The sequence below is a fragment of the Diadema antillarum genome, unplaced genomic scaffold (assembly GCF_040938485.1).
Source record: "Diadema antillarum isolate AM-2024a unplaced genomic scaffold, OU_Dant_1.0 seq00000960_RagTag, whole genome shotgun sequence".
NCBI lineage: Eukaryota > Metazoa > Echinodermata > Echinoidea > Diadematoida > Diadematidae > Diadema > Diadema antillarum.
In genome coordinates, this window is record NW_027271807.1 from 1 (window position 1) to 207500 (window position 207500).

Here is a 207500-nt window from a genome sequence, read left to right on the forward strand (position 1 = left end):
GTGCACATTGGCACAAACTACCTTTCTTTTCTGTTCTTTTCTCTATTGGTTAGGCACGTCACTAATGCATAAGCCTTCCCAGCGTAGCAATTTATTTCTGTCACTGAGATGTATAATTTGACATTGTCGAAAAAAGGAAATAAACTTGAACTTGAACCTAAACTTGAACATGAATTCATAAAATTCATGTTCAAACAATAGTGACGTTAAAGAAAGGAAAGGATAGTAATGATAATAACGCTGATAATAGTGATTAAACTGATTTGATAATTACAATACTGATCTGCTCGTGATGACTACTAACATCAAAAAATAGGCAGGAGGAAAACGATGGTAGGAGCGACATTAACTGATGATCCACCTGTTGGGGTAAATCTCTCAAAATGGGCGACACTCCTTTGTAGGTCGAGCTTGACCTCCAAAACACCCTCGACAAATGAACTCGTGATTGTAACATCAATGTTTTATTGTTTCATATTTCATTTCCACTCACCGCCCTTTACCCTCATCGAGTCATCCACCCTAAACCGCCACCACCACCAACACCACCACCACCATCATCATCATCATCATCATCATCGCCATCTCTGTGAACTTTGTCTTCAACCAAACACGTTCCGTGTAAACATCACCACCACTCCGCTCCAAAAATATGAAGATTAAAAAAGAAAAAAGTCATGAGCACTTAGGAGAGGGAAAACAAGCTCGCTCATAATATGACCTTCTTTGTGGGTTGCCAAGTTGATGGGTGTAGCAGGTCCGTTTTCGTCTCATCGTCCGGCGCAATGCGGGCAATAATAGCCGGCCGACTGCCCGGGGAGATGTCAATCGAGGCGGACGTGGCTAGCAATAAAGAGCATTCCTACCTCATAATGTCCACTAACACATCATCAATAGCTGCATCCCCTTCCACCGAGCACTGTGTTCTGACCGCTTTAAGTGGATAGCCTGAATAATGATGGAAACCTATTGTGATCGCTCTGAGCTTATTAAGTTTGTCTTTTTTTCTTATTTTCCTTCGTTATTCTTTCCTTTCTTCATTACTTTCATCACTTTATCTTTACCTTCTTTTCTTCTTCCTCCACCTCCTCCAGCCTCTCTTTCATCTTTTTTCTTTTTCTAATGTTATCATCTCTATTTTTTCTCCTTCTCCTTTACTTCTTCTTTGTCTAAACTGCTTAACTTCCTCTTCTTCTTAACTTATCATCTCCTTTTTTCTTTTCCTTCTTTTTTTTTGGTCTCCCTATCATTGATGCAAAATTATTAATGTCATCTTTCTCCCCAAGTCATCTTTTCCATCCTCCTTAATTTTCCCCAATTCAATCATGATTTTCGCCTCCATCATGTTGTGTATTTCGTCAAACGCTCGAGATTAACCTACTGTCGATTATGTGTATCTCATCACATTTTTGAATTTATGTCAGTCTTGATCTACATGACAACAATTTAAATTATTTACTCTTCATTTTCTTCTCCTTCCTTCCCCATCTCATTCTCCTCCTTCTTCTCATTCCTCTTCGTCTTCTTCTTTTTCATCATCTTTTTTTTCCTTCTTCTTTGATATAAATATCATACAAGCATTATGTAAACAAAGTTACACTTTGAAAAGTCAAACAGTGGTCTTCTTCTTCTCCTTCTTCTTCTTTTTCTTCTTCATCATCTTACTGTTATTATTCTTATTCTCCTCCTCCCCCTCCTTCTTCTTTTTCATCTTCTTCTTTATCTTGTTGTTCTCTTGAGTTTTGGAAGAATTTGCCAGTTCGAGTGATCTTGATACGTGTGGAGAGGACATGATAATAACGACTATTATAGAAAGAAAGAAAGGAGTAGGAGGAGGAGGACGACGATGAATAAGAGAAGGAAGAGAAAGAGGAGGAGGAGTAAGACAGGAGGAGGAGAAGGAGGAGGAGGGGATTGTGGTAGTGGAGGAGGAAGAGGGGGAGCTGGTGGAAGAGGAGATGGAGGGGTAAAGGAAAAAAATGATGATGATGATGATGATGATGATGATGATGATGATGAAGATGAAGATGAAGGTGATGAAGATGAAGATGAAGATGATGATGGTGATGATGATGATGATGATGATGATGATGGTGATGATGATGGTGGTGGTGGTGGTGGTGATGATGATGATGATTATGATGGTGACGACGATCTATAATGGTCATTGTGATGATTCTGAAAGGAGTAAGATAATAATAGATATTGACAAGACGCCGAAGAGGAAGTTGGTGGTAAAACTGGAGGAGGGCTTGTATAAAAGGAGAGAGGAAAGAAATTGAGCGAGAAGAAAAAAAAGATACTCAGTTAAGCAAGAAAAAGTTTGTCTCTATCATCAGGATAGAAATGAACGATGGTTGTTGTCCAAGAGATGCTGGAAAGTTACGGTAGGAGCAAAACGTTGGAGATTCAAGCAGGTAAAACTGCTGGAAGCCCGGTTAATTCGGGACGTGAGCATCACTAGTGAGGATGACCGCTCCGTCTGCCGAATCCTGAGTTGAAGCAGGAGGGTGTTTTGTTAAGTCGAACTTGAAACTTAAGATTGACTTAAAGTTAGGGTATGCCGTTGTTTTCTCTTTTCAGTTTTATCTGGTGTTTTCAGAATCCACTTTGAATTGTTATCAAAATTTACAGAAACAAATCCTTTGTCCCTTACTTTATTTTGTTGATTAATACGTGTATGAAAAAGTTTTCAAAATTGTCATTCTTATATGAAAGTTAGAATATCATTGAAGTCCCTCACAGCCTACCATAATTTTAAGGTTAATTTCAACTTTTTAAGTTCGACTTAAATTCTTCGTGAAACACCCCCGGAGCTCAAATCTTCGTCTAAGATCATGCCTGAGTACATTTCTTGGGATCTACTTGGGTTCGAGACAAAGTTCACCCATTATTTTTGGAAGGAACGAGAAAACGATTTTGTTCGTCTTAAGTTTTGCAACCACGGAGCATCAAGTCCGATTTACCTTTATGTCATTCAAAATCGACTTGTTTTACTCGAGTTGGGTTTTTGACAATGTGATGGGAAAGAAACGGAAAGAATAAAAAAAGACACAGAAATAGAGCAAAAACACAAGAAAAAAATGGTTACAAGTTACAAAAGAAGAAAAATGATAAGAAGAAGAATAAGAGTAAGCACAACAAGAAAGGTTGGTGACTAGCTGATTCCATTTGTTGTATTGGGGCTGAAGCAGACATGACAGTTTATTAGCCGCTCACGTACACACACATAAAAATACACACACGCACGTGACTGCCATCAGTTGTCGCTATCACCACAAGTCTTCAAAACAAAGATGCAATTAATCGGAGGGATTCCGTGCGCCCCAAGTTAGAAAAATGCAAAATACTCACTTAAACCCCACCACCCCTTTTGTATATAATCTGACACATCGGATATCCCGTTTTCTCTCTTTTCATCCATTTCTCGTTTCGATTTTTTTTCCACTTCAGACTGCTTAAAGTGATTGATTGGATATTATTTATGATGTATCAACGTGGAATTGCGGGTGAAATGTATTAGGAAAATAGAGCAGGGTGACACAATGAGGACTGAGAGATTAGGGCGATTATTTTGCGTGGATTAGGATCAACAATTCGAATGGGACGAGTGGGGATGGGGGGGGGGCAAAGATGGGGACGCGTTCGTTCGGGATTACAATGATTCATCCCTGTATAGATCATAGCAATCAGATCTGAACAAAAGTCAAACTGTGAAAAGCATGGGCAAGCGAGAAAGACAGTGATATCGCAAAGGAGAGAGAGAGAGACCGGAAAATCTAAAAACACATAGATTTATCGACCTGATGATCAGTACTAATAAAGCTTACCTCTTTTCCCCGACCCTCCCTTCTTCCCGCCATCTTACCCGTGCAGCAAAACATTAAATATTCATAGCAAGATTAGTGTGAAGAATACAGAGATAAGAAATGTCAAAAAAGACGGGACAAAATATGTTCACTGAGGAAACATGATATACATTAAAGCGCTTCTACACACACGTGGAAAAACTTAAGTTTTTGCTTTTCCTCGTCTTATACACAAGAAGTGTGCTTTTCATATTCTTTATAGTTGTTTGTTTGATAGACTTTATTTTGGTGAGTAGCTTCATTTTTATTTCATTTAATTCATTTATTAAATTTCCGAGAAAAATGCAATTGCAAGCAAACGTTTGAGTGTACATATGATTACACAAAATCAATACATCACTGTGATGAAAACAGAATGAAAGGCAATAAATGTTATTGTCTTTTAAGTTAGGTTGGAACTGCACTGCTGCTGTTTTCATTGTTTTTTTTCCGATTTACATCTTAATGGGAAATATCTTTGATTGCCATGTTGTAGCAGTAAGGCTGATCTTGTCTTTATATAGTCCCCCCCCCCCCCTCCAAAAAAAAAGAAAAAAAAAGAAAAATGGTGACCTCAATTTAGAAAATAGTGTATAAGAACACAGATTCGTCTTGTAAATCCAAATTGTTTGAATTTCATAAAAATGTATCAAAACAATAAGACAGTCAGCGGAGAAGCACCAAAAAATTGACCTTAGAAGGCATAGCATAGAAGGCAAGGGATATTTTTGGACATTACGTAAGTAGACTTATAGATCTGAGATGCTCAGAAGACACGAAGTTACACAATCAGAGACTGTGATGTTAACAATTTCAGAATAGCAAACAAGACGAAAAATCATATAGGTAATTTTATTTTACTGCCTTGGTATTCCTGTGACGAGTATCGATGTTCCTTATGAATTATGATATATCTTAAAAGTATGTCGCATATACACAGTTCACAGAGACTATACTTCCATGATGAAAAGGACTTGTCTTTAAGTATGATATCGATAGTAGCGAGCTGTAGTTGTCGTTTTTTGTATAGAAGTGTTTGGAGGGAGAAAAACTAGTGTTGTACATGATATGCACGTCATACGAAGATACAGAACTCATAATACCTGCCAATTTGACGAAAATGCCTGACCCTACACTAAAACTTGCCGTAAAGAATCCAGCGGCTATTGCGTCAGCAGCAGGAGAACAAGGCGGTAAAGAATTTAGCGAGGAGCGAGCAGCCGACACACAATGAAACTACCTTTGGCGCCTTTTTCTAATCATGTTTCATTACTCACGACTGAACTGAATACAAATAGATATAATTCATACAAGCAAATATATATATATTATTCAGATGCTCACAAACATCTTTCTCTCTTTCATAATATTCCCATCATGTTCTTAAAGAATATAATTTAAGCAAAAATTCATTTTCCGCTTACATTGAGAAAGAGAACGAGGAGTCGATAATCCTATAAAGCAAATGACAGATGATGAATAATACGGACGACTTGCTCTAATGCAATGGATTCTCTTAAACATTGTCAATAACGTTGGGGCAAGAGGATTTCGTGAACATCATCCTCAATAGAAATGAAGAAACTGGGAAGGTGGGGAACTGGTTAAGACAAGAAGATAGAATTAAAAGAGAGATATAGATAGAAAGTATAATGTGAGAGAAAGAGATAGAAAAAGGAATATATAGAAAGAGAGAGAGAGAGGGAGAGGGAGAGAGAGAGAGAGAGAGGGGGGGGGAGGGGGAGTTGATGGTTGAAAACTACATAGACAAGTAGTATATACCAGCGCGGGAAAGGTTATCCTAAAGAATTAAAAAGGAAAAATGTTGTAAATAGGTGAGCTCGCACATCGCCATGGAAACGCTTATCCTCCAGTATTGTCCAATGCGCCTCACGCATCATCTCCTAACATTTATCGTATCATGAGACTATTGATAAATATCAAAAGAAAATGGCTATTATACCATTACACAATACAAGGGAGCTCTCCCTAAGCACGATGAATATGGCAAAAGGGGACTAAGAAATAGATACGCGGGGAATGATTTATAGATATAATATGATATATAATAATCAAAAGAAGAGTCAGCTAAGGCATTCGTTATTACTTTTTTTGCAATTAATTACTTTACTTCTAACATCCTACATATCCAAAATTTATCAAAGTATTGTTAGCTGTCATGATAAAAACATATTGTCAACAGTACTTAAGTGGGGAAAGAAAAAAAATTGAGATAAGATATCAATAACAACATTGCGACGCAGACGTCCCTTGACTGAAAGAGATTGCATTTTCCGGTCAGGTATATCTACTTGATGAAATCTGCGAACGTATTTCAGGATTTGGTAATTTGGAATATTTGATGGAAAGATAAACTCATCTTCACCTCTACATCATCTTTCTCCTCCTCCTCATCATCATCATCTTCCTCATCCTCCTTTATTTCTCCCTTCCCCCTCCTCTTTCCTCTTCATCTCCCTCTATCTTTTCCTAATCTTCTTCCGATTTACCCCTGTCTTTCTCCTCCTCCGCCTTCTCCTCCATTTTCATATTTTTCCTCCTCACTTCTGTATAGTGTCCTCCTCCTCCTCCTCCTCCTCCTCCTCCTCCTCCTCCTCCTCCTCCTCCTCCTCCTCCTCCCCTCTCTCCATTTTCATCTCGTCACTGCTGTCCTCCAGCTGTCCTCCTTCTTCTCCTCATTTATCCTCCTTTGTTCATCATTTCACTCCCCAAGTCTACAATTTTTGGAATTCGTTCTCCTGTTCATTCTTTAGGAACGTCTAATATCTCAAGTACGTTAGGTGATAAGTACATTGAAAAAAAAAATAGTTGACCCACTGGAATATAAGAAAGATAACATCAACGCCACAAAAGATTGCAAAAAAAAAAATTAGAAGATTACAAGATTTATGTTTGTCTGTTTATGCAAGACCTTTTAAAAATGTTTTACCTACATTAGCAAACCATTTCAAATTCAAGCCATATGCCATTTGACTTTATTGCTGCTGTTGCTAAAGGAATTCATTTTTATGAGATTATGTTATAGGATGTCAATCCGTCGGTCAAAGACTCACCTTTCCTCTTTTTCTTCTTCTTGATATTTTCAAATCGATGTAGACACAACAGAAAGTAACCTTGACAGATGCATTTTATTCTTTACCAGGTAAACATACTTGCATTAGTCGTTGATCATCATCTGTACTCTCGGTAGAGCCAATTGTCATTTCCGTGTGCGAATGCTTTCATTTTCCATGCACTTTTAAGAAGTTTGTGTAATATCTGAAGCATAAGAATTGGTATAGCATGGTTCGGCAAGGATGTTTATCAGTGGCAGGAACAATGGATACATTAAGGTTATTACTATATAGAATGGGGCATGAGACAGTCAGCTGTAATGTACGACTGTTTCGTCTATGAAATGTAGCAGTTGTATAATAGTAATGATAACGATAAATATGATGATGATGGAGATGAGGAGGAGGAGGAAGAAGAAGAGGAGGAGCAGGAGGAGAAGGAGCAGGAGGAAGAAGAGGAAGAGGAGGAGGATGGTGATGATGATGATGATGATGATGATGATGGTGTTGGTGGTGGTGGTGGTGATGATGATGATGATGGTGATAACATTAGTGGTGGTGGTGGTGGTGGTAAATATCGCAGGTGATATAAATAAAATTTGTTTGTGATGACTATTATGGAGAAGATCAAAAGTAAGGACGATAATGGTAATGGCATTCATTATGTTACTGTGATATGAGAAAAGCCTCATTTGACCACGCAGTCGATGAACATAATTGTATCTAAAACGAGAAATGAAACAAAGAATCGTATTGAAATCGCTTAAAGAATCGCTGAAAGATAATTTTGGGTCAAAGAGCGTGGTTTCAATGGAACACGCATCTTTACGATAATAGATTGCTTCTCCTCAGGTTTTCTTAAACCCCACAACTGACAAATTACGTCAATTTTCGTTTAGCTGACTAGAACAGAGCTGAGAATAGCAAAAATAGATAGAAAAAGATGTTTCATTGTTTTTCTCTCGAGAAAATAGAAACTCGTGTTAGTCGTCAGAAACACACGTGAATGACGACGAGAAAGTAACAGCCTAAACACGTTTGCGATTCAATACTACAAAGATGTTATGATGATATTACCCGCGTGTTGTGGCATGATGTTTACATCCAGACTCTTAAAAGTTCAACTCGCATCTGAAAAGACTCTGAATAGGAGGAATGAAGTATCACGTCTTTAGGGATGGTGATAATAGGAAGATCGCATCTTTGCATCTAACGCGTTGTCATGGCGACAGTGAATAGGCCGCTAGAATGCTCTATGCCCGTCTCACATCACATCATGGCTCGTGTTTTGTGCGACATTCTGCTTCTCAACTGCAGCATGAAATCGGTATGGAAGTAGCTGATTGTGAGTCGAGTTTGCATCGCTGCCCAAATTTCTCCTAAGCTGGTCGTTTACTGCTTCAAAAGGCGATAAAAAGGCGAATGATGCTGATAATGATAACGCTACTGTTTGTGATGATGACGGCTACAAAGTTATTGCAATACTATTGAGGACTTTACTATAGTAATGGCATCAGTGTCCACAAAGTAACATTAACCCATTCCCTTCGAGATTCTGAAATCTCCGTAGACATTGTACAGAATAGACCAAGTTGGCTTCATCGCAAGGCATTTGGGTGAAAAGAAATGTTGGCAATGATGTAAGTGACACGAATAAATCGTCTTGATCATGTTGATGAAGAAAATGTCGATGATGATGAAGATGATGATGATGATGATGATGCTGATGGTGATGGTGATGGTGATGATGATAAAGATGATGGTGATGATGATGATGCTGATGATGATGCTGATGGTGATGGTGATGATGATAAAGATGATGATGATGACGATGGTGATGGTGATGGTGATGGTGATGATGATAAAGATGATAAAGATGATGATGATGATGATGATGATGGTGATGATGAGATGGTGATGATGATGATGATGATGATGATGGTGACGATGAGATGATGATGATGATGATGATGATGATGATGATGATGATGATGATGATGATGATGATGATGATGACCATGAGGATGAGGATGATGATGATGGTGATAAAATGATGACGATGATGATTATGGTGCTGATGATGAGAAAGACGATGATGAAGAACTAGAGAATGACAATGATATTCCGGATGGCGATGAAATGAAAATGACGAAAGTGATTACAAAGAATGAGAGTAGCACGAGTAAAGAGGATACAAGAGAGGAAGTGATGATGACGAAAATAACGCTGATGTTGCATTTGATGATAATGATGATAATAGGGAGGAAAGGTAAAAATCGTAGGAGGATGAGTGGGAGGATGATTATATATAATAATCGTCTCATAATGGCAATGACAAATATCTGGGAACAAGTAAATTTTAGACTTCATAGTAACATTCGTATAGCCCAGTATTGACAGTGCTATTTCAACGAAGAGGAAGGGAATGAAAAGAACAAAAACTGGGGGGGGGGGGGGACAATCTTAGTCACTCCGAAAAAGAATTCTTTTCGAGTCTTTATCTTTGTTTCTCGAATCCAGGAAAGCTATCTAAAACCTAATCAGTCGAGTTCACGGTCGACTAAGTAGTTTCCCTGATAAAAATCTGTAGATTATCTAAAGTGGAACGATTAGGAAATCATTCAATTGTCTATAAATTATGGTCAGTTTAATTTCTGCACGGATAATGGTTATTCGTGCATTATTCAACTTTCGAACAGATATCTAATTGGCAAGGGTGGGCGGGGGAGGGGCACAGTGCTACTTGATGTTGTTTGTGGCGATGGAAATATCATATTAATATTGTATGATTCAAATAAATAATCTTATCATATCACTTTGACAAACGGTTTCATAGTTATCACAAGTGCAAATATTCGATAGCTGCTTCTTCTTATCATTCGTCACCCTTAACAACTTAACTTGCTATTTAGATTCATTGTAGATCTGCTAAATTCTGCAAACACGACAAATATCGGGCAGCGAATCATGCTTACATAACACACTGGCCGTCTTAGACTGTGCATGCAATTGTAAGTGAAAATGTAAATGAAATGTAACTCGTGAAGACATGTCAAAAGTAGTTACGTTGTTCATGTCCATCTAATCCAATTCAATTCAATTCAATTCAGTTCAATTCATATATTTTCATTCTTTTTTTCCATAAAACATAATCAGGAATGATATCATAAGCATACATTCCACTGGGAAAGGGATAAATGATAGTTAACAAATAAAGATGTTATACATGCATACCGGCAACATACAAATTGAATGAAAGCATCCAATATACCCCAGTGGATCTATGATGATGAGGTTTATTGCATTGAATCATGAGTATTTTGACAAAAGTAACAACAAAACGCATAATCTTCAATTTATTTCAGAGCTGATTTCATTGAAGAAAGCAAAAGTTTGAATAAACGGAGACATGCAAACCTAATTTCGATCATTACCATAAGATCCAGCTTTATTGATAAAGAGAGCCTATTGTTCTCTGATGTAATGACATTATGAAATTGATTTTAATTGCATAATAGTATTAGATGTAGTAAATCCGCTGTCCCCCCCTTAGCAGCCGTTTTCCGGTAAGGGGAGAGTTCAAGCGATTGATAAACGAGTAAATCCCGGCGCCATTATCGCAGCCAACACCCCGACCCGCCACGTACGCGTATGATGTATGACCCTGCCGCGAGGCGCCATTGCAATCCATGTTACTGCCTACCCTTACTTTCCCCCTTCCAATGTCTATAAGCAACATCTAGGTCAGCCGATAGGATTCCTTGCCAAGATTTGCAACTGAGTGGCTAATACAGGTGGATTACTTGACTGGCATTGAGCATGACGTCATAACACTGATGTAGCAGACGTTTGAGAGTGAAGAGGGAGAAAGAGAGAGAGAGAGAGAGAGAGAGAGAGAGAGAGTGAGAAATGCTAAAAGTAATGACGAATGTGAAGATGGGCTTTCAGTATGTGATGCCGCCCTCTGTAAAGAATACTACTCGACCTTTAACTATATCTCGGAACTCTCTCTCTCTCTTCACCGTTGTTGATGCTGCGTATCATACATCCAGGTTGCATAATAATCTATGGTGATAATAACAAGGTTTGTGTATGCCAGGGCTGGGTGGTCACGTGGTCAAAGCCCTGGACTCTTAACCCGTTGTGTACTTTGAGAGCCAATTTGACACACACACACACACACACACACACACACACACACACACACACACACACACACACACAAAAGAACAACAACAACAACATAGCGTTGTATGCACTGTCAAACGGAAAGGGTTAAGGAAAATATCCAGTACCTGTGAATGTGAGCCAACGATACGCGAGGGTCGGTCAAATATTTTACCTACTATTGTCCATCTTGACCTTGGGTCAGTAAACTACCTGGCAGCGCTGTAAAGGGTAGTAATTATGCTATAGCTTCCCAAGTAAACAGTACTCGAACTTACATGGAAAGTTACTCCAAACATATCTATATTATGTGGATTCGGTAAATGCAAAAATATTTTCAGGTTCTTTTTATTTGAAGGTTCAGCGACATTTATTTCCAGCAAATATAAACATACATAAGTACAAGACTAGTAATATATAATAAGATCAATTTGAAAATGCTGGGGACACTTCTCCAGCAGTACAAAAACTTAAAGTGACGAGTGTGCCCTTTACATAAATGAGTATAACATTTCCTAATATGCAGTATCATAGTAAATATAGAAGTACAAAACCGAGGTAAGGACAAGAACAAAGACATAGATAGAAACATAAGCAGACACAAAAACAGAAACAAAGACAGGGACATACATACGGACGTTAGCATTTACAGTGACATCAACTTTGACTTTTATAACAATGATAATAGGGACATGGGATTCAACAAACGTTTAATACAGGGGGGTTGTCGGACTATGTAGAGAATGCTTAGAAATACACTTTGATTTGATTTGATTTGATTTGATTTGATTTGATTTGATTTGATTTGATTTGATTTGATTTGATTTGATTTGATTTGATTTGATTTGATTTGATTTGATTTGATTTGATTTGATCTGATCTGATTTGATTTGATTTGATTTGATTTGATTTGATTTATTTCCGCATGCAATCAAATACAAATTGAATACAAATTTCAATAGCACAAAGACAAAGAATAATAAGTGCAGTGATATAGGCCTAAAACGATAATATAACAGTACACAAATAGATACACATAAGCAAATGCATTGAGCAGTATGCATACACAGATGCATATTAATGAAATATACAGTGTTTTTCAGTAAATAACAGAGATAATTGAATGCAGGAGACCGCCATCGTGAGCGATTAAGCTTGAAATGGATGGGGCCTTCACTTCAATTAAAGTTTCAAAATATCATCGAATAGTCAAAAGTTATGAATTGTTACAGATTTGGTCAAATCCATGTGATGTCATCGCTGGATGAGAAGACTACAACAAGTCGTGACGTCACAGTGGGGTAAGGAGACAGACTGACAGAGAAAATATAGAGAGATAGAAAGATGCATAAAGAAATATATTCTTTACCGTAGTGAAGGAGCACTTGACTACCTATTTCAGAAGACAGAGAGAATAACATACCCTGAACAGTCGTATGTCAGTAAGAAATCGAATGAATGTATATAATATATGCATTTCGATGAAAAAAAAAAAGATATTTTGTAGGATCTCTGTATAGTTTTACTAGGAATAGAGGCAGAAGTAGTAGTTGTGGAGGTACCATGTGTCTCGTAGTTATAGTAGTAGTAGACATTTGTGAACACACTTCTTTTGAACTCAACAAAAAATACCGACATGAAATCAAGCGTCTTATGATGGCGACTCTTGAATCAATGTTATGTCGACTTTTAATAAAAATAGATAATAATAAATGACATTTATATTGCGCAGCTACCATAATAATATACTCTACTGCGCATTACAAAGTGATAATCATGACATACATAATTCAAACATTTAAAAAATGCATTGTTCAAAAGATGAGTTTTTCACCTGGGCCCCGTTTTATCAAAAGATATAATCGATTATAAATTTCCTTACCACAAAGCCTGCAATAGACTTGCCATACAAATCAACTATAGATTTAACTATAGCTCTTTATAAAACAGGGTTGTGGTCTTACACTCATTAAGATCACGACGAAGGTATTATCGAACGTTTGAGAGAAATTAATATATAAGCGAGGAATACAGATTTCTGTTCCTTCTTACCATTACGTCACCCAGTAAAAAGAATAATCTTTGGCATATACTACAAGTGACTATAAAAAAAAGTCATCTCATGAGATATACTTCGGATTCTCAAACAGTCATGTTGCTTTCCGGTCAGAACAAGGAAAGGGTAAAAATCGTGACCATTAAAGCGATAGCATAAGTTTAGAACTTTAAGAAAAGTATCACTAGATCTTTCAGGTTTCTTAGTTTGCATTATTAGTAAAATGTAATTCGAAGACAAGGGTAAACCAATCTATAGTCTTTGTTGTGAGCTACTATGTTCTTCCACCGTCTTTCGTCTCTGAATTTTGGACCTGCAGGGGTGCGAATTTGCACCCTCAGTTTTGTGCTAATCAAGGGTGCAAACATGCACCATAAACATTAATACATTGTGAATTTAACATTTGGACCACGAGTACCAGGGTTTTACTCGTAAGATCAAACTTACACTCTAATGGATATGTCCGCATCTTTGTAGGTAGGAATATAGATATTAAGATATTTAATTTTCTACTTGTATAATAAAAGGTAAAAATGTGCACCCCCAGGGTGCTGGTATAGGGACAAATAGGGTGCAAATTTGAACCTTTATCTTTTAGTGTGTATCTTCAAAAAGTAGATGACGAATCATGCACATGCTGAGAGTGTAAGAGACGAACATCTAAGCCATTGACAACTATGTTACTTCCCCTCAACACGTTAAGATGAAAGATTATTCCCCTTTTTTATTGCATCGAAGAATACTTTTGTTTTCCTATGTATCAGAATAATCTCCGTGTCGAAATAACGTTTGCAAAGCTGATGTTTCCTGTGGGTCAACACGGTCATCAGTGTTTGACGTTTAAGACTTAAGTTGTTCGTTTAGTTGCCTGTGTTTGTCTCAAGTCTGAGTATATCCCACTGAGTGTACAGCCATGTACAGTGGCGATCGTCTATAACCATGCAACAGCAGACAAAACATGCGCGGAAGCTCGACAAGCGTCGTCACATTCCCGGCTGGCTTTGGGGCGCAGTTTTCAAAGAAGGTACAATGGGGTAACACAATGGGGGTAAAAAGAAATCTTTCTCTCTCTCTCTCTCTCTCTCTCTTTTTTTTCTCAGAGAGACTGACTGTGAAACCAGGGTGGCATCTCTCGTTGGTTATATAATGTTCAGATTCTTTTCCGTCTTTTCGCACTGTCTATCTATCTATCTATCTATCTATCTATCTATCTACCTATTTTACTTTCAATCCGTCTCCCTTCCCTCTTTCCCTTCATCCTGTCCGCCTCCGTCCAGAGTTGCATTTCCCGCTTCTCATAAGACTGTCACTTCTTATTCAGACAGCTTCTCATATCGCTTAATAAACCCATTATGACGAGGTGTTTATGATTTCTAAAATGCCCGAAACGTTCCTTTCTCTATTTTTTTGCTCTCTCTTTTTTTTTCATAGGGTCGACTGCACTAGCTTCAAAGCATACCTCCTCGCTCTCCCACCCACCCTTTATTTCTCCCTTCTATTCACTATTCACGGGCCATACTGCTCTGTGTACTGTATTCCAGTTTCCCCATTCTCTTGGCGTCTTTAGAAGGCGATTATTTGCGGAGTCTTTCATTCAGAGTCGCGACAATAGCCACACTTCGTTGCTGCCTAACTCTTTTCCTTAGTGCTTATTTGGGCCTATTTGCACTGGCCAAGGCCGCTCTTTTCAGCCCCTCAATACGCCCCAAGTGAAACATATTCACATAGAAATCGGATGGTATTAGGCACCATTGTGTAGCGCTGAAAGGGTCTTTCAATAGAAACGCCCTCTTGCGCTCGCATTTATTTATTTATGTCATACGCACCCCGGCCATTCAGCGCGTTCATGTATTTTTTATTGTGTTGTTATTTTTCCGTTCGCAGAGCTCCACGCACGGGCCTTTTATATAATTAATACGCTGAACAAGCCCGGACAATAGCATTGTAAGGGGCTTAGTGCTTGCGAAGTTGGAGCTATTCAAATTGGTTTGCAATGGCTTTTGTTCGCGCACAATGGAAACACAGGACCGCACACAATACGACCTGGAGATGAATGGAGCGTCAGAAAAGGGAAAGAATTCGAAAGCCATGATCTTTATTCAGGAAATACAAAATAGAAGAAAGCATTGATAAAGGCGTATGCCTGGCCTTTTGTCGACAGCGAAGGTATAGCCAGCCACGGAAGAGAACTAGCAAGACAAGAAGTAGAAAAGAGAGCGAATGGAAAAGAACAGAGTAGGGGGAAATTGACGGCAGCAGCTTCTTTTGAGAAATTGTAGCAAAAAGTACATGAAGGTCAGACATCTCAAAGCAGCGTACAGGGAAATGGTTTCCCAAGTAGCAGGATATGAGTGCTTACGACAGCCTCTCCCTTTCGAGGAAAGACTTAACAGTAAAAAGAAAAATCACCTGTGGTAAAAGTAACTGTAAAGGTCTTCTCCAAGACAAACTCAGAAAATACTAGCAGATTAGTTGAATAAAGTGTTTCGACACGCCAAGGGCTGAGACTCCAAACAGGGGTCATATAATTTGTAATGATTGCAGACTGAAGACACATTATACATTTCATTTTCAGTTTACCTCATTCATCATAAGAATACATTAGAATATGTAGAAACGTGCAGCTGCAATAGGGGATTCAACAAAAAGAACTAAAATACTCACGACACATTGACCCCGGAAGTACAAAAATATCATATTAAGAACATCAGACATGAACACAACCATTAACAATCAGAGACAGCAGACAGCATTGATTGCAAACACACACACACACACACACACACACACACACACACACACACACACACACACACATATTTGTACAAAATCAGTTCAAATTGTACAAAAGTCAGAATCAAATTGTACAAATCCCGGAAGGAGGAAAGGATGAAGTAATTTATGTGCGTTTGAAACCCTGAAACGAATGTACACGGTATACCAAAGCCCGGCAGAACTCACTCTTCTGGTACAGGTGTGTTATGATTTCCAGATACCGTGTCGCCTTATGCAACAAATCTCAACCTATTGCAACTGATAGACAAATTGCCCTACATCGACGTAATTAAGCACTGAATCAATCCGTGTTTTAGTAGTAGCCATAACAAAAGAAATCATGGGCGTACTATACATGCATATACTAGAGCAGGATTCGAACCTACGACCTCCTGATCACCGGACAGGCGTCATCTCCACTACACCATCGAGCTTCCGCCCAACAGCCAATGCTGGTTCTAATCCTTATAGCACGCAGCGGGTACTGCTTCATTATTCAAATAGATGAAATCAACTCTATTTATGTCGATGTATAGACGGCAATTTGTCAATCAGTTGCAATTTACAAAAGAAAAAAAAAACTCGATGCAAGAATTTCATCAATTTGAAACTTCAATTTGTCATCTCCCAACAACAACTCCACCCAACATCAAATCTCACCTCATCCCCTCCTCCCTGACACTGAATCAAGGCTCCATCTCATCTTCAAGAGTGGTCACCTACACGAATCAAAGTGAAGAGTTGTTTTGGTTGAATATTTGTTGAATTGCTTACCGGGTATATATATTTCTATCTCTTCCTTGTTCTTCAACTTTCATACGTACATCTATACAATGTATATGTCATTCTCTATTATATATCCCTATGCGCCTCAGAATACGCCAGTAGATTGATGGCGCATTACAAATGCTGTACTTATTATCATTATTATTATTATTATTATTATTATTATTATTAGTATCATTATTATCATTATTATCATTACTACTACTACTACTACTACTACTACTACTACTACTACTACTACTACTACTACTACTACTACTACTACTACTACTATCAGTATTATAAGAGTATAGTAATACAGTTCATTTCCATTTCATTGCTTATCTTTACTTTCATTTCAAAACAATATACTTTATCTTACCAACGACGAAATATAAGTGTCCATTCCATGTAACATAATCAAGATTGTAATACAAATACATCTTGTTTCATAGAAGACCGGATGAAAATGGAGGGGCTGCTAAAACAGATTGGTATGATGCAGCCCCCTAGACTGCAGCGCATTACTATACGAGTGAATAACTTACAAAAGTAAGTTAACATAAAGCAAATAAGTGTAATACAAAAATACACTTATTATTATATCTCTGATAACATGACGCACACACACACATACACACACACACGCACACACACACACACAAACATAAACACACACCCACACACACAAACACACACTTACCAGCACAGAAAAAAATGAAAATGAAAATTGATAATCATCTTTATACCTGACTCCAGATTATATGGTTTCTCTATTCTGCGCTTTTATACGAAGATTGACGGGATATGCTTCAAAAGAATTGGTGCAAGGACACTCTCCAGATATCGGCAATGAGCAAAGGCATGCTGTTGTTCATGTTGTTATGCATTTTACCAGTAACAATGTGATCCACTTTTCATTTTGATTGTGATCCACTTTTTATTTTGATTGTGAAAGTATGTATATACATATGCAATATATTTTTGATCATATATGTATAATATATATACATATATTATATATTTACATTGGTATATGGAGAGAAAGAGATAGATAGATGGATGGATGGATACCTAGCTAGATAACTGTAGCTAGCTAGCTAGATAGATAGATAGATCGATTGATTGACAGATAGAGAGATAGATAGATAGATAGATAGATAGATAGATAGATAGATTGATAGATAGATAGAAAGAAAGAAAGATAGATAGATAGATAGATAGATAGATAGATAGATAGATAGAAAGATAGATATATAGATAGGTAGGTAGGTAGATAGCTAAAGAGGTATATAGATAGATATTCCTTATTAACTTTCTTTTTATGCGTTATCCTGCTTCTGCACTATCTGCAAATCAAATCTCTTTGACAGACTGATAAACACAAATAAGTGCTGCATTTATCCGTGTGGGCCTAATAATCTAATGGAGAAAGATAAGATTATAGCATCATACAACTTCAATGGCAAAAAGTTATAACTGTACGATGCAGAGCTTGTACCACAATGATCCCATTGGATAAGAAGAAAATATAGAACTGCGATTGATATTCTTATTTCCATCGGAATCTCGTGTTACTGTCGAAGAAGATGATTACATTTGTCAATCAGTCAAAACAAATTAACGATTTTGTTTTGCTTTTGCTATCGATTTCCTTTTACAAAGCTTGTTCCTCATAATTTATTGACACCCTCCTTACTAACATCCCGTGCGCACACACATTTTGATCATAACCCAGATGTTCTGGCAGTGAAGTACGAGTACACTCCAATCGAAGTACGCGCGCGCTTAAGTTATTCAAACAAAGGATCGTTGCTCGTTTCTCGTCGGCAAACAATGCGATTGATAATTAAGACATTATGATATGAGTAAAGAACGTGTGTGTATGTATGTGTGTGTGTGTGTTGTAGTTCTGGCTATCCCTCTCTCTCTCTCTCTCTTCCAGCTAAATAGCCTTATTAACCATCTCCTCTGCCATTGTCGCTGTGGTGGCCAGAAGCGATACCGATCAGTCTGAATAACTCGAACGAGACAGTTTCCATTCTTGCTCACGCCCTTCCCCTATTGTTCGCCAGTTTTGCATTCATTCTGCGTTAGTCCAAGCCGGGGGTAACACTCATACATTCACATATTTACACTCACACAAGGGTACGCACACACACATACACACACTCACACATGCACTCACACAACGAAGGAGAAATCATATTCTTGGCAAATAGCCTTATTGATAATTTGTATGACGACATTTTTTTTTCCTTTTTAAGTGATCCTTCTGCCTCGATTTCTCTCTTTCCTGCGCCATGTGCGCGCGAGATTGTGTGTCAATATATCGGCGTAGTGCTCTCGCGGCTATTGCAGGGGCAGGTTGTTTTCAAACGCCGCCTGTGACTAAGATTGATACCGGGCCCTCTAGCTGGCTGATATTTCTTTGGTTGCTGCCTCGAACCTTGGGCGGGGATGATGTCGACATTCCCGAAGTACGAATTGATAATTCTGATTAATCTCGCGCGGGGCATTAGTGCTCCTAATATCACCGCAAAAAAATAGCAAAATCATCCCCGGCGACGATCCTGAACAATAAATCCCCACGTGGTCTCCAGCAACGTCCGACGGATTGTGCCCGCGCGAGAGCCGGGTCTCGCCGCCATCTGATTTGAGATCGTTCCGTCGCATAACCATATGTATGTGGGTTTAACTCAAAATTCAAAGTATACTAACGAAACAACAAATTTTCCATACATGTCCACTGTAATAACACAAAACTTTTTTTTTTGGAATATAATTATAAAGAAGCAAAGATTACTATGTGCATAAACATAATTATACATATTGAGTGTCTTATGCTTTAAAGTAAAATCCATCAAATTCTTTGTAACGGCATTCATTTCTTGCTAGACATATGTTGCCTGCCCATCAATTAAAGACATCATCAATAAGCAACCGAAAACTTCGTGAAGCTAAGGCTACTCTTCAGAGAAGTGGATAGAAATGGACTTCCAAGACTCTAGTTTGTTTGCACTTTTGTTTCCTACACTTTCATTTATAGGGTATACAAGACGATATGTGACTAGTTTCACCAATAACAGCCAGCGTCACTAATCGCAAGTCATTATTTTTGTATATTTCCTTTGTAATTTGCGGTGTTTATCCTCAACATCCTCAAACAATGGCACTAGCAAAATACCAAATGAATGTTTACCCATGCAAAGTTTGCGTTGAAGACTCGTCGCATACAAAAACTTAGGAGTATACAAGTATAATTGAAGGTGAATTTTAACATTTCTTCTGTAGTATAGGTGGTGTGGTAATGTCATTTTTTGAGTGAGTAGCATAGCAACCACTACTGCTGGTGAGTAGAAGTTTTGGTACAAATTATAATATAACACCCAATACAGGGTTTAGGAGGTAATTACAAAATAATGCTAGGATTGAATTTCGTATCCACATATCCGACGTTCTTGACTTGTCACCTCATCAAAAGTTCACTTCATGTCATTTGCCTTTTTTTAAAACTTATTCATACAACTTTCGACTGAATAAACATCAACAACAAACTTAAAGTGTCACCTTCATCGACATGGCCAACAGTGGTGTCATCGCTGAACATCATATGTCAATCATCATCGTAAACATCAATATTATTGTAATTATCTGAGTCATATCACCTTCATCATCATCCGCATATTGTTACTGTCATTATGCTCATCAATTCCAGAATTGGCAGTACAGGCGTGAATCATCATTGTTCATCGTCATCTCCAGATCACTATACCACTATCACCATCATCATCATCATCATCACTATAATTTTCATCATCATCATCATCATCACTATTATAATCACCATCATTATCATCATCGTCGTCGTCGTCGTCATCATCATCATCATCATCATCATCATTGTCATTTCCATAGAAACGTCATCTTATCCCATCTCCATTTTCACATCATCATCTTGAATAATAGAAACAATATAATAGGAAACTACCATTTACCAGCTTTCTTCAATCAACATGCGACATCACTTTTGACTCTGAAAGATTTTGATTACCTCTGTTCGCATTGCGAACTTATCGCCTTGTAGGAAGTCAGCTTTTAATAGAATAAAATTAGAACAATCAAAACTAAAAATTAAAAGTTGGAAAGGCAGAGACGCCATCAAAAATATTGCACTGTTTTCGGAGAAATACTATGAAGAACCCGGGAGAGGGATACTCCTGTTGTGTTTTAATGCACATTCTGCAATTAGTCCTATACATACTACCACATCATCGATGTCCTAATGTTGAAAGAAACACACAAAATGATACATGCATTAAGGTTTGGAGTTGGAGGTATGGGAGTAGGATCGAATTTACTAGGAGAGAAGAAGATATAGTAATTTTTTTGAAGGACATTTTTGACGGCGTTCATTTTCTCACTTCTTCATTGTCAGTTTCCAGCAGAAAATCCTTTTTGATATTGAGAATATGTCATTACGTCATCCGTGTGGTGACATCAACGTCATTTTCATCACTTTTTATCAAAGCTATCCTGCTATCACAATTATCATCACCGCCGTCCTGATCATCAGCATCATTATCATCATCCGCATCATAATCTTTATTTTCACCGTCAAGGTCTTCAAACTATGTATCGTGAGCGCAACACAGTGACCGCATTTTTGTTAATTTCGTCACTCCAACTGCCAATGTGACATCGTCATCATACCATGAACAGAGTCAACAATTACAACTGGGTTGCATTTTTAGAACGTTCATACTTATAAGAGCCACAAGTGTGTGTGTGGGGGGGGGGGGTCGTATAGCCCTCCACCCCAATTCCCGCCCCCCCCCCCTCTCGTTCAGCGGCGCATGATTATGCTGTCATTATCAAACAAATTTGAACGCGCCAAACCCCAAAGGTCTCACGTCTTTCTTTTTCAGGTGGGGTGGTTCCATCATGTCTTCCCCTCTCTCATTGCCATCCTCATCACCACCTCTATCATCATCAGCACCTGAAAAAAAAAAACCAACCAAGCGAACAAAAAAACAAAACAAAAACAAAACAAAACAAACACATCAGAATTTGGCCGTGACGTTAGATGGTGTCACTGATTTTACCTTTAGCGATGCAATCACTGACATTAGCAAAGTCTTCATCATTATCACAATCACCGTCATTTCTATCGACAACCCGATCAATAGATCAAGCCCGTTCCCTTCGCTAGTTTATCACTTGCATCATTAGCATCACCGCCATTTTCTTCATCGTAAGCATAACTCAGTCTGCATTATTTCTGTCTAATTCTCCTTCTTATCATCATCATCATCATCGTCATCATCATCATCATCATCATCACCACCACCACCGCCATCTGAATCGCGCCATTATTCTTGTCTTCGAGGCTGGTCCTCTTGCAATGATCACACTCATTGTCAATATCATCTACTGTCCCACCATTCTTTCTCTGGTCACCATAGCAACATTCTGCACAGTCATCCTCATTCTCATCATCATTATCATCAGCTCATTCTTCTTCATCTTATCCTCTACATCGTCATCATCATCATCATCATCATCATCATCATTATCATCGTCCTCATCCCCGTAATGGGTATCGACAAAGTCCTCTGGGACTATTACGTTAGTCACTGACCTAGCATTATCAATACCATCAACTCTGTCATCATTGTCTCAATCGTCACCAAAACAATATCCTCAAAATCCCCATAATTTTCATCATCGTCGTCATCAACCTCCTTCTCAACATCATAATCACTGGCATCATCTCCATCGTCATCGCCATCATCTGCATCATATTGATCAGTAATGACCACATCAGCCTCAACCTGACTGATCCTTTCAACACCATTGTCACTTTCTCGTTGTAACTGACTGTAGCTGCAAGTGCATTTCATTCGCTTCGAAAGTCTTCATCCATCAAGATTCAAAATGAAATCAATTCCTTCATCGTGATTTAATGTCCTTTACCAGTTGATACATCCCGTCGTCATGGCAACGCTCTCAGTGTCTTCCTCCGGGTCGTTGCTGTCATCCATCTTGTCAAATCCATCATCACTGTCATCATTCTCGTCATCTCCTCAGCGGCTAGTTTCAGTATGTCCATCAACCACATTTTGCTTGCAGTGACACGATCTCAGCAAAAAGAACCGCGCGGGTTTTTTTTCCTCGATTCTGTAACTTTGCGTCACTAACATAAACTTTCTTATCACAATTATGTGTTCAGTATTATGTTTGAGTGCGTGTGTATGTGTGCATGTACGTATCAACACCTGCACAGGTAGAAATACTGTGATAGTGATTCTTATACCAGCTATTATGTGACGGGTGTCTTTTCTTAAAACAGATTTATCTTGGTGTTACAGTAGTAGCTGTTTAACACGTTTGTCTGAAAACATTAATTCTACGCTCATGAATAGTCTTGAAAGAGTAATCTAAAGGGGCATTCCAGACGATTTTCATAATTTCACATCATGTAGTACATAAATCGACAGCTCCGTGTGTAGATTTGTGGAATTTATTGTGGTCCTTGAGCAGAGAAACAATACCTAGAAAAACCTTAAACGAATTACACTGAACAATGATGATGACATGGGAGGCTCACATATTTCAGAAATGTAGCAGTGCATTTCCATTACAATACTGCTTGCTTGCAAGTTCACCTGTGTATATTCTATACATACCTTCTTCTTTTGTTCTGCTTCCTTGAGCTCCAACTCATACATTATTATTATTATTATACCTTGTCCATTGCAATTTGTTATATATTTTGAAAACATTCTCATTCTTCATCCTAATCATTATAAATCCTGAAACTCTGTACTCAGCTTAACTAATTCATAGTTGTTCAATGTAAAAATCTGAAAATCATCCGGAGGTTTCCTTTAACGCTCATCAATGTAGCCAGGAAGAGATATAGAGAAAACAACAACAACAACAACAACAAAACAGACAGAAGAGATGTAGAGACGTATATAGAGAAATATTCGTAGATGTAGGGAGTGTGTTTCTGTGTTTTTATAGCGTACACTAATCTGACACAGAGAGAGATAGAGAGAGAGAGAAAAACAAAAGAAAGAGGGAGAGAGAAAGAAAGGACTCATTATCTTCCATTGTGGTTGTGGTTTGTTTCCTAACAACACGCGTGAGCGATCGTTATCAGATTACTCATTGTCGGGGGAAAATATTTACAGTTTCATTTCTCTCCGTATGAATGTAAAGAGTCGATCCATACTAGAGCATTTTGTTCTGCTATGGTATTGCTCACGAATGTTTGTCAAGCGGAAATGCGGCGTTTCAGTTATACCTCTTCATCGCCAGGTGGGTAAGGTATGTCGATTGAATGCGTCTTTTTGTACGGATTTACTGGGTTTGGATGAGTGGCATGAGATCAACGCAAGACTACACATTGCTATACGGGATAAAGAAATGGTGTCGTGTAGTCACTGTAGGTATGGGGCTGCTACAAGGTAGAAAAGGCCACTCAGGATAGATCGATTGCAAATATGCTGTAGATGTCTTTTGTTGTTGTGGTGTTTTCTTTTTCTTGCTTGACCACGTTATTCTGTAATGTGTCATAACCTTGAAAGCGTCCTTCTGTATACTCACAGTTGTCATGTGTATATACTTTACAAACAATGAAGAGCGGAAATTTTGAATCCATTTTATCTCTTGCGCTCTATACTCCATGGGGTGTATATATTTGCATACGATGATAACGTAGGTTGTAATCCGAAGGGGCAAAGTTCGAAATGTATATATATGTACATCATATTCATACGTATACTGTATGAGTATATGTGCATAAGAAGACCTTTTGATAAGAAGAAAAGGTGTTCTAAAGTAGGGTATGGGAAAATTCCTTGAGAGTCGTGTAAATGCTTCTACACATGTAAGCAAATACCCGTACGCAATGATACAATCAGCTTTGCGGCTTCGGGGAACTATCTCGTTATGCTGAAACTCAACTGTATGACTTCATTTCATTTTCATCAATTTCAAGCACATTTGAAAATTAGGTTATTTGCGATCCTTGTCAAACATTATCAATGACAATCTAGCTGAATTAAAGGGATCGTATAGTTTTGGGAGAGACCTAACTTCAGGTTTCTGTCATTTTTCGGTGAGATAATTCAGTAACCTCCAACAAAATAATCATGAAAAGCATGTAATTTCAAGAGGATTTCAGTGTTTATTTGATGAAAATCTGTGATGAAATGGCTGAGTTATCCAAAACAGAGTAATCAGACTAAAAGGTGGAACCCACCTTTCATGAGGACCACTTTGTTTTACTTTGTTTTTGGATATCTCAGCCATTCCAAAACCGATTTCCATCAAATAAACTTTGAAGTCCTCTTAGAATGGCATGTTCTATGCTGTTTTATAAGTGGTTTCTTGGTATCTCATAAAAAGTTCAAAGCCCAATCCTCATCCCCACCATTACTATACCATCCCTTTAAACCGTCGACATACAAAGATACTGATTTTGAGAATGTATAGATCGTCAGCCCTTTTTGTCTGAGCTTGATTTATTATGATGATGATTATTTCAGTATAACAAAGTATAACTTAGCATCACAATTACATGACTCTGGGATTTTTTTTATGTTCTCCCGTTTATCATGTAGAGATTACGATAATCTAATGTATAATGATATCTATGTCTTTAACATTAATGTTTACTTTGTAATCGATCTAGTATGTCATGTCACCGATGAACCCCCAACAGAAACATACTCCCCTATGTTTACAACTGTAGTTACATACGCACATTCAAAATCGAGCTAAATCATTCACAGAAGCACACACACACACACACACACACACACACACACACACACACGCACACTTTGCATACCACTGTCAGACACCCTAATCCAGGCAGGTGCATTTGGGCCCTCCATTGAAAAGATGGTAGTATAGCACACATACCGAATTAACAATTTCCCCCGCGCAAACAAACTATATGCAAAGAATCCGAACTGTACAATGCATCAATTAAAGTCTCAAGCCTTTGTTTGTATACGTGACAACGTGTGTGTATTTATTACCATTCACAGACAGCTAGGACAGGACGTTCGAGAGTCCGCGACGTCCCATTCTTGTATCCAAACATAATCAATATTTCAATAAGAAACAAAAAGAAAAAAGGTCACATCTTCATTTTTGTACACTTTAACATCGATTTTTCTTCTATCAGTTTTCCCCCTTTCCATTTTGCAACATCACGGAAAACAGAAATTAGAATAAAATTGAGAGAAATTTAGCGCTTCATATCTCTTGCGAGCGACAAAAATGAAACGAATGAACTGAAAACTTAGGCGTTCACTTGTTCTATTATTTCGTTTTGATCGTGAGAGATATGCGTCGAAGTCATCGATTTAGCTGCATTATTTAGAAAAATGCGTAGTATTCGATGCTATCCAAAGCTTGCAAGAAGAAAACAATACAATATGTAAATATTCGCAGTTCGCCAGTTAATTAATAATTGCAAGAAATGATAAACAAAGATAAGCGACCAGAAGTGAAGAAGTGAAATCCTTCTTACTAAAACGAGATGCAACATGGTTTGCCCGTAATTAGAGCTTGGGGATTAGTAATGGGATTTTGCGCCGATCTAATACTTCCGGCGTGTCACAAACACAAATCGATATAAATAATTTCTTCCCCGTCAGTATAACGTAATAATCTCGAAGTTCAAACACCCAGGTATATCTCTCGCACGTTTGGCGAAAACGTCATTGAAATATAATAGTACTCTTTTTACAAAAGACTTTACAAAATATACATTCCGCGTTGTTGCCATAGGTCACATTGTTTCCACTTTTTTCCTTCCATAGTTAGCTTTGCATAAGAATGTTAGTGAACACTTTACGATGTATATGCGTTAATTAAGTACTGACACCCGAAAAGGGGGGAGTAATCAGAACAGATCCAGAATAGTTTCATCATCGTCTTGTGATCACAACTCGAATATCATTTGTTTCTTGAGCCGGCGTTAATTCACGCCTGGTTGTATTCCCTTTGTAGTACATAGATGGTTATGAGGTAATTAGCATGAAATGTCGACAAACGAAAAGAAAATATAACAGTACATTCAGATATCGCTATAAACAATCTTTCGTTTTGAAAGCAAATATACGAGTACGATTATTTCAGATGATATAAATCTGTTACTAAGCTCCTTTGCACAAATTTAAGATGCGCCATGGTCGGGGGGGGGGGGAACAAAACAAAAACAAAACAATGCTGAAGTGGGTTACGTAATAGTTATACGAACCACTGGGAATGATTGCAACAAGTTGTGCCGATGTTTCCGACACGTATCCTCTTCAAACAATAAGCACACCATTAATTGGCTTTGAAGTTTCAAGCGAGTACTAATGATAAACATGACTTCCAGGCAAGGTAGAACTGTTTTTCCAATTAACTGTTAGCGAGTTTCATTCTGTTTCGAAACTTTTCTCGCAGTTTTCACAGACTGTACGCTGTTCGGGTCTCTGAAAAAGAATAGGCAGACAATAATACCAAAGTGACGTAAGATTACGCAAACATTTAACATACATAAAGATCTAGTTTTGAATCACAGAGATATCAAACATATACGTCCATATACTGACAAAGTTTTATGAATTAAATCAATCTTGTTATAACTTGCACATGTTATTTCTCTTCACAGAGTATATGAGAGATCGAGACAGATAACCCCGTCTCGTTCCTGTCCTCCTGAAGTCTTCGTTGTTCTCCGAGACTTCATATACCCGTTTCCTTGTGAATACAAAATTCGTTTAGTTCAAAATAGAGAGAACATACGAATAAGGCTCTACGTTGTTCCCCAACATAACTTTTCTTATCTATAAACCTTAACTATTTTCTTTACGCACATTTCCTTATTATGATATGATTTTCAAATCGTGATAATCCAATCTGAATAAAAAGAACGCACTCAAATAAGAGAAAGGTAAATGAGTACCGAGAGTTTTCAGGGTCACAAAATCTATTCCGATTTTCTCATTTTAGGCCTATAACTGAGCACATTGATATTTCAAATCGTCACAAGAGATATATTCATGAATGAATCAAGTCCAATCAAACGTCGTTTTGAGAAGATAAGATATTTTAAAGTACTGCTCGAGAAACTCAACCAGAATAAAGATCATTTACTAGCGGCTTGCTTGCCTTGATAATAATAGCATGTTCACTCTGTGGACATTAATAGGACAGATATGTGCAGGGAAATATCCACACGCAACACATGAGTCATGAGAATAGTTTTGAATCTCTTCAACAAAATGAAAACCACTACAGAAAGAGCATAATACACACGGATGAATTCCCTGCATGAATGACCATACCATTCCGTCTCAAGACCAAACTGAGAGGTAAAAATTGATCTTGTTGTCACAAATAAAAGCATGTTCGTTAAATTAGCATGAAAATCGAGGTCGTCAAAGTAAAAATAAGAGAGACAAAGTTTTCAAAGAAAATACACAAAAAAAAATCACCGGATGAAAAAGGTATACAACTTCTCACCGGGTCGTTTGGCTCTGTGCTTTGTTGTAGTATGCCATTATAAATACAAGCACCATTCGAAAAAAAAAAAAAGGAGAAATGTCTCGTTAGTGTTCAAATTTATGGCAAAGACAGTTTTCATGCAGCACAGAAACATGTCCTTTGAAGAAATGAGCGGCATTAGAGCGCCGTTGCTGCGGTGGGTCTTGTCGGCAGCGGTACGGTCGGCCTGATGGCTGGGTGCGCGGCTCCGTACGGCTCCATGTCGGGTTTCACTAGGATGTACGCTACGGGTCGCTGTACGCCGTCCTGCCCTGGCCACGCCGGGTAGGGCATCATGTACGGTTGCGTGTGAAGACCAGCGGCTGCTGCAGCCGCCGCACCGCCGGGTAGCTTACCGAACGCACTGCCGGGAACTGCGGCGGCCGAGGTAGGGTACATGTGCGGTGGTGGGTACAGGGCTCCATGTGGGAAATCTCGCAGTGCAGTAGAGGATTCCAGTTTTTGGGCCTGCTCGAGTACTGAATATTGACTAGCCACTGCTGCTGCTGCCGCCGCGGCATGGGCGTGATGAGGAGGGAGGTACGACCGACTTTTCTCCGCCGAGCTGAAGTTCATGATATCCGTTGCCGACGTCGTGACCGGGTACGGAGACGATGTCGGGATACAGGGAATAGGGAAGGCGTACTTGTCACGCTTCATCAGCGACTTGGGTTTGCGTCGTGGTCGGTACTTGTAGTCGGGGTGTTCCTTCATGTGCAGAGCCCGGAGACGCTTGGCTTCGTCGATAAACGGCCGCTTATCGTCCTCGGAAAGCAATTTCCACTCCGCTCCTAGCCTTTTACTAATCTCAGAATTGTGCATCTTCGGGTTTTCCTGGGCAAGTTTTCTTCGCTGTCCTCGCGACCACACCATGAACGCATTCATCGGCCGTTTGACATGGTCCGAGTTCTTTCCCATAGCAGAGTCCATCATGATTGCTAGAAAAGTTCTCCGGAGCGATAAAAATCAGAAAAGTGGAATCTGTTGTAGACGCCAAAAAATGTCGAACTGGACGCTGGCCGAGAATGAAGTTAGAATGCGCCAAAGTCGAAGCGGCAATGGAGAGAAAAGAGAAGTTGAAAGGCCGTTGTGATATCCTTGTTAGCGGCTGCTTCGGTTAAATACTGTTTATGAGCATACTATCTCACAACAAATGTAATGTGAACACCGCGAACAGACGGTAATAGAAGATGCGCTAAGTTCAAATACTTCTGCACATGGAGCTAACTACACAGCACATTGTACCAACCCGTTGTAATAACATGAATAATATACTCGTAAAAGCATAATGAGACTACAGCTCCACCAATGGCAATCCAGCGTTACTCATGCATGTAATAAATATACGTCCGGACACCAATGATTGGAGAAGAATGTAAACGCTCGGCAGGTGCTGAATAATTCATATGCAAATCCGCGGGCTGTCTCATAGGCTCCGCCCACACCGTGCGTGCGGCCTGCCTACCTGTTGAAAACATAACAGCTGATTGGTTCAAACGTAGCCAGACGACAAAATGGCTTCATTGTTCTCTTTCGATATCGGCAGGTGATGATAGTGCTAACTCTGATTGTTTACGAGGTATTGTCCGGGTTTCTGTCATTATGACATTATTTAGGATAAAGCTCGGAGTAAAACTATACTTGGCATGTGTGTTTGGCCGTGTGACAGTCTCTTGCAAAGATTTTTCGGCCACAGAGAAAAGTTATCGAGATGCAGATGGTCCAATGTGAACAGTCCCACATACTCTGCAATATGTTAGTTGAATAAAGACATCACATCAGGAACGGGGAGAGTGTAGAAATTACTATCAATTATACTGTAAGAAGGGCAATTATGTAACAGTTTTGCTTGTGACCTTTGTGACTGCATCTGTAAGCTTGAACCTACGGTCGTAATGAACTGTGTCTCAGACTTGCATTGAGCAAAGTTAAATCACTCGATCACGAATTGATGTACGACATGGTAGACCAGTAGTGCAGTGCGTGTGCCGTGTAGCTGGGCCGTGGTATCCTGCATCTTGCAAGATAGACCAAAAGCCTAATTCAAGGCATGCCTTTGCAGTCGTTTAGCTTTGTTTTTGATGGGGGTGGCTTTCAATCAGTGACATGGCATGGGATTTGTAACCATGGCAACTTTATTCATGATTAGACCTAGATCTAGTCGTATTTCAGGAAGGTAGATATATATTTGATATTACTAGGATATTTTTTTCCCCAGTTCCTCTATTCTATGCTCCAACCCATGATTCTGATGCCATTATATTTATCTCTCTCTCTCCCCCTCTCACTGTATTCCTTTCGCATGGCAGTTGCTCGGTTTTTCACCACAACACATGAGCAGTATGGCTTCAGGCATGCTGCTTACCTACACGATAAATTATGATGCGAAGAAGAGCAGCAAATTGATGCAGAGACAGCAGCAGCCAACGTCAACCGGACCAGTTTGGGTGGGTCAAATCGATAAAAATTTTACATCCAGTGCAAGTTAACAAGGTGATGAACATGACAGCAATGCTCATGCATAGTAACTGTCTTCACATTTAAACAGATATTTGATGTATGTGATTAACTAACTAGTACTGATTTTTGTGTGTATCTGGTCTGGATGTCAAGAAAAGGAACTGTCCCATATACTTTAGGACTGTAGGAGCTTGGCTGGTGCCGGGATGATGATGATGGTGATGATGGTGATGATGCAGAAGAAGACAAAGAATAAGAGGAACAGGATGGTGAGGATTAAGAGGGTGAGGAGGCTGATGGTAAAAAGTTGATGGTAACAATAATTATAGTACTAAGTGCAGGGATGCCAAGTTCAAAAAATTGTTATGAGTGAGATTTTCATGACTCAGCATCGCTCGGCATCTCGGCGCGCGAATGTGCCAGCGAGCGAGGGTGTGGGAGGGGTTTTTCCCCCCTGTGGCCTCCCACGGTAGGGAGCTTTTTCAATTTTTAACTCTTAATGGTGCGATCAGGTGCATACTTAGCCTTAGGTGACCATTTTCTACTTATTTTGAAAGACAAAAGGGAAATGTACCTTCAATTGCAACTATCACTTTAATCTTTTGAGCTATGCTCATTATTATAGGTCAAAGTTGCAGACTTCACCCGATGCGTGAGAAAAATGGGTGCCATGCGTGAGATCGTGAGACGGCCCCTAAATGCTTGAGTCTCACGCAGAATGCGTGAGACTTGGTAGCTCTGTAAGTGTTAGTTATAATATAGTAGTAAAATGTAGTGTTGATAATAGTAATCATAACCATTTCTGTTTTGCTGTGCATTAATATTACAAAGCACATTTAGAGATAAACTAGCATGGATGTTACTGCATCATTACAATATGGGCCATCTTTATTCTAGTAGCAATTGGACATTAAGTGTGCATCATTATAGTATGTCATGTTTCTCTGTGCTTGGTGACAGAACCAGGCCCTTATCAGAGGTAGAGTTTAAAGTTTTAAATTTTTTTTTTTTTTTTTAGCTATTCACCTGCAGACTTCATATCAAAGAAATTAGGCTATAAACAACATTTTGTAAGGCAAGAGAGATACGTTTGGTCCCCAGTGATGTGTTATAATCATCAGTGGAAATTTTTTATACCCACTAACAAAATAATTACAAAAAGTGTAAGGATGAAGATTCCAGGCATTGTATTTCAATTGAAATGAAGTAATAATTGTGATATAGTAGGTAGTTTGATTTGAATCACCATGTTATGGTGCCTTTGGAGAATCTCAATATTTCCTGCAAATAATGGAGATAACAGCTATCACATTAGATGAATCATTATCTACTTCCATCGTTCCAGTGCAGTTCTTGGAGACTGAAAGTAGAGAGAGAGACTGAAATGGTAATAAATTCTAATTTAAAGAAGAGATGAGTATTCAAAATATTTAAAAAAAAAGTCCTGGTAGGCTATGCAGTCATTTGAGTAAAATGAAAGAAGCTGAACAGTGTATGCATCCATCCTGATAATTTTGTGACAATCTAATGAATTCATCAACCTAGTTCTAGAACACAAGCAAAGAAAAAGATGCATGATTGGAGATAATTGTGCCTCGGGATACTTCATAAAGACCTGTGCATTCTGTCCGTGGATGATATATTTTTAGCCTCATGAATAGCAATGCAGGCAGACATATAGCCCCAGAGAGCGTATGACCATTTTTCTTCTTTGAAACTGCCTGCATCGGGCCAGCTAAATTAGATTATCATTTTACATTGTTGTACTTCTTAATTTACCCCTCTCTGTGCGGAACCCCTGAAACAGATTACGATTCTGCTTGAAGGGTGGAGAGTCACAGTGCATCATATACATTTTTATCCTAGCAACAAGCAGCCAACACAATTGCTCTAAGAGTCTAAAGCCCATAATAGACACCATAATGAAGTTGACACACTTCTCAAGGCCATGCCCAATTGGTACTTTGTCAGGGGTATCAATTATTCACAGTCCTTTTCTCCACAGCTAAGGACTGTGGATACCCCGCTGACAGGCAGATGTTAAGAAACAAAAGGTTCCAAATACAGGGTCCCCCCCCCCCCCCTCTTGTCCTACAGACAGAAAATAAAAGAGTACCTGAAGCTTGGAACGAGCTCTCAATAGCCCCTGTGTCATTCAATGGCACCCCCTCTCAGAAATAATACACTCAATACCAGTCGATTGTTTGACTCTCCTCACAAATTGAAACGAATTAGACCATGGACAAGGAGTGAAACATGCACTGGGTTTGTCCTTAAGTTACTATTCTCTCTCTCTTTCTTTTTTTCGTGTGGGTGACAATAAAATCACAAAGAATAGCCTAATCCTATTTTCTAGGAGGCAGATGAGATAATAAATGAGTGGGAGAAATAAAAGCTTTCAGTCCCCCCCCCCCCCCCCCCCCATTCTGCTTGCTTGGTTGTGTGGCGTAAGGTAAGAGGTAGTGGCGGGCGTGTCAATCTCGTAATGAATTGGTATGAGGTCTCTATTTATTTGGCCTTTTGTCTGACTCCTAACAACTGGGGTACGGGGCAGTATTGCTCGACAATCGCTGAATTAGCTGATGAATTGCGTCCTTGTTGTGGGAGGGTTGTCATTATTTTCACCGTTTTGTGATTCAAATGAGTATTTACATGTTGTCATTGTGCAGAGGCGGAACACATTAATTATGGAATCATTAGCGATTGGTATTGGGGTGTATGATTTTATGTGGGGATGTGACTGTGTAGCATTGTGTGTGTGTGTGTGTCTATGACATATTGAGAGTGAAAAATGAGTTGTAACACCAATGGCAATTCTTGAGTATGTGGTCAGTTTCAGTGCTTTGTACCTCTTGCGTGCACCAAAAGCAAAAAGAATGCTTTTCAGGTGTACAGATATGATTATTGGAAGCTATTTATTGCAGAGATGATGCTTTTATTTTCAAGGTCATCATGAAATAGGTTGTAGAGGATGATGTTTTTTAGAATGAGTGATGCCTGTTGGAAATAATTGTATATCTATGTCTTCCACCTATTAGAATGTCACTCTTCTCTCTCCAATGACAGTAATTGTGGGTTTTTTTTCTGTCAACAAGCAACTCTTTATTATTGTGTGAATGGACATTCTTTGTTTCCTCTATCTCTCTATACCTGCTGTCATTCATCTAACATTCATGGAAATGAATCTTGTACTTTTTAGTTGCTGTTGCATGCTGAGTCTATTTCCTTACCACCACTGTCTTCCTTCTTTCCACCGACAATGATTTGCGTCCAGATAGTTTTCAAATTCACGTAAACTACGTCTAAAGACCTTTTCACAAACAATGCATTTCTGTTGAAAGCTGAGCTTGTCAAAAAATGCAATCTCTCTTTATTTCAGGCGTGACTCTTAGAGCTTTAAGCTTCGAGAGAACTATTCAGGAATTGTCTGGAAAAACAACAACTGTGAATGTATTTGCGTTAAACCTGTCTATGTCTATCAAGATCTATTCAATTCTCAGCATAAAGGTTATCTTCATAAATTGCAAATTGCAGATTGTTAAAGTGTTCCATTTTGTAAGTTCTGAGTTAATCTTTGCCCTCTTTTTCTTGTTAGGGCCTCTTTTTGCCAAAAATAGGAAACCTTGCTATTTACAGAAAGATTTTTATATGTTTTTTGTTTTGTTTTATTGAATTCATTTTTTTTTCTTCTGGTTTACTGCATTGATCATAAATTGTAACTTGCACAAGGACTATTGCCGTTTTTTCCCCATGGCATTTTTTCCATAATAACCCAAAAGGAGATATTCATCTGTTTTACTGTACACTTGAGTCTCCTGTAATAATGCTGATTGTGCCTGGAAGATACAGTGGATGGGGAAAGTGATGGAATCGTTTCCTGTCAGTGTCCATGATCAAGTGATAGTGTCGATTGGGAAATCAAGAGCATCACAAACTTGAGCGATATCAAATCGCATCCACCGGCAGGACAAGTCGTAATGACCAGTGCTAAATTCACTGAATATTCTTATTTCTTATTATCAGTGTCAGAGAACAGTCTCTGTGAAACTAAAAGGGTAGGGAAACTCACATATAGAAATTGTCAGTGACCGAGTTTCAAAGTTTCTGTTGAGAAGGATGACAAAGATAACGAGACCCCACACTCCTTGAGGCTATTCAATTCATTGAACTCAAGTAACTCTTTTCATACATCCTAAGACAATACGTGCTTACAAAATAAAGGTTTCAGATTTGTTTTCAGTGCAAACAAGTTTATACACAGATCTTTCAGCCATTGACTGTGGGTGACAGCTGGTGCTACTTCAATAGACCGATTCACAAAACACATTCAAATTTATGGATGTTTCTTCCATACTGATAAAAGCCATGTTCAGACGTATTTCTAGTCGGGGTAAAAATTTATGGCACGGCAATTAAAATTCAAATTAATGCATATCTTACCACGACCCTTGTGTCCACACGACGGTCGTGGGAAGAAACTCCGACCAATTTATGTGCGAGGGTCGGTGTAACTTCCGGAAGTGGTAGCGCGGCGCACGTCGACCATGCAATTGTTTTTTTACCAGTGGCATTTGTCTTCTCCATTCTTGTTGATGGAAATTTCTGCATGAGCGCTAGCTTCTTCGTCGTGATCGACTAAGTTAGAATTGCACTACACGCGCACGTGTACTCGCAAAATGTCAACATTGCGATTTGACCCGGGAAGTTTTACCTAGGTCGTAAGGTATGTAAGTTCATAGATACTCCGAGGGCTTGTCCGCACGGGCAATTTACTCCGACCGGCTAGTCGTAGTAGCGAGATACTCCTGAGAAAACTCAGGAGTATCTCGTTCGGAGGAAGAGGTCGTGGTAAGTTCCTCCGATCGGAGGAAGTTACAACGACCTTGTTCAGACGGGCACTACTCCGACCTATCCTCCGAAGTTACTCCGACCAAGCTTCCTCCGACCCTTCCTCCAAAGTTACTCCGACCAAAACTGCCTCCGTCTGAGCACAGCTCTAGTAACGAGCTATTCTATTAACCTGTACCTCAAAAACAATTTTCAATACTTGGAATCTAGTTTGCATTCATAGCGATTGCTATGTCAGGCAAACCTTGTGCAAGCTTTCAGGTTGTCAAGAAGAACCATTATCAGAAAAGGCATGCATAAAATTTGAATATGTTAGTAAACAGGTCTATTATCAATATTCAACAGCTAGATTCATCTTTTAACTATCATTATTGTTGTATAATGTAACCAGATGTAGTATGCCCTTGGCAACGGCACTATATGGTACGCGCATGTACACCACCGTAACCAGGGCCATGAGTTCCGTACCAATAAAGCTTCAAGCCAGCAAGATGTACCTCTAGTACCGTCTCCGAATCAAACCTTATTTCTGCGTCTCTCTTTACTTTTGTGTTATGAAACTGCCACAAAGTCCTACCCCATAACACAACAATTATCGGTCACTGGTGTTCGTCCCTTCATCTCCTGCATGACCCTGGTTGAAGTTACTTTGTGTTCTGAGTAAGTCATCGCAAGTCTATTAAAGCACTTGGGGTCTCTTTCACGTAGAACTGAAATCATTCCCAAGTTCCATGCAACTGATCTTGAAAAAAAGAAAGAAAATTGGGATCAATCAGTCCTCAGAAGTTAGAAAACTAAACCATTATAGGAACATCATCTTGTGCCCACCTTGCCACTCTCTAGAATACATCTTCTACAAGTATCTGTCCCAGTGAGATCTGATCTCAATCTGTCCCAACTCTGGGTTCATTGCTTTGTTCGATATAGTTCCCATGTTATTGAAACAGGGCCCTAGACTCCAGCTTCTATTGATAGTATCCATGAGCATCTCCATTTCTCTACACACCAGCTTCGTGTTACGTCTAATTAAGGAAGAAAAACATGGAGACTTTAAATATCAAACACAGATGTATCCATCGTTGTCAGTTTGAGGTATCTGAATTTAAATCTACTGAAAAAACAACAACAAAAGAGATTAAAGTGCATTGTACATTTGTGATGATTTTTATGTCAGTATCTTAAAGGACAAGGTCACCTTCATAGACATGTGGATTGAGTGAATGCAGCAATATTAATAGAAGACATCAGTAAGAGTTTGAGGAAAATCGGACAATCCGTTTAAAAGTTATGAATTTTTGAAGTTTCTGCTTAGTCACTGCTGGATGAGAAGACTACTAAGCTTGTGATGGAATATGTGTACAACGATATAAAGAAAATATAAAGAAAATTCAAGATATTTTCACTTTTCTCGCATAATAGAAGAACATTTGACTTCCCTCTTTTAGAAGGCAAGGGGAATAATATCAGTGACGAGTCGAGGCAATGTGCACCTTTTTTTTTTTCAAAAAGTAAAATTTTGAGGAATTCTTCTTTATATTTTCCTTATATCGTTGGTGTGACATCATACACTGTAGTAGTCTTCTCATCCAGCAGTGACTTTGCAGATACTTTTAAAAATTCATAACTTTTGAACGGATTGTCCGATTTTCCCCAAACTCTCACTGATGTGTTCTAATAAATACTGTTGCATTCACTCAATCCACATGTATATGAAGGTGAACTTGTCCTTTAACAATTATTTCTTGTTAGGAGTAAATAAGAGCAGTATCATTAAAAATATTTCATTTTTCTCTATTTGATGGTGACCTACAACTTAAAAAAGTTTGAAAATGGCATTTATCTGTATTTGCACTGCTCAAACTCTTAATATGTAGTGTCGTGATTGTTGCATAGTTATGATTCTGTTTGTTTATCTAAACTTGTCCATACATACAGTGGCATGGCACACTTAAAGGTCCTGTTTACCTTTGGGAGGAGTGAGTTAAAAAATGTTAAAGATATCACTTTTGATGCATGTGTGTAGGTCAGTTGTATCACAAAACATGCTGCCATATAAGATTTTTGCAATGAAGCCTAAAATATTCCAAGATATCAATGTTTTTCTCATTAAACCCTAACTGTAGACGGGTTAGTCTGAAAACATTTTTATTATAACTATTGTTCACGTTGTGTATATCTAACAATACTTAACATTGATTATACTGGTTCAAATTCTTACATTGGTTGTTTTTATCCCTAACTCATATTTTAGAACCATTTTGAAGCACTAATGCTGGGCTTTTGTTTCATCTGCAAATGGTAAATTATGCCTTTGAAATGATTAAAATGATTTTTGACTGGATAATGGAAGTTCCAACTACTCTCCATTCGCTGGACAACTATCCCCCATTCCTAGAAATCATAGATGGCTTGCCTCCTCCAATATGATGTCACGCCTCCTTGACCTGGGCTGACCTGTTGGCCTTTAACCAATAAAGACACTTACCTCATTCAGTTTTCGTGCTTGAGATGTTTAGTGATGTCACAATGTTTCATTGACTCATTGTGATCATGCTTCTTTTTTTTCCAGTGTTTCTGAGATTTACTGACTTTGTTTTTCCCCAAGTCCTTAAGAAATTTACCACTAAAGTCCTTGTTTGTGTCTTTACAGTGGCAATTCCAAGTAAGCCGTGCAGCCAAAGTTAGCATTCCTCAAGACATTGAAAGCAACTGAGTGGATCTCTGTCCAGTTTTGATATGCTGTGTACGAGCAGTTTATAACAATGATCCTTTTTAACCTGTTCCTCATGGGAACCTGGTGGCCTGCATATTAAGTCTATGGACATTTCAGAATTCATGGAACAGGTTAAAATGTTTCCAGTGATAGATATTAGCCATAAATCAACCTGTGGAAATCTTCATCTATGCAGACATACAGGGAACAGTTTTCCCAAATTTTACATGTGGGTTCAGTAAATGCAGAAATGTCCATGGGATGTATCAGTGAAAATTGAGGAAAATTTAACAATCTGGTCAGAAGTTATTGATTTGTACATTTTTGGTTAAATCCATGACTGGAAAAGAAGGTAAATAATAAACTCTCTGTGAAACAGAGCAAATGGTTTTCGGTTCAAGAACCAATAATTGGGTTTGGAAGGAATTAAAAAAAGAAGCGTTTATAAACAGAGAAGTCAAGACACATTAACAATTTTAGTTTGTTTGTTTGTTTGTTTTTAAATGAAAGGAAGAGAATCAGGAGATGGATAGAAGTAGCAGGTAAGAGAGCTTTGGGGGTTGGGATGATGCAAAGCCTACAAATACCAGCTGGTGGTTTGAGGGGGGGGGGGGTCACCGGGGCAACGGGCAACAAATTGCTTCCTATTCAGTAGCCAAAATGGCCTGAAGAAAGAGAAGGCAAAGGAAACAAAGAGAGATAGGGAGAGATAGAGAGAAAATGAGAGAGACAGACATATGGATGGACAGATAGAAAGAGAAGGAGAAAGGGAAAGAACAGGAGAGTTTGAGGAAGAAAGAGAGAAGAAAAGGAAGTGGAGAGGGAGAGGGAGAGAGAGTGGACACCAGTACCAGGGGCGGATATCGCAATCTACACACCATTCTGTATCATTGAATTTCTGCCCCAGTATCGAATTTACAAAACGATACCCACGAGAAGAGGAGAGGGGGGCGAGGGAGAGGAAAGGAGAAGTAAAAAGAAATATAGCCAGCTGGGAACATAAGAGAGGGAGAGGGAATGGGGGGAAAATGGACTGTTCAGATGAGTTTCACTAATGAAATCAAGTTTATTGGATGAGTCCCGGGCAATTTTATTATCATCGATAAAAAGAGGGGATGATCGGGAGGCAGTCTGAAAGAAAATACGGGCAAGGGCTCTGGGAGCGGTGGAGGAGGGGGGAAGGAAGAAGGAAGAAAGAGAGCATCATTTCCATGTCTTAGATTCATCAGAACCGCCTTTTAGAATAATGATGATATTTATAAAAAAAAAAGAGAAGAAAAAAAGATCCCTTCACCGCACCCAGCCCCCTTGCTCTGTTGTTTTTCTTCGCCGCGGCAACATGCTCGTAATTCAATCTGGTCCGGGACACGGATTGGGACGAGGGGTTCTGGCAAACTCAATCATGATGTTACAACTTGCCAAGAGCATCATCTTTGCTGATTACTGTGTAAACCACCCACCCATTTAAATACGACTGCGTTGGACCACGTACACAACAAAATGTCTCCATGATTATTAGGATTGGGGGTGGGGGGGGGGGGGAGAGAGAGAGGAAAAAAATCTAACATTTTTGCACATAATATGTCATTGAGCCGCATTGAAGGTGAGGTTTAGGGAATTTGAAGTGTACTTAAATATCAGTCGCACTTATCTTTGTTGGTAACTGTCATTCATAATAAGGCAACTCTGCAAACATAATTGTTGTTAATAATATATCTTGTTATCTTTATAAACCCCCTCCCATACTATTACACCTCAAGGGCCTAATGTGACCAGTGTTATTGAAAAATATCAGATTCTTTAAAAGTAAAAGCATCTAGATCATATGATCTGTTCCTTTTCTAAGTCTGGAGAAGATGGTGAAAATTAATGGTTTCATGACATTTGCTCCTGCGACAGTTGCCCCCATAAAATATCTGCACGCTATGTAAGCCAAATATAAAACCTACCCACAAACATAACCCTAACCCTAATCCTAATCCTCACACCAAACTACACCTAAAACCCTATCACAACCCTAAACCTAACCTGAAGTCCTTGGAGAAAATAAGACCAGAGCAATTGTCATGTCACCAAATTTATATATTTTCATTTAATCCTTTGATTGATACAGCTTTGATTTTACTAAAACCCTATCACAACCCTAAACCTAACCTGAAGTCCTTGGAGAAAATAAGACCAGAGCAATTGTCATGTCACCAAATTTATATATTTTCATTTAATCCTTTGATTGATACAGCTTTGATTTTACTCCTATGAATTTGCATTACAAAACATTCTTGATCCTCATGTCTTCCAACTAAATCAGCTTTTTTTGATTACGTAAGAAATTAATATAGTTTTAATTATTTGAAGGACATAACAGTAACATTCTGTAAACATCTGCTGGTTAATTAGAATTACACATTGAATTTAAGAATCACTTTGTCGTCACTGTAGTGAATATTTGCGTTGCGATCCTGTTCGCAATCCAAAATAATGTGTCCTTTTGAAGGCAATGAGAATGGCACTTTAAATGTAATTCATGTAATCCTTAAAAATGGGCTTGCCAGTATATCTACCTGATGGCAAGTCAGGTATTTGTCAGTAGCAATAGAAAAGGTTTGTTATTTCTTTTAAATGCATGCTATGCAAAACATTGAAATGGATGCTTGTCATACGTTGATTGATGGACCATTCTTACCACCTGGTCTTCTTAAATTCATTCTTTGTCTGAACATGAATTCCATAAATTGTCACATCAAAAAGGGCAAGCTCATGCATAATGTCACATTAACAACTTAGACCCCATTTACAGTGCGGGGCTGGGCCGAGCCGCGGCCGAGCCCAGCCTCAATTGCGAGGCCGGGCCCCGCAATTTCGTCCGTTTACACTGCCGGGCTCGGCCGCGCTTTTGATTCAAACTTTTCAATATTTTGTCGTAGTGGCGCTCTGCTTGTAAACAAACGCAATTTGGTATTGTCTGGTTTTCAGACCCTTTGCCAAATGAATTCTGTGGCGACGGGCAAAGGCCTTTGCCGAAGCAAAAAATCCTTTGCAGGACAAAACCACCTTAAACTATACTAGTTTTCGACGTTGAAGGGGTTAATGTCCTGAATAGCGAAAGATACAGGCAGAGGGTTTGGAAGCCAGACTAAAATTGGCTGCGCATTTGGCCCAGTTTGCGTTTACACTGAGAAAAGGCCGGGCTCGGCCGCGGCTCGGCCGCGGCCGAGACCACCTCCAGAGCGAGGCCAAATGTGAGGCCAATTTTGGCCTCGCATTTGGCCTTTTGCGCGTTTACACTGAAATGAACGTGGGCTGGGCCGCGGCCGAGCCTCGCACTGTAAACGGGGTCCAAGAGTGAAGTGCCTATAAACTAGCTGAGAAAAAAAGAAAGGTCATTTGTACCCATTTGCACATGAGCCTTGTCTGAACTGGTGTATTATAGTTGCAGGAAATAGGAACCTAACTAATAGTTTTATATGACATGTGATAGTGTGTCATCATGATCATTGATAGTGTCTTTATGTGACTCATTAGACTCTGGAGCTCAGTTTTTCTATTAAAATGTTCAGAATAAATTTCTTCTCATTAGAGATAGCATACAAAGGCCCTCTATTTCCCATAATCCTCTGACTTTGGTTGGAGTGTTTGCCAAAGTACACTGATTGCATTATATATCTTTGGTTTTATTCCGTTTTGTTATACAAATTCTTGAGAAACTTTTCTCTTTTATTTTGAAATCCATAAATCACATGTTTTATGTATTTGTAGAGCCCTGTTTAACAGGACCTCATGAAAGATCACCTTTAACTAGTGAATTGGTTACCCTGTTCAAATGATGAAACCAGATAAATGAATGAGAAACATTTGGGTGTGCACAGATATGCCCTAACATTTTTTAGGCATTTATTAATTTAGCAAATATCATCATTTATCAAACCTTAAAAACTGCCCCAAACGTCGTAGACTTGTTTGACGTCATTGCGGTATTAGGAAGGTCAGAGATTCAGTCATGATTCAGCAAACTTTATAGAAAGAGCTTAAAATAAGGAGTTCATCCATAGGGGCTGGTATGGCTTCTTAACATGGATAAGGAAATAAATTAAACTTCATAAAAAGAACTGAAAATGATTGGTGCATCTAGAGAAACGGACCTATGGCTTCTTGTCATGGACTAGGAAAGTAATAACATGTTTGAAATGGCTTCCTTAAAGGACAAGTCCACCTTCATATATACATAAGGATGAAATTGAGAGAATGCAGCAATATTAATAGAACACATCAGTGAAAGTTTGAGGAAAATTGGACAATCCATTCAAAAGTTATGAATTTTTGAAGTTTCAGTGCCACCATTGCTGGATGAGAAGACTACTACAACTTGTGATATCACATACATAGAACGATATAAGGATATTAAAGAAAATTCAACATATTTCCACTTTTCTAGCATAATAATAGAGCACTTCACTCGCCTCTTTCAGAAGGCAGGGGGAATAATATTACCCTTAACATAAATGTCAGTAGTGAGTCGAGGGAACATGTACTTTTTGCAGAAAATGAAATTTTGTGGAATTCTCTTTATATTTTCCTTATATCGTTCTATGCATGTGACATCATACACTGTAGTACTAGTCTTCTCATCTCGCAGCAGTGACTGTGCAGAAACTTTAAAAATTCATAACTTTTGTCCGATTTTATTAAAACTTTCATATATATGTGTTCTACTAATATTGCTGCATTCTCTCAATCCATATGTTAATGAAGGTGGACTTTGATTGGCATCTTGGCCATGGAAGTCAAAATATTTGATTTAATGAAAATCTATGTATCTATGTGTTCTACTAATATTGCTGCATTCTCTCAATCCATTTGTTAATGAAGGTGGACTTGTCCTATAATATTTGATTGGCATCTTGGCCATGGAAGCCGATATATTTAAGATAATGAAAATCTATGTACCCAGGCTGTAATTTGCCATGCTTAATTGCGACAGCGTTCACTTTAATCATCCGAAGCTGACCTGTTGTAAAAGTTAGTCAAACCTTTCAAGTAGGACAATTGATATGTGAAGTGGTTGTTTGTTGGCTAGGAAAGCCATAGGAAAGCCATAGGAAACCCTTTGCAATCCTTTATGTTGTCATGGAAACATCTAAAAGCAAAGGAAGGAATGTCTACAGTGGGCAAAGCTTAATAATTAAGCATCTGTTCATTTGTTTGGTTTTTTTTACTTGCACAACTCCAGACCAGTTAAAAGTTAGTGTAAAAAAGAAAGGATATAAAATTTCATAAGCAGAACATTGAAAATATGATCGAAATCAGATTGAAATTAAAGAAATTATGAATAATTATGAATTATGAAATTATAAATAATGCTCATAAACATTTCATAAATGGTCAATATGAATATGCAAATGAGTGAGTTGATAATGTAATTGATGCCAAAGAGTATTACATAAAATTTTGAGATTTCCAATGGTTTTGTTCAAATGCAATTATTCCCTTTTCTCAAGTAATAATATTCATATCTGAGTGATTATGATTTCAAAGTTATTCAGCCTGGAATAACCTAATGACATGTTTATAGCAGAAGAATTGAGTTTTCCTTAGGCTTGTGTTTTTGATTCACGGAAAATTATGTGGTTATGACATCATCTGCTCACTCATTTGGATTTTCTTTTTTGTTTACATGAGCAATGTCTTGTAAAAATTAGCAACCTTTAAATTTTCTTAACTTCCAAAGTCTTCATCCGAATTTGATAAAATTGTCTTTTTTTATGCCTCCGCAACGAAGTGGCCAGAGGCATTATGTTTTCGGGTCGTCCGTCCGTCTGTCCGTCCGTCCCGTTTTGTTTTTGTCGATATCTCAAGAACCGTGTGGTGGTTTTACATCAAACTTGGTATGAGGGTATATCCTTGGGGGATGATACTTTGTGTGGATTTTAGGGTCACAAGGTCAAAGGTCAAAGGTCACAGGTCATTTTGTGAAAAAAAATTGAAATTTCATGTTTTTCTCCATATCTCGCAAATGGTTCAAGGTATCTTCATGGAACTTAGTATATATGCTTGTACCGATGGGCAGTGATTATCTAGGGAAGTTGGGGGTCATGGGTCAATGGTCAGGGGGTCAAAGGTCGAGGTCAACTCCTCAAAATATCACTACTTTCCTTAAAATGCAATATGTCTAAAGGTTTTTTTTTTTTTTAAACTTGATGTATGGCATGTATTACCCAATATATATTTTTGGGGAAGTTTCTTGCCCAAAGGTCAAAAGGTAAAAGGTCAAGTGAAAGTGCTAAATTGCACTTTTTCCTCCATATCTCGAAAGTAACTCAAGGTATCATCATGAAACTTACATATTTATGCATGTTCAACCTAACAGTGATTCTCTTTGGAACCGTGAGGTCAAAGGTCAAAGACCAGGTTTAGATAATGCTATTTTCCCATTTGATACTGAAATTATACTTTTTCTCAATACCTTGAAAATTACTCAATGCATAAACTTATAAAAGGGTCAAAAGTCAAGTAAAAATTATCAATTCCCCAAATACCTGCACTCTTACATTTTAATCATTCATCCAATTGAACCTAGTTCTAGGAAAGTGAACATTCAGCACATTTGTGTCAAACCTGTCATTTTAATATTTTGCCAATTGTGTGAAACTGTCATCGCACATTGTCAAGACATTGTACTATAGACCTATTAGGAGAACCATGCATTATGGCGGAGGCATATCAGTAGCCGTAGCGATATATCTAGTTTTAATTATGTAATTTTTTGTCCAGTTTTGTCCCCGTGAGCTCTCATAAAGGGATAGTTCTGTAAATATTTGTATGACAAAAGATCACGGAAGGCAAAGAAAATAAAGCAGAGAAAAACAAACACTAACCAGCTCATTATGTGGACATCTAGTCTTTTTCAGCATTTAAGTTAAAAAAAAATAATATCAAAAGATTGATATAGTTTTCACCACAACTGTCAAAACGTGGATGGTAGGAGGCAGTGAGACAATTGAAAAGCATAGTTGGATGGAATTAATTTTCTGGACTGGGTAGTCTTGATGATTTTGTTAAAGGGATCGTATAGTTTTGGTTGAGACCTAATTTCAGGTTTCTAACATTTTTTGGTGAGATAATGAGAAACCTCTTATGAAATATGAAAGAGCATGTAATTCCATGAAGAATTCAATGTTTATATGATGAAAATTGGTTCTGAAATGGCTGAGATATCCAAAACAGAGCGATTCGATAAAGTGTGGGACCCACCTTTTATTACTATTGCTTTGTTTACTTTCTTTTTGGATGTTTCAGTCATTCCAAACCTGATTTTCATCAAATAAACTTTCAATTCCTCTTAAAATGGTATGCGCTGTACTATTTCATGAGTGTTTTCTTGGCATCTCACAAAAAGTTAAAAGCCCAATTCTCATCTCCACCAATACTGTACTATCCCTTCAACATTATAATCTGTGGGTCCAAGATCGCCTTTGTGCCAGTGGTGTCCTATAGATCAAGATGCAAAATGTGTAACAAAACTATGGAAACTATCAAAGCTGGGACAATATAGGCGGCAGCAACATTTCATATTTCATCAGAATATGTTTAAGATATTTTACATGTTTGTTTTCATGAAACAAAAAATTACCTCAGAAGTGAATGATTGTATCATCATAGCCATCGGCATGAGATGTACAGAATCGGTACTGTAATGTAGACAAAGATATAGTATTAGATGTAGATACAGATATATTAATAGACAGAAATATCGATATATAGATACATGTACATTGTATAGATATAGATATAGATGTAGATATGAAGAGTTTGTTTGCAAAAACCGATAAGTCCATATTTGCCAAATGGAGATATTTGCAATTAAAGGTCAAGAAAAATAAAGAGAATAATAAGAAAATTTTTGCTTCTTTTGACCATAACTTCAAAAATATACCTTTATATGTAGTGACCAATATATTATTTGAAAAGTATTATTTTGTACTTTATGACAGAGACCATACTTCAAAATCCTCAAAAATGGACTTATTGGTTTTTGCGAACAAACTCTTCATAAAGATATAGATATAGATATAGATATAGATGTAGGTATATATATATATATATATATATATATATATATATATCAATAAGATACAAATGTAGATATAGATATAGATATGAAAATAGATATGGATATAGATGTCTATGAATAGTGATATATATAGAGGGGTCTATATATTTTCAGCTGCCAACAAATTGTTTATGGTGCATTTGATTTAAGCCCCATGTGGGTGATTTCAGTTTTCTGGCATTATGCATTAAGATAGTCATTCACAGTTGTCATGTCACTTCCTGATATCAGCGTCAAGAGAAATCTGATCTCACTGTTGACATGATACACTCTTTCCTGATACCACGTACTCCGTTCAGAGGCAATTTAAGTACAACTTGAAGAGGCGAGGGCGTCTACCTCTCAAATGGCGTTCGATTGTTGAGAAGATCGAGGGGGGAAAACAATGTAAATCCTTAAAAACAGAAGAGACGAAGACATCTAGGCACAGACAGACATTCTCAATGTGATTAGACTGGAAGTCCTCCCGGGCAGGACTTTGGGCAACGGGGGAAGGGTAGCGGAGGAGACATCCAATCAAGCTGTGTTCGCCCTGTCACATGACCTGATGTGACCTTGGCAAGCTCTCGGAAAGTAGGAGAGAAGAGATGTGAGAAGGGGATAGACGATAGGAGAGAGATATCTGAAGGGAACAGAGTTTATGTGTGTGTATGTGCTTTGTATTTTGAAAGAGTTTGCTCACAAAATGGACTAAGTGTCATCTTTAAACATTTTCAAGGAAGTTTTTTCGATGAGATAGAGCAGAATGAAACCTTTGCAGTGATACCTCACTTGTTACATAACAAGGAATATTCTTGAAATTATGATTAAAAGTATCCCACATTTTCTTTGTTTTTCAGTAGCTTTAATTGCCAATATCTCCAGTTTTCCAAGAATGGAATTAAAGTGATGGAACAGTATTGGTGGAGATGAGAATTGGGCTTTTAACTTTTTGCGAGACACCAAGAAAACACTTATGAAATACTACAGAGCAAACCATTTTGATAGGAATTCAAGGTTTGTTTGATGAAAATCAGGTTTGGAATGACTGAAACATCCAAAAACAAAGTAAAACAAAGCGATCGTAATACAAGGTGGGTCCCACACTTTATCAGAATCACTCTGTTTTGGATATCTCAGCCATTTCAAAATGAATTTTCATCAAATAAACGTTGAATTCCTCATGGAATTACATGCTCTTTCATATTTCATAAGAGGTTTCTCATTTTCTCACAAAAAAAAAATGTTAGAAACCTGAAATTAGGTCTCAACCAGAACTATACATTCCCTTTAACTTGTTTTGCGATCAAACTCTTTTTCATAAAATACATATACGCATATACACCGTGTGTATACGTATACATTCATATACATATGTACACATACACACACACACACACACGCACATACACACACACATACACATACACATACACATACACATACACATACACATACACATACACATACACATACTGTACATATACATAGATACCTATTCAACATATACATATACATAGATATACATATATCGAGAGAAAGAGAGAGATGGGGAGAGCTTTACAGACACACATAAACAGGCAGAGAGGAAGGGGGAGAAAGGAAAAGAGAGAGAAAGAAGGGAAAATGGCTTGATCGACAAACTTCCAGCCTGCGCAAGGATGGATATACATGATTTTAAAACAAAACAAGAAACAGAAAAGGGAGGGGGGTTAGAAGTTACTGTGCTGCTGAGTTGGGTATTCAATCCCTCAGTGGGCTAGCAGCATGGTATCTTTATTCTGGCAAGCGGACAGGGGCAATGAACTGAGGCTCATGGAGAGAGCGAGCGAGGGGCTTGCGTAAGCGAAGCACCAGCGCTAGCCATCACATCTTGAGTGATTGTGCGGCAATTCCAGGTATTTGGGAGCACGTTCACACTCTTGCACCCCTAGTTGGTGGTACACAAGTTTGTGAATTCCTACTGTAAGTTTTCCCTTACATTACGAGTCGGTCTTTGATGGCGACTAACAAAACATTTGTTCACAAGTTACAAAATTTCTCAGTGTGGGTCATGTTCTTTCCGTCTTCATTCATTGAACTTTTTTTTCGAGCATGTGTTTTTGACCTTCAGTAGGACATAAAGTAAAGTGCACCCGGAGGAGAAAAATGATATTTCTATAGATCACATGGATCAAAGGCAACAATGGAATAGAAATTGAGTGAAATCTGGCATTATCCCCACCAATAATGAAAGAATAATAATAATAATAATAAGTACAGCATTTGTAATGCGCCTTTGATCTAGTATCCTATTCTGAGGTGCAGAGGGACGTAATTATGAAAAGAATAGCATACATCATAGTCATAATTGTACATAAGAAGGTTGAAAAAGAAGAAGAAAGGTTGAAAAAGAATGCACCATTAACAGAATTGCAGTTGTGCACATGTTCACGAACGTTGGTGCATTTTACATTTGTACATTCAATACAATCACAATTGCCATCTGTGTGTCTATCCTGTGACTGGTGCCATCTACATATGTGTTGTGACTGACAGATTTTGTTAAAAATTATCAAATTGATACTGACATCATTTTCTATCCTCTAATTGTCTTTCCTTATTCATATAAATGAAAAAGACTTTATTCTACTCTCACATTACCAGTCAAGTTTTCATAATATTCTAGACACTTTCCAATTCTCTTCAAGCTATCACTGATCATTTCTCTAATTTTTTGCATTCATGCTTAAGACTTGACAGTTTTTTTTGATCAAGTTATAGACACTGGTTCTTCAAAATCTTTACTTTCGGGTGTGAGTGAATGGGCCTAGTGTAATGGTATGCATTACTGCAGTTTGGAGATCTATATCACCTTTTTACTTTAAAGGTGAACACCTACTTTGTTCCTTGAAATGCACGATGAGTGCACACCTGATCTGTAAGACTTGCCCACAAATGCTGGTACTGGTCATCTGAGAAAAGTGCACTTCATCTTAACTGTTCCTTGGCAGCTTTAACCCATTGAGGACGAGTCCCGAGTATACTTGGGCAGGTATCTATTGGAAATATGTGTTGTAGCAAAATCAAATCATCCTCAGCAGGTTAAAGGGACTGTACAGTACTGGTTGAGGTAGGGATTCATGTTTTGAACATTCCTAAGTGAGATAATGAAAAGCCTCTTATGAAATATGAAAGAGCATGTAATTTTAAGAAGGATTCAATGTTTATTTGATGAAAATTGGTTTTCAAATGGCTGAGATATAAAAAAGTGCTAATTATAAAAGGCGACATGCCACAACTTTATTAGGATCTCTTTGTTTCACCTTGTTTTTGGATATCTCAGCCATTTCAAAACCGATTTTCATCGAATAAACTTTTGATACCCCTTAGAACTACATGCTCTTTGACATCTCATAGAGTGGTTTCTAAATATCTCGCAAAACGTTAAAAGCTAAATCTTCACCTCGACCAGAACTGTACACACCCTTTAAAGACAATGTTGAGATATGATGAGATAGGAGATTAAAGGAGAAAGCAACACAAAGTGTATTAATGGGGTACATGCTACATAGTACCCCATCTTAGCCATTCGTATCTTTTAATTCCTTGTATGCCACATTATTCTGAGATCGCAGAGCATTATGAGCATGTTTTTTTAAAAACCCTGTTTTCAACGCCATGTAACTTTCTTTGTAGGAAAGCATTTGTGCTAGACATGCAGTGGGCAAAGTTGTAGAGAAAATTCAAAGATTTGCTGCGATTTAAATTGTATGACAAAGCTATGATTGATTGTAAATGGCCAATACCTGTATGTTATTGTCCTGATCTTGGAGGCATAACTTTGGCTGGCGCAACCACGACAGAAAATCACAATTTACTCAAAAAACTCCAGGCTGTGAAGCAACACTATCCCCATTCCATCACTGCAGATTGCAAGATATCTGTGTGAGGAATGGAATCACGGTTGAAGCTTTCAGTGTACTGCACATTTGGAAATTTATCGATCAGTTTGGGCGAGGTTGTGCATCATTTTGAGCAGAATATGTGAACCTGGCAAGCCGTTAAGTAAGCCGGGCATGCGAACATGGCTCATAAAGAGTTGAAAACTTTTGATTTTGTGTAAACAAATGAAGCCCATACTCCTTTGATACATTACTTGATGATACGATGATCATACTACAAGTTGGTTTAGTGCTGTGTATTTCTGCTTTGTTCAAAATTTGTGATGTGGCTGGATTTTCCATTTTCAGACAATTGACTTTTCTTTCAGATGATTGACTTTTTTTTCCCAGTATATTTGCAGACAAAGAAAGCAGTATTGTTCGCAAAATCATATAGAAGTACACTCTTTGTATTATTGATGAAAGAGTGACAAAGAATAGTGTAGTTGGTGAGGTCAAGTGTGCAAAAAGTCTCCCAAGTATATCATTTTCCATGACAAAGTATAGTATGAAAGAAGGACACAATACTGTATGCAGTTATATGAGAGTTTGTGGAAACTACATCCCACACTCACACACACACACACACGCACACACACAAATGAAATGCTAATTTTCTCTTTTATACTTTGCATTTGTATAGGAGGCATTACAAAGACACAACCTCGACCAAAAAAAAAATAAAAAAATCAGAATTTATAAGAAAAATGCCTATGGAACACCACTAAATCCATCTTTACAACCCATGAGCTGTATGTCTAAGGATTTGAATTGCCCTTGATGCATTCAATGTATGTGAGATATTGCAATTCATTGATCAGTTTGTGTCCAGTTGTGTGTTTGAGCAAATATAAGCACTATGCAAAGTTGGCAAGCCATCGAGTGAGTCCGATGTGTGACTATGGTGCACAAAGAGCCATTCCTACTCAAAAGTTCATCGTCCTGTGTCCATACCCATTAAAAAACTTAAAACTTACCTGTGCTGTCATTGTGGAGCATAAAGCATTACGTCATAAAAAAAAGAAAAGTTAATCCTGCTCAAGGTATATCATCCCGTGTCCATACCCATCAAAAAATCTTTAAACTTACCTGTCTTATTATTACAGAGCATAAAGCACCCGTATACATCATCAAACAATAAAAAAAATTTAATCCTACTCAAAGTACATCGTCCCGTGTCCATACCCATCAAAAAATCTTCAAACTTACCTGTCCTGTTATTGTTGAGCATAGAGCTATTACATCATCAAACAATAAAAAAAAAGAAGTTACCAGACCATAATAATCTCAAATGACAATGGCTTGATGTGTATCGTTTTACACTTTGTAGCCATTGTTAGCCACTGTGGAAGTGCATTGTAAAGTTCAGACAAATTTGCTCAGTACTTTGAAAACACACAAGAAAGATGAATAGTGCATTCTTGAGTGCAATATAACCTCAATTTCAAGAGCAGGGCTTTAAGTGTTTTGTCTTTTGACCAGCATTTATTATAATCTATTACATAATGGTATTTGTGTGCCTGTGCCAGTATTATTTTGATCTCTTACGGGTTCATTGTACACCTTTTTATGCCTCTAAACTCCTTTTGATAAGTGGAGAGGGTTTTTGTACTTTTCTGGTCCATCTGTGATGGTCACTTCTGTTTAATGTACTTTTATTTGGACAATACCAGCATTGTTAAACAATTTAGCCATAGACATTTAATAGTAATATCATGCAGCAAGACAGCTAGTAGTTTAGTAAAGGGGCAGTTTTAGTGAGCAAAGCAGAAGGGTAGAAGGTCAAATGTCATTGAACCTATAGATGTGGAAAATGACTTTGTAATTGACATCTGTCTGTTGCTAGGAACGCATGATGGCAATATAATTTGGTAAGACGGTTTACAAATGAGTTAAACAATGCCTAATGTAGGATAAATGGGGGTGAGAGTTCAAGTTCAAAGGAGATGAACTCTGGTTCTTAGCGCATAATCATATTCCCAACTTCTGGTGAGCAGTTGTAATGTGTGTTCATTTGTGTGAGCTAGCTGGGGAGGGAGTCCACACCTTTTACCCCGCTTTTAAATAACTAATACTGTACGAGCTGAAATTTTCGCGGCAGTTTTATTTTCGTGAATTTCGCGAATCGCCTTTGAACTGCGAAAATAACAACACGCGAAAATAACAATGCGTGAATCACTAAGTTCAGTTAGACCCTCGCAACCGCGAAATTAACAACATGCGAAAATGTTCTCCAAGTAGCAATTCGCAAAAATATCTGTACGCGAAAATTTCAGCTCGTACAGTACCCCTTTCACAGTTAGCAGATTTCACCTCAGGTGCACCTGGGTGAGCCTGGGGTATTGCTCCTGTATGAACGGTCTCGAGGTTGAAACTCCGGGTAAAATGCTGGATGACTTTTCAGAGATTTTACCCATGAACCATCCCTGGTTTAAAACTCGATCCAGAGTGTCCCCGAGAACTCCAGGGTGATGCTGTAGTATGAGAGGCATCATGGCTAAACTCCTGGGGGAATAGCAAAGGACAGTGCATGCCAACACTGTCCTGTGTGCCATTTTGTGCATGCAACACAATATGTACTTCTACTGCAGAAGAAATGACGAGAAATTCAAGGAGGAGCTCATTCGCTAGTTTGAAAGAAGCTTTTCACAGATGTTCCATTTTTTTATTTCCTGTTGAATCTCCCAGGTAATGCCCCTAGTGACTAGCATGAAAAGAATATAAGGCAAAAAAAACAACAACTGAAAACATACCTATCGTAATTTGCACAACCCTAGAAAATATCCCTGACCTTACTTTATTTAAATAATGATATTGCATATAGACATTGTGATGCTTTTGCAATCAAATTTGTTGTGCAGAAAACCTGAGAGTGTTGTAGACAGTTTCATACCTTAAAATAAGTGTTTCAAGCAGTTTGAAATTTCTCTTTTTTTCATGAGAAAGCCCAATGCTGCTTGTTTGGGCAATATCTACATGTGTACACACATATTGCTGCACATCTCACTCTGTGCAACCTATGCACAATACATTCATGCTCTAATGGAGTAAAAAAAGAGCAAAAATCATCCAAGCTGCCCTATTTTTCAGTAACCTGTTCACAGTACATTTTTTTGTTGTTGTTGAGGGAAAAAAGTTATGAATTGTGTGTGTTTGTTTGTGTGTGTGTGTGTGTTACTAAAAAACAAAATTGTACATTTTCCTTCTATTCTGAGAGATAAGTTAATTGAGCTTTGTCTGTGTATGTGTTTTTGTGTCTACAGAAGAATGCTAATAGCCACTCATCTCCTGGCGGCAAGATAATAAACATGATCTTTGTGTCCTGATAATGTTAAGATACGATTAGATGACAATTACCGTACTTCGAGTGCTGCAATTTGCGTTGTGTAATGAGATAATTCTTGCCACTGTACAGTCAACTACCAGCAGCATTTAATCAGAAATTTATTTAACCATTGTGTTTTGAGTGAGTACAACCCTCATTTTCTCTTCTTTCTGTATTATTGTCATCTATGTGCACTTTGTGTTTCGATATTGTAATGGCTGATAGTGTCGATAAGGCTCAGTTGAAAAGGTTAATATTTATTTTATAGTTAAGTGTAAGGTCTCGTGCAGATTTTGTTATTTTTTTCATAGCCATCCAACACCACAAAGAAACAGTTACACTGCCTACAGTGACGTTTAAACCCATGTACAGTAGTTTAAAGTTGCTGTCATTAGGAGAAGTGGGATACTTCTTGAATAAAGTTATGAAAAATGTGAACACCGCAAAAATTTTGTGAGCTTGGTAGCTTCGTAAAAGTGTTTCTCACTTTAACAATCCTTCCTATCATATCAACTGGATGACGCATACTGCATTCATTTGTAGTACTGGTATGGTTGCCTAATTTTTGGATTCACATATTGTTTAGATCTCGATTGAGTATAATACTGTATACGCTATAATTTTCGTGTACATAAATTTTCGCGAATTGCCGCTGTCACACATTTTCGCGAGTGGTTAAATTCGCGATTGGGGGACCAGAGAAAATATGAAGTGGCAAAGAAAGTGTGAATTTTCAACTTACTAGCAAATAAGAATGATACTAGTTATACACTGCATGAAAAAAACTTACCAAACTCTGCGAACTAGTAAGTTAGAATTCAACATTTTTGAAGTGGTTAAGTCCATCGCGCTAGATTTCTGACGAGTGGTCCCCTTGCGATAATGGATTGGCTCTCTACAGTATTCGTAAGTAAACGTGGACGTGCGTAAACAAGCTTAGCCAGTATGGTCTGTTCGGTAAGCCGTGACATGGTATACTAGTACTGAAATGTTCGTATCATCAACGCAAGGGATTCATTGTGGAAGGTAATATTTTCGGGTGTTGTTAATTTCGCGAATAGCTCCCGACTCGCGGAATTCGCAAAAATAAAACCCACGCGAAATATATAGCGTATACAGTACACTGATAAGTCAGTATTTTGTATCTGTATCACAGCATTATATACTTTCCTTTCTTTTCAGGCTTCTTGCTTCATTTTTGGTCAAAGGGGTTGACTTGGCAACATGAACAGAGAATCCTAATGAGGTATGTTCCCCCCCCCCCCCAACTCATCGGCTCATTCTTTCTTTGCAGAACTTTTTAGTTTGGTATAGAGCTTAGTGACCAGAATAGACACACTAACTTTGGATTCATCTCCGGGAGACATTTTTTTTTCTGCTTAACAAATGAAGATAACTCCACCTCTCCATCATGGTGGCTAATTTCAATCTCATATGAAAGATACAGTGTACAAAACTTGTGAACATGTAACACTTAGATTTTCATAGTGAGTTCCTCTGACCTTGCTGATCTGTTTTCATTCTTTTAACTCCCTATCCTTCTGAACTTTCTGCTATGTTTTGTTGCCGTTAAAACTTCTTGCAAAGAGAAATGAGAGTGAAAACTGTATTTGATCAGCCGCTCAAATGTTTTATAAATGAGGGGCAGCAGATGTTATGATGTCAATGCAATAGATGTGATAAAGTGTCTGGGAAGCAAATAGCCTTTCAGAACTTACAACTTGTCGAGTGCCACGAACTTCCTTTAAAACTGGGTTGGGACATGAGAATTTCACATTTCAAGATATAACCAGTTCCACAAACAAATTGTGCTGCATCACAAAAACAAACGCAACTTGAGGTAGGAAATCATTCTTTTTCAAATGTATAAAATGAAGCAGGCCTCAGGATACAATTTAATTCATACACACCAAATCTATGATAAGTAATGGTGGGGAAGGACATACGGGTTCTAGTAGTCTGTGAAATTATGGTGAAACTACAATTTCAATTTTTATTGTATTCCGTGTAATGGTTGTACTTTGTTTTTTTAATGCATCAGAGGGTCCTCTAAGCCCAGAGTTTCAAAAATTTCTTTTAGATAGTTCGCCCGCCGAAAAACAATACATTGTATTTGCCACGTTACATGTCGCAGGGCTAGTGCTCGAGAAGGGCTCCATCACGTTTGAGAGTTGATTTTCGATTCCGCCCTGCGGCCCTCTCAATGCGAATCACCCATTGGCAGAAATTGACCCGCATTCTGTTGAACTCTCACCAGGCTTCGGAACTATTTAGGATGTGTCCCGCCTTTTGCATTTTTTTATCCTCGCTGGCATTCAGATGGAAAGTGGAAAGAAAAAAAGAAAAAGGGTGGGGGGGGGGACATGACTGAATATTGCTGAATGAACTCCAGATCAGTCTCTTCATTGACTTTTGGCACCGGTCGCGTAAATGCGTGCTCGAGGATTCACGTGGGGAAGGGGGGGGGGGGGGGGAGGAGAGGAGAGTCCACACAGCAATTACGAGACCAGAGAATGTGAGCCAGTATGAGAAAAAGTGCACTATACCACTGAGTGGTAGTCTTGCCATTTTAAACATCTAAACATTACACTTGTTTTGGAATCGGGGTATGCCAGCTCTTGTTCCTCGATGCTGCAGCTACTTTTTTGTCTGTAATGATACCATCATGGTAAACTTCTATAAACAATATGTGGCAAAAAATTTGCATGATAAGAGCTCCCATGTACGATGTCTCCGCTTGACGAAGGAATGCTGCAGACCTTTGATACGTGATCACACCGTGCATTCGCTGTTTGCTGGATCTAACATGCCCGGGTCTGCTGGCATAGACTAAAGTTAGTGCACAGAGTGTGTCAGTCCATGTGTGTGCGTGTGTGTGTGTGTGTGTGTGTGTGTGTGTGTGTGTGTGTGTGGCAGGCCATTGACCTTCTGAAAATGCCTGCAGTTTAAGAGAGACGTCCAATTTTCTTATGTATGTACCATGTGCGAGGTTCTGGCTTGTTGAGAGCCAACACAAGAAACTCTCTCCATAAGCCTGAATTACTTTCTTTTATTTTTTTTTCCAGGGGGGGGGGATTATAATATTATGAGAATGCTTACCATTGAGTATTCAATGATGAATCCACATTCACATGAATTGGTGTATCACAAAGCTACAGAGTTGTAAGGTGTGATGGGCAGAAAAGATTGTACATAAAGGTAAAGAAATTGTTTTGAAGTTTCAAGACACAGAAACATTCTTGGTTTGTTGTATATTGCATTTTTTTCTTCGTTCTGAGCAGGGATGAATTTAAAGGGACCACTGAACCAATGAAGACTGTTGTTTATTCATTTGTTCTTTCCAACTCATGCCGGTTAGATATTTTGTATTGCATGGAAATTTTTTCTTAAAAGAAAGGACCAAGAAATAATGATGTCATTTATGTGTGCATATTAGCCAATAAGCTACTTCGCAGTTCGCTTCCAGCTATACACTGTATGTGCACATCAGTACGAATGACCTTTTGTTGTTTTTGGTTAGGTACTTCACTCATTTTCAAAGTGACATAATGCATTAAAAGCTTGCCTGATCTGACAATATTTAGAATTCATGTTCAAACAAAAAACAAACTTGTTAAGACCAGATGACCATAATTGTCCGTCAGTCAACATCTGGGAAGCATATATTTCCTTTCATTACATTGAATGCATTAAAAACAACAATGCAAGGATACTTGCAATTCTTGAGTCGCTGAAGAGACTGCTGTCTATTGTGTGAGATGTTTTCACTCAATGAAAGAAAATCACTGCTTTACCTGATATTGATAAGGCCCCTGTCACACTTTGCTGGATAGGCCCACCGTACAAGAATATTTTGCTCCTCCGTTGTTCAGATCGTCAGTTCGGTGGACAAAGTGTAAAGTTTCCGTTTTAGAGGAGCGTACATGCACTGTCTATGGACCGAACAAAATGCACCTGGGGTGATTGTATACAGGACAATGGAACGTGCGCAAAGGCATGAGAAACGAATATGAACCGCATGCCCAAATGGCAAAGTGCATAAGGAACAAATTGGTGACGCATGAGACGTACATCTAACGTCAGAGAACCATGCATCCTAGGCGTTTGATGTGCTATACATAGCCGTTCCATTCGTTGCATCTCTTGCAGCAACAGGCTCTATACTATAGGATGCCTAGCGGATGGAAACGCATGGAAAATGACAAAGTACAGTACAAATACACAAGAAAATGCGAAGACTATCGGGCAGGGATCGGATTGTGCTATCGGCTGTTTTGGGCAAGAAAAAACTTTGTGAATGCACACAGTTCTCTGGCCGCTCTGACGGAAATCACTGGAAGACAAGCGTCCATCCAAAGGATAAATGCGACATGAAACACATTTTAACAGATCAATGGATGCCAAAAATTGACATTCGTTTCTCATGCGTTTGCCTTATCTGGCAGAGTGTGACAGGGGCATTACGTTAGCAGCGTATAACAGTCAGTGCCTTCCTGTAAGTGGGAGATTGTTATTTTGTATACCTTGGTGGTGACAGGTAAAGCTACGGTCACAAAGGTTCGTACAAACGATGCGTTCGTACAAATGTCACTGTTCGTACAAATTTTTAAGTTCGTGCAGCCGCCTTACGAAGAGAGGGTTTGGTACGAAGTTAAAAAAATCTTGGGTAAGACCATCGACCAGGCTATGAACGGTCTATGAATGGTCTAAGAACGCTGGTTTCGTACGGCCTGCTTAAGAAGATCTTACGAAATTGTCTAAAAATCTTTCGTACGGCGTTCGTAACAGTTCTTAAAGGGTGTGTACAGTTCTGGTTGAGGTGAGGATTTAGCTTTTAACATTTTGCGAGATATTCAGAAACCACTCTATGAGATGTCAAAGAGCATGCAATTCGAAGGGGTATCAAAAGTTTATTTGATGAAAATCGGTTTTGAAATGGCTGAGATATCCAAAAACAAGGTGAAACAAAGCGATCCTAATAAAAGGCGTGGCCTGTCGCCTTTTATTATTATCATTTTTTTTTAATATCTCAGCCATTTGAAAACCAATTTTCATCAAATGTTGAATCCTTCTTAAAATTGCATGCTCTTTCATATTTCATAAGAGGTTTCTCATCATCTCACTTAGGAATATTATGAACCTGAATCCCCAACCTCAACCAGTACTGTACAGTCCCTTTAATGGTATTTGTGACCGAGCCATTAGGCTGCGTTCACATAGAAGTATACTATTCGGGTATTCGGGCTCGTTTTTCGAGGGCACGCGAATAGCTTGAATCGAACGATAGGATTTCCTCACACCGGTTCACATAGGAGGGCACTATTCGAAAGTACCGAATAGCTGCGAAAAGTATAGCAAAGTGGGAATCGAACTTGTTCGATTTTCTTGCAGCGTATACCGTCTCTCGTTTATGAAATAATGACACTTTTGGTCTGGATTTGCCCTTTAGCAAAAATAAGCATGTAGACTGACATTCTGATGCAGTTTAGAAATTGGTAATAAGATTTGCTGGGATGTAGGAGGAAGAAATCCTCACTGCATGGGATGGTGAGTTGACGGTGCGGGTGATGGTGTATTCGGTGCCCGAATAGCGAATAGCGAATAGCGAATACCGAATACCGAATACTTCTATGTGAACGCAGCCTTAGTGGGAGATTGTTATTTTGTATACCTTGGTGGTGATAGGTTAGGCAAGCCACTGCCAAACAATTTTTGCTGTTCCTTACATACTCTTGGTGAGAAAAGATGACTTTCTCCTGGTTTTTTCTTAGGCTGTGCCTGTATATGAACAGTAATTTGCATGACAAAAACAACTCTGTGGAAAATGCTGTGTTTTTGAACACCTGTTTTCAGACTGCTGTCTTTGCCACTTGCTTGGTAAAGACTGGAGACAACAGCAGCGGTCACACTGGAAAAAGATCGCAAAGTTTAACTTTGAGGAGTTTAAGATCTGGAAGTTTTGCTAGTGTGACCACAAACTTCCTGAAAACTTCTTGTGAAACTTCTTGCGAAACTTTCCTCTCAAACTCGAGAAATGTTAATGTTTACTACCGAAACTTTGTGAAGTTCGTCATGTGATCAGTCCACCACCTGTTTGCGGCATCGATCAATAATTTGCGGGTTGTGCCTGATTGAGATGCACCTGTGTACATTGTGACATTACAATCATTAGCTGTCAGACGGCACGCTCTTTCTTCTATGCTACTCATGCGCTCCAGTGGCCTTAGCTTTGAGAACTGAAATATCAAGAATTTGGCTGCCAGTGTAGACAGACGAGCAAACTTTCTGAAAACTTCTCGAAGTTAAACTTCGCAAAGACTTCTCAAAGTTTGATTTCTCAAAGTTAAACTTTTTTCTTATTTTTTTTAAAACTTCACTATCTTTTGCCAATGTGACCATGGCTAAAGAAATAAACACAGTCAGTGTTCTTCAACAAGATTCTTTTCAGTGTGAATGCTTTTCATTTGTCTGTGCTCTCAGTCAATGCTAGGAATGTGATGCTTTTGTTCTGAGCAAGCACATTTCCTTTTGTTCTAACATGAAAAAAAAAACATTACCCAACAATTCTATTCAATATAGCAGAGCTTGTGCATATCTTTTATTGTAAGGCATGCAGTGCTATTTAAGTTATTTGATCGCTTTTGTCAAGGACTATGTATACAGGATTCATGGAAGTGTTTCGACTCCAACTGTTGAAATAAACACACACATACAAAGAATAGACAAAGGCATAGATGTAGCCTGTATATCACAGCAGGTAATAATCTGCAGTTTCATGGTTGTCAAGTTAAGGCCATTTTCACATGGATATTGAGAGTGTGTGCTTTGAATCATGATTCTAGTGATACAATGCATCACTATAATTGTGATTCAGACGACACATTTTGGCCATATTATGTATGCCAACTGGAATCACGAGTGCTAATTTGAATCGCTATTCACATGATGGTACGGAGGTGTTACTATTTGTAAAAGTCCATTGATATCACGTACAGACCAGTTGCTAATTCTAGTGACAGTTTTTTTAATTTGATGCGGCACTATCCTGGCAAAATGGTTAGTCTATAGCCCTGTTTTAACAGACCTTTCAAAGTACATTGTAGAGTTAAACGGCCCCCACACAATGCTGCTCAGACATTGTCGCAGTAACTTCTGCCGAATTTTACCTTCACCAGCTAGTGTAATTGCCATGACACTACCACGACATTACCCCGACAACCTTCTATTAGAATTTAACCGCGGAAACATTCCTTTGATGTGCCCACTCTAAAACAATACGTGATGCCCGCGTAAAGTCTGTTAAAACAGGGCTTCATTCAGAATTTAAAGGTAGGGAATCCCATTTGCATGCCTCAAATGAAGAGTTGTATAAATACAGTGGTATGTTGAAGAGAGTATCATTTTAGAAACTCCCATAAAGTATTGAAAGTGGAAGGTAACATTTAGTACATTTTTATTGACCGTTAGATTTTGAATTGAATTTTTTTTCGGGGCTCACCGTAAATTCCAGTACATTACTAGGCTACCTTTGCAGACCCATGCACTGCATGTGTGTCCATCATGTATATTTTGTGAAGAAAGTTCATCAAAACTTACAAACATTTCTATATACATTCTTGCCACACACTCTATATGTTATAACATCAGCTCTTATACTTTTAGATTTGTGTTTATAGATTAAAAAAATACAGAAGACTGCAACAAAAAGGCTTAAGTGTGGCTGACACACAGAACTACTGAGTAGTTGAGTTTTGTGCATTATTCAAATTGTAGATAACTGTTGACTTCCAAATTTCTCAGCAGTGGCCTAAACAAGTCCCCTGAGGTTCAAATTGCTGCATTTTTGGAGGTCTGTAAAAGGTATCCCCTACCTTTAATGTAAAGTCTGAAGGCTAAAGAACAAGATTTTAGAAAAAAAGATGCTCTGATTGCTCTGATGTGCTTTGTTTGAAGCAGTGGTCAAAATTTTGGCCAATGTCTCATTATTAACTCTTTATATGCCATGGTTGAAACCCCCTCTGTGCCACATTATTTTGAGACAACAAAGTAGTCATGCTGTGAGGAAACATTCTGTTTTTCAAATCTATGTAACTTCTATACAAAATTCTGTTCAGCTGGACATGTAGTGAGCAGAGTTGTAGAGAAACTGAGAAGCTTTGCTTTGATGAAAATTGTATGACAAATCGATGATTGTTTTTCTTTGAAATGACCAGTAGAGTTTTACATTACTATACAGGCATGACTTTTGCGCACAAAACAGTGACAGAAAATTAGAATTTGCATGCAAATCTATGAGGGAACACCGCTTGATAGTCAATCACCACATAAAACGCAAGCTACATGTGAGACGAGCGGAAGCGCGAGAAAAGCTTTCATTGTACTGCGGCATTTGGTGATTTATCGATCGGTTTGGGCGGGTTTGTGGGTTTGAGCAGAATATGTGAAGTTGGCATGCCGTTGACTGAGTCTGACGTGCGAACGTGGCACATAAAGAGTTACCACTCAACTGCTGATTCTGATAAAATGGTCAGATCCCTGAATGTTGTCAGGGGGAAAAAAATGTTGTGAAAGTAATTATACAAGCGGGGACCTCCTTTTTCATAATGGTCCAAGCTGCTTGAAATCACTTGAAATGCACATACCATACTCCTAGAATATTAGCCATGTACTCAAAATACAGGAGAAAATTTGTCATTATATTGGACAAAAAGAAAGAAAAGGGAAGAAGAAGAGGGAATTTTGTATCAACACAAGAAAAAGGTGGGGGACAAGCACTCATCCTCTGAGAATCTTGATACTTATGGATTGTAATTTGGCGGTAGTCTTTAGTGTCACTCAACAAGTGCGCTCTCGGCCAGCTAGGAGGTTCTCTTCGTGGCATTGTTTCTGTCGTTGTGATGGCAGTCAAAAGAAAGCCGCTAAGAGTGCCTGTGAGGGAACAAAAAAAAAAAAAAGAAAGAGAAAAATACCCATTGAAAAGTCATCTCTCAATGAAAGGGCAATAGAGCATCACCTTTTACAATAGCGTGACAAAAAAGGGGAGGAATATATGGGGATATTTTGTAACAATTGTCTCTTCTTTTATTATATCCTCTCTGACTGTCCTTCCTTTCTGTATTATGTGCGTCATACACTGCGGTTTCCATTTGCCTCAAAAGAAGTTAATTACACCACGTCCTTTCACGGAACGATCAATTCTTAGAAATTGTGCGTGCGTATCATGGAGAAAGAAAAGGGAAAAGGAGTGTGAACAAGCATTTATAGCAATCATTGTTTTATTTGTATCCATAGGAGTGCTGTCAGTAAGAAAAAATAAGACACTCGAAATCCTGCACAAAAATGGATTCCCCCCTTTTCCCCCACCCTCCAAAATTTTTCATGGGCATAGCGTGAAATGTGTTCCTTGCATGAGACTAACATGCCCTGATCGTGCAGGTGGGGATTTCTTTGAACTGATTTTCCGGAATGTTTCTTTTTCTCTTCTGCGATAGTTTGAAATGCGCAATGTTTGCATTGTTTGATGTTATTGCCCCCATGCACTGTGTTTCAATAAGTTCCATACCATGCAAGGATAATATATAGATCAAGTGTGTTAAAGCATTATTGTGGCTACATCTTTTAATTCCGGTCTCTTTTTTCTTTTCTTTTCTTTTCTTTTCCTCACACAGACACTTGGCTCACAACAAAGATCTTTTCATTTGTCGGAACTGAAAACAAAAGCACAACAGTGACAAAGTGAAGGTATTGTTGCCCTTGTTTATCAATCATAACAGGGTTTTAAACAGAGTTTATGACTCTTGTCATTCCTGTTGCCATGGTGTACAGTTTGTACACAGTGGACACAAAGTTGTGGCAACATTTCGTCAGTAGGGGCAACATGCTGTATTACATAAGGGATTACAACTGGATGTTGCCTTAAGTTTTTGAGAAATGAAAGGATCATGTCTTCTCAGTAGTTTATTTTCATTGTTTCATTTTGATGAATAAATGTCTTCAATTTTTGGGTTGTTTGTGCTTAAGTGTGAGAAGCCCTGTTTTAACAGACCTTACTGCAACAGTGTTGCGACAACGTTCAGAGAACAAAATTCCTCTAAAATTCCAATAAAACTGTAGGAGAGAGCGAGGGGAACCGTGTTGACAGATACACACCGAAAAACCTTATGCGGGTAGGTTTCTACGAAGGGGGTGTGTCCACTGATGCTACTACCCCACCCACCGGCCAGCGCCGCGTGTCGATAAACAAAACGTGGTTACAATCACTGATCTCAAATAAATAGAGATTATTGGTTGCAATCCTTGCACATGATTAGCGCGCAGTGTGTCAATTATTCTCTGTCTGCAATGTTGCGCATGCATGTTGAGTGTATTGAGGGAATGTTACCGCAGTTGCGTTCTTATAGGAGAGTTGCCAGGGTAGTGTCGTGGCAATTACACTCCCTGGATAGGATAGAAGTTGGCAAAAGTTACCACGGCAACGTCCGAACAACATTTTGAGGGAACCGTTTTAACAGGCAGGGTGAAAAAAGAGAAAGCTTACCCTGATGTTACATGGACGTTGCCGTGGTAAATCTAGTTTGACCAAAAGGCTCTGTTTAAATGGGGCTTAAGAAAGCATTCCATTTCTTCGTTTGGAGACAGGCATTTTGGTTGTTTTTTTTCAGTTTGTTGAATTTCTAGGAAGGTAGTGGTAGTGATGTTTTAAAGAGAATGTCTTCTTATCGGTGACATCTTATCGGTGACAATTCTTTTAGTCATTGTACAACCAGAAAGCATCCAGGATTGATGGTAAATACTTAGGAAGCAAAAGAGACAGCTAGTGCCCAATAAGAGCCTGTCATATACTATCATGTCTGTCTGTTTCATTTACATTCTTTCCAATAAAAGGTCGATTGTTACAAAGAAATGTACAATCAAAACAGCCAGACAGACACATAAACACACACATAAATACACAAACATATGCACATATATACACACCTTCAGGAGCTGAAGGGTTGAAATATATTGGTCTTGGAGTGTGGGCTTCCAGATAATTGTGTGGTGATACTTCAGAAAATCATCTAAAAATCAAAATGAACCCGGTCATGTGGCATTCTCAATCAGCAATTCCTCGTCCTTGGGCTTTTTTCCCCCTGGCATAAATCTTTAGAATTTTTTTTGGAAATAGAGACCTTTTCAAGCTCTATTCTATTGGAGAAATAGAATTCATTTATACCAACATAACACTTAATATCATGTTGAAATAAGACAATTTAATGAAAGACTTTAATGTTATCAATTTGATCTTTCATACATTTTTTTACTAAACATTGATATTTGTCACTATTTTTTAGAATGTATTCAATGAAGATAAGGTGATGAATTCTTTCAAGCAAATCCCCATGAGATTGCCTGTTTGAAAATGATTCAACAGGTAACTATGATTAATAATGTTAGTGATATCTGTGTCACATAAGTGATGGTACTAGGAGAGGTATCGGACTACATTCACGTTTTACAATCGAAAAGTCCTCGCTGTGTGCTGAAAACATGCAGAAATTAGAAAATACCACAACTTTTTTCCGCTTTTTGTTTGATTATAATGAATTGTGCTCTTCTGTTTGACCATGCTCTTTTGATCAGACTTTAACATGGAAGGGAGGTTTCCTTTATGTGTGCCTGCATTTAAGTTCTCTTTGATGCGCTGATTCACGTCCATGTACCTGATAAATATGTGAGAAAGAAATAGTGGGAATATTGACTGAAGCTATCATTGCAGGCTGTTGTTTGTCAGTAACAATGGTTTAGGGAGAACTGTTTTTGGATGGAATAGTTACTTTCCATGTAACAATAGTCATAATAGAACTTTTTTTGTGAGTGTATAAAGACAGAACATTGTAGTACGCAACACGCAATGTGTTCTCATGACCAACAAAGGTTTTTAGTCGAAGGAGTGCAATAAACTCCATTAAATGCGATGTACAATGATGCCGATTCAATGGTCTGTTAGCGGTTGAAAAATCCGAAGGAATGCAGACTGTTTTTAGAAATGAGGCATTCGGAAGGAAGAGGAACAAGCAGAGAAATGAACGAACAAAATGGAGAGCATCAATTCATGTGCTTGAATCCATCAAGTGCATTCGGCTGGGTGCTTCTGTGAAGGCGTAGAATGTTTTCTAATAATGGGCTACCACACATTCAGAATGGGCCACTCCCTGACTATGGTCTTTTCCACAATAGGTCGATGCCTAAATCAGGTGTTTCTTTGCACCTGTTGTAATGTTAGACTATTGATGTGCAACCCCTTCACCCTATTTATCCATTTATTTCTCTTTAAGCGAAAATTTGGTGTATTATGTTTACAAAAGCCATGGTCATATTGGTAAAACTTCACAAAGTTTTACTTCTCGAAGCTTGAACTTCTCTGTAAAAGCCCTGCCTTTAACAGACCTTACCCCGACAATGTTGGGGCAACGTCCAGAGAACAAACTTCCTTGCCTCGGGCAGTAAAACTGCAGGAGAGAGCAAGGGGTACCGTGTTAACAGACACACACCGAAAACCTTTTCCTGGTAGGTTTCCATAACAACCTACCAGTTCATGCACAAAGGGGGTGTGGTTACAATCAATGCACATGATCATCAAGCAGAATGTCATTCTGTTTGGACTATTGCGCATGCATGTTGATTGTATCCAAGGAATGTTACCGTGGGAGGGGTCTAATAGATGGGATGTCGGGGTAATTACCGTAGCTGGCTAGGGTAGAATTAGGCAAAAGTTACTGAGACATCCAAGCAACAATTTACAGGGACCATTTTAACAGGCAGGATAAAAGAGATTGCCCGGACGTTGTTGCGGTAACTCTGGTTTGAAACGCTCTCTTAAAACAGGGCTTAAGTTTAACCAGCTTCCCAAAAGCTTCGCACAATCTTCTCAAGAAACTTCCCACTGAAACTAGAGAAATTTCCTGAGCCCCTGCAAATCTTCACAAAGTTTGGGCAGTGTGAATGCATGTAGCTGAAACTTCACAAAATTTGTCACTTGAGCACTCCAATTCCTGTTTTCCATGGTGCCCTCATAGCATACTCTTAGTGGGATGTACTACATGTATGCATTGTTTATGTAACAGTCATCAGCTGTCAGATGGTACATGCCTTTTTTTCTTTGCACATGTGCACCAGTGACCCAAAATTCTGCAACTGAAACTTCGAGAAGTTTGGCCGCAAGTGTGAACGGACAAGTAAGCTTGGCTGTGTGTTCACGAAGTTAACCTTAATAGACATTTTGCCAGTGTGACCATGGCTATAGATTACTGTAAAACGAGAAATGTTCGGGTGCACTTTAATTTCACGAATTTCGCAAGAGCCAAGGTTCGCAAAATTAAAATGCATGTGAAAGTTCTTGTCTACACTATATGCATTGAATGTTAGAGGCAACTCACGAGAATTTAATTCCACAGAAAAGGCCATCTGCTCCACTTCACAAAAATTTCATGCCGCGAAAATATCGTGTTTTCAGTATAAACATTAGGTTGAAATCAGACCACATCACAGAGGTTTCATCAGAATTGAAGACACAATGGGAAAGCTGCAGAATTGATAGTTTCTTTAGATTTTATGATATTCTACTATAAGCTTACGTAGTAATTTTACCTCACAACTCTTCCGCTGGTTTGTCATAAAGATACCACTCCCTTCCCTGAATCATGATTTTACTATTAAAGATATTTAAACTGTACAATAATTTGATGTGGTAGATATGCTTTATTTTTTGTTATTTCATGTCAGTTTTGACTAGAAATCTACTGAAGATTTGTATGTACATAGGTCAGTGCGCAATGTGTGAAGCGATGGCATCAATTCAATGTACATACAGATTTGACCAGTATCATAGTATGATACTGTATATATACATGCAACAATTAATGGGGCAAATCTTGTGTGAGAATTTTGGTCACCGGTAGACACAAAAACGGATGCATTAATTGCTACACCTTGAGAGTGGACATTATTTCCTGGTTAAAGTTTATTTGGAACTTGTTCAAATGGCCATGTGAAAGTTGTGGTTACAGATTATGCCAACTTTTTTTTGTTATTGAGTATGTACAATGTGTGCATGTATATGTGTGGTGTATTGAAAGTCTGTTTTCACTTTCTGGTTTGCTACCGCTACTCTCGAATGAATAGTTTTTTTGTTACCAAGGATAATATCAAACTTATGTGCTGCCAAGAGTCCATTGTGTATACCATAACCAAAATACAAAGGCGCATCATCAACCCACTCAAAGCCATTTTACAATTGACCCTTCTCTACCAGTATCCTCTTTCTGATTCCTCTTGCCATTCATGCCATTTGAGGCATAACAATTTGAATGGGCCCTCAGACAAAGCATTCAGAGGGAGCAAACTTTATTCTCGTTGCTATTTTCAGGTGGGTGTTACATGTGATCACTGCTAATTGCAGATGACTATTATGAAAACACCTGCCCTCTTTGCATATAGTGTGTAGTAATGTTTGTGATGTGATGTAAGTAGGGTCCGCTTTTCATTAGGCCCATTCACACGTACAGTAAAATGTTGCAGTATTACGTGCAGTATTTCGTCATGTGAATGCAAATTCACCATGAAAAGCCTCATGAAATATCCTGCTACTGTAAAAGTGTATATTTTCGCGTGAGCAATTTTCACGCTCAGCTTGGTAAGTTGAGTTTTGTATGTTTTTAATTCTGCAGAATCAAAACATCAACTACACAATCATAATGACATGCAAAAATATTCGCGTGTATTTATTTTCATGCTAGTTTCTGGTTGCACGAAATGCGCAAAAATTTCAACACCACGAAAATTTCCAGTTTTACAGTGTAATATAGGGTGGTAATTCTAACTTCATGCAAAATAATGCATGCGAGCTTATGAGTGTGAATCATGTCACAAAATACCACCCACCACACTGCGGCGTACTTCTCAAGCAAGCTGACATACTTTCAGTCTTTCCCCCATAGGAAATAAAATGCGTATATGAGCAGCGCTTACCTCAAAGAGGTGTATTACTTTCTGACCAGAAATACCTCAGCATTTCCTGTGTGAGAGTGGAACCAACTGAATCACTACAGTACTGTTATTTCGTCAAAGCATGGACCTAATACACATGGACTGTTCACTGCAGTCTTTCTTTGATGTAATGATCGTCGCCGACACCTGATTATGTACATCTTAATGAGTACATTCAGGTGTCTGGACAATAACGATTGTGTGATCACGTATCGTCACTAACAAAAGAATCTTTTCTCTCATTCCAGTCTTGTTTCGCTGATGTGCCTTTTTCAGACGGAAATGTCTTTGAATAAATACAGATGATGAGGAGCAGCAAACCTGAGATCATGACAAATTTTGTGTCAAAAGATGGGTAATTGCTGATTCGCACATTTTCGCACACGCATAAGACCTTGCCTGATGGCAAGATGTACCTATTCTATACCAATACCGTCCATTTTTGCTCTGGAATAAGCTGGAGAAAAGTGAAATATTGAGATCACAAATGACAATCATTCTGCCAAAATGTTAGCTTTCTTTTAAAAACTGCCTGCTTCTCCCAAGCGAAATTGTTTGAGGTATGATTTCCTAACATACACCACAACTGCACATTTACTTTACTTGATTTTTGTGAGTTATTTTCTTCTGCGCATCTAATATAGTTTTAGATTTCTCGAATCTCCATCTTGTTCTTCTCCCGGCTAGCTGGCGGTGACGATCACGGGATCAAAGCAGTGAAGCATGCTAAAAATGTCTTTGTGGCGCTTTTGAGATGTACGGGTGCATGAATTAATTAACGATACGATGAATGTCCATGTGTATTAGGTCCATGGTCAAAGAGAACCGTGAGAACAAATTACCATGCTATTCAATACAAAGTACCATGCTATTCAATACAAATTACCATGGTATTCAATACAAATTACCATGGTAGTCCATACAAATTAACAAGGTATTCAATACCATGGTCATTTCAATGTGAATGCACCTATTATTACATACCCTTTTCAAGTTTCACAATATTGTAATCAGCAATGGCCTAGCAACAACAACAAAAACAACATCTCAGTTGTGTCATATCATTCTCCCAGCTACTGGTGTAGATGCACCAGCTGCATTGTAACTTTGAACATCCCTACTTGTGATGCATCTGGTTACTGGCTTCAACTTATTAAGGAAACATTGTTGTGTTTCCATTTATTGTCAACTTCAGCCATTCATCATCATTTTAGGAATGTCCACTCTGCCATTGTACATTTCACTGTGCACAAGGCATTGATGCCAGAAACAATGTGGTTGTGAATGCAATGTTGTCACAAAGAAAAAAAAATAGTGTGTAATGAGAAGAATGGCTAGTATTAAAAGAATGTTGCCTTTGTGAAAACAAAGATGACAACAATGAAATGATGCATTATTCTCTATTTTACAGACCTGTGGAATTTGAGCACTGTTTTTTATGTTAATGTCTATTTCACTCATAATGGGGGGGGGGGGGGGGTTCAATTACCTTAACAATAGTTGATTTATGCACTTACATAACAATGTACCTGACTCAATGCATCGGTAAACCCATTGAATCATCTTTTTATATCCATATCTTGGAAGCTTCCCAGCCAAAGTAATGAAGAATAGACCAGATGTTATGGCATACCTGATTTTGGCATTCCCCCCCCCCCCCCCCCCCCCCGACTCTGAATACCACTCATTGAAGATATGCCTACCAAATGTTTTAATTGTTTAAAATGCACCTTTTTATAAAGCATTCATTGTTTCTGTGTTTGGTGTGTGTTGGATGAACATCTTTTAGGAATATTTGAACATAGGCTGACTGTTTAAATTATGTGGCGGATAGCTAGGATTAACAGGATCTGGAAGTACCTCGACGCTTCTGCCACAGAAAAGCTTATCCGTGCATTCGTGTCATCTCACCTTGATTATTGTAACAGTCTCCGAGACGGTATACCCCAATCCCATATTGCACCCCTTCAACGCATCCAGAACACCGCCGCCAGAGTAGTCACACGTTCCAAGAAGTTTGGACACATTACCCCAATCATCCAGTCACTTCATTGGTTGCCAATATAAGGAACGTGTTATCTTCAAAGTTCTCCTCCTTGTCTACAAAGCTATCCATAACCAAGCCCCTTCATACCTACACAATCTAATCTCTCTCCGATCCTCATCAACTTCTTCTGCATCTAGACGTCTGCGCTCCCATGCTACTGCCCATCTTCAACTGTTACCCGGATCTCGCACTAAGACACGCTACGGAGAACGCTCATTCGCGGTTATTGCACCCAAGCTTTGGAACAATCTACCCATTCATATACGACAAGCCCCATTAGTAGAATCATTTGAGGCACTTCTTGAAACTCATCTTTTCCCATATTGATGGCTTCCTTAAGTTAATGTGCTGAGTGTAATTCAATTACTGTATGTGTTTAATGACTGGTACACATTGATTTATGTCATGTTATTCTTACTTGTGTTTTGACCTGTCTGTTTTCCCTCATTTTTCATCTTTCCTTTCGTCTTTTCCCTGTGCGCTTAGAAACATTGTATTAAGCGCATTACAAATGTAATGTATTATTATTATTATTATTATTTTCACAAGTTTGTACTCCACTGGAATCACATTCCTGTCAAATGCACAATAACTGTAGGCTATAGTTTTCCACCAACAGAAATATACTTTCAAATGAGCTCAGAAAGGCACAGAAATGTATAATCACTTGCCCCTAAGAGATGCTAAAACCAAGCACTAGGCACATTAGTTTCGTTATCATGACTTTCATGAACTTGAAGATTAGCATGGAGTTTCACTCTTTGATGATTAGCTGGTACTTTAGTCCTGTGTAGATTATGCAATTGAAAGTAAGCTGTTTTGAAGATTAGTTGATGATTACAATCAAAAGATATCTTTGGGTTTGCAATGCGCTCTCTCCACGAGCCACGGGTGTGGGATTCCCATTCAAAGTGTAGTTTTGTGTGGAAACGATAATCAAACTCAAAATTTAGCATGACCCCTCCAGGAACCGTATTCCCCATCAGCTTCCGGGTCAAGCTCCAGTGCATGTACGATGTTGCGCACTGCTCTGTCATTGCACATTATTGGAGTAATCGCTAGTGCTGCATGTATGTAATTCTTCTGGTTCATTGGATTTACCATCGAGTGGCATTCTTGCTTGAAAATGTGAAAGTAAAGGTGTTATGTGGACACGCATTTTAGTTTTAAACTATACAAGCTACTCATCAATGTTTATGACTTCAAAGATTATAAATGATGAACATAAAGTATGTTTGGATAACTAATGTGTTCAGAGTCAGAAAGGAATCTGAGAGTACAAAGAAAATTGGGATTGAAATGGGTTAGCATTAGATGTGTATAGATGATACTGGGAGGATAAGAGAGTGTTGTTATGCAGATTAAGTAATACATAAAGAGTGCCGAGTCTACAGGGAAACCATACCGACACTCAGTCTAAAATCTAGATGCTTTGAGACGTACACAATACAAATGAAACTTTCAGATGAATGAACTTTCAGGTTGAGATATAATAGTGAAAGATGCTTTGAGTTTAATGGCATTGAAGCTTTCACAATAAGTGTCTCAGTAATGGAGAAAACATGTGGCTGGATTCATTGTGAAGTATTCAGCAGTGATTGAAACCTAAGGGTAGATTCATTGTATTATATATAATACTCTCCAATTGATTCTCAGTGCATACAATATGACTGCATGCCCCAAGTACATCTTTTCATCAAGCAAAACCCAGATTAAATTACAAAACAAAACAAAATTGAACAAATATCTGACAGTTCGCCCTCAAAATGGATAGCAGATTCATTGAATTATAAAGATTCAATTCTGAAAGTTTGATCCGAGAAGGATAAGGTGTTACAATCCAAATGTCTTAAATGGGTTATCAGCTCTGTCTGGCAGATATTAAATGGCATTTGAATAGGTGTAATTCCAGTTTGCAAACTAAAAGGTTGTCCACATCTTTCAAATATCAATTGACAGTTTGACTCTGTGTACAGTAAAATCAGAAATTTTCATGTGCATGAAATTTTTGCAAATTTTGCAAGGATCCAAGATTCAAATTAACCCGTTGAGGACGAGTCATAACTATACTCGAGCAGGTGTCTACGGGAAATGCGTGTTGTAGCAAAATCAGTCCGTCCTTTATGGGTTAAGAATTAAAGTGCATGCAGAAGTTCTTTTCTGTGCTATTCATATGCATTGAGTGCCAATAGCAATTTGCCAAAATTTCATGCTGTGAGAAAAGGCTTGTGGCTCTGATTTGTGAATATTTCATGCCATGAATATTTCTGGTTTTACAGTTTCTACTGAAAGGAAATGCAAAGACTTCAGAAAAGAAAGCTGAATATCATCATACCTTTCACGGTGTGGACATGGTTAAAGGGATAGTATAGTTTTGGTGGAGATGAGGATTTGGCTGTTAACTTTTTGCTAGATATCAAGAAACCACTTATGAAATAATACAGAGCATACCATTCCAAGAGGAATTCAAAGTTCATTAGATGAAAATCGGTTTTGGAATAGCTAAGACATCTTAAAACAAAGTTAAACAATGCAATCCTGATAAAAGGTGGGTCCCACCTTTTATTAGGATTGCTCTGTTTTGAATATCTCAGCCATTTCAAAACCAATTTTCATCAAATAAACGTTGAATCCCTTTCGTAATTACAAGCTCTTTCATATTTCATAAGAGGTTTTCCATTATCTCCACAAAAAAATGTTAGAAACCTGAAGTTACGTCTCAACCAAAACTGTACGATTCCTGTAAATGATCAAAATGCATCAGTTTTAGAGGGGGGAAAAGTATGATCCACATGTGATCAAGATTGTTGGTCTCCACTTTCTGTTCAGGATAGATCGAGAAAGAGACAAAAGCAAAACCAAGGCTTTGAAGAGTTAGGAGAGGGGGTGAAAGATTTAAAAAAAAAAAAAAAAAAATCATTTTTACAGCCGCAAGATATCTCGGTCTGGCATTCCCTTCCATATAACAGTTTCCATGGAAACCATGTGTGCTTCCCATTTCTATTTCGTAAACAAGTTTATTTGTCCTCCCGTACCACTTCTACTCTTGTCTGTCTCCCCTTCAACCCCCTCCCGCCTCTCTTCTCCCCCCCCCCCAAAAAAAAAGAAAGTAATAATACAAAAAAGATTGAAAAGGAAAACATGTCAAAAGAAAATGACCGAGACAGACTCTTTGTGGCTTCTGTCTTTGGAATTGTTTTTAGGATCGATGTCTGAGAAAGGGAAATTGGCATCCAAACAAGGGAGTTTGTTTTAGGTTGTCATGGCTAGTAGCAGTGGCCAGTGGGCATTCTTGGGTCCCCCCCCCCCCCAAGAAAATTAGGCTCTTGTAAGTTCACGAACTTACGACAAGCGGTCACTGTTAACAGTGACCTCTGTTGCATGACCACACAAGGGTGCTTGGAGTCTCCTGTTCTTTTTACTGAATACTCCATCCACAATGGTCACAATGACTAATTACACTGAAATGTGAGCAGCAGGGGGACCAAAGGAAGGGGTGGGGTGGGGGGGGGGGGGGAGGATATAGGAGGATTTCAAGGAATTCCACACACAACCAAAGATCCGACCTCATTCTGAATGGAGACATCACTGTTATGCTTGTTGAATGTGAAACAATCATATCACTCATTGTGACTAGCAATTTCCGTACCTAGTAAGCTGCTAGCAGTAAAAAAAGAAAAGAAAAGAAAGAAAGACAACTTAAATACGATATTTCATGCAGTCAGTGTTGTTGACTGTTGTTTAGTACCACCTTTAAGCTGCCAGAGGTAATAAAAAAGGAAAAGATTATGATATTTCGTGTAATCATCGTTGCTGAGGTTATAAAGTAGGGTATGTTTTGAACAGCAGCATTAAAGAAGATCATATGAATGATATAAGAAGTCTCAGATGAAGTTTCCAATGTCAAACGAAGACCGATATGCAAATTACTATTTTAGAGAAAGGGCATTATCATCAAACACAATTCTTTATCCATTGTTTGTGGTTTGTCTTACTGGTATTCAAGCATTGATTACTATAGAGGCCAATTACTAGTCCACCACAGATATTTGACCTATAATCTTGACCTGTTTGTATTCGCACAATTTGCTGTAAACTGACTTAGGCGATACTAATGTCACGTCTAATTAAGCTCATCAAAGTGTTCTGTGCATAATTCTGGAACATTAGAAAATGTTGGCAGAAGGATGCTTGTGTAGTGGAAAGGAATGTGAAAATTGGTTTTATGCAGTATATGCAAATATCCATACATGATTATGTCAGACAATTCATAAAACAACTGCAGTAACTGGAAGAAGAAAAAAAATTCCCACACTTCTGAGAAATGAGTTAAGAAGTGTATTATTGTCTAAATATGGAACCAGTGTAAGGAAAGTAAGAGGTAGTTTTTACATTTCAACAATATGTGTAGGAGAATATTTCCATCATGTGCCAAAGTGGTCAAAGTGAAGATATGAAGTGCAGAACTGGTAGAGTTAAGGTTCAGACTGTAGATTTATGGAAATTGCTTAAATAATTTAACCCATTGAGGACGGTTTGATTTTGCTACAGCACGCATTTCCCATAGACGCTTGCCCGAGTATACTCGGGACTCGTCCTCAACGGGTTAAAATAAACCAAAGAAGTGCAGAATTAGTGGTGGTTCACATTATTGCAAATTGCATTGCAATTACCGCTACCTCCTATTTTAAAAGTGAAAGTTGATGACAAAAATGAATTGTAAACAATCAGAACAAGTGGAGGAACTTTTATAAGAGGATTCTTTTTTTTACTACATAATAAGCATATAGGTATACTGTATACGCCATTATTTTCGCGAGGGTTTAATTTTCGCGAATTTCACGAATTGCAGTTGGATCGCGAATTTAACAACACGCGAAATTGTCTCCTTGCGCTTTGTTGATAGAGCATTAACGTAAGCGTCAGCGTCAATTCGCGAAAACATTACCTCGCGAAAATGTCTATGACCTCGTCATTCATTAAAATATCTGTACGCGAAAATAACGGCGTATACAATATTTTAAAGTGTTGTTACTATATCTTTACATACAATATCCTAAAGGCGAAGTCTGTATTAAGGCACTGATCGTTGTGATCTTCCATTACTTGTATGTGTGGTACTACTTTCTATTATGGTTCTCATTACTACTCAGGATACTTCCGTTGTTGCTATTATCATTACAACAGCCACTACTACTGTTACCATATCTCCCTCTCATACGAGTCTAGAAGTTTATTATTTATTTACCATTAGCAGTACTGGATAGATATAGTATGAGCATACTTAGGCATAGATTATGATTGCGGTAAATGATTTTCAAAAGGACAGAAAACCTACTAATAGAAATTCTGCTGCTACTTCTAACTCTGCAACAACAACAGAAACAACTACAACTACAACTACAACTACAACAACAGCAACAACAGCAACAACTGCAACTACAACTACAACTTCAACTACAACTACAACTACAACTACAACTAACTACAATTACAACTACAACTACAACTACAACCACTACCACTACTAAAACAACTACTTTCCCTACCACTTTAGATTAGAAGTATTTCCTCTTCCACTAAAGATACAAATACTACTATGGCTACAACTTCTACTACCACATCCACTGCAACTACCGAGTGCAACTACATTTGTATGGGTATCATTACCACAAAGGCCAGTATCCCAGGGATGGTATTCTGAAATCCATCCTAGGAAGAAATTTCTTCCTAAGTCAGGATTTTTTGCTAAGTGGTATTCTGAAAATCTTCCTAAGTTTCTTCTAAGTGTCTTTCTAACTTTTTTTTTTCTAAACTTAAGAAGAAACTAAGGAAGATATGCAAATGAGGATGAGATATGCACATTTCTGACTAAGGAAGACGTTGGTATTCTAGAATTCACTTAGGAAAGAATTTTAGGAAGATATAGGAAAGCCCCACCCCTGTCCTAAGTACATTGATAGCATGCTGCAAAACATCATAATAGGCGCTTGTCATTCACTGTGCGCAACATGTACTTTATTGCTCGAAATGGACGTGAGAAAGGGAATATGCCGCGCGCATGTGTATTTAACTGTACATCATCATAATATGGGATTGTCATTGGTTGGTTCCTTATGGTACGGCATTTCATATTGGCTTAAGAAAGGACGTGGGTGGGGATAAGGATGGCCTAATTTGCATTGAGGAGTTCCTAGGAAGAAATTTCAGAATACCAATTCTGTCTTTCCCAGGCACTTCCTAAGTTTGTGACTTAGGACGAACTTAGGAAGAAACTTGAGAAGAAGATTTTCAGAATACCGCCCCTGTACTCTCAGCCAGCACTGGCTACAATTATGCAACCATCAAGTGCTGTTGATGCTACTAAACTCCTGATATCCTGTTGCTGATACTGCTATTGTTTTAACTACCACTCCCCTATCCATTGACTTCTTGTCTTTTTGTGAACAATTTGGTCTGTTAACTCTGCGATACCAGTATTTACTCAAACACGCTAACGAAAAGCAAAATCCATGCAGAGTTACACAACGTGTCTTATCCATGTACATTCCTCGGTTGTTTGTTTGCGGCCAAAAATCTAAACTCTCTCACAATAGATCGGTCAATAGTCGTGTTTTTTTTCCCCCGCGCTTTGTTTTCTGGCGAGTTTCAAAAGACCGACTTGGCCCTGACTTGTGTTTGCAGTAAATATCAATGAGCTCGGTAAAACCAGAGTTTGAAACCAAACACTTCTTTGTCACATATGAATTAGTAGCTATGTTTGGTCTTTTTCTCTCTCTCTTTTCCCCCTATCCTGAATAGATATACTGATAATCACTAGGTAGTATAGGTGACTTACGGTAAATTGATGATATAACTGTTCATGTTTGATGGTCAGTCAGATAGTAGCCGCATTCACACAGAGGAGTTATTGTTTCTTGTGTCGTGATGCAAAATTTGGTTTTATTTGCTACCATTTACGTACACCGTGCAGGGCCAATCATCATGAGAGTTAAAAAAAACAATAAGCTGGAATTTAAAAAAGAGAAAAATCTCTTGGTTGCAAATGAAGCACTTTGAATATCCAGACTGCTTCCATACCTGAACAAATAACCGGAATGGGACCCCACATTATGGGAATTAAAAAAAAAGTGAGGTTGTCTTGCATGCCGTTCACATACACTGCACAGGGCATATTATCACAATTGTTTTTTTTTAAAAAAATATTCAAGTGGGACTGTTTTTTTGGTATTGTGATGCATATCACGAGAGTTAAGTATTTCTTTGTGTCCATGCACAAAGATTAACGGTTTTCACATGAAAATGCAAAATTTAGGCCAAAATATTCTCAAGATTATTCATGATAAATCCAGGGCCTGGCTTGCACTGAGTTGCAGGCCAGTGTTTACATTTGATCTTTCTTTCTTTTTTTTTAAGTACATAGTCAAATTTTTACATACCTGTGGAATATACAAATGGACACCATGTCCCTCCTGAGGCCCTTAAAGATCCCCACCCCCCACCAAGTTTGTTATGTTCTGAGGTAATTATGCTCATGAATGCATGGAAGGTGAACTTGCGATACTCAGGTGAGCGTGAGACCCCTGGTTCTCTTGAATGATTGGGTTTTTTTGTCATAAATGTTGTCCTTTATCTCTGTTTACGTATGTCCTATCACTGTTTATGTCTCATTTTATCTGATTGTCCCTTGTCCTATCCTCAATTTGTTGTCTATTGGTAATGGCTGCATCTATATATGTAAATCTATTCCTCATCCATATAAGTGGAATTTCTTTGACATTACACAGTCTGTCTTTTTTAGTTTAGCCCTCCATTATTTGCTGAGCCTGATTCAAAGTAACCTTTCATATTTTGGCAAACATATTTGTTTTAAATTTGGATATGATATGGTCCTCTGAAAGTTTACTTTGCTTGCTTTGTACATACTTTCTTTCCCCAATTTCAACCATGACATGTTTTGTTTTGTTTCGCTGCAGAATATGTTTGTTTGTTTTTGTAATGTGTGTGTGTGAGTCAGCGCGGCTTTTGGTCTGCAGATGCCGGCAAACTGGAGAGTGGAATACACACAAAAGAAAACTTGTGTTTGAAACTTGTATCGATAAACGTCCTCATGGCATATAAAGAAAATTTCACCTAATTCCCCTTTCTGAGATTATGCATCTCTTGTAAAAATGTTCTTTCTTTCTTCTCCTTGGTATTGACCGAATTCAGACCTGCTTTACAGATGCTTTAGTGAAGTCAAAAGTGCACTCGATGCTCCCGCCACCGCCGTGGCCTTTTCGCAGTGCATTCCTCGTTTATGGGCAAACATTGCAATTTACGACGCCGTTGTTACACACCTCCATTCCTAGGGTTATGCGTATAATAAAAAGAATGTATTTGCATTGTAAAATTGTGTGGCTGTGACATCGGGGGATTTCATTACGGTCAACAATAGATGTTATCAGAACCAAGTCTTCCCTCTTATTCTTGTTTGTCAATTTTCTTTTATAGTCTGGCGATCCAATTTTTCTCTCTCTCTTTTTGTGTTCAATTTCTGTTCAAGTATTTCCATTGTTCCTGAGCGTCTTTTATGAGCTTGCCTTTGTCTTGGTGAATAGGCCGTGCCCGCTTCTTTTGTTGCGTTTCTCATTCCTCAAACAAGAAACATATTTGTTCGACAAAGGCAAATCATAAAAGGGAAGCAAACACGGCACAGTCGAGCTCTTAGCCTTTCGAGCCTTTGCCTGTTGAAGTGCCACCTTTATCCGCCGTGTTTACCCCAAATCAATAAGCCCTAAACCCCCCCCCCCCAAAAAAAAAAAAAAGATATTCTCGGAACAATTATGCCTGGTTTCTCCTCAAACTGTTGGTGCTTTTAAGGAAGTAAGTTGTCTTTTCTAGGTCTCTTTTTCCATCTACTACAAATGTATAGAGTGCATTGTCTTGCTGGCCATATGTACATAAATGTTTAATATATATTATATATATATATATATATATATATATATATATATATATATGGGTGAGAATTTTGAACGATGTACAATTGCCCATTTTCGCACCTTATGACATTCTTTCCCTTAGAACACGCCAGGATCATCTAAGAAACCAGATTTTTTCATGTAATCTCAAAGATTGGTAAATTTCCTTTCAGGAAATATATGGTTTGGTTGACTTTTGCCTGATATTTTTCATTTCACAAGGACTTAAAGCGTAAAAATACGGTAAAAACGCTATTTTCACAATAATTTTTGTTTTTCAAAGTAATGATGTGCATATTTAAGCATACGTGGCATCTAATATCTGACCATGTTCTGGATCTGACATATCATGGGTATGAACCACAACATTATAAGAACTATATGAGCACGTATGAAATCACAGAGAACAATTGAAATATCAAAGTCCTAAACAGGCGAACGTCCGTGGTGCTTTTATTTCTATCGCTGCTGCAAATTCTACTTTGTTGTCCCAACTGTAATGTATACGAAAATTTGGTGTTCCACCTAATGAACATATCCTGCAAAAATTGTACGTCTGCTGGCTGTACATGGGACGTAATATTCTTTTATGCAAAATTATACTCAGTTTTCGTCACGGACGTGCTTCCGCTATTTTCTAATAAAGATCGTATCCCATTAAACGCTATTGGTGATATTGTTCTGAGTCGTAATCACCTAAGATCTAGCCACACGATAATATGTTTGTTTTGAGTTTCTGTCCATCCTTTGTCAAATAGGAGCCGAAATTGTATTTTTAGACGAACCTCCGAGAAAAAAAGAACGTCCGTGATGATTAAAACGTTTTCGAGTGGGACACCATCTTGCTTTGATGACGAAGGTGCATTTTACCTTTGGCTCTCTAGCCGAGGAGCTGTATGTTATTTTTGGAGCGGACTGAGGCTTGTCCGCAGTTTTTGGACCATGCAATTCACCGAAAACCAAGCAAATAATGAGTATTTTCTCTGAAAATTCACCTCCTGATCCCCCACTGAGATATACATATGTTGTAAGGATGTCAAATTTCTTATAATTTGCATTGACAATACCTTTTCAAATTTTTGACAGAGTTAGGAAGGCTAGGTACTCTCTGCCGATTAGTTATCCGTCCGGGAACATGACCCTATCAGTAGAACGAACGTCCGTGACAATTCCAGCGAACGTCCGTGACGTATGCAATCCCTTCGATAGGGATAACTTGTCCCAAAAGTGTCCTGTATTCTTTAAAACTTTTAGCTCCAATAGTCACAAATAAAGTTTTACAAAGTAAACAATGAGTTTAGGGCAGTAGTTTCAGAATTTTTAAGGCGTTATGTGATCATGATGAAGAAACAGTTGAAAATTTACTCACAATTTTACGCTTGTTTTCCCTCTAATTATACAAAAACAGCTAAACACTGAAAACAAAGTTATAGGAAAATAGAATTTTGCGTAATCTGTAATTTCTGTGCATTTAAATTTCTTTCTAATGAGGATCCGGAGACAATTTGTACTGTTACAGGTTCTGAAAGTTTCGCTCACGGACGTTCTGTCCGAGAAAGGAAATTGCTGATAATTACAAACATATCACTACACATAAAGTTAATGTTAGTTGAAAATATTACCAAATCACCGAGCCGCTCATACCCAAAAGTGAATAATGTTCAGCACTCAATTTACTTGTAATAACTAAAGGAAAACGTTTTGGTCACGGATGTTCGTTGGTAGAATAAGTCAATGGATTACATAGTAGGAGACAGAGGATCAGTGCCACTTTTTAGTGGCAGGTGCGCCAAGTGTTTATCTTTTGAGTATGGTAGCTGCCGTCTCAAACAGAACACATCCAGTTTTGGTCTCCATAACGGACGTTCGCTGTAATTGTCATGATATTAAATGCCTTAATTCATTCTTATTCTTCTCTTCATGACGATTTTTCTCTCATTCCCTCAATAGCCTGGACATGCTGCGACCAAACAGAAAACAGAAACAAAACAAAACAAACCAAAATAAATCCGAAAAGTGCTACGTAATCACATGCAGGATAATGACGGAAGAAGTCTGTAATGGGTATGTGTTGAATAAAAAATGGAAAAGTTTCAAAAGGACGTGTAAGCAGTTGAATAAAAATGACTGAGAAACAGAGAAGGGATCGAGCTCCAACACACAGAGAAAAGAATTGCCAGTGCACTCCCGTCGTACCAAATTCCTCTGGAGAAGTTTTTGTTTGTTTGTTTACGTTTTTTATTCATCGAAATGCCATCACAAGCGAACAAAAATAATGCAGTTTACAATTATTGTCGGATGAAAACAAACAAATCCTCCGCTTATCATCACATGGTGTTGTTTTATACTCATCAATGAAAAGCAATGTTCATTTGTAATTCTTTCCAAGATTTTTTTTTTCATTTTACATTAAAGAGACAGAGAGATCGTCAATTTGTTTGTGCTTTTGTGCTTACTTTGAAAACACATAAAAAAAAAGTAATGATCAAGAATAGGTTTAAGGTTACACTTTGATACGTTCGCTCTTCCTAAGCTTCGTTACTCCGATGTCCAAAGGTTTGTTATTCCGAAAATGAAAAAAAAAAAGTTTGTAGTTAATTAAGGAGGTTTGTTATTAAAAATTTTCTTATTCCGAAAGTATGTTAGTTCGAAAAATAAATATTAATGATCATTATCTTTAGGTCCGTTCTTCTAAAAGTGGAAAGGGCCTGATATTCGTTTAGGTGAAAACGGTTATTTTGAGGTTTTGAAATTTGGAGGATTTTAGTTGTTAACTTGTTTCTCCACATTTGGATAAGCGAACATGATTTTTCATGTTCCGATTAATAAACCTTTCGATTAACCTTCGGAGATTCCTATCATTTACCGAATAAAAAAGCTTCATAATTATACGAACTCTATCAATTTTCGTATATTGACAAACTGTATGAATAACGAGCCTCCGAAATGACGCGCTACAACATGTTTGTTATAACAAACCATATTGTATAATATCGAAGTCACAAACATCCATCCATGTAATATGGACTTACTGTGTCTTGTTATGACGAAACTTTGCAGTATCGAACCTATTAATATCATTTCTGACTAATATAATAATAAAAATTCTCCTCGGTAACTGTGTGTAACACAAGGAGCAAACATAGAGGGATTTCTTCACAACGTATTCGTTTGTCCTCCCCAGCTAAACAACGTATTTCTATAACGGAGCACATTTCTGTTGTCTTTCTATGTTAATTCTTTGTCATAATTTTAGCTGTGACCATGTTCGTTATAAGCAAATTTTGCATTGTAGACTTTAGATAACAAATTTAGGACCTGAATCTTTACTTCATGATAAAGAAATTTTGATAAATATATTCGTTCTCAAGGATGGACTACGTCACTGAGATTACACGTACGTTTGTACGTTCATTTACGAGAGATGGAAAATTGTTTTCTTTGATTCCTCAGTATGAGAAGATAAACAAGCTTATGTAATTGAGAATTGGTAATATCTGTTCAGGATTTTGCAGAGGAGTTTGTTCTCGACATGAAATTGCTGTTTGTTGTAAGTAGAATGCGTTTCCAACTCAGGAGAGCTGCATCTTGTTTGTTCCGAACGTCCGTGAGCTACATGCGAACCTCCGTGATGAAAACTATGCTAAGTTCGTTGGGTTATAGAGACTGCCTAGATCAGATACATCTTTAAAAGGTATGTTATTATTTGGGAGTGGGGATTGAAGTATGGGATAGTGAAATAAGAGGTCAAAATATTGAGTTTCTGTAAAATGCGCGTAAAGTTAAGAAAGTGTTTAGCGGAAGAGCAATATTTCAACAGAAACGACGAATTTAGTTAAATCATCAGTTGTCTACCATTACGTACAGGTTGAGAGTACAAGCTTTATATTCTGCAAGCACGTACACATGTCCCTTAAGATATTTTGTTAGGATTTTGAACTGAATCAGATCTTTGCAAACTATATTAAATGGTATTCAAGTGTATGTGCTGTACTATTCCTCACGGACGTTCGCTGCTCTGGACATGGTAAACTTCAGCGGTGAATAAAAACTTGTTCCTCTGGGCAAATCCTAGTATAATTGGGTTCATATTAAAGCTTGAGTTATACTCTTTCAGGTAAGATGAATAATTTGGAGAATTTCCTACTTTTTAAATTTTGCCTTGTTTTGGCTCAATTGTACATCGTTCAAAATTCTGACCCATATATATATATATATATGTGTGTATATATATATATATATATATATATATATATATATATATATATATATTATATATATATTGTATATAATGTATATCTTTGGATGTCACCTTAAGAGATAGTGGATACATATAATTACTACATCAAGAACATACCAGCTTGAGAAGTTTTGCATGCATGTAAGACTAATTTGTCTCATCATTTTACCTATGTTCATGTATATTATTTATCATAATTATTTCATTTTATTTTATTGATAATTTTTTGTTGGAAATAGGAAAAAAATAAATGAAATGAAATGAAATAAATAAACCTCTCTACAGTCAGTGGAGGTTTATTTTCTTTGTATTTATATCATGGACAAATAAATCAAATGAATGAATTGATTAATGAATATTACTTGAAGTGCATGCACTCATGAAAAGCTTAAATCAGCACACAAGTTTTGCTAAATATAGGATACATTGGACAAACCCATACAGAACCTTCTTTGACAGTATGACAATTATAATCAAACAAACAAGCAAGCAAACAAACAAACACACACACACAAATATTGTTCCATGATTACATTGCTATTACTACTCGTCAATGGCAAGATAATAGTTTGATTTCATTCATTTGTTTTAACATTTGGTTGTGCGTCAATGGGAATGCGCCATGGGAAGACAAACAAAGTGTAAGAAACTTGTTTCCTCTTCATTACCAATTTTGTGTCCTCCTTTGTTGCCATTATTCCTTTTTAAGCACTTGCATGACTCGCCAAAACCAACATATTATATTCATGCCAGATGTTTGTTCTGTAGCTCTTGATATACTTGTTGATTCCGTGGAATTCACAAAGAAATGGAGCACTGTTGACAATTGGAGCATCTGTTGCACCATTGTCATTAATGTGCAGTGCAAATTTACTCAGACTAAAATAATTAAGTGTGGCTGTTCTCCGGCTGAATGAGGCTTGTTAATAATTCATAAGTAGTCATCAAAACACGGCAGGATAAAAATAGTTTAGGGAAAATTTCAAACATAAAGCCATGTATATTCTCAATTGGTCTGCCCCTTTTAACCTTCAGGCAACGTGTGCTTGTAGTTAAAGGACAAGTTCACCTTCATATACATGTGGAATAAGTGAATGCACCAATTTTATTAGAACACATTAGTAAAAGTTTGGTGAAAATCGGACAATCCATTCAAAAGTTATGACTTTTTGAATTATCTGTGCAGTCACTGCTGGCTGAGAAGACTACTATAGTGTATGATGTTACATGATTACAACTTTTCACAATTTTTTTTTTTTTTAAAGTGCACATTTCCTTAAAGGGGCATTCCGGACGATTTTCATAATTTCACATCATGTAGTACATAAATCAACAGCTTCATGTATACATTTGTAGAATTTATTGTGGTTCTTGAGCAGAGAAACAGTACTTTCAAAAACCTTAAACAAATTACACTGAACAAAGAAGATGACATAGGAGCCTCACATATCTCAGAAATGTAGCAGTGTCATTCCATTACAATACCGCATGCTTGCAAGCTCACCTGTGTGTAATCTATGCATGCCTTCTTCTTTTGTGCTGCTTCCTTGAGCCACATCTCATGCATTCTTATGGTGAGGCTGCCATGTCATCATCCTTGTTCATTGCAATTTGTTATAAACTTCGAAACATTCTTATTTTTCATCCCAATCATTATAAATCCTCAAACTCTGTACCCAGTATAACTAATTTATATATGTTCAAATGTAAAAATTTGAAAATCATCCGGAGGTCTCCTTTAACCTGTCACTGATGTATGTGAAGGGTAATATTATTCCCCCTGCCTTCTGAAAGATGCAAGTCAAGCGTTCTTTTATTATGCCAGAAAAGTGAAAATATGTCACATTTTCTTTATGTTTTCTGTATATCGTTGGACACATGTGACATCACAAGCTGTAGTAGTTTTCTCGTCCAGCAGTGACTGAGCAGAAAATTAAAAAATTCATAACTTTTGAAAGGATTGTCCAAATTTCCTCAAACTCTCACTGATGTCTTCTACTGATATTGCTGCATTCACTCAATCCACATGTCTATGAAGGTGGACTTGCCCATTAATAAAATAGAGTTTGTTTTGTACAAATTCATACAGTTCTATTCGCATCCTTTTCTGTTTTTACCATCAACTGACTGTCAACAGCTCTGAAAGGGCAAGGTTGGTTTGAAGTATCGATATAAACTTTGCAATTAGAAGAATGTTTTCAGATAAACAACATCAAAATGGTTTCCCCTTGCAATGATTAACTGAATGTCCTTCATGCAAATTTAGCATTTTTTTTTTCAAATGACATTTAGATGTACGTCACCAGAAAGAGATAAAAAATGTTGATTACCTGGCTAGATAAATTATGGTTTCTGTAGTGGGTGTATTTTTCTAATGCACTAACAAAGGAGCTTTTGTAGGTCATAGAGAAAACAGGAGCAAATGAAGTTTAATAGCAAGACAGGTTGAGCACCGTTTTTTAGAATTTTTAATTGAAGTCGATGAAGAGCAAAATAAAACTTTTTCAGTGATATGTCACTCATTCCATAACAAGGAATATTCTCAAAATTATTTTTTGATTAAAGATATCCTATATTTCCTTATATTATTTTCTCTTTTTTGCAGATTTAATCATAAGTACCTCAAATTAGCAAGAATGGAGTTAACTTGTTATGTAATCACACTCTTCTAATATTCTTTTTTCAGCTTCAATCACAAGTATCTCAACTTAAAGGGACACTCCACACGATTTTCATAATTTCACATCATGTAGTACATAAATCAACAGTTCCACGCATGGATTTGTGGAATTTATTGTGGTTCTTGAGCAGAGAAACAATACTTTGAAAAACTAAACAAATTACACTGAACAAGGATGATGACAGAGGAGGTTCATATATTTCAGAAATGTAGCAGTGAAATTCCATTACAGTACCGCTTGCTTGCGAGTTCACCTGTGTATAATTTATGCATGCCTTCTTCTTTTGTTCTGCTTCCTTGAGCCCCAACTCATGCATTCTTATGGTGACTCTGCCATGTCATCATCCTTGTTCATTGCAAATTGTTCTAAATTTTGAAAATATTCTTTTTCTTCATCCCAATTACCATATACATGTATTCTGAAACTTTGTCCTCAGTATAACTAATTTATAGTTGTTCAAATGTAAAATTCTGAAAATTGTCCAGAGGTCTCCTTAATAACAAGTATTGAGTTAACTCATTTTATGGTCACGCTCTTCAAATATTACTTTCCTTGCTGGATGAGAGAGGCTTAATAGAAGGGAGTATGGCGTAGATATATAGCTCCATATAGTAATCTTTGGAGACTTGACACTTTGGGAGCAGTGATTTAAAAAATATTCAAGATATCACTTTTGATGCATATGTGTAGGTCAGTTGTATCACAAAACATCCTACCATATATGATTTTTGCAATAAAGCCTAAAATATAAGGGGATATCACTATTTTTCCCATTAAACCATAACCGTAGATAGCTTTGTCTGGAAACATTTTATTATAACTATTGTTCGCATGTTGTTAACAATACTTACCATCGATTATACTGGTTCAAATTTGTACATTGGTAGTTTCTATCCCTAACTTGCATTTTAGAACTATTTTGAAGCATATATGCTGGGTTTTTGTTTCATCTGCGAATGGCAAATTGTGCCTTTAAAGGGATGGTATAGTATTGGTGGAAATGAGAATGGGCTTTTAACTTTTTTGCAATATATCAAGAAACCACTTATGAAATGATACAACGCTTGTACCATTCTACAAGGAATTCACAGTTTATTAGATGAAAATCGGTTTTGGAATGGCTGAGACATCCAAAAACAAAGTAAAACAAGCAATCCTAACAAAAGGTGGGTCCCACTTTTTATTAAGATTACTTTGTTTTGAATATTTCCGCCATTTCAAAATCAATTTTCATCAAATAAATGATGAATCCCTCTTGAAATTACATGCTCTTTCATATTTCATAAGAGGTTTCTCATTATCTCACCAAAAAGTATTAGAAACCTGGCAGTAGGTCTCAACCAAAACTATGTGCTCCCTTTAACATCATGACACAATGGGGAGCATAACAAGACCCAAAGTAATGTACACCATCTCCTGGTCCTTAGTAATAGTAAGAAGCTGCACATGATCAAACTCCTTGAAGCTCTAACATAGTTTTTGTGAGGAGTAAAAAAAGAAATGAGGATAAACTCCATGAAAGTTTGATCTGAATTGAGAGTTTTGCCTTATCCACAGACATGAGTTTTCACAGAGGGACTTGAACCTGGAATCTCCAGGTTTAAGCATCCGCAGGCTTTTCACTCTGTCACAGGGCTCCCCGCTGTTTTTACCCTCAGTTTGGAGAATATGATGTAACTTCTTGTGTAGATATGAAATAATGACCAGACTGTGCCTTCATTGTCAAAACATTGAGGCCTTTGTGAACCATGTCAGTTGAAGCACCTCCCGTGCTTCATGAATTAAAACTTTAGATTCTTTCCTAATGGAGCTTTTTAGCCCCATCATTGGAAGGTTTTACACTACAGTGCACTCCCGTTATAACAAACACGGTTATAACGAAATTCCCGCTACAACTAAGTAAAAATTCAGGCTGTAACATAATCGGCTCTATGTTTTTAATTGCTTGTTTGTTCGGTTATAAGGAAACTTTGATATAACAAAAGAAAACTGCCGGTCCTGAGGACTTCATTATAACGGGAGTCCAATGTATATTAACTAAGTTTACATCATGGAATTGGTACTGTTTACTCAGCTTTGATTTGCTTCACCAAGAGCCTGCAACCATCTTATGACTTTTTAGATATTTTTTGCTTTTCTATATTTTCTGCTTCCATACTGGAGTCATGGTAGTGTTGTAAACAACCACTACCTAATTATAAAAGCATAAGGAATGGTTATGTGAATCATATAAGTTTGGGGAAATTGTTCATGATTAGTTATACTACTAAAACAGAGGTACATTTCTTGCCCCCCCCCCCCCCCCCCCCCCCCCCCCCCCCCCCCCCACAGGACTTGATCTGGGTTGCAAGCTTGAAATGAAACAGATGTACCTGGTGTATGTGACCCTGCATCACAAAACCAACAAAAAGTCGCCAGACATGGATTTTTAGTTAAGGGCAGATATTGAAAGAACAGATTCTAAGCTTTATAAAACGATGCATGACTCATTTCAAATGGACGCTCCTAACCTACATTTGTACCTAAATATTGGAAAGAAAGCACACACTCTGGAAAAGTGTGAATTGAGAAAAAGAGGCTCTGAAGTAAAGGGTCTATTCAAGTGTTCAATCTTTGCAAACCGTGCTGGCTGAGCGATGAAGGGGACAAAAAACAGGATGTAAACCAAGTAGCAACAACAATGAAGGGATTACCAGATTAAAGTGGAACTGAGCATGCTCTATTAACACATTCTGTCCATGATTAACACCAACTTTCAAGGCGGTAGCCCTATCTTTTCAAAAGTTATTAGAGTTGAAAGTGAAGGATGCGCAAAGGATTTTAAAGAAAGGAAAAGGGACCTCTAAAATCACACTATTCTACAAAAAAGGGGTTGTAGAAAAATTGCTGAAAACACAGTTTCCAATTAATTTTATGACCCTAAACTTAGAAATACTGTAGACGAAGAATAGCTCTTTCAGAATGTATGAAAAACTCAAGATTGACTTGTTTGATCTGTTTCACCTATTTGGAGTCCTCACACATAAAATCAAAGGGTACGACTTTTTGTTTGTTTTGTGATGGACGGTCACATATGTTTGTATAGAAATTAAAGTGTGGGATATGATAGCATAAGAGGCAGAAAAATCACTTTGTGTTCTTTTTCACTCTTTGTTTTTGTTTTTGTTTTTGTTTTTGTTTTTGTTTTTGTTTTTTGGCTACTTTGTGTCACTCTTTTTATGTCTAGGGATATGCTCTCCCATTTCACCTGGTCAGTCATAACTCTGTTTTCATTCATCAGCAAAAGCATTCCCCGGGGGAAAAAGTCTAAGAATGATAATTGCATTCAGGTGCAGCAATTTCAGACACCTATAGGCTGGCCATTAAGTAAACAAATAATTTGTGGCCAAAAAAGGAAAAAAAAATATTTTGATATATTACTGACTTTCAAGTTGGGGAGTATAGGGGACTTGGATGTCAGTTGGTCCTGTAGGTTTTCATGCATTGGTCCTCTTTGCTTTTTCATCTGACTGTAATAGTGAATGTTAAATCTTAATCCACATGAATCATCACATACTGCAAAGGGAATCATGCCACACATGCTATTTATCAAGTATCTTTTTTTGTGTGTGTCAATGATATCCATTTCTCCTTGAATGTACAAAACAAATACTGTATATGCCACATATTTAGCGAGTCTAATTTTTCGCGAATCGGGACTTCCTGACATTTTCAAATTCGCGAACAGGAAGTATGGAACGGACAGAGAAATGTATGTGTGCACGTCGCACTATGGTTGAGATCAGAATTGATATTTTCATGCGTTGTCAAATTTGCGAATGGCACCCGACTTACCGAATTCGCAAAGATAAAGACCTCGCAAAGTAGGTAGCATATACAGTATACAAAAATATCTCATGTCAGAAAATATGATAAACAAAACGTGAGTGACAACAATGCAGAAAACTTTCATCAGTAGGGGAGATCATACAATAGGAGATTTATGCCCCAGTCACATAGACATCCCGGATCACCCCGGACCACCCCGGATCTGATCCGGGGAGAGATCCGTGTTGACGCCGGGAGGCCAACACGGCAACTTTTGGAGGTCAAAAACATCCGGTGTCATCCAGGGATTGCCGTGTTTGCAGAGCAATCCGGGGTGGACCGTGTGGCTGCCGTGTAGATGCCGTGTTGATCCGTGTAGCTGCCGTGTTGATCCGAGTAGATGCCGTGTTTGTCCGTGTAGACGCCGTGCTCTTCCGGTCTTATCCGTGTAGCTGCCGTGTTGATACCGTGTGTACAGTCATACCAAAATCCCGGATCTCCCCGGATCTCCCCGGACGTCCCCGGATTTCCCCGGATCACCGTGTAGATCCTTGAGCATCCGTGTTTATATGTGACTGCGGCATTAGGCTTCTACCAACCTTTAGTGACTTGCTGGCTAGTTTTCGTCCACACCTGTGGACTTCTTCAGGCCGAGTGATTGTACCGTTTCTCTGTGAAAGTGAGAGAGTCCATCTGGATAAACAGAATCAACAGGAGTGGACGAGAGTGGACGAAAGCTAGCCAGCAAGTCACCAAAGATTGGTAGAAACCTAAATCTCCTTTTGTGTGAGTAACAATATTGATAAAAACCATGACTCCCCTCCCCAATTTTTAAGTTTAGAGGCATTCTCTACTTATACTTGGAGCATGTTACAACTCACTTCTAGCATAGAATTAAGATTTCCAAGCAACTTTCAGGGAGATTTTGGTAGTTCATAAATGCAAAGCTCTTTTAATTGTAGGGTTTAGAAATGCCCTTCTAAAACACTTGAAAACATGCAATCTCAATTGCGTTTCTGGAGAGATGGTAAATGCAAAGTCATTTCAAAAATCATTTACTAGATCTTGGACTTACCCATGCCACCTTCATGATTTCTGCTCCTTGGGTCAAACAGCGCAATGGAGCTGTGGAGTGACAAGGAGTTCCTCTTGACTTGTAGGAGAGATGATAAACACAACTCGAGAAATGCGGTCTGAAAGGCCTTTGCAAATTATGCATTTTGATAGTGGGTATTGAAACGTGTTTCAAATATGGGAAAGATGATAAATGCAGCCGCTGATGGATAGTGTGACAAGTTACAGCTGAGTGTGTGGGCATTTAAAGTGTGAAAGGAATGTGATCACAGAAACAAACCATGGAGAGAATTTCAAATACACATTTGGAAACCTCCATCCCTACCCACCCCCCCCCCCCCAAAAAAAAGGTAAGTGTTGATCCACTTTCCAAGATAAAGTTTAGCTGAAGTTTGTTCAAGAAGATGTTATTTCTGGTCAAGTGCTACAACAAAATTCATGCGGATCTGACTGTTCTTCGCTTTCACGGCTGTCTTTCTTATCTTTTCTTTCTTTTTTATGTAGAATTTAACTCATTTATCAGAGTGCCACTGAATTGAGGGACAACAATTATGTAACAATGATTTGCTTCTACCTTGTCTGTGGGTCGAATGTATGCAAGCAATTTGGGAAGTTTCATGAAGATATAAGGAAAAACTTTACACCCATGGAGTGTGAAAGAAAGAGAAGAAATAACTCACCACTTTCACAGTGGTGATGAAGGTGTATATGTTGTTGGGGTTTTTTTTGTCGAAAAAAGAAATGAAATTGAAATTGAATTGAAAATTGAAGGACTACTCTTTTGGAGCACTTGTTTTTAAACCTCAAATGGTATGAAATGAAATGGATGACACAAAAAAGGGGATCTGTTTTGTTTGCTCTGATAATATAGTTGTGTTGGTGACACTCCACAAGCATATATGTGTCTGGTATTGTAAACACCTGTCACAAAACTCTGTATTATATTGAACTGAAATAAATGGGTCCGGGATCGGCCCATGTATTGTGATCCGCCCAGCCGCACATCAAGCGAGACTTTGCTCACGTCGTGATTTAATGGCTTTCCGCAATGAGAATCCAAACTTAGCTCGTTGTCTCTGTCTGCTCTTTTGCTTCATCCATTCTTTTCTTCAGCCCAGCCCTTTTTTTTTTCTTCTTGTTTCTTCTTTCCTTTTGTCAATCGGCATTCTCCATCAAACCCAACAGTGTAATTGTGCCGTGAAGAATTGTTTGGCGAACCAAACAAGAGCATTACAGAACAAGTACTATTGAATCATACCGGCATTCAGTGCCAAACAGAAAAAGAAGTGCTTATATGAGTGGGTTTCTAGCCCATTGTGTGGAACTTAGATATTGCTGATGACTGATGCTCCTTTCTATATAGAGATAATGGTCATGAAAGGAAAAGGAATCAATGGAAAAGATGCACAATGTTCTATATTCTCCGTCACATTTGCAGAATCTATTAGTACTTGGAAATGTTGATGAGCGTCAATTCATTTAACATCGGTTTCAGTACATATCGCGAGGCAGCGCATTGAGGATGCGGTCCTCACATAGTACGGCGCACTTGATGATTCGAATCTCGATTTTGTGCAATTGTTGGTTTCGATTAAAGGATGCAAGCCAGCATAATGGTCAGACTTTTGTGTGTTGAAAAGTGCATGCATGTGCCTAAGTTATTCAGTGACAGAGCTTTCAAATAGTCATCCCCATAGTCCTTTGATACAAAAAGTCGCTCTGAAGCGATTCACTGCGGCACGTGTCTTTTATTGCAGAAATCGATGATGCGGCTGTGTGGATGGCTAAACTGTTTTTCATTCAACTCTTTCCCCATCTCTCTTTATGTTGTCATTCCAGCTGACTTTGGTGTCACAACATGAATGGGTCAAATTGTGAATTATGTACCGTAGATTTAAATCCATAAACTTTTTGGTGTGATTTAATCTTTCTTCTTCCCAAACGTACCTGAATGATTTTGAAAATGCCTCTAAACAAAATGTGTGCATGAGCACATGTCTTTCTTTTTCACTGCAATATTGGAAGGAGACTTCAGGAAGTACAAAGTCACAACTCAAATTGTATCAAAGTTACTGTTAAATGTTGCTTCAGTAATCTGATAACTGGAAGTGTACCAAATATAGTTGGAGGAAAAACAGGAATCTTTACACATATGATGCAAAATGTTGCCCCACAACCCAAGATAGATACTGCTGGACTCCATAGGTTTCAAACTGTTTGATAATGATGGCACGGTTTAATCAGTCATACAACAGAAGGTTGTGAAAACAAAATGAAAGGAAACAAAATTGTGCTGTATCCAAATTCAAGTATGTATGGTATGTCTTGAAAACAAAATGAGAGAAAACAAAATTGTGCTATATCCAAATTCAAGTATACTGTATACGCTGTTATTTCACGTACAGATATTTTCGCAAATGAGGAGGTCACAGAGTTTTTCGCAAGATGTTGTTTTTGCGAATTGACACCTACACCAATTTAGATTTACTATTACTCTAGCGTCTGGCGACATTTTTGCGTGTTGTTAAATTTGCGATCCAACTGTGATTTGCGAAATTCGCGAAAATAAAACCCTCGTGAAAATAACAGCTTATACAGTATATGGTACTTTTAACTGAAAAGTCTATTTTCAATTTGACTGTGAGTGACAAAGTGTGCATTCAAAGAGAGTTTACATGAAATTTGATGTATAAAAAAGGAGGATATGGAATTTCTTGAAGTAGTGTGGGAGTTTTAATCTCTGTTTCTCCTATCTTCTTTTATAATACCAATCACTATTGAAGCTTATTCTACAAAGAATACCAAACAGTTGAAGCGCAAACTTCCCTCATTGAAGTTTTGAGAGCCCAACATGTTTAGAGACCTTTGCAAATAAAAATTGCTCCAGATAACCTTTTGTGTGTCCCGTCCAAAGGGCTGTGTAATTGATAAGCCACAAATTCACCTGAACTGCAGTTATTCAAGATTGGCATAGCACTTTACCAGTGCATGAATGTTGTAAAAATTAGAGAAAAAAAAAGTTGAAGATAAGGGAGGCGAAAAATAATATTTTACACCAATTCTCCTGCCTGGCTGCTGAAATGAAATGAGGGTGATTTTTTTTTCTTTCTTTCATGGAATGTTTGGACAATTCTGCCAAAGCATCCAGCATGAAAAGAAACGAAGTTTATGATGGAATGATGTCAACTCGGGAGAATCTAGGTCAGTTTGCCGAGCTCGATTCTTTCTACCTGATAATGCTACGCTGCATTCGTGCTGCACCAGGGTACATTACTTGTTCTCAGAGTTTGCATGAAGCTGTCCATCACATTTTGGTAAGGATGTCCATGTTTTATGATGAAAGGTGTCAATAGTATCACTTTCTTTCAGTTGCAGTTATCTCAGACTGACAGATGTACCTTCAAGCTGCAATTTACAGTCACAACGAGGGCAATTTACTCTTTGATGAAAATATTCTTATCTTTACCAGACAACTATATGATGCCTATCGCTGGCTTTCAAACAGGAAAGAAAGTCAAAAAAGATCCTAATATCTCACTGCCAAATAAAGAACAATGTGGTCTGTAAATTGACACATCACTTTTGATTACAAATTGCCAAGATAAAATCAAGTGACTTGCAAAAAAACAAAACAACATAACAAAGGCATACAAACTTCTCATACCCTTAATGTGCAGTTCTATTCAAGTTTCCAGAAAATTTCTGAAAATAGAGTAACATCATACATGTATAACGGTAGAAGTGTCATCAAGGTGGAATATAAAATATCAATGTCGTGAATTTTTTCAACATTCCAACTTTCTTTCACAGAACAGTGATAATTGATTGCAAACACATATTCAGATTAGGTGAAGTGATGATATTCTAAATCTTGATTTCAAGGAAATTCTACCTTTATTGTCCCCGCCGAACGAGTTCGAGCAGGGGACTATGAAACGGGCTCCGTACGTGTGTGTGTCCGTGTGTCCGTGTGTCCGTGTGTCCGTGTGTCCGTGTGTCCGTGTGTCCGTCTGTCCGTCCGTGCGTCCGTGCGTCCGTGTGTGATCAAAATGTTCAAAATGCTACTCCTTCGCCATTTCTAACCCGATTTTGATTCTGTTTGCTTTATATGATAGCACTACATGAGAGCTTTGAAACCTTTATACAGAATTTCAGTTGTGACCTTTGACCTTGACCTTTGACCTATATTGTACATTTTGCTTCAAAATGCTACTCCTTCGCCATTTCTAACCCGATTTTGATTCCGTTTGCTTTATATGATGGCACTAGGTGAGGGCTTCAAAACTTCTACACAGAATTTTGACCTTTGACTTCTTTGACCTTTGACCTTGATTTTTGACCTATATTGTCCATTGCCTACAAAATGCTACTCCTTCGCCATTTCTAACCCGATTTCGATTCCATTTGCTTTATGTGATGGCACTAGGTGAGGGCTTCAAAATTTCTACACAGAATTTTGACCTTTGACTTCTTTGACCTTTGACCTTGATTTTTGACCTATATTGTACATTTTGCTACAAAATGCTACTCCTTCGCCATTTGTAACCCGATTTCAATTCCGTTTGCTTTAAGTGATGGCACTAGGTGAGGGCTTCAAAACTTCTACACAGAATTTTGACCTTTGACTTCTTTGACCTCTGACCTTGATTTTTGACCTGTATTGTACATATTACTACCAAATGCTACTCCTTCGCCATTTCTAACCCGATTTCGATTCCGTTTGCTTTATGTGATGGCACTAGGTGAGGGCTTCAAAACTTCTACACAGAATTTTGACCTTTGACTTCTTTGACCTTTGACCTTGAGTTTTTACCTACATTGTACATTGGCTACAAAATGCTACTCCTTCCCCATTTCTAACCCGATTTAGATTCCGTTTGCTTTATGTGATGGCACTAGGTGAGGGCTTCAAAATTTTGACCTTTGACTTCTTTGACCTTTGACCTTGATCTTTTTACCTATATTGTACATTTTGCTACTAAATGCTACTTCCGGCGGGGACATATATTACGCACCGCGTAATTTCTACTTTTCCTTGTCAGCTCACCTGAGCCAAAGGCTCAAGTGAGCTATTGCGATCGCCCTTCGTCCGGCGTCCGTCGTGCGTCGTGCGTCGTCCGTCGTCCGTCGTCCGTCGTCCGTCGTGCGTCGTCCGTCGTGCGTCGTGCGTAAACTTTTTACATTTTCATCTTCTTCTTGAAAACCCCAAGACCGATTTTCATCAAACTTGGCAGGTAGCATCCCTAGGGGGTTAGGAACTCAATTTGTTAAAATGGGCACCATGACCCACCCAGGGGGCCCCCAGGGGGGCCCAAACCCCCCAAAATTAAGGAATCTTTAAAAATCTTCTTCTCTAGAACCAGAAGTGATAGAGCTAAGTTAATACTATGAGTTAGTTCATTGATGACTGTAGTTTCAAGTTTGTTCATGGCAGAATCAGGGATGCCCCCCTTGGGACCCAGGGGAGGGGGGTGGGGAGGGGTTCTAATGGGGCCTAAATTGTACATTTTCATCTTCTTCTTGAGAACCCCATGACCCATTTTCACCAAACTTGGCAGGTAGCATCCCTAGGGGGTTAGGAACTCAATTTGTTAAAATGGGCACCATGCCCCACCCAGGGGGCCCCCAGGGGACCCCCAGGGGGCCCAAATCCCCCAAAATTAAGGAATCTTTAAAAATCTTCTTCTCTAGAACCAGAAGTGATGGAGCTAAGTTAATACTATGAGTTAGTACATTGATGACTGCAGTTTCAAGTTTGTTCATGGCAGAATCAGGGGTGCCCCCCTTGGGACCCAGGGGAGGGAGGTGAGGAGGGGTCCTAATGGCGCCTAAATTGTACATTTTTATCTTCTTTTTTAGAACCCCATGACCCATTTTCACCAAACTTGGCAGGTAGCATCCCTAAGGGGTTAGGATCTCAATTTGTTAAAATGGGCACCATGTCCCACCCAGGGGGCCCCCAGGGGGGCCCAAACCCCCCAAATGAAGGAATCGTTAAAAATTTTCTCTAGAATCAGAAGTTATACAGCTAAGATAATACTATGAGTGAGTACATTAATGACTGTAGTTTCGAGTTTGTTCATAGGAGATCTAGGGGTGCCCCTCTTGGGGGCAGGGGGGGGGGGGGTGGTTAGGAAGGTCCAAATGGGGGCCTGAATCGTACATTGTCATCTTCTTCCTGAAAACCTCATGATAGATTTTCGTCAAACTTGGCAGGTAGCATCCTTAGGGGGTCAGGATCTCAATTTATCAAAATGGGCACCATGCCCCACCCAGAGGGCCCCAGGGGGCCCCCAATTCCCCAAATTAAGGAATCTTTAAAAATTTGGGCCCTTATTGTACATTTTCATCTTCTACTTCAGAATGCCTGGTCAAATGTTGGTAGAGCTGTGAATAATTTAGATTAGTGACTGCGTGAAAGGTGAACTTGCGATACTCAGGTGAGCGCTAGACCCGCGGGTCTCTTGTGTTCATTTAATTCAACCCTACTTACTAGAGCCAACGTAGACATCGAATGGAATCCCTCACTGACTCTGAAAGGTGCATCACCTGAGGCTGCACTTGTCTGACTCGAAAGACGTATACAGAATCACTTTTTAAACACGTTTTCAAATGGCATTCACAAATATGGTTTGAAATGCAATTCTCGGGGTGCCGCGTTTATCTTACCATCATATAACCGTGATTTGAGTGTTGTCACTGCGCTGCTGCTTTGCGCAGTTTGACCCCGGAAGTAATGGTCAACTGCGTACCGCCAAACATGTCTTCATCATTCATGCACACACTCAGACAATGGGTAGAAAACGCAAATGGCGCGCACTACTTTTCTCCACATCAGGAACAGCTGGAAATTGACATGGGCAGCTCGGAGATATAAATGCATTTCAAAATGGCACTGCGTTACCTACTCGCAGAAAGGCGAATGTGGTCTCAAACGCATTTCAAATTGCCCTTTGAATGGTGTTTCAAATCTGCGTTTCTGAATTTGAAAACACGGTTGCACTTAATATCTATTGCCTGAAAATGCCTCAAGCATGTTTAGGATCGTGATTCTGCCTCAGAAAATGTTTAGAAAAATGCACCCAAAGACTAATCATCCAAATGGACACAATAGGCACATGCACAGTGACACTGACAGCGAAAAATCATGGCATTAAGATTCTTGCAACATTGCGTTTTGAATAGCCAGGCAACTGTGCCAAAAACGGTGCATGTACACTGAAGCAAAGCTTGACTCTGGAGTGTGATATTTAATTTCTTTTTAGTGTGCTGTGCTTTATTATTTTTTATAAAATGGGTTCAAGAATGTAGCCAATAGGAAGCGCTGAAATGAGACACACCTCCTTCCTTTACTTCAGTACAACTGCACTGCCTGTAATCCTATGGTAGATTGCCGATCGTCTGTGCACGCGGCGGCTCCTTTGATGAATTGCATGCATACGCGTACGCGCTGTCAATCCTGTAAACAACTTCTAGTTCGGGCTGCCGGCCGGCCGGCCTGTCTTCCCTTGTGCATAACATATGTGGCGTACGTACGTATACTGTACTATACGTACACTTTGTACAGTACAGTAGACCAAGCGTTATGGGACCGGACGCGTACATGGAGTCACTTTGAAGAGCAAATCCAACGATTTAGCAGGTTAATTCTCACGCGGTTTTCAGAGTATGTTGTCTAGTAGGCCTATATGAGGAGTCTATATGAAGTCTTTATGGTAAAGGGTGCATATTCTATGTAAAATAAGTAAGTATTCATGCGGGTGTCCGGAAACCCAACCCCCCATTATACTTATACTGCATGTGCGGGACTTCCGCGAGTGCGACGTGCGTAAAAGTTTGGGACGAACATCTTCGGACGTCTTGACCCACAAAGGTACGTGAAAAACGCTGAAAAATGATGTTAGTTTTCGAATTTTCGACCCATTTTATAAAACAAATGATGCACAGGATTATTTCGTGGCGTTAGTGTAGGCGTAGCTCACTCTCGGGTATTTACAATGTAGTGCAACATGCACTCGGCTTCGCCTCGTGCATGTTTCACAATTGTAAATACCCTCGAGTGCACTACGCCTACACTAACGCACTCTATCCTGTGCATCATTTGTATAATTTTATGAGACATTCAAAATGTAATGTCAGCACATTAACCAATAGAAAATAAAGATTCCATAAGAAAAAAAGAGGAGTACTTGTCATCTGCTATGGGAAGTAATTTTACTCATAAAAACAGCAAGATAATGTGATTTAACATACACTTCATTTAAAGGGATGGTACAGTATTGGTGGAGATGAGAATTGGGCTTTAAAATTTTTGCGAGATACCAAGAAAACGCTCATGAAATAGTACAGAGCATACCATTTTAAGAGGAATTCAAAGAGTATTAGATGAAAATTGGGTTTGGAATGACTGAAACATCCAAAAACAAAGAAAAACAAAGCGATCGTAATAAAATATGGGTCCCACACTTTACTAGAATCACTCTGTTTTGGATATTTCAGCCATTTCAAAACCAATTTTCATCAAATAAACGTTGAATTCCTCATGGAATTACATGCTCTTTCATATTTCATTTAGAGGTTTCTCATTATCTCACCAAAAAATGTTAGAAGCCTGAAATTAGGTCTCAACCAAAACTATACGATCCCTTTAACTATTCAATACCAAAAGTTGAAGTATGTATGTATGTATGTATGTATGTATGTATGTATGTATGTATTAAAATATCATCTGACTGTCTGTATGGTTTATTGACAACATTGTTCAAAATTTGGCACATTGCCAATGACCACTCCAAGTTTAGGCAATCGTGGGATTACTCTGGCCAGATAGAGGACCTCCTAAACCAACAGATGCATCACTCCTCTGATCTCTACCAGTCCGCTTTCTGCCTGAACTTTAAGTCTGCAAATTTGCTACTTCTGCGCTAATTACCCACTTGGTACCCCACAGCTCTCCATGCTGATAAGCGATATCTCGGAACAGAATTAAAGTGTATCACCCATTATCTTACTGTTTGCCCATCTATTTGTCTCCTGATGAATAGCCCAACCTCTATTCTTATCAAATCAGATAAGATTATTACAAAAGCATTTTGTCTGCTACTATTGAGCTCCTTCCTCCCTCCATGCAAGCCTACGGTAATTTGCCGATAAGGACGTACTTGAATGCACGGAGAGTCCGCGTTGATTGCAGTCTTTATCGTCATTCCGGCATTGTCACTTCGATCCGACTGCCAAAATTTCCGCTGGAGGGTTATCTTGACAACTACATATTGCGGGAGAATTATGATTGAATAAGCCCATCAAAGATCAAAACGTGATTAAAGGCTTTTGTTTTGTTTTGTTTCTGTATGACACAGCAACAATTTTGCACTCTAAAACAATCTTGAATGCTTCATTATCAGGCAGCCACCAAAATGCCATTTGCATGTATATTATGCGCCACGTCAAACATCGGGGAAGTTATGCATTTACCCGGTGAATGTTTTTCGCAGAATGACTTGATTTTTGGAATAGGCTGCACCTCACATGAAATCAATGTTCTGATTTTTTGTTTATAAATATGGCTTCACATTTACAAAAATATGACTACAGTGAGAACAAAAATTGTGATATGAACTGAAATGAGTACTTATCATCACCATAGCATTAGCTCTCAGTACATTAGGTAATAGATGGGTTGATTCTTTGGGCAAATATTTATTTAGATGTGATTTTGTAAAAAGTAGACAAGATTTGCTATAAAGAGTGTGCAGAAAATCCTGAATTTTTCCATTTTTATCTCAATTTATTTGATACACCGCAGCAAGTGAGTGAACAAGACAAACTGATCCATCGAAATGATTCTAGAAACACATGTTCGCACTATAAGATTGAATAACATAGATTTGCCAGGTAATAACTCTTTACGTGCCACGGTGGAAACCCCCTGTGTGCCACGTTATTCTGAGACACGAAGGTAGTCATGCGTTGGGAAAGAATTTTGTTTTTCCAATTTGTATAACTTCTACAAATTTCTGTTAAGCTGGACATAATAGTGAGCGAAGTTAAAGAGGAATGCCAAACTTTGCTTCCATATTCAATGTATAACAATTCTATTTTCAATTTTTCTTTTGAATTACCTGTTGCTACATTACTGTAAAGGCATGACTTTTGCACGTAAAATACTGACAGAAACTTAGAATGTACACGCAAATCCAGTTTGGAACACCGCTTGATAGTCAATCACCACATAGAATGCAAGCCGTATGTGAGAGGAACAAAAGCGCGAAAAAATGCTTTGATTGTACCGCGGGATTAGCGAATTATCGATCGGTTTTGGCGGCTTTGTTTGTTGAGCAAAAGTTGGCACGCCGTCGACTGAGCCGGATGTGCGAACGTGGCACATAAAGAGTTAAGGCTCCCTGACATTTTGACAGGGTGATACTACACTGTATATCTTTGTGAACAGCATTATGGTGGCTGCCTGATAACAGAAACATTTTTGATGGTTTTATTGCATAATGTGTATAAGATAATTTGTCATCTTGAGTAATTTCTAACTGTATTAGAGCACAAGATAAAAGTTGAACAGTGTACCTATTTTGTTGCTGTAGTTATCTCTGTTGATATTCTTCCTTCTTTGACATGCCATTCCATGTCATGCAGACTTGAGTTTATTGGTGAACAGGGCCCCGTTTTATGAAAAGATCAAATTGATTTTAAATTTCCTTACCACACAGGATGCCATAGACTTAAAGTGTAAATCAACTACATAATCAATTTTAACTCTTCATAAACAGGGCCCAGATGACAGCAAACTTGAGAAGATAAATGGTAAGAGATAAATTGATAAATGGTAAAAGTTTCACCTGGAAACCTGAAAGGTGGATGTTGACTTCAAAGGTTATCACAGTTTAAAGTTTTCATAATTCAATCAACAGTGATTGACAGTGCAACCCTGTAATATGCTAATCAGGCAGTGAAGTCATTGCCTCACAGCTCTCTGATTGGTTGGTTCATACAAAAAGATATGTAAATCAGACTCCAGCAGACAATCAAGGAATAGTAAGTACTGCAACTCTCAATCCTGTACAGCCATAACTGCAATGTTACAACAACTCTGTATATATACAAAGGATATGAAAGCTATCATATTCTTTTAATTTTTGTCGTTCTGATATTGAAAATATTAAAAAGAAGGCTGACCCCCCCCCCCCCCCCCCACTTTTTTATACCTGTACATAGGAATACATAGGGTCTCATCACTTTGCCCCCATCCACTTTTTTTTTATCCAGGAAGTGGCACTAGAAAAAAAAACCAACTAGAATGAAATAGAATGAGTTCAAGAAAGGCCTTTTTTGCGCTAAAGACCTTTTTTTTTCTGTCTTTTTTCTTTTTTGCTTGTCATCTGAAGAAACCCAGAAGTGGCAGTAGAAGTGTGGCTGAAGACATTCCTTTTTTTCCTTGTCAACTGATAAAACCCGGAAGTGCCCCCCTTCACTTTTGAAAATGTGGCACTAGCAATGTTGCAATTTGTTCCATTCATACATTGATATGTAATTCAACTTCTTTTAATCAAGTGATCCCATCATTGCAAGCCCTTGAGGCTTGTACAGGACCGCTCCTTTTTCTTTCACTTTACTGCACTTTTCCTTTCGTGTTTCTTTGTTTTTTCTTCAGCTGACCTGGTCACCACATAGTTATGATGGCTGAACATCCTTATCCTATAATTGTATGTTATGTGTTACATGTGATACATGTTTCATTTACTTTTTTAATTGCACATAGTGTATTGTAAACAGATAAAGAAGTAAAGGAGAGTTCATGCTCTCAGCCATACTACTATCATGCTTACTGATACTGCTAAACGTAGAATGAGGTGTAAATGGGTACTTGGAAAAGCCATGATTTCACGAGAGGGACGTTCTTTGAAACCAATTTTGAATGAAATAAACCCTAATTCGGTACCGATAAGTGTGGTATCAGCCTTTTCATTGATTCCCTTGTGGCTGATACTATGGCCTGCCTATCAGGAGTTTATTCATGAACTTGCAACACAGTTACAATTGAGAGCTGCAACATTCAAGTTAATTTGATGTCGGAGAAAAGTGCAGCATGCAGACTCAATTTTGCGATTAAGAAGGAGGAAAAAGCAGCCAAATCGGCCCACTCAATAAACTGTGCTGAATCGGGATTGAAAAGAAATGACATTGCAGTGTTCTGTGCAGCTACAAATAGATCGCAGTCAAAGAAATAGGGTTTGACTAAACAAGCCTGTTGTGTTTACCAGTTGTTATGGCAGAAATGAAGCAACAAAAAAAGAAAATGGAAGGAGAGAAAGAAAGAAAAGGAACACAAAGAGTGCGTCTCACTGATGAAAACATATTTTCCACCCCCCAGTCTCGCCCGCAAGAGGTTGATGTACTTGATGCTATCGAGAAATTTGTCCTTGAGTTGTGATGGATTGGCACGAACAATGGAGATCGGCTCCTTTTATTGATAGCTGTGGTCGCCAAATAGTGAGGAAATTGGCAAAAATGAGCGGATAATGGCACAACTTTGTATCCTCATCCTTTGATCGCGCACAAAAGTGGAAGAAAGGTCCCACTTCGTGCGCTTTTCTTCGCAATTCAATCAAGGGAAGAATAGATTCTAGATACGGTACGCTTCAGGAGAAGAATGCCATAATGCCCCACCTGTGTTTTTCTTTGTAGTCGAGTGACAAGAGAGATGAATACACTATTTTTTTCCCAAGCAATCAGATCAGACAGACTCAAAAGGCATTTTCCCATTTGCTTTTTCTCTCTTTTTTTATTCCTTTTCATTCACTCCCCATTCACATACTTCTATTGAGAGTCATTGAAATTCCAGACGTCCTGTCTTAGTGTGGGTTACAAAGATGACAATGGAAAAGTTTAGCTTTGCATTACGCCCGCGTCACACGTGGCTGCGCGCATATAGAAGCGCCCTCGCAGAAACCGGGCGGGAATGAACGCCAGAATCAAGTTTGTTGATTGCCTGAATATTTTCGATTCTTTTCATCCTATTGTTCGTGCAGCGTCTCTATCAGTGGTTTTTTTTCCCCCCATTCAAAACACCTTGACAACAGAAATACAGTGAGTTTAGTCAAGCGGTGCCAGATGATAATCGAAACTGAGCTTTGTGCTTTTTTTTCCCCCTCCCTCTCCTAATTTTCATTATTTCGTGCAGACCTCCAAGAAAGAAAACCTAAAGTGCAGTGGGAGAGACAATGGTTCTCTTGGGCAGGTGACATATCTCGCTATTTCAAAATACAATAGATTTCGACTTAAAAGATTTCCATACCCGCAACCAAAGCCCACCCCACCCCCTTTCCTCACAAAGACATAGAAGAGGAAGAGGAGGAGGAGGAGGGGGAAGAAGAAAAAAAGAAACATCTTTTTGGCCTCCCGCAACCCTCCATCACCAAATATTCTCTTCACATTGTCATCCCCTCAATCAAAATTGAATAGCTCTGTATCAGTCATCCTACGCCCATTGCGAGTGACATATCCCAGTGGCTTGTTCGGTTCTCAGTGCCGCTATTCTCTCTGACAGCTAAATGTTTCTTATCCCCCTTTGTGTCGGCAGTAAATATGCTCTCTCGATTCCTCAACCCGTGCTCATTGCTTGCAACCAATTCCAAAAAAAGATGAGGAAAAAGAAAAAAACACACACACATCACAAACACGAGCACACACACGCTGAAAGGAATCGGTTCGATTACGGAAAGGAGGGGCGAGCTATTACGGAGAGCTTGTGGATGTGCTAAGTACACCCACTCAAGAATACGCTTATCTTGTTAGGCCAACAATGGACACAACGGGGATTGACAAGGAAGTTCTGGGAGCCCACATACAGTGCTCTCGAATTCCCCTCTCAGCCAACCGAACCCCCCTGCCTCAAACCAGGCCTTATGGAATAGCATGCTCAGAGAAGACTGTGGAGGGAGGGTGCCAAATTTTGCAGTCCACCACACCTGGTGTCCGCTCAACTGACTGTTGCATTCACACAGGCAAAATAGCGGAATAATGATCATGATCCTGATGCCTGTTTAGACAGACAAAAATATACGCTGCTAATTGCCAATTGCGATAATTTGTCTGCAAGAACGGTGACCCTTGCCCTTGCGTTCGTGCACTGTTGTGATGTGTGTTTGGAATGACGGGACAAACGATCTAAAGATTTTATGCTCTAGCATTCCACACACTTTCTCCGTTCAAATCATCACACTATTTCTCCAAGTGTGATAATTCAGAAATAATTGAAACATTTCTTGGGATTTGGATAGTGATGCTGATGGTGCCATTTAGTGGGATTTTTATGTTCACACAGGGAAATATATACAGATTTGGATCACTTGGCAAATCTCAAGATTTGTATCCCGCTGTACACATCAATTTGAATCCCATTATGGTTGATGTGTGGATTTCTTCTTTCTTTCTGTTTTAATCCTTCAAACCATGGCAAAGAAACCACTTGTAATGACTGTTTAGCAAGAAATGTGTGATTGCTCAGCTTTTGGATCATTTTGGATCATGATCTTTGCCCTCATTTTCTGTAATATGATATTCTTCTAGCATTCCATATGTTGCACAGTGCATACTTGATCATCTACTCAAACCAGCATCTTTCTAAATAATTTCAGTAAATCGAGTATTGGGATTTGGCAGGCATATTAGGGGGGTGTGTACAGTTCTGGTCGAGGTGAGGATTTAGCTTTTAAAATTTTGCGAGATATTCAGAAACCACTCTATGAGATGTCAGAGAGTGTGCAATTCTACCGTGTATGAAAAGTTTATTTGATGAAAATCGGTTTTGAAGTGGCCAAGATATCCAAAAACAAGGTGAAACAAAGAGATCCTAATAAAGTTGTGGCCTGTAGTCTTTTATTATTATCACTTTTTTGGATATCTCAGCCATTTGAAAACCAATTTTCATCAAATAAATGTTGAATCCTTCTTAAGATTACATGCTCTTTCATATTTCATAAAAGGTTTCTCATTATCTCACTTAGGAATGTAAAAAGCATGAATCCCCACCTCAACCAGTAATGTACAGCCCCTTTAAAGTTGATATGATGTTCCATCACATTTCTGGTTTTTATGCCTCCGCCACGAAGTGGTGCCGGAGGCATTATGTTTTCGGGTTGTCCGTCCGTCCGTCCGTACGTCCGTACGTCCGTACGTCCGTACGTCCGTACGTCCGTACGTACGTACGTACGTCCGTACGTACGTCCGTACGTACGTCCGTCCGCTTTCGTTTACGCGATAACTTGAGTAATATTTACTGGAATTTTACCAAACTTGGTCCAAGTATGAAGTATGATGGGGCAATGATTTGATTAGATTTTGGGTGAAATCGGCTGAAGGTCAAAGGTCAAAGGTCAAGGTCAAATCATGAAATTGTATCCGTTTACGCGATAACTCAAGATTGGATGGAGCAAATTTCACCAAACTTTGTTGGAGGATGATGTTTGATAAGACAATTACTTGATTAGTTTTTCAGTGAAATCGGACAGAGGTCAAAGGTCAAAGATCAAGGTCAAATCTTAAAATTTATCTGTTTACGTGATAACTCAAAACTGGAGGAAGCAGCTTTCACCAAACTTGGTCCAAGGATGATGTATGATGGGACGATTAGTTGAGTAGATTTTAGTGACATTGACAAGAGGTCAAAGGTCAAAAGGTCAAGGTCAAATGCTAAAAATGTTGCTATTTCCCCCATATCTATGCAATGCCCGCAGTTATTTTCTTGAAACTTGTGTAGACATGTACTACTGCGTAAAGATTCTCCAGAGTTTCATGTCATAAGGTCAAAGGTCAAAAGGTCAAAGGTTAGGTGAAAATGTTGCAATATCACTTTTCTCGCAAATGGTTCAATGTATCTTCATGGAACTTGGTACATATGCATGTACTGACTGGCAGGGATTATCTAGGGAATTTAGGGGTCATGGGTCAATAGTCAGGGGTCAAAGGTCAAGGTCAACTCCTTAAAATGTTACTATTTCCCTTATATAGTTAGTATATGCAATGATAGCATTATTAGTTTTAAAATTTAATATATGTATGTATTACTTAATAGAGATTCTCTTGGAAATTTCCAGCCAGAAGGTCAAAGGTCAAGGGTCAAAGGTCAGGTTTATATGAAAAAAAAGATATATTTTGTACTGTAATTACACTCTTTCTTCATACCTTGGAAATTATACTCAATGCATAAACTTAGAATAAGGTCGGTCAGAAGTCAAGTAAAAATTTTCAATTCCCCAAATATGTGTACCTGCACTCTTTAATAGACAATTAGGTCAATTAAATAGCAAACCCAATTCGTGGAAAGTGAACATTCAAGATATTTCTGACAAACCTGAGTGTTATTTCGATATTTTGCCAGTTATGTGAAACTGTCGTCACACATTGTGAAGACATTGTACTATACACCTATTGGGAGAATCATGCATTATGGCGGAGGCATCAGTCGCCGTCGCGACATTTCTAGTTGTCTTACTGTAACTCGTTTCATCAGACTGCATTACTTATACAGTCCATATAACTTTGACAAGGGATACATGATGCTGGAATTATGAATATATTGCTGTTCGATTCCCAGTGCTTCTTTTACCTCTAAGTCAGCAATCTACCTGAAGTTGCACACACTCAACCTGTTGTAGTGGCCACTTGTCTATAGTGGACATCTTCTACAAACTCTCCCCTCCAAGAGAAATTAGTGTTGAATGTATTGTGTTTAGCAGGCCACGTAATCATCCCAGTGTCAGTATCTTTTTTTCCCCTGTAGAGTCATAGGCCCGAATTCACAAAGGTGGTACAAAGGAAACCATGGTTTAAACCATGGACAAAAACCATGGAGCGCCAAGTGTCGCATGGAATATTTCGCTACGAAATCAGTCATTTCGTCGATGAAATCATTATTTTGTAACGAGAGGACAACATTTTGTAACTAAATAATTTCGTTAACGAAACAGTCATTTTATCGACGAAATGACCAATTTTGTAACGAAATATTCCATGCGACACTTGGCCCTCATGGTTTTTGTCCATGGTTTAAACCATGGTTTCATTTGTACCACCTTCGTGAATTCGGGCCTTTGTGTCTAATGTAATGGCCCATTCGTCAGGGCCAATCAAGTTATGAAACTAAAGGCACTTGAAGGAAAAATGAAAGTGATGAATTTTCTTTTGTGCCATTCTGACGTCAGACATACACAATCATAAGTTATATTTTACCAGTATGACCTTTCCCATATATGTGTTTGTGGCAGATGGTTACTTTACCTATTACGTGGATAAAGCCTCAAATTGGCCACAAACCTGTCTACAGCACCCACCTGTCTGTGAGAGTTGCCTTTCTTGTTTCCCTCGAGTGGGGTGCTACACTAGGGTTAAACTGAACTCCTGTATCCTATCATCCTGTATGGGGCATAGTATGACTGAAGTTTTGTTCACATTCTAGAGTGAATTTCTTTTCATGCAGCATTTTGAGTACACAGTCAGTTTGTGAAGCAGATACCACTCAACATTGAATCGACGCTCCTCAACAAAGGCTCATGACAGTCAAAAGGAAGGACAAAAACACAGTGGTGTTGTTGATCATTTCATTGTAGTGTTGAGCCCCATGATCCTCTGAAGTAGTCAAGCCCCTGAATAATCAAACACAATCTCTTTATGCGCTTAGGAATGCATGTGGAAACCTCAATCTGATTCCTTTGTGTTCCCAGCGTCTTGTTTTGTCTTTCTTTAAAGGGATTCATTTCCACCACCTCCAATCCTATCAGAGATTTGCAGTGACTAAGGAGATCACCAAACAGCTTAAATCAACGCTGAGGACATTGTGTTTTTGAGTGCCTAGGTTGTAGATAATACAGTCCTATTCACACACCCAAAATCAACGGGTTTTTTAAAGTCAAGTCGCATGGCAATATAAAAAACATTAATTCCTTTAAACTATTTTTTTTCACTGAAATTAATTTAGAACAGCACCTTAGGTACATATGCTGTACTTCATACCATTATTACCTTCCCACCTTCCAGTTCAAAAGGAGACACCTCAAGAAACTCATTCAGGAGTCTCCTTCCCACCTTCTAGTCCAGAAGGAGGCACCGTAAGATAATTCTTCAGGAGTATCCTCTCCTTTTAGTCTGGAAGGAGTCACCTCAAGAAACTCCTTCAGGAGTCTCTTTCCCACCTTCTAGTCCCATAGGAGGTGCCTCAGAAAACTCTTTCAAGAGTGTCCATCCCACCTTCTGGTCCCAGGTGAAGCACCTCCAGAAACCCATTCAGGAGTCTCCCTCTCACCTTCTAGTCCCATAGGAGGCACCTCAGGGAACCCCCTTCAAGAGTCTCCTTCCCACATTTAGTCCTGAAGGAGGCACCTGAAGAAACTCCTTCAGGAGTCTCCTTCCCTCCTTCCATGCCCAAAGGAGGCACCGTAAGAAACTCCTTCAAGAGTATCCTCTCCTTTTAGTCACATCAAGAAACCCCTTCAACAGTCTCCTTCCAACCTTCTAGTCCTTAAGGAGACACCTCAAGAAATGTCTTCAGGAATCTCCTTCTCACCTTCCCATCTCTCCACAAGGTACCCAGGAAAGTTTTAATGAGGAGCTTGTTTTGACTTCCGTATACTACAGGCAAGCTAACATTTTGAATATGAGTACAAGCCAAGTCTTAGTTCCACTTTGTGCACAAGCGGAAAAAGGTCACTTTGTTGTGTGCCTGGAAATAATGACTTGAATGCGCGCGTTTCAAGGAAGATGTGCCCCAGAGAATGACATGAGCATTTGTGACGTTCTTCCAGGTGCACAACAATTAATACTAAAAGGCTTGTTGGTTTTTTAATTCACTGAGAGTGAGATAAGCACCTGTGATAAATGATTATTTGTGTAATCCTCATAAATGGTGCTTGCTAGCACATCCACCTGGCTGCAAACAGTATTCATTAAAGCCTATTCATAGTCTTTGGCAACATTAATAGAAAACGTTTGTTAGTGCATGCAATGGAAAACAATGAAATGGATGCTTCCCGAGGCATTAAATAACAGACCATTCTGGTCACCTGGTGTATGCAAGTTAATTTTTTTGTTTGAACCTGAATTCCATTAACCCGTTGAGGATGGACTGATTTTGCTACAACATGCATATCCCATAGAAACTTGCCCGAATATACTCGGGACTCGTCCTCAACAGGTTAACCGTTTTGTTGGGCAAGCTTATGGACCATGTTGCTTTGAAAACGAATGAAGAGCCTACAACCAACTGAGAAAAGAAGGAAGTTCATTCATACAAATTTGCACATGTGCTAATTATAAACTGGCCTATTGTCTGTGCTCTTCACCACAACACTGCATTGAATGGAGGCCCCAATGTTCACTGGTTCTACTGCTAAGAGTATGTGCTACATGTTTTCAAACAAACCTGTGCCAAAAGGTCGGCTGCAAGGAGTTGTTATCAAACTCCTTGATAGACAAAGGGGCTGAATAGTTTTGGCTTGTTTTGTTGTCGCGAAATTGATATCTGGTGATAATGCATTATGTACATGAGTACACAGAGTCTCTGGCTCATTCTATCTATGACGTGGTTCTGTGTCTTTATGCCATATTTTTATTATCTTCTAAAAGCATGCCACAGAAATTTTCTTTGACTTGTGAGTTTATTGTAAAGCTAGGAATTCATGATTAACTACTGTGTGGCTCGCTATCACAGCATTTTTTTTTTTTACAATAATCTGCTGTTGTGCATAGTAATTCTCACAAAAGCCATTTCATTTTGTATCATAGTCTGTCTTCATGTTGATCAAAACCAAGTGGATTTTTAAGGGTAAATGTGTTCATAATGTCTGTTATGGTGTAATTTATGATGGTATATATAAGGCACTTAGAAACTTTGTAATAGTAAGCACAGTAAAAATGTAAGTTATTATTAGTATCATTATTATTATCATTATTATTATTGTTATTATTATTATTATTATTATTATTATTATTATTATTATTATTATCATTATTATCATTATTATTATTATTAAAGCTAGTTATAATGACATCAAAATGGCCATCTTGGCAACCTCATTACATTAGGGTTTTCCTTTGTAGGGAATCCATAAAAAATGTTTATGTTGATTTTATTCTGCTTGATTTTCCACTTGAAGTTTTATTCTCTGATTGTGACATGTTTTTTATGTCTGCCTACAACGATTTAGGATCTTTTTGCAGCAGAGATTTTACATTGGTTTGGCAAAATGATTTGGCAAATCATTGAAAATAGAAGAAAAAAATATATTTATATAACTGTGTATTGTTATATGCAAAATGAATATTATATGCTTACTGTGAGACATATATACATTAATTGTATGCTATTAAAGAGAATTATGGCTTACAGATAGATCTAGTTAGATTTATGTAGATAAAAAGATAGAAAGGAAAACAGGTCTATGCATGCAAACATACACAATCGCGTGATATTTATGTCTTTGAATATATTATTTTCATTTTCTCTTTGAGAGAAAGCCCTCGTTGTTGACCTTTGTCCAATGATTAACCTCAACAAGTTTCTCGTGAAAGGGCTGGAAGACAAATGTTGATGATCCCTCCATGGGGTAGAATGAGAAAACAGGTTAGGATGTCAAAATATGGCAGCTCAAAACAAAGATGAAGAAAATAGCCTAATCGTCCTCACCCAGGCACAAGGTTTCGCTGCCTCTGTTTTCATCAAACAAATTCAGAATAGACTTCAAGCAACTGTTGTACCTCTCTTGTTTGAAAAGTTAATCGCACAAGTGTAGGTATTATTGCATTGTTGCATCATCTCTTCTTTTTATTCTGAGATTTCTTTCACAAACTGCCACCAGGCACTGAGGTTTGTATGTTGCCACACAAAGTTCTCAAAATTTTGTAAGCCTATGCAGGAGCTAATGGCTTTTTGAAAGCTTTTTATGGGAGTATAATTCTGTCAAATAACTGATCTAGGTATCAAAATCATATAATCTTATCAACACTATCATACTGTTTTGTGTAAAGGATTCTTGAACATTTATTGGCATCTGAAACACTGCAAAGAATACTTTTCTGTTTTCCACAACAGAAGCAACAAGTTGAGCTAGAATTCAGTAGTAGCTGTTCTTGTGCCAAATATTACACTCTGATGAGATTCACTATTGTCAACTTGTCTTAAGGAAAACAAAAAAACCTGTAGTAGTTTTTATCAAATAGTAATAGTTTGCCTTATGAATCATGAAAGACTTGAATAATATTCCTTTGAATAGGTTCTTTGACATGAAAAGAAAAAAGATACCATGCATGATGAAAATGTTGACTGGTTGCATTGAGGGGACACCATACACAGTTTTTTTGCCTTAAAGCCTTTCAATATTGATGGTCTTACCTCAGTTATTTAGTCATCACTTTTCTAGATAGGTGTCTATTTTCTAGACATGGACATCATGGACTGGCCCGTGATTTTCTATGCGATTTCCAGGAGAACTTTTACTGTTAAACTACTAAACAACAATTTTCTTGCAGATACGAGGAAATAAAGCCGGGGACATATGTTTGCAATCACTATGATACAATGTATAGAATACCAACCAAAATACTGTTACTACAAGGAACAAAGACCAGCAGGATAGATATGATTCTACTTGTTTTCCATTTCATTTTCATATCATTCAATTATGAATCATCATAATGAATAGTAAAGTAACAATGCCGTATGCATGCCCCAACACAACTGACTGCAAGTAAATTAGACTAACAAAAAGGTTAGTGTTGCATGTTCAGTATACTGAGTACTTTAACTCTTTATGTGCCACGTTCGCACCTCCGACTCAGTCGACGGCGTGCCAACTTCGCATATTCTGCTCAACAAACAAAGCCGCCAAGACCGATCGATAAACCGCTAATTACTGCTAATCCCGCGGCACAATGAAAGCGTTTCTCGTGCTTTTGTTCCTCTCATTATACGGCTTGCATTCTATGTGGTGATCGACTATCAAGCGATGTTCCCAACTAGATTTACTCATACATTCTATGTTTCTGTCACGGTTTAATGTGCAAAAGTCATGCCTTTATAGTAATGTATCAACTGGTCATTAAAAGAAAACATTGAAAGTAGAGTCAGCATACAATTTATATCGAAACAAAGCTTGGCGTTCCTCTTTAACTTTGCCTACTATTACGCCCATCTTAACAGAAATTTGTAGAAGATATACAAATTGGAAACACAGAATTCTTTCTCAAAGCATGACTACCTTCCTGTCTCAGAATAACGTGGCACACAGGAGGTTTCCACCATGGCACATAAAGAGTTAACTGGATGTCATGCAGAGGGTGGGGAAAAAGAAGATAGGTTTGTACTTTTTGTTGAAGGTTATACTTTTCGTTATTATGCATCTTTGATGGTTGTCAATAGCTTGATATGGGCTATTGTTCAAAAGAATGATGTCTATTTAATCAGCGGTTGGGGGAAAGAAAAGATAGTTTTATACTTTTTGTTGAAGGTTATACATTTCTTTATTATGCATCTACAGTGGTTGGCAATAGCTTGAAATGTGCTATTGTTCAAAAGAATGATGCCTATTTAATCAGCAACCGCGACCCCTGAGAAGTTTATGTGCGTTACACTAGTTGACCCAGGATTGAGTTATAGCATCACATTTTTCTCGGTAAACATGCCCTGACAAATATTTTATGTATATACGATGTGCTATAGACTAAAATGTCAAGTGAACTATTGGATGAAAGAGATGAAAACACTTCAGTACAATGATTGTACTCCACTGCCATTGTAATGGCCCGATTTATGGACATTTATGGCTGCAAAGGTGATATATTTATAACAGTTATCAAGAGCGCTCGTGAACGGAAATATCCTTCCACAACCTTGGCACATGATGTTATAATCTTCTCCTTAAAAGTAAAGTTTTACAGAGTTGACTCTGCGTTCAACATAGTGTTTGTATTTCTTTTATTCCATCGAGGCTGTATTTATGGAGCCCAGTCGTAAATATTTCTCCTTGTTTTAGTTCAAGAGTTCAGATCCTTGGGGCCGAGAATCGGGGTGTAGACACGATGGAAAAGTATTGCAGCCTGAGCTGAAGAGATGCTTCAGGTTCATACTCATCTTTCATTGCCAATGTGTTTGTTAGATACACTAATTTTTTTTTTTTTTTTAAATCATACATGTTAGATTTGAGGTATCCACTTGGCATCAGAGATTCAGTGTTATCTACAAAGATAACAAATTCCCTAGCAACAGAAAAAAACTGCCATTTCTGAAGGAATTCCCTTTCTTACAAACAGTAATTGCACTTTTTTTTTCGTAGTTCGCTGTTGTAGTAAGACCCTGTTTACAGTGCGGGGCTGGGCCGAGCCGCGGCCGAGCCCAGCCTCTATTGCGGGGCCAAGCCCCGCAATTCTGTCCGTTTACAGTGCGGGGCTCGGCCCTGGCTTTTCATTCAAACCTTTCAATATTTTGTCGTAATTTGTCGTAGTGGCGCTCTGCTTGTAAACAAACGCAATTTGGTATAGTCTGGCTTTCAGACCCTTTGCCAACTGGATTCAGTTCTGTGGCGACTAAGTCGCCGTTCTGGCAAAGGCCTTTGCTGAAGGAAAAATCCTTTGCAGGACAAAACCACCTTAAACTATACTAGTTTTCAACGTTGAGGGGGTTAATATCCTGAATAGCGAAATAGTACGGGCAGAGGGTCTGGAAGCCAGACTAAAATTGGCCGCGCATTTGGCCCAGTTTGCGTTTACACTGAGAAAAGGCCAGGCTCGGCCGAGACCACCTCCAGAGCGTGGCCAAATGCGCGGCCAATTTTGGCCCCGCATTTGGCCTTTTGTGCGTTTACACTGAAATGAAGGCGGGCTGGGCCGCGGCCGAGCCGCAACCCAGCCCCGCACTGTAAACGGGGTCTAGGTCTTCCAGGCAAGCAATGTGCCTACCTTGTTTGTAGCTACAATTTGCAACTTTATTGATGTAATGTTTGCTGGTCTATATATTTTCTTCAAAGTTCTCAATAGTATCATAAATGATCAGATTTTACTATCCCATGCATGCCCTTTCAAACAGGCTTCTCTAACACTCAGTGGAATGATGCCGATGTCTCATGCAATTGCAGTTTTTGTATCATTTAACAGTGAAGTTCCAATTTATTTGTTTATTAATTAATTCATTCATTTATTTATTTATCTATTTATTTATTTATAATATTTATTTATTTATTTGTTTGTTTATTTATTTATTTATTTATTTATTTATTTATTTATTTATTTATTTATTTATTTATTCATTTATTTATCTATTTATTCATTTATTCATTTATTTATTTATTTATTTATTCATTTATTTATTTATTTATTTATGATTTAGTATTCTTGACCCAGGGTAGCCCCATCAGTGGTCCATACACAGTTATACTTGGGGACCCCACAATGTAAAAACAAAGGAACAATCCATTCAAAACACACAGAGTAACAAAATGACAATATTTGTGCTACTAAAACATCCAAATTGTAAGAAAGAAATTACCCCAAACTTAGAATGAAAGTTTGTTGGCTAGCTGTCAAAGTGAAGAAACTCTCAAGATTTTTTCTCAAGTTGCAAGGAAAGTGGGGTCTGTATGAGGCCCCGTCACACTAGAGTGCATATCAAGCCAACGAATGCCCAACGAATTTGAAAATTTGAAGATACATCCGCATCCATTGCTAATACTAGAATAGTTCATAACATGTTTGATGTTCTTTATATTCATTAGCTATTCGTAGGGATTCCAGAGATATGATGGAGCCATTTTTTTTTTTTGAACATGTCCAAAGACATGTTTCTGGCCTTTTCATCAATTAATTATTCATTTCTTTCCACTGTGATTAACATTTCCCTGTTTTTTTTTTTACTTCGTGTACGAAGGGGGAAAGAGGTATTGATATTTAAAGGGCTTCTCAGAGACAAAAAGAAAAGAAACCCTGTTGGTCGGTTGATGATACATGGGATGGTTCTTGAAGAAAAATAATAATCACAAAAAATGGGATGTATAATATTGGTGCTAATAGAATACGCAGACATACATTATGCCACTGTCTATCCATTCGTATATATATGCAGAGTTGCCAACTGTTACATTGTTATAGTATTTAGTATATGCCTTTCTTTCATCAAAAATGAAAATGATATGTTTTAGTATTAACAAAAATGATTTTCAGCTTTGTGATTTTGAATGCTTTGACAGTATATGCAAAATTTCCTTCTTTGAAAGAAAGCATGAATTATGCCTTCAAAATATTTTTTTTTCAACTGCCCACTAGTGGTTTGATCTGAAGTTGTACGCGGCCCTGTCTACAAGTGTGCTCGCCCTGCCTACCATAGTGAATTTTTTTTTTTTTTTTTTTTTTTTGATTTTGGCACCATAGTGAATTCTGTTGTTTCAGTCTTTCGCTTCAGGGACTGAGAATAGAGGAACTAGGGCCGTGTTTATGCTTCCCCTTTTCGGGCCAGAATCAGCGTTTTGATACGCGTTTAGTTCAAAACACGGTTGCATCCTTGCTCATTTTGATGTAAACGCCGTTTCAAAACGCCGTTTCAAAATGCACAAAATAGTGCGTTTACGATCGGCGTTCGTACAGAAACGCTGTTCGAGGGGAAGCATAAATGCAACTCACATCACAAACGCGTTTAAATTACGTTATCTCCATCGCCTTTCCGGTTCACTTGAAATTCGCGCACCAGGCCAGCCGACCTTGTACTGTACTGCAAGTGCTGATCCCTCGAGCTCCCTGTTGGTACATTACTGTACACGGTGACAGAGTTAATGCAGGAAGAGCTCACTATTTTATCTTACATTCTGATTTTGTCAAAATTTGTAGATGAAATAAATACTTGTAATTCTTATCATTGTCTACAGTTCATGTACGTGTGAATTAGTAAAGCAATCAAGATTTTATTAGACATGCATGAACAATACACGCACTCAGGCCTTAACTTCCAAAAAAGCGCGCGCCCCAATTTGACCTGCCTCTGCTGAGGTCAGCAAAGCAATCGCAAAGGCTCTTTCCAAGACTCGAAGGAAGTGAGCATAAACAGTGCTCGCGTGAATGGCGTTTTGATTCAGCGTTTTGAATCAGCGTTTTAAAACGCTGATTCTGCCTTTGCAAATTGAGCATAAACACACCCTAAGAATCTTTTGCTGCACAAGACTGTGGCCATCATTTAGTTGGCCCATTCACACCCAGTGGAAAAGTGTCAGTCTTATCGGGATTAAAATTATGACTTTTTGTGCTCTTTGTTCACACGTATATAGGCCAACACACACACACACAAACAAAAATCACAATCCAAATCACACTGATTGGAGCAAGGCCAAACTGCACTTATATGAGTCTCAGAGTTTAGTCTTGCTTTAACCGACTGTATTGACGAGTACAACATGTGCCTTGCATTGTGGGATATTAAAAAAAAGGTACACTTTCACACACTGCTCACACACGCTTTGCACTGCAAATAATCGCGACAATTTTTGGAAACGTTGCCCTGTAAGAGGTGCATGGATCGTTATTTGAATCTCACCTGTGGTCGTAGTTATTATGTCCACACCCATAAAAAAAACCTGGTTTTTGCGTTCTCACGATTCAAATCATGATGCAAATATTGTGACTATTGGTAGCTGTGTGAATGGGCCAATATGGCATATGTACATTATCAGAAGACAGGGGATGTCTGAGTCTATTGACTTTATTTCACTGCTCTCTTTAGAAATTTGTATTGTTTCTTATTTATCTGTGGATTGTTGGTTTCTTTTTCACTGTCCCTTGACCTTGCTGGTAAGACAGACTTTGTGAATTTAGATAAAAGCTTGCGATATTACTTCGGACTTTCTAGTTAGCAACCAATGAGAGTGCTTGATTATTGTCTGAGAGGGAGAGACAAAAAATTAGAGTTCTTCTCTCGGATCCTTCTGTTATGTAAAAAGTCAGCTAAATGCCTAAAATTCTCTCTGGATTTAAAGGAAAAACTTTGAGGAGAATTTACACTTTTAGAAAGGCTTCAGTTCTACTACATATCTGTCTATATCGACTAACCCAGCACATGATATTTTTGCGTAGTGTGTACAGACTTGGAAAGCATTGTAGAATTTGAAAGTAATGAGAAGGCAGCGGCAGTCGCGAATGAAACGCGACACACGCCAAGCTCTTGTGATTACGCCGCCGGAGCTTGGGGGCCGGGGCATCGGTGACAGCGACGGCGGGCATGGCTGCGCATGCTTATGGACCGAAATGGAAGCCGCGGCAAGGGGCAGCGAGGGAGTGGGATGCGCGGTCGGTGTTCCCAAAACTAACATTGGCCGTGAATCGTCGTCTCAGCCGGCCGCACACTCCTTCCCCGGGAGTGGAGAACACAAGACGAGATTTTGACTCCGGGCTGTGTGTATGTGTGTACTGGAGCATAAATCATCGTCTTTTCACTCATACATAGCCCTTATTCTCGTCCCACTTCGTTTGAGGGAAGAAAAAGAGAAAAGAGAAATGAACCTCGCTATCTCTGTTTCCTTGGAAAAAGGAAGAAGTTAAAAGTATACTGATTTCCGTAGGCAAGTCCTGTTATTCATTCTTCTTCCTTCTTCTTCATTTCAAGGAGTCGTGCATGGCTTTTCATTCTCACAACTGTCTGAAAATCATCCCTCTGGTGTTTTTTTTTTCTTCCTATTTTGATGATCTGGTGTAGTCCTGTTGCCTAGGAATATATATGTGTACATTTAAGGAGTGATTTAATAAATTGTGAAAACTTGTAAACACATACCCTGACACATACACACACACACAGAGGTAATTCACACATCCGACTCTGAACGTGCCGTGAATTCATATTCAGTTGCGGTTAAATGAGCAAAAAAAAAAAGGAGATGGTACTCACTATAGTCAAGAAAGTGAGCTACCCAACTTTGCTGGCTTCAGCCAAGTATGTTTGTGTTCACATCAGCTCTTTTCTCACGGGCGAGTCATGTTCATGCATTTTGCCGTCAGCAGCTCGCTTGACTAAATTTCCCTGATCAACTTCGCCCCACGCTCAGACGGCAAAAGAATACGGTCGCGTCGTACCAAACCGCGGTGGATGAATTGTGATGGTGATACAATCTGCCTTTTTCTCGAACTTGGCTATCAAACATAGAGAGCGTAAATGAATGATTTTCTTATGAAATGTGTTTGAACGCCATTGTAACCAAAATATACAGAAGAAATGTTTCAGCTCATTGGTTTACAGAGAAAAAAAAAGGTAACAGTTAGAAAATAGGTTCATCCTCAGAAGAATAGAAATGCTGCAGGGATCACATTGTCAGTGATTCACAGACCTGTATTAGGGGGAAAAAGCATGAGAGATAGAGAGAGAAAATAGGTAAAAGTGAAAAGAAAACTTGAAAAGGAAATAGTAGGGATGCTCCCCGATGTATGGCGCAAGACTCGGCGATGTGAATTCTGCCGTTGCCCCCAGCTACGGCGGTAAGAACATTCCTTCTCGTGCTGCCAGTGCCAGGCTCCCCGCCGCTCATGTGCCGCTCAATCGTGCCAGGTTTGCTCACGCTGCCGCATCTGTAGCTAATAGATTAACGGCAAGAGATCATTGTGTAGAGACAACATGGTTGGAAGGAAGACGGTAGGCAAGAGAAACAGAGATTGTGTAAAGGAGGGAGAGAGGGAGAGGTTAGCAGTAAGATAGAGAGGGAAAGAGAGTTGAGATAGAAAAGTTGTGAGTGAGATACATTGGTAGAGAGAGAGAAACATATATTAGCAGTAAGATAGATAGAGTTAAGATGGAAAGATTGTGAGTGAGATATAATGGTAGAGAGAGAGTGAGATATTAGCGGTGAGATAGATAGTCAGAGTTAATATAGAAAGATTGTGAGGGAGATATATTGGTAGAGAGAGAGAGATTAGCATTGAGAGAGATATAGGTAAGTGAGATATATATTGGTTAGAGAGAAGAGATATATTGGTAGAGAGAGGGAGAGATTAGCAGTGAGAGAGATATAGGTAAGGTGAGATGTATATTGGTAGAGAGAAGATATATGTTGGTAGAGAGAGAGAGAGATTAGCAGTGAGAGAGATTGGTAGAGAGAAGAGATATATTGGTAGAGAGAGATAGTGTGAGAGAGAGAGATGGAGTTAGTGAGATTTCGTATGTGTACAGTGATAGAGAGGAAGTCAGTGCAGAAGGAAGAAAAGAAGAGATAGATATAGATGTGTGTATATGTGTGTGTCTGTCTGTCTGTGTCTGCAAAATCATGAGGGGAAAATGTGAAAAGCATCCAATTTTCCCAACGAAGCCTAACTGAAGAGAAAATGTTGGGATGGACGTGCAGACAGCGCAACGAGTGGGAACAATGGTGCGCTTCGTCACGGAGTGACCATTCTCCTGTTTACGGCGCTCGTCGAACACAAGTGAATTCACGCTGCGTACAGGCTTGCCCTGCCACGCAACTCAAGCTCACGCTGGTTTTCGTGCTTTGTGTCAAAGCGGTTGTGTATGGGAAGCAGTCAGCACCAACCACCTCATTTTACAGCGTGATCTTGATCACCACGTCGATTGTTATGCAACCTGCACTAGGATGTGTTAAAATACTAAACTCTTTAAAAACCTTTGCATGCAGTAAGGCGCATCCAAAGCTAACTGTTAGTGTCTTAGATATAGTATTTATGAGATTGCTGATATCATGTAAGAGGCAATGATGTAAAAGAACACATTATGAAGTTGCCTTACATGTGTATTTTTCACAAAATTATTTCAAATTCTTCATCTTATTGGATTGTGTTTGGTATTTTTGATTTTGATCACTTTGAATTGATCAAGTCATAGAAGCTATATTTCTAGACTCCCTGAAAACCTTGCCGAGTGATCCTGCATTCGATATAGGATTTTGCAATGTGCAATGTCGTACAACTTGGTTTGCATAGACCTAGCCAACCCATAATGCATTGGGTAATTAGCTCCGTACTGGCTTCTGCCGGTATTGTACCAAGTTGTGACTCCAAAGAATTCTTGCAGATCTCAGCCAATGGAGCCAGGGTTTCGATGGGACATATCTCGTTTTGTCTCCAAATAATCTAATCATACCCAGGTATTCTCACAGAAGAATAGGATGCTTCAGCTTGGTGCATAGCTCTCAAGCTGTGCTTGTTTCAAAGTCTTTTCACGTTTGATACTTTTCTCATGCATATAATTAGTGCATTGTCAGTGGTTTCAAAATATGACCACCTTTCATTGACTTTTCATCACTTGTCGAACGATTGGGAGGCCATGTTTTGGTAAAAGGGCCTACTGGTAAAAAATACAGATATGCGTGAAAAATATGAAAAATACCAAATACCAATTTTCTTGTTTTTTCCCCTTTAGGTAGATCTTTTAAAACTGAAATTCCCATGTCAATTATAGCCAATTCTCATTATTCATTGAATTATTGTTGTCAGAGATATTTGGGGCTATTTTCTTCCTATTTAGCAATTCTGTTTCTCTCTATATGGAAAAAAGGCACATCTCCAGATACACCCTTGAATGTACACGAATAGCTGTTTAAAAGTTCGGCAGAAGGGCATAACTGTAGATATGCCCTTTTGCCAAATTAATAAGTATACAGTCTAAGAGAATGCCTGAAAAGTGGGAAGAAGGGCTGGGATAGGCCCTTTTACCCAAAACCTGGCCGTTGTGATTGGCTCAACATTGAACGGGGCCAGGTTTATGATGGAGCAGGGTTTCTGACGGGGTAGTACAAGGAACTCCTCAGATGAAGAACTGATGGATGATGGGGGGGGGGGGATTACAATTGGTTTCGAAAGGATGAGATGTGGGAAGAGGGGGGAAAATTCCACTTGCTTTCTCAACATGTTGAGAACACTCATCAGGACTTCCCATTCACATGCACCCGAAATTTACAGTTTTTGAAGTTAAATATTTTGCAATATGATGCGAAAACAATTAATTCTAGTGTGTGGACACACACACACAAAGTGATTAACTGTTGCAGTACACATCGCATTGTGAAAAAACTTTTTTTAAACACTCTCATGATAATTTGCCCCTCATGGCACAGTAGGTGCGAACAGCATGCACAGAAACCCTTGATTATTTCTTAAAATCCCATAATGCAACTTGCCACAATATGTCGGTCCGCACACTCTGGGGCCCTGGATCATGCTCCAGTCATAGTTTCGACGTGTACAGTCTGCAGACACATTTGCAGCCGAATTATACATTTTTGCTGTGTGTTGAAAGGAGGTGCAAATAAAATTGATTTTTGTATCGCAATGCAAAAACCGATTTAAAACTCCTGTCTATGAATCTGGCCTCCATAACTTCAGAGATTTCTCCTTAGACAGGGCGGGGGGAGGGGGAGGTGGCTCAGGGCTCCCTCCCACTTTTTTGCACCATACAAAGGAATACATAAGGTGTCACCACTTTGCCCCCCCCCCCCCCCACTTTTTTACCTCGGACGTGCGTAAGTGGCACTAGATAGAAAATGATAGAAACCTTGAAATGTGAAGTGGCATCCCCCCACCCCCCCCCACACACACACACACACACTTTTGAAAACATGGCGTAGGCCATGTTAGAAACCATAGAATTTTATTGTGTTGAGAAGGGTAAGGATGATTTGCAAAGGTGGGGTTGATTTTTATCATTTACATACTTTATTTCATGACTGACGTTTCATCTCCAGTTGAGGCCAATGCTTGTATGGATTTAAGCCATTGATTCATTTTATGGTTTCTAAGAAGCATGTTGTTATATTCAGAAGGGCAAGGAGATATAGTGTGTAGGTGCTGATATGATTTGTATGATACACACTTCATTTCATGTCTGGTGTTCCATTAATACAGCAAAGCTCAATGCCTGTATGGATTCGCCAGTGGTAAGTCGCAAAAATTTCAAGCTGTGAGAAAGGCTGTCGGTTCCAATTTGCCAAATGTTCATGCCGCGAATATATATGTGTTTTACAGTAAGCGATGCAAAAACCGATTATCTCCTGTCTGTGAATCTGGCCCCCATGACTTCAGTGATTTCTCCACTAGAAACCATACAATTTTGTCGTGTTGAGAAGGGTAAGGATAATTTGCAAAGGTGTGGTTTATTTGTATCATTTTCATACTTTATTTCATGACTGATGTTTCATCGCCAGTCGAGGCCAATGCCTGTATGGATTCAGGCCATTAATTCATTTTTATGGTTTCTGTTCTGAGAAGCATGTTGTTATATTATTCAGAAAGGCAAGGAGATATATTTTGAAGATGCAGATATGATTTGTATAATACACACTTTATTTCATGTCTTACATGTCATTCACAGTAAATCTTGATGCTTGTGTGGATTCAGGTCACGGCAATGAACATGCTAATGATGTGAAAGCTAGAACCTGGAGGCTAGTATTTTTTGTTGGCTTGCTTGGAAAGTTTGACCATGTTATAGAGAAGTCAGTAGGTTTTAAAAAAAAGTATTTATGTTTCAATACTCTAACGTCGTGTCAAATGTACGTATTCCCAACACTGTCTTTTAGCAATGTTCAAAATTGAACAAGGGGCTTGTTCATGGGGGAAATTTAGGCAAATATGTTCACTGACAATAACTACATACATTTGTCACATTACAGTAAAAAAAAACCCACAAACTCAATAAATAGTGACATAAATCATGATGGTGATAAATCTCCGTTCTTGAATCATTTTTTTGTGGGGGATGTGTGCTGTTCTCTTTTTGAAGTTTGTCTTTTTTATCTAGATCATTGTGACACAAATACAGAGGAAAGTATTATGTAATGTTGATATAATGTGATTGAAAGGCGAATAAATGATAATAGGCGTTTTCACATCAGCCCAATAAAAATCCAAGCTCGAGATATTTTTCGCGATTGCAAATTAGTGCACTATTTCATTTCTTATTCACATCAGCCCGAATGGAATTAGCCCAAATTTTTGTCGAGCTAATTCGACAGCCGAGTATGTGCAAACAGCATCAGTAATGTGTGTGCCCTCTCAAAAATTCCTCATGATTTGTGTGCAGTTTGCCTCGATCGCTCGGGTCACACACGCTAGGCATGAAGGGATGCATCGCGCTAATTTCTCGAGTTGTTTTCACATTATCAAATAGTGCGCTACTATCCCGCTATTTCAAAAATTTCCCGAGTTGGACTCGAGAAATTTTCTCGAGCAGAGCGATACAATTAACGCGCTAATTTGTGTTCACATTATCAAATAGCGCGCTATTTTGTGATCAGGTTAATTTCCCAAGTCAGAAAATAGCGCGCTATTTCGAAACATCGGGCTGATGTGAAAACGCCTAATGATGATAATTAAGCAGAAATAGAGCTTGGATGAAGAGCAAGGTTAAAGACAACTCTGAAAGGAATGAGACCTGCTGGAAAAAAGGTGGTCAAGATTCCCCAAATAACTTTGTAATTCTCATGCACATGACAGTTGATGAGAAAAGTAGACTCACATTAGTGCATGGGGCTTTTGACACATAACGAGTTTGCTTAATTCGAAACACTATTACAAACATGACTGCAATTACAATTCAAATCATCGTTCATCTTACACTCTAACCTTTTTTGATATTTCACAATGTTTCATTTTTCTACCATAATGACAGAGCAGTGGACTTGACTTTTTCATACTGTAAAAGTGGATATTTTCGCGCGACTAATTTTTCGCGCTTTGCCGGGTCAGAAATTTTGTGAAATTCTCTTTATATCTTCTTTAAATCAGTGTTCTGGTGTGATGTCACAAGCTATGAATGATTGCCTTCTCATCCAGCCGTAGCGACACTAAAACTTTAAAGATTCATTACTTTTGAACAGATTATCAAATTTTGTTTCTGATATGTTCTGCTGTTATTGCTGCATTCACTCAATCCCCATGTATATTTGAGCAGACTCCCCCTTTAAGTCAGAAATTATGAGAAGAAACTAAAGCATCTCAACCTTCCATCTCTTTCCCATAGATGCCACAGAGCAGATTGACATAATTCAAATCTAAAAAACCATGCATGGACTATAGATGAACTTGAGATATCACACTTCTTCGATTGTCCAACTGAGAACAGAACCCTTGGCCATTGGTACAACATCACAAAGAAGCATGCCTACTCAAAGCTCAGGTTTATGCAGAAACATTAATAAATGGAACGGTCTTTCCTCCGATGTGTCAGAGGGTATGACTCTTAACAGTTACAAATCCAATTTAAAAGGATTACCATCCCTTTAAATTGGATTTGAAACTGGGGGTTCAGGTTTTGATTTTTTTTTTTGTACGAGATGATTAGAAACCACTTATGAAATATTAAAGAGCATGCAATTCTAAGAGGAATTCAAAGTTTATTTGATAAAGATCCATTTTGAAATGGCTGAGATATAAAAAAAAAGAAAAAAAATGTGGTCATAATAAAAGATGAAACCCAACTTTTATTACAACACCATGTTTCTTGATATCTCAGCCATTTCAAAACCAATTTTTTGTCAAGTAAAATTTGAATTCCTGTTAGAATTGTATGCTCTGTAATATTTCATATAAGAAGTTTCTAAAATTATCGTACCAAAAAAAAAAGTTAAAACCAGAATCTCCATCTCAACCAGAACTATACAATCCCTTCAATGAAATTTTGAGCCTCAAGAAAAGGTAGATTTGATCCAGAAGAAGAGTCTTATTCCTGTCCATGCTCTACTGCTGTGCAGCGCCACTGAACAAAAGTGTTCAGATTCCGGCCAAATGTCAGCGAGAGGCAAATAAGTTCTCAAACTTTACCAAATGCTTACATTCAAGGTATTATGTAGACCAAACTACGTCATACCATGGCAGCTCTGTGATTTAACAAGTTTTTCAAAGAGGCAGGTGATGGAAAAGAGAGCAGAGCAATCAAGAAAAAAGGAAAGAAAAGAAAAGAAATTCAGTGATTCTGTGAGTTTCATCTCGTTTCTCATCTTTGGCAACCCCTGCTTTTTTTCTCAGTCCCTTCCTCTTCCTATCTCTCTCTGTCTCTTTCAGTTTCTCTCTTTCTATCTCTCTCATATATCGTCTCTGTCTCCCAACTTCTGCTACTTCCTTTCTGCTCCACATAACTAAACTTCACCGTGCAGCTCCCAGGCAGATTGTAGAAAATGCATATATTCATGAGAAGAAGGCAAGTCCTCATGAATAATTCATCGCATGCTAAATTTTATTCATGAGCCATCGCTTGATTGGCGTCTGCACTGGTGTATCAGAGGTTAGTCTCTGCATGCAGACCCCGAGTGATATTTGAGAGGCAAGGAGAAACCATCGCATGTCGGTCGCCTGTAACATCATGATTCACAGAATATGCTGAAAATTTGCCTTTGAATTGATTATTTGAGGGAACATTTTCTGCTTGGTAGAAGTCCAAAAAATTGATCGTTTTGCTGGTGAATGGCTCAGTTGGATGCAAACATGAGCGTTTGAGTCTGCGTGTCAAGCTTAATTGTGCAGTGAGTTCTACAGTGGTGTTACACACAGGGAAATGACTCCGCCATATGTCGCAGCACAATGGGCACAATTGATGCCAATCGTTGCGTTTGAGGACACCAAATTGAGGCCCAACGATCCCAATCAAATTCGGATTTATCCAGCTACCGTTTTTCTTCACTCATGGGTCCATGTATTTGCCTTTTGCTGTACTTCTTTTCATTCTCTCTCCTCCTTCCCCCCCCCCCCCCCCCCCCCGCCCCCTCTCTTTCCTACTCTTTCTCACTTTGCCATATCCCCCTGGAGCTTAAAACCTCATCATTCGTTGAGCAGAAAATTAGGCATTGTCATTTGTTTTGGCCGGCAATGAATGACAACATATGTTGTGGCATTGTCTGTACTTGTATTTATCCGTCTTTTTCTTTAATGTAGCAATTAAACTTGATCGCTTGATGATGCTAGTCTTGGCACCAGGCAGTGACTAATTTCTCTGAATGTACCACGGCAGTGAATGATACAATCTCTTCTAAATCTGTGCTAGACATTTCATGCCAACAAGATGACTTGCCTGTGGTAGTGTCAGTCATGTGATGATGGAGTTTTTTTTCCCCACCCCCCCCCCCCCCCCAGAAGACTTTGAGAAGATTGATAAAGGATGAGATGTGATGTTGTTGGTGATGATGGTGATTCTGTTGATGGTGATTCTGTTGATGGCGATGATAATGGTGATGATGATGGTGGTGGTAGTGGTGATGATGGTGATGGTGATGATGGTGGTAGTGGTGATGATGATGATGGTGATGATGATGATGATTGGTGGTGATGATGAAAGTGATGGTGATAAAGAATGGTGATAATGGTGGTGATGATAATAGTGATGATGTTGATGGTGATGCTGATGCTGATGCTGATGCTGATGCTGATGCTGATGCTGATGGTGGTGATGCTGATGCTGATGCTGATGCTGATGATGGTGGTGATGGTGATGATGGTGGTGTTGGTCATAATGACAGTGATGGCGATGGTGATGGTGGTGGTGATGACAATGATGATCAAGATTATTGTGATGATGGCAATGGTGATGATGAAGATGGTGATAGTGATGATGATGGTGGTGATGGTGATGGTGATGGTGGTGATGGTGATGGTGGTGGTGATAATAACGATGATCAAGATTATTGTGATGATGAAGATGGTGATAGTGATGATGATGGTGGTGATGGTGATGGTGGTGGTGATAATAATGATGATCAAGATTATTGTGATCATGGCAATGGTGATGATGAAGATGGTGATAGTGATGATGATGGTGGTGATGGTGATGGTGATGGTGATAATGATGATCAAGATTATCGTGATGATGGCAATGGTGATGATGAAGATGGTGATAGTGATGATGATGGTGGTGATGGTGATGGTGGTGGTGATAATGATGATCAAGATTATCGTGATGATGGCAATGGTGATGATGAAGATGGTGATAGTGATGATGATGGTGGTGATGGTGATGGTGTGGTGATAATAATGATGATCAAGATTATTGTGATGATGAAGATGGTGATAGTGATGATGATGGTGGTGATGTTGACGGTGGTGGTGATAATAATGATGATCAAGATTACTGTGATGATGAAGATGGTGATAGTGATGATGATGGTGGTGGTGGTGATGGTGGTGGTGATAGTGTTGATGACTGTGGTGATGATGGTGATGATGATAATGTTGGTGATGATGAAGAGGGTGATAGTGATGGTGATGGTGGTGGTGGTCATGATGACCATGGGAAATTATGATGGTGATGGTGGTGATAAAGCCCATCTTTCAGCCCATCAGTGCAAAAGTATTCACACTAACAGCATTTTATATAGCAAATTACCAGCTACCATAGCAACAGGCAGATGTCCTGAAAACTGAATGGGTGTTACTATGGTAACTCCTCTCATAGGAAGTTGGGGTTAAAGTCTCATAGACCTCAAGGGCCCTATATTTAGTAGTTGGTTACTGTATGTGAAATTGGACATTGCCACTTTTAACATGATTCTTAATGGGGGTTTTTTTAACATAGTGACAGATTATTTTTATGGAAAAAAATATAAATCTGCATTTTTCATATGAAGAATTAGTGAAGGTGAAGTTAGAGAAGTTGAAATGAATTCACTATGCAGACATCATTATCTGAAAGTTAAAGGTTTTTGCATTGTGCTTCCTTGATATAATATAGATTACTCTCATACTGAGAACACATTTTGTGAATAGTTTATGTGCGCTACATCTATAAATACAAGGTATGAATATATGAGGTATATATATGTGATATATATGTTTATGTGTTTTGTGTGTGTATGTTAAGTGTCTTTTATCAGAACTCCTTCTTTCTGTGCATTGATATAATGTCTGTTGCTCTTCCTTAATGCATGTGTCACGGCTTTCAATCTCGTTTATACGAGTCAGTTCATTGCTGTTGTCTTGACTTGTAACGAGAATCGTCTCTTTCGCCATCCTTGCGTTACTGCTGCACATTCACACCCACTGTCGCTGTCCTTATACTTAACCTTCACAGGGTCTTCCTTTGGTGGAGAAGCAGAGTAGAGTATGAACTGGATACTAAAAGAACAGAGGGAGTAGAAAACCCACCTCCACTCAAGGATCTGAAGATCTCTCAGGGTGAAGAAGGGGAGCTTAGTCTGAAGGAGAAGGAGGAGGAGGAGAAGGAGGAGGAGGAGAAGGAGGAGGAGGAGAAGGATGACAATGACAACAACAACGACAACAAGAGGGAAGAGGAGGAGGAACACAACCCACATTAGAGAGAAATACAGAATGGTAGGTATAACTGACTTTTTTTATAATGAAATGGATTTGTCTTAAAGGCATAATTTACCATTTGCAGATGAAACAAAAACCCATCATTAGTCCTTTGAAATAGTTCTCAAATGTGAGTTAGGGATAGACACAACCACTGTAAAAATTTGAATCCGTATAATCAATGTTAAGTATTGTTAAATACACAAATGTGAACAATAGTTATGATAAGAATGCTTCTAGATTAAACCATCTACAGTTATGGTTTACTGAGAAAAATACTGATATCTCCCTATATATATTAAAGGGTGTGTACAGTTCTGTTCGAGGTGAGGATTTGGCTTTTAATGTTTTGCGAGATATTCAGAAACCACTCTATGAGATGTCAAAAAGCGTGCCATTCCAAAGGGGTATCAAAAGTTTATTTGATGAAAATCGGTTTTGAAATGGCTGAGATATCCCAAAACAAGGTGAAACAAAGAGATCCTAATAAAAGGCGTGGCCTGTCGCCTTTTATTATTATCACTTTTTTTTGGATATCTCAGCCATTTGAAAACCGATTTTCATCAAATAAACGTGGAATCCTTCTTAAAATTACATGCTCTTTCATATTTCATATGAGGCTTCTCATTATCTCGCTTAAGAATGTTCAAAACATGAATCCCCACCTCAACCAGTATTGTACAGTCCCTTTAAGCTTAATTGCGAAAATGTTATATGGTAGGATGTTTTGTGATACAATAGATCTACACATATGCATCAGATGTGATATCTTGAACATCTTTAAAATCACTGCTTCCAAAGGTAAACTAGACCTTTAAAATGCTCTTTGCAAAAGATAGAAAAGAAAGAGAAAGGTATTTCTGCAATTTTTCCTTCCAAAGGACACCTAGAAGAAAGAGGAAATGAGAGATTGAATTAAAGAGAGATGAAATGCAGCTAAAAAACAACAATCCTAATCAGCACATGAAATTATGACATCATTTCCGAGCACTCCAAGAGCAAGAAGACTCTTCTGTTGTGTTTCAGAAGGAAATAAACAGATTATCCACATGTTGTCAAGTGAACGTTAGCTTGATGCATACTGGATCCAGTATTGGATGATGTTCCTACCTTCATTGGGTCATTGTATGTCGAATATCAGGCAGATTTTTTTTTTTCAAATTTTGATGTAATTGTTTCATATACTTTCTCTTTGTGTATGTAATTGAATTATTTTATTGATACAACAGAGGAGATGGTTTGGGATTTCTTCTCCACACTGAATTTGAGCAATATACTTTTTTTTCTGGTTTCTGTTGTACTAACTTGTCAATTTCATTTTAAAGTAGATTTCTCTCTGGTATGGTAAATAAACTCTTGTCGTAATCAAGGTGATCGTAGTAATAAAAATGAGAAAGTTTTGTGAACGGAGAAGAGAATTTTTCATCAGAATCAGGCAAAATAAAAGGATGTATTATTTCAGAGGTTCACTTTTTCACCAATGGGGACTATTTATCATATGCACATATGCCAATGATTTAAATTCCTCTTTGACTTACACTTCAACCTCAGTTCCCTTCATGTTAATTTTACTTCATGAATTGAAAATCCAATGAATTTGAAATCAAGTTGTTACAGAGCTGTAAGGATGTGGCATCGATGACCCCAAAATGATTTGTGCAATATTTTCTATGAATCCAACGGAAGATGCATGAAGGCATTGTATCATTGCCCTCTAATTATTTAGGTGTGGCTGGAATCGGTGTTTTCTGGATGTCTCTCTTATGCCTTGAATGAGACCTTGTAGAAGACGTGTTTCCTTGAGATTACTGCATTTGCTACGCTTGATCATGGAGTTGAGTTCTTTCTTCACACTTCTTTGTTTCTAGTCAGTACCTGGGGACCTTAATGTCCTTCCGTTTGACCATAAAATGCTGCGTAGGCTCTTACACTTAGGATGGGAAGCCATTCTTTTCACTGGCGTGGACTGGACTGAGCTTTTGTTAATTGTTACTTTTGAGGTGTCATTAGAACTAACGTCTTTCGGTAGTTTCTACGTAATGGTCGCATATACGTGTGGAGGTTGAAACCATACAGGGTGATATGACTTTCAATGAAGCTACTGAGTTGTGTTATGAGCCCTCTCTGTAAAAAAACAAAAACTATGACTTCCACTAAGCGTTTAGATTTCTTCCCTACGACCCCATATCAAATGCGCAGCCGGCCAGCCTTGCCTCTGTTTATACGTCATAGCCGTCGGGTGAACGCAGCAAACGACCAAGGTCAACTGTGCCTACGCATTACGGCAGCAGAAACGTGCAAGTTTTCTCAAATGACGTGACATGGTGAATATGTGTTGCAGTGTGAGTTGAATGGTCAAATATCGCAAATGTTAAAGGACAAATCCATCTCCTTAAACATAAGGATTGAGAGAATGCAGCAATATTGGTAGAACAGATCAGTAAAAGTTTGAGTAAAATCAGACAATCCGTTCATAAGTTATGAATTTTTGAAGTGTCAGTTCTGCGATCACTGGATGTGAAGACTTCTACAGCTTGTGATGTCATATGTGTTGGACGATATAAGGAAAATATAAAGAAAATTCAACATATTTTCATTTTTCTCGCTTAAAGGACACCTGACTTGCCTCTTTCAGAAGGCATGGGGAGTGATATTGCCCTGAACATATGTCAGTTACAAGTTGAGAAAATGTGTACTTTTTTTCAAGAATAATAATAATATAATAATAATAATTGCATTTATATGGCGCTTCATACTGACGTTTCTAAGCGCACTTTGCTACTCATACAAATAGATTGGAAAACACAATAACATTAACAAAATCATCATTAACAGTCCAAAAGAAAAGAAAAGAAAAATACATGTGATACAATGGTACAATAATTGATAACTGTGTGCGCCTCCAGGAGAAAAAAAAAATTTTAAAAAAATGAAATTTTGTTGAAATTCTCTTTATATTTTCCTTATATCATTTTACGCATATGACATTATTAACTGCAGTAGTCTTCTCATCCAGCAGTGACTGCACAGAAATTTTCAAAAATCATAACTTTTGAACGGATTGTCCAATTTTCCTCAAACTATCACTGATGTGTTTCACTTATATTGCTGCATTATCTCAATCCACATGTATATGAAGGTGAACTTGTCCTTTAAAGGGATGGTATTGCATTCATGGAGATAAGGATTGGGCTCATAACTTTTTGTGAGATACCAAGAAACCACCTATGAAATGATACAGAACATACCATTCTATAAGGAAAGAAAAGTTAATTAGATGAAAATCAGTTTTGGAATTTCTGAGACAACCAAAAATAGAGTAAAACAAAGCGATCCTAATGAAAGGTAGGTCTCATCTTTTATTAGGATTGCTCTGTTTTGGATATCTCTGCCATTTCAAAACCAATTTTCATCAAATAAACGTTGGATCCCTCTTGGAATTACAAGCTCTTTCGTAGTATTTCATAAGAGGTTTCACATTATCGCACTAAAAAATGTGAGAAACCTGAAGTTAGGTCTCCACCAAAACTATATGATCCCTTTGATGTGATATTTCCACAAAGGGAATGGGTCTACTGAAGAAGTACATTTGTACCTGGTACTATAGAGTACACAAAAGATACTATGAACAATTCCATGGCTACCCAGAAGAGACTGTAAATTGCCAACTCTGTGATTGAGTTGTGGAGCTATTAAATGTGAACAACACCATTATAGCATGGTGTTACTGCAATTCTCTCTTCCTCGTTTACATCATCATGCAAACTTTCAAACAAAACATACTCAGTAAAAATACTTATCATTTTGGTAAAAACACACACAAGTACTCAAAAATCATTTGCATAACATGAAGTTGATTGACAAGCTATTTACTCACATAGAATTCTAATGACTGAAGGATGTGTGAAAACTCCAGTGTAGATCTGAAGCTGTTATAAGTATGATCGGCTAAATTTGCTTTTAGTAGTATAAATACATGCAGTCCCTTATGTATATTCAGTTAATTGACTGAAAAACAGAAATAAAATGATCGAAATGCAGAGTTACAAGGTATCCATGACTCTGCAGTAGTTTACCTGAAAAATTCAATATCTTTTTATCTCCTGAAAAAAACAAAAACAAAAGTATTCCTGAATTGGGGTATTTTATTGTCTTTTTTATCTTTGCTTAATACAGAGATGCATGTAACATTGAAGAATTAGTATTTGCTATGTCTATATCACAAGGTTTGTATTTTTGCAAATTTTGTGAAGGGGTGCTTGACAACATGCTAGAATATCAACCCTTGTTCTGATATGAATGCAATGTGCATGCTTACATTTCTCTGTTTGCTACCATATTCCACGGTAGTGAATTCAAAAACCTATGAAATTGTCGGGAAGTCCCAGTCTGCGAAAAATTGTACAAATTTGCTAAATAAATGGATTATACAGTATCTTGCTGAATACTCTTTGGAACTTTCCTAACTTTGATTGTGAATGTGTGAAGCCCTGATATTGTGTCAGAGACTGCGGTGAAATTCTACCACCAATATGAGTTTGTAAGACTGAGAATATTGCCATATTCTTTTTTATTGTGGATTGAATTGTTTTATATTTTGATTATTTTGCTTTTCAAAATGCATGTTTTAAACAAGAATTCTTTAAAGAAATCATATTTGCACAAGTGGTACTCAATGTCTTCTTTCATTATGGCATGACAACAAGGGAATTTCCTGATATTTTTCGAGTGATTCTGTGAAACCTTGATCAGACTTTAAGACTAGGACGGGAGAGGCTAGGACGGGAGAGGCTGTCTGACGAAATGAACTAATCTTCTTTATGTTGATGACATAGCTTTTATCATGTAGGGCCTCATAACACGGTCATGGGCTATGCACTCAAAATGCCATAGTGCCTGCTGATGGTACCACTCCAGAGATGTGAAAAATCTTCAGTCTATCCCTCTCTTCAGTTTTCTTCACCTTTCCTTCTTCCTCTTCTTCCTCCTTTCTTCTTCCTTGTCATCTTTTCTCTCTTCCCGTCATGCTCTTCCTTTATGTTTTTCTTTTTCTTTTTCCTTCTTCTTCATCACTTCATCATTTTCTTCATCACTTCTTCACCTTCCTTCATCTTTCATTTTCTTCTCCTGGTTCTCCTCTTCTTCCCCTGCCTACTTCTTCTTCTTCTTCTTCTTCTTCTTCTTCTTCTTCTTCTTCTTCTTCTTCTTCTTCTTCTTCTTCTTCTTCTTCTGGTGGAACAATATGCAGTGTTTGTGGAGTATACATTGTAGTTGGTCAACTTTGTACATTCTGTTAAACTTTCCTTTGTGTTCCCTAATTATCTTCATGCATGTACTGTTCATCTTTTTTTTTTTGGGGGGGGGGGGGAAGGGGGGAGGGGGTCATTAAATTCTTTGCATCTGTGAGAGCATTGTGAAACAGTTGAGAATGCACACCACAATTTTTTTTTTAATAAAAAGAAAGCAAGAGCAGACCTGAGATACATAAATTAGAAATGTTGACTTCTTCTTTTTTTCTTTTATTATCATCAAATTTTTGCCTCATCATTATTATCATTACTCTGTACTCTTGGTTGGGAAATATTAATTGGGTTTATGGTAGTAGTACTAGTAATTGCAGTAGTAGAAAGTGTGGTTGTTATAGTAGTGACATAATCATTATCATCATCATCATTTATATTATTAGTATCATAATAGGTTATTGTTCGTCATCTTTGACTTAAAACGCACACAAACACATAGAGCAAGAATCATAGTTATGCTACAACTGTTCATAAGACAACATCTCAGCGCAAATCAATGTTTTAGCAACCAATTGAACTTCAAGCAACGCATGCATCTAAAAGCACAATCAAGAAAAAGGTTCCTTGTCTGTCTGCTAAATTCAGTTTCTTCGTGCTATATATTTTTCTCTCTGCTATTGTTACGATATAAGAATCTGCAGAGGAGTAGCGGTCTGCTATACAGACCCAGATGATAAGCTGTATCCAGGAGTATATGGAGTCCAATGTCACCACGTTAGGATTGATCCCCCACTGTGTTATATGGTCACTACCTCCAGACCACACATTGGATGGAGCAGACGACCATTGATGGGGTCTCAGCCAGCACAATTATCCTCCTGTCTATTTCTCTGTCTATCTTTCTCTCCTTATCTCTCCCTCTATTTCTTTCTCTTTCTCTCCTTATCTCTCCTTCTATTTCTCTATCTTTCTCTCGTTATCTCTCCTTCTATTTCTCTATCTTTCTCTCCTTATCTCTCCTTCTATTTCTCTATCTTTCTCTCCTTATCTCTCCTTCTATTTCTCTATCTTTCTCTCCTTATCTCTCCCTCTATTTCTCTATCTTTCTCTCCTTATCTCTCCTTCTATTTCTCTATCTTTCTCTCCTTATCTCTCCTTCTATTTCTCTATTTTTCTCTCCTTATCTCTCCTTCTATTTCTCTATCTTTCTCTCCTTATCTCTCCTTCTATTTCTCTATCTTTCTCTCCTTATCTCTCCTTCTATTTCTCTGTCTTTCTCTCCTTATCTCTCTTATTTCTATATCTTTCTCTCCTTATCTCTCCTTCTATTTCTCTATCTTTCTCTCCTTATCTCTCCTTCTATTTCTTTCTCTTTCTCTCTTCTCTATTTTCCTCTTTGTTTTTCCTCCTCTTTCTTTCCTCTCTATATTCCTTGTGTCATTTTCTTTCTATACAAATTTCCCTGTCATTCTTCTCTCTTCTCCTTGCTTTTTACTTTTGTCAAGTCTCTTCTCTTTGTTCTTTATTTATTTTTTCATCATTCTCTACATACTGTCCTTAGTCTCTCTCTCACTCTCTCTCTCTCTCTTTCTCTTTCTTCAGCCATGTACCTCTTTGTGTGATGTCTTTGTGTTAACACTTCAATGTTTCAGTCTTTTCATGATGTCACTGATTTCTGTATATATTTCTATTCAATTCAATTCAATTCAATTCAATAGTTTATTTACTTCTATCATCACAAAGAAAAGAAAAGAAAAAGTTGACATAATCCAAAGTGATACAATTTTTTTTTTCATTTCTCTTACACTCGTCTGATAAAGGATTTTTTCAATACAATATAAAGTATATTATACACAAATGATGTTGTAAAAAAGAAACAATGCACTTTGTCATGGCAACAAAAATAGTAAATAATCACAATGATGGAAAACAGTGTTCCACTAAAAAAGCCACGCTTGTAAAACGTGGAACACTGGAACAAAACAACAACAGCACCAATTTGTTGTACCAATAAGACATATTTATTTTAAATTCTTCTATATACTATTGTACATTTTACTCATTGATATAATGATGCTGATACTATGAACAATACTTACTAAGATTTTAGGATGCAAATGTATAAACTATATAACATATCACATTTGTGATTTCTATTCAGCCCCTATATCCCATTTCCCTTTTGTTCGTCTGTTATCATCCTTTGATCTTTTGATCCTTCTTCTTGCATTCATTAACATATCTTCATCTCCTTTATCATCATTATCGTCTTCATATTTTTCTTCTTCTCTTGCTCAATATAATTATTGTAATTCATACAACTTTTAGTAGTTTTACGTAGTAGTGCAGCAGCAGCAGTGAAGTAGAAGTAGTAGAGGTACTACTATTACTTCTAATTTTTTATATCTAATATTTTCATAATCATCATTATTGTGTATTATAATCATTGTTAATATGATAGGTATTATGGCTATTCATATCATTATTTATTTGTATTTTTTATCATATTATCATTTTAATAAACATAGTGTGCAAATTATGTCACTTTTTGGTCTACACAATATCAGATGGAGAAAGAATCTGTGTAAGTTGCAAAACATAATGCGTCATCACTCACTGTTTGCTCTTATTTTCCCGCATCCATTTCGTTCCTTCCAACCTCAATGCTCCACCCTCTCCATACCTCCCCTCCCCCCATCCTTCTTGGTCCTGGACCCTTTATTTTGCCCCCCAGCAGAGCCCAATCCCCAATCAAATGCAGGTCAGAACTTGGCGTCTGTCAACTGGTCTAATTAATTTCTCCGACTCATACTTGTCCATTGATGCCGTCATCAAAGGGACTGAGGCATGATGGGAGCTGACCTGTCGCGGAGGTCGTCCAAAGTACACCTAGGGCAAGTTCAGTCAGTCTGCTCATCAGGATAAACCTTCTCTTCCTTTCCTAACCTCTCTCTTTCCTGCTCTCTCTCGCTCTTTCATGCTGTCTTCCATTTTATTTTATATTCTTTTCGCCCATGAACAACCTCAGAGCCATCATCATGAACTTTGATGAGAACTCCAGAAATTTGGAGGTTGGAGCAGGAGAGAGAGATGAGTTAGAGAAATGGGCTGGCAGGGGCTGTAGGAGGGAGAAAACGATGATGTCATTTCCAGCTCATGTTTTGCTAGTCAATTGGGGAGATTGTAGTTGGGTTATTCATGACAAAAGCGCAATTCTTGTTCTGTGGTGGACTTTTTTAACCCCCGGAATGAAACGCTGTTTACCTCTATTCCATCAGGATTGGGGTTCCGAGGGGGGGTTGGTTGGATGGGGGGTGGGATTCCAGTCTGGATGAAGAAGATGAGGGGTTACCGGGTGGAACCCAGGGCAGTGGGAGGAGAAGAGGTGAAAGTTCTGAGAGACACTGAGAATGGAGTCTGGCATGTGTGGATACCATTAAGAGAATCGACTTGAATAAGTCCATTTTTCACAGGTCAAACCGCCTTTGAGCGGTAACAAGGATCTATTGTGTAATTGAGGCCCAGTTTTCTGTCGCTGATGGAGAAGAGATCCTCCGGTCTCTATCACTCCATAGGAATTTCAAACCGTGGCAGCGCAATGCTCGGATTTAGGGGTTATGGAGCGGAGGGGGCTAGGGAGGGGTGTCCCGGTCGCATCAGAATGTGTTTGCCAATGACTTTGTCTCGGATTGCTTAAAGTGCAATTGACTTGCTGCCCGATTGGTAACAATGATGTATTGACTTATAATCGCCTGGCATGCCAAAGTGCCAGTGACTCATTATACGCGAGGGGATGTTTTTGGAGCGGGGTGATAAATACCGCCCGGCACTTCGACTTGTCTCCGCGCCGTAGCGTTCAGATGTCTCTATTATCCTCACCATCCCACATGTTAATTTAGAGACGACCTAATGAGAATGAGAAGAAAAAGAGATTGATGCTAGCGTAGCGGATTGTCGTGAATATGTGTTAATAGATCCAGCAGATGGCCACAGGCCGCTTGCTCTCCTCGTACTTCCATCACGGCGCTGGAACGAGTCGAACCCCCCCCCCCCCCCCACCCGCTATATTAAATACGTGGTGGAATGTAGTAAACAAGAGTCAGAAAATTGAGTGGAAAGAAGATTACTTTATTATTAGCATGCTGTTGTAATTATTTTTAATAACTTCCGCTGCTTTTTGTACCGATTTTCTTCTTCCCCTCCCCCGCCCTTTTTCCCTACCCCTCTTTTTTCCGTCTTGTCTTTCATATCATCCAAGAAGTGTTGCCATCTACTGTAGGATTGTGCTGAGGTAGATCGGGGGGACGATGACTGGTTAGGAGACTGATTCCAGTGCTCATCAATTCCCCCGAGTCGGCTTGTCCTGTTTTTTCCGTGAGCAGCTGATGTCGGGACCAGCATGAGGTAAGCTTTAGCGGGCTTCATAAGACCTGTGGCCCACTGTCAACAACATGTTGAAATGCTTGGCCAGAAGGGAGAAAAGGCGAAAGTAGAAAGAGAAGAAAGAAAAAGAAAATCAGTTAGCACGGCCTCCATAAAAGCGACTGTTTTTTATGATCCTTGGGAGCGGTTGGCAATGATTCTGGTTGCGCCACACAATCAGAAAATCTTCATCGCAGGAGCACAAGAATGCATAACTGGCCGTGATCGATCCGCGCTGAAACGATGTCTATTGTGTCTTTTGATGCGGGGATGACTGGGTCTCCCCCCTTGGTCTGGCCCCTGCGCCACGGGGTTCCTGGTGCTTCTGATGACTTTAGCAGAGCGGTCGGACTTTGAAGAAGGTTTCCAACCGCGTCAGGTCAGGAGAGGGGAAGCCAAACCCATGGTAATGAAAGATATTCAAGGGCAATCAAATAAGATGGCAAATGGGAATAAAGAGGCATTCTGACGGTCTGTCATCTCCTTCTCTCAGGAGAATAGTTTTGCGACTCTCGCCGGGAGGGTTATCGCGGCCAAAGGTTGTCGTTCTGCCGATCGTAAACGGCTCCGATTTCTTTTAACAAGCGACTCCAACTGGATTGAGGGTATTATCCGGCACCTCGGACAACACGATGTTGTCATCAAGAAAGATTGGAGAAGACAGCGTTTCATGAAAACGCATTAAGACTACTTTCGATTGTGTATTGCCAGAGGATTGCCAAGAATGCGAGTCGCGGAGAAAATGGATTCAATGTGTGCGTATTTGGGCGAGCCGAGAATAGCCGACTTGGCCTCGTGACCGAAGTTTCTATTGTAAATGTCATTCCGCTGAACCCTCTTTGTAAGCGGAGCCCGAAACGATCGCTGCCGGGTTTGTTTTGGCGACGGAGAACTGTATCCCTCTGAGCCGCATTCTTTTGCGTTTTGTTAACGTCGCCTGCGATTTGACGGTTGGACGTGCCCCTAATCGCGGCATCAAAGTAATTCTTCGAGAAACTGAAAAGGGATAAATCAAGATGACAATGAAGGGGCACGGCGTGGCCCCAAGAATTCCAATCTTTTCTTGCCGACAATAAAGATCGTCGCAGCTGCTCCCATGGACCTAGACATACTTCTGTCGTAAACCGTAATGATTTCGTCTCGACAGTCTCAAAAAACAGCTACGTCTGGGTAATCATGCCGTCTCAAAGTGCTGGTTCCCACAACATGACCGTAATCTGTCCTGCTGCCTGGGCAAATCCCACACAAAAGGAGTTATCCAAACATCGCCGTAAATCCTTAAGTTAGACATCATCATGCGACGTGATATGATGGGGAGGAGATGAAGAAATACAGAAGGGACAGCGCGGTGAAATACCTCCTTCAAACCCAAAGTTAATTCTTCCATTAATGAAAAATTATAAGCAAGTTTATCAACAATCATGCTGAACTGAGTCACTGAATGTCACAAACCCTTCAGATAATTGAATTAGACACGACATTATCAAAACGCATCAAAACTAATACTCTCCACACAGCCCTCTCACACCAATAGATAATGAGAATTAAGCAATCAACTTTCTTAGTACACCATATTTAGAGGATATATGGATACATTGTGACGCTCCCTTTCTCATTAGAAGCTGCTGTCATTCCCAAAGCATAGAAAATCAGCTGCCTGGCAGAAAGGCCATAAGGCTTATGAGCTCGAAAAATCATACACAAAAAATGATCCTTACATCATATTGAAGAGCTTTCAAAACTCTATTGAATTATGTCACAAACTAAAATTTGATTTTTGGGTCAAAATTTCATGCTAGGGCCCTTCTGCTGGGCAGGCGACAAGAATAATACCTGTATAAGGAATACATGATTAATGAGTAATTTATATTTCATTGTATGGTAAGACAATAGAGAAAACTGCTTTAATTTGCTGCAGTTGATTGAAACAAAGAATAGTTTGTGTGTTAAATGTCTAATTCCAAGTCAGGGAGACATTATTGCTTTAAAGATAGATGCTTTTTTTATTATTTGTGCAACCCCTCCAGGAGAGTATTTTCCATCAAATTTCAGGTGTTTAAAGCCATTTAGTTTCATAAGCAAAACAAGTCCTTCATTCCATCTTTTTTAAGTGCTAAAAGCTTCTTGAAACTACTCCGAAAAAAGAAGGTGAATTAGTGGGATCACGGGGTTGATAAAAATTTTGGTATTTATGAGTTGTGGGAGAATCAAGCCAAATTAGATATGTGGATTGAGTGAAAGCCGTAACATTACTAGATGACATCGATAAAATCTTGAGGAAAATCAGACCAGCCTTCAAAAGTTATTAATTCTTACGTTTTGATGCTGCCATTGCTGGATGAGAAAACTCCACCGCTTTTTGACATTATGCATGGAAAGCAATATATTGAAAATATTAACCCATTGAGAACCAGCTGATTTTGCTACAACACGCATTTTCCACTGACACATGCATGAGTATACTAGCTACTAATCTTCTACGGGTGAAGAAAATCCAACATATTTTCATTTTTCTAGCATGATGAAAGACTGGGTGTGACTTACCTCTTTCAGAAAGCAGGAGATATAATATCACCCATAACAAATGTCAGTAGCCAGTCAAGGGAATGAGTACTTTTCATTATCAAAAAATGAAATTTTGTTGAATTCTCTTTATGTTTTCTTTGTGTCGTTTTCCATACATAATGTGAACTGAAGTAGTCTTCTCATCCAACTATGGCTGCACCAAAATCTTCAAAATTTCATACTGTATAACCATTCATATATTCACAAAGTTCATGCTATAATCTGTAGTGCTGATATGCATAAGAGCTATTAGACCCAGGAGAAGGAAAAGTGCAAAATGTCAGAGGTCACTAACACCTCTCATACAAAGCACAGAGAACCTAAGACATGCCGAGATGATGAACTATTGATCATCATCCATCAGTTAAGGGGGGGGGGGGGGAGGGGAGGGGGGCTGAGTAGGGGTAAGAATGGAGGGAAGGGGGGAGGGGCGAGGGGGAAGAATCAAACAGCAGGACCAATTTCTGAACAACAAGCTTTGTAAGGAATATCCCCTCATGCTTTTACATCTGGCAAAGTCCAGACCACAATAAAAATTTTTATTTTATTTCATTTCAATTTTTTTTTTTTTTTTGAGGGGGGGGGGGGAGGGGAAGGGGTGAGCAGCCAGGCTCAATGGAAATAACTGATATCATACACAGGTACGGGCTGCCCCCGTCTTTCTCTGAAAGTTATGTGTCAGCATCTGCGGGATACATTTGTTTGCTAGAGGTGAGGTGTTAAGAATGCATGGGGAGGGGGATGGAGGAGGAGGGGGAGGAGGAGGAGGAGGGGAGGAGGGGTGCATTGAAACAGCACCGGAAGGACACCGCATCATCGGGTATTTATCAGAGCACAATGACACCATTAAAAAGACATTACATCCTGGCGGGGACAGGAATTTTGCTCTTAAAGGAGAACTTGGATATTTTGAAGGAGGGAAAAAAAGGCTAAATTTACTAGCCATATATGGAATTTATATGTTGCATATGTGTGGATGAGGATTTTATGTATGAAAATATTCTTGAACCTGATGAAAGCATGCAACCCATATTCGTGAACAGCTGAACTCTTGTAATTTACCTCTAAATATGGCAACAAAAACTTGATATTTTTCCAAATATTTCATAAACCATAGCCTCAAAGCTAATGATGATGTTACATATCGCAAGTACATTTATGACCGTGAATGCTTTCACTGGATTTGTAAACATCAGATATGATCCCCTAACCAGCATATTTTCCACGAAATTGAAAAGATTATAAAGGCTTAAAGAAGACAATGGACAATATGAGAGGAAAAGAACTAGACTTGTAGGACTTACACATAAACACTCCTGCACATATTGCTGTGATTATGAAAACAATATCACACATACAAATGTTAAGAAAGTTATGACCATTTGAATTTTTGTAAGTGTTCTAAGACAGCACTCAGGATACATTTGATTTTTATGTGTCACTACTGTGGGGACATATAGTTATATGACTTCATCATACTTACTTGTAGAACAAGTGATATGTGTTATGACTCTGGCAAAGGCATTGTACCTTATCCTAGCATACTTTCCCCATGGAAAAGAAATGCTGATCCCTTAAAGGGATTGATGGTTTTGGTTGAGACCTAACTTCAGGTTTCTAAATTTTTTGATGAGGTAATGAGAAACCTTTTATAAAATGTGAGAGAGCATGTGATTCCAAGAGGAATTCAGAGTTTATTTGATGAAAATTGGTTTTGAAATGGCTGAGATATCAAAATCAGAGCGATCCTTATAAAAGGTGGGACCCACGGTATATTTTGATTCCTTTTTTTTTCCCTTTGTTTTTGGCTGTCTCGGCCACTCCAAAACTTTACATTCCTCTTAAAATTGTATGCCCTGTTTATAAAATGGGTTCAAGAACGTAGCCAATAGGAAGCGCTGAAATGAGTCACGTGGGCTTTGATTACTTTAGTACCATTGCACTGCAGTACCAGTGCGCACTCAATCAGTTGTTACAAGTGCGTCGCGCGCTACTATACGCGCTGTCAATCCTGTGAACAACTTCTAGTTTGGGCTGCCGGCCGGCCTTTCTTGTGTGCATAACATATTTATGTGGCGTACGTATACAGTACTCTTATACGTACAGTACTTACATGTGCGGGATTTCCGAGTGCGACGTGTTTGACTCGACTCTCTCGAGCGAGTGCTACATGTAGCTGACTGGTATTGACCCACAAAGGTACGTCGTGAAAAATGCTGTTAGTTTTCTATCCATTTTATAAAACAAATGATGCACAGGATTATACTACGCCTCCACTAATGCACTCTATCCTGTGCATCATTTGTATACTATTTCATAAGTGTTTTCTTGGTATCTCACAAAAAGTTAAAAGCTCAATCCTAATCTCCACCAATACTATACCATCCCTTTAACAACAGATTTGGGAAGAATCGTACATCAGTCTTGTTGGTAATAAGAGAAGTGAAGATTTGTACGCTGGTGATGTCACAGTCATGTGACTTAGACCACTCTTTCAATGGTTTCTGTGGGATACCATGTGTGAAATCTTTATACCATCCTTGATGATAAGTTTTTGAGATTTTTTTTTATAATGCCTTTCCACCACACTGTAGTTCTTAAAGCACTTTGCAATGTAGCGTCAGCCGGGTCACTGGAGTCAAGCCATTATACCGAGATGCCAATTATTACCTTCTTTTTGCAGTATTATGGTTGTTATTGGGTTGTGTGTGGTTTTTTTTTTTGTTAAAGTTACAGCAGTTTTCATGGAAAATACTGTTTGTCCCAAATTGTATTGCTACACATATCTATTTGCAGGAAATGAAAAATTACTATTTTTCCACCAAAAATAAGCCATTGTAGCCCTCAGAATTCTGCAAAACTTTTTACAAGGTTGTTATCACTAAGCACACACAGCGAACTCACTGTATTCTTCCCCCCCCCCCCCCCCCCCCGAGCTTTCCAGCCATACTGCTGCCACTTTTTACAGCACACACATGCTAACTACAGCCACATTGACATTGTGCAACTTCCTACCAGGTACTCTATTGTGTGTACCTGGCTATAGAGGAGCACTGTGGATAAAGCGTCTTACTCTGGGGTGCAAGTGCCGAGGCAAGGTTTGAATCCTGCACCTTCTCATGGAAGGCACCATTCATAATCCACTAGACCATGACATCGCCATTATTGTATCAGTGTAATTGTGTAGAATCAGAACTTTCTTTTTCTCAGTTCAATTCAATTCATTTCACATCTTTCTTTTTTTTCAAAATGTGGACATATGTATGCATTAAGACACATATGGATACGCAAGCAATTACTAAATATGAATAGTACCAAGGAAGGTTCCTGTATAATAGAAAATAGGAAAGCAATAAAAAAATTACAAATTTCTTTGATACTAGTCAAATTTTGCTCACAGTATACCCTTTGACATAACTGATATGACTTGCAGCAATATTTCTATTTTCTTTCTTCTACTTTTGTTTCTCTCTTTTTTTGGCAGGGAGTGGGATCTTTGAAGTGATTTTGAGCAGACTTTACTGTCATTTTTATTTAACTTGCATTTCATTTTACCACTCATGACTTAATGAAATGGTTGTATGGCTGCTGTATTCATAGCAATGGTCAGATGAGCAACTCTGTAGCGAGGTCGTTGTCATGGATACGAAACATACCAATTCCGTGTCACCTCAGAGTAATATGTGGTCTAAGGAGTGGATGCATTGTGAAAAGTGGTCGCTGGAGCTGGTTGCTTCTGTATGACTCCAACATGAACCTTGTGCACCTTGCTTCAATTGTTTGCCACCGGCAACCTTTAAAGCAGTTGTGCGTGAAAACGGTACAGGTATTCACAAATCACAGAACAGAAAGCAATGACCTATAGCCTCTAGGTGAATCACGTCAAATCGGTGGATTTGCAGCAATTCCTTTTTCTTTAGCATCACATTAGCTGAACTGCTAATGATGCAAGGAATTGTGCTCAAACTTGCGATGATAATTGTTGTGGATGTGATGAAGTTGATGATGATGGTATCGAGATTGCAGCGTTGTCAGATAATGGAATCATTCCAAGATTTGAAAAGACATTGAAACAAAAATTATGTAAATGATTCAGTTGTCATAAAGAATGGAGGTACTTAACAGTTATGAAGATAGCAAATGTAAATATCATGCAAATTACCATTAACATTGATCTCGATAATCATTAACATTTCATTTTGTCTTGAACTCACAGCAGAATCATGGTCTCTTTATGCTTCTAAGCCCGCCTCGAGGTGAAAGAAATCTGGCCATCGTGGATTGACATGGGAATTATTTGGCTGGATGTTCTGATCAATATATTTCACATGAATTGTGTTGAGAGTTACATGTTTGACAGGCGGGCCATGATTCTTACGCTGTTTTGACTCTACGTGTGTGTGGAATTCTTCTTTTTTTTCAGTTAGCAGTCAATGAAAAGGCTGATTTCTGTAAGCGATCAACAGTGAGGGTAACTCCCATCACGTTTAGAAGCGTGTTCCGGAAACAAGGCTGCAAACAAGCGTTTCATAAGTGTGAAAACCCCCAAGGTGATACGCTTGATCCCTCATCTGGCAACATCTATTTTTGTGCTGATGTAGCGATTGTGACAATAGATTGTAGAACGCTCAATTGTTCCATGATGGCCAACTTCTGAGACCGCCAAGAATTTGATTTGTTTACCCAATATTTCTCTTCATGTTGTCATATTTTTCTCTTTTCTCTTTTTCCCTATCTCTCTCTCTCTCTTTATACATATATTGCTGTCTGCTTACAACATTTGTATTCCCTTCTTAATGATTGCACTGTTTCGTAATCTTTGCCATGTCCACCTAGTTTTTTAGACTGCTCTATTTATTGAATTCACTTTGCCGCACGATATGTGGTATGATGTGAGAAGTGTCCATGCGTGTTTTAGAGTAAAAGTTCATATCAGAAAAGCAGCCTTACTTAACAGGGCAGGTGAAGAAAGCGCTCGATTGTTTAGTTTTTGTAAATATTGGTATTCGTGAATTGCAGCAATGAATGATAGCTTTCTCTCCATTCTTATGTATAGGAACATCCATCAGTTTGTTTGTTTGTTTGTTTATTTGTTTTGGTAGGGTTGATCTCTGTACTAGAAGTTAACTTTTCATGAGGTATTCTCTCACCCTGATACAGTCAAACCTGTCTATAGTGGCCACCTGCCATATACGGCCACGAAAAACTATTCCCCCAAGAGAAAAGCCATGTTAAGACCCCATCTATAGCAGCCACCTGTCTATAATGGCCACTTTTTTGTCTCTCTTTTGTGGCCGCTATATAGACAGGTTTGACTGTATATTGATGCACCTTGCATTTCCTCTTTTAGAATTTGTCATTTCAATTACTGTAAAGCGAGGAATGTTCGCGTGCATTTCAATTTTGCAAGAGCTACGATTCACAAAATTAACACGCATATGAAAATTCTTGTCCACACTATATGCATTGAATGTTGGAGGCAACTCGCGAAAATTTCATGCTGCAAAAAAGGCCGTCCGCTCCAAATCGCAAAAAAAAAAAATCGTGTTTTACAGTACCCCATTTTTCCTTCCTACACATGCTCGTAACTCTCTGTCTCTCTCCCTCTCTACCTAGCTGTGTATCTGTACTCACCTCCTCAGCAAAGATAGTCAGGATTGATAGATAGAAAGATAAACAGATAGATAGAAAGATAGATAGATAGATAGATAGATAGATAGAGACATTGTGGACAAATAGATAGATCAGTAGATGATAAGGTGGATGCATAGATACACAGATAATACACAATCATGCATGTAGAAAAAGATGTGCTTACCTCTACTCATACAATATTTGTACTATATTCATATTGATAGCTCCATACTTTACTTGCTTCTTCGTGGCAATACTCCTCTTCTTTTTCTCTCCCTTTCACTGTCTGTCATGCTCTGTCTGTCTGTCTGTCTGTATGTATGTATCCATGTATGTATGTATTTTTGTATATCGGTCTCTCTCTCTTCTTTCTCTCTCTTTCTGATAGGCATTCACCATTTTTACATCCTTTCCATTCCATCTCCTCCAGGGCAGAAGATGGAGTCGACATTGTCGCGAAATAATGTAGCGATGGTGGATTGGGGGGTGGGGGTGGGGTCAAAGGTCAAGGTCAGCTTGTGAAATGTGGTGAAAATGTTCTTGTCATTGTGATGAAGGCGAGCGATGGCAGTGCTCTCTCTCTCTCTCTCTCTCTTCATATTTCCATCTTGTAAAGAGCAATTCCCAGACGCATGTTTGTCGTGACATGATTGACAAAACATGAATGTTGTGTTCTTTGTGACATGTCAAATATATGCATACATATGTATGTACATAATTAGATAGATAGATGGAGACATTATATATATTTATATATATATATATATATATACTGTATATAGATAGAGAGATAGAAATATATAGATATATAGATAGATAGATAGGTAGATAAAGAGACAGATAGATGGATTTTTAGAAAGATATTTTGCATGTTTTTTTTTGTAACTTTTTTTTTTACCCTTTGTAAGTTTACAAGCCCATTTTGATATGATTGTCTTTATGGCCTTCTTTGACCTGATATATCTGCAGTCATGTAATATTATATTCATCTATATTTTATATACCCCTCATTTTTTTTTCTCTCTACATCTTTATCTGTCCATATACACATATAAATATGTGTATATTTTTGTATCTAATAGCATAGATATAAAGTTCAACTGTAAGGATATGCATTGTCATACCATTTGATAGTGTTGTACGAAGTATATGAATACAATCACACCCAAAGATATGTAATATATATGTATATATATTGTTTAAAAGTAATTGGTCATATTTTTATCTTTCTGTCTACTTTCTGTGTATCTCCTACTCAAGGGAATACTTTGTTAAACCATTGATAGTGTTGTAAGAAGTATATGAATACATATACACACAAACATACATATTGTGTATAAGTATGTATGTATATATATATGTATATATATATATATATATATATATATATATATATATATAGTAAAAATGTGATAAAAACCTAAAATGGCATTAGCCTAAAAACGCTTTATCCTGGCAAGGAAAGCGCATGATATAGAAACAAGACACCAAACAGGTTAGTCATCGCATTCTTCATATATATATATATATATATATATATAGAGAGAGATATATTATATGTATGTACATATATATATTTATATTTGTATTGTTCATCTCTTTATCTTTCTGTCTGTTTTCTGTGTATCTCACCATCTCTCTGTCTGTGCATATGCCCATCTGTCTTTCTATTTCTCTCTTCATCTTTGTATTAGTCGTGTCACTTGTTTTCCTCTCCTGGAAATGGAGCAAGCGATTTCTCTCCTCCTGGCCGGAGACATGGAAATATGAAAAGCTCACGTCTGGCCGATAATGCCCCCGTGACTTATGATGGGGACGTCAGCGTGATCCTCTCGTTCGCCCCGTATTGCCGACACCCATTATTTGGGGCCCGAATCCTAGTTAAGTCGTCAGTCAGTGCGGAGCGGGCGGGGGGGACGAGGCAGGTAGAGCAATGGGTAAAACAGCCGCCGCCCTTTTGTCCGGGACACTGGCCCTTCCCCTCCCGGTAGCAGTCCTCCTCCTATCAACTGTCCGCAGCTACTCATCAATAGAGATTGTCTTTATTTATTTGTGACAAGAGATGGTATTTGATATTCATATGCAGGTATAGAATGACATGGATTGGCAGGCAGGGATAGATAGATAGATAGATAGATAGATAGATAGATAGATAGATAGATAGATAGATGCTAGGTAGATAGATGCTAGGTAGATAGATGCTAGGTAGGTAGATAGATAGATGCTAGGTAGGTAGATAGATGCTAGATAGATAGATAGATAGATAGATAGATAGATAGATAGATAGATAGATAGATAGATGGTAGATAAATATATAGAATAGATAGATAGATATATGGTAGATAGATAGATTGATAAATATATGGATGGATAGATGGATAGATTCCTAGTAGATAGACAGATATATAGCTAGATAGATGGTAGATAGATAGATAGATGGGTACTCAGATAGATTGATAGATACAGTAGGTAGATGTATTTATTCATAGAGAGAAAAAATATATGTGTCTTTGTGTGTATGGGCATGAAGTGAGCACAATTAAAACTACTCTTTCTGCTTGCAATGTAAACACTCTTTGTGACTAACTACTAGCTATATCCTTGTTTAACAATACATTGTTTCTGTAGGCTCTGCTTTGTATTAAATTTGTCTGCTGGAACTTTATGTGTAACAACTTGTTTTTGACACTATTATGGTACAATCATGTATTTTTAGGGGGGATTGAAATTGTCCACACACTACCAATCATGGGAAACAATTTACGTCACCTGCACAGATCAGTAAACCAGCACCCAAAATAGTTTGATCAATGCATACCACATCGCTCCATAGATTTTCTGCTCATTTGGAAGAGATGTGTATCCAAGCAGCTGTCCAATCAGGCAACCTGTGACACAGAGGTCGCAGGTCAACTATTGGGATAGCTGTTTACCGATGTCACTCAGGTTGACTGGTTAACTGGATTTATTTTTTAAGAAGCAAAAAACTATTCTGTATTCAAAGTTCAAATTTATTTTATATAATGAAGAAAACATAGTTGTGGGTTTTTTCAATTATTCTGTATTGTCAGAACGCATTAGAGATTTATTTTCTACATTATTTCTTATTCTTTTTTCTTTCAGAAATGCTGATGGTGAGGGGGGAGATTGGTAATTAAATGTAATATGATTCAGGTGAAGCAGATGAATGGACAATTTTCTGTAAGTGGTATCAGTTGTCAACTATCGGGATGAACAATCCTCTGAATATTTTGTTCGTTTGTTTGTGTTAGGGCTTATTTGTGGGAAATAGAAATCATTATGAAGCAATCAACAGTCTATATGTCTCCTAAAAACTTTGCAAGCCTTGTAAATACGACACACACACACACACATATATATACACATACACACATCTTGATGTTGATGCAGATGCAGTTACCATGACAACACAATCTTCTAAAAGTGTTCAGAGAGAGCATACTAAAAGGGTTTACATGTGCACATACACACAAAAAAAGCAGCAACACTAGAAGACCACCGGTATGCCAACAGGTCATAAATCTTCCAATGCACTATCATGAAAAATTCAGTTTTATCTTGATAGTTTGGCCCCTCGTGGTTTCTAACTGACCACATTTTGTTATAGTCATCGTGATGCGGAGAAGCAGGAATGCATCTTAAGGCCAAGTACAATTTTAAGACAGGTATCTCCATCTTGACGTAGATGCATTGTGTCTCTCAGAAAGAGAAAGGGGGTAAAAAAAGTGTGTATTCATTTGACACACGGATAGTGCAGGTACAAAGGTGATGTTAGTGCACCCCTTGCTTGTTTCATTGTCCTTGCATGCGGCGCTTTTCTCCGCCAATTTTATTTTCCCCCCATTTTCTGCCATTAGAAAGTTGGCATCAGAACAAACACACGGTGAATTGTGCCCAAATGCCTTCTGATCAGTCTCTTTTCTTTTTATTATAATTTTCTTCCCCTCCTGCGAGTGTCTTTTCACTTATTTTGTTGAATATTCTTGACAATAATGCTGAGATGCATATTTCCATTCATCAGACTTCAATTCACTTCCCTCTCCTCTTTCTCTCTCTCTCTCTCTCTCTCTCGTTCTGTCTATCTCTTCCGTCTACCTCTCCTTTTCCCATGTCCCTTTCTGCCATCAACTAAAATGTAGTCAATAGTACAGTAATCCATTCTGCTCGTCTTTTCTTGTCTCAAATATAATATTATTTTTTTCCCCTCTCCTCCTTTCTCCCGACATTTGTTGTCGCGAGGAATTCTTGTTCTCTGGCCCCCACCTTATTATTTGTGATCTTTATTAATAACGGAGGAAATTCAAAACCACGATAGGCGCTGCTATAGTCACCATTCAAACCCCCAACAACGGGGGTCTGAAAAGACCGTCAATGCGGGCTTATTTGCCCGGGATGTTGGGAGGTTAAAAATGGTGCTTGGAAGAAACATGATGGGGAGAAAAGATGGAGAAGATTGAAGCAGAAAAAAAAGAAAGAAGCGAAGAATCAGAAGAGGACAGAGGGCATGGAGGGAAATGCGAGATTGCATTTACCGGGAAACTATTCCTTGCCATCACTGACAAGGGACAACAATAGCGTATATTTTCTTGTCAATATTCTTTTCTCTCTTTTTTTTTTTCCTTTGGTCTTGCGCGAGTCTTGTGCGGTCTTGCTCCGAAATCAAAAGGGGAAAAAACAAAACTGTGTGTTTTATCACAGGGCATTGCCTGTGTCGCTCTGAGCATCTCCTTTTTATACCCCCTTTGCTTTCGCTGCCCCAGCCTTTGAAATACATCTTTATTTTTCAGCAGAGTTCTATTGATTTCCCCCTCACATTCTATTGAGCGAATTGTCTCTTTGGCATCTTCAATCGATGAGGAAGAGCAAGAATTTAATTAAATTGCCCTTTTTTTCTGGTTCACGCCAACAAAAAATGCTTTTATGCTGCTGTAGTGTTGGATTGGCGTTGAAGCGTACTGCATCACACTGGATAACTTTCTCTTTTCTTCGTGTGTTATATGACCAGTAATACGTTCATAGAAATCATACAACTTCAGAAAAATACAATATCAAACAAGTTACAGTCATTCCACTTAAATGGTCCAGAAGACGACATTAATAAGTGTTCACTACATTGATAAATTAATTGTCCTATTGCTACAATTTTCAAGCTCATTGCAGTTCATTTGTGTGCAGGGATAGATGGCTGATGAATGCAACTGATGTGTTCAAGAGTAATTTTCTTAGGATTAGAGTAGTGTGATCCTAAATTGCTAAATTGCTCTTCAAGAATTTGGAGCCTTTTGCAGATGAAAACTGTGGTTAATTATCGGGTTTTGTAAGAGAGTACACATTAAATGATTGCATAATTTGATGTTACTTGCACTGATTTCTGTAACCCATTGAGGATGGACTCATTTTGCTACAGCACACATTTCCCATAGACACCTGCCCGAGTATACTCGGGACTAGTCTTCAATGGGCTAAAAATCTGTCATTGTTTCAGTAGGTATAGCTAATTTCCTTAGTGCTGTCTCTCTCTGTCTCAGTTCTCTATATCTTTTGATCAGTTCCTTTTTATAGATGTACACTGCAAAAAGTCCGGTGTTGAATATGAAACACCGAGCTGGTGTCAAATTTCCGGTGCTTATTCATGGTGTTAGATTAACACCTCCGGGTGCCATTTCAAAATATAAAATTGTTTTTTAAAAAAGTTTCTTAGTTACTACACTTCTTGTTAATTTTGAACTTCAACTTGACGATAAAGAATTTTCCGATAAAGTACTTGATTTTTAAAAAAATCTGTTATCACATTTACACCACAGTAACACCAGTTGGTGTGGTCTCCTATTGAAGCTGGACAGGTGTTATACCATTGAAATTAACACCACCAATATCAAATCAACGCCATGCGGTGTCATTATTGAATTAACTCTAGCGCAGTGTCAAAAATATCACCAGCCACAGTCTGTGTCAAATTAACACTACGAAGTGCCAGGTGAACACTTTTTAACACTGTCACAATACATTTTCTACACCTGTGGGTATGGTCCTATATTGAAGCTTGATCGGTGTTAGATTTAACACCCATTGTGTTAAATCTAACACCGATGTTTTTACAGTGTATGCATTTGATAATATCCAACCATAGCAGTATCCATTGCGAGAGAATGATTTGCTTGCAGCTCATTACAACTGCATGCAATTCAATACTGCTGCTAGGACATGATTTGATCATTATGTACTAGTAGCGTTGAACATTCCCATTGTTGAATCGGGGGGGGGGGGGGGGGGAGCGCTTCAGAAATAAAAGTCAGGTGCACCAACTTTATCATTTCACACGTTTGATCTCAAAATACCCAAATACAGCTCAATCATCCTGGCATCAGCCAGCAAAGTTTGTTGGTAGACCCTTTCCAAAATATTGTAAGCAAATTCCAAATGGCGGAAGATGATTTTGAGCCCTTCTAAGAACTATGTTTTGGCTTCATGTCTTTCACTCCCATGGGTGACATGTCTATATGTAATATCAATAGAATTCTAAGATAGTGCTCCTTGGCAGTGTTCAAAGGATGGTATAGTTTTTGGTTGAGATGGGGATTCAGGTGTCAACTTTTTGCGAGATAATAAGAAACCACTAATATATGAAATCTTAAAGAGCATACAATTCTAAGAGGAATTAAAGTACAATGTGTATTATTTGATGAAAATTGGTTTTGAAATGGTTGAGATATCCAAAAACAAAGCAAAATAAAGTGGTCCTAATAGAGTGGGACCCACCTTTTATTAGGACCACTTTTGCTTTGGTTTTGGATATCTCCGCCTTTTTAAAACCGACTTTCATCAAATAAAACTTTAAATTTCCCTGCAAAGTTTTTCAGAGATTCAAACTCTTTCCCTTTCGGCAAGAGATCTGCTTTGAGGCCATTTTCATTAAACCTCCCACTCTCCTGCTGAAGTTTGAATTTCTCCCACTCTAGCTGTGTGCCTTCCACTCAAGATATGTGACCCACTACAACAAAAGGATCCGAAAGTCGGGGGAGGTTTATTTTCTGAAAATGACATGACATTATTCCCTTACTCTTCCACTCTCATTTCATACATAACACGACTCATACAAGTGCTCGGTTGCGGAGATATAGATGATTTTAGTAGCACATGTCGAGTGGTTTAGGAAATCAGCGTTTCGAGAAAAGGGCCTTTAAAGTTCTCCTTCCGATGCTATCATGATCAAAGGGAGGCAAGACAGTTTTCACCTCTTGACAATAGAAGGTATGCTTGTAGCAACCTCCGCGATGCTCATTCAAGCTTAGTGCCAGCGGTCTACACATGACCAATCAGTAACCAGGATGCCATGCACTAACCAATAAGATCACTCCCTCATTGCTTGGGGCGGAGTCTATCTGCGGCGCTAAATCCAAATCTTCGGACACATTTCTGTCCTTTCCTTTGATCATTTAGCTTCGAAATTTCAGCAGATGATGACGAAACATGAGACTACAAAATTATGCCAAAAACAGAAATACGATCGTTTTGACCGATTTTGATGATCTGACTTCAAACTCGATTTTCTCGGCTCAGCCGTCAGCGACTTTAGGGTCCTTTTATTGTGGCAGGTCACATATATTTTCTCCTACTTAAGATTTAGCTTTCTGCGGCCCATCTTTTAGTTTTGTCGTCTATATTTAAAGATAAGGCTAGGATAACACCAGGGAGCATCTTTCACCCTAGAGCTGGACCCCGAACGTAAGGGTCTTCTTTCTTGTGACGTGCGCTATGGTCACATAATATTGTGCTCATGTTCGTGTGATCAGAGTCTCAAGTTTGTTAGGGGGTCCAGGCAGAAGAATATCAAGTTTATAAGATGCTTAGGGTTGGAGCCTCCTGTACCCCTTTCAGTAACTCTCTGGCTCGGGCCAGGCCCGAGCTAAGTCGTAAAATTTTGAGTTTATGAATGGGTCGGGCCAAAGTGCTATTTTGGTGCTGCTCTAAGGTAGCGCCAGGAGCTGGCCATGCTTGGGCCTGGCACCGATTGAAGAGTTTATGAAGGATAGCAGCACCAGGCTCCGGCCAAAATTCCTTGCATGGTCAAACGTCACAATAACCTGGCCGTGCCTCTGCTGGAGTGTGCGTTCAGTTACCATGGTAGATATCCCTTATGTGACAGAGTTCGTCATAAAAGTAAAGCGGCTCTGCTATAGTTACTGAACTCAGTTTTTACTGATTGGCACGGGCCCATTTAGCTCGGGCCAGGAGCTGTCCAAAAATGTGTGAGACACTGAAAGGGGTACGAGTTTTCTGTTAGCTGTGCCCCACCCCCACCCTACTCTTAGCACTGGTTGAATTTAGTTCCATGGATTCTTCCCTCTCATAAAGTGACTGTGAATGTCTGTAATTATTGCTTTTAGTTCAAGTAACTAACTGCTTAAAGACCTAATAAAATGCTTGCAAAATGTTTTAATATGCAAAAGAAATGTAAAATATATGTCATGATTATCAATGTAAATATGTTGTCAGAGTCGTTGCGGTTTTTATCGCTTCTAGAAACTCCCCCAAATATCACATTTTTGGAGGACCCCGTTGCAGCTTTTGCGAAAAAGATAGTCACGTGACCAACACCCCTGAACCGATTGATGACGTATAAGCACGGAGTTGTGCTCAGTTAGCAGACGCCGCTCAGCACAAGCACTTAGATTACTAGCTTGGTACACGCGCGTACACAATAGCTAGCCCGGCCAGGCCCCGTGCCCGGGCGCGTGTTTTTTTTAGACGGCACAGATTGGGGAAACTAAAAATCTATCGGGGACCCTATCCCTAAACCTAACCCTAATCCAAACCCTAACCCTAACCCTAACCCTAACCCCAACCCTAACCCTAACCCCAACCCTAACCCTAACCCTAACCATAACCATAACCAAAAACCCTAACCCAACGTTTTTCCCATAGGTTTAACACGCGCCATGCCCCAATCTGTGCCGTCTTAAAAAAAAACGCTGCCCGGGCCCTGCGGGATGTGCGCTCCCGGTCGACCCACTGACTGTCGACATATACATGTACGCATTACCACGTACATTATCACTAAGTTAGCTTGCACAGATACCTGGTACCTCGAGCATAATTTCTTCCCCTATATGGGTAAACTTGGACATTGATGATGATGATGAAGACTGCAGCTCTGACGATAGCGGAGAAGAAGAGGAGGCACATGAAGTTGAAGGGGAAGATGGGGAGGGAGAGGCAGCCGATGAACCCGAACGTTATCGTGGGGCTGCACCTTACTGATATGAACCAGCTGCATCTCCCCCGCTGCTCGTGCAAGAGCATATGAACATGGCACCAAGCCCGAGAATAGACCTCACGGAAACGATCGCCTGGGAAATACAGAGTGGTATGTCTGGTATGCCCCCATATAGTTTAACGTTAGAAAGGATATACATTACTGTATTCTACATGATTGACATTGTAAGTTGTAACTGTTTGTCTAGTAAGTAGATTAGAAGAACAGGCCCAGCTCGCTCACAAAGTGAGCGGCTACTCCGGCCGCAGCAAGCAAGCGGGAGCGTCCCGTCCCGGCCGTGGCCTGGCCCGTCGGCCGGCGCTTACCACAAGTTAAACTACCAGTAGTAGTCTAGTAGTAGATCTAGTAGCAGTCTACTAGTAGTTATAGTAGTCTACTAGTAGTAGTAGTCTACTAGTACTACTACTAGAAGTAGTACTATTACCACTACGGCACTATGTAGTAGACTAGTAAGTAGTAATAGCAGAATCTTTGGTAGTAGTACAGAGCCAGAGGCTACACTCTAACGCCTAAACGGTTAGGGGGATATGTTGTTACAGGGTGGGTCGTGGCTCAAAAAAAAAAAAAAAGAAAAAAAAAAAAAAGGCCTAACCAGTTTCCCATAGTCAGTTTCTGCAATATTTGTTATCAGTAATTTAGATGCGCCATTTTCTGAGAAAAACGATACCAAGAATTATCGTCAGTATTGGTCGAGTAGTTTTTGTTTTATGCTAAAAATCATACTGTGGAAGGAAGCCCAAACGCCGTGCTTATCTACCGATGAATGCCACGGTGGGGCTGGATTCACGAGTAGGTCTAGGCCTATAAAGGAGGCGAGTCGCCGTAGTATTAGTACAGACACGCAGTGGTGGTGGGGCTATCATGAAATAGGCCCCACCGCAGTGCGCGTGCACCGTACCCGTGCGTTTATAGCAAGCAAGGGTAGGTCCTCCTACTCCTAGGGTTTATTGTTAGGTAGGGTTGTATTTATGGTTAAATTGGCCGTTAAATTAGTCGAGGGCCATATTATGAAGTCATTTTCGCCGCATTCACGAGTATTCACTGTGGAAGGCAGCCCCACCGCCGTGCTTACCTACCGAGATGAACGCCATACGGTGGGGCTGAAACGGGTGAGTCGCCGTAGTATTACTATTAGTACAGATACGCAGTGGTGGGGCCTATTTCACGAGTTTGCCGAAAATAATGGATATCCAAGCGTACCACAGTTGTAATCTGTATTATTGGCAGTATTAAATCCGATACAGTTCATTAAATATTCTTTTGTCTAAAGGCTTAGCCAATGACAATAGTGCAGCGCAGCACCTGCTATGCGCTCGCTAGCTCGCTCCCCTGCCAGCGCTAGCCAGTGCAGCCGGGCCGCCGGCCGGCTGTCGCTGCGCTAGCATAGCCTTGCCAGCTCGCTGGCTACGGCTAGACTGGTCGTGAACGACTCCGTTCTTAGACGTCATCACAATTTAGAAGTGATAGTGCGCCGCATGCGGCGAAAGTATAGAAAGTTTTCCAAAACCGAGGAAATTGCATCCATTGTGTTAACAAATATAGAACAAAATTCAGAACAGTAAAAAACCCCGCACAACCATAGAATTACTTAGAATTTAACATTTAATATTATTACATCATTGAGAAAAAAATGCCTAAACCATTTTATTAGGTCTTTAAGTCTTGAGGAAGAGAGGTTTGCGGTAACACCATGAATATGTAGCCCATGAGAGGACTGTTGTTTGGAGAAAGAAGACCCTAGATATAGGAGAGTGGAGGAGGGAAGTGACATACATGTAGGGAGTGTGTAAGGAAGGCAAATACAGTTGAACCTCTCGTATCTGGACAAGTCGGGACCGGGGCTCATCCGGATAAGGGATTTGGCCGGATACGGGAGACTCAATGCTTTGTACATGTACATATACATACACATGTACTGATGTAGCCCATTGTAGTACCACATGTAGTAATGTGTATACTGCAACCTTTCCATTGTTACACTCAGTAACAGACCCCAAAATAGAGGTTCGTGTTTGCAAGAATGAAATCATTTTCTTTTATAAATTCTTGGGATGATTTACCTAAATAATTATTAAGAAATGTATCAAGTATATGTAATTCATGTGTGTTTGTGTTAGAGTTCTCAAGGAGTTGGGGAATCCCCCTTTCCTCCCGTAATTATTATTTTTTTTTAAATCATGGCGAGATTGCATCCGTATAACAGAGAGATCCGGATAAAGGGAGGCCGGATAAGAGAGGTTCAACTGTAGTGATAGTCAGAGGGCAGTGGTGAGCTTGAAGTTGAGGTTGCAGTGAGGGAGAGGAGAGGGTAGGAGACAGAGATGATAGTAAGGAGGAATAGAGTGAGAATCGAGGAAAAGGTTCTGAAGTAAAGGATTCAACTCTATTTATCTATCTATTCTATTTATGATATTTCTGCATCTTTTTATCTATATTTACTTGTCCTTTTCACGCATCCCATTATTTTTTTTATGCCTCCGCCACGAAGTGGTGCCGGAGGCATTATGTTTTCGGGTTGTCCGTCCGTCCGTCCGTCCTTCCGTCCGTCCGTCCGTCTTTCCGTCCGTCCGTAATGAATTTTGTGGACAAGGTAACTATCAAAAGCTGTTGAGGTATCCTAATGAAACTTGGCATGTATGTGTATTAGGGGGTGAAGTTGTGCCTATCAACTTTTGGGTGCACGTGCTCAAGGTCAAAGGTCAAAAGGTCAAGGTCAAATACATAAAATTTCACTATTTCCACCATATCTATGCAATGCCTGAAGATATTTTCTTGAAACTTAGTGTATACATGTATTACCCAATTTAGATTCTCTGGTGAAAGTTTGGGTCATGAGGTCAAAGGTCAAAGGTCAAAAAGTCGAGTAAAAGTATTAAAACTTCTTTTTTTTTTCTCTGTAAATTGGAAAATTGTTCAAGGTATCTTCATGGAACATAGTATATATACATGTACTGACTGGCAGTGATTATCTAGAGAATGTAGGGTTCATGGGGTCAAAGGTCAGGGGTCAAAGGTCAAGTGCAACACTTCAAAATTTTACTATTTCCCTCATGTTCATGCAATGCCAGCAGGATTAGTATTTTTTCTTACACTTGGTGTATGCATGTGTAACCTAATAGAAATTCTCTGGAGAGTTTTTTTTCTTTTTCTTTTTTTATTGCTTCAAAGGTCAAAAGGTCAAACTAACTTTTTCCTCCATATCTCGGAAGTGGCTCAATTTATCGTGAAACTTACTGCATATCTATGCATGTTCTACCTGAAAGTGATTATCTTATGAATTTTAGGGTCTAAGGCCAGATGAACATGGTAACAATTTACTATTCAGTACAGAAATTGCACTTTTTCTCCGTACCGGTACCATGAAAATTACTTAATGCATAAATGTATGAATGGGTCAAAGTCAAGTTAAAGTCCTTAAATCCCCAAATACAATGTACATGCTCTCCTATTCATCCAATTAAACCAAGTTCAAGGAAGGTGAACATTCAACACATTTCTGACAAACTTGTCATTTCAATATTTTGCCAGTTTTGTGAAATGATTGTCCACATGTACTATCTAGACCTATTAGGAGAATCATGCATTATGGCGGAGGCATACCAGTCGCCATAGCGACATTTCTAGTTTTCAATATACTTCTGTCGAGGATCACTGGATCTGTCATGCCTTTTTGTCTGTTGTGTTGTCTTTGTTGTGTGTGTATGTGTGTCTGTTTGTTGCTCTGTCTTCTCAGTGGGCTTCCAGACCTTTTTTCTCCTTGTGCATTAACTTATTTTCCTATGACACTATTGTAGCTGAGGGGCCCATGTTCTACAAGCTTTGCCTTTTTAGTGGGTCCCTCCATTTTTTTTTGCAGTTTGCATATCATTATTTCATTTTCATCACTTAAGTTTTCATAACAATGTTACTATAGAGTTCCACAATTATTATATACTCTTCTCAGTTTGCTTTGTTTTGCTTATGAAACCTTATTCTTTGTTACCAAAAAAAAGTGAAATGTCTATTATCTAGTCAAAAAAAAAATGGAACGAAATTTGAATTGAAATGACAAACAGTCAGCTGGGGGGGGGGGGGGAGCTCAACCAGAAAGGAGGGAAGAGAGAGAGGAAAAAAATTTTTGAATTAAAAAATCATGGAGATATGAGAGAAAAGTAAAGAAAATGTAATTTTTGGACAATGTTTAATGAAATGATACAAAGGAGCAAAGCCAGTACACAACAGCAAACATGGATTCAAAAAATTACGTAAAAAGTAAAAAAGAATGTAAAAAGCTTTAGTTTTAATCACCTCGCAATCACAATGACGATCATGGTGATATTCAAATCTATTCAAGTGAGGGAGATAGAGGGGGCTTGATCTGCTGCAGAGTATCATAAAAGCGCACAGTAGACAAATGTAAAAATATGACTCAGTATAACTATTCAAATTCATGAAATTTGTCAATCAGTTGCAATCAATGTATATATTTTATATATTTTGTATGTATATACTAGTATATGCAGAGAAAAAAAGAGATAGATATAGATCCGATGTATATAATGTATCTCACAAAAAGATTATAGTAGTTTTATCAAATTTTCATTCCCTTATTCAAAGAAGAGATGCTTTCCCCCTCCTTTCCAACCACTCAATTCCATTCTCCCCTTTCACTTGGGCTTGCAGACAATCCAAGAATTGCTCTCAATGAAATTTCTGCTACTGTAGCACAACTTGTATGGCATTCATACATCAACTAAATGGGCTCTTTATCAAAAAAAAGGGGGGAGAATGGATGATGCAGAGGTATAAAGATGAAAATGAATAACACAAGGAGTAAAATAGAGCACTTCAAAGTGAGGTGTATAGGGAAAATTGCTCTTGACAAAACCTCAAAACAGTTAGTGAAAAGAACCTTCTGATAAGTGATCAATGAGCAAGTGTATCAGGTTATTTACAAATGAGAAAAGAGCTACTTTTCTGGCAAACAAGAGCATAATATATCTTTATTTTTTTTTACCTCTTTTTTCTTTCTTGTCTTTTCTCATGCTTTTTATTTCATTTCTTCTTTCTTTTTCTCTTTTTTTTTTTGGTGCTGTGGTTACTAAAGAGAGCCCTTTCAGTTCCATGTGCACTTTTGTGTTCAATCTTCGCCGCCGCTGAGCGCCGAATAATGGCTCGTCATTCACACGTTCATGCGCATTTAACGCATTGGGGGCCCGGCTCCCTTTAGAGCATTCTTCGACGCATGTTCGGCGATAATTGTGGATACAGGGGTGGAGAAAAATACTCCCTGACATTTCTGGATGAGACGGAGAAGAAATTTCATTTCCGCCGACAAACATACGGGGCATAAAGAAGAAAAGAAGAAGAGAAAGGAGAGAGAAAAAGAGAAAGAGAGGGAGAGAAAAAAAATTGCTGTAAAAATGAGAGGAGAAATCACTCAATTTCTTCACATTTTGTACTTGCCATTTTTGCCACAATATTAGAGGAAAGTCGATTCTTAACAGCTACTTTTGTCCGCTCGCTGTAACAATTGTCACTTTCTCGGCATCCCCATGGTAGATTTAACGTTTTGAAATTGTAGTGGGCTCTCTGAAAGGGAGAAATCTTTTGAGAAATATGAGCGCAATTTTCCAATAAACGTCTTGCCACATAGGAAAGAAATTAAACGGCATTTAATTTTGATCTTTCTCTTTTATTTCCCCATTGCGTTTTTCCTCCCCGACATGTTGTGCCGTGTAGATGAAATTGCATCGTTTGTCTAAAATGCTTGTAAAAATGCACATGTCAAAATCTGACAAAGTAAAGACTCTCCTTGCATGAATTCATTTCATGAAGAGGTAGGAAAAAAAGGAATTGTGTTGACGTCCTATGAAATATCAGATAGACATTTATCACCATAACTTTGACAAATGGTGCTTGATTTCATTTTGAGCTGGGCTGAACAAAATTCTATAAAGCGAAGAAGAAGAAGAAAAAAACCTGAAACGCTGTTGTAGCAAGTTATATCACTGAGGAAACAGACCAACACTTCGAATTTCTGTCTGTGTCTGCTCAATAACAAAGTTGCAATGTAGTGACCTTCCCATTAAAAAAGGAAATTGCATGTTGTCAACGATGGAAGAGCAAGTCTCTTCGTTTGTGCACATATTACCCTTTTCTACTGTAAAGACGTGGTGGCATGAAGATGCCATGAGGTGGGAATGCTGGCCCTGCTCATGTATATTCGAGAATCCCCAAAACAAATGTGACCCGCCATGAAAAAAAGGATCCGAAAGTCGCTGACGGCTGAGCCGAGAAAATCATGTTTGATGTCAGATCAACCAAATCGGTCAAAACCATTGAATTTCTGTTTCTGACATAATGTTGTAGTCTAATGTATCATCTATCATCTGCCGAAATTTCAAAGCTAAATGATCAAAGGAAAGGCAAGAAATTAACATTTTTCTGGGCCATGATTTTCTGACGTACAACGAAACAGAAATGTGTCTGAAGATTTGGATTTAGCGCCGCACATAGACTCTGCCCCTAGCAATGAGGGAGTGATCTTATTGGTCAGTGCATGGCATCCTGGTTACTGATTGGTCATGCATAGACTACTGGCTTGGACCTTTTATTGTCGAGAGGTGAACACTGTCTTATCTCCCCTTGATCATGATTGCATCGGAAAGAAAACTTTGAAGGCAATTTTCTGGAAATGCTGATTTCCTAGACCACTCAACATAATCTCACAAAATCATCAATATCTTCGCAAACGAGTACTTTTATGAGTCGTGTTATATATGAAATTAAAGCAGAAGAGTAAGGGAGTAATGTTATGTCATTTTCAGAAAATCAACCTCCCTCGACTTTCAGATCCTTTTGTTGTAGTGGGTCACAAATTATGCAGAGCTTTATCACTGATCTTTATGTAATATACACACACAGCTGGAGAATCTTGACCGGAGTTGACCGTTACCGATGAATGTAAGCTTCAGTTCACATATTCACTGACCGGTGTTATCCATTATTGTCAAATGTATCGCTTTGTGCGGCGAATGAAGATCAATTCAATCGGGCTACCCATAAACCCATACACCATTGGGTCTATAAGATAGCCAAATGAGAACAAGTTGATTTGCCCAATCGGATTTCTCTAACAATTTACTTGCATGTATTCCTGGTACCACAACATAATGTCTAACATATAAACATAGTTAATACAGTATACTGCTTGCCTTGGCAGGAGGCAATTTAGTGTGAAGTGGCTATTTGTTATATATAATGCACATAAAGGAAAAATGACACTTTCAATGAGATGAGTGCAATGTGAAGACAACTGTTTTTTTTTTCTAAAAAGAATCATTAAGGTGGGTAGTTTTACTCAAATTTTTGTTAGAAAACAACTGCCAAAAATGTGAAATCACATCTTGAAATTAATTGGTATATCAGATTTTTTTGAAGATATTTCATTGAGTCCCATTTCCAGAGATGAATGATACTTGTATCATACTCAGGAGATGCACACACACACGCATCAATGTGTTCATTTCGGAAACATTTGTATTGCACACTGTACAAGTGGAAATTATAACGGTATGGAAATTTGTCCTCATTTCGCATGACATGAAACTATCATGTAAATAAAAGCACACAAATTCTTTGCTCAATCTGTTGCTGTTTTGTCATTTTACAAATTATGCATAGGTGAGAGTGCATTGTGGAGATGCAACGTACTTGAGGGTATTTACAATATGGTGAAACATGCACGACATTGTGAATACCCGAGAGTGAGCAGCATCTCCACTAACATCATGAACTTAAACCTGTGCATTATTTGGTTTATAAAATGGGTCAAAAATTAACTGCGTTTTTGTGCTTTTTCTTTGCTCACTTTTCGTACAGCTGTGCATGTTTAATAAGAAAATTAAGAGTGCACACACGATTTATTTCAGCACTGCTGATTGGCTACATTCGTAAACCCATTTCATAAATGTAATTTTATTCTAATGTCACGTTGCTAATGATGGAGCGTGTAGTATGGACCAGCTACATTTTATCATACCAACTGATGTGTCCGTAATGAGTTCTTTGAAGTGCTCATTCCTCTTTTGTGATATTCCACAAAATCAGAAACACATAAAATTTATCTTACACAGCAGAGTGTGAAAAATTAATGGAGCAAATATTGCCCATCTAACGTACAGTATTACAATTACGTGGTAACCTTTTCAAATTTCCACCTAAACCAATAGTGTCATGTGGTTTCTTACAGCATACTGCCCGCCAAATGTTTAATTTGGCATTAAAATGTAGAGTAAAGTGAGATAAACGGAATTGAAATTTGACTACAAGAAACGTACAGAATTTGCAGTTTTTCACAAGGTTATATTAGCCACATGTAGTGGCCGCGATATGAGATGATGTCACTGGGAATTTTTCTACACAATTTATTCAGATTTAAGAATTCTAGTGATCCAAACAGGCCCCCGGAAAAAAAAAAAAAAAAATTGTGTCCATCCTTGGTACATATACACATATGTATATAATTATGACAAATTCACATTTATGTAGGGCAATTGTCAGTCAGTTGCAATAAAAAACATCTTGACGGAAGAATTTTATGAATTTGAATACTTACGCAGTACCTGCTGCATGCTATAAGGATTAGAACCAACACTTGCTGTCAGGCGGAAGCTCAGAGGTCTAGTGGAGATGACGCCTATCCGGAGATCAGGAGGTCGTGGGTTCGAATCCTGTCAGAGTTTGTATGCCCATAATTTTCTAATTGATGTAGGGCAATTTGTCGATCAAGTGCTTATTTACATCGATGTAGGGCAATTTGTCAATAAGTTACAAACTTCTCATCGGTTGAAACAAATGGTGTCACAACTTAAACAAAACAAATTGATTTAGTCCTTGGTGAGAAATGAAAATAATGTGGGTTTTTTTTCTCTGCCCCTCCCCCACACCTCCCAAGGTTTTTTATAAATTTTAGAGGAAAACATTGACAAGGGCAATGATCATGATAAAAAAAGTACTTTGTGCACTCGTGTGCCGTGGAGTCTGCCAAATTTCAAAAGCAGCATGACAACTTTGTCATTATACACAGACCTAGCTGTTTGCGTTCGACTCTCAAACAGCTAGGTAACAATATTGCCACATGTGGAAAAACAGTGACAGCGTCGTGAATTCGGCTTTTCGCCTAGTCCGTCAGCTGGGGATAATCAACTCTTTAGAATCTCAATATCCTTCCAAAATCTGCACCCAGGGATAATTGTTTTCTGCTTTATAGTTTTCTTTTTTTTCTCTCTCTCTCACGCTTTCCTTTCATCCTTTCCCCAAGGTGCACGCCACTTTGAGAAACCTGTAAAAGGTGTGCCAATCAAAGCGATCCTTGGAAGGGGAACAGCGAAAAAGAAAAAAGGATCGAAATAAATCTCAACCCAGTTTTTCCACAATAGGGTTGACAGCTTTGATATACTTTAAGAATAACTCTTTAAGAGTTTTTCTTTTTCTTTGTCAACTATATTTCATTTCATTTAGAAAAGCAGCAATTTCTTTTGAATGGGGATACAAGGATTCTAAGTGTGGGGGAAAGTGTTTGACGTTTCTCCGGGAAGCAATGTAATCTTTTAGCAGATCATTACGTTGTGCGTAAAAGAAACGCGATACGCCATTAATTTCTATTAATTTGTCTTCCACTGGAGGATGCGTGAGCGGAAGTGGACTCGTGGAGGCAAATGTAAGTAATTGTAAATGTAGAGTTTTTTTTTTGTCGTTGATGCTGTTGTTGTTGCAATCGTGGCTATACAGTGAGCTGGCCACGGCATTCGTAATCAAAGGAGATTCATTAAATTTAATTTGGATAAGTTCTACCAGCCATCCCACATCTTACTTTCGTGCCAATGTATTCGCTTTTTCTCGTACGTGTCTATTATGACACCAAGTTGCATCAGGGAGTAATTTGATCATATGCATCGGTGCATCATGTATATTTCATCCTGCGTGCTACTCAAAAAAAAAAGATCAACTCCCTCCCCCCTCCCCCCACCCCATCCATGGGCCTGTATTTTTCCATTTGTAGTCGGCAACAACTACCTCCATTTTTTTCCCCCCTCAGCCGGGAGAGATCAATAAGAATTAAAAATTGAAAGAAATGTGCGATCATTTGCTAATGATATGTGGATAGAGAATTTTCATAATGAAGAGAAAGACGGGCAGAAAAAGGACCCAATTTGTCACTTTTTTTTTGAAAGAAACTGCCACGGCACCGCATTGGTGATTACATTCAGTGTCTGACGGTGGGTAATGGGTATGAAAAATAATAGTGGAGAATAGATTGAAGCAATCATAGATGGGATAGACCAATAGAAATGGGCAATGCTTTATAGCATCCATTTAAATATTGCATGCGAGATTAATATGTCGTCGGTATAAAACCTGTCAAACCCACTCACGTGAAACTCACATGAAACTTGCGTGAGACTGTAACTATATATGCCTGCATCTGAAGTCTATGAAGTTTACGCCATATCAGTAGTACGTTTGGAAATTGCCATAAAAGATGATTTAAAACGAAATGAATACAGTGCTTTACTGTTAGAGCATTTGAAGAATGAAAATCATGCAATTTGAGGCTTCAATAGAAGATCCTGTCAAGAATGCAATCTTTGTTATCACTTATGGAAGAATTAATATCCATAAAACTCCACCTTTTGCGAAAAAAAGGTACTCCCAGTAATCAATTAATCTAATATCTGCATTCTTGTCAAGAGTGAGGAGCAAGCATGGTGATTCACGCTACTGTTCGGTTTCTGCTAGTTTATAAGAACAAGATTGTGTCGGCATTGGCATATGTAAGTGGTGATTCTGAGCTGGTTGCAAATGGTTTCTTTCAAACTGCAGTAACTTCTTTCTGTGAGAAATATACCAGCTTAAAGTATACTCTTGGTTTTAACTTGTTGAAGGCTAGTCCAGAGTATACTAGAGCAGGTGTCTTTGGGAAATGCGCGTTATAGCAAATTTAGTCTGTCCTCAACGGGTTGAATGGGTTGATTTTCCCTACACCCATACAGCTGTGTCCTATTACATACCCCTAACTAAGTGAACCTGTGGGTATAATTCCCAGAATGAATTGTTGAAATATACAATATGGTATTTTTCAGAGTCAAATGGAAGTCAGAGATAGATCCATTGATTTAAGTCTCCAAAACTTCCAACTTTTCATTTTCAAACTGTGCTAGACATTCTCTATTCATCTTGTTACATAATGCAACTCCTGTTGTATTAAAAAGATATGAAAAATAAATTATGTTGGTCTAATTCCCCTATATGTGTGATTTTATTGCATTATGGTCTTTTTTTTAGAGAGAGATAAATGAGGTCATTCACGCCTTTGAATGTGGAAACTATTACGGTCTCTAAACTCGAAAACAAGCTGTATGAAGATCATTAAACTTCTGCCTGCATGTTTATGCAATAATAGAAATGTATGCACATACTTTTAAAAACCAAGTCTTTATGTTCATGTGTACACTACATGAATAATGTCAACTGAAAAAAAATTCAGCGTTTGTGCTCTCAACCAGTTCAATCAGCACATTGATGTCCCCAGAGTGAGCAAGTCAACACTGTTAAAAAAAGCTAGGTTTTCACAAGCAAGAGCTGGTTTGCTATCTGTAAACTATATCATGTGTGCGTCTTATTCTATGTGTTCCCAGAATGGAAAGAAAAAAAACCCAAGGACAGTGAATATAATAGAAATATCTGTGCTATGACACATTTTTTCACGCACAAAAGGAAAGAATAATTCCTCTTCACAATAGCGGGAGAGAAAAGAGAGAGAGAGAGAGAGAGAGAGAAAAGATTAAGTAGAGGAAAGGTAATGATGTTTAAATTTGGCACTTCTACGGAATAGGCTCAATGCCCCCAGTGTTCCACACCAAACACTTCCGACATTCCGCCCGCGCACTTGTGGGGATTGTGCGTGCAAGGGCCCATTGTCGGGCAGGACGCGCCGAACAATGGATTACACCGCTGATCGTATCGCGGCCGATTGTCTGCAAAACCCTTTTTCTTTTATTTCCTCTGTGATTCCAATGTTTGCCCAAAGTGAATGGAATATTTGTATCATGCTAACTATTCATCTGTTTGGGTTTTCTTTTTCTTTCTGTTACTTATTTCTCCATTTTGATCCCCAATTTTCTATGTCTTTCTCTTTTTTTTGTCCCCCCCCCCCTCTCTCTCTCTGTTACCATTATTCATTACTGCCTTTATCTATTCTTGCCCTATCCCTCCTTTTCCTCTACCCCCTTTACAACTACATTTGTAAAAGATCTGTATGAAGAAGAGACAGGAGAAAAACACTTTGATCAGAGAATTGTTTACATGTTGCAAGTTTTCTCCCAAACTTTGTGATTCCATGACGCTGAATGTATAAACACCTGCCATTTCATTCTGTGATTTCTTTTCTTGACTTCAATTACAGTCACTATTGGTACTTCCACTACAATTACTAATGACAACCAACTACTAGACAAGTGCTTAGAAGACAAATGTAACTGTTTCATATACTCCTACTGTTAACTTTACTACAATAATCAAAACTGTTACTTTTACTACTACTATAATTACTAGTGCTACACCTTCAACTGATGATAATAATTATAGTGACAATAAAGCACTCTTAGTGCTATTACTGCTACTGCTACTACTGCTACTGCTGCTACCACTGCTTCTACTACCAATGCCATTATATACTACTTCTACTACATCTACTACTCTTTTACAAATTCTTATACTACTGTCTGCTATCACTACTTGCACTGTCATTACTACTAGTTTTATTACTATTAATACTGCCACTACTACTACTACTACTACTACTACCACTGTGTATATAACCTACTACTTGCAGCAATTCTACTATCTCTGTTGTCGTTGTACTACCATTTGTGACTGTGCACCTCAAAACGAACATAAAGTCGCACACACTGATTTTGCGTGAGGACTGAAAATAAGTGAAATGGGTCAACCTAGCCGAACTTGACTTTTTCATATTTTCTGAAAGAGCGGGTCTTCTTTTACATTGTACTAAAATTTGGTATCACAAAATGGGCAGGAAAGTGTGTTTTTCTAGCAGTTTATCTCGAACATTTTTGGTAGAATAGTGTGATTAGGTGTGTCTTTAGAATCCCTTTTTGGTTTCTGAAAAACCTTGTCCACACTCTTCACTTTCAACTCTAATAACTTTTGAAAGGATAGTGGTACTGTTTTGAAAGTTAGCATTAATTATGGACAGAATGTGTTAATGGGGCATGCTTAATTTCAGTGTAATCTGATAATCCCTTCATTGTTGTTACTCTGGTGGTTTACTTCCTGTTTTTTGGTCCCATTCATCGCACAGCCAGCACGGTTTGGTAAAGATTAAGCGCTTGAATAGACACTGTACTTCAGAGCCTCTTTTCTCAGTTCACACTTTTCCTGAGTTTGTGCTTTCTTTCTAATATGTAGATAGGTTAGGAGAGTCCATTTTATTTGAGTTATACATCATTTTAAAGCTTTAAAGTCTGCTCTTTTAGAATATGGTCTTAACTAAAAATTCATGTCTGGCGACTTTTTGTTTGTTTTGAGGTGCAGGGTCACATTTTATACTCGGTATTTATGGCTTTGCTACAACTTCTATTGCTACTACCATTTCTACTTTTACTACTACTACCATTATTACCACCACAACTACATCTATTACAACTACTACTACAACTATTACTACTACTAGATTACAACTGTTACTATTACTACTACTACAACTACTACTACTACTACTACTACTACTACTACTACTACTACTACTACTACTACTACTATTACTACTACTACTACTACTACTACTACAACTACTACTACTACTACTACTACTGCTACTACTACTTGGACTACTACTGCTGCTAAAGTAACTGTGACTACCAGTATTTAGACCAAGACACTGCTGCTTCTAGCACTTCTGCTCCCAGAGACTAATGGGCTACAACTGCTGTCACTGTTACCATGATTGCTGCCACCGTGTTTCATTATTGCTGCCACACTTTATTCTCTGAGCTCTCCAACAGCTCTCAGGTGTTTGGAGTCTTAATGAGGAATGGTTCTTAGATAGCGAATAAAAATGAAATGCTATTACCAGAGCATCAAAGACAATGATCCATATCTCTGAGATATGTATGTCTATGGATGAACAATTATCCGTTTCAGACACATATTAATTGCATTGAATTCGCAATTGTGCATCTTTGTTCAGCTGTCGTATTTAATCTTTTCTCATTTTCTCGGTCATGCAGCAAAATTTTAGCACTACAAAGAGTAATAACTGGCCATGATGCGTAGGAATAGTAAATATATTAGTAGTCCAAGAAAATCATGATAATGTATCCTTTTCCTTCCAAGTTATCCGTTTCATTTCTCACTCCTTGTTCCCCTCCCCCACTGACCACCAAAAAGGGGAAAAAGAGGACAACCATTAAAAGAAGAAAATATTGAGAAGCTCAAAGAAATACAAACATAGGATCTTTTTTACTTGAGTTTGAGTAATCCCAGACAAATATATACACTGGAGCCGCATTCTGCATGTTCTCCAGTTTCAGCGGTAATCCAATCTTTGAGCGAATCTTTAGGCAAATTAAGACCCGAAATCAGGGAAATGAGGCGAGTCAAATTGGAGTGGTGAATATTCCATGCATGCTGTTCCTGCGCAGCGTGGATCTAGGCAGCACGAGCAGTGGGGATGGGAGACGCACACTCCTCCGGTGCAGGTTATACATTCTGAATTGATTGGAAGGCAAGTCAAGTCTTCCACTAGATCAACGGATCTTTGGACATTTGGGGTAATCATGTGGATGTTTGGAGCCAGAGATTCAGGAAATGCGGTTTATCCTTCTCTTCTCCTCAACACAGAGCAATACTATTCAAACTCTCTCGTTCTCCATCATCACATCCAAGTCTCGTTATTATTCAGAATTTGTGATTATCATGTCCTACTTTTGTCTGTCTGTTTAGGAAAAAAATAGAAGAGAGATGAAGGTAAATGAATAGCCTGTGACACCCATTAGAAATGTGTAGACAGTGAGTTCTGTTTTCTTTTTTGTCACTTCATATCAAATTCAAAATATTTGTGCCGATAGTTCACAAGTTTCTAGGATTCTGCTCACTAAATATGCATGTGTGTTGAGATGGCATTCAGTGAACTTGGTATACTAAATGAATCATTCATATGGCATACAGACAGATGGATAGTCAAATATAGACCAATATGCTCTTGGATTATACCCAGTATCGTTCATTTATGCAGAGAAATTTGTGGAAGAAAAAGCCTGGAAATGTCAAGGGATGATGTAAGGATGATGTCATAATGATTAGAAAACCACCGTAATTGCTGGCTGAGCCAAAAATGAGGAATGACTTGAATAATGGAATGGATCAGAGACTCTAAAGGATTCAACCCCAGGATATCTTTATCATAGTTAGGAATGCCAAAGTGAGATAGATTATAACAGAACAAGTGTCCATTACTGGGAGGGGGTATTAAAGTATAGGATGGATTTTTTTTTCATCTCAGGATATTACATATTTCTCTTTAGTAATTCTCATATTTCATGTGTACATGTGTGTAATTCATATATCCAAGTTGGGGGGGGGGGGGCAAAACCTTCGATCTAAAAAATGTCAAATGTTCAGGAAAGCAAGAAACACATGGCAGGTAAAGCATCACCTTTCCTTTGACATGCCGTGTGACTCCATTTTGGGGGTAAGACAGCTAGGATTTGGACAGGATATCACTTGGCTGATTATCTGACTATTAATAAAAAAAGTGACTTTTTATCCAAATTGAGATGCAAATATTTGTCACCCTAGTAATGATATGTGTATGTGCATATACCGGTATGTATTTTTATATAACTATGTATTAAAGTGAAGAAGTAGTCTGAGTTGGCTTGATTTGTTATGCATATCAAGAGAAAGGATGAAAAATGTGGAAAATTGTTATTTTACACATTTTTGGCCCTCAGCCTTTTTCAACTTATGACTTCAATGACATACATACAGAACCTACTGTAAAACAAATGTTCATGTGCATGAAATTTTTGCAAATTTTGCGAGTAGCCATGATTCCCAAAGTGAAATGCACATGAAAGGTCTTGTCTACTCAATCCAATACATGAATTATGCTTGTAAGAATTTCTGGTCAGCACTTCACAAAAGTTTCATACCACAAAAAAAGGCTGTCAGCTCCAAGTTTGGAAAGTCTCATGCCGAAGATGTCTCTGATTTTACTGTATCTACATGTATTTCCGTTCCTTTAACCCATTGAGGACGAGTCCCGAGTGTGATGTATACTCGGGCAAGTGTCTATGGGAAATGTGTGTTGTAGCAAAATCAGTCCATCCTCAACGGGTTAAATCTGTGTATCTATTTACCGACACATCCAAACCTTTATATACAAGTCAGATTTCTGTAGTCATCAGCAATGACAGTGAAATAGGTTGAATTTAATTTGTAACTGAACAACCATAACATCTGTTCAATTATCAATCATCCTGTTTTTGTAAACCTGTCTGAAGATACGAGGTTGTTTTTTTATTTCAATGATTTCTAGAATTGACACAAAAATCAGGAATAAAAGGATATTTCCATGGTCTTTAGCATCAGAAAAATTAACAATTTGACTTCTGCTGTAATATATCAGAGAAATGTCTCCATACAAACAAGCTGTGCAAGTGTTATTGAGAACACCCTTTTCTTTCAAAAAAAGGTATTCCAGTTGCCCAATGGCATAATCAGTCCATATCCTCTGCATGTGTGTTGCCATGGTGATATTCATAGATGGCTTTCTAGCACAGCATTTTGAAAATGGTAGGTGTGGCAGTACAAATGATTGCCGACGGGCATTCTCGTCAAATTCTCTATCTCAGCACAGCAGTCCTTCGTCCCTCCGTTGGATGGATCGGGGCTCTCGTGCCGGCTGTATGCACGCTGAAATCCACTGTCTGCTCTCACCGGTTGATTTTCATTCTTCCCCCCTCTCTTCCTCTCCCTCCCTCTCATTTGCTTGTCACACATATCATCTCTCTCCCTCTCTCGCTCGATCTCTCTCTCTTCTCCCTCACTTGTAGGCAGACCAACCACACACACGTATACACTGGCGCATCCTCCGGGCAAACAGTCGCGCACGGCCGCTTCACCTTCCCGGCGCCGCCGCAGCCGCTTCATGCGCCTTTGCCTCTCTGGTTTGCTCTCCGAGCTTTGCTCGCCACCTACCTGAAATATTCTGACACAATTGCTACATTTCTGGACAAGGGTGTGAAAGCCAGCCCCTTCCCTGTGTCTTACTTCCTTCCCATCTCATGCAGTCCCCCCTCGGCCAGGTGCTCGCTAGGCCCCTAAAAAGTACCTGTGAACTCAATCAAGATTCCTGCCTTAGCCTTTCACATCTTCTTCTTCTCCCATTTGTTTTTCTCACTTTTCTTTCCCTTTTCTTCCCCCTTCTTTCTTTTCTTCCCGTTTTTTTTTTTTTTTTTGTCTGTATTGGGTTAGGAGAGAAGAAGGTTTACATTATGTTGAAGTTCTGTTATTCCCTTTTGATACACAAGTGTCACTATTCTCAACACCACAAAAACCTTAGCATGCAATTCAACAAATTGAATAGAGATAGAACAGAAGTTCTGTTTTAAATGACTTTTTTATTTTCTACTGGCCTTTCTCTGTTGATCTCACTCTCTCTTCTTTCTCTCTATCACTCTTTTTCTCCCTGTTTGTCTCCTCCTTTCCTTTCTTTCCTCTTTCACTGTCCTCCTGTTTTCTTCATCTGTCCATCAAGATAGTTAACAATGATTGATCTCTTTGTCTGCTTGTTGATATGTCTTTAGCTACTGTAAAACCAGAAATATTCGCAGCATGAAATTTTTCGTGAATTGAAGCTGACAGCCTCTTTTGCGGCATGAAATTTTTGTGAATTGTCACTGGCATTCAGGGCTTGCATACAATTTGATTTTGCGAATCTTGACTTCTCGCATAATTTGCAAACATTTCATGCATGCGAAAATTTATGGTTTTACAGAACTTATCTAACCGCATCCGTTTCTCCTTCATTCAACAATTTGCATTTTCTTTCCTCTGGTATCCTGTTTGTCATTGCCAGGCTTGTGTACTGCAGGCAATTCTTATAATTTCCCATCTTTTTGTGCTAAAAGAGATTATTTTCTTATATTTATGGAGAAATCTTAGAATGATCTACCTTGCCTGTTTGAACTTAGTCAAATCTATGTAGTCCTGCCAGCTTGAGCTGTCATTGAGATTGTGAAGAAAAGGTGCAAAGGAGGATGACATATTTGGCGTATGTATTACCTAACAGAGATGAAATTGTTATATCACTGGTTACTGGATCAAGGTCAGACAAACACAAGACTGCGCAGCTCAAGCCTTTTTCAATGAGCTCTTACACAATTCAGTGCAAACTTGCACAAATAGAATTTCCATTGAGGTCACTCACCTTATCAGACTTGTGATTCACCTGGTGATGGTCAAAGATTGAGATCAAAATTTGAAGAAATATCATGTTGCCATATGCGATGTTGAGGGTTCACTATTGTGGTTGCCTGCAGCATGTTTTAATCCTATAACTGGTTGCCTGGTGGGATTACTTTCCAGAGAGTAGAGTGTGAAAACTTTTCCAGTGACTAGGTGCGATTCCAGTGACTAGGTTTGATTCCAGTGACCTGGTTTGAATCCAGTTACCAGGTTTAAATCTACTGAAAGGGTTTTATTTCAGTGGCCAGCTTAGATTCCTGTAAACAGGTTTGAGTCTAGTGACAGGTTTTAATTCCAGTGACTCGGTTTCATACTAGTGACCAGATTGGATTCAAGTGACTAAGTGTAATTCCAGTGACCAGGTTTGGGTCCACTAATTAGGTTAATGTCAGTGACATGGTTTGATTCCAGTGACCAAGTTTGAATGCATTGACCAGGTTCAATTCCATTGACCAGATTTTAAACCAATGACCAGGTTTCAATCCAGTGACCAGGTTGATTCCAGTCATCAGGTGTGATTCCAGTGACCAGGTTTGATTGTAGTGACCAGGTTTGAATCCTGTGACCAAGTTTAATTCCATTGACCAGGGTAATGATCCCTTGAAAAGTACCTTGAACTGTTTAGTGAGGTAGAAATACTCTCAAGGAATTAAACTATATTACTTTTTTCTTCACAATCCACTTTGTTCAATCATCACTACTAGAATTATCAACATTTTGCCCATTACTGGCTTTGGCTTGTCAAAGATTTGGTACTTTTTAAGCTGTGACCATGATTCACAAACATAGTTGTTTTTTTAACAGATCAGATTAAGGTCAAGCAGTCAAGTATGATGGCAAGATCCTGAAATTTCACTTGTTTACCCAAACAATTTAAAAGGGGATTGACTTGGTTTCATCACATCTCCTTACACAATACGGAAGAAAATGACATATAATCTTCTTGGTCGTGTTGATTGGTGTGGTAAACATCTAAGAATATGGGTTACATGCAGCATCTAAGGTAGAAGCAGAGTCCACAGCTTGATATCAAATGGTGTAATGCTTCTGTTTGGTATAAAGAAAATAATTCACAAGAAGAGAAGACATATCTTCATCTCTAAACTTTAGCCATCGCCAGCTTTTTTTTTCTTCTTTTTTTTCTGTCTGAAGGCTCAAACAACTAAAGCAAGTGGGAAACTTACTTTGTAAACTTTGTCATCCATTTTTGTTCAAGTTTACGCTTGACTTTTTATTTTCATAGTGTTTAGATTCTTGACTCTTCGCTGTTGTCATGTCCCATTGAATCTTCTTTTTTTTTTTAAGGTGGGCTTTTGATGGAACTTAATATTCCTGGAGCTGAAAAGTGGGTTAGAGAATCAAGGCAAACTGCTCTGGTAGAAAAAACCATGAAGAAGAGAAAGAGATGTGGAATAGATAGACAGAGAGAGAGGAAAAAAAAGTGAGAGAGTAAAGTGAATGGATTCCAAACATCAAAAAAGGTGTTGATTGAATGATGAGTGTGTCAAATATCTCTTATCGCGCATCTTTGTGACAATTATTTACCGTCCTCATTGCTCCGTAATTCTCCCGCTTTATTTCCCCCGCCCATGAGCGAGAGAAAGGAGATAGCAAAAGAGATTGAGAGAAACAAAATCAGGGAATAAGGAGAGAAAAAAGGGAACAAGGGAGGGGCATGGTCACCGTGTCATTATCTGTGATATTTGTTGCCTATCTGCTTTCTCTTCCAGTCGTTTTCTTCGCCTGCTCCCGAGGTAGGCGTAGTGTCAACATCTTTTCGGACAAGAAATGTGATTTTGGCAGTTACATTTAAATTCCTAACTGCATTACGGCACAAAGGGGGTGCATCTATCCGGATCTTCTTACATAGCAAAAGGACTGATGTGCATTATATGTGGTCTGGGTTGGTTTTTGCAGCGCTTCTTGCGTTTTTTTGAGTTTTTTTTTTTACGTCGTCGTCTTTTCTTCCACACCCTTTGCTCCATCTTTCTTCTTCATGTGCAATTGCTGCGAAACTTATTTGACCAGGCATATTCAGATAGGCCGCAAATTCGTTTTGCCTCGGCGAGTCAATCAATTTCAGTCTACACGGAGCATTGCCATCGCCGGAGATTTGTTGAGGGGAAAAGAGAGGGAGCGATAGTTGATTGTCTGGTATTTGCCTAATACTCTCATCTTTCCCCAACTGGACCCTTTATCCTTGTGGTTGTTTTTGTGGCCTCTTTCACTCTAAGAGCTCACTTGTCTTTTCTCCTTCCTCCTCAAAAAAATAAAAATAAAAAGATGAAAGGGGAAGATGAAACACACTTTTATGCCACCAAGAAAAAGCATCAAGGCACTTGTTGCTGTGTCTGATGATGTCTCTGAATAAATTTGTTCTTTAGACTCCGGCTAAATTTGTTCTTAACCTTTCAGGGCTGCATCCCAGGTATATGTAGGCCACGGTCCGGGGAGAAAGTTTGTTGTACCAATCTCATATCATCTGCAGCAGGTTAACCTGTTTTCCGTGGATTTTGGTCACGCTTGACTTAATCAGTTTGAAATTCTCTCTTCTCGGTTACTTTGTGTTTTCACCAGATACTGCCACAGTTTACTTTTCTATATATCTCTCCATTCACTTATATTTTCTGTCCATCGATCTGTCAATGACTTGTTGGAAAACATATTACTTTGAATATGTACATATGAAGGGGTTGGTGCAATATAGTGCTAACCCACACTATGGCCATTTTTGAGATAATCGCTGTTGAATGTTTGGAAAGTCCATACATTGTACATTAATAAAACATGAATGCGTGCATTTTTTACCATCTCACTGGTTGAATTCAAATATGATATTTTCACGGAGGTTAGAGTAAAGGATAAGGATTATGAAAATGCATGTAACTCAATTTTGACAAAAGTGTGGGTTAGCACTATATTGCACCGACCCCTTCATATGTATGTGCATATATATATGTATATTGAGAGAAATTCTAAAGCAGACTGACAATGAGAAAGAAAAAGTATGGATTAAAGATGTGCAGATGAATATAATTTGTTGGGTGAGAATATTGAAGGGTGTTATGTTGCCACTAAAGTCATAGTGTTTGAGGCACCTTTATGCCCTTCATATTCTCACCCAATGGGTGTCATATAGATATAGATAGATAGATAGATAGATGGATGGATAGATAGAGGATAGATAGAAGGATAGATGGATAGAAAGATAGATTGATAAATAGATAGAAAGATAGATAGATAAATAGATAGATAGATAGATATGTAGAAAGAAAGAAATATAGATAGATAGATAAATGAATAAATAGATAGATGAAGAGATGAAGAGAGAGAGAGAGAATGTACATATTCACTGAATTTTGCTGGATATTCATCATTCCCACCTACTTGTATAGCCAGTAGTGCTTTTCTGGTCGTTCCACCATTCATCTTGATAAAAGTTTTTACAGGCCAAGAACTAATTCTCAATATTGTCATCAACAGATAATTCTGTTGAATCACTATGATCATTTCAAAAATATTATCAACCAGGTGTTGAAAAAAATAGTAAAGAATTGTTGCATGCAGACACTTTTATAACAATCTTATGAGAGTTGAATTGATTGCTAATGTCAGATTGAGTGATGGCAATGTTTTCAATGGACAAAAGAATTTAATTAACGTGGGGGAGATATTTAGGCATCAATTCAATCGGACCTTTTTATCGCAGTGCATTTATTTGCCATTGTTGATGGAGATTTGAGAGCCCAAAGGATACAGAAAACATGCATTTATCTTTTTCTCCTGCTCATTTATTTCCATTGTCGGAACGTGATCGCCATTTTCAGAGCAAATTTGAATCTCGGCACATTTGGAAACGTGAAGATTATCACCTGAACTGGAGAACGAGTGAATGATTATGTCAGACAAGGGAATTGACAAACTTTGGACACACCAACAAATGTTCTTCCATTCAGGTTCATAAATGCTCATCCCCCGTCTACAAATTTACCAGAGAGCCCTCCCCTTCCACTCTTATTTGTGGAGTGTGTGAGTGTGTGAGTGTGTGTGTGTCTGTGTCTGTGTCTGTGTCTGTGTCTGTCTGTCTATCTGTCTGTCTTGCTACGTCATGTCAGAAAATCCTGTTCTCTCTGGTTTGCAGACCATGTGGTCAGACATCTGGACCTCAAAGGAGAAGATCCTGGCCCACAGGGTTCAAATCCCTGGCAGTGCAAACATTCTGGGACAAGATGTGTTCACTCAGGCAGAACGTTGCTTTTTGACCCTGGTCGAGAAGTGGGTTCCAGTTAGTGCTGTTTTGGTGATGCGTTAGAAAGTTTTGTTGGAGAATAGTTAAAATAAAAAGATGAAACTCCAAAAGGGAGTCTGTGGTAAATAAGACCATGTTGCCATCATAACTATCATTGATATTATAATGATTATCGTTGATATCATCGTTATTGTCCGTTTATTATAATAAATTAGTGATGATAATGATGGTGATAATTATTATTCCTCCTTAAAACCCAGGTCATTGTAGTAGTAGTAGTAGTAGTAGCACAGTAGTAGTAGTAGTTATATCGGTAGCAGTAGTAATAATAATAATAGTAGTAATAGTAGTAGTAGTAATAGTAGTAGTAGTAATAATGATAATAGTAATAGTAATAGTAATAGTAGTAGTAGTAGTAGTAGTAATAATGATAATAGTAATAGTAGTAGTAATAGTAGTAGTAATAGTAGTAGTAGTAGTAGTAGTAGTAGTAGTAGTAGTAGTAGTAAAAATAGTAGTAATAATAGTAGTAATAGTAGTAGTAGTAGTAGTATTGTAGTACTTAGTAGTGTAGTAGTAGTAGTAGTAGCAGTAGTAGTGCTAGTAGTAGTAGTGTAGTAGTAGTATCATGATCATTGTCTTGTTTTACATAATCATCATGATATGTCTTAGATATTTGCATGTCTCTCTGCCCTCTCCAGTCACATTATCCACAGTGTCCTTTCATGAGATATAGGCCAGTGATTTTTGTATGCCTTTGTTTCTCTTTCTGACACCTATATAAATACCATTATGTTTTGTACAGGCACCCACACACATTCTGTATATGTGTGTGTGTGTGTGTGTGTGTGTGTGTGTGTGTGTGTGTGTGTGTGTGTGTGTGTGTGTGTTAGCATATAATTATCTTTAGACTGTCAGAATAGAAGGAATATATTTAGATACTTGTACATGGACTGATTTTACAATTGTGATTTTCCTATAGAGCAGTTGAATTATGCGATACATGAAAATGGGAGGGGGGATATTAAGTAGAATAAGTGAATGATTTAATGACAGTACAGGTAAAGTGCCATTTTTAAACAATTTAAAGTAAGTCCATCATCAGATAGAGAAAAGTAAAACCTTTCCAATTACACCTCACTTGTACAATATAACCATCAATATTCTTGCAGTTATGATGGAGAAGATACCATATTTTCTTATTATTCTCTTTGTTTCTTAGAGGTTTTAATAACTAATATCTCAAATTGACAAGACTGGATTTAACTCATTTTGCAGTCAAACTCTTTAAGGGTACTAAAAGAATTGAGGAGGGAAGAATGGATAGTTACCACCCTATTTCATCTACCATCGATATTCTTTGCTGTTTTCACCAATTCATCTTCCGTGTTGTCGGACACTAAACTGACAAAGAGTAAAACCTACAAGCGTGAGATAACATCTGCCTCTTAATCAGCCATTGCTTTCTTTTCTCCTTCTTTCTTCCATTTGCCCAGTTTCATCCACATGTGTCACCACATTATGGAAGTCATCAAATCAAAAGTGATATGACTTCAGATTCTCCCCCTCTCTTTTTTTTATATTTCTCTCTGTATCTCGTTTGAGAAAACCATGCCCTCTGGCATCTGTGATTGACCGAGGGCAGCAGCGGAAGATTCCGTCTGTCTCTGCCGATGTAGTCACACCTGCATTCACCTCCGACAAACACACACGTAGACGAAAGTCATCTGTTCATTGTCCTCTTCGTGTCTTCCAGGTTATAGCAGGAGAAGGAGATGATTACAAGGGGGGCATCCTGTATCTGTAATTTGTTCAGTATTTCTTCTGATGTCAATACATCATGGTGCTCATATTTCACAAGAGATAAAAATAATAATGCTTGTTCAAAGGCCGTTGTGAGTTCCTCATCGTGCCAACGCTTTTTGGTGACAAAAGGTGGTGGCTTTTTATTTTCCGTCATTGTTATTTGGTGGTTTCATTGCAAAATAGCTATTGTGTGGTTCGTTTCATAAATTTCCTATTTTTTTCCTCCGGTAGAATTCTCATTGAAGTCTCGTCAAGAGGAAAAAATGGAAAAGCCCTGTCCCTCTGAATGGGAAGAAAAGGGGACACAATGGTTTATCATTATAAGCATGTCATTCCATTTCAGATTTGAAATTCTTTTTATGTCTGCCCCTTTTGCTCATCAAAGAGAATTTACCCTTGGAAAAAAGCAAACAAGCGATGGGTGCACAATTGAAGAGGGAATAAAAGACAAAATTGTTTTGAAAAATTTTTGTGAGAGCATCTTCTTTTCTCTGTCCCCAGCAAAATAGCGCCGGAGAACAAAGGCACAGACTGTCCTTGATGAATAACGTGGTTATAGCCGACTATTGAGGGAAAAAGTACAAATGAGGTAAATAGCCAAAATTGCACATTTTGCCTCTTAATACCCATCTCAGCCCATTCTTACCCTTTCCTCAAACCCACCCACCCGCCCATCCCTCCTCCAGTTCTCTAAATGAGAGAGATGTTATCGCAAATAAAGGCATTCGTTAAAAAAAAAAAAAAATGATGGGAAAAGTCGGAGGAAGAGGAGGATTTGCAAGTCAGCTGGGAGGATGGTCTCCACGGCGATGCTGTTAGTTACTGCAGGTGCGTGGCTCACCAGCCACTGATCACATTCCCCTGGCTTGCTAGATAGATGCAGAGTCACCCTCTCCATTATCGTGTCTCTCCGGTGTATTTACCCCCAGCCTTAAAGGCATAATTTACCATTTGCAGACGAAACAAAAATCCAGCGTTAGTGCTTCAAAATAGTTCTAAAATGTGAGTTAGGGATAGAAACAACCAATGTTAAAATGACAATCCGTATAATCGATGTTAAGTATTGTTAAGTACACAAAATGTGAACAATAGTTATGATAAAAATGTTTCAGACTAAACCGTTTACAATTATGGTTTATTGAGAAAAATACTGATATCTCCTTATATTTTAGGCTTTATTGCAAAAATCATATATGGTAGGATGTTTTGTGATACAACAGACCTACACATATGCATCAAATGTAATATCTTGAAAAAAAATAATAAATCACTGTTCCCAGAGGTAAACAGGACCCTTAAAGGAATCCTCCAGATGATTTTTTGGACTTTTGCATTTGAACATCTATGAATTGGTTATACTGGGTATTGAGCTTCTGAATTTAAAGTGATTGGGGGTCAGGTATAAGAATGTTTTCAAAATTTATGACAAATCACAATGAACAAGGATGATAACATAGCAGCTTGATATAAGAATGCATGGGGGAGGGGATCAAGGAAGCAGAGCAACGAAGAAAGCATGAATATTTCTACACAGGTGAACTTGTTAAGCAAGTGATATTGTAATGGAATTACATTGCTTCTTAACTGGAATATGTGGGCCTCTGATGTCATCATCCTTGTATAGTGTGTTGTGTTTGGGATTTTGTAGAGTGTTGGTTTATCTGCTCAAGGACCACAATGAATCCCACAGATCTGTACACGGTACTGTTGATTTATGTACTACCTGATGTGAAATCATATACATGTGCATGTAGCGTATCTGGAATGCCCCTTTAGCATGCACCGATGTTAATCTTTGCCTAATCTAAAAAACTCAATATCCAAACTAATTATAGATGTTGGAAAACCACAAGAAGAAACAAGTTCTAAAAATAACATTGTATTCTTCTATTATCACACCATTGTTGTTATGAAGTGTACACGAGTAACTTTCAAACAAGGAAGTGTCCTTGAGACTATGATTTTTGCTAATAATTTGCTGATTAAATATTTGTCCTGAGTTGACAATGAAATTCTATTTGAGCATATTCCAGGTCTTGTCTGCATTGGATTATAGTTTTGAAAAGGGAGAAGTGAGTACTGAAAAATGCGTCTAGCATTCAGCAAAGCTTTGCCAATTTTAATCTTTTATGAATATACATTTGTTTTTTGGGAGGGAAAGGTTCCTTGACTGATTCTTTACAATAGAACATGAAGGTGACTAACAAATTTGAATTGAATTGAGACCATCGCGTACAATTTTCGTACATTTCAGTCTAGACATTAGAATGCATTTCTTGTCATCCCCCTCCCCTCCTCTGTTTATTGGCAAACACATGTGGGAGTGGTACCGATCATAAAGGGTGGGTGCAGTCAACCGCAGCGCCACTCTATGACATGAATGTCGGAACTGAAACATGTTTTGTATCGAACATACTTGCATGATTGTGGAGTATTGTGTGGGGAGACCATAAGGATTTCATCGAAGCGTGACGCTGTCTGAACATTTTGTCTTCATGCTCTTAACTTGTGCAGAATGGACTTATGTTCAACATAACATATTTTCTTTTCTTCAATTATTTGTTTGTGGGTTCATTTGCCGTGTGGGTTTCAGCTTTCTGTTTCATGAACTATTCTTTTTTTAATATCCTCATGGATTATTTCCGTGTCAGAAAAAAGTCACGTTTAGAACTAGTTGGTGGGGGGGGGGGGAGATAACTTCTCGAAATTTCCCCTTCTAAGAGGAAAGGAGTTAATATCATTTGCACTCAAGCCAAAAGAACAGTTTCTTAATAAAGAAAACAATGTTTCCACAGAATCTTCTGATTGGACAGTAAGTCAGATGTTGCATAGTCTTTGATACAAGTGTAACAACATCCGATAATATTTGTTTTGGATGTGAACAGAAGTGTCTTTCATGTGAAATTTTTGTGATCTCTCAAAGCTAGGGGAGATGGGTATTATATGCAGTTTTTCTTGGATATTTTGCCTTGAGTTTGTCAATGAAAAGTTTGCTTGGTATATGTGAGCATCCATTGAGTGTTTCTTAGCCTTGTCTTCATGTGAATTCTCAGTGTTTCTCTGGAGCAAGAGCAGTAGATGGCAATACCACAACTTTTGAACTGTCTGCGCTTTCCTTTCGCGTGTTTCTGAGAAACAACTCCTCTGCGATTGATGTCTTCAGGTCTTTTTTTTTTTCTTACAAAGCTCCAATGGAGCGTGAGTCTGTCTGCACGATGTCACGCTAATTTAACATCAATCGTCCCCGGTATTAATGATTCACGCATCAGCTCACCAAAACTATATCAGAGTTCATAAATGTCATTTAAATCACTCATTTACGCAACTTATTACTTAATGATCACATATTTCACGGTGAAAGTGGCAGGAAAAATGGCGGTAGAAAACGTCCATTGAATGGCACAATCATTTGCACTATTTCTCCATCAATGCGACCTTGGTCTTAAATTGCCTTTGGTTTCGTTGTTATCAACACGTCTGTGACAAGCCGAAAATTTGATGGGCCGCCCGTTTTAATGAGCGTTGGCGTGATTATTTTGCGCAAATATGACGTCCGCACAAAGGGGAGGAGACAATAAAAGAAAGAAGGACCCGTTGTGAGATGTATGATTACATAATTCAGAACTGAGAATATGACCGCGATAGGGACGGCATGAATATTTGAACGTGAGATTGATTGACTGGTTGAAAGGATGAAATGCCCAAACAACTGGTGGTCTCATTGAGGCCATGAATGAATAAATATTAAGTGAGGGAGCAAACGGCAGCGATGGCTGAACATATTCAGACCGTGCTGAATAAGATATCGGGCATCGGCTGAGATGGATGTTCCCTAAGCAGGAATCGAGTTTTGGAGGTTGAGATGAAAAGAATCAAGGGTGTTGAAGCAGTTTTTGATGAGCATTTACCATGTATGTACATGACTCCGTTTAGATTGACAGGGGAGGGTGTAAACAAAGAAAAATTTTCGATTCAAGAGAATTCAAGAGAGAAAATGTATTACTCGAGACCATTCTACCCTTATGGCAGCAAAAATCAAGCACTTGGTTCTTAACTCAGATGAAAGGAGATAATTCTGCTTTAGAAGTAGTGTCATTCTCACCAACAAAATATAGTTTGATATAAATCGGGATGCTGATACCAAGATTTTGCACTCGTTGAGACTGACAGAAAATTTGTGGCAATTTTCCACTGATTGCCGAATCCGATAATTTGTCGACCAACATTGGTGTGCCTGAAATATACCCAAAATAGTGACCCTTGCCCTAATGTTTGAGTGCTGTTGTGATGTGTGTTTTGATGGTAGTGAATGATGGGATAGACAAATCTCAAGATGATTTTCTCCTTCATCCACACACTTGCCATGATTGGAATTATTGCACTATTTCTCAAATCATCGTGCCAATTCCAAATAATTGCAAGATTTCTTGGGATGTGGATCGCGATGCTGATTGCACGGTTTGCAGTGAGATTTTGACATCCCCGCCGGCAGAAATCTTACGGCTTTGATCGCGATACAGATCTCAAGATTTGTATCAAAATAATTTTCATCAGTGTAAATCCCACTATCAAGGCATTAAAGTCCATGGATATAGAAATGCTGATAGTCGTTTTTATTGCTGTCATTATTATTTTTGTTATTTTATATGACATGTGCATGTAGGCAGTGAGAGGAAGCTATAATGGGGTTTCTGCAACAAAATCTCTCGTGTACAAGTCAACAGTAAAAGTTTGATCATGACACAATGGTATTTGTACATGTGGAGGTCCAAACACTTTCTGGCTGCTTTCAAACTGCTGTTCAACCCATTGAGGACGAGTCCCAAGTATACTCGGGCAGGTGTCTATGGGAAATGCTTGTTGTAGCAAAATCAGACCGTCCTCAATGGTTAATGGTATATCTGTAATTAGACCCCACTTTGTATGTTGGATCCTATTTTTCTCTCACATATTCATGCCTGTCTGTTCTACCTGTCTGTCTGTTTGTCTGTCTGTCTGTTTGTAAAGTTATTGCTTGACTGTTTGTATGTATCCTGTCATATCCTTCAGTGTTGCCATACTTCAAGTTTATTAGAGTGTTAATTACATCTGCCGTGGAGATTTTCCGGCTTTTGGTTGTTTGTCCATGTTCAAAATAACTTTAAAATTTGTGCACAAATTTGGATGAAACTTAGAGGAAAGGTTGTGAATGACACAAGGAACAGAGTATTAAAATTTGGTAGTGATCTGGCAATTTTTTATGGATTTTTTGAAGGATTTTTGATATTTGGCAGGTAGGATCAATAAACTTGGGTGGATATGCTATTTCATTGTCTCTTTTTCACTTCTTTCAGCTCTACCTCTCTTTCTCATTCTATCTATGTATTTCTATATGCATATATATGATATATATATATGTATGTGTAGATATGTATGTATGTATATATATGTATATATATGTGTGTGTGTGCATGTGTGTATATGTATATATATGTGTGTATATATTTAATATACAGATATGTTTCATCAGTTACTCTTTCTTTGCATTTTTCTATCTATCTCCCTCTCTTCTTTCTCTCTTCCTTTCTACTTTCTCAAAGGAGATTTGCCTATTTTCATCTAAATGGGAAACAGACAGGGGAATGAGAAGCACATCGGATGCCATTCAGTGCGCTCCCCAGCCACCTCTCTGATGGTACTTACGGCACAGAGTTCACGGCCATGTACTTTGTGTCCCTTTAATCTCCCATGCCTTCTAAGCATCGTACAGTCTCATGTGGTATATATTGTATATATATGTATATATGCACATATATATAAACCCTCTGTAATATGCTTAGCCCCTTTTCTCTCTTTATTCCTTTTGCGGTGGTGAATACCCACTTTTGGCTTCTTATTTCTGTTCTTTTATTTTCTTCTCAGCTTGTAATGCTCTCATGTTCTTGCCGTCTTTCTTCATATTCTTTTCTCCGTCTTTCAGAGAGAGAGGCATACAGCATCTGCCGTCAAAGGAGTCCTAGAATTTTTGGCGCGCATCGGTGTCAAGGAATTATACTCAATTTTTTCTCTTTTTTTTAATTAAGGCAGAGATATTTGGCACTATACAACTAATGTACAATTGTGCCAGACACATATGAATAAAAAAAAGTAATGGATACATGGATCATATTGAAGATTGAAGTTGTCGCGCCAGACGAAAACGAGGAGAAAAGTTTGCCGCTGTGAGCCGTCTGAAGATTTAATCCCCACGCATTAAAAAAGTTTAGATATTGACTACATGCTGTTATACACTGCCATCATACCCTTCCAGGCTTTACACTAATGTGGAGAAATTATACTATGTATGTGGGCTGACAGTTTTTACATGGCAGCAAAGAGAAGGTGCTCCAAATACATGTGTATGGTTTATTGCGAGTTGTATTTACCCTAGATATGTGGTAAAGGATTATTTTTCAAGTTCCTCCTATCATTATATTGTATGTGTCTACTGTCAGCCAGCCTATTACTTTTGAGTAAAATATTGTGTGAGTCTGTATTGGGGAAAATATATTCATCCATACACAGACATCCCTACTAACATAGATACATACATACAGACATACATACATGGGTGTTTAAAGCTATACACATATCACAATGTAGGTATATATATGGGCTATGACGCGAGAAAAGGGCCCTTAGGGAATTAATACTGAAAATGAGTTTTCACCTCCACATTGTAGAAGGAACTCTGACATATTTAGATATGCAAACCTTTTTCTGAAATTCCAATCCTGAATGACCCCTTTATGACATTCAAAAAAGCATGTTTTGTCCAAATCCTGTCAATTTTTGATGCGTCTGTATGCATGTGCGCACATTTAGCTAGTTGATCTTTTTTGCGCGTATTGCTTTGTCAAACTTCCGCGCCGTTTTCTGGCGTTTGCGTGCAGCAGTGCTAAGGGCCCTTTACTCGCGTCACGGCCCATATATATATTGGTAATTTATTTGTTTGTTTAATCATTCATTGAAATGTTTAAAATTCTTATGGTTATACTGTGTAGAATTCAGGGAGAAACAATGCTAAAATATGAATTATTGCAAATGCACCAAAAATGCTCCCTTTTTTTTTTCAATAGGAAATTTCAACTGTTCAAATGTTTTCATTCATAATAAATGTGGATTTGTTTATATTGGTATTTTTAGAAGTTTTAACAACTGTAAGGAGCAATCAGACTTTTTTTCAGGAAATGCCAGAAAGAGTTTCTTGCATTTCTAAGCTTAAAAGCACACACATTAGAGTCCTGTCTGGAAACCTTTTTACTTCTTGTGCTCCAAGAAAGATCAGGATGTTCTCAAATTTTCTTTCTTAATTGTGTGGAAAGGTTTTGGGGTGTTTTTTTTTTTTCTGTTAGGTCATACCTAACCTAACCATTTTGGGTTTTTTTTTGTCGAGCCCACCGGAGGTGTGGGGAGACTGAGGGATCGCCTGCGGCGTCCGTCCGTCCGTCATCTGTCCGTAACGCTACCAAAACTTGAATAACTCTCTAATGAGGATTTCAATTTCAATCAAACTTGGATGGAAGAGTGGTTATGTAAAGTTACACATTTTACCAAACATAAAGGGCACCTCAAGGTCAAAGGTTACAGGCAGAGGTCAATGAACTTTAGGGCCCAATGTTAAGTTTTTAGGGCGTGTTTCGTTTATGGCTCGTAACTTTTGATGTATCTGTCTGTTTGTAACCAAACTTAGATGGTAGATGTCCCTTGGGAAGTTGAAGGTTACCACAAGGTCAAAGGTCACAGACAGGGGTCAACAAACTTTTAGGGCCCAATGTCAAGTTTTTATGGCGCATTTTGATTATGGCTCATAACTTTTGATTCCTTTGTCTGTTTGTGACCAAACTTGGATGGTAGATTTCCCTTGGGGAGGTGAAGGTCATCACAAGGTCAAAGGTCACAGACAGGGGTCAACAAACTTTTAGGGCCCAATGTCAAGTTTTTATGGCGCGTTTCGATTGTGGCTCATAACTTTTGATTCCTTTGTCCGTTTGTGACCAAACTTAGATGGTAGATGTCCCTTGGGGAGGTGAAGGTCATCACAAGGTCAAAGGTCACAGACAGGGGTCAACAAACTTTTAGGGCCCAATGTCAAGTTTTTAGGGCACGTTTCGATTGTGGCTCATAACTTTTGATCCCTATGTCTGTTTGTGACCAAACTTAGATGGTAAATGTCCCTTGTGGAGTTGAAGGTCACCACAAGGTCAAAGGTCATAGGCAGGTCAATGAACTTCTGGGAGTTAGAAAAATATTAATTTCTTGTACGCGAATGGGCGAGACACAATTTGGCACTTGCCTTGGGGGTTTTTTTGCATTCTCTAATATGAGATTGGCTTGAAAGGTTGTTTTGGAATCGAGGTGAGAAGAAGAGAAAAGGAAACAGACAAACAAATTTGATAAAGAGCAGGAAGAAATAAAGGTAGATCATCGATGAGGGCATTGGCAGATGCTCAAATTCTACTTTTAATGCCTGCCTTCCCCTGTTGAATGTTCAAAAATATGAGATAGAAAGAGCAAGGTGAGAAAATAAAAAAGGCAAAATGTTCATCATACCTGTATTTCTTGTAATTCTAGAGGACTGCAAAAGGTGCAGTCGTACAGCTTTTTTATATATAGTCACATTTTGCATATTGACGAGCATTCATGGCAAACCCAAGGCAATTCAGTGAGAGAATAGGGAACTCCAATAAGTGGACCAGGCAGTGAAAAATAGCAACTTCATCTTCTCGATCCTTAGCTCCATTTTGTTCCATCGCCTCTCTTCTTTTTTTTTTCCACGTGTTCTTTTACCCTTCCTGTGCATTGCATCTTAGCTTCTCTCTCTCTCTGTCTCTCTTTTTGTATGTCTGTTTGTCTGTCTGTCTGTGTGTGTGTGTGTGTGTGTGTGTGTGTGTCTATGTGTGTGTGACCATTCACAATGGTAAGAGTACAAGTGCCCTGCTATGTCCTTTTGTGACTGTCACCAAGATCAATGCTACGTTTGTGCTGCCTCGGCTGGTTACCACGGTAACTCAGTACCAGACACTTTCTTTCTTTTCTTTCTTTTCCCCTATTCTAAAAAGAGAAAAGAAGAAGAAGATGGAAAAAAAAAAGCGCCCAATCAAGACTTTGCCTTGGCCGTGAGTTGGGAGGGGGTTAGGCCGCGGACTAAGGGAGAAGGCGATGTGATACACACGTAGAGAGGCGTAGAGGTGGGTGTTCCGCCGATGTATCCGAAGAGAATAGACACCCCGTGTAGCTGCAATTGGAGGTGGAGGGGGGTGGGGGGAGAGGAGAGGGGCGACGGAGTCCATTCTTGTTGGCCGTGTCTCCCTTTCACCGCCGTCATCCCCATTGACTGGGGTATTTGCGGCCGTGATGTGACCATTTGAATGTGTTCCAGCCTTTTCTCCGGGCTCCCTTTTCACGACGTCATGTTCCAAAAGGAGCTGCGGTGGGGAGAACAGAGATAGAGGAGGGCGTCCAAAGAGACGTATAAGCAGAAAGAATGCTACCACACTGTGAAGAGAAAGTTGGGGAGAGAAAAGGGAGCGAGAAGGTTTTATTGTGCTGGAAAGTGCAATTTAATGATAAAACATGTATCGCCACATCGGAGAAGAGTAATTGTTCCTTTCTCCGAGCTTCGTATGAAAAAAAAAAGAGGGGGGGGGAAGAAAGAAGCAGATTAAAGCCGAGGATGAGTTTGAATTTGACAGTGTCAATTTACCAATGTCGGCATCTGTCCTTGCATCATTTAGTCATGGCAACACGCGTCGACTGTCTCTTCCTTTTGTTCTCTTTCCCCCGTTCTCTCACTCCTTTCTTCTTCTTCTTCTTTTCTCCTCCAGAAAATGCTCCTCTAAAGACTTTCCCCCCACCATAAGAGGCTTACTTTAACTGTAATCGTTTTAGGTAAGACTGTGTGTGCTATTTCTAATCCAGATGACCAGGAAATGTCCAGGGAAAGGGGGAAAAAATATTCAAATAAAGTGTTCAAAACAGAAATGTAAAGAGATGGAGAATATGGCTTACCTGAAAAGTGCAGAAGTACCCAGAGGAAAAAAAAGCCAACAACTCTATTTACCTCTTATTATTAACAGTAGAACAGGGTTACTATGCTATTATATTTTTTTCCATGCACTTTGCTCCCTTGAGAAGTCATTGCTTTAATGCAACATGCCACATTTTTAGTTCATACGCTGTGCAGGTGTATACGGTAGTTGGAATGGTTACATTCATACTCATTCACCAAGAGAGCACCATGGATAAATCCCTAATTCACCATGTAGTTATGTGTACCATTGAAGAGTTTAACTGCAGAATGGGTTAAGCGCCATTTTTGAACATCTTAACCCGTTAAGGATGGACTGATTTTGCTATAACACGCATTTCCCATAGACACCTGCCTAAGTGTTCTCTGGACTCGTCTTCAATGGGTTAAAGTAAGTCCATCATCACATAGAGCAAAGTAAAACCTTTCCAGTGATACCTCACTTGTTACTCAACAAGGAATATTTTTAATTATGAATAAAATTTCCCATGTTTTCTTATTATTTTGTTTGTTTTTTTACAGTTTAAATTGCAATTATCTCAAAATAACATGAATGGAGTTAAGCCGTTTTGCCATCAAACTCTTCATTTCCTTGCCATCATCCATTATCTTTCTTTCTTCATACACACCCACACATACACACACACACACACACACACACACACACACACACACACACACACACACACACACAAACACACATACACATACACCAACACCAACAAACATACAGTGCACACTGGTGCACACACATAGACCAACAGACATACAGTGCACACTGGTATACACACTCACACACATACATACCCAAGTACTCGTACAGTTTTTTTTTTTTCATTCTTTTTTCGGGTCTTGTTCAATATTATCAAAAGTACATTCACACAGAAACAAATACATGAAAAAAAAAAGATAGCAGCTAGTATTCCTTTTACTTATGCTGCTTGTTCAAATAGATTTGCAATGCTAAGAAGGAAATTCTACAGATTCATCTAAAGATGCAGTTGCATGAAGACCTGCAGATATACATATAGACATAGAAGTACTGTAATTATAAGTGATTCACCACAGTTAACTTTAATAATCAGGCTGATTAATGCTTTTTGAACACACAAAATGCAAATATGCAAAGAAAACGATATACAAAAACATGAATTAGCAAGTATACATTTGTATATGCAAATGTAAAATTCTTATTTCATGATGCATTTAATTTAATTTCTTTCATTTTGATTTGATTACCCACGCCGATGAAAATCGGCAGGGGGTTATGTAAAGGGTTCCGTATGTTTGTTTGTTTGTTTGTTTGTTTGTTTGTTTGTTTGTTTGTATGTTTGTTTGTTTGTTTGTTTGTTTGTTTGTTTGTGTACAAGATAACAAGAGAACGGGTAAACGGATTTGCACGAAATGTTCAGGGAATGTTTGGATAATGACAGGAAAGAATCGATTAGATTTTGGTGATAATCGGTTGACCCTTGCAAATTCTGTGTGACCTTGAAGTTTTGACCCCATGGTATAGTGACCATTCCGAAAATTTCCCGTTTCTCACTTTGCGATTTTCCGCTACCATACGAAAACATAAACTCCCCAACGATCCGACTTCGCTGCTCAAATGTTCGTAAGAATTCCGAAATTTACGTTTAGGCCTATTTGGGGGACTACAGTATGTCCTTCTAGATTTATGAAAGTTCGTTCTCCGTCATCACAAACTGGCCCGTATTTTGATGATTTTTCAAATTAACATTGATTGTTTTTTTCGTTGGAGGAGCATTTTGCTCGGTCGCAGTCACACTGCACGATATGCGTGCTCAATGTCAATGCGTGTGTAAGGCCGCTGAAAATGCATCGCGCTCTACACTGTTGGTGCAAAATTGCACCGGGGACGTTGCGGCGCTCGTTGGTGGCCGAATACTGGTGCAGTAGACATTTGCATTCAACCCTTGCATTGAATAATTCCCGTAGACACTAATCATAGGGGTAATTGCCTAGGGGGTACGTAAATTTTGTTTTTCTTTTTTGCTTTTGTGGATACCATCAAAGATCGTACATTCATACGACCTTTGATATTTGATGATTTTTCAAATTAACATTGATTGTTTTTTTCGTTGGAGGAGCATTTTGCTCGGTCGCAGTCACACTGCACGATATGCGTGCTCAATGTCAATGCGTGTGCAAGGCCGCTGAAAATGCATCGCGCTCTACACTGTTGGTGCAAAATTGCACCGGGGACGTTGCGGCGCTCGTTGGTGGCCGAATACTGGTGCAGTAGACATTTGCATTCAACCCTTGCATTGAATAATTCCCGTAGACACTAATCATAGGGGTAATTGCCTAGGGGGTACGTAAATTTTGTTTTTCTTTTTTGCTTTTGTGGATACCATCAAAGATCGTACATTCATACGACCTTTGATATTTGATGATTTTTCAAATTAACATTGATTGTTTTTTTCGTTGGAGGAGCATTTTGCTCGGTCGCAGTCACACTGCACGATATGCGTGCTCAATGTCAATGCGTGTGCAAGGCCGCTGAAAATGCATCGCGCTCTACACTGTTGGTGCAAAATTGCACCGGGGACGTTGCGGCGCTCGTTGGTGGCCGAATACTGGTGCAGTAGACATTTGCATTCAACCCTTGCATTGAATAATTCCCGTAGACACTAATCATAGGGGTAATTGCCTAGGGGGTACGTAAATTTTGTTTTTCTTTTTTGCTTTTGTGGATACTATCAAAGATCGTACACTCATACGACCTTTGATATCATCACACTCTCAGCTTGCTATAATCAAAATATCCCGCAAGAAAACGGCGTATTTCTCGATTTTTAGCGCTTTTTCCGCGACCCGTCGCGTAGACAATACTCTTAAAACTGGACTTAATTCGCGCGCGCTTGGAAAAGTTCCGATTCTGCACTTTTGACGGTGGAATTTGGGATTTTCGATGGATTTTTGGAGGAGACTTAAGGACTTTCCTGTACGTGAATGAGTGTTAATACCGTATGTGTAATGATGTGATTTGCGTGTGATGTGACTGTAGAACCAAAGATCGTACACTTCAGTGTACAATCTTTGGTAGAACTCACTGGCTGGTGATAAAGCACACTGGCAATTAAGTGGCCGAATTCTGGTAGATGACCGAATGCACATTATGTTTACCCCGACTTTGTACTTAGGCGTGGGTCTGCCGCCTTTGACGGCCCCTCTCTAGTTTCATTTGTTTTTTTCCATCTCCAACAGAAACACAGAAATATGAAATCTTACAGATTATAATTGCATGTATTCATGTTAGAATGTACGGTAAACATACAATTACTGTAAAGGAAGGTAAAAGCATTGATGAAATAAAATCTGCATTTTTCAAACAGATTGTCTCGCCCACCCCCTTAAGTATTTCATTTGTCAAAACAATATAACAATTGTAGGTGTGTGTTTGCTGCATTTACCAACTGTACTGTCCATATCCCTGCCCCCCCCCCCCCCCATCGGAAAACCTAAACAAGACACGCCCATAACCCTCTCCTTATGTATCAATGCCTCCCTCACCTGTAGCCACCTCAGCCACCCAACTCCCCCCCCCAACAAACTCATTATATACAGTGTACAACACATCACACCTGCATACACCCCTATTCGCATCCACACACTCACATAAGATATATAAAAACTCACATGCACACACATGCACCTAGTTATACTGTAGTGTACCATGGTCGCCTATTCCCATTTATAACTTCAAAGTACATTGGCCTCCGGAAAAAAAAAAATGAAGAAAGAGAAAGTGTACATACACTTTTTCTTTCTTGATATTTATTGATTTCATTCAAATCATTCATGAATCAACCCATTCTGGGTAAAACTTTAACAAAAACAGTACAAATGCAATTCAAAACACAGACGAATCCATTTTTCAATTTATACTGCAAATAATCACGCACACACACACACACACTCACACACATACATGGGCAGGCAGTGAGCGCCATCTTCACAACCTGAGCTGAGTCTTGCCTTCGTGTGAGAGAATTGAGTTTCCATGGTAACTTGCCAATATGCAAGATTCCTGTTTGGCATCCAGATGAGAATTTAAAAAAGAAATAAAACACCAGCATGGAATTTGAAGAAAAAAAATAAACCCAAATTTGACAGAATTTCCTTATTCTATTTCATTTCCATTTCACTTAAAAAAGAGGAAATCTAATAGCAGTGGATTCTTGTCCAAATTTTGTTTGTATGCAGCATAACAAGTGTGGCAGAATCGGTTTTGAAAATGCATTGATATGTCTCTAAAATTTCAGCCTAGCAAACAGGCAGTTAGCATGCTAATGTGGGCCTGATGTGCCGGCCGCTAGATTTGCCTTGTCATTTTTATGTATCGTTCAATATGAAGTGGCCGGGAAAGAATTATGGCATTGGTCATGACGCCATAATGATTGTTGCAGAAATTATCATTATTACTCTCATTAAATTGGCAGTTCTGAGGTTTACTGCATATTGAATATTGGAGGAAGATTTTATCGAACTGGTTTCATTCATTGAATCTCCACAAAATGTACATAAAAATCGTCAATTTGAAAAAGAAAGAGGAACCTCACTCCAACAAATGACACACTTTCAGAGCATACATGTATGACAACTTACTTAGTTCCACAATTTCTTTGGGGGGGGGGGAGATCAGGCTTTAGTATATCCAGTAATCATAGCAAATTACTGTATACGCCATATATTTCACGAGTCTAAATTTTTGCAAATCGGGAATTTCCGACGATTTCGCGAGTGGTTAAATTCGCGATCATGGAGTCCTGTCCCGAACGGAGAAGAGTACACGTATACGTCACATTCACATCGGGAGCAGAGTCAATATTTTCGCGTATCTTTAATTTCGCAAATAGCACCTGACTCACGAAATTCGCGAATAGCACCTGACTCACGAAATTCGCGAAAATAAAAACCTCGCGAAATATTCGGTTTATACAGTAGAAGTCTGAAAATAGTTCATATGCTATTATTTGATGACCAGACAAATACGAATTTGTTGATGTTGTACAGCATAAAACCATCTAGTCACTACAAAAAAAAAACACATCGCTGTTGTGTGATGCTGTATCTGTTTTATAATTCATACTATTCACCTTAAATGTTTCCAAAGGTAGATGAAAATGCTCTTTAATCTAAGCCCTTGGTACAACTGTTTGTTTTGGATGAAGAATTTTCAGAGGCCTCATAATTGCCAAATTTGTTAGAAGAAAAAATTACACCAAAAAATGTAAAAAAGTAATCCTCAGATATTCTTTTGAAATCCTTGGATAAGAAGACTACAACAATTCATGATGTTGCACATGATAACGTTATAAAGAATTCAACATGTTTTCTAGCCTATTAATGAAAGAGCACTTGACTTTAGAAGGCAGGGGGAATAATATTACCCTCAACATATGCCAGTGATAAGTAAAAGCAATTTACACTTTTTAAAGAATATGAAATTTTGTTGAATATTGTTCATAGTTTCTTTGTGGCATTGTCCTGCAGTGATGTCACGCACTGTTATAGTCTTGTCATCTAGTGATTGTGGTACTGAAACTTTACAAATTCATAACTTTTGAATGCAATGTCTGTATTTCCTTGAACTTCACTGTTATGTTTTAACCAACCTCCTTGGTGCTACTTGATATTTCTGCATTCACTCAATCCACATTTGTATTTTGGTTTCCATCCCCTTTAAAACAAGAGACCTACACAGTCAGAGCGGAAGATATTCAAACTCAATAGACTGTTTCTGTAGTTTATCACAAGTTATAGATGTTTCTTTTCCAACATCTTAGTAATGAAGCATATTATTCTCCTGCTTTCTACCACTACGTGTCATAGACAGGAATTTGCTTAGTTGTTGCTAGGTCAGGCAAGCCTGCAGCAAACTTTGTGGTTTTTAAGGGCAACTTTTGTAAGCAAAGTGTGGATAAAATCTGAATACATTACAGAAATGGTATCTTGGGAGAGCAGGGGATTTCTCAAAAAAATGGCCTAAAAACAGAAAGTCTCCCATTATCTAAGTTTCCTAAAAGTAGAATTGTTGGAAAGGATGATATTCTTTTTCCATCAGTGCATTAGCTACCACAGTGAAAGATTCTTTTTTTTTTTTTTCATTTAAATTTTTTTTTTAATTCATGTTCCTTATTCCACATTTCATACAAGTTCTGTATTCCATTTGATTTTGAAAAAGAAATGTTTTTTTTAACACACAGGTCAGTTTGAAACAAAATTGCACGAATGTATAAGGACGTATAATTAACGTGTAATATAAGGAACCCACTAAAAAGCAAAGCTTGTAGGACGTGGGTTCAAAAAATATAATATAGGCTTTTAGTACAGTATATCAATGTCATCCCACAACTTGTTTCCCCAAAAATAAAAGTAAAATAACTATCTCACACTTTTAACTCTGTACAATTTATGTATTTTGTTCTCCCCCTATTTGTACGGTGACGCAGGTAGAAACAAAATTTCTTCTTGTGACCGAGGCTGAATTTATGACTGGAACTAGGAAAAAATAAAGAAATCCCTGAAATGAATGAAAATTAGCTTTCAAACCAGCAACCTCAAAGTAATAATTCAGAGCTAAATGAAATGAAATGCAAAGAGGTAAGATTGTCCAAAAGAGAAAAAGAAAGAAAGAAGAGGAGATAGAAACCAAAGAAATCTTTTCTCCCTCCCCAGCGCAAATGGGTTTAACCTAAAAAATTCCCATGCAACACTTAACTGTCACGCCATCCGTGTATTACAATGAATATGAACATTTTGACATCGGCCGCAGAGAACTGGCAAGTTAAGCCCCGCGAGTCGAGAGTCCGTATTAAAGACAGTTAATGGCTTGGGGGAGAAAGTGTATCAAGCGAAGGCAGTGCTACCCCCAATAACAAGGGAATAAATCGGTAATTATCCATAAAGTTGGCATGAAAATGGAAGTGGAGAAAAGCGTGAATGTGGAGGGGAGAGAAGAAAAAAAGGGAAGAGTGAAAGGGTTTAGGGGAAGAAAAAAAAATCTTCATTCGATCAGAGAGAAGATACTTTCTTGGTAAGTCGCGATCTTAAGAAATCCCGCTGGCAGAGCGCATTTCTCCCGGCTCCGTGTGATTGCCTTTTGGAAGATCAAAATTCAAATGGCGCCTTTCGGAGGTTAGCCCTCAAAAGTCAAGCACCGGCAATTGTCATGCATTATGCGCGAGTCAAGGCTTTAGCCGAAAGCTTTCAATTAGAAAGTTATTAATAAGCATATTATACCTTCATCTATCCTCGACAACATCATATCTTCTCCCGTTCTGTAGTATCCTCTCTGTCCTTTTTTTTGTAAACTTTATGCCTTTTGTAAATTTTTTTCCTGTTCATTTTTGCTTTTATCCTTTGCAGTTTCACGTTGGCAACTTCCAGTATCTGATCTTGTGGTACTTCATACAGCCATGAATTCTACCTTTATCATGCATTTGTCGCCTCAAGGTATGACGTTTAATCATTCAGATCGAAGTATGATAGAATGAATATCTTGATCTGATATTAAGATCTCAAAAAAAGGAGGCAAGGTAATCAGTGTGTTAGACAAGAAGAATACGTCATGCTTTTTTTGCTACACTCCCTGCCCCAAATCTTATGTCTGTTTACAAAAGCAGGATTTTTTTTAATTTTAACTACCAAATAATCTGGATTCTGTTAGTCTCTTAGAGATAGTTTTATGTCAAAGATTTTCAAAAATGTCTGTTTTCTTGCAAAGCTTGGACTGCTATTAAAGGCAACCGGTCGTCGCAGGCGATTCGCAGCTCAGTAGAAAAGCACGACAAGCTGCTCCTCCCGTTATTGTACCCCCGTACGTACCGAATGCCGAACACGACGCTACGCAGCGCACCAGCGAAAACCAGATGGGGCACGAGAGCCGTGCGAGCCGTCCACTGTAATTTCAACATGGACGCCCGAATACCTACCGAATGGGGCCGAATGGGTGCACGCACAAAACCGCACAACAGCCATGCGCATGAAAATCTCTCCCGGTCCGCGACACAACAAGTAGTGAGAGCTGTCGGGTGTACGTACGTACGTATCTGGCTCCAGTCTCTGTTTATTTGCACACACACATTTCGCTTCGTAGCAACTTCGGAAGCGAGTTTACGTGCTGCCGCCCGCGGCTGAAATATGTCCATGTATCCTCGCGACTGGGTGTCTTTAACTTCCAGCAGTTCAGAGGATATATCAGCCATTTTCAGCCCAAATGTGTTGCAGCAACAGAAAATTTTTTTAAAACCCGTTCTGGCACAGATGCCTTTTCATCTGCAGAAAGTTTTAGACCTAATGATGTTTTAGGAGCCAATGTCAGTGGACAGAAATGTATTGGGTTTTTTCTTTTTGTAAATCTTTGCCCTTTATGCAGATGTTGTTGTTGATTAGTCACTGGGCAATGGTGAGGATGACGAATGGTTTGGTTTCTATGGTAATGGATTCGCTCCCATCAGCGCATACGTGTGAGATGTAACCACTCAGCAAACTTGAACAGTACAAAGTCACAGTTCATCAACAAGAGGATAAGACAGAAGGGCCCTGTTTCATAAAAAGTTGATATGATAGCAACCCTTGCTAGAATGGCAATTGTCATGGTAATGACAAGAATCCAGCCTCCTGAGTGGCTGTTGCTATGGGAAGTTGCCATTCCAGCAAGAGTTGCTATCCTAACATCTTTTATGAAATGGGACCCTGATATGATATTGTGCACAGTACCTTGGTATGATTATCAGTTTTTTCACAGCTTTTTTTACACAATATCATAGACACTGTTAGTATGTAGGCACCATGCAAATCTGAATTTTCAAACTGGTAGCATTGTCAATGCCTCTAAACATGTAGTAGATAAAGAATCTTTTTGCAAATCCTGCACTCTGCTGTAATCAACAGCAAAGTAATTTCAATGGAACAACCAAAAAAAAAACCCATTTGTTTAAAGATTTCAATGATATTCATTCATTCATTCATTCATTCTTTTTTTTTCCATTTCCAACAGAAACATATGAATATTTTACAGAAATTGAATGCATAAATTACATCACAATGAATAATAAAAGATAAGTTTACAGCATATTTTCAATTATACAGAAGTGCTGAAAATTGGGAGGAATGCTAAAAAGCAGAGCTTGTAGGGTGCATTGCCCCCCACCCTTGATAATAAAAAAAAAAAAAAAAAAAAAAAAAAAAATATATATATATATATATATATATATATGATTGATATACTGTTATACATAAAAAGAAGACGTACAAAAGAAACTACAGTATGGAAACCTAACATCATTATATTGATTTTGACAGATGTGCTGACTGGCAAATACTTGGATCTTAAAGTGGAAAAGAGGCTGAAATCAAACATCTTAGCTTCACATTATTGGGTTGGTTTTCGATGTCCCAATTTTTGTCAAAAAACAAAACTGTAGTATTACAGAATTTTCGTGCCAAATCATCATAGCTGTCAGCTATGATGGTGAGGTCCACAGTTTTAGATTTTCCTTCAAATACCGCAGCAAGTTTACTGTTGTGGTTATACATATAAAAAAACTTCTCTATCTTTAACCTGTTGAGGACGAGTCCCGAGTGTACTCGGGCAGGTATCTATGATAGCAAATGCGTGTTGCAGCCAAATCAGCCTGCCCTCAACGGGTTAATGAAAAGGAAATTCGTTGAAATAACGAGGCACACTTCGATAAGATAATCATTGAGCCCTTCTCAGTGGGGCTCCAGTGGTCCAATTCTCCATTCTGCCGACAAACAAACAAACAAACAAATTATTGGGAATATTCCGCGAATCCATGCGAAAACAGATTTATACGTCCTTTTCTTCTATCCAGTCAGAGAATGCTACTGATTGTATTCCACTGGGGAAAATAAATGCAAGGATACCAAGAGACTTACATATGAAATTGCCTTTCATCTTCAGGATTTTCATTTAATTTCTTTATTCTTGTTCTGTTTTTTCCCAAAACTAAGGTACATAAAACCGACAAATACAAAACAGCTGCATATTTATACTGACCTATTTTGGACAAAAGTTAAATAACGGAGTGTTTTTTTTAGTATCAAAGGAATATAGTGTAATATTATGGATCCTTTAGAAAGGCAAGTTCATTTACTTGCATGTCCTATCAAATTATTTGTTTTTCATGATTATTGGGAATATATACCCAGGGAAGTTGAATAGTTCACATGGAGAAGTATGATTACCTCAGTTGCATAGTCCTGTTAAAGGGATCATATAGGTTTGGTTGAGACCTAATTTCAGGTTTCTAACATTTTTTTGGTGAGATAATGAGAAACCCTTTATGAAATATGAAAGAGCATGTAATTCCATGAGGAATTCATCATTTATTTGATGAACATTGGTTTTGAAATGGCTGAGATATCCAAAACAGAGCGATTCTAATTAGTGTGGGACCCACAATTTATTACGATTGCTTTGTTTTACTTTTGTTTTTGGATGATTCAGTCATTCCAAACCCGAGTTTCATCAAATAAACTTTGAATTCCTTTTAAAATGGTATGCTCTGTACTATTTCATAAGTGTTTTCTTGATATCTCGCAAAAAGTTAAAAGCCCAATTCTCATCTCCACCAACACTGTACCATCCCTTTGAGGTATACAGTAGTAACGAATTTACACTTGTACAGTGTATATGTAGGCCTGTATGTATAACTGCATACATGCATTTATGTAAAAGCATATATGTCAATTCATGCACAGTGGTATATTTGACTATGCAATGGTCACAGTTAGTTGGCAGCTAGTATCCTTGAAGGCTTATCACCATTAATTAACCCCAACAAGGAAATTGTTATGTACTCACTAAAGTGAATTTAATCCATTGCAATAAAATATATGTAAGTTGGGAGACAATGCATTATTTGGACAAATGGCACAAATAGTGCATGTTGAAGCTGGCAAAGTTCCATTTTGTCAGAGTATTAATGACCTGAGCTACATGTAATAGATGTACTTCAAATTACTGTATGCACAAAGAGGCCTGGCTGTGTACTTGCATATTAAGACAAACAAGGTCAAAGCTACGAAGGAAATTAAAGGGGGTGGAAAATGCCAAAGTTACAGGCCATGTCAAGTGGTTTGTGCTGAGTCTCCCCTAATAAAGATTTTGTATTGAGGAACGGATAACGGCAAACAACACAACAGGTGGTTTTTTGTTTTTGTTTTTTGTTTTTTGTTTTCTTGGGGGGGATTTCAATGTGGAGAGTTGGTAAACATTGCTGTTTTTATGCCAAAGATTGTTCCAGTATGAAGAAGTTGAAATGCATTTGTCTGTTAAAAAGAATATGTGTGAAATAGACCATTTTTTTTTTTTTGGTCTGCACTGATGTACAAAATTGTGACAAAGTTGTTTAAAGTCATTTGTACATACCAATGGCAATATTAGAATTAGAATGATTTAATCTTAAATTTTCACAATCTTATGTGGAAAATACAATTCATTTATATGGGACATAAGCCTATTGTCAGCATGATTAGGAATAATCTTTGTGGAACATTTCGGCATATTAAAGAGTGCTGCTAATTAACATGCATTTCCCATAGACACCTGTCCGAGTATACTCAAGACTCGTCCTCTATGGTTTAATAGCTCTTAATGTTATCCCAGGCAAGAATTCTATGAGGCACTATTTACCATTTGCAGATGAAACAAAAGCCCAGCTTTAGTGCTTCAAGATAGTTCCACAAAGTGAGTTAGGAATAAAAACAACCAATGTATAAATTTGAATCAGTATAATCTCTGTTAAGTACTGTTGAATAAACAAAATATGGACAATAGTTATAATAAAAATCTTTCTAGACTAAATCGTCTACAGTTATGGTTTAGTGGGAAAAAAGATATCTACTTATTTTTTAGGCTTTGTTATAATTTCTCAGTATGTAGGATGTCTCATGATAAAACTGACCTACATATATGCATCCAGTATGATATCTCGAACATTTTTTAAATCACTGCTCCCAATGGTAAACAGTTCCTTTACTGTCTACTTGCATATCAAGACAAACAAGGTCATTGTGGAGACAATATGAGTTCCCTCGTGGAACTAGGTACATATATATTTAATAATCTTGTTTATATTTTTCTAAGATTTATAATGTCTGTTTTATGTTAAGTGCTGTCTGGGGCAAATTATTTGTACAGGGCCCCATTTTTCTCTCTCTTCTTTCTATCTATAAAACAATAACAACAACAGTTCCTTTAAGGTATGCAGATATTAAACTTTAGCATACACTCTGAAAAACCTATTTCCATCTTTTCTGCCTGATATGCCATTTTCTTAGCTCACCTGAACCAAAGGCTCAAATGAATAGTTGCAATCATTCAGTGTTATCCTACATCGTCTGGAGTGCATTGTGCATGAACCTTATACATTTACAGCTTTTCTTCTTGAAAACCCTATGAACAGATTTCCACCAAACTTGGAAGGTATCACCCCTGGGTGATAGGACCTCAGCTGCAATGAGTAAGTACATCGATAACTGCAGTTTCAAGCTTGGTAGTCTAGTAGATATGATGCTTGTCTAGCAATCAGGAAATTATTGGTTCGAGTCCAACTCAAGTATGTATGCCCATGATTTGTTAACATGGCTTCTACTAAAACACTGAATAATTGGTACTTATTTATGTCGATGAAGGCAATTTGTTAATCAGTTGCAACAAAAACAACTCAATGGAAGATTGCATTAATTTGAATAAACAAGCAGTCAATCTTTGGCTTACTTCAAGCTTTGGATTGATTTACAATAATGTTGGGTTTAATTTGATATCGAATTAAGGAGAGTAACATTGATATGATATAATACTCTCACGTGAAAGTATATTTCTACTGGACAGAAGAGTTTCATGATCTTATGTGTAACATGTCTGCTCATGAACCATTGTCGTTCACAAGACTCTTGTTTTGATAGGAAACGATATTAAATTCAGTTTTTCTGTATGATGGATTAAAGGGACTGTACAGTACTGGTTGAGTTGGGGATTCAGGTTTATAACATTCCTATTAATGTGAGATAATGAGAAACCTCCTATGAAATATGAAAGAGCGTGTAATTCTTAGAAGGATTCAATATTTATTTGATGAAAATTGGTTTTCAATGGCTGAGATATTAAAAAAAAGTGATAATAATAAAAGGCGACATGCCCCACCTTTAATAGGATCTCTTTGTTTCACCTTGTTTTTGGATATCTCAGCCATTTCAAAACCGATTTTCATCAAATAAACTTTTGATACCCCTTAGAATTGCATGCTCTTTGACACCTCATAGAGTGCTTTCTGAATATCTCACAAAATATTAAAAGCTAAATCCTCACCTCAACCAGAACTGTACAGTCCCTTTAACCTGTTGTTTATCTGGCTCTTGAAAAAAAGATTCCCCAAAGTCTCACAAACAATTTCGGAAAGAACCGCTGCAGTGGCGAGGGAAAAAAAAAAATGGATGCAATTCTTGAGTGTGTCCGTGGATTTTATGTAGATTTTCTCAGAGAACAGTGTGGACAATGCGGCACAGAATGATAAAGAAGTTTTGAGAGGCTTAGGGTTTTCTTTTCTTTCTTTTTTTTAACTACACCAAATCTGGAGGGCATTTTTAAAGCTGGAAAAGGAAGCACTCTATAATGGGTAAGCATGAGAGCCTTTCTATAACCTCTATTTAGTTTGTCTTCCTTTTTTTTTCTATGCCGTCATTTCCCACTGCCCCTTGTGTTCTAGATGTCAATCTTGAGGATGAATACAAATGTCATCCTTAAATCTCTGTAATTCTATATTTTCCCTTAAATGGAATATGAAAAGGTGCATTCCGGTACTGGATGCAACTACAGGATACACAGATCTCCATTTGTGTGGATTTGCCAAGCATTCTCAATATTTTTCCTCATCTTCTAAAAGAGTAAGAAACAAGGACAGTCGAACTTTCATGAGGGAAAGGTCATCGATAAGGTTTTAGGCCTCATTCTTTAAAGGACAAATCCACCTTCATATGCATGTGGATTGAGTGGATGCAGCAATATTAGTAGAACACATCAGTGAAAGTTTTGAGAAAATCGGACAATCCGTTCCAGAGTTACAAATTTTTCAAGTATCTGCGTAGTCACTGCTGGATGAGAAGACTAAGACAGTGTCTGATGTCACATGCGTACAACAATATACTGTATACGCTATATATTTCGCGGGGGTTTTATTTTCGCGAATTTCGCGAGTCGGGAGCTATTCGCGAAATTAACAACACGCGAAAATATTACCTTCCAAAATGAATCCCTTGCCTTGATTATACAAACATTTCAGTACTAGTATACAAAGTCATGGCTTACCGAACAGACCATACAGTGTACTGGCTATGCTTGTTTACGTACATATAGCACGCACACGTCCACGTCTACTTACGAATACTGTACTAGAGAGCCAATCCATTATCGCAAGGGGACCACTCGTCAGAAGTCTAGCGCAATGGACTTAACCACTTCAAAAATGTTGAATTCTAACTTACTAGTTCGCAGAGTTTGGTAAGTTTTTTTCATGCAGTGTATAACTAGTATCATTCTTATTTGCTAGTAAGTTGAAAATTCACACTTTCTTTGCCACTTCATATTTTCTCTGGTCCCCCAATCGCGAATTTAACCACTCGCGAAAATGTGTGACAGCGGCAATTCGCGAAAATTTATGTACGCGAAAATTATAGCGTATACAGTAAGGAAAATAAAAGGAGAATTTCACAAAACTTTACTTTTCAAAAAAGTGCACATTTCTTCAACTTGTTACTGACATATGTTAAGGGCAATATTATTCCCCCTGCCTTCCGAAAGAGAGAATTCAAGTATTCTTTTGTCATGCAAGAAGAGTGAAAATATATTGAATATTCTTAATATTTTCTTTATATCGTTGTACACATGTGACATCACAAGCTATAGTTGTCTTCTCATCCAGCCGTGACTGAGCAGAAACTTCAAAAATTCATGACTTTTGAACGGATTGTCCGACTTTCCCCAAACTCTCACTGATGTGTTCTGCTGATATTGCTGCATTAACTCATCACATGTCTATGAAGGTGAACTTGTCCTTTAAACGATATTCAAATATCCCAGTTACACTAAGTCACACAGAAGAACAGTTTCCTTCAAATATCCCAGTTACACTATAGCACACTGATATGCATTTATGCTGGAAAACTGGCAGCGATACTGAAAAGTGAAGAGGAAAAAAAAAAGAACACTGCTTTTTTTCTTTAAACTGACAGTGACTATTACAGTATGGCGGGAAATGTTTTTAAAGAGTTTGAATGAAGTTGTCTTTTCACCATGAAAGTGGGGTGCCATCAACAGTATTTCTGTTTTTTTCCACCACAAAAGGAGAATTGAAGTGTATGCAAAGGGTATGCATTGTGATTATTTATGATTCATACTCTCTACTCTCATTCTGGCGGAAATAAATAAAAGAAGAGAGAGAGAGAGGAGACAAAAAGAGGCAGAAAGACAGAAAAACAGACAGAATCAGCAATTGAGAAAGAGAGAGAAATGGATAAGATATGGATAGTAGTCAAAACAAGTATTAAAATTCATGAAAAAGAACCAGCTTTATCTTGCGCAGTCTAAATTTATTCATAACAAAGATTACTACCCCTATTGGGAACCTGAATTAACTCTTATTAGCGGTTGAAATAAAAGTGGCATACAGATTGCACCAATCTTTTCATACTCTTTTTTTTCTCTCTCTTCTTGCCACTTAATTCTCTCTCTCTCTTCTTCCTCCTTGTCGTTGTCTTCTTCTTTATCATCCCTTTCTTTAGCCGAAGAGGAAAGCGGTTTTACTGATAGTTACGATCTTAGTTTAAGTGAAGATAATTGGGAATATGCGTGGACAAACCTAAACTTTTGAGACCATGATATCTGCTACTTTATCATGCTATTACACGTGTTGGACTGGAATCGCGCTCAATAATTGGAAACA

General features: G+C 38.4%; 1 protein-coding gene and 1 long non-coding RNA gene across 2 annotated transcripts; one reads left to right on the forward strand and one right to left on the reverse strand.

Annotated features, from left to right (window-relative positions):
- Nucleotides 1-28382: 28382 nt before the first annotated feature.
- On the reverse strand, nucleotides 28383-29373 carry LOC139741873 (transcription factor Sox-14-like). The gene has a single exon (XM_071652449.1). The coding sequence runs from the start codon at nucleotides 29175-29177 to the stop codon at nucleotides 28383-28385; it is 795 nt and encodes a 264-aa protein (XP_071508550.1). The 5' UTR covers nucleotides 29178-29373.
- Nucleotides 29374-30633: 1260 nt separating this feature from the next.
- LOC139741874 (uncharacterized) lies at nucleotides 30634-129590 on the forward strand. Its single transcript, XR_011711649.1, has 4 exons — nucleotides 30634-30691; nucleotides 54782-54845; nucleotides 63268-63340; nucleotides 129462-129590. It is a non-coding gene; the product is annotated as an uncharacterized lncRNA (long non-coding RNA).
- Nucleotides 129591-207500: the final 77910 nt, after the last annotated feature.

Coding starts and splice junctions, on each gene's coding strand:
- LOC139741873 (XM_071652449.1), bottom strand. CDS start 29,177: ATGATGGACTCTGCTATGGGAAAGAACTCGGACCATGTCAAACGGCCG.